Genomic DNA, 288,358 nt, shown 5'->3' with positions numbered 1-288,358 from the left:
AAGAGGAAAACAATGATCAGACATGCTTGTGTTAGTTTTGGTTGTGGTGAGACTAGAAGAAGGCAGGAGAAAACTCTCCCGTGAAAATTTCTAACCACAAGATCATACTAACAAGTCTGCAAGGCCAGAACTTCTATTGTCTGTATGTTCTGGAAGACAATGTTTAAACTTCTAGTAGTCCTGAACTGGTAGTGCCCATAAGGTGATAGTGTTCCCACACCAGTGGAAGAAAACTCACCATTTAAACCAGACCTCCTGCCCACAAATGAGGAAGGAGCACATCGGCGTTAAGCGTGAGACTCAGCAGAAACAAGAAATTGTAGATTCAGATAGACAAAAACAATAGGTGTTGGAATTGCTAAAAATATAAAATAAGCATGTGTACTATATTTAAAGGAAAAAGACAAATTGAAAGAACGACCAACTAATAATAGATAATGAAAATTGACCAGATCAACTTGAAAAAGAACTGAGTGAATATCTAAAGATGAAAAACTGGAAACTGGAAACTCAATAACTGGATACATCATAGATTACGGAAAAACAGAGCTGGTGAAATTACTCAGACCATAGCACAGACAAATGTGGAAATGGAAAATCTGAGCAGTTAAGCTACATGGAGAGTAGAGTAAAATCAGTCAACATTAAAGCACGTCTAATGCTTCCTAAAGGGGAGAACAGAGAAAAAGGAGAAAAGGTAAGCATTTGAAAGATAATGATGATTGAGCACTTTCTTGGACTGCTAGAAAAATCATGTCTTAGATTCTGGAAGCCCAAGCAATCCCAAAGAGAGTAAATTAAAAGAAATTCAACACCAAGACATACAATAAAATTGCAGAACACCAAAGTTTATTTAAAACAAAACAAAACAAAACAAAAAACGTTAAAGGTATCCAGAGGGAAAGGATAAACTGCTTAACAATTGGTTAACTATATAATTTATTGGCCAAATTTATTGACCAAACCAGGATACCAGGATACTTTTTTTTTTTTTTTTTTTTTAACGGAGTCTGTCACCCAGGCTGGAGTGCAGTGGCACAATCTTTTCTCACTGCAACCTCCGCATCCCAGGTCCAAGTGATTCTCTTGCCTCAGCCTCCCTAGTAGCTGGCACTACAGGCATGCACCACCATGCCCAGCTCATTTTTTTGTATTTGTAGTGGAGACAGGGTTTTGCCATGTTGGTCAGGCTGGTCTGGAACTCCTGACCTCACATGATCTGCCTGCATCAGCCTCCCAAAGTGCTAGGATTACAGGCATGAGCCACTGCACCCAGCCAAACCAGGATACTCTTGAGAATGAAAGGGGTGCTAACCAAACAGGGGGAGAGTATCACAGAAATAAATAGGAATTATGGCAGGCAAATTAGGGCATATGTCAAAATCTATAAAAAAATAACAATTCCATTGACAGCAAGGACAATGAAGGTCAGGAAGACAATGCATAACATCTTCAAAGTACTGAAAATATATTCAGCTAGAACTGCATGTAACCAAACTCTCTTTTAGTAACAAGGGACAAAGAAAAACAAATTTAGAGAAGCAAAAACTGAGAGGTCATGATGAACAGACTCCCCCCAAAGTAATTTCTTCAGAAGAGAACAAAAGAATCTCAGAAAGAGTCTACGATCCATGAATGTGAATAAACAAAATTTATATGACTGATAAGGTTATGATAAAAATGTTCATAAGACCACAAAAATTAAGATATATACATAAATTTCTGTACAAGAAAAATAGCATAAGTGTCAGGAGGAGAAGAAAATGGGAGAAAAAAACTGAGGCTCTTTAATTTTGGGGAGGAGGGTAAAGATGTTGATTAACTTTACATTTTGTTAAATAAACATGCATGTTATATTTTCTGGGTCATTACTAAAAACAGAAATAATTTATTGTTAAGAAAATACTAAGGAATGGAACAAAAACTTAATCCAAAGGAGAGCAAGAAAGGAGTAAAAGGGAGATAAACTAAGGAGAAAATTAGAAAATACAAAATAATAACAATCACATTAAGTATAAATGGACTAATATCTGCAGTTCAAAGACTAGATTTTTTTAAAGAAATCTAGTTATATTTTGTTTAGAAGATGTAAACTTAACACTTCAGAACACAGTAAGGTTTAATAGGAAAAGATATATTTATAAAGATGAAAGTAGGATAATTATTTTAATAATAGACAAAATAGACATCAGAAATAAAAACATTAATGACAATGAAGAAGATTACTACATGCTCATGAAAGTTTCAAGTCACCAGAAAGATGTATCAATTCTAAATTTATACAAATTCAATAAAATAGCTTCAAAATATATAAAGGTTAATTTGGGAGAATATAGGAAGAATTTTACATACCAACCATGATAGTGGGGGATTCCAATGTACCTCTTTAGCAATTGATAGATCAAGCAGGCAAGAAAACATAAGCTGGATCTAAAGGTCATTACATATAAAAATTATATTTTGGGCCACAAAGCAAATGTCAATGAATATTTGAAAAACCTATTTCATATAGACAACAATCTCTGGCCATAGCACAATTAAATTAGACACCACTAGCAAAATGGTCATTCTACACACTCAAAAATCAAAGTTTTAAAAATTAAAAATAAGCTGAATTATCTATGGGTCAAAAGAAGTTCTAACTTCTTTTTTCATTTTTTTTTTTTATTGAGACAGAGTCTCACTTATCACCCAGGCTATAGTTCAGTGGCGCGATCTCAGCCCACTGCAACCTCTGCCTCCTCGGTTCAAGCAATTCGGCTGCCTCAGCCTTCCAAGTAGCTGAGATTACAGGCATGCGCCACTATCCCTGGCTAATTTTTGTATTTTTAGTAGAGACAGGGTTTCATTGTGTTGGCCAGGCTGGTCTCGAATTCCTGACCTCCGGTGATCTGCCTGCCTCAGCCTCCCAAAGTGCTAGGATTACAGGCATGAGCCACTGTGCCCAGCCTAGAAGTTCTAACTCTTTAGAAAATATTTGGAATTACAAAGTAAGGAAAATGCTGTACATGAACACTTGTATATTGCAATAAAAGCCATACTTAGCAAAAACAACAACAACAACAAACAAACAAAAAAACCACCCATAGCCTTAAATTTTAAATTTTTGAGCTTAAAATGAACCCAAATAATACAGAAGAAAGAAAACATTAAATAAATACACCTCTCTTATTACTTTATGGCTACTATTTAACATTGTTATTCCTCTGTTTCCCTTCTTGTTTCTGTTGGTCTGCTTGTGTTGCTATATATCTTATCTTGTTGATTGAGGAGTTCTATAATAATATTCCATTCAGTTAATGACCTGGCTTTCTCCTGTTCTCTAAATCAGACCAAATGACTCTATTGTCCTATTATTTCGATGCTATGTCTCCTTTTGAGTTCCACTGTCTCTTCTACTGATTTCTTCTTGATTCCTTCATATTTTGCTCACCACCTAAGGGAATGAAATCTTTAGAATTCTTCATTTTCCCCGTTTCTGTTTTCTCTCATATCCCCCAGCCCTTAATTAAACTTTGAGATGATTTTACTTCCTCTTGCATTCTTAATTCCGATGTATTGCTAAAATAGTTGAATACATCAGATTTTCACTTACTATCTTTTTGTTCTGAGGGTCCACATTTGGGACTTACATAACACATTGTATGTTTATCCATGAACATTTATTTAATGACATATTTATAGGGCCAACACGTTGTTCATCTCCCATTCTTTTCTGCTTACCTTCCCCCATCCGATGCCTCTGATCCAGTTCATTTGGTCCTTGGAAAGCTCCTTTTCTCAAGTATTTACCTCAGGTGGGGTACTCAATGATTTATTCTCTGAATTAAGGCATGTTCTCAAATATCTTTGTTTTTGTCTGTTTTGTGTTGCTATAACAGAATACCTGAGGCTGGGTAATTTATAAAGAGGTTTATTTAGCTCACAATTCTATAGACTTGGAAGTTCAAGAGCATGACCCTGGCTCCTGGTGAGGGCTTTTGTGCTGTGCACAATATGGTGGAGAAGGTAAAAGGGGAAGCAGATACACGAGAAGAGGCAAAACCTGAGGGGCACCCTGTCCTTATAGCCATCTACTCTTCAGGAATTAATCCATTCCTATAACTAATCCAGTCTCATTAGAGCAAGAACTCACTCACTACCTAGATAATGGCACCAAGCCATTCATGAGGGATCTACCTCCATGATTCAAACGCCTCCCACTAGCCCCCACCTCCCAACATTACCGCTTTGAAAATCAAATTTCAACTTGCATTTTGGAGGGCACAAACCATATACAAATCATAGTCCTTTCTCTCACCTTAACAGATGAACAACTGCCTGCCTAGTATAAAATTCTTGGGGGTTTCTCTCAGCTGCATGAATTTACAAATTCACAGTCTTCTAGTTTTCCGAGTTGCAGTTGAGAAGTCCAATGAGAGTTTTATTTTTTTTCTTCCAAAAAAGAAAAACCCCTGGAAATTTATTTGACCAAGATATGCCCACCTGTGTGTTTTTCTTACGAATTCAGCTAAGAGTTCTGAGCCTTTCTACTTTGAAGGCAGGCTTAGGAAAACTTTCTCCTACATTGTGTAAAATTATTTCTTTTACTCCATGCATTCATTCTTCCTCTTTTACAAGGTCTGTTATTCAAATGATAGGTATCCTGCTTCCATTTTCCAAATCTCTCACCTTTTCCATTACGATTTCTACCTCTGTATTTTGCTCTGTGATTTGTGATGCTGATTGTACTTGACCTTCCAGGCCACTCATTCCATTCTCATCAATCACCATCCATTTTCTTAATTCCTCCACTGAAATGGTAAGGTTTTCAAAAGCTCTAGGAAGTCTTTTTCTTTTACCTGTTGTTCTGTTGTTTTGTTCTTAAGGGTTCTTTTTAACTTTTTATTTAGGAACCTATTTGTGCCACCAGGTCTGTGCCACTGCTTGTGTTATCTGATGGTTGCATTGATTTGTCCTCTCTTTGGCTTCTGAACAAAGTTAAATATACTATTATTTTTCTCTGTTGGCCTATTTGAGCTCAGGCTTATTTTTCTTTGTAGTACCCTAAAAATCAGGAAACTTTCAGGCAAAGGGATCTCCTTCCTGTGAGCCTGGGTGTAGAAAATGACACAACTGGGGACACATCCTCTCAATGGCTCAGGTGTCTCAGAGGCATTTAGAGGAAGCATCCTTGCTCCCAGGATTATCTTAGGCTCTCCCAGTGCTAAGGACAGGAAAAACTTGTCCAAATCTTTGTGTCCCTTGGGGAATCCTGGCACACTCAGGTAGGACCGGGTGGACACTCTCCCCCAAGAAGTGTGCACATGGCTTGGCAAGCCTTGCTCTTGCCTCCAGCTCATTCGGCTCAACACCACCTCTTTCTGTGAGGGAGGGCAGCTCCTGAGACACAGAGTCCTGTCTGTATCCACTGTGGGTCCTGACTCTTGAAAAGCAAATGGATTTGGGTGTGAAGGGGAAGAGAATTTCACTCAAAGGACCGTTTTCTGAAAATTACCTGCCCAGATGTTTCTCCCGTAAAAATAGAAAATTTAGACTAGTGTTAGATAATACTCAAGAACTCTTTCAGCTCCAAAAAATCTATACATTAGACAAAATAAATATTCACAGCTACAGTAATTGATGGGATTAGAACATGTCACGAAAGGAACATTTTAGGGCAGGCTTTTTTACGAAAAGAAGAGTTTTTGGGCTGTAATGCTGATAGGAAAAATCGGGAGACAAGAAACTGAGCTTGAGACTGGATGACAAATGCTTCCAGTTTTTATATCTTCAAATTCTGATCAGATACAAAATATAAAATATTTTCTTCCCAAAACCTAGAGAAGAGACGGAGTCTCACTCTGTCGCCTAGGCTGGAGTGCAGTGGCGCGACCTCGGCTCACTGCAACCTCTGTCTCTTGGGTTCAAGCAATTTTCCTGCCTCAGCCTCCCCCAGTAGCTGAGATGGGGTTTCACCATTTTGGCCAGGCTGGTCTCGAACTCTTGACCTCAGATGATCCACCCAGGCTCAGATGGTCTCAGCCTCCCAAAGTGCTGGGATTACAGATGTGAGCCACCACGCCCAGACTGGAAGTTCTCCAATTTTAATGTGCACATGAATTCCCTGGAATCACATCGCTGCAGGTTCTGATTCAGCAGGTCTGGGGTCAGGCTGGAGATACTCTTTCTTACCAGTGAGGATACCCACACTGCTTGCCTGTAATTGCATTTCAGTAGCGAGGCCTGGAGTATTTGTAATTGTGCATAGCCCTCTGGTGGTCATAGCAAGAATGTACAACCATTTTGTTACACACTGGTACATTCTTTTTCTGTGAATGTTAAAAAAAAAAAAAAAATCCCTCCCCAAAGCCAGCAACTGATGTAGCTCTAACCAGCATAATATTGGCAAAGCCAACATAGTTTATTAATTTGGACTCTATTAGTTGGGAATTTGGAGTCATTCCAGGCAGACCACACTGCCAGTGATGATTAACGAAGCGACATGTTTAGTCTACTTAAATGCTAAGGCAAATGCCTTTTTTCCAAAACAACATGAGAAACCAACCTCGTAGTAGCCTTTATATACAAATAATAAGTGAGTTACAAATGATTCATTTTTATTAGTTTTTTAAAAATTCTCTAAGGCTTTTAATTTGATTCTCCTATCCCATCAAGTTCTGCCATAAATCGCATTTTTTATACAGGGTTCTCCAATTCAGGCCTGTCTCTATGAATCAGACTAGCCTACTCTTTAATTAAGAAAAATGATGGCAGTTTTATAGTAATTTTAAATTTCTCAGACTTTTGGCTCCTTTCAGTCTGTGCTTCTCAAACAGAAAATTAAAAAAGGGCTATGCCACTTGACTAACCATTGTCAGTGGTTCAGATTAAATAAAGAACCCATAAATGTTTGAAAGGTATTCAATTTAGGAAACTCTGCTTTTTTCTGTTTTTTTTTTTCTAGCTACAAATATGCTTTTTATTTTGAATGTTAATAGACACATTTCCTGGTTTTGCCATGGTAAACAGATAAATGTTCCAGAAATCATTCAATTTTTTGAGATAACAAAATTATTATCATTCTGGGATGGAAAGTGAACATCCTACCCAAAGCATGTACCTACTCTCAAACTTGAAGGCCACCTCATTGAAATAAACTTGCAAACTAATGTCAATATCAACTTGACACTGACATAAACCTATCACCTCATGTACCACCCGTTATCACTGGACCGTAGCCCTGAGCAGATACTGGAAAATCGTTCATTGGCTCATGGGAATTTTCCTGAGAATAGTCATGACAGTGTCCCTGTTTGTATGTGGACATTAAATGAGATCCCAAAATGAGTCTGTTTCCTTTGCTGGTTTTCTGTAGTATCATTATATCACCTTTATGTTATAAGAGTTACACAGATCTTATACATTCTAGGAAGTTTTGTGTGTTGATTCAAACCTTTTATTTATCAGCCTTATAAAAACAACTGGAGTACTCACTACTAATGATCTGGGCTTGACAATTATTGAGAGAACTGTCTGCATAAATTATTTCAAAGGCTCTTGTTTGGGGGTTTAGGAGTTGGGGTAACTTTTTCTGTAAAGGCTTGGTGGGAACTACAGAAAAATGGTTATTTATAGATGTTTCCATATCATTAGAGCCTCTAAACTCAAACAAAAGTTTATATGCATTTCTGACTCAGGTTCGTGTGGTTCATGTATATAACCAGACGTCACCTGTTAATGGCCTTGATAGTTTATTAAGCTTGATAGTTTCACTACATTTTAAAATGTCTGTCACAGAGGTAAAGTAGGTGAATATTCCCCATACCAAGCAGCTGGTTTTGCTTATCTGCGGTTCATAAATGTTCATCACATCAAGGTATAAGGAAGGAACAGGACCTAGATTGATACCTAAAATTCAAGACATCAGTCACTTTCTACTTTAAAATCTAATTGATCACTTTCTCAAGTCTAATTTTATTTTATTTTTTGTTTGTTTTTGGTTTTGTTGTTGTTGTTGCTGTTGTTGTTTTTTTGAGGTAGGGTCTCACTCTGTCACTCAGGCTGGGGTGCAGTGGTGCAGTCTCAGCTCTCTGCAACCTCTGCCTCCTGGGTTCAAGCGATTCTCCTGCCTCAGCCGGCCGCATAGCTGGGACTACAGGCACTCACCACCGTGCCTGGCTAACTTTTGTATTTTAGCAGAGACAGGGTTTCACATGTTGGCCAGGCTGGTCTTGAACTCCTGACCTCAAGTGATCCACCCATCTCAGCCTCCCAAAGTGCAGGGATTACAGGCGTGAGCCACTGTGCCCTGCTTAAATCTAATTTTATTTCCCTCCATGTCTTTCATTCTGTGGAGTTTTTCTACTGAGTGAAGCTGAGAAAACAAAAGTAGTAATTGCAGGGATGTTTAAGCTAGAATTCAAAGCCAATAGTTCCATATGCCAGCTTTTTGCAACAACTTAAAAGAAATAGTGAAGAAGCAACATTGGTTAGAACAAATGTGTATTTCACTACCCAAACCCTCAAATCACACAAGAAATGGGACACCCATGTTCTTCCATACCTTTGATGCCCACTACGACAACCACAAAAGCCACTGAAAAAAAAAATTAAACATGTATAGGATCTGTGTATCCAAAAGTTGAATAAGGAAAGGGGTGGGGACAAGACACAGCTCCCAGTGGATGTGGGGAGTTTCCATCTCCCAGGAAGGAGTGACTAACATCAGCTTGGGGCTTCTTGCACCCCAAATATTAAATATTTCATTCTGTATTGTTACATTTCCTGACTTCTAAAAACCAAACATATATTTAAGATATAACTTGAAGTGTTAAGTGGGTAACGGGTACCAGTAATTCCCATAGGAGATAGAATCAGTTCCCTCCGATGGCCTCTCTCCTGCCTCTGCAAGGCACTTAAGGAACAGCAACTTTCACAAAGGAGAAGGAAAGGAGGAATGCTTGTCGATTATGGACTCATCTGTGCCTCAGGGGAGCCTGGCCACAGTGCACACTCAGTCTGTGGGTAGGGTGGGCCAGAGGAAGGAGGTATTTCTCTCTGGGAGTCATTGTGCAATGTACAGATAGGTAAATACTGAAAATCAAGTCCCTGAAAGAATGCAAAGTCAGGGCCAAAATAAACATTTCAAACTGGGACAGCAATCCCAGGAGCCAAACAGTGAATGGGAACTAAGGTAAGGCGCCAAATGGGTTAGAAAAACAAGGCAGAAGAGAACTGCTGAGAGAGAGGATTGGGCAAGACCCAAAGAGGGGGCCGTGGCTTTGAAGTCATGCAGACCACATTTAGGAGAACTAAAATGGTTCAGAACTAACACCCACCCCCCACCCCTTCCACACCAGGCTTTCTCCTTTAGAATTTCCCTAGGTTTGCCTGGGAGAAGGTTCTAAAGAATTCTGGAGCTTGCATTTCAAAGAAGGAAGGCGGGCTCATTGTCGCAGTGGATCAGTTACTGGAGCTCCTGTTGGGTCCCTGGCGGGTGCTCTTGGTGTCTCAGGGAGCTATGTAGTGTGGTGTGGATGTTTTCAAAAGAGGGAAGCTAGAAGCAGAAAGCCACAAGGTTGGTGGCCTCAGATACCTTGAAGGGCCCAAGAGGCCCTCTGGTTTCTGGAATGTCAGCTCTGCAACAACCTGAAGGAGACCCAGGTATCTTCCATTGAAATGTGTTCCCTGGGGGACGGACAGCTACCAGATGATGACTTATTCTGACCTTAGCACACCACAGGGTTGACTAGGGATCGTTTGAAGTGGAACCCCCCATCTCCAGGTACCCATCAACGGCCAGGCCTATTGTTATAGAATGGGACATTCTTGGGGAGGTACACAGGACATTGTGACAGCAAAGGCCACTACGTGGAGATGATGCACTAGTTATTTTGGTCCCTGTAGAGCTGCAGAAGCTTCCTTTGAGTTTGCCCTTTTACCAAGCTAATGATTAATTATTTATATAAGTCAAGCACAGTAATAAGCAATTTATGAGCAATTCTCACTGAATCCTTCCCACACTCTATAGCAGACCCTCCCCAGCATCCACGACCCTGTTTTTCTCTCTATAGTACCCAATTCTGTTTGGTTCTCCACCTTCCCCTGACCTTGTTCCCCAGAAGCAGGTTGCCTCCTTCTCCGCTGTACAATGGCTCTGGTTTGTCTGAGGGTCCTCCCATTCCTTTGGCCAATTTCTCTTTCAGGAACAAGCACATGACTAACTTTTGGCTAACAGGACCTTGAGGGGACGTGTACCAGAGATCTAGGATGCGTTCCTAGGAGAGAGCTGTGAGAAGGGGGAGCTTCTCTTTTTTCCCTGTTGCACACTGTGCCTAAATCTAATTTTTATAGCTGCCATCTTGCTACTTGCCTGAGGTTGAAACCTACACTTTGTGTAGAAAGATGGACCAAGAGAGCCACAGAGAAATGCAGCCAGGGATCTGCTATTCCATCCCTGGGGTAGATTACATTTTCTATAAGATGATGCATCTCTTTATTTTTTAACCAATTTAAATGTAGGTTTCTGCTTGCTGCAGTCAAATCATCCTAACTGACACAACAATATGAGGCACACTTTTTTTCCCTCCCTACTCTATAGATGAGGAAATTGCAGCTTAGAGAGGTTAAGCAATGTTTCCAAGGTTATACAGCTTCTTAGGTGGGGTCAAGACTTGAAGCCAAGGTGGCTCGACTACTAAGCCTGTTTTCTTAACATGCAATTCTGAACCCACACGATATCACACCTGGGTGATATGATTCATCTGATTCTGAATCAGAAGGTCATAGGCTATAGACACGGATGCAAAGGGCTTTGAGTATGCTGGGGGCTCCCAACTCAGGGTCGCTGACTCCTTGTCAGTGTGCTGGTCCTGGAGTTGGCCCGGTGGGGATGGTGACGATGGAGGCCCAGGACAGCTGGAACCAGGGGGTCACATGTGAATGAGAGGAATTCATATGGATTGATAGGAATCTCTCTACGTTATATAAAGATTTCCATTCATCCTTCTTGAGTCATCTTAAATGCCATTTCATCAGAGATGGCTTCCCTCTATACCCAAGACTTGGCCAATCCTGGCATCACATGCCTTTGGAGCACCCTAAACTTATTATATGCATCTCAATTGTAATTAGGTGATTGGTTCATATCTGCCTTCCCTATAGACTATAAATTCCTTCCTTTTTTCCTTCTTTTCTAGAATCCCACCTAGGTCCCAGCCACTTATGTGGTTTTCACACCAGGTGAGAAGAGTGTATTTGTCAAAATGGACAATATATCTACAGGCAATGGGCCAGTCCTGAGTGCAGTGCTACATGTAGGCAAGGAAGTGGGGGTTCCAAGGTCAGGCTGCAGGAGAGGGCTGAATCCCTAGGGTCTAAAGAGAGCATACCACCATGACATATATAGCATGTATACATGAGAGCATGGCAGAGCAAAGACAGGAAATCAAAGAAGGTCAAAGATAACCCCCGTCTGTGTCAAAACTTTGATTGTAAATTCCATATGTGGAAAAGGAGCAGCATTACACAACCTCTTTACCACACACACACACACAGACACACACACACACACACACACAGAGAAAGGAACTTGAACTAGTTCTTTTGTAACTACAATCAAAGTAAGAAGATTTTGGGGACTGCTTTAAAAACTTAATTGTCATTTGCAATTCAATTCTTATTGGAAAACACTTTGAGAGTTCCTAAAAATATGTGCTGCCTACAGACTTCATAAAATACAATTATTGCTTTGTGTTGAAGTGAATTTTGTTGATTTCGGCTCCTTCCAAAGACAAGTGTAATGCCTGGAACCAGCAGATGCTCAATAAATAATTATTTTAAAAGGAAAGAAAATTGAGTATTGACTATGTGTTATGTCTATGCAGAAAATAAAAAGAAAGAAATGCATTTACTTTAACAAAGAGTGCATATGTTGCTAAGGATATAGTTGCAAATGGAATTCTCTTCAACCAATATTGGCTGAAGAAGAAGAAATAAAATAGCTAAGAAACCTCAATGTTGGTAGAAGCAAGAGGAAGCTGTAAGAAACTAAGGCCAGTTTAGGGCCTGCTGTTCCTTCTTTCATCACGAATAGATGTCTATTCAGCACAATACTCATAGTACTCCTCTAGGTATTACCTAATTGTGAAGTGCACATAAAGAGGTATAATACATGATATAATACACCGCAGTCACACAGGCCTTTTAAAGTCATAATATGATCATGTTATTCTCCTGCTTAAAGATACCCCATTGCCCATAGGATAAAGAGAAGAATCTTTAGTTTGCATGTTCATCCTAACTCACCAACCCCTTCTCAAGTTGTTCTCCTGCCCACTTTCTGCCTTTCAAACCTACTGGGCTCTGGGTCCTTTGAACGCTTCATTCTCCTTTCCACATACAGTACAGTTTTATGTACATGACATGATCACCCTCTCCTTTCACCTAGGTAATGCCTACTCACCCTTCCGAGGTCAAATGGAACCTCGCTTATGCAGGAAGTCCTCCCTAAATCTCCTAGACTGGTTCCAGCTGCTCTGCCATGACCTGTTATGCAAGTTCTGTGCCTCTTCATCCAAACAGTGATTAAGTACACAGGCAGATTACATGTTTAATGTTTGTCTCCCCTCTAGAATTCAAACTTGAGGAGAGCAAGCATGCTTTTCTTATCTCTGTTGAATTCGCAGGGCCTAAAAATTGCTTTGTACATTTTTGTTGAATGAACGAAAGAACAGATGCTGAATGCAGTTATCTGCTCATGCTCAAGCTTCTGTCGTGGGCTTCTTTTCTCAAAAAAGTCAGAGTTGTTTGGGATTCTGCCCCGAGTCCTTATTTTTCTCTTTAGTTAGCCTTCCAGTGAGATGCCAGGGCATTGTTCACCATCCTGATATTTATTTATTTATTTTTGAGATGGAGTCTCGCTCTGTTGCCCAGGCTGGAGGGCAGTGGCTCACTTGGCTCACTGCAGCCTTCACCTTCCAGGTTCAAGCAATTCTCATGACTCAGAGTAGCTGGGATTACAGGCACCCACCACCACATCCACCTAATTTTTGTACGTTTAGTAGAGATGGGGTTTTGCTGTGTTGGCCAGGCTAGTCTTGAACTCCTGACCTCAAGCAATCTGCCTGCCTTGGCCTCCCAAAGTGCTAGGATTACGGGCATAAGCCACTGCGCCCGGCCTCCTCCTGATGTTTATGACTACAGAATGTATATCTCCTGCCAAGACTTCTCTCCACAATTTCCCACCCTCAGAACAACCGCCTCTCAGACACCCTCATGGTCTCACACACAAGTACCTACACTTCATTTTTGGTACAAGCCCCTTTGTAAAACTCTTATCTAGTTATCCCAGTAATTTCGTTGTTCACTTTCTTCCCAGGCTTTCAGAACAACTGGCAACTCTAGAATGCAACTTCTCCCTGTCACCGATGAGCCTTTGCACAGCTGTGTTGAAACACACGGAGAGGAGTTGCAGGAATGGTGAAATGCAGGATATTTTGTAGAAGAGTAGCATAAGGACAGTCTTTCAGGCAGCTTTATTTCACTTATTCTGGAATCTTAAGCATTACATTTCCATCAATGACTTGAATGATGAAATAGAGAGCCATATTCAGGAAGTTTGCAGAAAATATTTATAAGCTTTTAATTGAAGGACAATTCATGAATTGGAAAAATAACAAAAACATAAATGAAATGAGAGGAAAAGCAGAATACTGCAAAAAGGGGAGAAACTTAAGAAAGGAAAAAGAACATTTGCTCTAAGCAAATGTGGCTATCAAAGATTAAGAAAAGGAAAATGGGGTGTGATATGGTTTGGCTGTGTCCCCACCCAAATCTCATCCAGAACTGTAGTTCCTCTAATTCCCATGTGTCATGGGAGGCACCTGGTAGGAGGTAATTGATCATGGGGGTGGTTACCTTCATGCTGTTTTTGTGATAGCGAGTGAGTTCTCATGAGATCTGATGGTTTTATAAGGGGCTTTTCCCCACCTTTGCTCTGCACTTCTCCTTGCTGCTGCCATGTGAAGAAGGACATGTTTGCCTTGACTTCCACTGTGATTGTAAGTTTCCTGAGGCCTTTCCAGCCCTGCAGAACTGTTAGTCAATTAGACCTTTTTCCTTTATAAATTACCCCATCTTGGGTAAGTCTTTATTAGCAGTGTGAGAACAGACTAATACAGAGTCTTAGTGGAAAATGCCACAGCATCACACTTCCAAAGCTGATTTGCTTCTGGTTGCATAAACACAATGTAGGGAGGAAGGAAAAGGAGCTGATTGGTGCAATGAAAACATCCCTGATCCAGGAGCCTGAAGACGAAGATAAATTCAAGTCCTAGTTCTTCTGTACGTGAAACCTCAACAGAATAGGAGCCTATTCAATTTGGGAGAAAACAGAGATCATCTAATACAAACTTCTCACTAAAGACAAGAAATTTGAGCCCACAGAGAAGGAACTTCCAATGTCACACACCAGGAAGTTGTAGCGAGAGACCCTCTTTCTTCCAAACCTGGCTATGTCACAAACTTATAGGGAAAAACAAATGAGATTCTGTTTGTGAGCAATTCTTTCAGCATGCAATTGCAATGGAAGTATTGTTGAAAGGAGCAGCCACTGGTAATCCTCATTTATAAAGTAACACTGGTCAAATTAAAAATAGCTGTCAACACTAAAATATACAACTGGACCTATTCCACTTCTCAGGAGCCAAGAGAGCACCTAAAAGACAGCCAGAGAACTGAGGAGTAAGTGGTACAATAGAAAGCTAGGAGAAATAGTTAAGGACACTTATGTTTATTAGTGGATGTTTATTAAGCACTTATTAAGACACTGAATTAGGTGTTGGGGATCCAAAAATGACAGGCACAGCCCCATCTCAACAGAACATACAATCTAGAAAAAGCAGGCAAATGTGTAACAAATACATTCACTAATGCAAAAGAATGAAGACAGAATTGTGCTCTGTGTCACAGAATTATGTTCTGGGACCAATGGGGGCACCAAGGAAGAAAGGATAAAGGTTCCCGTGAGTGGTGATCTCATGAGAGTAATTAGTAAACCAGAAATGTGGCTCCTTTAGAGCAATGCCAGACCTAGTTACACTTGAAATTAGGAGAGAGGATGAGCTTTTGTTGTAGCATGAAAAGAGATGGGCAATAATGAGGAAAAATAGCTTTACAATGAAAGTTACTCCAAAGATTATTTGCTATAAATGGTGTAGAATCTTCTTCTCAGAGAAAGGATACACTGTCATCTGACTGGGGTGGCTTAACTATGTTCACTAAGGTTCTCAAGACTCCTAAACTGTTATTTTTACAAAAACACAATAACTTTAAAAATTGACTGTAAGCATGCCTGCTTAAGCACTCTAAAAGCAATTACTTGCTTATATAACAGTGACTCAAATGCTATGGTGTCTCCTAAAACCTGACTATTCTCCAAAGCTTTCTAGTTATAGATGGAAATTCTCATACTTAAAAACTTGTAACTTACAAGCCATCACAGGCGCAAAGCTATTTTCCAGAGCAAAAACCTATCAACACCGTCTGCTAACAAGACACGCAGTAACAATTATGCACCATCCTTTTAGTTCAAATATACTTTTGCCTCAGGCATTAGCCATTATTCTAGTGTGTACTTGCTATGTTTACACTTAGTTTTTAGGTACTTTATCAACATTTACTCCAGTGTCTCCAATAAATGCAAAAACAATAAAGCTGGTAAAAAAAAATACTAGATTGAAGAAGCAGACAATCACAAATGAAACAAAAGCAGAAATACGGCATTAGAAAAAATTTTAAGAAAATGATGTGTGCATAAGACATTTCTCTTTGGCTTATGGGAATAATTCAGTATGGCAAAGCAATGGGTCAAAACTGCTGCTCAAATCATCTTTAGCAAAAGATGAGAAAGAATAACTACCAAAATGAAAAAAAACAAAAAACAAACAAACAAAAAAAACAGAACAAAAAACCACAGTGAGCGTGGCAAAATTTAATGAAGAAGAAGCCTGGAAGATTATCCAAAGCTTCAGCATGATAAAAGTAGCCAGGCACTAGGGTGGCCAGGCACACTTGTAGGTGCCCAGGTCTTTTCAGATCTGCATAATGCAAAAGTCATTGGTGACATGTCCATCACAAGCAAAAGTCAGTGGTGACATGTCCATCACAAGCAAAAGTCAGTGGTGACATGTCCAACACAGATGGGGCAGCTGTTCTTTGTCGGTAGACTCCATCCCATATAGGGGAACAAGACTTGTGAGTAGAACAAGGCTGCAATTCAGCTTCCATCTGTGACCTCAGTTGGGTGGCCAAGTTGCATCTACAAGTTGCTTGCTAGAAAACTCCTCAAAACACAAGTGGCACTCACCCTGAAGTGGGGATGCCTACCCAGAATATTTTCATTATAGTGAAAATTCATCCGGTCTGGAAACGGATGCCAAGTGGAACTTACATTATCAAGGAGGAAAAGGCTCTGATTGTAAAGCTCTTAGAAGAACAATTCACTGTCCTAATGGATGATAATGCACTGAGGAACCACAATCACAAGCCTCTTGTAGCCATAAGAACTTATGTGGGACAAATTGGTTTATTTACAACTTTTTAAGGTGTGGTTGGTGGTAGGCAAACATGTTCACCAACAATTCCTTCTACCACTGGTTGCATGCGCCATTTCCTTCCATTAAGAAATGAAGTTTATTTCCTTTCCCCTTGAACCTGGCCAGATCTTGTAACTTGCTTTACTTACTTTGATTTCTGCCCCTAAAAGAATGTAACAGAAACGATGCTCTGGAACTTCTGAGCCCAGGAGTTAAGATTGGCAGTTTCTGCTTTCTCCTTCTTGGAAGTCAGCTGCCATGTAAAAAGTCCAACTAATCTGAGATCAGTATGCTACAAAGAAGCTCAGACTACCAAAGGAAAGATCACATAGAGGAGAACCAAGGTACCCCAGCTATGCCCCCAGCTCATCAGCCACCTGAATGCAGTTGTTCCAATGATCCCAGGCAAGACCATCAGGAAAACTAACTAGTCAACTTACAAATTTATGAGATATAATACATTGCTTTACTTTTAAGCCACTAAGTTTTTTGGTTCTTTGTTTTGCAGAGCCTAATTAGATCATAAAAGTAGAGGAGCTTCTGTAATAACAGGTGTATGAGCCAAAAAACAGATACCTCCACAAGATTCCATGGAAACCACAATGAGTGGCAGGACGGCAATAATCCACACATGAAGAAACAAAGGCAAAAAGGAAAATTTTCTATAAGAACCTCTGAAAACGGAAGGGCTACATTGTCACTGCAGGAACAAGACCAATGACCACTGACTGATAAAGCCTGCTGGAAGAAGATTCTTACATGAGGTAGGAGGTTTGCATAGATCAGTGATTTTCAAACTATTTAGCAATGGAACTCCAATTGCAAAATTAATAAAATTATATTTTATTAGTAAATTATTTTTAAGTTTAAAGCCTTCCTTTTACTTCTTATAAAAGCCACTGATATGGTTTGGTTGTGTCCCCACTCAAGTCTCAACTTGAGTTGTATCTCCCAGAAATCCCATGTGTGTGGGAGGGACCCGGGGGCAGGTAACTGAATCATGGGGATCAGTCTTTCCTGTGCTGTTCTCGAGATAGTGAGTACGTCTCATGACATCTGATGGGTTTATCAGGGGTTTCTGCTTTTGCTTCTTCCTCATTTTTCTCTTGCCACCACCATGTAAGAAGTGCCTTTCTCCTCCTGCCATGATTCTGAGGCACCCCCCCACCCAGCCACGTAGAACTGTAAGTCCAATTAAGCATCTTTTTCTTCCCAGTCTCAGGTGTGTCTTTGTCAGCAGTGTGAAAATGGACTGATACAGCCACCATCCATGAGATCAGTAAATGCATTTCAATGCAAACAAACCAAGTTTAATGGCAGCTATATTCCTTTTTTTTTTTTTTTTTTTTTGAAACCAGTGCTAGCTCTGTTGCCCAGGCTGGAGTGCAGTGGCACGATCTTGGCAACCCCCGCCTCCTGAGTTCAAGTGATTCTCCTGCTTCAGCCTCCCGAGTAGCTGAGATTACAGGTGCATGCCACCATGCTCTGCTATCTTTTGTATTTTTAGTAGAGACAGGGTTTTGCTATGTCGGCCAGGCTGGTTTTAAACTCCTGACCGCAAGTGATCTGCCCACCTCGGCCTCCCAAAGTGCTGGGATTACAGGCGTGAGCCACCATGCCCGGCCTATGGCAGCTATATTCTTATTCCCACTATCCATTTCATGTCCATATGTTGTTTTGGATGTACTGAATAGAGGAAATTCACATTAACCCAGAAGTAGGCTGAGGGGAACTCCAGTTCAAGGGCATGTCCCTCAGGCAAAGCAAAACACCCAAGACATGATGGGTGCCCAGTGAATACTTCCTCAATGTGCAAAAGAGAAGTAGGTTGCAGGAAGGGAGTTCCTGAACAGGTGCCTGTTTCCAAAAGTGGCCACTTGTGTGGCAGCTGGCGGTGATGAAGAGCCCTTTGGCTGGAACTGGTCCCAATCTGAGCCCCTCCACTTGCTGCTTAGTTCTGGAGCCACTTAAGATAATCTGTGCCGCCTTTATCCACTCAAGGCATAAGGAGCTCTCAGCCTCTTTTCCTTCCTTTTTTGCCAGGGAGGATGCCCTTTTTGGCACAGGCACAAGATCAGCACTGTCTCCTTCTGCAGTTAGCCTGTTTCTTTCTCATTCCTCTGCCTGCTTTCACACAACCAGTACAGCTATTTTGTTATCTTTGCCATTTTATTTCCAAAGTTGCAGCTTATGTTGGGTGAACCTTCCCAAAGGAGATAATTTCACTAATGTCCATTTCATTCATTTTAAATTCATTCATTTAAAATTCAGTTTCATTAATTTCCATTGTGGAAGCTTAGGTGATGAACAAAAATCAATGGACTTACTTTATAGCCTCATGGGTTAGTGGTCTCTGAATAGTGATTTTGTTTGATTCACCTCAGCTGATGATAGGAATTCCAAGCAGCAAACGATCACTGAGTACCTGTTTTGCGGAAGGAAGGCATTGGTGTACACAAATGGAGGCTGTGGATTTCATATGTCATACTTGGTTTCAGACTTTAAGTACCTGCTTTGTGGAAGGAAGGCATTGGTGTACACAAATGGAGGCTGCGGACTTCATATGTTGTACTTGGTTTCAGACTTTAAGTACCTGCTTTGTGGAAGGAAGGCATTGGTGTACACAAATGGAGGCTGTGGACTTCATATGTCGTACCTGGTTTCAGACTTTACTGAAACAAGTATGGACACTAAATTGCTGTGGACTCCCTGTATCTGACTGGATATTAGCTTCTTAGGGTATTTTTACAAGGACCATTCTATCCACATCAGCACATGTAGTGCCCTGTGATGCAAAATGACTCCATTGATGGAAATGCCTTTCTCCTCTTTCCCTGCCTTTTGCCAAGGCTAAGGGAGCTGAAGGAGACATTAGGTAAAGGGACTGAAGAAAATGTAACAGACAGCAACTCTAAACAGAATGACCTCTAGGAGATTTGCTAAGAGGAGGTCCTTCTGGGCTGAGTCAAAGTTTCCATTATTTTGGAGATTTTCTGGAATCTTCTGCTTTGTCTGTCATTCTGCCCTCCCTCAGGGTCCATAGCAGGGTACACATTACCTTTTCAAAAGCCACTTATCACTTTGCATGGCCACTGTGAATGTACATGTCTCTCACACATATTGTGAACTCCTTGAGGGAAGGAACTCTGCCCTGGACTTGTTTGTAACCCCTGTCCCTAGCTTAGTAGATATAAGAGGCCTTGCTTAAATAGTATTTTAATAAAGAGCCCTGTGTCCACTACAGTTAAAAGACAAAGCAGGGAGCAGTTACAGTCTTGTGGGAAAGGTGGGAAAATGTGGGAAGATGGTAAAATCTGTTCCCTGATTCTTCTGGTGCCTGCTGGTACCTTCTCTAGGCTGATAAACAAGTACCATCTCCGGTAAGGAAGGGTTGCTGTCCTGCTGTCAGGCACACAGACGCTGTGGCACACTGCTGCCCTGAGCTTTCCATCTTTTTAACTTAATAATCCTCAACATTTTGGAGAGAAATCTTTTGATTTTCTTCAAGGTGTACATGGAAATTTTACCAAGATAGATCATATTCTGGGCCATCAATTATATTTCAATGAATATGAAAAGATTAAAATCCTACAAAGAATGGTCTCTGATCACAATGGAAATAAATTAGATATAAATAAGAAAAAGATATTTAGAAAATCCCCAGGCATTTGGAAACTAAGTAATACAATTAAAATATCCCAAAAAGATATGGTAAATATTTGAAAAATAAAATTTATGAGATGCAATTAAAACAGTGTTTAGCGGAAATTTTATAGCACCAAACACCTACCTTAGAAAAGAAGAAACATCTTATTCAATATCTTCAGCCTCCATTTGAAGAAAGAAGTAAAAGAAGAGCAAAGTAAACCCAAAGTAAGCAGAAGAAAGGAAATAATAAAGAATAGAAATCAATGAGATAGAAAACAATAAAACAATGAGGAAAAATCAATAAAACCAAAAGCTGTTTTGTTAAGGAGAAAAATTAAAATGAGAATCTGTGGCCAGTCTTATCAGGAAATAAGAGAAAAGACACAAATTACTAATATCAAGAATAAGAGAGGTAACATCACTATGGATTCTATACATCCTAAAGGGATAATAAAAGAATGTTCTGGCTGGGCACGGTGGCTCATGCCTGTAATCCCAGCACTTTGGGAGTCTGAGGTGGGCGGATCACTTGAGCTCAGGAGTTCAAGACCAGCCTGGCCAATATGGTGAAATCCTGTCTCTACTAAAAATACAAAAATTAGCTGGGCATGGTGGTGTGTGTCTGTGGTCCCAGCTACTCAGGAGACTGAGGTAGGAGAATCACTTGAACCCAGGAGAGAGAGGTTGCAGTGAGCCGAGATCATGCCACTGCACTCCAGCCTGGGAGACAGAGCAAGATTCTGTATCAAAAAAAAAAAAAAAGAAAGAAAAGAAAAAAAAAAGAATGTTCTAAAAACTTCATGCTTTCAGGCTAACAAACATTCAACAACTTAAAGGTACACATTTCTTGAAAGACACAAATGAGCAAAGTTCACTCACAAAATACATAATATGAATAGCTCTCTATTAAAGACATTGAAGTTGCAATTAAAATCCTTCCTCAAAAAACAAAAAACAAAAAACTTCAGGCCTACATGGCTTCACTGGTGAATTTTACCAAATGTTTAAGAAGTAGTGACACCAGTTGTACACAAACTCTCCCAGAAAAGGAAAGAGATAGAACTCTTTCTTAACTCATCCAATAAGGCCAGCATTACCCTCCTACCAGACAACAACATGACTAGAAAAGGAAACTACCAACCAATGGCCCTCATAAATATAGATGCAAAAATTCTTATCAAAACTTTATTAAACTGAATCCAATAATATATAAAAAGGATAACAGATCATGACCCAATGAGTTTCCCCTCCCAGGAATGCAAAGTTAGTTTAACATTTTAAAACTGATCAATGTAAGTAAATATATCAACAATTTAAAAAGTAAGAATCATACTATCATCTCAATTGATGCAATAAGAGCATTTGACAAATCCAACACCTATTCCTGATAAAAACTCTCAACAAACTTGGAATAGAAGGGCACTTCATCCACCAGATAAAGAATTTACCTTTATCAGACAAGAAAAACCTAGACTCACCCCTACTTAATGGCGAAAGACTGAATGCTTTGTCCCTGAGAATAGGAACAAGACAAAGCTTTATGTTATTACTTCTCTTCATCATTGTCCTGAAGGTTCTAATCAGTATGATAAGGAAAAATAAATAAATGTAATAAAAGACATTCAGATTTGAAAGGAAAAAATAAACTCTCAATTCACTAATGACATTTTGTTAAAAATGCGGTAAAAATCTACAAAAAAACTATTAGAACTACTATGTGCATTTAGCAAGGTTGCAAGATATAAGGTCACTATACAAAAATCAGCTACAATTCTATGTACTAGCAACAACTGGAGATTGAAATTCTAAAAAGCCACTTACAATAGTGACAAAAATGTCAAATACTTTGGGATTCATCTGTCAGAAGATGTACTGGACGAGTAAACTGAAAATGTCAAAATATTCCTGAGAGAAATTAAAGGTCTAAATAAATGGAGATATATACTTTGTTGGTAGATCAAAAGACTCAATAGTATTATAATGTCAATTCTCTCAAAAAAAAAAATTTTTTTTTGAGACAGAGTCTCTCTCTGTCACTCCAGGCTGGAGCGATCTCAGTTCACTGCAATCTCCATCTCCTAGGTTCAAGAAATTCTCCTGCCTCAGCCTCCTGAGTAGCTGGGATTACAGGTGCCCACCGCCATGCCCAGCTAATTTTTGTATTTTTAGTAGAGACAGTTTCACCGTGTTGGCCAGGCTGGTATCGAACTCCTTACTTTAAGTGATCCACACACCTCAGCCTCCCAAAGTGCTGGGATTACAGGCCTGAGCTACCTTGCCTGGCCAATTCTCTCAAAACTGATCTCAAGAGTCAATGCAGTCCGCAGAAATTTTTGTTAAAATGTACTAGTAAATGTATGTAATAATTTACATACTTTATAAGGAAATATAAGTTATCTTAAAAAGCCAACACCTTTGAAAAATAACATAGTTGGAAGACTTACATTACCTGACTTCAAGGGGAATGTTAAAGCTAGAGTAGTCAAAACAGTGCAGTATTGGCATAAAAATAGACAGATCAATGGAAAAGAACAGAGTCCAGAAATAGGCCCCCACACATACAGTCATTCGTTTTTTCACAAAGCTGCAAAGGCTATTTAGTGGAGAAAGGATAGTCTTTTTAATAAATGGTGTTGGAAAAATTACATATTTTTATTTTTTAAAAAACCTCATTTCATACATCACAATATACACAAATATTAACTCAAAGTGAATAAGGCCTATTTGTAATGTCATGTAAATGTAAAACAAAAACTATAAAATTCCTAGAAGGAAACATGCAAGAAAATTTTTGTGACCTTGGGTTAGGCAAAGATTTCTTAGATATACAACCCACAGGTGAAAAGCTGATAAATTGTGCATCATCAGAAATACCTTCTGGTCTTTGAAGAATGGTGTTAAGATAATGAAAATTATATAAAGAAGCTCAAAAACATAGCATTCAGATTATATAAAGAACCTCAAAAACACATTATTAGAAAACAAATAATGCACTTTAAAAATGGGCCCAAGATTTGAATGGACACTTTACCAAAGATGCTACACAAATGGCAGATGAGCAAGTGAGCTGATTCTCAGCATAATTAGTCATTTGGGAAGTGAAAATTAAGGTGATTTCAGACCACATACTTATTAGAATGTTTAAAATTTAAAAGTCTGAACCTACCAAGGACAGGCTATATCCATAAAGTAAGGATAGGGAGGAACTGGGACTCTCATCCACTGCCAGTGAGAAGGTAAAATGGTACAACCAATTTGGAAAACAGTTTAACAGGTTCTTCAAAAATTGAATATCCTTCTCCCACATGACCCAATCACTCAATTTCTTGTTATTTAGCAACCAAAAAAAAAAAAAAAAAAAAAAATGAAAGCATATGTTCATACAAAGACTTATATACAAATGTTTCTTGCAGTTTTATATATCATAAGTAAACTGGAAACAAGCCAAATGTTTATCACCAAGTAAATGAATAAGCAACTTGTGGTGTATTCATGTAATGGAATACTAGTAAGAAAAAATATGAAACAAACTACTGGTGCATGCAACAACATGAATTAATCCCAAAATAACTAGGCTGAGTGAAAGAAGTTAAGCAAAAAACAAAGAATACTTAGTGTATGATCACATTTACATAAAATGCTAGGAATTGCAAACCAATCTCAAGTGACAGAAAGCAGATCAGTCAGCAATTGCCTGGCTTAGGCAGTGGGGCAGGAGGAAGGGCGTGAGAAAACATTTGGTGGGGGTGGATGTGTTCAGTCTTGACTGTGGTCATAGTTTTATGAGTGTTATCCAGAAGTCAAAACTTATTAAATCTTGCAATTTAAACATGTATAACTTTTGCATATGAATGAAAGGAGTTTTATCTATACCTGCTAATATGGAAAAATTTCCAAAATATGTTTTATATAGAAAAAGAGAGAAGGCTTATAGCAGTATTTATGGCATACCACATTAGTTGTTTGGCATTTTTTTAGAGACATCCATATGTAGTCTGGACATCGAATGAAATTTCTGAGAGGATTCACAAGAAACTGTCAATAGCAGTTCTCTGTAGGTAAAGGGAACTGAGGTTTTATGGGGGTTTAGAAGGAAAATAATCTTGTTTTTCATTTTGCACAGTTCTATACTTTTTGAAGGTTTTACACGATTTACATATTACTTTTATAAAAATGATTCTCCAAAAAAGGGATCTGGAAAGACTTGGGCAAAAAAGAAACATTGTAAGAGTAATTTCTGCCCAAAGCAAATGGTACTGGGGCTAGTGCTCAGTGTCTATGTAGGTATCTGTAAAGCTTGACAGTTGTATGTCTTCTGGAATTTAACTTTGTGTTTTACTAAATCACACATACAAAAGCTTGAACGTCGGTGAAAACTGCTGCACTGCTGCATATATTAGGGTGGAGACACATAGGTGTTTCAGAGAGCTTCCTCCCTTCCCATCTCTCTTCTGCTGTATCTTTTCCTTGTAGAGATCTCATGGTGGTCAGACTTCTTACAGGATAGATGAAGGGTCTTAGCATGAGTATCCTAAGAGAGATGGCAAAGGTTTCATTTCCTACCTTCCTGATGAATCACACAGCTTCACTTCTGCCACGCTCTGAAGGGCTGCCCGGGTTTGAGTGGAAGGTGCATGTTCCCCATTTCTTGATGGAATGTCCAGGGGTTCATGGACACGTTTTCAAACCCTCACAGAGACCTTTTTTTCTAAAGATAGTGCATGCGTGTGCCCTTTCCCACTTCCTCATCTTTTCCTCCAGCCCGCTGCCTGGAATGTGGCTTTTCCCAGGCTGGACCATGAGGCTGCCTCCAGGCCCTGCCCAGGAACAAGACGGAAGGGCTCTGGGTCATGTTGGAACATCGCAGCAGCCCCTCCACACCTACTTAAGCTCTGGCTGCTAGCTTGTTTGAGAAAATGTAATTTTGAGTTTTCCATCACTCAAAGCCAAACCTAATCCATACTGATGAGCAAAGTCAGCAGGAGTCGACAGTGAAGGCCCTAAAAGGATTGGTCAGCAAGAGTAATCCGATGAGAACACAGGAAAAATAGCATTCCACCAGCCTACCACTCTTGAAAATGTGGGGTTATTTTATTGACCTTGCAGGGAGAAATCCAATGTTGACTTGTGATGGGTAAAGTCCTCAAGCATTGGGCTACCTTTGTTGGATTTGAATTGCTGTGAGTCTAATGCATGTCTGGGGGTGATGTGTGTGTCTTGAGGGCAGTGAAGCTGGGAGCCTGGGACGCATATTTATCTGGCTTATCTCATTAGATTCTTTGATCAAAACTCACAAATTCTGAAATCAGAGCACTTCCATCACCTCTTAACCCAAAGCAGCGTTTCAAATCATAAATGAGATTTGGGGGCAGATTCCAAGGGCTGCTTAAGGTAGGCAATTATTCAAGTGGAGGAATTATATGATGAGTAGTTATATATAATTTATATATGAGTAACACAAGTTCAACCCACTCCCACTAGGATTAATATTTTTCTGTGTAAAATATTCATGCAGTTGCTTTTTTGAGAAAAAAACTTAACAAAATGGCTCTGAAATTATTTTGTGAATTGCCTATTATTTGCCCATTGGTCAACTGGAGTTTTCCTCTGTGTGATATCTATTTGTTTCTTTCTTTTTTTTTTTTTTTTTTTTTTTTTTGAGACGGAGTCTCGCTCTGTCACCCAGGCTGCAGTGCAGTGGCCGGATCTCAGCTCACTGCAAGCTCCGCCTCCCGGGTTCACGCCATTCTCCTGCCTCAGCCTCCCGAGTAGCTGGGACTACAGGCGCCCGCCACCTCGCCCGGCTAGTTTTTTGTATTTTTTAGTAGAGACGGGGTTTCACCGTGTTAGCCAGGATGGTCTCGATCTCCTGACGTCGTGATCCACCCGTCTCGGCCTCCCAAAGTGCTGGGATTACAGGCTTGAGCCACCGCGCCCGGCTATTTGTTTCTTTCTAAATCAAGGGTTCTAGCAGAATTAATTTTGCTGCATCAAATGTCAGTCTTAGAAAATCATAAATGTTCCATGTTGGGTATTGCCAAATGTTGGGCATTGTGGTTGTACGTGAATAATCTTTTGGTTGATAATTGCTAGAGACTTATGGTTTACTGACCTGCTGGGTACCTGCAGATTTATTGACTTAGTGCTAATTAAATTGTTGTCTGCTGTTTTTGAGATTCTGCCATAGAATCATGCCTGTCATTAGCACAGACTTTGTGCAGGAGGCTTGAATTGGATTGACACAGACATTTTTGCTAAGTGCTTCCCTGGAGTGGGGCAGAGGTGAGGAGAGAGGAGAGTAGGATGGCTTCACAGAGGTTAAAGATGTACATACAAAAACTTCAACTTGGGCACTTGTTTTAGTTTCTTGGGGTTTTGTTTGTTTGTTTGTTGAGTTTGGTTTTTGGTTTTCTTAGATTTTGAAGCTGTATGTTTAAGCTTGCTGCATTTCCCTCCAGAATTATCTCTTTGAATAGGAGCTTTGTTTGACAGTCATTCTGATTTCTTTCAGCATATAACATTTAGGAAAAATTTAAGTATATATTGTGCTGCATGCTGCTGGGTTGTGAATAGATAAGTCATTTGGGATAACTTTACCAAAAAAAAAAAGTATATGTTTTTCCATTTAGGATATAACTGAAGAAATTATAGGAGTGGAGCTAATCAGCATCCGTGGTCACATCAAGTCTATAAAGTCCCTTTGCATCTGGTTTTTAGGATTAGAGCTGATCAAGAAGCCAAGCTGGGACTTGCAGTCAACTGCTTTGCTCTGCTGGCCACTAAGGGTGTGGCCTTTTCGCGGGTGACTGAGTGTTCCTCAGTTCCTCAGTTTCCTCCTCTGGAACATCGTGATAGTAATCATACTATCCTATAGGATTGTTGTGAAGATTAAAAGACCACATATGCAAAGCCTTTAGAATAACAAGTAAACGTTGGTTGGTATTGGTATTAATCCATTCTTGCATTGCTACAAAGAAATACCTGAGGCTGGGTAATTTATAAAGAAAAGAGATTTAATTTGCTTGTGGTTCTGCAGGCTGTACAGGAAGCATGGCTCAGGAAGCCTCAGGAAACTTACAATCATGGTGGAGGGCAAAGGAGCAGCAGGTTCATCTTACATGGCCAGAGCAGGAGGAAGAGGGCGAGGAGGGAGGTGCTACACACTTTTAAACAACCAGATCTCATGAGAGTTCGCTCACTTCCATGAGAACAGTACCAAGGGGAGTGGTGCTAAACCATTCATGAGCAATCCTCCCCCATGATCCAATCACCTCCCACCAGGTCCCACCTCCAACACTGGGGATTACCATTCAACATGAGATTTGATGGGGACACAGATCCAAACCTTATCAGTACTGTTCATTTTAATTTTTATCATCATCATTAATTGTGTAATAAAACTCACATTTATACTGACTTTTTACAGTTTGCAAAGTTTCACAGCTGACATCTCATTTGACCTCAATTGTCTGTAATGAAATTGTGTACTAATTTTGCCATTCTGTTTTAGAGATGAGGAAACTGACGTTAGAAAGGTTAAAAATCTTTCTCAAATGACTACTAAGTGATCAAAGCTGAAACTCATAATGAGCTCTGCTGAATCCAATCTTAACTCTCTATTTACTGCTTCACCCTGCTTTTCCATAGTATCGTCAAATTTAGAACCAGAGGAAATCTCAGAAAACATTTAATTTGCGCCTTTCATTATATGGATGGAAAAAATGAGGCTCAGAAATAATGAAGACTTGCCTAAAATCACATATCTTGGAGCAGACCCAGAATTCTTGATTACTATCTAAAAGCCCTTTTTCCACTACCATATATCAGATAGTAAAAATTCCAGTAAGGCATTGAGGAAGTGGTGATAACATTCCCACACAAAGAATAAGGTTTCCTTTTAGTAACTTGAGATTCTTAATGTCTTTGCTTTTCTGCAAGCCAACTGTTATAAAATTGCTGTAAAAGCCAAATAACATCCTTTCCATCAATGAGTTATTGTTGTACATAGAGGATCCCTTTAATTTCCCTTTTGTAGCAAAGACTTCAGTTTCATCTAGTAATTTCTCTCTGTCTCATGGAAAACAGAGAATGTTATGGTGTGATCGTTCTCATGTTTAGTGTTTCCAGGAGCTATGAGGTGTGTCTAAAACACAACGAGGTCAGTTTTCACATGTGGCTTCTGGAAGCAGAAAAGGAATAAGGACATGTTGGAACATGTTTCATCTTGCAACCTCAGCAGAGTAAGTGCATATGGTTTTGTGGTAGCAGTTTTCTTATGCATTTCAGGACATAGCCAAATAAAAGTCCATTTGGTACAAAAGATAGGTATCAAATTTTGTATAAAGTCAACTGTTTCAAGCCTGAGCCTGTGTTCTGGGAGACACAGGGAAGAAGTAATGTCTAGAGCAAGTGTGTATGACTGGCGTAAACAGTGCTTTAAAGATAGACAAACAAACCAAACAAAAGCAGGTGTCTACCACCATGCCTAAAGGGGTGATCTAATTGCTCATTAGGATGGAAACATTTCTGGGAAGGGCTTCATCTCCCAACTCGTCACCAGATTACTCTTCCCCTCTGACTAAGGGGAAGGGCATTTCTGAAAGGTGACCTTCCAACTTTCAAATATCTCAAGACCTTTCCCACCTCAGAGCCTTCACTCATCCTGTCTTTCCATCTGCAATGCTCCTTCCATGCCCGGGCGCATCTCACGCTCATCAAAAAGTTTTCCTTGACCACTCCATTTAAAATAGGTCACCCAGCCCTGTTCTTTAAATTTACATCCTAGGATGGGCGCAGTGGCTCATGCCACTGTAATCCCAGTACTTTGGGACGCCGTCGTGGGTGGATCACCTGAAGCCAGGAGTTCGAGACTAGCCTGACCAACATGCTGAAACCCCATCTCTATAGCTAAAAATACAAAAATTAGCTGGTCATGGTGGCAGGTACCTGGGAGGCTGAGGCAGGAGAACTGCTGGAACCCAGGAGATGGAGGTTGCAGTGAGCCAAGACGGTGCCACTGCACTCCAGCCTGGGTGACAAAGCAAGACTCCATCTCAAAAAAAGAAAAAAGTTATATCCTATTTGCTTCTTGTACAGTATTATCACAACCTGAAATTACTTGCTGTCGTTGCAGTGGACAGTCTATTTCTCCAGCTAGATGTTAATATCCATGAATGGAAATAACATTTAGCCTAAATTTAGTGCCTGGAAGGTGCTCAGTAAACATGTGCTGAAAGAAGATAGTTGGTTTGGTCAATCAGACAGAGATGTGAGATCATTGCTGAAGAGTTAAATTTAACTGAAGCATTTAGAAAAAATAAATTGAACTAGATGAAATTATGGTATGGCTATAAATCATCAGCAGCGATATTTTTGTTTTTGTTTTGTTTTGAGACAGAGTTTCATTCTTGTTGCCCAAGCTGGAGTGCAATGGCGCAATCTCGGCTCACTGCCACCTCTGTCTCCTGGGTTCAAGCGATTCTCCTTCCTCAGCCTCCCAAGTAGCTGGGATTACAGGCGCCTGCCACCACACCCCACTAATTTTTTGTATTTTTAGTAAAAATGGGGTTTCACCAGGTTAGCCAGGTTGGTCTCGAACTCCTGACCTCAGGTAATCTGCCCGCCTCAGCCTCCCAAAGTGCTGGGATTACAGGCGTGAGCCACCATGCCTGGCCAGCAGCTGATGTTTTTAAACCACAAAGTTGATTTATTTAAATTTGTGCTAGAAGTGTAATTCCAATGTCATAAGTAGCTTATCTTTTGAAATCAAAGTAAAACCACATGTGTGTAGTCATAGCTCTAAATCCCTCCAATTCTCTCCAGATATAGGAGAGGAAGCTGGTTTATAGTGATCTTTGGCCTTCTCTGGGTCCACCTTTCATTTTTCTTGCATTGATATAGCTTGTAGATATTGATCTATATCTATATTCATATCTATCTATATGTACACTCTCCTATCAAAATTCCACATATATGGAATGAATGTACATATTCATACTGTCCAATCCTTCCAGATCTAGATGTGGAACTTAGTCTGGTTCTATTCCCTGATCCAGATGTGGAACCCAAGTACATACAAACACATAAATTGTGTTGCCCTTCCCCACTTTCAAATTCCCACTCTTTTCTTTTGTAGGAGTTCACTCTCTCTTGCCAAGTTATTCCTTAGGGATTTTACCATAAACTCTAAGCTACTTTTTAAGGTATTTTTCCCAGACAATACCAATTCCATCTCTAAAAGAAATTCTGGTGCTGTTAAAATAATTTATTATTAACAGTTCATTGCATTAAAGTTCATTTGGTTTTAAATAATAGAATCCAAATTAAGCTGAGGTAAGCAGGTTAAGGAATTTACTGTAAGGATACCATCATTTCTTTTTCTTTCTTTCTCTTTTTTACCTCAAGGATACTATGGTTTTAAGGGAACTTAAGGAAGAACTAAATAACTAGACCTTAAGACAGTGTCTCATCGTAAAAATGCAGATGTTAGATGCATAGTCTCTGAGGATCACAGGTAAAACCTACAGAAGGAGAAATTAGTGTGACCTGACCAGATACCCCCAGAAATGTTTATGGTGTGACCTAATGAGCGTACAAGATTTTATTCCATTTCTAGAGATCAAGTTCGAGTGACTCACTGGCAACAGAACACTTCAGACTCCAGAGCACATTCACAGAAAATCATTTTCAATTTTTAGAAAATGTAGTCATTGTTTCACCTTATTTTTTAAAAACTCTTTTACCATGCAAGTGAAATATGCATGAGAGTGAGAAGAAATAATTTGTTTTTTTTTTTTTTTTTTTGGATACGAAGTCTCACCCTGTCGCCCGGACTGGAGTGCAGTGGTGCGATCTCGGCTCACTGCAACCTCTGCCTCCCGGGTTCAAGCGATTCTCCTGCCTCAGCCTCCTCGCGAGTAGCTGGGACTACAGGCACGCACCACCATGCCCAGCTAATTTTTGTATTTTTAGTAGAGATGGGGTCTCACCATATTGGCCAGGCTGGTCTCAAACTCCTGACCTCAGGCAATCCGCCTGCCTCGGCCTCCCAAAGTGCTGGGATTACAGGCATAAGCCACCGCGCCTGACCAATAATTCATTTTTAAACAAAATGGTGCCAGAAATTACCTTGACCTTTGAAGTGATCATTTTAAAACCTTCTTTATTCTAATGAAGTTGTCATTTTTAGCATTTTTTTGTACACGCACTCTGTCCCTACGAGGAATGTAATAAATACTTCACTCCTACAAAACATGAGATATATTATATATTATCTTATTACAGATGAGAGAATTCAGGCTTAGAAAAGTAAAGTGACTCAGCTAAGATTTCGTATCTAGCAAATATTTGTAAGAATATTCATTCATGGTTTAGGCTCCAAAGATATTATTAAAAAGTGTTCTACTTCTAATAAAAAAAAAATAGTTTCTAAAAAACACAATGACCATGTCTAAGCTCATATTTTTTGTCCATACGAGAGAAAAGGCTTTAAAACATCTATCAGCCCAGTTCCCTTCTGAAGCTGTGAATGGCCAGGCGTTTCATCTTGCAGATGTCGCAGCACCCTCTAGTGGTATAATGAAGACATAGACCTCGAGAGCGAATTTTTCATTTGAAAACTGAGCCCTTCATTTTTAAGGGTAACAGATTTTTAAGGGTAACAGGGATTAATGTGGGACTTCTAATTAAACATAAAATGACCAGACATGTTTATCATCTCTGTTTCAAAAACTCCACTAAAATGGAGATAACAAGATTAAAATGTTATTAATCCACAGAGGCAAAGAGAACTGGAGACGATCCTACAGGGCAGTGGTTCCCAACTTTTTGGCACCAGGGACCAGTTTCATGGAAGACAATTTTTCCACGTACCAGAGTGCGGGAGGAGAAGATGGTTTCAGGATGATTCAAGCACCTTACATTCATTGTGAACTTTATTTCTATTATTACATTGTAATCTGTGGGAGCCCTGAACTTGTTTTCTTGCAACTAGATAGACCCATCTGGGGCTGATGGGAGACAGTGACACCTGAAGTGTGTCGTTTATGTCCAGTCTACTCCATAATCTCATTTTGGTTGCTGTCACTGTAGAAAACCCTGCTTCACAAGGATAGGGTGTTGGAAGTGGAAGCAGGCTTTTCAGTGCTTTTGTGGCAATTTTAGGATATTCAGCCTTGACTTTAATCCAGAACATAAGGAGATTTGAAGTTGTCTCAAACATACTTTTTTTTTTTTTTTTTTTTTTTAAATGGAGTCTCGCTCTTTTTGCCCAGGTTGGAGTGCAATGGCGCAATCTCGGCTTACTGCAACCTCCGCCTCCTGGATTCAAGTGATTCTCCTGCCTCAGCCTCCCGAGTAGCTGGGATTACAGGCATGAGCTACCATGCCCAGCAAATTTTTTGTATTTTTAATAGAGAAGGGGTTTCACTATGTTGGCCAGGCTGGTCTCAAACTCCTGACCTTGTGATCCACCCACTTTGGCCTCCCAACGTGTTAAACATACTTTTAAGGGCACCAAATGCAGCTGTGCAACTGAAGTACATCAACTCACTTTCCACTATAAAGCCTGCCACCAGATGCAGCTTGTCACCTGCCACTCACTGATAGGGTTTTGATATGAGTCTGCAAGCAGTTGATTTATTTAGTCTCTGTGCCATAAAAACTCTCTGCTAATGTTAGTCTGTATTTGCAGCCACTCCCCAGCGCTAGCATCACGGCCTCAGCTCCACCTCAGATCACAGGCATTAGATTCTCATAAGAAGTATGCAGCCTAGATCCCTCATGTATAATTTACAATAGGGTTTACGCTCCTATACGAATCTAATGCTGCTGCTGATCTGACGGGAGGCAGTGATGTGAGCAATGAGGAGTGGCTGTAACTACAGATGAAGTTTCACTTGCTCACCCACGCACACCTCCTACTGTACCACCTGGATCCTAACAGGCCACTGACTGGTACCAGTCCATGGCCCAGGGGCTGGGGACCCCAGCCATAGGTGACAAAAGACTTCAATAAAATCCTTAGAAGACAGAAAGAGGACAGATGGGAGTGAATGACCTAACAGAACAGAGGAAGTTAAGGTTAGTGGCCTGTATGAGGGACAGCTGATGAAACTGGTTCTGTCTCGCTCTGAAGATCACCTACGGGGTTCAAAGCTTGAAGTCACTATATTCTGTGAGCAGAGAGATGAGGCAAGGGGCTGCAAACTGAGTGGATTCAAATTCTGTTCACCCAGCTACTCACATTGGAGTCAGGAGGTTCACACTCAGGACAGTTTCAGTCCCACTGCTCTGAGCTCAGGGATAGCAGTCCCAGTACAGACCAGGAGGACACAGGGAGGGAAATGAGGGAAGATCCACACACTGAATGGCGGGTCTTCAACCTCCTTTACGCACTGCTCCCATGCTCCTTTCTGGAGAAGCCAAAGAGTACAGCCATTGGAAGTCCCTCAGGAAGAAGGCTGGCTAACTGGTGAGTCTTCTGTGAAGCTAGCCTTCAACAAACTCAGCCCTGCTTGTTTAGGTTTTTCTCTAAAATATGAATAGATGGTCAAAGTGAAGCGGCATCATTTTCTGGGGTAAATACCTGAGATTCCTTGTCTCACGGCCACGGAAAACTAGGACACAGACACACCAAGAGTGAGCTTAAGGTGGAAATTTAACAGGCGAAAGAAAGCGAAGAGCTCCCTCTAGGGGTCCTGAATGGGTTTCCGCTTCCATGGTGAAATGCAGGGGGTTTTACAGAGCTTGAGAAGGCGGTATCTGTTTTACATAGGGCATGAAAGATTGCTTAGTGTGCCATTTTATTGGGTGTGAAAAGGTGGCTGCCCACCCGAATCTTTTATTATGCACGTGGTTCGCTACCTGGCCAGCGCCATGTTGCCTGTTTCTTTACACGTGGTGATAAAAGAGAAGATAGGGCCTCCATGTTGAACATGCCTGGCCCCCGGGTAGCCTTTTCCTCGTGGCACAGCTGTCGTCATTCACCCGTGCAAGCTTCCAGCTTCCAGCTTGCTTAACTGTGTTTGCAGCTCGATTTTTTCAGGCTGCTCTTTGTTAGAAAAGAACAATTTTGGGGGCTACTTTTTGTCAGAAGTGAAGCATTGTCAAGGACTCTTTTACCGTCAATATCTGCCTAAACAATTTCTACCTTCCGTATCAAGAGGTCATCACACATTTCAGGAAAGTCATCACCATGAAAAATGCAAACCAAAACCAACTTAGTGGAAACAAAAGATGCAGGAGAGGGTAAAAAGCTACATTTAAATCAGAAGAGCATGTTATGTAAAAATAGATAAATTTTAAAAAGTAAAGACTTCTTCAAAGTTTATAAAGATGGTAACTAAAGTAACAATTATAAATTCTGAAGGCTGAAGTTGCAGAATTTTCAAAAACGCTAAACATTTTTTAAAAAACTAGGAGTTGCTCTGAACCTACTCTGGTTCTAGGGGTACCTGATTCTCCAGTTGTTTTTTGCTCACTTAAACTGTCAAATTTAATTTGTTTAAAGTTTTTCTTTTATCAGATGGTATTGTAAGGTTCTTGTATCAGTTTTAATCTCGACAGCATGCCAACAGACAACATGAGCCAGTGTGGAGAGCAACATGCTGGCTTTTGTTTTTTTTGTTTTTCTTTTTGTTTTTTTTGAGACGGAGCCTAGCTCTGTTGCCCAGGCTGGAGTACAGTGGCGGGATCTCAGCTCACTGCAAGCTCCGCCTCCCGGGTTCCCGCCATTCTCCTGCCTCAGCCTCCCGAGTAGCTGGGACTACAGGCGCCGCCACCGCGCCCGGCTAATTTTTTGTATTTTTAGTAGATACGGGGTTTCACCATGTTAGCCAGGGCTCGATCTCCTGATCTTGTGATCCGCCCGCCTCGACCTCCCAAAGTGCTGGGATTATAGCCGTGAGCCACCGCGCCAGGCCTAACATGCGGTTTTAATGAGCCCCTGGATGCAGGCGAGCTGAGGCCTAAAATGGCGTCAGCCCCAAGTGAGGGCGGGCAAAGGTTTCATAGTCTCCTGTAAACAGGAAGTGTCCTGGTCTGACATACCTGCAACGTTGTACCCGGATGGCCTCTTTCTCCATCTTCAGGGGTACTTCTTTCTCCATTTTCAGCGGTGGTTGTTTTCCTGCCGCTCTCTTCCTGCTTCCGCTATCTTGCTGGCGCACCTGCTCACGCACCCTGCTGACGGCAAGCGGCCCTGCGCAAGCCTTGGGGCTGGGCGTGAGACGTGAGGAGTTACTCATCCTCTTAAGCTTTGGGTCCTGGAGAGAAACTTACAATATCAGAAGTGGGATTCACATAGCGCTTCCAGTGACCCTCCAGGAATACCGAGTGACCCGACAAGGTAGGGTGACCACCCTATGGGTTCATTTTGCCCGCTGCCCAGATAGAGACAATTTATCAAGACAGGAAAATTGCAATAGAGAAAGAGCTTAATTCATGCAGAGCTGGCTGAACAGAAGAGTGGAGTTTTTTTTATTACCCAAATCAGCCTTCCCGAAAATTTGGAATGCAGACTCTTTCAGTGATAGTTGGGGAAAGAGAGGGGAGGTGACTAGGCAATAGGTTCTTGCTGCTGGTTGGTTGGGGGTACAATCATGAGGATGTTGGAGATGGTCCTCGTGCACGCTGAGCCTCTTCTTGATGGGGCCGCGGGAGTGGTTGGCAGGTCCGGGTGGAGCCCTCGGTCATCAGACAAGCAAAAACCTGAAAAGACATCTGAAAAGGCCGATAATGGGTTCTACAATAGTGATGTGATTTGCAGGAGTAATTGGGGAAGTTGCATGTCTTGTGACCTCCAGAATAATGGCAGGTAATCATTTATGTCTACACCTTAGCAGAAATCAGGCTCCTCCCATCCTCTTAGCCTGGTGGTCCCTCATCAGCTTTACAAAGGTAGTTGAGCTTTAGAAAAGAGCTATTATCATTTAAACTATAAACTAAATGTCTCCCAAAGTTAGATTGGCCCATGCCCAGGAAACAATGAAGGGCAGTTTAAAAGGTGCAGGCAAGATGTGGGGTGGTTAAATCAGATTTCTTTCACTGCCATAATTTTCTCACTGTTAGAAGTTTTGCAGAGGGAGTTTCAGTACCCGCCAGCCCACTGTGTCCATTGCTGTCTCACAACTGGGGATTACTGCTAGATTCTCTCTCAGATTCTGAAGCCCCGCGGATTTGTGTTTTGAGCTATCTGAGTTTGTTTGAGCAAATTTTTTTATCCAAACTGCATTCAGAAGTTGTGACAGAAACTGGACTGGGTCCAGGATCAGATTGGATCCAAGAATTAAGTAGCCTGGATCCAGTTAGAGACCTCATTTGTCTGACTGGGTCAGACGGCAACTGGCAGTAAATGGCAAAATTGTGGGGGGTGTGAACTTTGGCTTTTGGAAACTCACAGGGATTTTTGTATTCTATCACCTTTGTTTCTTTTTCTTACATGCTTAGTAGGGAAAATCATTGACAAAGTTGATCAAGTGGATCTGAGAGCCAAAGGCAAGATTCAATGTAAAAATGAAACCTTTAATTTCTGAAGAGCTGAATTGAAAGGACACAAAGATAGATGTGTACCCGCCCCCCACCCGCTACACCCTTGTTCTGCTCTCTAATCTTTGCACATACCAGAGATTTCGTAAGTTCTGTGAGTACCTGGTTTTCTGCACGTACCAGAGATTTTGTTTTGCACATACCAGAGATTTTGTAAGTTCTGAGGCAAGGTCACAAGACGTGTTTAAGTAAGATAAACTCTTGCTGCCATAAACCTGCTCTCCCGCCTCAAAGTTTGAACCGAAATATCAGAAATGGCGGGAACCAATCATAGTTAGCCAAATCGCCTTGTTCAAACACTAGCCAATCATATATCTGATTTGTATAATAACTCTATGCCCACTTTTCTTAGACTATATAACATTGTTCGGAGCTGAGTGGGGGAGCTCTCCTGCCCGTCTCGTTTCACGAGCGAGGGAGAGTTCCAGGTTCGAACCTGTAATAAAGATCCTTGCTGCTTAGCTTTGACTCTGGACTCTGGTGGTCTTCTTCGGGGAATAAACGGTCTGGGCATAACAGAATATACTCCACCTTCCAGCTATGCCTACATTTACATGGACAAATATGAGTCCCTGGAAGCAGCAAACGCTTACAAAACTGTCAGAATCTTCCTAAAGATGATTTAAAATCACAGTGGAATATTCCAAATGAACAATACCGCACTTTAAGAAGTGCACTTAGAAATGAGGTCTCCCGAATTGGTCTAATCCAGGGATGTCTGTTGTTGTGCTTCTAAAAAGGTTTCAATACTTTTGTTGCCTCTTTTAAAAGACTCTTTACAAAAGGCATATAAAAAGCTTAAAGGACTAGCTGATTTTTAAAAATTGGCATAAATACTCTCACCCCAAAGGCCGAAAGAAAGCTGGATTAAATGTTTATAAAAGGCAGGCCCTTTTATAAAGGTAGGCAGTTGGCTTGCTTGTTTTTCAGAGCTATGCATGCTGAGTCCAGGCAGAGAGACTGTTTCTTTGCCCTACTCCTTAATTGGCTCTGCCTATTTTATTTTCTGTCCCTTTTAGCTAAGACATAGAAGCCAAGTTAAAAAGACCACCTATTGAACTAAATGGGTCTCAAAGTACACCTTTCTAGCATTTCGCTGGCTATTTTGAAACTCTTTTGTAAAAGAAATTTACATGCATAGAAGAAATCTCCATTTGCAAGGATGTCTGCCTGTGTGCACTGGGAAAAGAAAGAGGACTCAGTCACTAGAAACTCTGTCCATGGGTTGAAATGTACATGGCAAATCTTACTTTTGTTTAAGGTGTCTTTCCTGGCCATCTTAACTGGGCTTTTGCCTGTACCCTTCTTTATTGAGTTGAGCATATGATGGTACAATATTTAGGCCTGAGGTCTTAATTCTGTGATTTTGATCACAGCATGAGTCTGATCATGCTAAATGCTATGTAATCAAACTGAAACTTTAAGGAAGCAGATCGCAAAATAGACCAATTTTTAAATTCCCAGTTTTTTTCCCCGATACAGGAAATTTCAGCAGAATAGGAAAATTCTTTTTGCTATAACCCTGAAGTAACCATTTTTGTTTTGTTTTGTTCTGTTTCTTTCTTCTCGCTTTATAAAACCCACTGTTCTGCTCTTTCCCTGTGGAATCTGAGACCAAATACGTCCCTTGATGATGCTGTCGGGGTGATGTCAATACTTACACAGTTTTGCTCAATCTCTCAAAATTGAGAATTTGACCAAAATTGAGAGGTTTACCAAAAGAGATGAACTGTTAAATTAAGTTTGGTCTAAAGCCGCCTTCTAACATGTTTTAGGTACAGCCTAAAAGTATCTGCGTCCATAGTGAACTTTTGATGAATAGAGTCAAACTCTGTAAGATATTTGAAGAGATTTATTCTGAGCCAAATATGAGTGACCATGGCCTGTGACACAACCCTCAGGAGGTCCTGAGAACATGTGCCCGAGGTGGTCGGGGTGCAGCTTGGTTTTATACATTTTAGGGAGACATGAGACTTTGATCAAATATTAGGTTCGTGCAAAAGTAATTGTTGTTTTTGTCATTCAAAGTAATTTAAATACATTTCAGAAATACATTGGTTTGGTCCAGAAAAGCAGGACAACTCCAAGTTGGGTTTTGGGAGCTTCCAGCTTTCAGGTAGATTTTAAAATTTACTCATTGACAATCAGTTGAGTATATCTAAAGACCTGGGATCAATGAAAAGGAATGACTGGGTTAAGATAAAGGATGGTGCAGACCCAAGTTCTTATTTGCAGAGGAAGCTTTCAGGTAGTAGGCTTCACAGAGAATACGTTGTAAAATGTTTCTTAACAGACTTAAAGTCTGTGTTGATATTAACGCCTGGCAGGTATCCTGAGGCATATGTGACCCCCACTTCCTGGCAAGGCCTGAAACAGTGTCTCAGGTTAAATTTTGAAGCAGTCTTGGCTGAGGAAGAAGTCTATTCAGATGGATGGGGGGCCTTAGAATTTTATTTTTGTTTTACAGAACTGGCACCTAATTGAAAGTGTGAATAGAAAACACCTAGGTGCTCAGAAAAATGGGTAGTGAATTATTCATATTCATATACCAATCACAGAGTTTTGGCCGATCACAGGCAGCCAGCTGTTCAAACCACATTCAAATAAGGTGAATGCTGAGCTGTAACCAATCCGGCTGCTTCTGTACCTCACTCTCTTTTTTGTACATCATTTTCCTTTTTCTGTTCATCAATTTTCTCTGACTACACAGCAGCGCAGAGCTGCTCTGAACCTATTTTGTTTCTGTGTCTAATTTTTGAGCCTGATTTGTGAATCATTCTTTGCTCAAATTCTGTTAAATTAGGCCGAGTGCGGTGGCTCACGCCTATAATCCTAGCACTTTAGGAGGCTGAGGCAGGCAGATCACTTGAGGTTAGGAGTTCAAGACCAGCCTGGGCAACATAGCAAAACCCCACCTCTACTAAAAATACAAAAATTAACCAGGCATGGTGGCGGGCGCCTGTAATCCCAGTTACATGGGAGGCTGAGGCAGGAGAATCGCTTGAACCTGGGAGGCAGAGGTTGTAGTGAACCGGGGTTGTACCACTGCACTCCAGGCCAGGCAACAGAGGGAGACTCCAGCTCTAAAAAAATACAAAGTAAAATTAAATTATGTTAAATTAAAACTGAAGTAGATGGGAAATAGGAGATGAGAAAATTGGAAGCTGAGAACATATCTAAGTGAGGAAAATCTTCGGTCTATTATGATTTTCAGAAAGACAAATGAGAAGAGAAAACAGAGGTGCTGTGTGATTTCAAAATGACCCGCCATGCAGGGCCTTTCCCTCTTATTATGACCGGTACTTGGTAGGCCTTCAGTAAAGAGACTTGGGACATTTCATTCTGGGAATTGTTCTTGGAGAGCTTTCCTTGTAAGCAGAAACAGAGCCCATTCTTTTTAAATGCTTCATAATACTCTATTGTCTAGAACTGAATAGCCTACTTCACTATCCATTCCTCAGTTCAGAACATCTAGGTGTTTCTATTTAATATTTTAAAATATTTTTTGACATTACAAACAACGTTGCAGTAGATACCCTAGAATACTTCTCCTTGAAGATGTTTGAGTATTTCTAAGAAATATACCTCAAAACAAGATTTCTGGGTTATGGCATATAAGCATTTTAAATTTAAAATTCAAAGTTTGACCTTTCCTCATGACACACAAATTTGCACTTCCACTAGCAGAGCTGTAGGGGTCCGTTTCTCCAAACCTTAGCCAATACTAGATGTTAACAGTCTTTTAAATTGTTTTTCAATCTACTAAGTTAAAAAATAACCTCTCATTTTTATCTTAATCTGCATTTGCCTGACTAGTATTGGGGTTGGAGTTATTTTTTCATCATTTGTATTTTTTTGTTCTGTGAATTTGGCCATTCTTGTTCTTTCAACATTTTTATTAGATTATTTGTCTTTTCTCTTATTGGTTAAAGGAGCTATTTTTTTTTTTTCCTGAAATAGAATCTTGCTCTGTTGCCCAGGCCGGAGTGCAGTGGCACTATCTTGGCTCACGGCAACCTCTGCCTCCCTGGTTCAAGCGATTCTCCTGCCTCAGCCTCCCAAGTAGCTGGGATTATAGGCGCATACTACCACATCCAGCTAATTTTTAAATATTTTTTGGTAGAGATGGGGTTTCACTATGTTGCCCAGGCTGGTCTCGAACTCCTGACCTCAGGTGATCCACCTGCCTCGGTCTCCCAAAGTGCTGGGAGTACAGGTATAAGCCATTGCTCCCAGCCCTTATAGGAACTATTTTATAGTATGGATAGGGACTTTTTCATCTTACATGTTACCAGTATTTTATTCTAATCAGTTTTGTCTTTTAACTTTGTTTAAGGTAGCTTTGATCATACAGACTTGTTTATTAAGTAATCAGAATTATCTGGGATTTGTGTCTTGCTTGAATAAGCTTCCTTACCCACAAGACTGAATAACTGAACCTTTTCTCACTGAGGTTAAATTGACTATATATAATAAACGGGGTGTGTGTGTAGTGTGGTTCTTTCCACTGAACTAATTATCTGTTCTAGGCCAATATCACACTTTTTAAAATTCATTATAGTTTTATGGTATATTTTGATGTCAGATTGGGAACATTCTCCCACTGTTTTCTTTCTTTAAAGGTTTTATAAATGGAACTAATTTGTACTTTTATCCCTTTTTCCTTTGAGTGTTGGAAACAATTTCAGTTGGTTTGAACAGTCTCTCCTGCCATTTTCTCTAGGATTGCTGTAGACGGGAGGGTGTGGTTGGGCAGAGGGCACCATCTCAGGGCCCTGCCCGTATATCACTCTAGTATATCCCCTGCAGTGCACGCTACCTGCTTCCTATAAAGCCCAAAGTTTGACTTTTTCTTCCCATATCTTGCTAAACCATTGTTTCCAGTAGGGCTGCTGCCCAGTGGAGGAAAAGCCCCAGCACACACACACAAAATACATAAAATACATTGGTAATATATTGAACTATAATTCAACACATTACCACAAAAGAAGGAAGTTTATATTCCTTATTAGGAGCTCAGATGGGCTTTTCCAAGACTGTGTGGCTCTTTTACATTTAGTGAATCTCAGGCCCTATTTACTTTATATACTTCTTCCAAATACCCACACAGCCCAATCTACCTGTTAACATGGCATTACCGTTTTCCTTGGAAAATTATAATCATGGCCTTTCTGTGCTAATGGTGCTTTGGACTCATTCCTGAACTGGCCCATTAGAAAGGATCTTTACATTATCTGAAAATGCCTCTCAATGAGTTACCAATTTAAGTATTATCATCCTACAAATTCCTCTCTTGGTAAATTCCATTTGCCACTCAAACATATGGTTTTGTCCATTTCACTCAATCATTCCGTATAAATTGGTAAGCAGGCTCTTCTCTTCAGCTACTAAAGATAAAATCTCCATGGCATGACCACCTTGGTTTGCCCTAAAATTAAAGCTATTAACACCAAACATTGTACAAAGAAGACAAATTAATTACTAAGGGTTTTTTTTTTTCTTCTCATCATGTTTCACACCTAACATTCTTTTTATCATTAAGCAATCTGATATTTATTCTCTAATAGTGAAGTTTGAAGCAGAGGTGAATTTATGCATTTCTTTGCATTTGTAAGGTAAATCTAACATTATGTGTACTTATAGTTGCAAGGAAGTTGATGAAATTCCAGATAGCATTTGAATTTCTTGTCATCTAGGAGAGGGGCAGAACCATCACAGGTAAGAGTTTTGTGCCCAAAAGGCCGAGGCATAGCTGTCTTCCTTGGTAGTTACTGTTCTTTACAAAGTAGAACCCTAGGCCTTTGTTCACGCATCTACCTCGGTCTAGCATTCACTCCCTCTCCTCTTCACCTGGTTAAATAGTATTTATCTCTATGGCTCCATCACCACCCAATGTTCATACAGATTAAGTGACTGCCTTTGGAGCTTACTTAATAACTCAGGTGTATGCCATCCTTGGCGCTGGTTTTTTATGACCTGCTTCTCCATTTATCTTTTTCACTACAATGAAAGTTCCCTGCAGGCAGAAACCTGGTGTTACTTATAGTTTTGATGTGTGTCGCTGCCCAAATCTCGTGCTGAAGTGATCCCCCATGTTGGAGGTGGGGCCTAGAGGGAGGTGATTCGATCATGGAGGCAGATTTTGCATGAGTGGTTTACTACCATCCCCATGGTGCTGTCCTCGTGGAAGTGAATGAGTTCTCACGAGATCTGGTCACTTAAAAGTGTGTGGCACCTGCTGCCTCTGTCACTTGCTCCTGCTTTCACCACATAACATGCGTGCTCCCTGTTTGCCTTCCGCCATGATTGTAAGCTTCCTGAGGCCTCCTCAAAAGCAGAATTAAATCTGTTTTCTTTATAAATTACCCAGTCTTGAGCATTTCTTCATAACAATGTGAGAATGGCCCAGTACACTTACATTTGTGGCCAAGCATCTGGTGGGACACAGAGTAGCTGTCTATCGTACGTATGAATAAAGAGAAATAACGGGTTTCATAGCAGACATGCACAGGTAGCTCTGTAGCCAGAGCACTCAGATTGCCGTTTGCAGATCCAAGGGCAGAGACAAGGGGGGTGGGAAAGGAATGGCTTGAATTTAAGACATAACAGACATCGTTAGTAAAACACAGGAATGACAGTGACATAAATTCACAAGTGTTAAGAGACATAAGTGGACAATAACATGGTAACAGGTCACTGAGGGAGAATCCTCTGGTTATCTTCCTTAAACTGGTATCTAGTCAGTAGTACTGATGTAGTGAAAAGAGAGGATTGTAAGATTTGACTAGCTGACAGAGATGCATATGTATTTAGGACCAGAGAACTGTTAGAAAAGTTTGATTTCACCAGGGACAGTGGCTCATGCCTATAATCCCAGGGCTCTAAGAAGCCAAAGCGGGAGAATCACTTGAGCTCAGGAGTCCAAGGCCGGCCTGGGCAGTATAGAATGACCTCATCTTTACAAAAAAAAAAAAAAAAAAAAATCCAGGTGTGATGGCACATGCCTGTAGTCCCAGTCACTCAGGAGGCTGAGAGGGAGGACCACTTGGCCCAGGAGGTTGAGGCAGCAGTGACTATGATCACACCACTGCACTCCAGCCTGGATGACAGAGCGAGACCTTGTCTCAAAAAAATAAGGAATTTTTTAAAGTTTGACAACTGGGGTCAGGTATGGTAGCTCGTGCCCATAATCCCAGCACTTTGGGAGGCTGAGGTGGGCAGATCACTCGAGGCCAGGAGTTTGAGACCAGCCTGGCCAAGTTGGTGAAACCCCGTTTCTACCAAAAGTACAAAAATTAGCTAGGCACTGTGGCACACCCCTGTAGTCCCAGCTGCTTGGGAGGCTGAGGCATGAGAATTGCTTAAACCTGAGAGGCGGAGGTTGCTGTGAGCTACTGCACTCCAGTCTGGGCAACAGAGCAAGATCCTGTCTCAAAAAAACAAAAATAAATTTTAAAAAGTTTGACAGTTATCTCATTTTGACTTTATATAGTTCAATACCAGTGGCAAGGAAGTTTTCACCAAATGTGGGATAAACTAGTAGAAAATTGTAGTGGGGATGAAAAGTTTTCACATATATTCCTTAAATGGTGCTGTTTTAATACCCAAAAGGAAGTCTGAGATTTAGTATTTATTCATACATTAGTGTCCATTGTTACACATTTCGGATCTTTGAAAGCTTGTGAGGGGTATTTTTAAATTCATTAATTGAGGCATTTCTACAAATCAGGAAATGTAGTAGATGGTACTTCCTGCTGCATTATTTTTTCCAATTTTCTGCCAGTTTAGTAAGAAGAAGCCTCCAACAGGCCTTTTCTGTCTGAAGACGCGTCCAAACAGTGAACAGACGTTTACAGTTTACGGGACTGGATAATAGGAATAGTGTGGGGGGGGGGAACAGTGAGGACATTTCATTCTTCGTTTCTTATATGTCTGTATTATTTTTCTTTTAAAAGTGTGTATTAGACTTGTGATCATATTAAAACAAAACAAAACAAAAAAACCAACCATCTAAATCGGTGTGCATAGGGGCCTGGCGAGGAGCGAGGCAAGAGGTCAGCCTAACGCTCGGCAGGCGCTATGGAACCAGACCTTTTTAAGGTTTGGTAAGTATTCTTCACTATGTTTTCAAATATTTCTGGCTTCCAGTGGAAGGCAAGAAGGGAAATCTGAGTCTGAATATTTACAGGCACGTCTTCCTATTTTCTTTACTTTTTTTTTTTTTTTTTTTTGGTCAGGACTGTGCAAGATAATAGAAAAGGCTAGAATGAGACTTCCAAAATCTTGGTATTTCAGCCTGCAGTTGATCCTCTCAACCACCAGGGGACGCTTGTGAGTCTCTGCATGAGAAGATGGATGTGAGCAGCCTTAATCTAAACTTTTGTAAAACATTATGAGAATTTCTTACAATTTTTTTTTTTTTTTTTTTTTTTTTTTTTTAGCTCATCAGCTATTGTTAGTGTTAGTGTATTTTATGTGTGGCCTAAGACAATTCTTCTTCTAATGTGGCCCAGGGAAGCCAAAAGATTGAATAGCCAGATCTAAGTATAAATTTTTAGAAATTTCGGAAATTTGACAAATCACCAGATTAACCCATGGAGAAATGAAGTATAGGTGTTTCTTTAAAAATATATATATTATATCATATTATTATTATTTTTTGTAGAGATGAGGTCTCATTATGTTGCCTAGACTAGTCTTGAACCCCTGGGCTCAAGTAATCCTCCCACCTTGGCCTCCCAAAGAGCTGGGATTACAGGTGTGAACCACTGCACCTGGCCAGGTATTTCTTGATGCATTTTTATGAGCAGATCAGAAAAGTTTTATATTGGTAAGTAATTCCACTTTCTCCTCAATTAGGAAACGGTGATGTTCTGATTTCTGCCTGAACATCTCCAACATCTAAACTCTAAATTCATATTTAAGATTATGGACATTAAGCTGACTTAATCAAAATGTGTAAGGTGTACACATATTCATCTCATTCCAAAGCTTTTGGTTGACCCCATGCAATAAAGACAGACATATCTTAGACTTGCCACCTACCCACAGCATAAATGAAAAAACCTTTGTTTCCTTCCTGACCTTGGGTGACATCACATAGCAATCTTGTATTCATTAGCCAAAAACGGCACAAAACTCAGCCCCCCAACCAATTCCTCCTGTTTTTTCCAACAGTTGACAGCAGTTCCACCACACTAAGACTCAGGGTCTTTTTTGACTTCCCCAATGTGTATATAGTGTTCTCATAAAAACATGTACACAAATGCATTATGCATCATGGCAAAAACATAACAAAAAAGCAAACTGAAACGACCCAAATGTCTATCAACAGTAAAAGATATAAATTATGATAAGTTCATAAAATGGAATACTATACAGCAAAGATAATGTAAAAAGTATGGATCACTCATCAACATTATATTGATTGAAATAAGCCTGACACAAAAAGGATTCCCATCATGGGATTCCATCTATATAAATTCAAAAATAGGCAGAAGTAATCAATGATATTAAAAGTAAATGGAATAGCCACTTTCGAAGAAGAGGTGAAATTTATGTTATATTGGGGGACATCTGGCTGAGAGAGCAAATTCTCCTTAATTGAGCCTTTTTTGTTTTATTCAGGCCTCTGTTGGATTGGATGCGGTCCACTTTCACTGGGGAAGGCAACTGACTTTACACAGTCTGCTAACTCAAATGTTAATCTTATCCACAAACCCCCTCACGGACACTCGGCATCATGTTTAGCCAAATATCTAGACCCCTTGTGGCCCAGTCAAATTGATGTAAAATTAACCATCATAGTTATATACATAGTAAAAGCTCAATAAATAGTAGATTGGTTGACTGATTTCATCTACTAATTAAAGCTATTTTGATATCAAACTAGCCCTGAATTTTTTTGTTCTGGCTAAGAATATTTTGTTATAAACTTTTAAATATGGGAATACTATTGATTAAGTCAAATGCAATGTAGCTTTTTGTGTTTGTCATATATGTAAAAAAAAATCTGTGTGAAATGAATATTGGAGCAGGGCTGCTTTCTGTAGGATAAAGAAATTCCTTGTAGGTTGGGCACGGTAGCTCATGCCTGCAATCCCAGCACTTTGCAAGGCTGAGGCAGGTGGATCACTTGATGCCAGGAGTTCGAGACCAGCCTGGCCAACATGGTGAAACCCAGTCTCCACTAAAAATACAAAAAATAGCCAGGCGTGGTGGTGCGTGACTGCAATCCTAGCTACTCGGGAAGCTGAGGCACGAGAAGTGCCTGAACCCGGGAGATGGAGGTTGCAAGTGAGCTGAGAGCATGCCACTGCACTCCAGCCTGAGCAACAGAGTGAGATTCTGTTTTAAAAACAACAAAAAAGGAAAGAATAAAAAAGAAAATTCCTTGTAATTCCTTGATAACTGGCACCTGCCCGCTACTTCAAAGTCTCATCTAGAGCTACTTCCTTCATCACCCACTTTCTTTTTGGCCACATCATAAGCAATACAAAACTCCATGTGGCTGCCTAGTCCCATGCTGATCCCTTTGCGTGGACCATTCCCTACACTCCCCACTCCTTTTTTCTTACCTGCCCAAATTTATGTGTTTATGTAATGTATTATTTGGTTAGTATTTGTTCAGCCTCATTTCTTTATCTGCTTCACAGTTCCCACCTATTCCTCAGCCAGCGCAGTCTATTACGGCACATTGATCACATTTGTGCCCACATCTGTTTTTCCTACTAAAATGTAAGTTTCTAGAGGGCTGATACCAGTATCCTAAATAGCTGTCCCAGTGCTAGCAAATGGTAAATGCTAGTAGAAATTTTTGGAACCAAAGATTTAGCTCTAAAAATAGTGCTATCTTATTTAAAGGGATCTAAATCTTTCCCATTTGTCATTTCTAACCTTCATAGATTGTCAACAATATGTTGCAAAGGTAGCATAAGAATCTGTAAAATTACAAATAGAAATAAATTAAGGACAGATTGAATTATCCTAGTAAACACATGGATGCCTTTTGAGTTCATGAAATGTCTATTCCCCTGTAGACTCCCTTACTAATAAAAAGATCAACCCCTTGATATTTTAATTTGTAAAAATCTTAAGTTGGTGGTAACATAAAATCATTTATTCATATTTATATCCATATACCCAGTCATTCTATAGGTATTATTTATTAGGTATTTATTAAATAACTACGTATAAGCTGCTTGAACTTTTCAGATATTTTGACTTGGGTTAGGAGTGTGGATTTCCTTATCTATGTGTCTTACGACTATCAGCCAGACTAAATAGATTTATGAATAAATGTCTCTGAACCAAAAACATAGTTATTTTGAGTTTGATCTGCTGGTTTGTCCCTGAGTCTCTACTTCCCCCATTTTTGGCAACTTTATCTCTACCTGCAAATTCTCTACCAACTCCAGTTTCTAGAATCAATTGCAACCTGGAAAAGGTTGTTCTTAACCAATTTCAGCGTCACGTCCACACAGGCATTGCATCATCATCCTTGTCGTCGGCCTGAAATGAATGCTGTAGGAGTTTGCTCCGTAACAAAGAACCACGAAGTGTGAGTGTCTTAAACAACAAAAAGTAATTGTCTCACAGTTCCGGATGCTAGAAGCTCAAAATCAAGGAAGTGGTAATACCATGCCATACTCCCTCTGAAGCTTCTAGGGGAAGACCATACCTATCTGTTCCAGCTTCCAGTAGCCCCGGCCACTCCTTAGCTGGTTGATGCAGCACTGCAATCTCTACTCCTGTCCTCACCCGGCCATCTTCTCTTTATGCGTCTCTCTGGCTTCGCATGCTTCTTATTCCACGTGCGTCCCTCGTCTCTTCTTATATGACACCAGTCATACTGAATTAAAGATTCACCTTACTCCATTGTGGTGTCATCGTAGCTAATTATACCTGCAATGATCTTATTTCCAAATAAGTTCACATTCTGAGATGCTGGGGTTTAGAACTTCAACATATGAATTTTGGAAGTATACAATTCAACTCATAACAGAAACAACCCAAATGTCCATCAGCTGGTGAATGGACAAATAAAATGCTGTATTTGCAGACAATGGAATGTTACTCAGAAATATAAAGGAATGAGTTACTGACACATATAAGCATGGATGAATCTCAAATGTGTTATCATAAGTGAAATCAGACTGAAAAGGCCACATTATCAAAAGGTTCAAAACCTTCATTTACAACATTCTGGAAAAGGCAAAGCTATAAAGATAGAAAACAGATCAGTGGTTTCCAGAGACAGGGGAGAGTCTGACCACAAAGAGGCAGGAGGGACTTTTGGGGATTGATGAATCTGCTCAAAGTCTCGAGTTCGATGCTGGTAACATGACTGTGTGTGTTTGTGAAAACCCATAAAGCCATACTGCAAAAGGATGAATTTAATGTGTGTAAATTATGTCTTAAAAAGCTTGACTCCCCTAAAATGGTATATACACAAAAATTAACTCAAAATTGATGACTGATCTAAAGAAAATTTGAAATTAGCAAAACTTCTAGAAGAAAACATAGGAGAAATCTTTACATCCCAGAGAGAGGTAAAGTTTTCTTAGATATGACACAAAAAGCACAATCTGTAAAAGGGAATAAAAGGAGAAATTGGACTTCATCAAAATGTTAAATGTTTGCTCTTTGAAAGACACTGTTAAGAAATAAAAGGCAAACCACAGGCTAGGAAAAAATATTCTTAGCGCATGTATCTTACAAAGGACTTACATACAAGATATTTAAAGAAATCTAACACCTCAATAGTAAGATAACAAATGACCCAAATAAAAATGGGCAAAAGATCTTAATCGACATTTTAAAAAATGGATAATGAGCACATAAAAAGATGCTTAAGGTCAGTGGATATTAGGCAGTTGCAAATTAAAACCCAATAGATTAACATTATGTTCTCATTAGAATAGTTAAAATTTGAAACACTGACGAAACAAGTGTTGGCAGACGTGAAGTCGCTGGAACTGTCATGCATTGCTGAAGGGAGTGTAAATGGTACAACCACTTTGAAGACATATTTGGAAGGTCTTTATGAATTTAAACGTATACTTAGTGTACAACTCATTTTTAGAAAATTACCCAAGAGAAATGAAAAGTTGTCTGCATAAAGACGTATATACCTCATCTGGGTATTTACGTAGGAATAAATTCCTGGGTCATGCGATAACTATGTCTAGCCTTGTGAGTAACTTCTAGACTGTTTTCCAAAATAGCTGCACCATTTTGCACTCCCAGGCTATGTGGATTGCAATTTTCCCACATTCGCAACAAAACTTGTTATTTTCCATGGGTTTTTTGTTATTGTTGTTTTGTTTTATTTTTATAGCAATCCTAGTGGGTGTAAAGTGGTATTTCATTATGGTTTTGATTTGTATTTCCCTGATGACTAATAATGCCAAACATCTTTTCATGTGCTTATTGGCCGTTAATGCATCTTTTTGGGAAAATAACTACTCAAATCCTTTGCCCAGTTTTTTGTTTTGTTTTATTTTGTTTGTTTTGTTATTGAGACGGAATCTCACTCTGTCACCCAGGCTGGAGTGGAGTGGCGCAATCTTGGCTCACTGCAACCTCCACCTCCCGGGTTCAAGCAATTCTCCTGCCTCAGTCTCCTGAGTAGCTGGGACTACAGGCGTGCGCCACCACAGCTGGCTAATTTTTGTATTTTTCATAGAGACAGGGTTTCACCATTTTGGCCAGGCTAGTCTCAAACTCCTGACCTCAGATGATCCACCCTCCTCAGCCTCCCAAAGTGCTAGGATTACAGGCGTGAGCCACTGTGTCTGGCCCTTTGCCAGATTATTATTTCTTTATTGTTGAGTTATATGAGTTCTTTATTCCAGAACTAAGACACATATAAGATTATATGATTTACAAATATTTTCTAACATTCTGAGAGTTGTCTTTCCCCTTTCTTGACAGTATCTTTTGGTGTACAGTCTTTTGCATATTGATGAATTCCAACTTATTTATTTTTCCTTTGGTTGCTTGTGCATTTGGTTTCATGTCTAAGAAACCATGACTTAATCCAAGGCCATGAACACTTGCATCTGTGTCTTACTCTAAAAGTTGTACAGTTTTAGCTCTTACATTTAGGACTTTGAGACATTGTGAGTTAATTTTTGTGTATAGTGTGAGGTAGAGGTACAAATTCATGTTCTTGTTTGTAGATGTCCAGTTGTTCTAGGACCATTAGTTGAAAAAATGATTCTTTCCTCCATTGTATGGACTTGGACCTTCATTGAAAATCAGTTGATCTTAATAGGAGGGCTTAATTCTGAACTCTTAGTTGTGTTCCGTTGACTTATATATCTATTTTTTTTTTTAAATCAAGAAGTGTGAGTCTTTTAACATTGTTCTTTTTTTATGATTATTTTTGTATGTCCATTAATTTTAGGATCAGTTTGTTTCTGCAGAAAAAATAGAACTTTGATAGGGATGGCATTAAATCAGCAAATTAATAAGGGAATATTGCGTTATTAACAATATTAAGTCTTCCAACTCAAGGCAACCAGGCATCTTTCCATTTATTTAGTCTTAATTTACTTCAGCGTTTTGTAGTCTTTAGTTTAAAAGCCTTACATTTCTTTGGTTGAATTTATTCCTTTTGGCTATTACATTCTTTTTGATACTATTGTACACAGAAGCTTTTATTAAGTTAATTTTTTGATTGCTTATTACTAGCGTATAGCAATACAACTGATTTTAGTATTTTGATCTTGTGTATCTTGAAACCTTGTTGAACCTGTTTATTAGCTCTAACAGTTTTCTTTCTGATTTTTTAAGGGTTTTCTATATATAAGATCATGTCATCATAAACACAGCTAGTTCTACATCTTTCTTTGCAATCAGAATGCCTTTTATTTCTTTTTCTCATTAATTGCCCTAGCTAGAAACTCCAGTACAATGTTGAATAGATATGCCAAGAGTGGACATCCTTTCCTTGTTCCTGAACTTAGGGGAAAGCCTTCAGTCTTTCATCATTTAATAAAATGTTACCTGTGGGATTTATAGATGAACTTTATCAAGTTAAGGAAGTTCTCTTCTATTTCTAGTTTTATAAGTGTTTTTATCCTGAAGGGGTGTTGGATTTTGTCAAATGCTTTTTATATCTTTATTAATAGAATTGTGTAGTTTTTAACCTTTATTATATTAATATGATGTACTACATTGACCAATTTTCATATGTAAATACAAGCTTACTTTACCGGGATAAATCCCAGTTGGCCATAGTGAATAAGCCTTTTTTTACATGATGCTGAACTCAGTTCACTAGTATTTTGTTGAGTATTATTTATAAGGGACATCGTTCTGTAGTTTTTCTTTTTTTGTGATATCTTCATCTCATTTTAATGTCATGGAATAAAATTAATTTTTTTTTTTTTTTGAGACAGAGTTTTGCACTGTCGCCCAGGCTGGAGTACAGTGGCATGATCTTGGCTCACTGCAAGCTCCATCTCCCAGGTTCACGCCATTCTCCTGCCTCAGCCTCCTGAGTAGCTGGGACTACAGGCGCCCTCCTCCACGCCCAGCTAATTTTTTTGTATTTTTAGTAGAGACGGGGTTTCACTGTGTTCGCCAGGATGGTCTCAATCTCCTGACCTCGTGATCCGCCCACTTCGGCCTCCCAAAGTGCTGGGATTACAGGCGTGAGCCACCGCACCTGGCCAAAATTAATTTTTAAGAAACCTATGAAGCAGAGGAAAACCATACTATAATACTCTGACATGAATTTAATATGTAGTATTTGAAAAAATTTAAAGAACATTTTTAATCAAACATTAAAAATTCATGAGAGAAAAGGGCAAACCCAGGAATATGTGAAATCCAAGTTGACCTGAATTAGGATGTAAAGGAAAAGAAAATTATCTTAGAAATAAGGCCTTAATTCCATAATGCTCGAAGAAGAATAGATTTAAATGAAAGCATAATAAAAGACTTTGAGGAAAGGAATGAAAACAGCCTAGAGAATGAAACAAAATGAAAAGGTGTAAAGTGAGAGGTATTTAAGATAGAGAAAGAAATTGAATAGAAGATAACAACTGAGAATAATTGAAAGGGTCCACCATATACCTAGGAAAATTGCACTGTAATGTTCAACCTTGGGTCCTAACAAATTATTCAACTTGAAAGATTTTCTAAAATAGGACCTCTCAATAAACATCTAGATTGTTTAACAGAACGAAAATCAACTTGGCTTTAGACCTTCAGGAGCAACAGGTATGTATATCTCTATGTCTAGACATGTATGTGTATATGGTGCCTGTACTCTTAGTACTTAGGAAGTAGTCTCAACTCATGGTACCAGTTGCATGCCTGTTTTCATTTGCATTGACTACCCGGTTTGGGGGTTCACTATTTGAATACAAGAGGTAATTCATGGGTCTATTCTAACTCTGCTGATGTGGAAATATTCTTGGAACTAAAGAAATATTTTGCTTTCACTCTCTGGCTTGCAGAGGATTTTGTTTTCTTTTATTGTCCTTGCTTAAATGTATTTCAGCATGTTAAGTTGTTCAACAGTGATTTGCTCTGAATGTTGCTACATCATTCATCTCCATACTCAATTTGTTGCTGACAGTAAAATTCACCCCAGGAACCCAAACCAACATACATAGACACTCCCTCCCTTTCTTCCTTTATTCTTCCTTCCCTCTCTCCAACTCTCTCCCTCTCTTCTTCCTTCACATCCCTTGCCTTTGGGAGGGTGTGATGGTTAATATTGTCAACTTGATTGAATTGAAGGATGCAAAGTATTGTTTCTGGGTGTGCCTGTGAGGTGTTGCCAAAGGAGATTAATATTTGAGTCAGTGGAATGGGAGAGGCAGACCCACCCTCAATCTGGGTGGGCACCAACTAACCAGCTGCCAGCACAGCTGGAATAAAGCAGGCAGAAGAACGTGGAAGGACTAGACTGGCTGAATCTTCTGGCCTACATCTTTTTCCCATGCCAGATGCTTCCTGCCCTCAAACATCAGACATCAAGTTCTTCAGCTTTTGGACTCTTACACCTTTGGCCACAGACTGAAGACTGCACTGTCGACTTCCCTACTTTTGAGGTTTTAGGACTCAGACTGGCTTCCTTGCTTCTCAGCCTGCAGATGGCCTATTGTAGGACTTTACCTTGTGATCGTGTGAGTCGATACTCCTTAATAAACTCCCCTTCATACATACATCTATCCTATTAGTTCTGTCCCTCTAGAGAACCCTAACTAATATAGAGGGCCTGACCTATCTTGCTTCCTTGCAATATCCTAATTCCAGTGGCATTCGTTTATCATTAAATGAAGTAGATTAAGGTTTGGGAAGTATTCACTGAGGACTGGGCAATAAAGGCATTTTGAAGAACACAGAAGATACCATTGTCAGGTACGTAAGCACGGGAGATTTTCCTGATTTGAATGTTATATATCATTCTGTTTTTGTTTCTTAAATTTTGACTGCTGCTCGTTAATACTACATGGAGGGATAAGAACACCGTATAAGAAATCTGCGTGAATAACGCAAAACATGTAAGAATAATTACAACATCTGATGAATACTATAATCAGGACAGGAAGCAAGTGCTGGGAGGCAGAGTGGAGACCGATTTTGTGCTGCTTGAGAGGTTAGGTATTTATTTGACAGGGACGTGATTTTTTTAGTTCTTTCTTGGAGGATAAATAGAATTTCACTATTTAGAGAAAAGGGATGTGGCTTCTCAGGCAAGGAACCAGTGCAAAGAGGAACAGTGAGAAGTTCTTTAAGATTATGTTTTAGGGTAGTTGAGACAAAAATGGAGTAAAAGGCTGGGAAGCACTGTAGACTGAGGACACAACCCAAAGTTAGACCTCATCCTTCCTTTAACAGGGACCATCACAGGGTGTTAAGCAGGAGGACAGGATTAGATCAGTGTTTTAGAGAGATTATTCCTGAGGTGGCAAAGAGGGTAGATGATGTGGCTGGAGAAACTGCCAGAATAATTCACGTAAGACAAGATAGTCTAAATACGTTGTCTTCAAACATTTTGCTCGTAAATCCCTTAAACATTTTTTAAAAACTATGTTCCTTCTTGCATATTTTTAAGTTGAAGCATACATTTTTATCATAAGTTTAAATAATGGCAAAACGTTATTTTCAGTTTATCATAACAATTGATATTTTAAGATGAAACAGTATAAAACTATTTTAAATGTATCCAATAGAGTAAATATGATAGCAATTTTATTCTTACCCACAAAAAAAATACAATATCTTATTTAATCTTTATATCCTTTATTCCTTTCTATCCTTTAGCTTCTATTTCTATTCCACTTCTCTTCCAAAAATGTTATGGTCATATATTTTACTTGAAAGTCTTTTATTGTTCATCATATGTTTCTTTTCAACAAAAGTCTATATATACACACAAAATATGAAATTTTATTTCTTAGACAATAAAGGTCTAAGAGTGTTAAATTTTCCTCTGGGTTGAGTTTTCATGCTAACTAGTGATAACACATAAAGTTCTATAAACATACTACAAAGTTTGATAAATATTTATTATTATTAATTATTTGAGACAGAGTCTCACTCCGTCACCCAGGCTGGAGTGCAGTGGCAAAACCTTGGCTCACTGCAACCTCTGCCTCTCGAGTTCAAGCAGTTCTCCTGCCTCAGTCTCCCGAGTAGCTGGGATTACAGGTATCCACCACTGCACCCGACTGATTTTTGTGTTTTTGGGAGAGACGGGGTTTCACCATGTTGGCCAGGCTTGTCTTGAACTCCTGACCTCAAGTGATCTGCCCACCTCGGCCTCCCATTACAAGTGTGAGCCACCGTGCCCAGCCAAATTTTGATAACTGAGACATAAAAAGTAAACAGTTATTAGTAGAGCATTTGCTAATGAAAGTGATAGAGGACTTTTTTCCAATTAGTTCATGTATCCCGGGATAAATATTGTTTATGTATTGACTGGATGATACAAGATTCATTAGCAACTTCGTAATTATATTTCTTATTTATTTATTTATTATTTTTTGAGACGGAGTCTAGCCCTGTTGCCCAGGCTGGAGTACAGTGGCATGATCTCAGCTCACTGCAACCTCCACCTCCCAGTTCAAGCAATTCTCCTGCCTCAGCCTTCGGAGTAGCTGGGATTATAGGTGCCTGCCACCACTCCTGGCTAATTTTTGTATTTTTAGTAGAGATGGGATTTTGCCATGTTGGCCAGGCTGGTCTCAAACTCCTGATCTCAGGTGATCCACCCACCTTGGCCTCCCAAAGTGCTGGGATTACACGTGTGAGCCACCCTGCCTGGCTCATTTTTAAAGATTTAAGCATTAAGAATACTTATGAGTAGTTCAAGCATAAGTATATGGAAATGGAAGAAGTTTTGATATAATAATGACAATAAACTCTTTGTACTCCTTCTGAGTTACATGCCAAAAATCACAGAGTTACATCACTAAGTATAATTTTTAATGACCCATAGATTGACAAGTCAGGCCTCTTTCAATTCTGGGGAAAGCACAGAATTAGAAATCACCTGATTTGCAAATAATTTTTAAAATCCAGTTATTAGAGTAATTCGCTTTCTCAACACCAACATCAATATTTCAAATCGTTCCTTTATGTGATGGCTTGAAAGTTTCATAGGATTGCAAATAGATGGGATATATATAGTTCCTTTGAAAGAAGACCTATTTTAAGAGGGGAAGTGAGCTTGGGTACCTCTCCTCCCATCACAGGTTATTTCTCAAGCAGACCAATTTTAGGAGACATTACATATAGAAATTAAATGTGAAAATGGATTTCCTTAAAACTATACACGTCCACCTATCCCTCAGAAAGCTTGGAATGTTTCCAGGGCACACCTGTCCCATTGGTAGATCATCCATCTACCTTAAGACTAGGAAATAGATAATGGAGAGCAAATGGCAGGGTCAAGAGATTTAGGAAGAAAATTGACCTGATGGTGAGGAAATGAGAGAAAATGGTGAAATGTAACGACAGAGGTTCTAGATGGATGGGGATATCATTGATCCAGGAGAGTGAACATGTTTTGAGCCCATGTGTTTTTAGCTACGTTAAGTTTAAGGGATGTGTGAAACATTCAACTGGATCTATTCAGAGGTAATATACATATGTGGCTCCGGTCTTCAGGAGAAAGATCTGAGTTGGAATTATAGATTTGGAAATCCTCATTGTTTAGGTTATTATGGAAGGCACAGATGTACTTATCTTCTTAATGAGAACATTCAAAGTTGGAAGAGTTTTGCAAACATTTTCCCTACCCCTAGAAAGTAAACACTTTGAGAATCTGGTTCTAACTTATACCTTTAATTTTCCCAGGGACCCCAGTACAGGGTTTGGGCTATGTGAATGAGTAAATATCTCTTGCATAACTAGGAAAGCAGAGTGGGTGACTACAGCTAAGCCTTATGCAAGCATCTGGAATCCAGAGATTCCTTCCTTAGGCTCCATGCAGACCTGGATGAAATTCTTTTTTGGGGGGGACGGAGTTTGGCGCTTTTTGCCCAGGCTGGAGTGCGATGGCACGATCTCGGCTCACTGCAGCCTCCGCCTCCCGGGTTCAGCAATTCTCCTGCCTCAGCCTCCCAAATAGCTGGAATTACAGGCGCCTACCACCATGCCCGGCTAATTCTGTATTTTTAGTAGAGACGGAGTTTCACCATGTTGGCCAGGTTGGTCTGGAACTCCTGACCTCAGGTGATCCGCCCGCCTCAGCCTCCCAAAGTGCTGGGATTACAGGCATGAGCCACCGCGCCTGGCCAGATGAAATTCTTGATAGCTGATAGCAGCGATGGCTTCTGGAACCAAGGGAAAGTATAGTAATACATTCAGCTTTGTATTCTAACTCTGATTGAGGAAGGCGGTAGTTGTTACTTTACATCCAGAGTAGAGATTTCTAAGACAGCAGAAGTTACATAAATGGAAAGTAAGCCTGAATTCAAGCCTCAAATTTCTCCACTTCTCTTAGTTCAACTCATGGACAAAGCTTTAATCATTGCCACATTAATAATTTAAAGAATTGCAGCAAATCCCTGAAAGCAATGACAATTCCTACATTTGTCTTACAAATAAGAATTTTGACTACACTATGTAATAACGATTGCGTTTTCCCTAGCTTTCTTCTTTCAGGACAAATCAAAGATTTACCCAATGAATGCCAAATCAAATGGCTAAAGAGAATAGAGTGTCACTCGGCAATGTCAGGTTGAATTTTCTTTTCTTTTCTTTTTTAATGTAGAGGTTTTTAAAAATTCCAGATTGTATAGCATAGAACTTTCTCTACTTTTAAGCACCTCTGTATCCTTGCCCTTCCTGAGTACACTTGCTTAATGATTCCATAGGAGTCCACTTTAAGAGGTTCATTGTTACAGATTTAGTCATAGTAATAGCCATTTCTCATTTGTGTATCTACTAATCTGTTGCATATTTTATATACATCGTCTCTAATCTTCATTTTTAAGAAGACGAAACTGAGGTTCATATGTATGAAAACTTACCCAAGCCCTAACAGCTAGTTAGGAAGGGAGCCAGGATTTAAACTTTATTCTTTTACTATCCCTACTGATGCTTAAAGTCACTGAAAATATAGTATAGGTACTTGGAGAAAGAACACACTGAAGTCTATGACGGTAGTTTGTAAAACTGCCAGCCTTATGAAGTCAGTTTTTTAATTTTTTACATCATACCAATTATATAAAACAATGTTAACTTTAAGAATATTCTGATTCCTATGGTTTAATATTCTTATTGTTTTAATAGGTTTTCGTATTGACTTTTCTTTGTGGTTCCATTATTAGACAGGGAAAGGACAATAGCAAAAACTGAGGGTATTTTTAAAGGCATATACCGACTTAACCATTCTTTACTGTTTTACTGTTTCCAGTTTTAGAACTTCAAGTTTTCATAAACCTCAAATATAACAGAATTTATCCATGTAACCTTACTGTTCATAAAGGCACAATTATGCAGTCACAATCTCAGATGCTAAGACCCAAGTGTAGTGTGGTTATAGACTGAGCAGATTAGCCCTAGATGGCTAGCTTTCCCTACAGGAAAACAGATGATTTCTACAGAAAAACACAATACTTGTTAATCTTACTGATTTCATTTTTGCATATTATCTTCCAATCTTTAACTGTATACATACAATCACAGTATAACCATGATTTTGAATTATATGTTTTCATACATTAGTCTCTCTTATTTTTAATGACTGCACAATACTCATTTGAGTTTCTTCTATTTGTTACCTATGGTGGGCCTTAGATTTTTCCAAGTTTTTGCTTTCTAGAGACATTGTAAAGAATATCATCATGCATGTGGATCTTTAAAAAAATATTTCCCTAAGGTAATTCCTCCAATAGCGAATTGAGTTAGAGTATGAATAGTTTAATGATCCTTGATTTATATTTGGAACTATTCCTTCTAAAAAGATAATCAATTTATACTGTTACTAAAAATATAGGGCTAACCCTGACTTGAGCAACTTACAATGTTGGTGACGTGCTTAAAAACATGTTCTAATCCCACAGCCGTGAAAGGCACCCCTCATATGTAAAGCCTGCTGTCAGGGAATCATCAATCTTCCAGACCCTTCACTCATTGACTTTCTTAGATGGTTTTAAACTTGATGTCAAAATAAGGTGAAGCCAGACTGCATAGGTTCAAAGTCAGTTCTGCCATCTGTCAGCTGTGTGATCCTTTGACAAATTATTGAATGGCTTTGCATTTCAGTTTCCTCATCGGTATAAGCAGAGTACCTACTTCACAGGGTTTTTCTGAGGGTTAAATGCGATACCTACCACATTTTGAAATTAAGCATATGTTCTTTTGAAATGAAGCCTGTATCTTTTTTCAATATCCTAAATTGTGAACAACAGCAACAACTTTCAGGATAGATTTAATTTTGGTCAACAGCACAAAGCTGTTTGGAGGCAGGTCTACAACAGAGTTCATTTACGAAGCTGGGTCATAAATATCTCATCTATCAAATATGTTTAACCTTTTTAAAATGCTGGCATTTAAGCATTAGCTTGGGAAGAAAATTTACATCTTTGGATTCATATTCTCGAGCCGTCATTTCATTGCTGATCAATGCCAAACTGAGTTACTGCTATTTTATTTGTCCCCAGTCTGTGTAAGTTTGCCTTATTGTTTCCCCTTTAAATGGATGGATGAGCTTGATCCCAAAGTAAGTAAGGACAATATTTTATTAGTCTTGAGCGCTGAGAAAATTAGCTTGTATTATTTACTTGTCTTCTACTCTCCTTAAGAAACTTCTATTAGACAGATGCTAAAACTTTGTATCTATCCTCCATGTCTCAGTTTTTCTCTCATACTTTGAGTTTTTTGCTCTGTCTGCATTGTGTCCTATAAAGGAACCAAACTTAACCCTCCACCTCATTAATTCATTTTGTATCTGCATTCATTCTCCTATTGAGCTCATCTATCACGTTTATTTTCATGATTCATTCATTGACTCAGCAAACTTTATCAAATGCTTCCGTGGTGGCAGGGGTTGTCTGAGGAACATTTTTTTAGATTCCCAGATCTTCTGGGGGATTGTAACATCCTCAAATCTAAGCTTATTTTGTTGTCTTATTTAGGGTGCTGATGTTCCTCAAATTTCTCGGATTCGATTCACTACTTTGTCATTTGAGAATGCCTCTGTCCTCTAGGATCATCCATGTGGGATCGGTTCAGTCAAAGGTAGCCCACGTTGATCCTGTGGAACGCTGGCTCGTGCTGCCACATGAGGGAGGCCAGGAGCCCGTTCTCTGTGCAAAAGGGCCCCTCGTCTCATTGGGGAGCTGTAGCTACTGAAGGTTTTGTGGGTATTCTCTGGCCTGAGAACCACTGCTGCTGCCACCTCCTGCTCAGCCGAAGTGGGAGAGATGGTCACATGATCCAGCTGTTTCAAGCGCAGCCTCCACAAGGGCATTTTCCAAGACCCGCTCCTGGTTTGCGGCTTCCCTGTGGTTACTCCCATTTGACCTACACTCCTCATTTCTGCAAAGCCATGCTTTCCTCAGGTCTTATTTATCAGATCCTGTTTCTATCTTTCAGAAACCCCTCAAAAGCATTGGTCAATTGATGAGATTTTGGTTGCACAATGCCATTATTTCATTTTTTTGTCTTTTTTTTTTTTTTCCTTTTTGTTGAGGGATGTTTGGGGAGGAAGAGAAGACAATGACATTTGCTCAGTCTAACCATCTTTATCCCATCTCCCTTCTTAAATGGCATTTACTTCATTTCTGTTCAGTGGTCAGCCTAGGTCTTGGAGCTTAAATCTGTCTAAACTGCCAGATACCAGTAATAATAGAAGACTGTTCATGTATTTAATTCTACCTTATTTCATGTATTTATCTCCCTTAAGTGTCATAAGTGAAGTACAAGGAAAGTGCTCTCAAGTTCTGAGTTCTCCTAGTTGAGTGAAGGCATCTGAGTTACACCTGGAAAAAAAGGAAGAATTTGACATGTAGGACAGGCATATAAGAAGATAGCAACTAGGCCGGGCACAGTGGCTCACGCCTGTAATCCCAGCACTTTGGGAGGCCGAGGTGGGTGGATCACCTGAGGTCAGGAGTTCGAGACCAGCCTGGCCAACATGGTGAAACCCTGTCTCTACTAAAAATACAAAAATTAGCCAGGCGTGGTGGCAGGTGCCTGTAATCCCAGCTACTTGGGAGGCTGAGGCAGGAGAATTGCTTGAACCCAGGAGGCGGAGGTTGCAGTGAGCCGAGATCATGACACTGCATTCCAGCCTGGGTGACAGAGCGAGACTCCGTCTCAAAAAAAAAAAAAAAAAAAACCCAAAAAAAGATAGCAACTAGTGTGGTTTGATGACAGACTAATTGATGACAGAACTTTTAGATACTTAAAGCAATAAGGAAAAAATATTTGCCAATTTTTTGAAAAAAGCTGTGTGAAAGATGCAATAGAAAAAAATTTCAAAAACTTAAAAAGTTATAAACAATCAGATCATTTCACAAAAGTAATCAAGTGATAAGGCTAATATATTTCCATTAGTGTGTGCATAAACAAACATATACATGTGTATATATACATGTATATACACACACACTAATGGAAATATGTTGGCCTATATACATATATATACATAGTGTGGGTGTGTATATATGTAAATTCTTCATTTATATTACTGTCATTTTTTTAAGCAAGCATCTGTTTTTATTACAAGAAAATTTAATCTAATACCTTAGAAACTATTGATAAGGTGCTTTCAATGGAATGACCCACTCTTTAGATGTTTTCTGCAGAACCATTGAATAGATTCTCAATCTCAATTGGCATAATTGTGACAGGGTTGATCCTCTAGGGAGTCATTTCTGAATATATAATTTTATTTTAAAAATTCAATATTAAAAGATGATTTATGGCTGGGCATGGTGGTGCATGTCCGTAATCCCAGTGCTTTGGGAGGCTGAGGCAGGAGGATTGCTTGAGCCCAGGAGTTCGAGACCAGCCTAAGCAATATAGCAAGACCTCATCTGTACAACAAAAAAATTTAATTAGCCATACACCTGTAGTCCCAGATACTCTGGAGGCTGAGGCAGGAGTGATGGCAGCAGTGGCCTGTCTGAAGCATCATGGAGCCAGTAGGGGTGGGAACAGGTGGGAGCCCCACCCCCTACTGAGTTGGCAGGGCAAGAGCCCTACACTCTTGGGCGCAGTTGCAGCCACCCAGCTATGGCTCCAGACATGGGCATCCCTGCACTCCTGGAAGCCCCTCTGCCACCACAGGCTCAGAAGTGCCTGCTCCTGCTTCTCCCCACTCCTGGCACCTGCTGCAATTCTGGAGCAAAGTTGAGGCTGAACCCAGGTGCTATCTCAACCTGGCTGGGTGTCTGTGTGCAAGGTGGTGCTGACACACTAGTCCCACCACCTTGGCCCCCTTTGAATTCTGGGCACCAACAAGCAGGGGAGGGAGGCCGAGGGGGCACTGAGAGCAGGTTGGCACAAGCCTGCAGGTGCCCCTTGGTAGGAACAGCCTGGTTGCCGTGGATGGCATGTTGATGGTGGCAGGATGGAAAAGGGTGGGTCCTGGTGAAACCTGACCTTCAAGCCAGGGATGGCCTGAAGCCTGGGGCCTGAGCTCCAAGTTCCAGGTGGAGTCCACTGTCTGGAGTGAGAATGTAAGGTGCTTTTTCCCCCCAACCCACCCATGGCTGCCCATGGACCAATCAGCACACACTTCCGCTTCTGAGCCCATAAAAACCCTAGACTCACTCAGACTCAAAACAGACCCTCAGGACTACCAGCTGCAGGAAGAAGTTACCCACTGCGGGCCTCCTTGACTCTTCTGGAAGACCTGCCTGTGGAAAGGAGCTACCTACTTCGGGTCTCTTCCTTGCTGAGAACTGGACACTCTTTGGGATGACCTGCCTATGGAAAAGAGCTACCTAATGAGGGTCTTCTCTCCACTGAAAGCTGGACACTCATCAGGATGACCTGCCTGCAGAAGGGAGCTACCCACTTTGGGTCTCCTGAGAGCTGTTCTATCACTCAATGAAGCTCCCCTCTGCCTTGCTCACCCTCCAGTTGTCTGTGCACCTCATTCTTCCTGGATGCAGGGCAAGAACTCAGGACCTGCTAAATGGTGAAACTGAAAGAACTGTAACACAAACAGGGCTGAAACACGCACCCCCCTCGCCCCACCACTCACCACATTGTGGGTGACAAGAAGAGCTGCAGCTATTTGGGGAGTCCAGACCTAAGGGGTCCCTAAGCCAGGGCTGTGACACCCTCTTTGGAGCTCTGTGGTTGCTGGCATCTCCAAGTTTCCGGGTGCCAGAGTGTTCCCCTTATCCGGATGTGGGTGCCTGCAGTGGAAGCCACATGTGGTACATCTGGTCCAGCTGCAGCCTCACATGAAGCTGCCTGCACCAACACAGCCCCTGGTGTGCCTGGCTGTGTGCAGTGTCTGGACCCTGCATGCACTTGCCCACACACCCCTCGCTGCTCCGTGCCTGGCTCGCTCTTGGCAGGTGTGGGATCTAGACTGGAAGCAAAAGCCAAGCAGAGCCTGCCAGGCTGAGTGGCCAGAACAAGCCCAGTGGGCATGAGCAATACTCAGGCAGAAGGCACCACCGGCCACAGATGTTTCTGGCTGGCAAAGTGACACCCCAAGGATCCTGTGACAGGAAGATCACTTGATCCCAGGAGTTTGAGGCTGCAGCAAGTTATGACTGTGCTACTGCATTCCAGCCTTGGCAATAGAGCAAGATCTTGTCTCAACAAAAAAAAAAAAAAAAAAAAAAAAAAAAGATTGACTGACATTTGCAAAATCCTAGCTGAGGAACTGGGGGCAGAAACGGTCAAGTCTATGTCACCAAGAGAAGTCTCAAATGGTGAGGCATAAAAGTAAGAATTTTAGCCTTACCCTAAAGGGACATGGATTTTTAAAAGGTTGAAAAATAGTGCTTTAGGGATGGTTCTAGGGCCTAAATCCTCAATAAATTGCTTTTTTTCTCAAAAATTAAAAATGACCAAAGTTTTTGGAAACCACAGCATATATCTAATGCCACCAAACCATAAGCAAAACTCATCTGTTCTTTAACATATGCAGTTTGGTTCTTCTACTGACTTTTAATAACACTGACCTACAATTTAAGAAAAAGTATTAGGAATTTAGCTTTTATTCAAAATTAAATAAGCAAAAGCAAAAATTTTAAGAAATTTTTACAAATTACTTACATAAAAGAAAGTTAATAAGGACAGTCACAAATTTGCAACAGATAATTACAAAAGTTTCTAGGGCAGCATGAATATAAACCATGTCGCAGCATGGTCATCTAACTGTGATATGAATAAGGCATAACTAACATTTGCACCGAGACCAGAATTAAAAACAAAAACAAACTTTAAAAGCTTAGTTCTATATTAAACTTCTTCTCTTCTCCCAGATCCTTAATGGGTTTATACTATGCATTTTTTTTTAAAACACATCATGTCAAACTATAAATTACATAAATGGGCAGTTAATGTGAAAAGCCCCCTAAAATGTACAAACTAACTGGTACTGAATTGAGTTCTCCATTTACCTTTATGTACAATTAAATGTAAACCATATTTTCACAGTTTTGAGTGTTTTATGAATAGATGCACAGTACCATGTCAGGTTTACAGTTGTTCCTGAAAACTGGCTCTAGGTTCTGCATCCAATGCCTGTCGGCCACTGTGATGCAAGTATTTACATAAATAAGAAACTGTGTCATAGTCAATGGTCAAGACAGTTCAGCAAGAGCAGTATTTCCAACAAAGAATGATCCTCAACACGATATTTTACATATTTGTGCAAATATAAGCATTAGGACAGATATATCTGAGGCAAATTCAATTTCCAAAAACTTGTATCGCTACTCTTGTAAACTTGGGCAACAAATGACCCTCAGCAAGTTCTGCTCTCTATGGCTTTTTTGTTTGTTTTAAAATTTTAAAGCCAGAGAAAATGCACACACACTACCCAACCCCCACAAGCACGCACGCACACACGCACGCACGCACACACACACACGCACACTCTCACAGAGTTCTTATTTCATTTTAGAGTATGGTACATAGTGCAACTTCACAATGTAGAGGTTTAACACACATTCAGCGCGTGTTTTTCTGTGCAAGTTCTTAGTGGTCTAAATCCTAGTCGAAGGTATTCATTTGCAGAACCACAAGATTCAGGAGGTTGAAGGAAAAAGAAAAGTTTCATTACATTTCTGAAACCAGCACTAGATGTGCAAAGGCAGCGGACAATCTGGCCATTGATGCAGCCAGATTAGGGTAACTTTAAAGGGAGATCCAAGCAGTTACTTAGATTGGTCTCTAGAAAAATAGGTCAGTATATGCTGTATCTTTGTCAACCGTTCTTTCAAAGACTTCATTGACAAAACCGACAGCTGGTATCGTGGATCTACAGGGAGAACTGCAAGAAGCCACCAACACCATGCGGGTCCATTAGGGGTTGCCTAAAAACAATGGACAGTTCATAGCGTTAATAAAACAAGGATTTATGTAACAACAACAGTAGCAAACTACCGAAAAACTACTATTTATTGAACACTTTTACTGTGCACCAGGTGCTATCTCCAATGTCCTTAACAATTATGCACAGTATAAAATGGGGGAAATTGAAGCTCAGCAATGTAATGTAAATTGTCCAAGATCTCTTGACTAACATGTGGCAGAGCCGAGATTCAAATCTAGACCTGACTCGCCATAGTCAACAAGCGCTCTTTCCTCCTATTGCACTGCCTGAAAGCAAGGCTTCTCCACCCCAGGCTACCGACACTTTGAGCCAGATAATTCTTTGTTGTGTGTGGCTGTCCTATGCACTAGAGTACATTCAGCAGCATCTCTGATCTCTATCCACCAGATGCCAGTAGCACCTTCCCACCCAGCTGTGACAGCCCAAAATGTCTCCAGATAATGCCAAATATCTTGTGGGGGCAACATGCCCCTAGATGACAGCCACTTTCTTGAGCTATATATTTAAAGCATTAAGAAATGTTAATTGAGATTTAAAATTTCCTCAAAGTATGAGGGAACCCTTGGAAAGATAGAAGGAAAAGGCCCCAGCTTCCATTTTTGTTCAAAAAAGAAACATATCTCCAGTAAAAAGGTCCCAGTGATGTTATAAGGGCTACTAGCTATTGAAAAAACTAGAAATTTCCATAAAACGATTTGTAAGTCATGTTCAGTGAACCTTGAACTGCTATTTTATCGGACTTAAAATATAAAGCTTCAGAATGACAAAAGGAGCTTTGGCATCAGTGCTGATCTCAGTAGGCCCCTCTAGATTCAGATTCGGTTTCTCTATCTGTGTATTGTCTGCTGTCAGCTAGGCATCGCTACCTCCTCAGCTGCATTCCAGAGACGTCAGAACCTGTCTCCCAGAATCCCCTCTGCCATAGGGTTCCAGGTTAGAGTTGGCCAATGAAAGGCACTCTTGTGGGGCGTGGAAGCTGGAAGAGAAGTCATTATCCTCTGAAGATTGTTGCAAAGTGTGGGCAGGAACTTTCCAGAGAGCTCCTGGAAACCCCTTCCTCCACTGCTGTAGACTGAGATAGTGGTGGGGACTCGCTGGGATTACTAAGAATTATAGCCACTTCCCCGCTAGTTCTTCAGAAGCACCCTGTTGGCTGTTTCTCATGCAGGATCTCTGCTGGCAGATTCCCTGACTTCTGTAGGTGACACCCTGACCTTCACTCCACAGCTCTCCCAACCACTATATCAAGTCTACATCCTGCATTAAACCCTTCATTCCGGAAAGATGAAGAGTGGTTGCTTTTGCTTTCCTGCCCGAATCCTAACTCACACAACATCGCTATCAGAAAGCAGTGATAGAGGACAGGGTAATCAAAGGCAAGGGTGGTGAAGGTGATGGGAAAGTTACGTTGAATTTTTCTATAAGCTGTTTTGTTATTTAAAATTTCTTATTCAATGTTGTTCTTATCAAAGCCTATTTCTATAATGTTTAATCAGATTCAAGTAATCAGTTAAAACAAATAGATGGCAACTGATAATATGCTAAACAGAATGAATACTAAATTTGGAGATGGCCTAATGTTGGTGTTTCAAGTTGAGGTGAAGGATTCACTTGGGATTCAGACAGACATAGACCAACCCTTGAAAACGGGAATGAGGCAATGTGCATTACAATGAGATCTATTATCTCTCCATCTTCACATATTTACTGACAGCCATTCCTTTGTAAAGTCTATCACCTTCTGATCAAAAACGTTTAATTCAATTCAAAATGCTTATGCCTAAAACGAAGTGCTTTAGTGAGTCTATCATCAGATTTTCCAGGAACCAGACCCTTCTTTTATGCCTCCTGCAGTTTTGCTTGCACAGAAAGTGCCAGATACACATTCATTAGACTAAGCTTAAGTGTAAACCCTAAGTACCAGCAAGATTAAAAGAGTAAGTTTCATGAGGAGTGAGGTATTAAACACGAAGAGACAAAAATGAAGTGGCAGGGTCAAATGTTGGGAGATACAAAGAAAGGTGAGAAAAGATGCTTTAAATGTATAGAAAATGGTAAGTCTCGCTGCTGTCAAAGAATAACAACAGGCAATGGGCTTGAAGGCATAGTTAGTTGTCTCACAGTCACAGTTTCTAGATAGTAACATCCGATTTTTAATTTCCTACCCCTGCTAAAAATCCTAAGGCCTTGCTCCCTCTCTGGCACTCCCTGCTACAGCCATCTCAGCTGACACCTATTTCCAGCCTCTACCTGTACAGAATGTAGTGGATACCACTGCTCTAGAACACTCATGATTCTAAACCAGGTGGGGCCAGTGCGGGGGAGGGGGTAGTCAAAGAAAATGTAGTGCAGAAAGGACAGTGAAAAAACAAATGTAGAAGTTTGCAAATTTGGGTTTACAAAAAAGTGACTTTTGTTAGAAGAGAAAAGCCACCATACCTGAAGGTTTTCCTCCCTCTCGGGCATTGATCCAAAGTGCTGAAGAATTTGGCTTCGAAATCTGTCTCTTAAATTCTGAAACCAGCTGCAGGCTTGAGAGTAAACCAAATCATGAAGCTCTCTGAGATTCTTAATCTCATCTTCATCCTCAACCTAGAAATACAATAGTCAGTAAGACTTCTGTGTCTAATCCCCCATCCATATGCCAACCGACACAAATGGAAAAAGGCATCAGAAGAACAGGGCAGTATCTGTTTCAGTGCTGACCTCCCAGAGAGTATTATTCCTATGCTATACTACATATTTCTGTCTCTCATGGGGCTGACCAGACTAAAGACAGACAGCAAGGCCTGACCTATGCCTAACCTTGCTGACTTAGCAGTGCAACATTGCAGAACCCTACCAAGAGCCCCCAAGTGGGAGGAGTAAGATGGAGAGTGCGTTTTGGTTCAAAGGTCTACACTAATTTGGAATTCCTTTTGTCTTTATGGATCAATGGCTTTTGAAAGCAGTGGCACAAAAAAGTGGATGATAGTTGCTACAAAAAAGAAAAGATGAGTGGTTAGGGTGTAGATGACATGACAGAAAGTAGTAACAGGAGGAGTCCACGCACAGTTACATCTTTTGCTAGGGAACTGGGTCAAAACACAAACACAAACAAAAAGCTATAACAAATAAGTTAGCATATAAAGCCAGTATGTCAGAGAGTCAGTTACACAATGATGAACTTCTGCTGGAAAGGCCCAAGGCTATGGCTACCTCTGGAACCCCTCAGTGTATTCTTTAGACTACTGGGTCACCAAACTGCAAATGTAAAATTAATTGCATCAGGCTTCCAGCCTGAGATAGAAGGGTAGTCTCAGAGAACACAGGTGGGAATATCTAAGTTTAACTCATCCATCTTATATTGATTTCTTTAATGCACACTTACATCCCACTTGCTACGTGCCAGGTCCTGCTCTGTCTCATATGCACAAACTCATCTGAAAAAATACCAGGCCTGACTCAGCCTTTCATACTTCAAGGATGACTCATATAAAAACAACAAAGGGACTCCGAAAACATTTTGAAACATAAAAATAAGACTACAGCACACCAGAGACTAAAAGGCATACTTTTTACTTCGGAAAGATTTGAAATGAAAACTAAAACTAAAGTTTAAAGAGCATCTGCTTTTTGCATAACAATGTGACTATACTTAATGCCACTGAAGTGTGCACTTAAAGATGGTTAAAATGGAATATTTTATGTATATTTTACCACAATAAAAATAAACTTTTAAAAAAGGTAGAGGAGCCACACAATTGAAGAATTGTGGCCCTGAAATGACTACACAAGATTTGGGCCGTTGCTAACATACACTGACAGGAGCAAGAAACAAAACTTACGACTTGTTCAATCTTTTTTTTTTTTTTTTTTTTTTAAGCATCTACTCTGCACCCTCACAAAATTCAAGAAAACAAATGACAGGCTCTAGTAAACAAGGAATGATAACAATTATAAGAGTCTGTGATGACAAAGGGAGCTGGCCAAAAAGCAAGCAGAGACTTTAAAAGCGTCTCTGCCTGCTTTTTGGCCAGCTCCCTTTTAAAAGCAAGCTTTTAAAGTCAAAGTACTTTACTGTGATAATTTTAACAGATTTTAAAATTTCATTAGAAGTCACAGAAAACAGAATTATTATAAGAAGAGGAAAATTTGCTATAAAAAACAAATCTGAGAAGGTTTTCCAGAATGGACAAGAAAATCACTATATAGATGAAGACATTATGATGAGGAAAAATTACTGGACATTCCGAGGACCACAAAGAGGACTCAAGTTTATAAATAATTTATAACTATAAAAAAATTTATAAAAAAAATTTATACAAGTTTATAAATATCAAATCTGTGATAGTTTTAGAATGTGATTCCATTGCCTACGTTTATAAGTATTAATACATATAGTCATGTAATTTAGCCATATACTCAAGTGATTTTGTCATCAAATCCAATATGTGAAGATATAACTTTACATGAAACTGAAATAGGGTTATTAACTTTACAAAGGAGAACCTTTAGCAAGTGATTCCATTAATTAAGTATGCTTAAGGTTGGCACAGATTATACCAATCAACTCAAAATTTCAACTTACACAATACTTTTGGCCAACTGCACAGGGCAAAGTACCCCAATGCATTTTTATAATAAGATAGGACAGCCAACGTCAGACTAATCAGGTTTATCAGCAGAGAGCCAAATGGCATAATGCTAAAGCTCAGAGCCTGAGTCAGAGAGTTTGCTTTAATCATTTTTGTTACATTATAGGATCTTAGGCAAATTAATTAACACCTCTGAATTATACTTTCCTCATCTACTATTTCATAGAGTTGTGAAAATTCTATGAGTTAATGTTTGTGAAAATACCTAATGCCAATATCCAATAAATGTTGACTGAAATGGAGGGCCTAAACAGATCAATGAACAAGTGACGGGATAAGATCTGTTTTTATAATGCCTTTCCAAAAGAAATTGCCTTCAATTTGGTATTTATAGCATCACAAGTCATTTTTCTGGTTCCTAAACTAACTGCAGTAGGTAAACTGGGTATTGCAAACATCAAAAGGGCCACATTAACCCTATTCTAGAAAGACATCACAAAACCGCTACCCTGCTAAGATATCACCAACATGTACACTGACAGTGCTTTCTATGTCTGCCCCAGGGTCTTCACACAGCATTCAACTCTATTTTATCATTAAGGTTATCTTAGGCACAAGAACAATCTGAGTATATAAAACAATTCTTACAAGACTTGATGTGTTTACATTTACATGAAGTTTCAATCTACTAATTCCATCACCTTCAACTACTAATACATTCAATAAAACAGGGCAGAAATGTAAACATTTCAAAACTTAGATGGGCTGGAAGTTCAACTTAACCACTATTAAGTACCTATCGTGTATACACACATGCACATGTGTACATATACACATACATTCTAGGGCACTGGGCTGGTTGTTAAGCCTGTAGAAATAAAGAGAATCTATGTTCTAGTCTTCCAAGTTCTCTCAGAATGTGCAACAATTGCAGAGCAAGATACGAAAAAGGTAACTTGGAGCGCATTCTCAACAGTGGTAAGGCTCTCTGATAAGAACTGGTTCATGCGCCTAGAAAATAGCCTGCATGCCTGTACCAATCCCTGGAACAGGATACACTAAAGTATGCTGGCAAAGCACATTTTAAAATACCTTAACATCTTCCAGATATTCAATGTCGGCAGTGCAATATCCATCTTTCATTCCTCTTTTTAAAACCCTAAACCGCTTTCCTCCAACTGTATCAACCACAGACCTTCCATCAGGTAAGAAATGCACATTTCTAATTTGTAACATACAACCATAATCTGCAAAACTAAAAGAAAACCTTGATTAGTAACAAAGTGGAAACATAAACATGCAAGTTCTCATCCATATTGACAGGTCTAACATAAATACAAATATTTTAGTTCACAAAAAGCATACCTATTTTGTGTATCACTGACACACATGCCAAACTGTTTGGTTCCAGTCTGTATACTTCTTCGAATCATCAATCTATATCTTGGCTCAAATACATGGAGAGGGCAAGGCACAGTGGGGTAGGCCATAGTGCAAACAAATATTGGAACATTCTTGGTCAAGCTGAGGGAAAAACAGTTTAATTATTGAGTTCATACAAGAAAAATATTACCAAACACACACAAAAAATGAGTGAGGTTTATAACAGTAATGAACTAATGTAAAACAAAAAAAGAATAAGTTCTAAATAAGGTGGTTTTTATTCTTGGCAAGAACAAGAATCAGCACCCCGTTCATTAAGCTCACATTGATGAAATATTAATACTAAAAATCTGCTGTGATCCTCTTACTTATAAGAGTAAATTGAATTTTAAGACACCAGATTATCTTACAGAGCTAAGTATCTTTATGAATCAATTTATTATAATATTTTATATTAAAATCTGTTTAAATATTTATAACATATGACAATAAATATCTTTTATCCAAACACTTATAGTTACTCTTAGATAACAGTAAGAAAAAGTGAACTCCCACAACAGACAAAAAGCAAATAATTAAAAATTCTTAGGCATTAAAGTATTTTCAAACGCAAGATCAGAAAACATATTCTGATGAGATAACATTTTTTCCAAGTAATTAAAATGATATAACATTTTTCATTGCCAGAGTGGTAGAAAGAAAGAGAAGGATAAAGGCAATGCCCAGTCCTGTCTGAGATATGGGAAAACTGGCAGCATGGGGGCAGTCTGAAACAGCACAGGCACACTAAAGAACATGGCTACAGACAGCAGAAACCTTATGTTGTTGGCAGGAAATGTTCATGTTCTTGGAACCAACCAGCTTATTTTCAGACATGAGTGGACAAGTGCTACATGAATGTTCACTGTAGCAATGTAGGTAGTAACCAAAATGTAGAAGCATAAAGAGGAGACTAGTAAGATCAATTATGGTACATCGGTAAAACAGAATACTATGTTTCCATTAAAAGATGATGTGTATGAACTGAATTAGAAGAAATGCTTATATCAATGAGAGGAACAGGTTTTAGATATAGATCATGAATAACATGATCCCACCTTTGTTTAAAGCCTGTTTATACATACTGCATTCAAGTTTGGAAATACGTATGTCAAAATGCCAATAGTTGATTCCCTTTGGGTTGCAGATTATGGCTTTTTTTAAAATGCTCATTTGTATTTTTGAGTTTTTTTCAAAATGACCATCAATTACTTATATACACATAAGATGAAACATGTTTAAAATATGTATTTTAAAAAACAGCCCCATTAGTAAGCAGCTGGACACCCTGACGCTTCTCTTCTCTCCAACACGCAGCTCTCTGTGTGTGACTCCCTCCTCTGTCCTTTGAGTCTACCACTCCTCTGTGGGCGGGCTGGTTGTGTCACTGTGTTTAAATTTTCAAAAGTAAAACTGCAGCTTTCTTAAATCTAGATGCTTCAGCATTGATCAGAAAGGTTCATGATTGTCACATCAGAGTATTTTGTAAATCACACAATAAAATACCAATTCTGTAAGAAGACAAATCAATATCTATTTCTATAAAGAAAAGAGTGGCAATCTTTCTTCTACGGAGGGCCCCTGGCTCACTGAAGACATCTGATGGACACATGTTGAAAAAGGAGAGTCTACAAGCACAGCTTTTGTTAGAAAGTGACATATAAAATGTTCAATTTATATTTTGAAAAGTAATGGAAACAAAAAGTTGTTAAATAAATAAAACAGCATACAAAAATTATAATTTTGCTTTTTAGTGTGTTCAATTAAAAGAGAGTAAAAGAAATAGAGGAAAGAAATTTAAAACCCATGAATAAAATTTAAAGAGACCCAAGTGACTGGTCAGAGGGAAAGACATTTAGGGAAAAGAAAGGGAGAAAAATGGGAAAGAAAAACAGAAAAGAGACAACGAGCAATGCCTTGCCCTGCCTACCCAGCTCCATCAGCTGCTGTGTTCTCTGCGGAGTGGTCTGAATTACCAAATCCCAAAGTTACCTCTGAGATTTTCACCCTCCCGACACCAACTCAGTTGTGCTCCCAGTCAGTATCTTCATTAAGTGAGGATTTGGCCCTGAACACCTCTCTTCCAATTTCAATCTCAGATCTCAAAGTTTGGAAAGCCCCTTCCGGGCCTCCATGTGACAGAAAATCCCCTGCCAATCTAGGTTACTGACCCTAGACCTTCCTCTCGCCCTACCATGACACATGAGAGCTGCCATCACCACCAATGTCACTGTCACTGGCGCCCCCTCTCTGTTTCCCATTCCACTGCCTGATGGCACTGTAGGAAATTCCTCCTCCGCCTAAAATACTGCTTCAGCCCACAGAGCTGAGTCAACCACTCCCTGTAAAACATCCGGATGTTACCAAGTGAACTTTTATAAAATTCTGTCTGTTGAGGACCACAGTACTTCTTGACTAGACTGAGATGAACTACAGACAGGATCCAGCTTGCGGTGAGGTTTTCCCTTACTATTAAAGGGTAGTAGTTCATAATTTTTTTTTTATGAGAAGAAACTTACTGTGAGAGTTCAGCAGTTTCTTCATCATATATTTTTTTTCTCTCAGACAGTTCATCAGGCAGATACTTCACTATTAATTCTTCCAACAGCTGTGTGACACAGTACCTCCTATCTGCTAGATACTAAAAGACAATATTATTTTACATTCCAGCAGTGGTTTTCCTACAGTATAAAACAGGCAACACAGTTAACTGATATATTAAAGCCTTTATTACATATTTATACCATCAATTCTGGATTAATTAGTGAGGGGAACATTACAATGGATGATGCTAAGCAAAAAAACCTGTCTAAGGCTTTGCTCAAGAGCATTAAAGATAGTTGGCTGCAACCTGAACCAAGTCCTGTACAGAAGAACTGCTTCCTGCTGTGACCACAGCTCCTCTATGAGCTGCAGAGGGCCCTGCCCCGCTGTCTTCCATAACAGAGGCCCTTTTCCATCTGACAGCTCATGGGCACTAAACTGTCATTTTAACTGAGATACAAAAAGGAGATAAGGAATAAATAAAATAACACATTTGCCTTATATAAGAAAAGCAAAACATCTGTTCTGTTCCCAATTTCAGACACAGTCTCTAGATAATTTTTCTTTCAGATTTTTCTTCCATTGTCACCCACTACTGAATAGAGGAGTGGACCTCGACTCTGTCCTTGAGTGACCCAAGGACGGTGCGTTTCTTGGGACACTATCACTCAGACCTTATCAAGATATTGCTTTTCCTATACGATCCATCCACCCCAGCTCTATATAAAATCGTACATTTGAGCTGCCCCCTAAATATTCTGAAAAAGTACTATCCTCGTGCATTTTTGTGTCATTCTCTATTCCAACTTATAAGTCATCTCTTTCACTCCTGCCTATGAAAAACATGTCTATCCTTCAAGGTCTGACTCCAATTTTACCTTTTTCACAAACTCTTCCTTAGTTATTTTTTTCTCTCCCAAGAACCCATATTTTACTGTTTTCACCACATAGTAGGCATTGTAGCATGTAGTAGATGTACACAGATACATTACATCTCTGTAGTTAAAACTAAAAATTGCTTAGGGTAGGGCCAGGGACATGGTCAGGGTGTGTGCACATAACTTTGTACAAAGAAAATGCCCAATACATATTTATTTCATAAAATTAGTGAGGAAAACCTCCTGGGAAACAATCACAACATGAAGCCATCCTTGAATCTGCAGTCAGTAAAAGCAAGGGTTTTGTCATTATCCAATGAAGAACAGATGGGGAAATGCGAGAGGTTGGGAAATTGGTGGTGGTTTTCAAAGTTGAGCATGAATCAGGGCCTGTTAAAATACAGACTACTGAGTCCCACACCAGAGTCTCTGAGCATCTGGGGTAGCATCCGAGAATCTATGTTTCTAACAAGTTCTCAGGTGATAGATGCTGCTGGTCAGGGGATCATGGGGAGAGGTGGCCTTGAGCAGCTAATACATACACAGATAATAAGTGTTTATCTTAAAATTAGACATTACAAAAGCAATTCCATTATCATTTTCTATTAAGTTAATGAAGATGTTTCAAAATCTAGGGAAATACAACCTCTCTTACGTTACTGATAAAAATCTGAATCAATGTTAACATTTCTGGGGATGAGGCAATCCAACAATTGGTTTCAAGGGCTTTATAAATATATGGCTTTTGATCCCATAATGCACCTCCCAAAAATTTAACCTAAGGAAATAGTCAAAGATGCATAAAATCATTGATTTTAAATGATGTTGGCAAAAGCATGGTATATGAGAAAGAGAACAAGAAACCTTATATATCCAACAACAAGGAAATGTTAAATCACTGGACTATTATGCTGCTATAAAAATCATGTATCTAAAGTAGATGGAAATGGAAAAATGAGCAAAATAAAATGACAAGTAGGAAAAATGTAAAACTGAACAGCATACCAATATTTTTTTAAAGTTTATGTATTTTGAATTTACAAATTATATTATGCAGGGTATCTTCAAAGTTGGAAACAGGATACTGCTAAATAGTATGTTAGTTATACTTTCAAAAAATATGCTTAATATATATTTTTCAATCTCCAGGCATTTTTTAAAGAAGGAATATCCCTAATCAAAGCAATGGATCTAATATTATGCCAAAAACCGCAATTACTTTTGCACCAACCTAACAGTTAATCTGGAAAAACAAGCATCATAGTTATCCTGGGGAGTATTTAAATAAAGTCTGGAAAAATAACATGTTTAGAGTACTTCATCTAAAAACATTGACATATTAGCTGAAAATGGAACTAACAAACTCTTTTAAGAATAAATTTCTCTGATGTTTCCTGACTTTGAGAACATTGTAAATATGCTTTTGTTTTACATATCAGCTTGTTACATATATATGTAAGACACATCTCAAATGTAGTAACAGACATGCTATTATGACATCCGTACTGAGTTGTTTTCTATATAGGAAACACTGTATGTATATTCATAATGGTTTTATGAATTTTTCAATTCATATTTGGAAGATACTTTTCTTTAAGCAATCCTGTCAATCATCAGAATCACTTTCCCCAATCAATGCTACAAACTGCAACTGCCTTTCAGAATCACGGGCTGTAGCCTGACCGTAGGTGATCTGCAGTCACTCGAGCATGATTAAGAGGGTGCTCTCTTCTCATCAGTTAGAGAAGACACCCGCTGAGATCTAGCTACTTTCCTATCACAGGTTATTAGCACTAATCACTGACTCTACAAGAAGGGGTATAGGAAGCTGTACCTCCCTCTCTTCTTTCCAGTCTACCACTTTTCTAGAGCTGCACTGTCCAATGTCGTAGCCATGAGTCACATGTGCCTACTTAAATTTAAGTTAATAAAATGTAAATATAGTTCCTCAGTCGCACGAACCACATTTAAAAGCTTAAAAGGCAAACGTGGCTAATGGCTAATATATCAGACAGCAAAGATATGGAACATTTCCATCAATGCAGAAAATTCTATTAAGCGAAGTTGTTCTAGATGTTAAGGAAGCTGAAACGGTCCTCAAATCTGGTTTATTATTGAGGGTTGGAGGCATGGCAATAGGGTTTCCCCAATATAGTCATCACCAAAATTGAACTTATCCCTGACCAGATAACTAACCATACCCACTTTTGTTTAAAAAAAAAAAAATTAAGTACAAGGGGTTTGGTCTTCAGCATCTGTCTTCTTTCCCCCCATCCTCTTCAACCTCATTTTTCTCCAACATTAGCATATGGATAATAAAACATTATCCTTGTTAGTCACTCAGCATACAGAATGTAATTTTGAACATGATCATCACTATTTCTATGGCTGAACAGAAATTAAACCATGCTGCCAAACTTAAGACTAACAAACAGATACATATACAAATATTTACCTCCTTTAAGCTTTCTTTGCAAAGAGGACAATATGGTGCATGATCTAAACAACGCTCAAGACAATTCTTACAGAATGAATGTCCGCAAGGGGTTGTTACTGGCTCAAAAAACAACCTGAAATCAACCAAAATACATGTTAGTTTTCACATTAAACTATCCACTGGAAAAGCTTGTACTACTATAGAACCATAACACTAATCTCTATTTAAAGGAGGAAGAAGGAGGGCCCGGCAGGCAGGAGAGGAGGGAAGGGGCAATGATAAGTGTAACCATACCCTCCAGAATGTTGTAAAAGTTCTCCATCAACAGAGGCTCCTGCCAAGGGCCTAGAGCTGTCCTGACTAACGCAACAGCCCCTGGACACTATGGCTACTAAGCACTTGAAATGTGGCTAGTACAAGCTGATATGTGCAGTGAATGTAAAATACATACCAGATTTCAAAGACTCTCTGCAAAATAAATAATGTAAAATACATCATTAAAAATTATGTTAGCTTTTGTATAGCCTTTAGATTCCCATTTTAATATCAACTTAAAAATGATTCCTTAATAGGTTTATAAGAGCCTTATGATTTAAAACTCATAAAAAGATGATATAATAAATAATGCAGGTGAATCCTAAAGAAATGTTAGGCTTAATACTAAATGTATTATTCAAACATTGCAGAAAAACTAGTTTTACTTATTTTTTGAAACACGATAGTTTTGAATTTGCTAGAAATAGATTTAGAGGTACTTTAGGAACTGTTTAGTATAACCCCCTCACTTCACAAATGAAGAAACCAAGGCTCAGAATTAAGACTTGCTCAGGAATATAACTGCTACCAGCCTAATGTGACCAGCACTAGGCCTCCTGACCCCGTATGAATCTTTTGATCCTACACAATTCATGTAAATGAGAAATGTTATTTCAAAACATTTAGTCTTCTAGAATTATAGCATTCTGAATAATGGAAATCCTTATCCTTATGTTACTTTAAAAAGATTTTATGGTTAATATACATTAATAAGATAGGATCATATAGATAAAATACATAATTAGAATTCATACCCAAATTTAAAACCATGGAGAGAGGTAAGTTTCGATAATAATATCTATAACTAACTTAGTACTTTACGATTTCCCAGATTCCTTTTATACTGAAGCCATGTGATTCTCACAACAATGAGATGTAGGCTATGCAAAGCTTGACCCCACTTTCTAAATTAGGAAACCTGAGGTTCAGAGATTCAGTTATTTGCCCAAGGCATGAAAGGTAAACCCAGGACTAAAATTCATGTCTTTTGATTTTTATTCCAGCATTCTGTTACTTTACATTGTCTATTATTACCTTTATCTACACTGTATTTTATTTATACTAACATGAAATATTCATCTTCTATAAAGTTTTATATGCTTACCTCATGCAGAGAGAACACTCGAAATCTGAGACATCGATTAATTCCTCTGGAATATCACCATAAGCTAAGGAAAACATACAGACTTCATTGGGAGTTTCTATTAAAACAAAGACATGGGGTTTTCTTCTTTAGGAAAAACTTTAAATACTATTCTGACTAAATAAATTTATTTTATATAAGTGTAGAGCAAAATGTTTACCTCCTTGTTTTTTAAGCTTATTTCTTCCATCTTCATTTACAATCACATCCTGTTCTAAAAGAGACAACTTTCTTTTCAGCAGAACACCTTTTTCTTGAACAGACAGAACAGGTTCTGAGGACACTCTTTTTAAACAGTCCTCTCTGGCAGGCGTTTCTGTTGAATTTATAGACTGTGCTGACTGAGCACGGTTTAAGCTTCCTTTGACGGGCTCTGAAGTGACCTCTGGTATTTCTTCACTCTACAAAAATACAATAAACAAAGGTAACCATATTTCTTTACTATCCTTTATTCCTCTCACCAAGAATCAAACTGAAATGAAATTTCAATGCCTTATAATGCTCATTTTAATGTTCATTTAATAGCACTAACTTGATTCCAACACTGTGACAAGTAAATGATTTTTGCCAGCACAGTTGGCCCTCCGTATCCATAGGCTCTGCATCCGTGGGTTCATCCAACTGGGGATAGAAAATATTCTAAAAAAAAGCCTGAACATATATAGACTTTTTTCTTGTCATTATTCCCTAGACAATACAGTATAATAACTATTTACGTAGCATTTACATTGTATTAGGTATCATAAGTAACCTAGAAATGATTTAAATATACAGGAGGATGTGCATAAGTTATGCAAACACTGTGCCATTTTATTAATATATCAGGGACTTCAGCATCCTTGGATTTTCATATCTGTGAGAGGTCCTGGAACCAATCTCCCACAGATACAGGGTATGACTGTACTTACACAGCCCTAGAAATCAAGCTGACTTACATTATAATGAGGTTTAAAAGTAGTTATGCTATAACACAGCTGTTCCTACCCTGAGGAAACATAAAGGCAATGTTCTATACATATTTTTAAATACCTAAAAGTTTCCTGACATTCACGTGACCTAAAATTGTGATTCATTAGCAAATATTTTACATAAAAGATTTTAGTGTAAAATAAAGGCTATAGAAAAAATTCTACTAAGATAACTAATCAGGTTAAAAGTACTTAAGTAGGTGCTAGTACTTGAAACTAGGAAAGTGAAGATCGTAGCTTGTAAAGAAATAGATACGCTAAATTCATGATAACCTCGTCTCACCCCATACCTGCTTTGGGCTAGGTTCACTGGGAGACTGAGACTCTTCCATCACTGAAGGAAAATCAAAAGGTCTGTTTTTAGTACATGGTAATGAACTCCAGGAAGATCCCTTCAGGCCTTCTTTTAAGTTTTCAGGTAATAATAAATCACATAAAATCTGTAAGAGAAATATTAAAGGTAAATATAAAATATTTGGTTAAGGATAATTTCACATAAATTTACCTAATTAAGAATATTTAGAAAGTTTATAGCAGACATTATGTTTAATGAGCAGGAGAGGAACAAGGTAAGCAACACTGTAAGTTCAAAAGTCTTGCAAAACTAGGTGTGCCTCATGGGGTCAAATCACCCACAAAGAAACTCTTCAAAACTTTGAAAGGAAGGCATGGGAGTAGTTAAGACTCAGGATAAAGGCTGATCTTTTAACACAAGGAATATAAAAAGATTTTAAAAGAAATATTAAATATTTATCTCTGAATCTTAGTGAGCCCTATCCTATCAAAATAGTTCATCGTTTACCTCAATGTATATTTATGAGGTTGGCCTTGGGGCACTTATGTAAACTAAACTTGGACTTCTAACTATAAAACTACAAAATTCCTTGTATACACTCAATTTAATCTCTCACTGAACAACTAACCTGTGTGGGCAGTTACTGCTGCCCAATACTTGGTTAGGAGCACCCCATGGCAGCTTCCCTATAATAGCTAGGAAGTAAACTGGGAGACAGCTGGAGAATCAGATTTCTGGGTGCTTATCTCAGGAATACGCCTAAAACTCCAACAGAAACAGGCTAAGATAGGGGAATAACGTGGCTAGAATAAAATGAAAGGGATTGTGATATTTTTGGTTGTCAAACAATCTGTATTTATAAATACAGCACATATTAAAGTCTAAAGTGGAGGTTTGGTTTTTCAGCTGTTATCTTTCAAATATACAAAAATCAGAATAAATCACAAATCATTCATGGAAATATAAACAATGTAGATAAAAGCATGTATCTTTGGTAGGTGCTCAAATACTCCATTTAATAAGCAAACATTTAAAAATCTGTATATACACATTTATATTTCCTCTGTTTTAAAAAATGTATTAAACACACATCCACCCTAGAACCCAGCAATTCCACTCCTAAGTTTTTGCCAAAGAGATGTAAAAACATATGTCCACAAAATGACTTGTACAAGAATACTCATAGCAGCTTAATTTATATCAGGAAAAAATACTGGAAACAATCCAAATGAAAATCACTACTAACTGAAAACCACAAATTCCATTATGTTCATATAATGGAATACTTAGACAACAACAAAAAAATGACTTGATGTATCTAAAAAATATTATGTTCAGCAAAAAAAAAAAAAAAAAAACCCAGACACAAAAGAGTAAATACTGTATGATTCTCCATTCCAATGAAGTTCTAGAATAAGCAACACTACTCTACAGTGACAAATCTGAACAGTAGTTGCCTCTAGGAGCAGGGGATGGAGGATTTACTGGAAAGGAGATGAAGGTACTTTCTAGGGTGATGGAAATATTCTCTGTTTTGACTGGGATGCTGTTACACAGATATATACATTTTTCAAAATTCACTGAAGTATAAAATCCACGCATTTTATTATATGTAAATTATACCACAACTTAGAAAAAGTACATTGGAGAAAAACAAAATATTCTAAAGCATTATTTGTTTTGCATCCACCTGATCCTATTAACCAGCAAACAAATAGTTACAGAAATAGAAGGATGTCTGGCAGCATGCAAAATACAGAAACATATGCTCTTAAAATTAAACTTTGCAATCTTACCAAGAAGATAACACTAATGAACATGGAACAGTCAGAAAACAGACAACAGTAAACATTTTCTTCTTAAATCAGTGGGCTAGAATGTATAAGCAAACAAACCTCATAGAGGCTATACCAATGCCAGCTGGATTCTTAAGGGGGTTGAGATCTGAGAATAATCTCAAAGTTCTCATGCTTCAGGGTACATAAACATCTCTTGGGCTGCTTCTTAAATGGCTGCTCCGATTTCAGAGATTCTGAATCAAAGACTTGTAGTTGGGCCCAGGGCTCTTCAGGTTTAACATGATCCCCACATGATTCCGACAAAAAGCCACACTCTAAGAAACACTGCAACTGTGATAAATAATGTGGCATGTTTTGAGTATATGGAGGAGAGCATCATGACTGGGACCCTGAATTTGTATTAGCATAGATTTTCTTAAAGAATTTTTTGAAGACCCTACTCTTTCCAGATATTCTGTGAATAAGTCTTGCAAGAGCTGAGTGCTATTTTATTTCATGCTGGCATATCAAAAGCTATGAGATGTTCTGGAGAAACCTAATTAACATGGCTTAACCCAATGCTTCCCAAAGTCACTTCATCAGACAGCTCCCTTCCTTCCTCCATCTCCTATTTTAAAAAATTAATAACTACTAACACACCACAAATAGAACAAAGTATGGAAAGTGACATATGGAGTATTGAAAAATATAAGGCAAAACAAGTGGACTGGGCAATACTATTGGCAATCCTGGGGAGTAAGCAAGGACAGACTTGAAGTAAAAGGCAAAAGGCAGGTCGATCAGGCTTCTGAGCAGGAACATCGTGATAGCAATGCTTAATTAAGGACCATCGATCTGGCTCAGATTGAACAAACTATTAGAAAACTGACCAAAAAAATGCACTGAAATATCTGTGAATGAAATGTTTCGATTTCACTACGAACTCAATATAGTAAGTATACGAACCTGAAAACCACTCAAATTGTCACATTTCTTCCTAAGTTAGATTTATTTACTACTTATGTTCTTATTCCAACTTTTATTAGCATTTTTTTTTAAAACCCTGCCTGTCTCTTAGCCCTACCTTGAACTGTAACTGTTTGTAAAGTGATTACCTTTTGTACTTGCAGCTTTGCAGGTGCAAAATCTTCATCAAGGGCTAAGCACTGAAGAAAGAGTTGTAAGGCATCACCTAAAAAACCAGCATCGTAGAGCACTTTTCCTTTCCTGAAGTAGACCTTCAATAAAAGCACATATATAAAACCTTTGTGGTAAGAATTGCTTTTTAAAAAGTCATTATCAAGTAAAGAAAAACAACAGTTTGCTCAGCAATGCTGATTTTGGGCCAAGCAATGCTGATTTTAGCTCACACCTGTAATCCCAGCATTTTGGGAGGCTGACAAAGGTGGATCACTTGAGTTCAGGAGTTTGAGACCAGCCTGGTCAACCTGGTGAAACCCCGCCTCTACTGAAAATACAAACACTAGCCAGGCGTGGTGGCATGCACCTGTAATCCCAGCTACTCGGGAGGCTAAGGCACGAAAATCACGTGAACATGGGAGGCGGAGGTTGCAGTGAGCTGAGATCACACCAGTGCACTCCAGCCTGGGTGACGGAGCAAGACTGTCTCAAACAAACAAAAAATGGAAATGCAGATTTTAAAATTCTGAATAATTGAGGCCAAAGCATTTTAAAGGCATACCTACACACCATCCTGGAGAAACACTAATTGGGGAACTGAGGCCCAGACAATGACTTTTTGACCAGAGTTCCACACCAAGTCAGAGCTTGGCAGGATCAGAAATACTATGTCCTCACACTTTAAGGAAATTACTGATTTAAATATTATTGATTTAATAAGAACTGTTTGAGGGAAAAGGAAATTACATGTAAAATTATACTGACTTTAAGAATGCATCAAAATTAAAGAAATATTAAATGTGAAAAAAACGTTGTCCTAGATTTAGGGCAATATGGTAAATTTCTTCCAAGTTATTAGGAATCTATAATTGCCCATGCTATTTTTTAAGAAAGTACTTATAGACATAACACTTTTCATAAATCCCTTATTTTGTCTTTCACTTTTCTCCTTTGTAATGTGAGTTCAGCAAACTCTATGACAAAAATTAGAATCCCACTAATTATCACTGATACACCCAAAATTCAGTTTGTGGGTTGGTCCACCAACAAAGTATCAACTGGTAAGCTTTAAATATTCCTTGTTTATGTGATTAGAATGAAAGAGATTCTTAGTATTAATATCAGAGGAGCCTAAAGAACGTTCTAGTCAAACAGTTTTTTAGCTACCACTTTAATGGCTGAAGAAAACCTTTCTGATTACATCACTTCTGTGGTAAGTCCAGAAGATTCCTTTTCAATAGTTTTAAAGCCATGCACACCAACCACTGCCCTCTTATTCTGAATATATTTGCCTTGTACTAACCAGTCATGCCGTCGTGAAACTTCGTATCATTTCTCTAATTAATTTATAATTTTTAGAGCAGCCTTACTACACTGTCCTCAAAGGCACAGTTTGAATAGAGGGGAAAAGTCACATAAAAGAGTAACTTGTATCTTAAAGAACACATTTGGACTAATTTGCCTTGACAATTTGATGAAAAGGAGAATCTGTAAACTGATTGTATGTCATACACATTCCTAAGTCTTTTTAAAAGCCACATGAGCAAGGCAACTGCCTTTGTCCCTATCTTCTGAATTAAATCACTGTCTAATCACCTAGTTACCATATAATACCTCACAAAGTTTCCAACTTTAAGAACCTATTCTCTTTCCATTAATAAATCTCATTCAATGAAGTCCAGTTTGCATCCATCTTCACAATATGGCAAGTTGTATTTCTTTGCAGATATTTTGTATAATAAAGTCTTTTTTTTTCCTGTACCACGAATTGTTTGTTCCTAATTTATGAAAGAAAAGTCTCTTATTATTAAAAAAAATTGTGAGATGATACTCATCCTCTCAAAATACTGAACCCAGATCGGTTTTTGAGATGGGGTCTGTCACCAAGGCTGGAATGCAGTGGTAATTCAGGGGCACAACCTCAATCTCCAGGGCTCCAGTGACCTTCCCACTTCAGCCTCTCGAGTAGTTGGGACTACAGGCACAAACAACCATGCCAGGCTCATTTTTGTATTTTTTGTAGAGACAGAGTTTCACCATGTTGCCCAGGCTGGTCTCAAACTCTTAGGCTCAAGCAATCCGTCCAACTCAGCCTCCCAAAGTGCTGGGATTACAGGAATGAGCCATTGCACCTAGCTGAACCTACATTTCTGGAGCACTAGGTATTTTATTTGGAGTCAACCATCTACTTTGTTAAAATTCGTAACTGTGAATGAATGCATGTCCCCTATAGTTGAAATTTTACAATTTATGCAAACATAAAACAGTAATTTACCTCAGGCCAATCTGGAAGTTGAAAAAGAACTGCATTTAAATCTTCAATGGCTGCTTTAAACTCCTGGAGACCAGCATATGATTCCGCTCTGTAAATTTTTACAATCAAGTCACTGGGCTCTGAAATAAATATTTTATAAGGATATGATTATTTTTAAAAGATTATTACATAATCCACAAAATATGATCATACCAGATTAAGAAATGACTTAGTGATTCCAGGGTTAATAATCACCAAACTAAAGTCTATAAGCCAAGGGCAGTACAGGCACAACCCATTTTACATGTTGAATCTTATCTAGAAGTTGTATCAAATCATTGTAAGTAGATCATTTTAGTGGAGGAAACTGTTTTCCAGAATATTGTAAATACTTTTATAATATGAATAATCACTCTTAAGAAAACTTTTTTTTTTAACAAAGGGTAGTCTATAAAGATTTTGAAGACATCTTTCTTAGATGTTTAGATTTGCCTTTTTATAGTAAATCTTGTATTTTTACCCTACTTTCTAAGTCCTCATTGATAAAAATAGCCATATGTGTAACTATTGCATGTGGAATTCCCACAGTGACAAGGGACTGACAAAGGCTCAATCTTATGAGGGTATACAGTAGTCTTGATTCTGGAGGAAATGAGTTAATAAGAGTCAGCTTTTAAGAGAGCGAATTTTAATTCCTGCCACTAGCAAAAACGGTATTGGCCCACTTCAAAATATATTTAATTTAAAATACTCCTGAGAAAAAAGGCTTCGTTATTCGTTTCACTATCATCTACATCTGTACTTAAGAAGCCAAATTATTATCTTATGGCATTCAGAATTTCAGACACTTAGCTGGTTCACTGATACTACTGCAATCAATTACTACAGGTACGCAGATTCTAAAACTGATGTCCAAGCAAGAAATTAATTTTTAATATAGCAACAAATGACATCAACTTGACTCTTATTTTAAAGCTATCTTTGAGATCTTTAAAAGCATAAGGTACTCATTGTAAGATGGGCATAAAGACCTTAATGCCTCTAAATAAAATTTAATAAAATTCATCAATAGCTGCCGGGTTTACTCTAGTTTTTAGATGACTGCTTTTCTATTGATAACTCTCACTTGAGCAATTAATTTAGGAAGGCCTCTTTCAGTTGCTGGTGCCTGAGAACTGGAATTACAATGTTCCCACAATTTTATATCAATGAAAACATTTAAAGAGTAAAATTAATATTTTATAAAACTTTTTACTTCTTAAAAAAGACATGTCTAGAGTATTTTGTCTGGTGCTTCTTAAAGCAATGAAAAATTATCTCTGAACAAAATGCATATGAATTAAAAGTTCAATATGATTAATCAATCAAGAATTAAGAGTTCCTAGCACAAACCTAGACCCTGTAGGTATTCAAAAATGTTTTACATTATTCCTGTCTTTGAGGAGCTTATAATCTAGCTAGAAAATTCTACTGTGAAACAGCATCATGCAATACTGACTTGTCAAGTACAACTGGAGTTGAAAAAACAGAGCGATGTATGGCAAAATAGTCTAACAACGAGTAGTAAAAGCATCAGCATCAAAAACTCCAGGCTATAAAGGACTGGGCTCAGAAAGTGCAGTTTTCCACCCACAGCTGGGGTGCTTCCAAAAGCATCCTTGAGACAGACTCCGCTCTAGTACCTCCAGCGAGAAGGAGTTCACTATCGCACCAAGCAGCCCATTCTTGGATTTTTATTTTTTTTTTATTTCAATTTTTCTCTTATATATCAAGTTCTCACTCCTTTATATTTGATGCCATGCACATTCAGAACTGTTGAATATTTCCCCTTTTATCCATGCCTTCACTGCTCAATCACCTTTATAGTTTCTTTATGGCAGCAGTGAGTGACTCAGAAGACCTGTCTTTGAAAAAACAGTCAAACTATAAAATGTATCCACTCTGACCAAAGCAAAAAAAGACATATTCCTTCCCCTCTCCACACAGAAAACTTCAGGATATTGAGATCTCCCTAAAGGAGGTCCTAAACAGTATATGTTGGGGTAAGAAGAGAAGATGCACACCCTAGAGATAAAAAGAGCCAGATTTTAAAACACTTGCTCCCTAACTCCTTGTATGTAATGTTCTTATTGAGAATTTCCAGTGTTAATGGATTATTTTGAATGATTTTAAAAAAAAAAAAGAAAAAAGACAACAAAACCCTCATCAGGTGAGTTCAAACTTCCAATACTTTTTTAAAAAGATTAGGACCATCACACTTACTGATCTCAAATTCTTTTTAATTCTAAAAAAGAGCCAAGTGCACTAAAAGAGCCCCTTTGAAAAGCATACACAAGGTCTGCCTTCCATGTAAACGTTCAAGAAAGGCAACAAAATGGCAATCAGTCCTGACTGTATCATTAACTTAAGTTTGAAAGAGTCAATAAGTATTTACTGTATGCTGTGTGACCTTGAGGACACTAGAGAGAACTAGTCACCTCGCTGCACACGCCATCAGGGAAGATCCTGGTGCTCACTCCATTACTGCAGGTATCTGTAGTACCCAGCAAGTGCCTGGCATATTATATACTTTCCATTTTTGAAATTGACAAAATTTCATATTTTCAAGATTTTCAAAAAAAGTTGTTAAAATTTGATAAAGTTGTCAAAATTGACAACTTTGACAAAAATCCAGAGACAACATGGTTTGGGCTAATTGTATTGAATATGACTGTGGTACTTAACTTTGTGATCTTATTCTAAATCACTTGGTGTCTCTGGTCTTGTTTCCATATCTACCAGAAGCAGGGACAGATGTACTAGTGGTCATTATTTAATTAACTGCCTGATCTTTATCTTTAGTCCTGATTTTTCACACTAACTTCAGATTCATCAAATTTCCAACTGCCTGCCATACTTTTTCTCAAACTCAGCATGTTCTTCACCAAAAAAGCATTTTTCACTGTATTCTCTATCACTGACACCACTAACTTCCCAAATCAGAATCAACTTTGTAAATGTCACCTCCTATGATATGCCTCAAATCTGACCTTTTCCAATCCTATTGCTAGTAACCCTGGGTTAGGCTCCCCAAATCTCTCTCTAGTACTATTGCAATAGCTTGCTAACTGGTCTCCCGGCCTTCAGTTCTACTCTACCTACATCCTTACCATCCACAAGATAAAACAGGTATTATTTAGTACAAGTTCCTCCATGCCTGGCTCCTGCCCATCTCTCCAGCCTTAATTATCATTATGAACCTCCCACTCACTCAAAGTCCCAACTATACCTCACTACCCACACTGCCCCATGCATACCATTCTATTTCATGCCTCCTTCCTGTGCTGAGCTCCTCCCTTATCATACCATTCTTTATCTTGATAACTTTTTATCATCCAGCAAGACTCAGCTCACCAATCTCCTCCCAAGATGCTTTGCTTTGCGTCTTCCTCCACAATTTATGATAACCACCAAGAGCATGATCTGGCTCCTCCACCTACTCACTGTGACTTGGGGCAAATTTCAAGTAGTATCTGTACTTTAATTTCCTTAGCTTTAAAATTCAGGGGCTTTTAAAACATTAACACCACTATGTGCTGTTCTAAATGATTTACAATCTTCAGCACAATTCTACACGGATCTAGCATTGTCCGCATTTTTATAGAAAACAGCGGAGAGCTTGCCCATGATCATACAGTTAGTAATTGGTGGATTCGAGATTCTAACTCAGGAAGCCAGCTCCAGAGTTCTAGCTGTTTACCTCCACACTATTAATATGTTGGTAACAGTCTCTACCTCAAGGGTTACTCATGAGAGTAAGTTAATGGGTGCAAAGTACTTAGAACAGGGCTTGGCACACTGAAACCATGGCATGTTTGCTATTACGATTCTGTACCTTCATTGTATATATATGGCAATTATTAAAGTAATTTAAAGATTTGTGAACTCCATTATTTACTGCCTTTTATCCTCAGATCCTGGCTTTGATAAATGTTTCCTGAACTACGGAAAATTCATTAAAATTCGATTCCTTAAGCTCAATTCATGTTGCCATTTTCTCTTCTTTTACATCCACCAGTATTATCTGTAAGTCATTCGGCAAGTAAAAAGATTTAAATAAGACTCTGCTCCCAGAGGAATCTAATCTTCAGCTGTCCAAAGCATTTATTTCACGGGATGAAGAGAGAGTTGGTCATGGTTTCCTATCTTTGTTCCAATCCTTAGGGATCTGTGATTAGTAACAGGAGTCTTAAAGTTGTTTCTTTAGTTCACCTTCAAGAAAGTTTTTTTTCAAATCACAAAAGCTTAAAAAATGTTTAGTCATAAAATTTGAAAAATATAGAAATAAGAGTTAAAAACTATCTTTTTCCCATCACAAAGAAACAGCCAGTGTTGGTATTAACAAAAGAAAAAAATTACCACAAATTTAAAGTTCGGATTGGCTTTTATTTGTGATTCTAGAAATGGGCAACACCTCATTCTACAAAATGAGTGTTCTGATGAGCTAAGCAGAGGAGGTTAGCCTTCTAGGCAGAAAAGGGCTGAAGAAAGCAGAAATAAGGGACAAAAAGTAGATTGGTTGTTTCAAAGTTGAAAACTTTCTTTACAGGGTTAAAACACAGAGGACTTTATTTCACTAACTCACGTTGACTGAAATCCCGTTTTTTTTTTTTTTTTAAGAAAACTGGCTCATTTCAATTCAAATTCAAAGTTCAGTTTGATTATGTGGCACTTAGCACAAGGGCCTCCATTCTAATTCTGTCTGGTCTGCTGGTGCCTAATGCAGGAGGTCAGTCTAAAACAACGGCCTCCCATATATTTTTGTTCTTTATGTGTGAAGTACATTTTTAACATGTAGTTTTATAAAATATATCACATATGCTGTTTATAATCTGCTTTTTTCTTCCATGTAATACTAGTCCACATGATTTTTAATAGTTGCAAAATATCCTACTATAGACACAACCTATTTAAAAATTTCCTACTCTGCAATTAAGTTACTTCCAACTTTTGGCAGTATAAAAAGTATAACAAATGTCTATTTATCTATCTTTATGTATCTGCTTACCTTTTTAGTTATTTGCTATACAGTATGTAGAAAGTTATTTATTTACTGTACTTTTTTTTTTTATTTATTTGAGAAAAGATCTCACTCTGTAGCCCAGGCTGGAGTGCAGTGGCATTATCATGGCTCACTGCAGCCTCGACCTCCTGTGCTCAATAGATCCTCCTGCCTCAGTAGCTGGGACTCCAGGTGCATGTCCCCACACCTGTCTAATTTTTTAATATTTTGTACAGATAGGGTACCACTATGTTGCCCAGGCTGGTCTCAAACTCTTGGGCTCAAGTGGTCCTCCCTCCTTGGTCTCCCAAAGTTTTGGCATTATATGCATGAGCCACCATGCTGGGCCTACAAAGTTATATACATATACAACATTTCCAACACATTCTGCCAAACCCTTCTTTTATAAAAACTTTATTTTACACTCCCACAAGCTGTGTTTTTTCTCTTTGCTAGAAATATATAAATTAAAAATAGCATCATAATTTTAACAACCTCCATTTCTTCATTAAGTTTGACCTTTAAAACTTTGTGTTTATTCAGTATTTGGGCTGTGTATAAAGTTCTCTATTCATATCCTTTTTCTCATTTTTGTGAGTGTCTTTTTCTTAGATTTATATATCAAGCTATCAAAATTTTCAAAGGCTAACCAGAATATCAATTTTTTTTTTTTGCTTATATTGCTTCGTTAAGTTCAGTATAGTAGGACTTGGTTACCAGGGCTGAGCTCAAAGCTACCAACTGATAAGTTGTTGATGATTGATTAAGAATGTTCAGGAGTAGGAGTTTGGGATAGTAAGATCATAAACACTGGATACAGAAATTGGGTTCACATCCCCTTTTGGTAGTTTAACTGTTTGAAATCTCCTCACCTATAATATGCTTACCTCTAAAACACCTACATTTTATAACTGCTGTGAGGATTGAATAAGATAATGCATGTTAAACAGTTAACACCACACCTGGGACATACACGCTCCATCTATAAGAGTTGCTGATAACATTCCAAAATATCTCAAAACAAGGTGATGAAGATATTAGATTAGCCCTTGATACAAGGTACAGAAGAGCATTTTCTACCTTGTCTTTTACCCGCATAAATGGTAGCCTAGATAAGAAACATCTTTAGGGATCAGCAGAGCAGACTGGACAACAGACAGCACAAAGGTGGGTCAAGGGGAGGGGAAGCAAAAGAGCTTACCAAAGGGAAAGAAAAAACCAAACAGAAGCTTCCATCTTGCATTATAGAGCTCCCTGAAGTCATTCAACTTCAATAATAAAACAATTCCAATTTTCAGAAATATCTTTGGAAAGAGGCAGAACACTATACAAAATCATTTAAAATTTTACTTGAGATTTTCCAAGCCTCTTAGAAATATTCCAACAAATACACAAATGATTCTGAATAAACAAAAACTTAATATATAAATAACTCGAAATCTAAGATAATTCAGTTTTGGTAAATTCTGCATTTGATGAATGAGAAACAGATTAAAAAACAAATTATTCATTTGAAATGGGACACTTCAATCAGTTTTTTTATCATTTATATCAATAGCCATTATAGTTGATGTTTTTAGTAACCCTGAGGCACTAAAAAAAAAAAAAAATCCTTAAAGTATATTATGAATCAAAGAAAATAATTAGAGATACAGTCTTGGTTAAGAAGAAGTCAATTAGGCAGTAAACCCCATTTTCTAGGGATTTTCAATTTGCTACAATTATAAAAGAAACAAAAAATACAAACTCTACAAGGACAGGGACTTTATTTTACTCCTTTTTATATTTCTAGCACCTAAAACAATGCCTGGTATATAGTAGCTACTCAATAAAAAACTGTTGGATGGTAAGAATAGGTTTATGTTTTACATGCTAATTTTAAAATAAACTTTGCGTTTAGAATCAATATGCACATATTTGGGTTCTGCTTTCAGTTTTAACTTGGTCACTTACTTGCCTTAAGAAGTCACCTAAAATTCTTGGGACTTTTCTTAAATCTGTGAATTAGGTGTACTAATACTTGCCCTCCTATCTCACATGAGTTTGTGTATGGATCAATTACGATAATAGAAATGAAAATACTTGTGAACTATAATCACCATACAGACATCAATGTTTACTGTTTCAAGTCCTCTGCACAATAAGGAAGGACATAAATAAGTTACAGGAGCCTCCCTTTATCCGGGGGGGATACGTTCCAAGACCCCCACGGATACCTGAAACTTTGGATAGTACCAATCCCTATATATACTATGATGCCTATGATAAACTTTAATTTATAAATTAGGTATAGTAAGAAGTTAGTAACAATAACTGATGATAAAATAGAATAATAATAATATGCTGTGATAAACGGTACATGAATGTGGTCTCTCAAAATATTTTATCATACTGTACTATGTGGGTAACTGAAACCACAAATAAAGGGAAACTACTGTATTGTTTAAATTCAAATTTCTTCATTTTAACCTAGTTATGAAATAAAAACCCTCCACATTTTCTTTAAATGTATTCAGTATTTACCTATAATTTGACTGATCTTCTGATAGCTAAAGCTTTTCAGTATCTATAGTTTATTGATGAATGCTAAACTGCTAGTTAACATGTGTAAACTAAAATCGGGATGTAATCTTTACTCTCTACCAAGTGACAGAACAGAACAGGACGTAAAATCTCAAGGTTTAGATTCCAGTTTCAGCAAAATCACCTTCTGGCCAAAACACACTTCTACATTTTAAAAATATTTAATCAATATTTACTGGGCATTACTCTGTGTCAGGCACTATTTAAAGCACTTAGCATGTTTTTACTCATTTGATTCTCACAACACCCTATGAGGTAGAGACTATTCTCATTTTTCAGATAAGGAAACCAAAACACAGAGAGGTTAGGCAACATGCACAAGGTTGGAGAGAGCCGAGGGCTGTGTTGGGAATGGAAGCCAGGTGTCAGCTTCCAGCATGCAGAGCTTTAATCACTAAGCCACATTGCATGTCTATCCATAGGTGCCTCAGTTTCCCTCTGAGGATAATATTATGGTACTCCATAGAATTCTCTGTGAAGATCAAATGATATTAATATGAATAATGTAAAAGTACTGGGTAACAGTCAAGGATAATATTTTTATTTTTATTTATTTTTTATTTTTATTTTTTGAGACTGAGTCTTGCTCTGTTGCCCAGGCTGGTGTGCAGTGGTGTGGTCTCTGCTCACTGCAAGCTCCACCTCCAGGGTTCAAGCAATTCTCCTGCCCCAGCCTCTGCGGTAGCTGGAACTACAGGCACGCACCACCACGCCTGGCTAATTTTTTCTATTTTTGGTAGATACAGGGTTTCACCATGTTGGCCAGGCTAGTCTCGAACTCCTGGCCTCAACAGATGCGTCCACCTCGGTCTCCCAAAGTGCTGGGATTACAGGTGTGAGCCACCATGCCTGGTCAAGGATTACAGAATTAATATTAAAGACAAAATTTTCCTTATCCAAATATTTTAAAACAAAATGTTCTCCCCCTTATAACCTTTATTTTTCTTTTAACCTGTACAAATTGTAAATTATACTGTTCTGTTGTCTTCTTTTAGGGGAGAGGTGAACACACGAAGGAGACAAGTCAGTGTAAAAAAACGTTAAACACAAAAGGCAGACAGCATGGCTTAGTGGGATCATTTCAATAGGCTCAAGTACAGAGATTCAGTGCAGGAAAAACTTTACATAATATCCTTGAATACTAAAAAGACAGAAAGTTATGAAACATCTGAGAGTTAATACCAAAAGATCAATGGTTTAAATGTTATCTAAATATATTTCAATTCAACAGAAACTTATGTAATCTAAATGGGAAACTTCTGATTTTGGCAAAGGTTTTCAAGCTTTCTTTTGCTGCTGGCAGAGATAAGTTTGGATGTGTGTGGGCTAACTGCAGACTAGATTTTTTCTAGTTAATAGTATTTATTTGTTTCATTATAAGAATTACATGAAAAAAATTATAGTGAAGATCTTTTTTTCATTATCAATAATGACAGGGTCATTAATAACTACAACTGTACAGTTATATAAATACATGTCAAATGCCTAACTTGCCAATTCCAAAGAAGTTAAAGCCTAACGATCATACAAATGGATTATGACTGCACTCGTTAACATTTTGATTTACACCCATAAATTGTGAAACACTTATAAATCGGCCCTTTACCAACTCTAATAGCTCTGAGATTTTTTTCCCATTTTACTTCACATTAATAATTCAAAAGATTTAAAAAACTTATCCTCATTCGTGCCATTCGGACATTTTCAAGTATGGAATTAATGATTCTTGAAAGAACTAAAAATGAGGAAAAAATTAGCTAATGAAGTGAAAGTCAGAAGACGTGGGTTCTGTTCCTGCAAGAGTAGAATTAAGTTGCTAAGTGCACAAAATCCCCACGTGCAATCTATGCAGCTTGTAAAAAGCAGAGATTACATCTTTCAGAGCCTTTTCCTGTTAAACATAACATCCTCGATACAAGAACCAAAATCTCTGTTAATTATTATTGGTCACAAAATGTTAAGCTAGACCTCAATTAGCAAATGTGTTCACTGTTCTTCCATGGCCCAGGACCTGGATTCTTGTGAAACACCTAATTTAAGGTCGAATCACTGTATCAGTAGTACTGTCCGTAAGTTTCAGCCTCAGTGACCAAAAAAACTTCTTTGGATATGTATAATAAACATTTTCATCAGATGAGCTATAAGGCAGAATGAACCCTAGACCAACGTTTAGGAGAAGTGGAAGATACAGCGCTGCCTCTCAACCAGTTAACACTGTGACTGTGCGCAAGTCTTCACTGCCTGGCATCTGCTTCTTTGCTTTAAAAATCATACCATGGTCAGTTACTAGATGGTCTGTACAGCTGAGTCCAGTTTCTCTTCTCTTTATTCACCCAGAGAGACAGAGTCATCCGTATCAGAATTCTGTATTCCAAACACTTTTCTTTTGTTCTGAGCCTATCTTTCTATTTTATAACTGCCTACTCCTCATAAAGGCACTGAAAGAATACAAAAATCTCCGGTGTTTGTGCTTCGAACTCTGAAGATATTAAACAATGCAAGATCTTGACGTAAGTTCAATATGACTAAGCACTTGGGACAAAAGATGACCCGAAAGATGATCCTTTCAGTTACACAGTCTATAAATTTACCTGTAATACCTAAAGTCAGCTGCTATTCTAGATGTCTATTTTCTTGGGGATTATTCCCCCAACTATCCCCCAACTATCATGCCATTCCCCCAACTATCATGCCAATGGATAGACACTAAAATCTTGAAATACGCGTAACACAAGGTTTATCAACAGTGGCACTTGGGGCCTGATAATTCTTTGTTGTGGGAATCCTGCTGTGCCTCATAGGATGTCTGAGCAGCACCCCGGGCCTCTCCCACTAGATGTCGGTACCAGCACCACCCCCACAAGAGGTGGCAACCAAAAATGTCTCCAGATATTGCTCTAGATAATGTCCCCTGAGAGAGGGGAGGTAAATCCTGCTGGTAAAGAACTACTGATTTAAAGAACAACTCTTCCTTTTACATAAGAGAAGCTTGACACTGCCCCCTTTCAGCGCCTAAAACCACCTTAAGAAGAAAGTGCTAGCTAACCTAGGTTAGGAGGCCGAGGCTGCTTCTTGGAGACTAAGAAATGCACTCAAGACCTACAAGGCCTTTCCCCACAGCTTGATCCTAAGTGGAACGGCCAAGAGAAGCGTGGCAAAGAACTCTGGATCAGGAAGCCCCTCTCATCTTTACCATAAGCTAGGTGCACTGCAAAGTACATAGGAAATAAGCATGATCTGAAACAGGCCGGCTGAAACTTTCGAGAGAAACCAGTTCAGGCATTTCCAGGTAGCAAGGGACCACCCGGGGCAGCTCCGCCCCGCGCCCCAAGCCCGGCGGCCTGCGGGGCCTCCCGGGGCCGGGTGCCCGCCCGGAGCTCCCGCCACGCCCACCGGACGTCACCCGTTACACAACGACCCCCGCCCCCAGCTTATGCAATTCTGCCCTCCCGCGGCTCCCAATTGTCCCGGTGACTTTTGTGGGTGAGGAAGGGAGACGCCGCCTTCCCGGCCTAGTTGTCCTCGTGGGGGATTCTCTCCCCACCCCGGCAGTCGTTTCCCCGCGGCGGGCCTGGCGCGAGAGAGTCAATTCCCGGAAAGCGCGCGGCAGGAAGCGAGCGGCCGCTCGGGATAGCCCAGCTCCCACCCATCCCGCGCCGGGGCACCCACGGCTCCGGTCACCCACTCCGCGCCCGGAGCGCGCGCCCGACGGCCAGGCCGCGGCCGAGGGAACCCCGCGCCGAGCGCCCCTCCCCGCGCTGCGTCACAGTCGGCTCCCAGGGCGATCCCCATTGTGACCGAAGCACCCCGGGGCGCCGCCCCCTCCCACACCCCCCAGCACCCCGAGACCCAACACGCCAGTGGCCCAGCGGCCCCGGGGAAGCAGAGGAGACTCCCGGGACGCAGACAAGCTCCGGGTCCCCGGCCCTCGGGGCCAGGAGGGTGCGGTCGGCCCGGCCCCGCCGCATCCCCGCGCGGTCACCTGCTCGCAGCGCCTCGCAGGCGGCGGCCAGGGCCTCCCGGTAGCGCCCCTGGTGTAGCAGCTCCCCGAGTCTGCCAGCCGCCCGGGCCCGCTCGCGCTGGCCCGGGAACCACTTCTCGGCCAGGTGGTTGAGGACGACGCTGGTTCTGAAGTCTGAGGCGGCGATGGCGGCTGCCAGAGGCGGCGGCCGCGGGGCGGTCCCTTCAGCATCAGTGGCACTGGCGGTGGCGGGCGGCAGCCGGTCCCGGCAGAGGCGGCAGCGGGCGCGGAGTTCCCTCCGCAGGCAGCGGCGGCAGTAGCTGTGGCCACAGGGCACGGTCACCGGCTCGCTCAGGAAGCCCCGGCAGCCCAGGCATCTGAGGAGCCCGCAGGCGCCGCCGTCCGCGCCCGCAGCCGGGGCCGCGCTCCAGCTCAGCCCGTGGCGGAGCCGGTAGTTGAACACCAGGCAGTCCACCAGGGCGCCCAGGCACTCGGGCCTGGCCGGGGCCCCGCGGCGCAGCGCCGCCGCGAACGCCTCCAGCGCGCCCTTCAGGTGGCCGCCCAGCGCCAGCAGCTCCCCGCGGCGGAGCAGCAGTTCCCAGCGCTCCGACTCCGCGGCCGCGCGCTCCAGCCGAAGGCCGCTGCCGCCGCCCACTTCCCAGAACCGGCCTCGGCCCTGCGGCGCCGGGGCCATCTCCCGACTCCCTCCCGGGGAACTCCTCGCCACTGCCGGAGAGGACATGGCCCGCGGAGGGCTGCGCTGCCGCCGCCCGCCGCCACGGTCCGGGAGCCTCCCGGGCGCGCGGCTCCGCACGCGGCCCGCGAGCAGGGGGGCGTGGCGCGCGGACACGGCGGGGCGGCGCGCGCCCGGGAAGCCCCGAGGGCGGGGCCTGGCGAGGGCGGGGCCGGGCTCGGCGACGGCGCCGGGACTCCCCCACGCAGCCCGCGGCCGCGCTCGCGAGGAGCCCAGCGCTGGGCCCCGCCCCTCCCTAGCCCCCTCCCGGCGGGGGCGCAGGTCGGATGATTCCTCCGTCGGAGATCTAATTGGCTTCTCCGGAAAGGAGGGCTCGGCTCGTGACGGAACAAAGCCCGATGGAGCCCAGAGTCTCCGTCCCCGCTTGCCTGCTCGCCGACGCCCCCACCTGCGGTGGCCCGCGCCCTTGCCGCGCGGGACTCAGGGTCACCACCCCTCCCCCGACGCCCCCGCCCAAGCCGGACCTGCCCCAACTCCTGGCGGGCGGGGGTCTCCCGGCGTGTCCTCACGCTTGTGCGGGTCTGCATTTTCATTCCTCTATGCCCAGGTTCCAGGTGGGCGCTCCCAAGCAGGGGGCCTGGGAGGGCACCTTCGGCAGATGACTGGGACTCTTCGGTTCTAGAGGACTCAACTTTAAACAGGAACACAAGACCCACGTTCCTGGGGCGACTCCCTCCAGAGGGCAAGGAGTTTTTCCTGGTGCCAGGTGACTGCTGCCCTTTGCTTAAAACTCATCGTAGGCCCACCTCGAGGGAGAAAGCCCACACAGTTCCTCAGGTGTCTCCACACCTCAGGCACTGCCTTACAGCTGGTTAAAGTCTATAGTTGGCATATTTAAAAGAAAACACCGAGAAAAATGTTTTTCACGTGGCGGTCACCGTATTACTACAACCCAAGCAGGGTCTGCAGTTTTGCCAACAGAAGAAAATGATGGGGTTGATCTATAATAGGTGCTATTTCCCTTAAACTTCACAGCGGCAAGTTTAAAGCTCTCCGCTGAAAATATTTATAGATTTGATTATAGGGTATTAGATTGTTAATGTTAGGAGTCACTTAGAACTTTTAGTCCTTTTTCAAATGATGGGAAACAGAGGGAAAGTTATTTGTCAAAAATCACACAGCTAATATAGATTTTAAGATCACGTCTATTCCACTATTATGTTACTACGTTAGACTGATCATATATAATATTTAATAAAATAATAGTAATATTTCATAGAAATAGATTGTCAAAGTAAAGGAAGTTGCTAATTGGAAAGTTCACCTGAGCATAGTATGTCTGAAAATGGTATAAGTTTAATATTTCTCTTTATAAGGAACGGCAATTAAGGCTAAAAAATGTTTTGAGTTAATGTGTTTTCACTACACAATGAGCAAGTCGTGTAACGTCAGAAAAGATAGAGATATATTACCCTAAAGGGAATGAATAAAAAAGAGGTGCTTGAGAAAAAGCCAAGCCTCCTGTTCCAACAGGATGCAGACAGAAACAAGTTCATTTATCATTCACATTGCACCTGAAGCAAATTGCAGCTAGATCCAAGGAGCACCTCTTCAGCATTTGGCGTGGGAAGCACTGGGATTAAGTCATGAGATAACCTTAAATCCAATCCTAACCCCCGAAATTACTACCTTCCCTCAACAAGCAGAACAGTGACTTTCATCTGATGTCCACATACTCCCTTGAGACTTGAAATCACAAATAATATAACAAATATCCATGTGTACACGCACATTCATTTTTGTAATGCATTCTTGTTCTTAATGGCAACTTGCAAAATGTACAATAGTAAATAATGTGTTCATGTTTATTACAAGGAGCATAATAAATTAATAAACACTCATAAACTTCTTTTCAAATATAAAGTCGGGTTCTATTACGGGATTTCTGCCAAAAGTACAATATGTGGTTCAGAAAAGTAATGTGAAGTATTATTTGTCCTTTGGCGTTCCTTTCCCTAATAAATATGACAGATAACCACATCTGATTCTGATGTGAAATAAAATGGCACAATTATGATAATGTGCAGGAGAAAAAAATGGGACCGTAGGAGGAATCTTACCGTGTTCTCCTTGGCATTTGTGAATGGTTATAATTCATGTTTGCTGGTTTATACATTTACATAACTTGTTCTCATTTATGTAACTTATTTATGTAAGAGGCTGTACTGCCGCTGTGGCCTTTGTGTGCTGCTTAACTTCCCTCTGAATCAGGAAGTCTAGGCAAAGCAGTCACTGGCACTGTCACAGGTCACCCTTCCATCATTCTCTGCCACCCAAAGTTGCACGATAATGTGACTGCTTGTTTAAATTCAAAAGTGAGAAAAATTAGTGTCCTTCTACTTCCATTTCCTAAAATTTAGACAGGTCTCTGAGTCACCCAGCAGGCTGTGATGGAGAAGAGGGAATCCTGCTAAACTGCCCCTGGCTGGGAGAAGTACGATGGAGTGATGAGCTCTCCTTTTCCTTCGCATTACTTGCTTGTGTCATTCTTTGCTAACAAAGTAGTAAAATCATGAGATTTGTATTCTGTTTCGGTTTTTGAGTGTTGTCTTCTAAAATAGATCAGTTATGTAAGAGAGTAAGAAGAAAAGCGTATCTGTTTCCTAATTTGGAAAATGCTTATCACCATCATTGCCTGCTTATCCCTGCCTCCTACTGCCACACCATAAGACTTTTCCTGATATAGTTTGGTAAACTCCTATTTAAGAGTAACATAACACAGCACTTTTCTTGTATACAACTCAGCTGAAGATGTGTATTTGAACCTCTTTTTTTTTTCTTTTCTTTTTTTTTTTTTTTGCTGTGGGTGAATTTACCATTTGTTTCTTTACATTCTTATTAAAAAAGAAACTGAATTTGTCAGTCCAAGCAAAATACGTCCCATTCCTGATTCATTTCAGTTGATAATGTTCTATTCAAAGAGAGTAAACTATAACATTTCATATAAACAGTACCTACCCAATAGCTTTTTCTTTTTGACACAATCTAGCTTTGTCACCCAGGCTACAGTGCATAGTGAGTATATAGCTCACTGCAGCCTTGACCTCCTGGCTCAAGTGATCTCCCACCTCAGCCTCTCCGAGAAGCTGGGACTATAGACGCATGCCTCTCTGTCCAGCAAATTGCCTTTTTTTTTTTTTTTTTTTTAAACTCGTTGTAGAAGCGGGCCCCGTTATGTTGCCAGGCTGGTCTCAAACTCCTGGCCTCAAGCAATTTCCCTGCCTCAACCTCCCAGTGTGCTGGGATTAGAGGCATAAACCACCATGCCTGGTCCCCAATAGCATTTTTCAACACAATACACAGATGGAGGGGGCTCTAGAGACCACCTTGTCATACCTCTCATTATATATATATGAGAAAATTGAGATCTGAGAAGCTGCTAGTTTCATAGAAGTCATACCAGCGAGGGAATCTGGACACCTGGTGCTGACTGTATTTATGCCTCTATGCCAGGGAAGAAGTCACCTGGGTTCCCTGGGCCTCATTTGCTATCTGTAGAAAGAGGGAACTGGAACTACCCCTAAGGTGCCTTCTGCCTCTGGAGCCAAGCCCCAGGGCTTGGTTTGAACACAATAAGAGGAGACAGAGCGTCTCCCAGACTGAGGAACACAGCAATGTGATACCTGCTGAAAATGTAACAGCAGGTGAGGGCTGAGAATAGAAGAGAAGGGTATCAAGAAACACATTTTGTTGGTGCGTACCCATCCCTGTTTAGAGAGGGGGAACCAGTCTCTGAGACCTGAACACCTGCAGTCACTGTACAGGGATCCCCTATTGCACTCACACCTCCTTGCCCCTACTGTAAAACTGTGGGAAGCTGAAAGAAAGCCGGGGGTGGGGGGGCCGAGGGGGAGCTGATTATATAACTTGGGCATTTGTGGGAAACTTTATATAAGATGCTAAAAATACAATATATTATTGCTATAATAGCGTTCCAAGTGAAAAGCCCTAATGAGGACAACCCGAGTAGGTTAAATACAGCTTATATGAAGTGTAAGTCTAAAGCCAATTGCCTGCAATGACTACCATCTAACCAAGTACCGTTTACTGCGCATTCTTTGTTATCCCTACAGGGTACACAAAGTGCGCAAGGGCCACTACCCTTACAAAGGGTGCTATGCTTCATTCTTCATTTCTAATACTCTGAAGAATCTAGAAATACTAAGTGTGTGACCCGTGGCCTATTTTGCTGGTAGTCAAATTGATTAAATGAATACATTTCCCTATATCAAGCTGTTTAAAAAGTAGACATAGGAATAAACCCCATATATTATTTAACAAATTCTAAGAATTTACTACATATGGATCCCCCTGGTACTTTCCATCCTCCTTCCTTCCAGGCCTATACATGCCCCCCGCCCCCCCCGCCCGCACCACGCTCCTGCCTTCAGTACTTATCATCTGGCATATTACATACACATTACTCGTCTCCACCCTCCAGAATGTAAGCTCCCTGAGATTTGGGATTTCTGTACATCTTGTTCACTGACATGTCTCTAGCACCTAGGCACCAAGAAGACACTAGAAAATCATTGTTAAATGAGCCCACCCACAAAGATATCATGTACTATTCTTCATTCTTGTTAGTGATAAAAACCTGGTGGGGTGCGATGGCTCATGTCTATAATCCCAGCACTTTAAGAGGCCAAGGCGGGTGGATCACCTGAGGCCAGGAGTTGGAGACCAGCCTGGCCAACATGGTGAAACCCCGTCTCTACTAAAACTACAAAAAAATGAGTTGGGTGTGATGGCACATTCCTGTAGTCCTAGCTACTCTGGAGACTGAGGCATGAGAATCACTTGAACCTGGGAGGCAGAGGTTGCAGTGAGCCAAAAATATGCCACTACACTCCAGCCTGGGTGACAGAGACTCTGTCTCAAAACAACAACAAAAATCCACTTACCATTAATACATTGGGGCAATTTATTTTCTCTATTTCTCCTCTGTTATGGATTGAAGGTTTTTGTCCCCACAAAAATTCATACGTTGAAATCTGATCCCCCGAGTGATGGTATTAGGAGGTGGAGCCTGGTTGGAAGTAATTAGGTCATTAGGGTGGAGCCCTCGTGAATGTGATTGGTGCCTTATAAGAAGAGGCCAGAGAGCTAGCTCAGTCTCTTTCCATCAAGTGAGGATACAACAAGAAGTAAGCAGTCTGCAACCCAGAAGGGAGCCCTCGCCAGAATCTTACCATGCTGACACCCTGATCTCAGATTTCTACCCTTCAGAACTTTGAGAAATAAATTCCTGTTGTTTATAAGCCACCCAGTCTATGGTGTTAGGTTGGTGCAAAAGTAATTGCGGTTTTTGCCATTTCTTTTAATCGCAATTGCATCACCTAATACTTTGTTACAGCAGCCCAAGCTGACTAAGACATCTTGTCTTTCTCTGATACCTCCCATTCAGTGTGTCAGACAGTCTGCTTGACCACTCTTACCCCTTCTCCCCTAACACCACCCTGGCCCAAGACAGTAGCATCTCTTGTTTTATTTATTTATTTATTTAATTTTTATTATTATTTTTTTTGAGACAGAGTCTTGCTCTGTCACCCAGGCTGGAGTACAGTGGCACGATCTCGGCTCACTGCAACCTCTGCTTCCCGGGTCCATGCGACTCTCTTGCCTCAGCCTCCCGAGTAGCTGGAATTATAGGTGCCTGCCACCGCACCCGGCTAATTTTTGTATTTTTAGTAGAGACGGGATTTTGCCACGTTGGCCAGGCTGGTCTCGAACTCTTGACCTCAAGTGATCTGCCTGCCTTGGCCTCCCATGTGCTGGGATTACAGGTGTGAGCAACCGTGCCCAGCCTACATCTCTCGTTTTAAAATTAAGACAAGTTTGGGTATTTTTTTTTTTTTTTTTTTTTTTTTTTTGAGACGGAGTCTCGGTCTGTCGCCCAGGCTGGAGTGCAGTGGCCGGATCTCAGCTCACTGCAAGCTCCGCCTCCTGGGTTCACGCCATTCTCCTGCCTCAGCCTCCCGAGTAGCTGGGACTACAGGCGCCCGCCGCCTCGCCCGGCTAGTTTTTTGTATTTTTTAGTAGAGACGGGGTTTCACTGGGTTAGCCAGGATGGTCTCGATCTCCTGACCTCGTGATCCGCCGGTCTCGGCCTCCCAAAGTGCTGGGATTACAGGCTTGAGCCACCGCGCCCGGCCAAGTTTGGGTATTCTTTATGTAAGGGAAATAATTTTGCACGTGGAAACAGATATAAAGAAAGTTATATTCGGTAAACTATATATACCATATATGTGTCAATCAAGAAAGCAAAGAAATAAAGCATTAATAATTTGAATATAGACTCCAGCATCATTGGCATTAGTGTTTTAATGTGCTTCCTAAACTCCTGGGAATATCAGCAAGGTCTGAAGATTTTAGATTTGGTGGGATGCCTATACAGGTCAAAAGATCTCAGAGTTTTTCTCGACTCTTCTCTTTCTCTTACTTGGCATCTGATCTGCCAGAAAATCCTTTTGGGTCTGCCTTCAGAGAATATCCAAAATCTGACCCCTTCTCATCTCTCCCCGGCCACCACCCTCCCCAAAGACACCAGCATCTTTCTCCTAGATCCATGCATCAGCCTTCCAAGCAGCCTCTGCTTTGATCATTTCACTCCTTCTTTCCTCTACAACACAGCAACCAGAGGCATCATCTCAAAACTGCAAGTAGGTGCTCTTCGAAACACAGTGTCTGCTTCCCATTGCACTCAGAAGAAAATCCAAAGTCCCAACTGTGACCTGGAAGTCGGCACTTAATGTGCCCTCACCCTGCAACCTCATCTCCGGCTGGAATCCCCAATCTTCACTACTGTCCAGGCACGCTGGCCTCTCCTGGGCCTTTGTTTTTTCTGTTCTCCTTGCCTGAAACGCTCTTCTGATACATAGTCCCAAGCCTCCTTCCTTCCTTCCTTTAGACTTTTATGCAATGCCACCTGCTCTGTGGTGACTTGCCTGGTCTCCCTATCTCCTTTTCCTGTATTTTTATCTCTAGCATCTATCCCTAATATACTGTCTATTTAATTTATACTATATATTTGGTTTTGTACATTTTGTATATTTGATTTACACTGTATGTTTGATATTATTTATTGTCTTCTCCAAATAATATCAATTCCACAAGGGATTTTAACTTCTTTGTTCACTGCTGAATATTTGATGCTTGGGACACATAATTGATCCTCAATTTATAAAACGGTTGTATGAACAAATGAGAAGAGGGCTGTGGTGCTACACACAGAAACGTGTTTGCTTCGATGCTCAGCACCTGACTGTAATGGTTGTGGTCACTTGTGCCACAACTAGAAGGGGGAGTGAAGCCCGTGGAATTAAGGATGTGGACTGGAAGCTCTAACATGGTTTCCTAGGACAGGATCTAACAAAATATTAATTATTTGTAAGAGAGAGAAGTAAAAATCAAGTTGTAATATCCAGCTTCTTGGAAAAAAAAATCACTAGCTCTAGTGACCAACACTAAGTGATTTTTCTCCTTTGGAAGGTTCCTGAAGATAGTGGCAAACAGGTAAATTCCCCACGCCCATCAAATATAGAGGAGCCCCTGCCACTGTTCTCCTCCCATGTGGTTTTGTTTTAGTCCCAGGATTATACAGCGTGGTTGGGCTCTCACCTAGTTTAGAGGACGAAGGCATGCAGTGCAACTTTACTTGGCACATTTTCAGCTCCTGTGTTATTTTTTAAAATCTGAGTTATGCCAGGCATGGTGGCTCACACCTGTAATCCCAGCACTTTGGGAGGCTGTGGCGGGTGGATCACAGGGTCAGGAGTCCGAGATCAGCCTGACCAACACGGTGAAACCCCCATCTACTAAAAATACAAAACATAGCCGGGCATGGTGGCATGTGCCTGTAATCCCAGCTACTCAGGAGGCTGAGGCAGAAGAACTGCTTGAACCCAGGAGGCAGAGGTTGCAGGGAGGTGAAATTGCACCACTGCACTTCAGCCTGGGCGACAGAGTGAGACTCTGTCTAAAAAAAAAAAAATAATAATAATCTGAGTTATTAGGTAAATTATAAAGGATTCAGGGTGGCAGTTCATAAAATAATGAGTGACATGGATAAGATAAATACATCTATAGTTTTGTTTAAAAGACTGGAGTAAGTTAGTTGGGTGGGGAGGATGTTTGGCAAAGGAAGTCAAGCATGTTAAGTAGAAAAACACCTGTAACTAGGTTAGACCAGATGATCTGTATTCCAATATGGCCTAACAAGGAGACATGATGACTTCAGATGATGGAAGAGTTCATGATCAGGGGATGAAATTGTATAGATCAGAGTCAAGACCAGGAAGAAATGGCAGAACCACCAACCAGGTCAGCAGCTTAGAAAGTCAAGAGAAACAAGAGGAGAAGCAAGATGTAAAATACATCAAGTCAATGTGCATTACAGAGGAGTTTTAGTCAGTGTCTAGTACATGTTTTAGGACAGGCACAGGTCTTGGACTAAAGAGAAGGACCTTGGATGAAAGAGGAGGACACACATCTCTTTTTCCAATTCTGAAGTAGCTAGAGGAGAGGACATTATTTTCAAACTTAAGTGAAATTAATTAAGTAGAAAATATCAAGGACTCTTTTCTGTAGCATGGAACACTAATGTCTCTATGTGGATAGCTATGACAAAAATACCCTAGACTGGGTAATACATAAGCAACCAAAATTTATGACTCATAGTTCTGGAGGCTGGGAAGTCCAAGATCAAGGCAACAGTAGATTCTTTGTTCGGTGAGGGCCTATTTCCTGTTCATAGATGGTGCCTAGTTGCTGTGTCCCCACATGGGAGGCTCCTTCACATCTCTATAAAAGAGGCACTAATCCCATTCAACAGGGCTCCACCCTCATGACCTAATCACCCCCCACATCACTATCTCTTAATACTATCACATACGTAGGTGCCAACATATGGGGGGACGCCAACATTCAGACCACAGCAAATAAATATCACAAAAGTTAACAAGATATAAAAAGTTTCCAAGGAATAATGGATACATTAAAATACTACTAAGGGGATGGGTGCGATGGCCACACCTCTAATCACAGAACTTTGGGAATGGGAGGTGGGAGGATCACTTGAGTCCAGGAATTTGAGGCCAGCCTGGGCAGCACAGTGAGACCCCGTCTCAACACAAAACTAAACAGTTAGCTGAGTATGGTGGCTCATGCCCATAATCCCAGCTGCTTGCAAGGCTGAGCCAGGAGGATTAATTGAGCCTGGGGAGTTGAGGCTACAGTGAGCTATGATCACACCACTTCACTCCATCCTGGGCAACAGAGCAAGACCTTGTCTCAAAAAAACAAAAAACTACTACTAAGGGAAGTCAGGCTCTATAAAACTTCAGGTTAGTCAAGAAAAGCAATGATGTTTTTTCATGATCTATTCGTTGATATTTCTGTCATTAAAAAAATGCCAGGCTGGATGGTCTGGAGGGCTAACATAGTAGGATGGTTCCCACATTCTTATTTTTAAATAAGTATTTAAAACTTTCATTAGCTTTGGGGGTACAAGTAAATTTGGGTTACATGGATAAACTATAGTGGTAAAGTTTGAGATTTTAGTGCACCTGTCGCTGGAGTAACGTACATTGCAGCCAATATTTAGTTTTTAATCTCTCAACCCCCAATATTCTTCTGTCTCTACCTAGTTAATGCCATCAATTTGGTTATGAAACCAAATCACGAACATGTAACAACTTGGAATAAAATGCCTTGCAATTGGAAATATCTTGACCAGACAAGTCTAAGTAAAATGTGGAGCATAGAAAGATGTTCCAGCACATGTAAGTTTATGGTGACCTTTTCCACACCCAGCTCCTGTTCATATGAGCCTTCAGAATTCTGATCACCAGGTTAATCCGATGCTCACCCTGGTCTTTGTGAAAATTCCAGACAACTCTTCTAATCCAGTGTGGGGGGAACCAAAGTTCCCCGTGGACATGTTATTCCCAGAGTAACCTTGCTACAAGTGCTTTCGGCTTTAGAGGATTTACGAATCCAGTTGCCACTATATCATTGTCCCCAATGACATCAACTCAGGCCTAAAAAATTAAGGTATCTCCCATATAAAGTGGCTTTCCTAGATTTAGATCAAACGTTTCTGAGCAGCACGGGGGCATTCTGAAACACCTACTTTTTTGTTTTCCCTAAATTTGATGATTCTAAATATGAGTAGACAGCTCCAATACAGCCAGCAGTTACTGAGTGTACTCAACTTTCATTAGTATCTACTTACATAAACAGCTTGCTTAAAAGAATGCTTTGGAATTGCTTATATGATAAATCAAGCTTGTTTTGTGTCTATATGGAAACAAAATAGATCCCTGTATGTGCACAGGAAAATTGGCAACTGCCAAGATGGTATTGTCACCTGGAATCCCGCCTTGGGATGGATCCTTTAGCCAAGGAGATCAACAAAGTCCGAACTCTGGGCCAGCAGTCTCGGTTCTCGTGATAGTGAGCAAAGAATTGCGAACTAACCCCGAAATGCAAGCTCAAAACAAGGCTTTCTGAAGCACAGTAATGCACTCTCAGAGGGAGGCTGGGCTGACCTCTGCAAAGTGAAATCAGCCCCTCTTTATAGAGCTCAGGGTGCTTTTGTGCAGTTTGTGGGGAGGAGTTGAGGCTTGGGCTGTGTTTGAGTGACAGGATTGTGTCATTTGATTCGCAGTTTATGCTTGTATCACTGAACTTAGACTGCACGTCTTTACTTATACTTTGTTAAGGAAAGTCCACTCAGGGGGGCAAAACCACATGTACATTTTATTATAATGACTGTATAAATGAGGATGAGGTTACCCGGGTTGATGGCCTAGATGGACTGGGCATGCGCCACGTTAGGGGATTTTTATCTGTGCCCGGTTCTTCTTTCTCCAGGATGTGCTGGCCACAGACTTTACCACAAGCTCTATCTATCAGGGTGGAGTTAGGGTGGTCTTGGGGGCTGAACTTAGGTGGGCCAGGGCCTGTCTTAGTGACAGCCCTTCTGCCCTCCTCTCTCGCCCCCTCCCAGTTGCTAATGTCTATCTAACCACCTAACATTATGAGTGGGACGCTATGTTCCTGCGGTAATGCCAAAAACTGTATTACCAAAGGGTAAGTCTCCTTGATTCTGTCCAGCCAAGGGAGAAATTTCTCCAACTCCATGTAGGAGGAGAGTGTTGTAATAGATCGTTTCTAAGGTCCCTTCCAGTTCAGGGAGACTACAATCTCCGAACAAACACATTCCTGTCATCCAGTGGAAATGAAGCCTTCAGGGCCCACAGGTGATACCTTTTATTTTGCAACTTAAAACAAAACCATCCCTGAGTCGGCCCTCGGCAGAGTGGGCCAGCCCTGTGGAGGTAGCGTCTACACAGGCCTTGCAGCTTCCACCGGGCACTGGGCAGGGTTTCTGGTGCGTTGCAGGGCAGGACCACCACGTTGTGGGTGTGGGGAGGGAGATGTGAGGACAAAGGGCAGAGTGACGGTGATAGGTGATAGGTCACAATGGGTAGAAGGATGGTTTAGGTGGAGATGTCGGAGGAAGGCGAGCAGTGGCGGACTGGGCTCGGGCTGCTGTGAATGAGTGTCTGCCTGGGAGGCCCTGTCCAGTGCACCCCCACATCTGTGTGCCCCCACATCTGTGCACCACCACATCTGTGTGCCCCCACATCTGTGCACCCCACATCTGTGCACCCCACATCTGTGCACCCCCACATCTGTGCACCACCACATCTGCCCGCCCTCGATGGGATGGGCACAGTCTCGATCCTGGCACAAACATCGACCTCAGCTGGCACCAAAGGCCTGAGTAGAGGGTAATCGTTGTCCGCATTCCAGGCCAAGCCCCCCCTTCCCGGGTGTTCTGGAGCAAAATGGGGGCCTGCGCAGGAGCCCCGGGTTCCAGGGAGACCTGGCACAGCAGGGCAGCCTTTGAGATGTGGTGAGAAAGGTGTGAAGCAGCCACCAAGAGCTGTCTTAATGAAACATTGCCATGAGCTGCGAATCTATGTAACCATATTACCCTGTGGAAAACTGCCAGCAGAGGGCAAGTTTAACAGCTCCACGGGGAAGCTCCAGGGACAGCTGTGCAAGAGAGTGTACTGTTTTCAAGTACACATCGTTCTGTTGAAAGAAAAAACTTTGGACAAATTAAATTGAACAGAGTTTAATTGTGCAAAGAATGATTCATGAATCAGGCAACACCCAGAACAAGTGGAAGTTCAGAGAGCTCCCTGGGCAGGGATTATTTATAGACAGAAAACTGGAAGTACCCTACAGAAATAGCTTGATTGGTTACAACTCCGGCAGTTGCCTTTTTTGGACATGGTCTGATCAGTGGGTAGCCTGTGATTAGCGGAAGTTCGGTTGCTATGACTGGCTGTGACACAGCTATTTGTTACAAAAATATGCTCCTAAATTAGGGTTTCAGTTTGTTTACCTACTAAGTTAGGTTGTGGCTCCTGACACAGAAACTCAAGGTATGGAGGCAGCCTCAGGCCAAAATTAAGTTAATTTAACAGATTTTTGAAAGAGACTTTTTCCACATAGCAAAAGAAGAGCGATGATCCATCTACACACCACGGGAATGGTGGCTGTGGACCTTGTATCCACCAGCCCCAGCCGGGAAATATCTGACGCCATGCTGCTGGCATGACCAGAAGTGGCTGAGAGACTGGGCATCGTGGCTCACACCTGTAATCTAGGCACTTTGCGAGGCTGAGGCAGGTGGATCACCTGAAGTCAGGAGTCCGAGACCAGCCTGGCCAACATGGTGAAACCCTGTCTCTACTAAAAATACACACACACACACACACAAATTAGCCGGGCATGGCGGCGGACACCTGTAATCCCAGCTACTCAGGAGGCTGAGGCAGGCGAATCACTTTAATCCAGGAGGTTGCAGTGAGCCGAGATTACACCACTGCACTCCAACCTGGGTGACAGAATGATACTGTCTCAAAAAAAAAAAAAAAAGTGACTGAGACATCCAAGGTAGAGGCTGTAAGCCTCTAAAGACCTTTGAGGCAACAGGGCTGCCTCCTTGAGGTTTTTAAAGATGGCCGTCCACAGTCATGACAACAGTTCCACCTGAAGCTCGCCACTGGCCACTCATTTCACCTGCAGCTGTGCCCCTGCAGATGCAAAAGATCTGGAAAAACCTTGTTTATTCCCTAAGATCACCAACGGAGGCTTACATCTGTACCCAGGCCATCCCAGCTGAGGACATAATGGGCATACCTGTGTGGGAGGCAGAGCCCAGTGGCCATGGTGTCCCATGGAGAAGGGAATCTGCATCAGGCCAGCATTAGGAACTTCCCACGGTCCCTGAGGTGCTTGGGGTCACCTCCTCTGATTATGCTTAGGGGGAAGAAATTCAACACGTCTCTGGCACGTGTGTTCATGGAAGTGCACTCTTCATTCATTCATTCGTTCATTCAATGCAATCAGTGCTCAATGAAGGGGCAAAACAGCAGTGGTAGCAACAGGCACGAAAGCAGGTGCTATGGCCACACAGGCCACCAAGTCTGCAGACTCAGAGCACATTAACACAGCACCAGCAAGAGCTGCCTTTGTGGATCCAGTAGGACGTGGAACCAGCACATCATGGCAGGTGTGCTCAGAGGATCTTTAGGTAGTTGGAGCAATTGCTTACAAGCATGTCCCTGTGCTCAGAGGGTACGTCCAGCATGCCAGGAGGAACTTCTGGTTCCCCAGAGAGCAGCCCGAGTGTGGTGGCTGAAGGAGCAGAAATGACTGGCAAGCCTGCTGCAGAAATTGTTAAAGGCCTAATGGCAAGACCCCTCGTCTGGGCCTTGCAGATGAAGGCTACACGAGTGAATGAATGAGACAGAAGCCAGAAAAGTCTCTCATCCCAAGACTGAAGCCCAGAGAGAGAGAGAAAGATAAAGGACAGAACTCCCACAAGACGCCACTGCCATCACCAAAGGACTGGGGCATACAAGTCAACCCTATGAGCATTCATCTTCTGGTCCTTAGCTGAAGATGGTCCCTGCAAGGGACCAATAGGGATGAAAAAAGGAAAAAGCTAGAGCAGTCCAGGAGGCTGAGGACACAGCTTCTCCTCTCTATGAAAACACCAGTCCCATTCCCACCACAAAGGAGTCTAGGTTATCTCAAAAACTGCGGGGGAGCACACACCTAAACTCGCAGTTACTCAGGAGACTGAGGCAGGAGGATCCCTTGAGCCCAGGAATCCAAGACAAGCCTGGGCAACATAACAAGACTTGTCTCAAAAAAAAAAAAAAAAAAAAAAAAAAAAAAAAATTAATTAAAAAAAAAGAAGGGAAGTCAAACTACAACAAGTTTAGGGTCTTCAAGCGAAAATGACTCTTCGTGAAGTTCAGAGCCTGCTTCACTCACCTGGAAGAGGGTAGAGAGGTGGGATCAAGTCTGAGACAGCAGAAAAGAGCAGCATGGAACACCGCAGTCAGCAGAGTGTGGCAGGGGCTGGGGATCACTGGGACCATAGCTGAGATGAGGGGGACAGTAACTTTAAAGCCCATCAAAAAAGGAATCAGAGCATGGAGACCAAGGGGTTTCTAGTTTAGGTGGCCTTGATTTAAGTAAATAAATATAAACAAATAAAATACCTTCTCAGAATGAAAAAAACTGTTAAGTATCATCCAAAGGCACGTGTCATTTCATTTCATCACGAAATTCACATATATGCATTGAGAAGAAGCTTTGTTTGAGGTAGGGAAGGAAGAGTCACACACCTGAGTGAAAGGGTGACCATGGCCTGTGCTGGTCTGCAGGAGTTTCTTACCTTCCTTCTTTTTCTCCAAAAGGCATACATTTCACTATTGAGCTTTGTGATTCTTAAATTGTAGTGGGTCTGAGAATCATCTGGGGTGCTTTTCTGAAATGCAGATTCATGGCCCTAGACAAACTGAACCAGGATCTCATAGAGTGGGACTATCTTAGGTGATCCTCATGAGATGATCCAAGGTGTGGACTCAAGGCTAACATTGGTACATGGTCCAATGTAAGAAGTGGTCTTGAGAGTTAAGTAGGTTTTCATGTAAATGTGCCCATCCTTTTGGACTATGCATTGGTTCATTTCAATCACAGCTACTGTCAACATTTATTCATTAATTAGCCAATATTAGAATAAGAGTTTACTATGTTCCAGACACTGTTTTGGCTGCTTTACTAGTTGAACTTTACATTTCTTGAAGATCTGGTTTTTAGAATGCTACATGTAGATTTGCCTGGTGCTCTTTAGATGCTGGCTGGCATGCAATTGTATGAGTGAATATTGTACAACCGACCGTTCCTCCTAAGGGAGAGGGCATGGGAAAGAGGAAAGGGACAATGGCCCTCTTTATCCTTTTCCTTCTGACAATAACCTTTGCAAAGTATAGAACATTCACTGACTTTCCAAGGCTTTATAATGTGTTATTTATTTAGAAATATAAATACACTGTGAAATATGTGATGGGGGAGGTTGTGAAGCAACCGTCACATAATACATAAGAAATTATAAGTCTTTCTATTTTGAGACAATGTCTACATTGAGAAACAGATAGATATATCTATCCCTCCTTTTAATCAGTAATCTTATCTCCAATAACACTGGATTGCACTTGCAGTAACTTGCAAGACTGGAAAATAGGTTAATGAGTAGAACAGCATACATATTTCAGGAAAAGAAATAGAATGCTTTATTGCCTCAAGATACCAAATAATTGCTTCTTTCTCAGTATTATCTCGTCTCAGCCTTGTAGAAGTAAAAAAAAAAAAAAAAAAAAAAAGAGTCCTTCATCAAACGATAGTCACCTTTAGAATATTTTTTTGCTCTGGTTTTATACATCAAGAGAATGAGAGGTCTACCATCTTGACATGTGTGGTCTAAGGTCTAAAATTAAGGCCCAGTGTTATGCGCTGCCTTGACATCTGTTGAAATTGGGAGGCCTTGAATGTTCTCACTGCAATTTCCCCTCCTTGCTCTGCTCTTGTGGATAAGGTCCCTTGGCTGAACAACCTTCCTTTCAAGAGTACGAGAGGCAGTTCGTGCTTATCCTGGCGTATCCTGGGGTTTCAACTTCCTGCTAGTTTTCCAAATTGTTCAAACAAGCCAATCACTTCTTCCTATGAACCAACAGACACCTCACCCTCTTGATATTACAAAGCCTGCCTCCCGCAGCCCCTGGTTGTCCACTCTGCTCCTGAATACAACCCTACTTGGTCTACGGTGTGCCCCTAACTCCCCGGGCAGTGAGTATATCTGACTAACAAATTGCTGTTGATCTTATCTTTCCAGTGTTGGTAGTAGCATCTTCAGCCATCCTTATAACCCTAGGGCAGGAGTCCCTCCCTCACCAACTGAATGAACAGGAGGTGATTAAAACATGTTTTATCCACTGAAATAGGATCTTGATTAAAATAAAATATATATGTGTAATTTTAGAAAGCATTAAAAATTAAGTATTTTTTTTCACCAGTACTAAGATAACCAGCAAAAGGGCTACTTGGATATTTTCTTTTTACTGTAATAAAAAGTAATATTTGTCTTTGTAGTAGTCTGGAAGCAAAAATATGAATGGTAGGCCAATTGCACAGTGTCTTAAAGGACCATAGGATATCACAGTCACTAGTGAGCCCAGAAATTAGTCAATACTGGATGAAGGAGGAACTTCTCAGGAAGCTAACTAGGCAAATACAAGAAACAAGGCCTCCCACAAGTTTATTTATATATGGATTAGGAGTATGATAACACCTATGGGTTGACTCAATAAAAATAAGAGCTTGGGTCACAAGGCTCATATAGGACAGCAGGCATCATGGGTGTAGAAGAAAGGTTTGGTGGGAAAGAAGGGAAGAGAGTCCCAAGAGGTATTTATTACCATCCAATCACTTCTCTGACTCTACTGTACATGCCAAGCAGGGGCACAGCAGACCTTCTTGATTTCTACCCAGGCATGATTGTCATGCCCTAGCGCCAGGCAGCGAGGCCATCAAGGCTCACGTAGGCTCAGTAACGATTACATTTTGTAAAGGATAACCTAGGAGGTGAAGCCAGCAACAGGGAAGAGGGCTTTGACCCACTGAAGGCAGCACTTGGTATGGCGGTTGCCTTCGCTTGTGTTTGTGACTGCCTTCAGAGTGCAACGCTGAAGTGAATCATACAACTTATCTGCACAACATCAAATGCAGCTGGCTTTTCTAGTAGCAAAGTCGCTACCATTTATTAGCAACTACATAGTTGCTAATCACACACTGGTTCATTATCTTCTTTAATCTACTTCATTTTTTGAGATAGGTACTCTTATCTACCTACACCTTGCAAATGAGGAAACGGCATTAAGCAACTTATTCAAAGTTGCATAGCTAATAAGGAGTAGAGCTTGGACTCAAAGCCAGAGCCAGGGTTCAATCTTTTTTTTTAAATCAATTTTATTTTATATATTTGAGGTTTACAACATGATGTCATAGGATACATACAGATAGTAAAATGGTTACTCTAGTGAAACACATGAACAAATCATCTCACAGTTACTGCTTTGTGACAAGAGCAGTAAAAATCTACTTATTTAACAAAAATTATTAATAGAGTACAATTTTATTAGCTATAGTTCTCATGCTGTACATTAGATCTTCAGACTTGTTCATCCTATGTATCTGCCACTTTGACCTACATCTCCCCATCCCACCCCCCTGCCTCTTGACCTTTATGTTGTTGTTGTTTAGATTCCACATAAAAGTGAGATCATGCAATATTTTTCTTTATATGTCTCGCTTATTTCACTTAATATAATGAAAATGGTGTGTGTATACACATATATATGTATGTATATATTATACGTAATATATATAATGAAATATTATTCAGCCTCAAATTAGAAGGAGATTCTGCCATTTGTCACAGCATGAATGAACCTGCAGGATTCATTCTTAATAGCACCCAGGGTGTGTCTGAGCATTTCTGGGGAGAAGGGACTAGAGAAAGAAGGTTACCTAGGACAATCAACTCCAAGTACAATACTACTAAGAAAATAGGCCATGTCTTTAATACAAGTATAGGCAAGTTTGTTTTTGACAGAGGGAAAAAAAAAACTCAACCAGGTGTCCCACAAGCATATACCATTAGGACCTATTCATTGTAGACTAGATTTCAATAGACTAGTCATAATAGAGCTGAATCCTTTAATAGAAAGTGATGTTATGACTAAATAACATGAAATAAACGCATATTTACACTGTGTGTTTTCCTGTCACTTCCAAATAGCTTGCAACTTATTGTACAAATTTATCGAGGCAGTATTTTGTGTTGTACAGAAAGCACAATCCAAAACATGGGTGCTCTGAAGGGCATCGATCCGCAGCCAGCACTGTTTTGCATTGGTTATGCGTTTCTCTCTCTTTTCCTTACGTAAGCGTGTTTATGTTATATAACATCAATACCCAGAGCAGTAGCCAAATGATCTTATGCTAACTGATGGGAACAGAAAAGTACTGCAGAGCTCAGCACCTCACAACAGCCCTTCCTTCTGATGGTATCTGGTAATTAGAAGCTACTCACCTTGAGAACACACCCCCTGTAGATCTGTAATTAGTTCATTTAGTTTTACTGCTTCTTTGACATTGATCATAATCTCCTTTGAAGTACCAAAAAAAAAAAAAAAAAAAAAAAAGAAGAAGAAGAAGAACAGAAAAAACTGACCTGGCTCATACCTGGTGACTTTTATCAATGGGTCTTGTATGAATCTATTGTTATGAGGTATTTTGGACATAATGATTTATAATGGCATTTATGGAGCTTAATGTTAGGTCTGAAAGATTCACTTGTAAATTACATAACTTCAGTACATTCATGCTAATTGTGTTGGTTCAGAAAAAATGTTTAAATTGACATGAAATCACTATGTTTTGGAGACACTGTCTTTCATTAAACCTGCTCATGGTAAAACCAGACTACTTTAGTATCCTTCAGTACTTATTATAATTAGTATTTATGTACACTATTTAAATATATAATTATCTGCACACATATGCTCTATAACCTCTAATTTGCTTTGACTCCTTTTTTTTTTGTTGTTGTTGTTGTCGTTGAGACAGGGTCTCTCTCTGTTGCCCGGGCCTGGAGTGCACTGAAGCACAGTGGTGCAATTGCAATTAACTGTAGCCGTGACCTCCTGGGCTCAAGCGATAATTCCTTTTTAGCCTCCCAAGTAGCTAGGACTATAGGCACATACCACCACACCCTGACTCTTCTTTAATACATTGCAAGTTTTATGTTATGATGGATATATATCTTCTGCCTCCACAGCCTTCAAAACTCTAAGCAGAATTCTCTGAATATTGTAAACACACGCACACATACACACACAACAGGATGTTGTTGGACAATAAGAGTTTCAAATCAATTTCAAGTCAATTAACAATATTGAAGCTTTGGAAGTATCTCACAGGAATCAAACCTACATGACTTTTCCCAAATACAAGCCCTCTCTTGGGCAGTTTTTTTCTTAGAGTAAAACACTTTCAAATTACTTGTTTGTAGTTTATATAATCAAATGGCCTTATGCTTTGCTCCTCTGAGAGCAAACGTTAAAAGGAAATTCAACATCTAAGTATTCATTTGCAAAACATCTTACTGTATCTAAAGGTTAAAGATAGTTTAAATGTATATCCTATTTCTAGGTTATGCTGATTTTTCTACTCACCTTTTTCCCAGCTTTTTTATTCAGATCCCATCAGTCATATTTTATTTTCCCAGCCCATGTATGCAAGTATTTCTAGATCCATCAGTTATCTTATAGGAGTTCCTTATTTAATAAAATCATATATATATATATATATGTTCAAACTTCCCCAGGGGTTAAATTGGGAGAGATATTATTTTACATTACAAATAATTTTTCACTTTATAAAAAGGACCTGTCATCCCTTTTTTCTATAAATATCATTGATTATATTTGTAAATGGAGAGTTCTGTGGTTGGATGGTGGTGATGATAGCACAACAATGTGAAAGTATTTAATGCCCCGAATGGTACACATAAAAATGGTAAAGATGGCAAATTTTATATTATGTGCATTTTATCACAATTATATATATGTAATTATCACAATAATATATATAATTATCACAATTATATATATGTATATGTGTATATATACGTGTGTGTGTATATATGTGTGTGTGTGTGTGTATAAATGACTGAGGCATCTCTGTGGGCCTGCACCGTGCTGCGTGCTGGGGCCAGGGCACTGAGTGACACAGAGGTCATCACTACCCACATGGAGCCTGCTGTCTAGTGGGACAAACATCTAGTCCACTGACCACGTAATCCAGCAAATGTGGCCTAGTGCTATCAAGGCAGGAGATCAGCAGGACTTGTTTTTGGAACACTGGTCATGACCCCAATGACGACCCCGCTGATTGGAGCAGGATCTAGTCAAAACAGGGTGCAGTGAAGAAGCTGGCCAAAACCAGTAGATGGTGATGAAAGCAACCTCTAGTTGCCCTCATTGTTCATTAGCATAAAGACACTCCCACTAGTCCCACTAGTGCCATGACAATGTACAAATGCCATGGCAATGAACCACAGCAATGGCCCATAAGTTACCTCATATAGTTTCAGAACATCCCTGCCTCATTTCCAGAAAGTTCTGAATAATCTTGCCTCTTAATTAGCATATCATTGAAAGTAGGTATAAACACAGCTGCCAACAGCCCATACATTGCTACTCTGGGCACACTGCCTATGGGTTAGCCCTGCTCTGCAAGGAGCAGTCCTCTGCTGCTGCTGTACAATGCTGCTTCAACAAAAGTTGCTGTCTAACACCGCCAGCTCACCCTCGAATTCTTTCCTGGAAGCCAAGAACCCACCCCTCTCAGGGTGGTGATGTGAGAGATAGCCTAAGCATTGTCATCTTACCTAAAAATTTCCAGCCCTTTCTCCAATGTCTCTACATGCCTGCCCAGATTCAGCAACTCTTAGAAAATCACTGAGAAGTAAAGTGTAGATGAAGGAAAGTGTATACTGGTAAAAGCATATTAACTTCTGAAACAAATGAACCCTATCACTGCAGTTAACTCAGTACACGTTTTTCCTGCCTCACAGTCATCCAAATGAGAATGTGGTGCCGCCTGCTCCTTGGACTCATTCAAGAATCCAGGTTGCCAGAGGCTCTGCCTTCTTAAGTAGTTGGCTTCCAAAATTGTCCTAACCATCAACATCCAGCAAGCAGTTGTTGGAAAGGAATGGATTACATGTGGGAACTTTTGCTTGCTCAGACCTGGACAAAGTGTCCATCATTTTCACTCACATTCCTCTACATAGAATTCCACCTGCAAGGGAACTTAGAGATGTACCCTGGCTGTGCGTCCAGGAAGAAGAGGAAATGAGTTTGATGATCACTTAGCCATCTCGGTCTCATCAAAGATGCTGTGGTTCTCATACACAAAGAGTTATAAAAGTAGGAATGGAGGACAGATGGTTGGAAATTGTATTTTATTTACTCATTTGCTTATAGCTACAGGGATCAGAAATTAGGAGTCGAAAAACAATAATTTATTGTTTTATAATAGAAGAATATGTATTAGAAATTTGGAATAGTTATCAACTTCCCTCAACTAAAGATCTGGACAAGGAACTTGGTTACAGCCTACATTCAGGAAGGGGCTCAATAGTGATTCATATATAATATATGTTGGCAAACATTAAATTAGTCTCTACTTACTACAAGTAAAGATAAGAAATAAATGGATCCTATAAAAATTTGCTCAGATGAAATGAAATGAAATAGCATATGAAGACAAATTTAAAAAGCACTCCTGAATGTGACTTATTACAGAAATCAGAAGAAAAGCACCCTCAGTAGACTGTAAGACTGCAAAGCTTCCAGAAAATAAAAGGTGTAAGTACAAGGAATGAAAAATCAAGAATGAAAGAATGGTCGTGTAGAGAAAAGGAAAGGAGAGGGTTATGTATGACATTGGGCAGGATCAAAAGGACTCTAAAAATACAATGGAATAATTCACTGTTGAAGATGTGTAAGGCACAATTGGAGTAGATGAAAATGAGTTAGGGATATGGAAACAAAGTTGAGTTCTCACAGAATGAAAATAGAGTGGATGGATGTAAAAAGATGAAAGAAGGGAAGGTAGCTATGATCAGAGAACTCAGAGCATCACACGAGGATGAAAGAAAGGAAGGTAGCTATGATCAGAGAACTCAGAGCATCGTATGGCTAAGTTAGGTTCTAGACAAAAGGTCAGAGAAATACTTTGCAAAAGTGATCATATATACATACACATATATATGTGCATATATAGAGAGAGAGAGGGAGAGAGAGAGAAGAGTTTAAGAATCATTTAATTCCCGGCAAAAATCAAGTACAAAGAGATACAAAGAGCTACATCCTGGTGGCACTCATTTTCAATTACAAGGATAAAAAATTTAAATTGTATCCAGGCTAAAAGACAAGGTACTTAGAAAAAAAAAGGACAAATGGACAAGATTTACCTGGCTCTGAAAGTTTTGAGACCAGCTGGGACAGTTCTATCTAATATTAAGACAAAATTATTTCAGATCCAGCTCTTTATAGGCAGCCAAATTGTCCTTCAGGTGAAATAAAGATGTGTACATAAATGCCATAGCTTAGAGATAAGTATCATCCATGTAAATTTTTGAAAAACTATTACTTGATGATATAATCACGTTTATTACAAATGAAGCAAAATTATTAGCTCAGGAACAGGAAAATAATGGCGCAAGAGTACTTAGAGTGCGCACCAAAAGCATTTGTATGTAGATTTAAATCTAATCCATGTGCAAAACTAAATGATCTAAACTATTTCTTGAAAGAGAAAATATATAATGTAAGATAATTTAAAAACAGTAATATTAACCTATATTCTCAAGTTATACTAATAAAAACTGAAAAATCAAAGGGACTGTGATTGTATTTATTTCCTTAGCTTAGCTAGAAGATGACCCAAAGGATTTATTTTGGTTCAGATAATTAGGGAAATAAATCAAAGAAGGCTTTTGAATCTTAAAGCAAACCATGAATAGTTTAATATAGAGCTGTATCTCCCAAATCAGTAGAAAAGATAAAAATAAAACCATGTCTTCATTTTTAGCAGTGAGAAACAAAATGGAGTCATTGTTTAAAAAAGAAAAAAAAGCACAAAACAAGATGACATAAGTGAGACCACATGATAAGGCATAAGGAAAGATGTCAGAAAAGATGTCAGAAGTTAGACTAACCTTATTAGTTATAACAATAGATGGAAATGTACAAAAATAAAAGTAACAAAAGCAACATCAAATGGATCAAAATTCCCAAATTAACCTCAATAGATGGTTCCCAACTTATGATAGCTGGACTACGATGTTTTTGACTTTATCATGGTGCAAAAGCAATACGCATTTAGTAGAAGCTGTACTTTGAATTTTAATTTTTTCCCAACTGTAAGTTAATGTCAGTGTTCTGAGCACCTTTAAGGTAGGATGGGATAAGATATGATGTCTGGTAGGTTAGGTGTATTAAATGCGTTTTCGACTTAAGAGATTTTCAACTTATGATGGGTTTATGTAGATGATACATTTATCATTTATGCAAATAAAGAAGTTTAAAAGAAACAGAAAACAAAACTATGAAAAACAAAAGTATGGAACTCATAAAGGTAAAAGCAGAAATTCGATAACACTAATACATTACATCTTAAACATTCTCATAAACCTTATAGATGTAACGCAAGAGGTTCTTAGATACAAGTTATCTCAGGGAAACAATATTTACCTAAAGCCATATAAACCAGTGTTATGTTCACTTGTAATGTGTCAATATTTGCTAACAATGACGGATTATGACCTTTTCTTGTCAAAATGACTTACCATCACCTATGTCGGTCTAGAGTGGCTTTTAAAATTCAGATATTCACTATTGCAGATGTGTGAAAAGACTCACCTATGAGGATACTTCTCATGATTTTTTTTTCACTGTGAAAAATTGGAAAACACCTACATTTCATAAAAGGTGGATTTTAATTTAATTATTCTATCAATATGGGCTAACACTGTGCAATCAATAAAATGGTACTACAGAAAAATATCAGACAACATTGAAATGCTCCCAATATGTTAAGATTCCAAAAAGCAACTTGCAAAATGTACTGCAATCTCATTTGTTTAAATACATACACACACAGAGCAGAGAGAGAAAGGGAACACTAGATACTGTAGATAAAAATTACAGTGGGGAGGGGAGGGAACTTAGAAGACGGGTCAATAGGTGCAGCAAACCACTGTGGCACACGTATACGTATGTAACAAACCTGCATTTTCTACACATGTATCCCAGAACTTAAAGTAAAACAAAATTTTAAAAAAATCTTAAAAAAATTACAGTGGGATTACTAGTGATCTTTTTTTCTTTGTATTTCTCTCAATCTTTCCATTTCTAACATGAATTTATTTTATATTCAGAAAAACAAATCATAAATATTATATTTTTTGAAATATTAATGACTCCTGTAATATTTTATAAGATGAGAAAGTCAGGTAAAGTAATACCACAATTAGTCTTTCTTTTACTTAGCATATATTTATAGGGTGTGTACTAACTGGTAGGCACTGTTTATACACTGGAGATACAACAGTGAACAAAACCAAGTCCCTGCCCTCCTTTCACTATATAGGGAGGGAGAGAGAGAAGATAAATACAAGTAATAACATTTGGTAATAATGTCATGAAGGAAATTATAGCAGCACGAAGAATAAGGAGTGATAAAGAAAGATGTGTTATTTTATAGTATAGTATTGGCTTTTTTCCTTTTTTTGTTTGTTTGTTTTTGAGATGGAGTCCTGCTCCGTTGCCCAGGCTGGAGTGCAGTGGCACCATCTCATGTCACTGCAACCTCCACCTCCCAGGTTCAAACAATTCTCCCCCTGCCTCAGCCTCTTGAGTAGCTGGGATTACAGGTGCCCGCCACCATGCCTGGCTAATTTTTGTATTTTTAGTAGAGACAGGGTTTCATCATGTTGGCCAGGCTGGTCTCGAACTTCTGACCTCAGGTGATCCACCTGCCTTGACCTCTCAAAGTGCTGGGATTACAGGAGTGAGCCACTGTGCCTGGCCTATTTTTTCCTTTGATTATCAGTTGACACACAATTGTACATATTTATGGGATACACAGTGATATTTTGATACATGTATACATGTGTAATGATGAAACGTATAAAGATAAAAATAACAAACACCTCCAACGTTTATCATTTGTTTGTGTTATGGACATTCAAAATCCTCTCTTCTAACTTTTTGAAAATATGCACTAAATTATTGTTAACCATATTTGCCCAACAGTGCTACAGAATACTAGAACTTACTTCACCTATCTCGCAGTACAATGTAACTTTGTACTCATTAACCGCTTTCCCTATCCTCTATCTCCTCCTATCATTCCCAGCTTCTAATGACTACAATTCTTCTTTCTACTTTTTTATAAGCTCAGTATTTCTTAGCTCGCATGCATGAGTGAGAACATGTGGTATTTATTTTTCTGTGCCTGACTTATTTCACTTAACATGATATCCTCCAGGCTCATCCATGTTACTGCAAATAACAAAATTTCATTGTTTTTTTATGGCTGAATGGTATTTCATTGTGTATATATAGCACATCTTCTTTATCCATTCATCTATTGATGGACATTTAGGTTGATTCCGTATCTTGGCTATTGTGAATAGTGCTGCAAAAAATCATGGGAATAAAGGTTTCCCTTTGATATAGAGGTTTCCTTTCCTTTAGATAAATTTCCAGCAGTGAGAATGCCGGATTCTATGGTCGTCCTATTTTCAGTTTTTTGAAAAACCTCCATACTGTTTTCCATAATGGCTGTACTAATTTACATTCCTACCAACAATGTATGAATTCCCTTTTCTCGGCATACTTGCCAGCATTTGTTATTTTTTGTCTTCTTGATTATAGCCATTCTAACTGGGGTAAGTTGATATATCATTATGATTTTGATTTGCATTTCCCTGATGATTAATGGTGTTGAGCATTTTTTTTTTTCACATAATTGTTGGCTGTTTCTATGTCTTCTTTTGAAAAATATCTCATGACTGTAGTCCCAGCTACTCCAGAGGCTGAGGCAGGAGAATCGCTTGCACCCAGAAGGTGGAGGTTGTGGTGAGTGGAGATTGTGCCATTGCACTCCAACCTGGGTGACAGAGCAAGACTCCATCTCAAAAAATATATATATATATACACACATACACACACACACACACACACGCACATATATATATGATTGCTTTCTGTGGGTTTTTTTTTTTTTTTTGCCTTTTTAAAAAAAGTTTCTTGTATGTTCTGGATATTAGTCCCTTGTTGGATGAACATTTTCTCCCATTCTGTAGGTTGTCTCTTCGCTCTGCTGATTGTTTCCTCTGCTGTGCAGAAGCTTTTGGGTTTCATATAGTCTCATTTGTCTTTTTTTGTTTGTATTTGATGCCTGTGTTTTAAGTCTTACTCGTAAAATCTTGTAATGTCCTGAAGCATTTCCCCTATGTTTTCCTCTAGTAGTCTTACAGGTTTGGGTCTGCTGCATTAGCCTTTAATCCATTTTGAGTTGATTTTGGTATATGGGGAGATATAGGGATCTAGTTTTATTCTTCTGCATATAGATACTCATTTTTTCCAGCACCATGTATTGAACAGGGTGTCCTTTATCCAATGTATGTTCTTGCCACCTTTGATGAAAATGTGTTGGCTGTAACTGCATAGATTTATTCTTATGTTCTCTATTCTATTCCATTGGTCTATGTGTCTGTTTTTTTATACCAATGCCATGCTGTTTTGGTTACTATAGCTTTGTATGTATTTTGAAGTCAAACAGTGTGATACCTTCAGCTTTGTACTTTTTGCAAAGGATTGTTTTGGCTATTTAGGGTTTTTATGTGTGCGTGTGTGTGTGTGTGTGATTCCATACAAAGTTTAGGATTTCTTTCTATTTTGGTAAAAAATGTCATTTGTGTTTTGATTGGGATTCCATTGAATCTGTAGATTGCTTTGGATAGTATGGTCATTTTAACAGTACTAACTCTTCCAATCCATGATTATGGGATGTCTTTCCATTTTTGTGTGTGTCTCCTCTTCAATTTCTTTATCAGTGTTTTATAGTTTTCATTGTAGATATATTTCACATTTATTCCTAGGTATTTTACTTTTCTTATCACAAGTGAGATTGCTTTCTTAATTTACTTTTCAACCAGTTCTTTATTAGTGTGTAGAATTGTTGCTAATCTTTGCATGCTGACTTTGCGGCCTGCATCTTTACTAGATTTTTCTATCAGTTCTAAGAGTTTTTTGGTGGCATCTTAGGTTTTCCTGTATATAAGATCATGTTGTCTGCAAAGAAGGACAATTTTACTTCCTCTTTTTCAATGTGGATGCCCTTTATTTACTTTTTTTTTTTTTTTTGCCTAATTGCTGTGGGTAGGACTTAGAGTACCAAGTTGAATAAGAGTAGCGAAAGAGGCAATTTTGTCTTGCCCCAGTTCTTAGAGGAAAGGCTTTCAGCCTTTCTGTATTCAGTATAGTAGCTGTGAGTTTGTCATATACGGCCTTTATTTTATTGAGGTATGTTCCTTCTATACAAATGTTTGTAGAGTTTTTTTATCATGAAGGATGTTGAATTTTATCAAATTATTTTCCTGCGTCTATTGAGATTATCATTTTTTTTTGTCCTTTATTCTGTTGATGTGTACAATTACAAGTACTGATTTGCATTTGTTGAACCATCTTTGCATCACTGGGATAAATCCTACTGGATCATGACGTATAATCTCATTGTCTTGTTAGGTTCAGATTGTCAGTATTTTGTTGAGGATTTTTGCATGTACGTTTTCTTTATTTGTTGTGTCCTGGTCTGGTTTTGTTATCAGGGTAATGGTGGCCTCATAAAATGAGTTAGGAAGAATTCCCTGTTTTTCAATTTTTTGAAATAGTTTGAAAAGAATTGTCGCTAATTCTTCTTTAAATGTTTGGTAGAATTTAGCAGTAAAGCCATTTGGTCCTGAGCTTTTCTTTGTTAGGAGGCATTTTACTACTGATTCAGTCTTGTTACTCTGGTCTGTTATTGGTGTGTTCAGGTTTTCTGTTTCTTCCTAGTTCAATCTTGGTAGGTTATGTGTGTCCAAGAATTTATCAATTTTTTTTCTGAAATTTCTGAAATTTGATATGATTTCTATTTTTTATATTTGTTGAGATTTGTTTTGTGGCATAAAATATGATCTATCCTAGAGCATGTTTCATGTGCTGATGAAAAGAATGCATATTCTGTAACTGTTGGATAAAATGTTCTGTAGATGTCTGTTTGGTCATTTAGCCTATAGTGCAGTTTAATTCTATATTTCTTTATTGATTTTCTGTTTACGTGACCTGTCCAATGATGAAAGTGGGATGTTAAAGTCCCCAACTATTATTGTATTGGGAACTATTTCTCTTTATCTCTAATAATGTTTGCTTTTAATATGTAGGTGTTGGGTGCATATACATTTACAATTGTTATATTCTCTTGCTGAATTGATTCCTTTATCATAATGTAATGATCTTCTTTGTCTGTATTTGTTTTTTTGACTTACAGTGTATTTATTCTGATATAAGTATAGCTGCTCCCACACACTTTCGCTTTCCGTTTGCGTGGAATACCTTTTTATAACCCTTTACTTTCAGTCTGTGTGTGTCTTTACAGATGAAGTGCATTTCTTGTATATAGGTGGGTCTTCAGTTTTTAAATCCATTCAGCAAGGCTATATCTCTTAAATAAGGGATTTAAATGGTTTACATTCATGATTGTTATTGATAGGTGAGGAGGACTTACTCCTGTCATTTTGTTAGTTGATTTCTGATTGTCTCATATATCCTTTGTGACCTTTTTCCTTTCTTGTTTATCTTTGCAATTTGGTGGTTTTTCTGCAGTGATAACCTTTTATTCTTTCTCCTTCTCACTTGTGTATCTGTTCTACCAGTAAGTTTTGCATTTTCATGTGTTTTTTTGACGGTAGATATCATCTTTTAGCTTCTGGTTATAGGACTTCCTTAAGCATTTGTTATAGGGCTAGTCTAGTGGTGATAAATTCCCTCACATTTTGCTTCTCTGGGAAAGACTTCATTTTTAGCTTTATTCCTGATTTATAGCTTTCCTCAGTTTAGTGTTCTTGACTAGCAGTTTTCTTTTTTCAGCAGTTTGAGTCTATCATTCCATTTTCTCTGGCCTGTAAGGTTTCTGCTGAGAAATCTGATATTAGTCTGATGGGGATTCCCTTATGTGTTACTTGATGCTTTTCTCTTGCTATTTTTAGAATTCTCTCTTTAATTTTTGATGTTTGACAATTTGACAATAATGTGCCTTGGAGATGACATTTTTGGGTTAAATCTATTTGGGAATGTTTAAACCTCCTCTCTCTGCATTTCTGTAACTCTTCCAACATTTGGGAAGTTTTCTGCTATTTTTTAATTAAATAGGCTTTTTGTGCCTTTTCTCATCTTTTCTCCTTCTGAAGCATTCATAATTTGAATATTTGTTCCCTTGATGTTGTCCTATATGTCACATAGGCTTTCTTTATTCCTTTTTATTCTTTTTGTTTATTTGTTTGACTGGGTTATTTTAAAAGACTTGTCTTCAAGTACAGAAATTCTTTCTTCTGCTTGATCTACTTTAATGTTGAAGCATTCAATTGTATTTTTATTTTATCATCTAATTCTTCAGTAGTAGGATTTCTGTTTGGTTCTTTTAAATAATATCTATCTTATATGGTTTGGATCTGTGTCCTTACCCACATCTCATGTCAAATTGTAATTCCCTATGCTGGAGGTAGGCCTGGTGGGAGGTGATTGGATCATGGGGACAGTTTCTCATGGTTTAACATGATCCCCTTTGGTATTGTCATGATGAGAGTGAGTTATCACAAGATCTGGTTGTTTAAAAGTGTGTAGTATCTCCCCCTCTCTTTCTTCCTCCTGCTCCAGACATGCGAAGTGCTTGCTCCCCCTTTGCCTTTTGCCATATTTGTAAGTTTCCTGAGGCCTCCCCAAAAGCCAAGCAGATGCCACCATTGTTTCCTACACAAGCTGTGAAACTGTGAGCCAATTAAATTTCTTTTATTTATTAATTACCCAGTCTCAGGTATTTCTTTATAGCAGTGCAAGAATGGACTAATACACTATCTCTTTGAATTTTTCCATTCCCATCATGAATTGTTTTTTAAAACTTCTTTGTATTGTTTGTATTCTCTTATAACTCACTGTTTCCTTAATAACTAATATTTTAATCATTAATATTATTATTAATTCATTAATAATTATATTTTCATTAATACCAATACTATTTTATTATTAATACAATTAATATCAACTTATATTAATAATATTTCAAAATCCTTTTTAAGAATTTTATGATTTTTTTTTTCTTTAGGATCTGTCACTGGATAATTATTTTGTTCCTTTGGTGGTGTCATGTTCCTGACTTGTTCATGTTTTTTGTGTACATACATTGATGTCTACACATCTGGTGTCATAGTCACTTCTTCCAACTTTATGGAGTAGTTTTCATAGTGAAAGACTTTTTCCTGCAGATATATCTATACTGTCAGTTGGGTTGAGTACATTAAGTTTGGTTGTGGTGGGTGTCACAGTGTAGTTCCTATATGATTTCTTTGACTGTATCAATGTCAGTGGTGTCTGTGAATTTCTTAGTAGCTTAGGTTACAGTTGTTTATGAAGGCTGTGGTGAGGCTTTTCTGGAGCCTGGGGTGCTAGATGGGCTGGTTCTCAGGCCCCTGGATTGTGCATATGAGCACAGACTATGGCAGCAGTGAGCCCTGGTAAGGATCAGTTCCAGGGTCCACTGGCAGCATGTGCAAGTGCCAGTGGTGGACTGGCTTTTGAGTCTCTTAGGGGCACACTTGGGTCTGTGGCAGCCCTGCTGCTGGAGGGGCAAGGTAATTGGTGGTGGTGGCAGCTCCTGGTGGGTGATTCTCAGGCTTTGGGGAGTACAAGCTTCAGCTCCATAAATCCTAGGGGCAGCCTTCCTAATATACAGGACCACCTGTTTCCCAGAGTGTAGGGCATTGTGTGGGCTTGGGTCTCTGGCATGCAGCCACACTGCTGGGTCCAGCTGGTGTCATGATGCTGCAGCCCTCTAAGTGGATATGAGGGGAATGTTGGCTGGGCCTCAGGGACGTGGAAATGCAGGGATTCTTGGGCCCCCCGGCAGGATGTAGCCTCGTGTTTATTACATTATTAAAACAGTGTCATGCAGCAGCAGCCTGGGCTCTGGAGGGTGAGTGGAAGCCAATGTGAATTCCCTCTTCAGGACAATGTAATCACAGGGACTCAGAGCAGTTCCCTTTACTAAGCACAGTGCTTTTGAGGCCTGAGTGGCTTTCCTGTCACTACGATTGCAGGTGTGTGCTATGGGAATGTGGAATGTTGGAGATCTCTTGCAATGGGGATCCTCACAATGGGGAACCCCTCCTGGCTCTGGCCGGCTGCTTTGCTGCCCTCTCTAGGCTATCATCTTGAGTTTCCCTCCTCAGAGGGTCCCTGTCACTTCCCTGCTAAATTCTAGTGTTCTCCCTTACATACTATTCAACATACTCTACTCACCATTTTGGTTCTTCTTTGAAGAGGAGATTAGTGCTGGACACCTCCAGTCAACTGTCTTAATCACATAGCGTGGTATTGTTCTGCCTTTTATATTCTTGCAGAAAGTGGTATATGATGCTGGGCTGAGTGGCTCACACTTGTAATCCTAGCAATTTGCAGGGCCAAGGTGGGAGAATTGCTTGAGCACAGGAGTTCAAGTCCTGCCTGGGAAACATAGGGAAACCCTGTCTCTACAAAAAATACAAAAATTAGCCAGGTAGAGGTGGCATGCCCCTGCAGCCCAGCTACTTGGGAGGGTAAGGTGGGAGGACAGCTTGAGCCCAGGAGGTAGAGGTTGCAGTGAGCTGAAATTGTGACACGGCACTCCAGCCTGGGCAACACAGCAAGACTGTCTCAAAAAAAAGTGGTATAGGAAACAGAACATTTGCAGCTCTATTAGGCATTCATAGTCTTTTGATTCTTAATAGGAATTGACCATATGACAGAACCTACAAACTCAATATAGTTATTGATGGTTATATGACACCTGTATTTTAATTTTAATACAATAACTAAAATGAAAGTGAGCAGGAGGGATCCTCAGGTGTAGAAGATAAATCTTGAGTATTTAGAAAAAAATTCTTTGGGGCTTCTTTTGTAGTGATTTTAAACCATTTTTATTTACGTTGGTGCCAAGTCTTACTACCTAGTAAAAAGCAAAGTGCCCCACCCAGGCCTACTGAATCAGAACGCTTGTTTCAACAAGCCCTCCAGGTGATTCCGATAAATACTAACATTTGAAAACCACTGCCATAAAGACTAGCACAATGAGTATCCTCAGAGCACTGGGATTATGTTTGGATTGTCACAACAGTGGTTGATTCTGACATGTAAGTATCTTCTGATCAAATAGTTTTAATATTAAGTGTGCCAATATTTAAAAAAATCATACCTCTGTAAAACAATTTTCTAAATTCAATCAGTTCAAACATTGAAAAAACTTCACAGAACAGACTAAATCATTACACTGTTCTTTAAAGAAAACATGCAAAATGCCAACACAAGAAATGTATGAAAGTGAAGAGTTCCGGTTGAGTGATGGTGGGAGACCGTAAGTCTTACATCTTGGCAAACCCTACTCCGGGACCTAAATTCGGACGCTTCTTTGTCTGTGACAGCCTCTGGGATGCCTCTCTGGAGGTTCCGCAAGATACACTTTGAAAATCATTAACTCTTGGACTAGTCATCTGACCCTGGATTATATACTGCCTTGGCCTTATATCTTCTTGTAGTTTCATCTGTGTTGTTTTATTATTGCCTTTGATTGCTTACTTTTTGCATGCTTGTGGTCTGAGCCCCTTCATGTAGGAGACAGGAGAAACAGCCATAAAGCATTGAATGTCTTATGAATTGTAAAGAGGCACAGACAGCAGGCATATAATCAACCAATATAGCCAGCAAGCTGGACAGGAACTACAGGCAGGGGTTCTGTGAGCAGTATATTTCCTGTATTTTCCATAGTTTCTCAACTGCATGGAAGAAGGAATACAACTGGCATTAAGAAGACATAGCCCAGCAAGATGACAGAGTTAACAGCTATTTATCTGGTTCTTAACTTTAATAAAAATTCAGTTAGGACCACTATTTTTCTCCTGTGGACCCCATATTTAGGAAGATCTTCTCCATGAGACTAACTATAGTATACTAAGTAATACATTAGTTTTCCCCATTTTACTCAATAGATCATACATTCTCAATGGAAGCAAAAATTGGTTCTTGGGGTACGAATGAACACATCTTACTCTTTTTTTTTTTTTTTCCCGAGACTGAGTTTTGCTCTTATTGCCCAGGCTAGAGTACAAAGGCACGATCTCGGCTCACTGCAACCTCCGCCTCCCAGGTTCAAGCCATTCTCCCACCTCGGCCTCCCTAGTAGCTGGAATTACAGGTGCCCACCACCATGCCCAGCTGAGTTTTTGGATTTTTAGTAGAGATGGGGTTTCATTATGTTGGCCAGGCTGGTCTCGAACTCCGAACTCCTGACCTCAGGCGATCCACCCGCCTCGGCCTTCCAAAGTGCTGGGATTACACACGTGAGCCACTGTGCCAGGCCCATCTTACTCTTTTATATATAAAGCACAGTGCATCTATTGTACTAAAATTTCAAGGGAGTCATTAAAAAAAGTCTAAAAGAGTTCTTAGGGGAAAAAGGTAATGATACAATCATATGAATGACTTCCAATTAGAACTTTTGATTTATATGAGCTTACCAGTATTCTCACACTGAGTTGGAATTTCAGTCAAAACAAAATAAACATCATATTTCAGCTTGCAGGTAAATGTAATTGTTCATTCATCAGTGAACACTTTGCTTGCCAGTAATGCCATAAGCATGGAAGAAAAAAGAACAATTGAAAAACTACTGCAATAGTCCAAGTAAGAAATGGTGGAGACTGGACGAGGATGTTCAGATTTGGGATATATTTTAAAATATGCCTTCTGAAAAAAAAAATTCAAAACAGTGCAATGCCCTCATAATAAAAGATTCTACCTTGGGAAATACAGTATGATGCCAAAGTTCTAGGCCTTATTTCAGGGGGATCTTTGCCTGTTTGTATACATGTTCCAAAAAAATTCTTCCCAGCATCATCATTCTTTAGGCCAGCAGAAAAAAACAAATCAGCAAATCTTACATTTTCCTTTATGGGAAAAGTTTGTTTGTAGCTGGACCTAATTTCTATTCGGGTAAGGAGTGACTCTTATTCAAAGACAAGCTTTGTATATTTTGTTACACAAATATCCTTTATTTTTGAAGCTGTCAACGACATTTTCATAATTGCAAATGAGGGTCTAGGTTGATGTAACCTGCTCTATTTTGCAGATTTTACAGTGTGTTTGTATTTGCACAGCTCAAACATTACATAATGAGCATCAATAAGTCTTCCTATGCAATTTTTAGCTCACTCCTGGCATTGATCGACTGTTATGCTTAGTGTGGTGTAACTTTCTTCCCGATAAAACCCAATTTTGGCCCTGGGCTCTATTTTTCCAATGGCTATTAATCAACTTTGCAAGCTGCTTTAGATTCTTTTTAGAGATAGGATGTCATAAATAAGTAAAAGTAATCATTGTTTCATCCAGGAAGTAAAGAAGTGCACACTAGAATACATGCAAGACAGCATGGTTGGGTTATATGTGTGCAGATGGGAAAAGACCAATTCTTCTCTGCCGTTACATGGGTCATATTGCCTGTATATCACCCTCTTCTGCAGTCTACCAAGCGTTATAAACAGCATGTGATCCATGGGTCTGCTATCAAAACAAACACATTTAAAGAGATGTGAAGCATCATTTAACTTGAGCAATGACTTGAGATTATTACTTAGGGTTTATATGGAATGTTTTCGTTTTTTTGAGATGGAGTCTCGCTCTGTTGCCCCAGCTGGAGTGCAGTGGTGCGATCTCAGCTCACTGCAAGCTCCGCCTCCCGGGTTCAAGTGATTATCCTGCCTCAGCCTCCCGAGTAGCTGGGACTACAGGCGCCCGCCACCATGCCCGGCTAATTTTTTGTATTTTTAGTAGAGACGGGGTTTCCCCATGTTAGCCAGGATGGTCTCGATCTCCTGACCTCGTGATCTGCCTACCTTGGCCTCCCAAAATGTTGGGATTACAGGCATGAGCCACCGCGCCTGGCTGAAATGTTTTCTTAATGGGCCAGCGTCTTTTGCAAAAAAACAGGACTCACAGAGAAACACATAATACGACTTTTTATTTATTTATTTATTTGAGACAGGATGTCTGTTGCCTAGGCTGGAATGCAGTGGCATGATCACAGCTGACTGCAGCCTCAACCTCCTGAGCTCAAGTGATCCTCCTACCTCAGCCCCCTGAGCAATCCCAGCCTCCTGAGCTGCATTGCCCTATGTTCTCCCCTTGTTGCCCAGGCTGGTCTCAAACTCCTGAACTCAAGTGATCCTCCCTGCTCTGCCACTCAAAGTGCTAGGATTATAGGCATGAACCACCACACCGGCCCAACAAGTCTTTTTAAACAGAGACTTTAACTGGTTTCCTCATTCCTGAAGTCCAAATAAATTATATCGCTAAGTCATATGTATGTAATATATGTTGAAGAAATATTTGTACTCTATATTAAAGATACTGTTTGCTATGTCTTTGTGTGAATTCAAATATATTTTAAAATATTGATAAAGGAAAAATAATTTGGCTCATCTTCCACCTCAGACAGAAAAATTAGCTGGCAGTCCTGAGACTGGGCATGATCATACAATGTTTAATGACCTATAAACCAGAAGAAAAAAAAATCTAAGAGCAAACTTACATTAAAAGTACTGCAGCCAGCACATCATCAGAAGACAGCCGTGTCTCTCCCCTCTCCCCATGAGTGTAGGGGACTGGAGATTTAGGGGACTAATTATGCATGGAAGGGTAAACTCACTTGAGCTCATGCTGCTCAAGAGAAAGGCTCCTGAAAAGAAGCCAGCAGGGCAGTTTCTTCTTGCGTGTCAAGAATTGTGGTGGATGCGATTATGTTTATGATATTTGGGTAAGGACATGGAGCAAAGAGAGGTGCAAGGGAAGATGGGATAGGTCAATATTTTGGTATGCTCTTTGTATTAGTCTGTTTTCATGCTGCTGATGAAGACATACCCCAAACTGGGAAATTTACAAAAGGAAGGATTTTAGTGGGCTTACAGTTCCACATGACTGGGGAGGCCTCACAATCATGGAAGAAGACAAGGAGAAGCAAGTCACTTCTTAGGTGGATAGCAGCAGGCAAAGAGAGAGAGCACGTGCAGTGAAACTCCTGTTTTTAAAACCATCAGATCTCGAGACCCATTCACAATCATGAGAATAGCACGGGAAATACCCAACCCCACAATTCAATCATCTCCCACTGGGTCCCTTCCACAACACGTGGAAATTATGGGAGCTACAAGATGAGATTTGGGTTGGGACACAGAGCCAAACCATATTACTCCTATTATGGCAACTCAAAACAGAAGGCAAAATGCTTTCTAGCAACAAAAAGAACAAATCCCTAAATCGTAAGTTCTAACTGCGTGTCTAGTACTTAAAATCATGTGACAGGTTTTACATGGAATAGCCGTAGAATCTGTGGCATGTAACTGTTGTATTTACAAATGAAGTATTTGAATTAGGAAGCAATCACCATAATATTTCACAATAATGTAACATATGCATGAGTTGTAATTTAAGAATTTCGAAAGAATATGTTAATAAGTAATCAAACCACCTCATAGTTCAAATTTTAAAATATAGGTTTAAAAACTAAATAAAATAACCTTTTCTGAAACAGCATTTGTCGGTATAAAACAAAATAAAATTGTCATTAAGGTCAAAGGATAAAAACAAGCCCAATATTCAGATTTTTTTTAGACCTCAGAGAGCTAAAGACTTTTTTGAAGACTCGCAACATCCAGACTTCCAGTGTTTGCAAGTCAGCTACTCTGTGCACAGTCCAAGATGTGGCACCATTTATGATAGCTGAAAACTTAATGTAAGTATTATTAAACTTTCAGCTCTAAAAATAAAAAAGTACACTAAAAGCTGTTTTAAAGTCAGCAAGGCCCTGCATTTGCTTAGACGTCTTCTTTTTTAACTCTTGCTCTTAAGTAAATCTTGATAACTATTTGTGGTTCTCCATATCCTTACATGGAAAAAGAATGCATTTTGCTGGAGAAAAACAAAAATAATGGTCTAGATTTATGACTGATTTCTCTCAACTATCTTCCTCAATAAGACCTTAATTTATGAATATTTGGTGAAATAATGTCCCAGTTCTAGAGAAAGTTGCTAGAAATACAAACATGTCATAGGAAACAGATATTTCAGTTTTAGCATGTATATCGTAACATTTCAGGCTGCCTTCTGTCCATCAAGATCTGAGCACTAAGTTTTTTTCTGAGTGAAGAATCCAATGAAGCAGATAGGAGGTGATAATATTATATTATTGATTATCAGATTTGGTGACTGTTTTATGGTTATATAAAAGAATACTGTGGTTTTGGGAAAGGCTGAAGTATTTAGAGTTAATAAAGTATCATAACTACAATTTACTCAAATGGTTCAAGGAAAAAAAGCAACAAAGAAAGAGAGAGAATGGGCCGGGCGCGGTGGCTCAAGCCTGTAATCCCAGCACTTTGGGAGGCCGAGACGGGTGGATCACGAGGTCAGGAGATCGAGACCATCCTGGCTAACACGGTGAAACCCCGTCTCTACTAAAAAATACAAAAAACTAGCCGGGCGAGTGGCGGGCGCCTGTAGTCCCAGCTACTCGGGAGGCTGAGGCAGGAGAATGGCGGGAACCCGGGAGGCGGAGCTTGCAGTGAGCTGAGATCCGGCCACTGCACCCCAGCCTGGGCAACAGAGCAAGACTCCGTCTCAAAAAAAAAAAAAAAAAAAAAAAGAAAGAGAAAGAATGATAAATCAATGTCATAAAATGTTAACCACTGGGTGAGGAAATGAGGAGTCTTGTATTATTTTCACAACATTGCTGTGAGTTTGAAATTTTTTCAAAATAAAAATAGAACAAATTAAAAAGGACACAGTGAGTTTGAAGGGCCTCCAACTGGCCAAATTTGCGACTATTCAAAACAATAATGACTGTAATTGATTGTAATCCAATGAATAAGTAAGAATTCATGAGTCCACATGATACTACAAAAACAAGAAAGAAAAAGAATAGTAGCCAGAGGCCACTATTATGCCAACAACTTACTCTGAAATGTTTTAGTGAAAAAAGTAAGCACTTATCCTGTCTTTTTGAGAATAATGATACTCATTTCCAGTTGTATATTAGTCTGTTCTCACACTGCTATAAAGAAATACCTGAGACTAGGTAATTTATAAAGAAAGGAGGTTTAATTGGCTCATGGTTCTGCAGGCTGTATAGAAAGCACAGTGGCATCAGCTTCTGGGGTGACCTCAGGAAACTTACAGTCATGGTGAAGGTGGAAGAAGAAGTAGGCACTTCACATGGCCAGAGCAGGAGGAAGAGAGAGATAGGGAAAGGGCTACACACTTTTAAGCAACCAGATCTCACATTAACTCACTATCATGAGAAGAGCACCGAGGGAATGGTGCTAATCCATTCAGGAAGGATCCAACCCCATGATCCAGTCGCCTCCCACAAGGCCCCCCCTCCAACATTGTGGATTACATTTCAGCATGAGATTTGGGTGGGAATACAGATTCAAACCATATTATTCTGCCTCTGGCCCCTCCCAAATCTCATGTCCTTCTCACATTTCAAAATACAATTATGCCCTTCAAACAGTTCTCTAAAGTCTTAACTCATGCCAGCATTCACTCAAAAATCCACTTCAAAGTCTCATCTGAGACAAGGCACATCCCTTCTCCCTATGAGCCTACAAAATAAAAAAAAACAAGTTACTTCCAAGACACAATGGGGGTATTGGCATTGGGTGAACATTCTCATTCCAAAAGGGAGAAATGGGCCAAAATAAAGTGGTTATAAGCCCCATGCAAGTTGGAAACCCAGCAGAGTATTCATTAAATCTTAAAGTTCCAAAATAATCTCCTTTGACTCCATGTCCCACATCTGCAGCACACTGGTGCAAGGGGTGGGCTCCCAAAACCTTGGGCAGCTTCACCGCTGTGGCTTTCCTGAAATCATCCCCAGCAGCTGCTCTCACAGACTGGTGTTGAGTCCCTGCACATTTTTCAGGCTGAGGGTGCAAGCTGCTGGGGGTCCACCATTCTGGGGTCTGGAGGACAGTGGCCCTCTTCTCACAGCTCCACTAGGCAGTGCCCCAATGTGGACTCTGTGTAGGGGCTCCAGCCCCACATTTTCCATCTGCACTGCCCTAGTAGAGGTTCTCTAGGCTGAAGGCTCCACCCCTGTAGCAGGCTTCTGCCTGGACATCCAAGCTTTTCCATACATCTTCCAAAATCTAGGCAGAGGCTCCTATGCCTCAACTCCTGCATTCTGTGAACCTGCAGGCATAACACCACATGGAAGCTGCCAAGGCTTCCAGCTTGCAGCCTCTGAAGCAGCTGTCCAAGCTGTACCTGGGCCCCTTGTAGCCACGGCTGGAGCTGGAGTAGGTGGAATGCAGGTAGCAGTGTTCCAAGACTCCACAGCATGAGGCTCTGGGCCTGGCACATGAAACCATTTATTCCTTCCTGGGTCTCCAGGAATGTAATGGAAGGGGCTACCAGGAAGGTCACCGAAACACCTTTGAGGCCTTTCCCTGTTGTCTTGGCTATAGGCATACATTTTATTTATGCAAATTTCTTTTTTGTTTTTTTGAGACAGAGTCTCGCAAGTTATGCAAATTTCTGCAGCCTGCTTGAATTCCTCCCCAGAAAATAGGCTTTTCTTTTCTACCACATGACCAGGCTGCAAATTTTCCAAACTTTTACACTCTGCTTCCCTTTTAAATATAAGTTCCAGTTTCCAGTTTTATTTCTTCTGCCACATACCCTAAATCATAACTCTCAAGTTCAATGTTCCACAGATCCCTAGAGCAGGAGCACAATGCCTCCAAGTCCTTTGTTTAGACATAACAAAAGTGACCTTTGCTCCAGTTCCCAATAAGTTCCTCATCTCCATCTGAGACCTCATCAGTCTGTCCATCTCTGTCCATATCACCATCAGCATTTGGGTCACAACAATTTAACAAGTCTCTAGGAAGTTTCGAACTTTCCCTCATCTTTTGTCTTCTTCTGAGCCCTCCACATTCTTCCAACCTCTGCCCATTACCCAGTTCCAAAGCTGCTTCCACATTTTCAGGTATCTTTATACCAATGCCCCACTTCTAAGTACCAATTTTCTGTATTAGTTTGTTCTCACACTGCTATAAAGAAATACCTGAGACTGGGTAATTTGTAAAGAAAAGAGGCTTAATTGACTCATGGTTCTGCAGGCTGTACAGGAATCATGGTGACATCAGTTTCTGGGGAGACCTCAGAAAACTTACAATCATGGCAGAAGGTGAAAAAGAAGCTGGCTCATCTTATGCTGCTGGAGCAGAAGGAAGAGAGAGAGGTGGGACGGGCTATTAAACAACTAGATATCAGGTTTGTTTGTTTGTTTGTTTGTTTGGAGTCAGAGTCCTGCTATGTCGCCCAGGCTGGAATGCAGTGGTATAATCTCAGCTCACTGTAACCTCCACCTCCCAGGTTCAAGTGATTCTCATGCCTCAGACTCCTGAGTAGCTGGGACTACAGGTGGCCACCACTACACCTGGCTAATTTTTGTATTTTTAGTAGAGGCAGTGTTTCACCATGTTGATCAGGCTGGTCTTGAACTCCTGACCTCATGTGATCTGCTGCCTTGGTCTCCCAAAGTGCTGGGATTATAGGTATGGGCCATGGCACCTGGCCGGATATAAATTTTAGTGCTTTTTCTTTTCTTTTCTTTTCTTTTTAAGATGGAGTCTCGCTTTGTCACTCAGGCTGGAAGGCAGTGGCGGAATCTCAGCTCACTGAAACCTCTGTTTCCCGGGTTCAAGCAATTCTCCTGTCTCAGCCTCCTGAGTAGCTGGGACTACAGACATACACTACCACACCCGGCTAATTTTTGTATTTTTAGTAGAGTTGGGCCAGGCTGGTCTTGAACTCCTGACTTCAGATGATCTGCCCACCTTGGCCTCCCAAAGTGCTGGGATTACAGGTGTGAGCCACTGCATCCTCATGATATTAATAACTCTCTCACTCACTATCACAAGAACAGCACTGAAGGAATACTGCTAAGCCCCTTATCTAATCATCTTCCACCAGGCCCCACCTCCAACATTGGGGATTACATTTCAGTATGAGATTTGGGTGGGGACATAGAGCCAAACCATATCACTGAGCAAAATAAATATTTTCTTTTCAGAAGAATGACAGTTAATATGTATTGAAAAATGACAGAATTTTTTAAATCAGGGTTTAGCTACCATCAGTGAAATAATCAGTTTTGCAAGGAGCATCAATGTATACTGAAAAAAGTGTGTGTGTGTGCATGTGTGTGTATGTGTGTGTGTGTAGCATTATACATAGAAAGATAAAGCAAAGATGGCATTTAATCTGTAACATGGATATACAGGTATTCTCTGTATCATTCCTTCAACTTCTTTGTATGTTTTCAATACCAGTGCCATTCCATGTTTGACTGGAGAATAGAAACCCAGCCCTAACCAGGAGATAATCCATCCCTTCAGTTACTAAGAGGACTTAGCATGTTTATTATTTTCCTACCCTTCTCAACCACAAAATTTACATAATGGAGGGAATATGTTGCTAGCTGATGAATTTAACAAAGGGCTTAGTTCCCAAGAGCTGCAAGATGATTTGCTTTGCATGTGTGCAGAAAAGTTTTAAAGAACTAATGAAAAGTGGCATTGGTGTTTCCACACTCACGTTCCCCAGGTGACAGGCACTACTTGGCACAAAGTAAGGAACCAGGTTGACTGATATTCTAAAATCAAAAATTAAATATCCAGCTACAGTTACAACTTAAAGTCTTAGAATTGCCATCATTCATATATTAAAGGATCATTGAATCCCTCTCTATTCTCTATTTTTATTAATACACACATGTCTCAAGAAAAATCAGAGTAAATGGCTAACATTAGATTGTGTCTTGTATTCATAGATAGCTGCTCTGATATTCTCTTCAGCTATGAACTGTATCCACGGTGGCAAGGGGAAAAGAAGGGGCTCATTATTTCTAGCATAACTTTAGTGCAGTCCTCAAATTGACATCCTCTCTTATCTCATTTTTTTTAAATCCACTGTTTCTAAAGCCATAAAATAAAATGCTCGTACAGTTAGTAACTTTTGCATAAGCATGACAGTGATTTTCAATGTTTCTATTCTTATTGCAAACTATATTTAAACTAATCTTAATCATATCTAAGTATCTTAATCACATGATTTCTAAATATGAAATGAGCTAACTGGTCTTTGTCTATGAAACCAGATCTGACCTATAACTGTACCTCCTTTTTTTTGTTTTGTTTTGGAGATGAGTCTCGCCCTGTCACCAAGCTGGAGTGCAGTGGCACAATCTTGGCTCACTGCAACCTCCGCCTCCCGGGTTCAAGTGATTCTCCTGCCTCAGCCTCCCAAATAGCTGGGACTATAGGCATGCGCCACTACGCCCAGCTAATTTTTGTATTTTTAGTAGAGACGGGGTTTCACCATGTTGACCAGGATGGTCTCGATCTCTTGACCTCGTGATCTGCCCTCCCCCTCCGCCTCTCAAAGAGCTAGGATTACAGGCGTGAGCCACCGCGCCCAGCCTAACTGTACCACCTTTGTGGATGCACATCCTAATCTCCCTGGGGACCACAGGTCTGCCTCAGTGATGCTGCTTAACAAACTGAAATGTATTGCTATTTTATGCTAGAAGAGGTCCATCCATCATGAGCCTGCCACAAACTCCAGGATGGGATAAGCTATTAGGTGGGTGCAAATGTAATGGCAAAAACTGCAATTAGTTTTGCACACACGTAATAGCTCTGTAATCGGTGCTACAAAACTATCTGACAGCATCGGAAGAGAACAATAGCTGATAATAATAATAAATAAATTAAAAAAAAAAAGAAAAGAAAAAAAAAAGAAAAAAAAGAACAATAGCTGAACAAATATTGTATTAAATTCTAATTTCCAGAAAGAGTTTGTTGAGGAGGAAGAATAAACAATTCTGTAAAAAACATTCAAGGATGCTGACTTTATCCATGCTAATTCTTAAAATAATGGGTTTGGAGGAACTTTAGTTTTAACGTTCTCTAACTTTAATTTTGCCTTAGGGTGGTTGTGTCCAAAGTGGAGTATATGCTCCTCTGGGTGTACATGAGAAGATTCACTGGAGAACATTGATTTATGTTTATTTTTCATCTAAAAACAAGATGGGAAGAAAGCTTTACATATACTTAACGGACAGGTTGACACTGGTGTCATCTGTTTTAGTCAGAGTTCTCCAGAGAGACATAAACAATAAGATATATAGAGATCTATAAGAGGAGATGTATTATGAGAATCGGTTCACATAATTACAGAGGCTGAGAAGTCTCATGATCTGCTGTCTGCAAGCTGGAGAACAGGAAATCTGGTGGTGTAATTCAGTCTGAAGACAAAGCCCTGAGAACCAGGGCAGCTGACAGTGTGACTCCCAGGCTCCGTCAGGGGGTGAGAAAAGACAGCAGAAGTGCTGTCACTAAGATGGGTCCTTGACTCACCCACGTTCAGCCCCTGAGATCACCGTAACTCCACCCTGATGAACGGAGCTTGTGGTAAAGTCTGTGGCCAGCACACCCTGGAGAAAGAACTGGGCACAGATAAAAATCCCCTAACGAGGAGCATGCCCAGTCCATCTAGGCCATAAACCTGGGTAACCCCAGCCTCATTATGCAGTCATTATAATAAAATTTACATGTGATTTTGCCCCCCGGAGTGGGCTTTCCTTAATGAATTACGAATTATGGGTAAAAACATGCATAGTTTAATTTCAATGATATAACTATAAATGCCAATCGAATAACATCATCTTGTCACTCAAACACAGCCCAGGCTCAACTCCTCCCCACAAACCCCAGAAAAGCCCTGAGCTCTGTAAAGAGGAGCCGATTTCACTTCACAGAGATCAGCCCGCCCTCCCTTTGAGAGTGTGTAACTGTGTTTCAGTAAGCTTTGTTTCCAGCTTGCATTTTGGTGTTAGTTTGCATTTCTTTGCTCACTATCACAAGAACCGAGACTGCTGACCTAGAGCTCTGGCTCTGTTGATCTCCTTGGTTGAAGGGCCCATCCCAACTCAGAATCCCCGGTAACAATAATACCTACTTCTTGATATAAGGATTCAATAATTTTTTAAAGTGCTGAGAACATGCTTGTTACATAGTAAGCACTTAACACACGCTGATTATTTAAATCTAAATCCTCACAACCGCCCTAAGAGGTACATATTAGTATTCTCATCTTACAATAGAGAAAATAAGCTCAGAGTAATTAATTTTCTTAGGTCTTACAGCAAGTAAGTGATGGTACTGGTATTTGTACTTATATTGAATGGTTTGACTCTAAAATTCTTCTTTTCTCTATATCAAATAGCCCCATGAGGAATATCTATATATCTCTACATCTGTGTGTGTGTGTGCGCGCGCGCGTGTGTGTGTGTATTTTAAATGAGAACCAAGCAGAAGCTTATGGTAGAGACCAGGCTATCTGAGTCATGTATGATCATCATTACTATTTTGGTCAAAATATCTGGAAATCAGATTTGACAAAAATCACTTTCAGAATATAATGATTAAGATGATGAATTGTGATCTAAATGTTGAGAAGCTATTTTCTAAGATGTGGGAAAATCTGTAATACCTACGTGCAGAATGTGGCCTTGGAATTTCAAGTTTTATCACAATGACAACTCTTGTTACTGCCTATATATGAACAAATTTAAATCTCTACCTAATTTCGAAATTACTTACTACCTATACCATAGCTTTGTTCTTTTAGTTTACTTCTACCTGTGTGTAGCAAACACTAGAATACTTAAGCATTTTTTTAAAAAAGAAACAGAGATGCTTTACTTCTCTAAGCAAGGAAGCTGTTGAAATGGAAAGAACTGAGCAAGTATCAACAATGTAGCATACTTTGCTTTTTTCCTCATGCTGTAGATAACTGGAATAGTTCGGGCACCACATCTAAGCTCTTACATAAGTCTTATGCAAGACTTGTGAGCCAGTTCTTTCCTGAATCAGTGTCAGAGCTAATTCAGATATTTAAGGACCTTTGCTTCCTAATATTCTTGGTAAGCATGGCATGTACTTACTTAGTTCACTTCGGTTATTTTTAAATTACTTGGGTAAACACACACACATTTACATTTATAAACATCCTTGCCAACACAGTGAAAGCTCACATTGTGTTCCTCCAAGTATGCTTAGCCTGGGTTGTGTAGGGGAAAGGGAGGGAGAGTTTCTCTATCATGAACACTATTTTCTGAATCTTTCCTGAAAACATATACATGCACTTTTTTTGAGACGGAGTCTCGCTCTGTTGCCCAGGCTGGAGTGCAGTGGCACGATCTCGGCTCACTGCAAGCTCCGACTCCTGAGTTCACGCCATTCTCCTGCCTTAGCCTCCCGAGTAGCTGGGAGTACAGGCGCCCGCCACCGCGCCCAGCTAAATTTTTTGTGAGACAGGATTTCACCGTGTTAGCCAGGATGGTCTGGATCTCCTGACCTCGTGATCCACCCGCTTCGGCCTCCCAAAGTGCTGGGATTACAGGCGTGAGCCACTGCGCCCGGCCCTGGATACGCTTTTAAAGTAAGCTATTATTCACCAGGCCTTCTGTAGACCATAACTCCAGCATAGCTAACACATCTACTAACTGGCTCAGTGATTTGATTTTTCTTTTTTTTAATGAGGGAATTGAGGCAGCGAAAAGTTAAGCCACTATGCTTCAGGACAAAGAGAAAATTCGAAACAGAGGTTAGGTCTCAAAGATCCTGTTTGGACCACAAAAGTGAAGAGTAGCAAAGAGGAAACATAAAAAAAAAATCAAAAGATACAATTGAAGGAAACTCCTAACCCCTTCATTCAGAGCACAGCCTTCTCCGACAGCCCTCTTATTCTTTGTCTTAGCAGTGTATCCCCACCTTAATGCAGAACTATAAGTGATCATTTTGCTCCCCAGATGGAGATATTGGCTCCTTTTTGCCTGTCTATAATATAAACTAGCTTAACACTGACTTGGGCAGCTATTGTTCTAAAGGCAGGGGATAGAGTATTAAGCTGTCTGGGTTCATGCCTTGATGGAACTTACCAGAATGATATGGTTTAGCACAGTGATTCTCAACTCTGGCCGCAATTAGAATCAACTGGAAGCTTTTATAAATCTCATGTCTGGGTCCCACTCTCCCAGGGATCCTTATTCACTTGGCCTGGGGAGGAGGCAGGGTGCAGCTGTGGTCAAGAACTACTGGTCCGAGAAATATTACTGTGGGGCAGACAGCTGCTATGCAAGGTGTTATGTGATCATATTCTTTATTTCTTTATTCCAGCTGTTTTCCCAGTGTATATTCACATGGGAGATGAGTTCATGTAGTTCAAAGATGAACATTTTTTATCCAAATAGTTAAATATTTTTTATGTGCACTTAAATATATGTAACTGGCAGCCGGGCGTGGTGGGTCACGCCTGTAATACCAGCACTTTGGGAGGCTGAGGCAGGCAGATCACAAGGTCAAGAGATCGAGACCATCCTGGCTAACACGGTGAAACCCTGTCTCTACTAAAAATACAAAAAATTAGCTGGGTGTGGTGGCAGGTGCCCCCCAGCTACTGGGGAGGCCAAGGCAGGAGAATGGCATGAACCTAGGAGGCGGAGCTTGCAGCGAGCCGAGATCGTGCCACTGCATTCCAGCCTGGGCGACAGAGCGAGACTCCGTCTCAAATAAATAAATAAATAAATAAATAAATAAATAAATAAATAAATAAAAATTATATATTATATATACACATTATATATAACTGGCATGTCAAACTTATGAATGCACAAATATTTTGCTCAATACTGAAGGAGAGGCGAAATTGTATCTCTGCCTTCAGGGTTTTTGGCTAGGCTTGAGGATTTAATTGACCAAAGACAGATTAACAGGAGAAATGCATACACATTTATTTAATATAAGTTTTCCATGACACAGAAGCCCTCATAAGACCCAAACAGGCAGTTGGGGTAGAACACATATATTGAATTGGACAAAGAGGAGTAAATTATTAAAGTGTGACAAATGGAAGGGGCTTGGGCGGGTCAGTTATGGTGGAAAAGTAACTAGGAAGATAAGGATTAGTTTAACAAAGTTTCTGCAGATTGGTCTGAATTTTGACTCCCCATTTCTAGTGATAAGAGTGTCACTTTCTTTGTGGTATACGAAGGACATCTTCCATATGGGGATTTATGCCTTCCTTTAGGAAGAAAAAGCAAAGATCAGATGGTCCTTCTCATACCTACTATTTTTTCAAGTGTCTACAGCTCAAAATAATCCTCATGTCACACTGGCACATTTTGGAGTGGCATAGTCTGGCAGTTTTCAGTATGAAAGTTCCCTTTAAAATAATGAATGAAAACTTACAGGTGTGTCAGATTCAAGAAAAATATTAAATACGTAATAGTATAGGTACTATGAGGATACTGCAAAAATCATGAAGTTGGCATGAGATTGACACTTAGGAAACAGGACATGGGGAAATCAATGTGCTGGCGTGAACAAGTCATGGTTGATCTATATTATTCTTGGTGATGGCCCATACATCACTTTCAAGACGAGAAACAAGTGAAACTGACTCTATTCGATTCGCTAAGTCATCATTTTACCAATGGCCATCTCACTGGATCACCCATTTGCTAAAAGCCAGTTCACTGAATAACTGACTAACCAATTGACCCAAAGAATACTGACAGATATCTTAAAACAGATCTTTTAGTGTTTTGCTTTGAGAAGTGGAAGAAAATGCACAGGAAAGAACTGGGATAGGACATAAATTCTCAAAAATAAAGAAGAGAGTAAGTTGCAGTGAAGTTGGGCTCATCTTGTCCCACCGTTACAGGATCCTTGAGGTGTCGCTTTGCCAGCTGGAAACCTCTGTGGCCAGTGGTGCCTGTGTCTGAGTTTTGCTTGGGGCCCTCTGGGCTCATTCCACCACTTGGCCTGACAGGCTGCATTCAGCTCGTGGTACCAGCCTGGATCCCCCAGGCCTAGCAAGGGCGAGTCAGGCATGCAGCGGCAAGGGGTGTGTGAGCAAGCAAGGGGTCTGGCCACTGCGCCCAGCCAGGCACACCAGCTGCAGTGGGGCAGGCAGCTCCAGGTGCTAGCATGGGCACTGGCTCCCTGCAAGGCTATAGCTGGACCAGGTGTACCACAAGCAGCTTCCACAGCTGACACTGGGGAACATGGTGGCACCCAGAAGCTTGGAGACAGCAGGAACTCCAGAGCCCCAAAAGAGGTGTCACAGTCCTGGTGTGGGGAGCTCTTAGGTCCGGACTCCCTGAAGGGCCACAGCTCTTCTCTCCTTCTCTCTTCTCTGTCGCCCGCAATGAGCAAGGGGCGTGTTTTAGCCGTGTTTGTGTTACCGCTCTTTTAGCCTTGCCATTTGGAGGGTTCCAAGTTCTTGTCTTGCATCCAGGAAAAATGAGGTACGTGAACAAGTGGAGGGTGAGAAAGGTGGAGAAGAGCTTTATTGAGTGACAGAACAACTCAAGGAGACCAACATTGGGTAGCTCCTTTCTGCAGCTGGTTGTCCTATCATCTTCCCAAGTCTGGCTGAGTCTGGGGTTTTTATGGTCTTTAGAGGGCAGGAAGTGCATGTTGATTGGTCTATGGGCAGCCATGGGAGGGTCCGGAAAAAGCACCACAAGTTCCCACTCCGGTCCATGGGACCGGCAGCCTGGCCCCCAGGCTTCAGGTCCTCCCCAGCTTGAAGGTGGGGCTTCACTGGCGACCCACCTCCTTCTGCCCAGAAGCCTCTCTGCCTCCTGCTACCATTCATGATGCCCAGGCTGCTCATGTCAAGGGGCATCTGCAGGCCAGCCCCAAACTGCCCTCAGCCTCCCTTGGCCTCCCTCCTGTGCTTGTTGGTGCCCAAAGTCCAGAGGGGGCCAAGGTAGCAGGGGGCTGGCATGTCAGCGCTGCCCTAAGTATGCACACACCTGGCCAGGCTGCAACAGCACCCAAGATTGGCCCCAACCTTGCTTCAAAATTGGAGTGGGTGCCAGGAGCAGGGAAAGGCCAGGCTGCGGGAGCAGACACCCCTGACCACAGGGCTTGGTGGGCCTTCCCAGGCCCCCAAGAGTGCAGAGATGCCCAGGTTTACAGCCAGAGCTTGGGCAGCCGCAGCTGTGCCCAGGAGGCTCCCGCTGGCTCCCTGGAGTGTGCAGCCCTGCCCTGGCAGTGCCTCCCCACTACAGTCGGTGTCATGGCAGTGGCCACTCTAGATGGGCTGCTGCTCCCATCACCATTGTACCTTAAGAGACGTTTTCTAGGGTCTGAAATTTAAAACCAACTGAACCACTTGAAATTCACATCCAACTGAGCTGAGCTTAGAAATTCATGATGAGATGACTCTGTGATGCTGAGAAACTAAAATAAAAGGAAAAACCCTCAGTAATGTAACAGTGGATCACAGTGAATTGATTTTTGCTGAAATGGCTTTTTGTGAATTCGCTGCTTAACAAAATAGATTTGCTTTAGAATAGCAGCTACTGTCCTTATAGAAAATTGGAATAATTTTATTGTAGGCAAGTCTTTCTATGTAAGTCCCCTTCTCTAGACTGCTAACTTCTGGAAGTGTATCACATCTCTGTATTCTCTCCAACAGCTTATTCGTTGTATTTGCTGGTGAAACAGCAATGAGCCCCACTAAGATACATTTGGGACAGTGCCCATTTCCATTGCAATTTAGGGCACACAATCTCAAATCCAAGTATCACTTCAGTCTAGCCAATCCAAATATCTGTCTATAAATAGAAATGATGAATAGGAGATCTATTTATCTTTGAATATGATGTAACTGTTAACTAGGATTTAAAGAAACAAATAAGGCCGGGCGCGGTGGCTCACGCCTGTAATCCCAACACTTTGGGACGCTGAGGCGGGCAGATCATGAGGTCAGGAGATCGAGACCATCCTGGCTAACACGGTAAAACCCCGTCTCTACTAAAAATACAAAAAATTAGCCAGGCGCGGTGGCAGGCGCCTGTAGTCCCAGCTACACGGGAGGCTGAGGCAGGAGAATGGCGTGAACCTGGGAGATGGAGGTTGCAGTGAGCCCAGACCAGGCCACTGCACTCCAGCCTGAGTGACAGAGTGAGACTCCGTCTCAAAAAAATAAATAAATAAACAAATAATTAATTGAAAAAAGACTAATTCACACTATAGATCATGAGCTATGTACCTTTAATCATAAAATTCAATTAAATAATTTAATTGAGCAATCTTTAATATGCAGTAAGAATTCTAATATTGTTAGGTGGTTAGATATTGTTAGGTGCAGCTGGGAAGGGGTGAGAGAGGACAGCAGAAGGGCTGTCACTAAGACAGGCCCTGATCCACCTATGTTCAGCTCCCAAGACCACCCTAACCCTACCCGAATGGATGGAGTCTGTGGTAAAGTCTGTGGCCAGCACATCCTGGAGGAAGAAGAACTGGGCACAGATAAAGATCCCTTAAAGTCATGAATGCCCAGTCCATCTAGGCTGTAACCCAGGTAACTTCATCCTGACTATACAGTCATTACAATAAAATTTACATGTGTGTTTGCCCCCGAGTGAGAGTTCCTAAATGAATTATGGGTAAAAAAAAAAAAAAATGCACAGGTTAACTTCAGTGATATAACCACAAACTGCCAATTAAATGACACCATCCTGTCAGTCAAACACAGCCCAAGCCTCGACTCCTCCCCATAAACCTGAAAAAGCAGCTGAGCTCTGTAAAAGGGGCTGATTCGCGGTGGCTCAGGCCTGTAATCCCAGCACTTTGGGAGGCTGATGCGGGCGGATCACGAAGTCAGGAGATGGAGACCATCCTGGCTAACACAGTGAAACCCCGTCTCTACTAAAAGAATAAAAAAATTAGCCGGGCGTGGTGGGGGGCGCCTGTAGTCCCAGCTACTCGGGAGGCTGAGGCAGGAGAATGGCGTGAACCCGGGAGGCGGAGCTTGCAGCGAGCCAAGATCGCGCCACTGCACTCCAGCCTGGGCAACAGAGCGAGACTCTGTCTCACACACACACACACAAAATAATAAAAAATAAAAAATAAGTAAAAATAAAAATAAATTAAAAAAATAAAAAAAATATGGGGCTGATTTCACTTTGCAGGGATCAGCCCACTCTCCCTCTGAGAGTGCATTATTGTGCTTCAATGAACTTTGCTTTGAGCTTGCATTTTGGTGTTATTTTGCAATTCTTTGCTCACTGTCACAAGAACCAAGATTGCTGATCTAGAGCTCTGGCTCTCTTGATCTCCTTGGTTGAAGGGTCCATCCCAATGCAGTATCACTGGCATCATCACCAATTTATAATCCTTCCTTTCTAATAAATGTTGACTTGTTAACTTTCTCCCTTCGGTGTGACAAATAGAATTGTTTCTGTTCTAGTCTGATCAGAACTCTCATATCCAAGTTCTATTGATCTTTTTTATGTGTCTTCTGTGCAATTCTGGTCTCAGGCTGTTTTATACCAAGATTGTCACTCTTATGTATTAAGTACAGAAAACCGTCTGTTGTGTTATAAATGTTTAAGGTGCTGGTTTTAGATACAGTCTTTGCCAGGGGTATTTATAGGGGTTGATTTCCTCAAAGGATCCCTCTGAAATGCATGCCACACAATGGGAAAGTCTCTTCTATTAGGTGACCTTGGATTTCTCTCTCTGACTCAAACTTCTGCCCTATTATGGCAATAGAAGCATTTAAACTTAGCAACTTCAGTCAGAAAGAGTAATTTCCTGATGGGATCTGAGCAGATTATGACCCTTTAACTTCTGTAAGTCAATTAACACTTGATGTTTGACCGACACTCAAGTCAAACATCATTAAATGCTTTACCAAGCAGCAGAACCTCAAGGTTTCATTGTTTAATCATTCACTACTAGTATGAGGACTGAACTAGTATTGTACAAGCTGAATAAATAAACAAAAACTCCCCAAACAATATACTACTTTAATATAACTGCCATGTTTTTCTATCTCCAAAAATATGATCCTTCTAAGAAATATTTTGTTTTAACCTAGCCAATCAGTCAGCCAGAACAGAACTAGCCACAGACATTAAGGGAACTGGATAGCCACCCAAATACTAGGCAGATCCCTGTCTTAGTTTGTTAAGGCTGCTATAACAAAACACTTGGCCAGGCATGGTAGCTCACGCCTGCAATCCCAGCACTTTGGGAGGCCGAGGTGGGTGGATCACCTGAGGTCAAGGGTTCAAGACCAGCCTGACCAACACAGTGAAACCCTGTCTCTACTAAAAATACAAAATTAGCCGGGCATGGTAGGAGATGCCGGTAATCTCAGTTACTCTGGAGGCTGAGGCAGGAGAATCGCTTAAACCCAGGAGGCGGAGGTTGCAGTGAGCTGAGATCATGCCATTGCACTCCAGCCTGGGTGACAGAGTGAGACTCCATCTCAAAAACAAAACAAAACAAAACAAAACAAAAAAAACCCCACAAAACACCTTAGACTGGGTCATTTATAAACAACAGAATTTTATTGCTCACAGGTCTGGAGACTGGGAAGTCCACGGTCAAGGCACCAGTAGATTCACTGTTCAGTGAGGGCCCATTCCACATGGACGGTGCCTTCTGTGTGTCCTCACATGGCAGAGGGGGCAGAAAAGCTCCCTCGGGCCTCTTTTATAAGGACACTAATCCCGTTCATGAGGGCAGAGCCCTCATGACTGAATCACCCCCAAAGGCTCTACTTCTTAATACTATCTCCTTGGAGTTCAGGTTTCAACATACGAATTTTAGAAGGACACAAACATTCAGTACATAGCAATCCTCACCCCCAGTTTTCCCCCTGAAATTCCATAAGGAGAGGCATCCCAGTCATTACTTTGAATCTGAAACTCGGTTATTCCCATAAAGAGTTTTATATTATGCCCCCAAAAGCTATCTCAAATGGGCTTAATGAACAGATACCTTGAAACAAGACAGGTTACTGCCAGATGGCTTAGGAATGGAAAATTTACCTTGGTGTTTTGTAAAATGAGGTAAAGGGGCAGGGACTGGGAAGACAATTGACTTGGTGGGGAAAGGGACCCAGAAATAGACACTGTCTCATTCCCAGCACCCGGAAGGGCTGCCTGATCCTAGACATTTTATGACCTTTGTGACATTACCAGTAAAGCCTATAAAGAATCTCCAGGTCTAGAACTGCACTGCCCAGCAGAATGGTCTGCAATGATGGAAATGACTTCCATCCACTCTACCCAACATGGTAATCACTGGCCACATGTGGCTATTGAGCGTATAAACTGTGGCTAGTACAAGTGAGGAGCTGAGTTTTTTAATGTAAATGTGTAAATATAAATAACCCCAGGTGGCTAGTGGCCACCAGAGAGTACAGGTCGGGACCATGTTCCCTATGATAGTTTTGTCTACATATTGCCAAAACCAAACAAAACTCTATTTTTTTTTTTTTTTTTTAAGAGACAAGAGTCTCCCTGTGTTGTCCAGGCTGGTCTTGAACTCCTGGGCTCAGGGCTCAAGTAATCCACTGCTTTGGCCTCCTAAAGTGCTGGGATTACAGGTATGAGTCACTGCGCCTGGTCTCATTATTACTTTTAATTCTAACAACAGACCTTCAAGATAAATATGAATTTTTTTTACACAATGAAGTTGAAGTTCAGAGAGGTCATGAAGATAGTACAGGATAGAGCTGGAATTTAAACCTAGACCAGTCTGACTTTGAAGTCTATATTTTTTCCACTACATCACACCAAAACTACCAAACAGATAAAAATGCTTAAAAATTTTATCTATGTCTGCTTTTCTAGATTAAGCCATACATTTATTACATTTTATTAGCATAAAGAATACAATTTTTTCTCCGTCATTCTCTGTACCTATTTCTCTTTATTTGATACAACAGAAGAGAGTGACTATTGTCTACAGCAGAAGTAGTTCTTTTAGGAAACACAAATAGAATAATAAAAGGTAAGGACTAACTTATGACTAATAGAGACATCAATTGCTACTAGCATTCTGAGATATAATTATTTTTAAAGTATATTAGGAAGAACAGTTGCATCTTCTCACTGCATGTTATTTGAGGTAACTATTCATAGCTGAACACTGATATGGATTAATCCCGGTATGACTCAGTTCAAATCCTATGTTCTTATGATAGGCCATTAGCAAATTAAAGAATAAGAATCCTACGGAGAGCTCAGTTGTAAGCTAATAACTAACTTATTAGTTCAAGGATGGTCTCAAGCTTTATCTGCCGGTGTCATTATTAAAAAAATACCAACTGCTTGAAAATGTAAGACTTACTAAAATCAAACATAAACAAATGTTTATGTATTTGAATAAATTCATGAGAAGCAAGGTTAATTTTAGAGAAAGCAGAAGAGTATGATACACGTGACAACACAGTTGTAGACAGATCCCCAATTAATCAGTTTTAAGTGCTCGTTTCAGTTATTGGATTTAGTCTTCTCGAACCAGACTTTAGAGGCTGTAAAATGAGCCAAAGTGAAACAAGAAAAGACTAAGTATCCAATTAGACCCACAGCACTATAGAAGGCTATGCTTCTGAACAAGCAAGTAGGGTCAAGGGCCAGCTATTTTAGGAACAATTGGTACCCAGAGATATCAGTTTAAAGGGAGTGCTTAGAAATGAAGAGTTAGCCCTCAGAAGAAAACCAGGCAATATACAAAGTAAAATTTCACAGTATTTGGCAAACTAAAAGTGGGCCAGACATTCATAAAGAGCCCTTATAGGTGGGCAGTTGGGCACTAACAGGATAGGGGTCACTGCAAGGAAAGAGGTCATCAACAGAACCATCCAGCCACGAAGGAGACTGCAGCGCAGAACAAGAAAGTCTCTGGGAGGACAATATAGGAGCCAGGCCACTGAAGAGCTAGGGCGTCAAGAAGAAAGTCAAGGATGGGCTCAGTATGCAGCGGCACGTGAGCTCAGTGCATGACCGACTCATTGCTGAGCAAGAGAGCAGCTCCCTCAGAGTCCTTAGAGTTCCCTTAAGGAACAATGAGGTGCCAGCTGGTAGGCGTGAGGACTCGGAGCAAGAAAAAGCTCAGTTCAGTCTTTAAAGAGGGTGAGGCCACTTGGTGTGCAATCTTAGTAGAAAGAGTGGCCCTGCGGGAATCAACATGAATCATATCTCTCCCTGGGGGCTGCTGAAAAAGATCAGGGTGCCAGAGCCCTTACTTGCCATGGATAGACATGGACTAGGGCCGTGGTACCTTGGAAGGTAGCAAGGATAGTAACCTTATTCTCTCAAGCTTCTCTTTCTCTACCTAAAGGCATAATCAGAGTTAACCAGAGATTTTCATCACCCCAATTGGCACAGACACACTCTGAACCACAGGTGTTCTCTGATAGCAGTGGAAGATGATTCTCTTTTCCATTTAATATTTTTTATTATTCTCATTTTATTCATTTTTATTTATGTATTTTTTAGAGACAGAGTCTCGCTCTGTCACCCAGGCTAAAGTACACTGATGCAATCATAGCTCACTGTAATCTCCAACTCCTGGGCTCAAGCAATCCTCCCATAATTAGGACTACAGGCATATACCACCATGTCCGGCTTTTTCTTTATTTTTTTGAGATGGTGTCTCAGTATGTCACCCAGGCTGGAGTGCGGTGGTGATGTCTCAGCTCACTGCAACCTCCACTTCTCAGGTTCAAGCAATTCTCCTGACTCAGCCTCCTGAGTAGCTGGGACTACAGGTGTGTGCCACCACACCTGGCTAATTTTTTTATTTTTAGTAGAGACGGGGTTTCAACATGTTGCTCAGGCTGGTCTCAAACTCCTGACCTCAAGTGATATGCCCACCTTGGCCTCTCAAAGTGCTGGGATTACAGGCTTGAGCCACTGTGTGCACTCCCAGCTAGTTTTTTTGAGAACTTTTTTTGTAGAGATGGGTATCAGGCCTCTGAGCCCAAGCCAAGCCATCGCATCCCCTGTGACTTGCACGTGTACACCCAGATGGCCTGCCTTAACTGATGACATTCTACCACAAAAGTAGTGAAAATGGCTGGTCCTTGCCTTAAGCGATGACATTATCTTGTGAAATTCCTTTTCCTGGCTCATCCTGGCTCAGAAAGCTCCCCCACTGAGCACCTTGTGACCCCCACTCCTGCCCACCAGAGAACAACCCCCCTCTGACTGTAATTTTCCTTTACCTACCCAAATCCTATAAAATGGCCCCACCCTTATCTCCCTTCGCTGACTCTCTTTTCGGACTCCCCGCCTGCACCCAGGTGATTAAAAAGCTTTATTGGTCACACAAAGCCTGTTTGGTGGTCTCTTCACACGGACACGCATGACATTTTGGTGCCGTGACTCGGATCGGGGGACCTGCCTTGGGAGATCAATCCCCTGTCCTCCTGCTCTTTGCTCCGTAAGAAAGATCCACCTATGACCTCTAGTCCTCAGACCCACCAGCGCAAGGAACATCTCACCAATGTTAAATCGGGTAAGCGGCCCCTTTTTTACTCTCTTCTCCAACCTCTCTCACTATCCCTCAACCTCTTTCTCCTTTCAATCTTGGCACCACCCTTCAATCTCCCTTCTCTTAATTTCAATTCCTTTCATTTTCTGGTAGAGACAAAGGAGACACGTTTTATCTGTGGACCCAAAACGCCGGCGCCGGTCACGGACTGGGGAAGGCAGCCTTCCTGTGGTGTTTAATCATGGCAGGGACGCCTCTGATTACTCACCCACGTTTCAGGGGTGTCTGACCACGCTGCGGGGACGTCTGCCTTGGTCCTTCACCCTAAGCGGTAAGTCCCGCATTTCTGGGGGAGGGGCAAGCACCCCGACCCCTTCTCTCCCTGTCTCTGCCCCTTCTCTGCTTTTCTGGGGGAAGGGCAAGAACCCTGACCTCTTATTTTTGTGCCCCAAGCTCTTATTTTTGCTCCCCAATTCCTTACTTCCATGCCCTGATCCCTTTCCCGCTTCTCTGGAGGGCAAGAACCCCCGAAATCCTTCTCTCTGTGGGTCTACTCTCTCTTTCATCTGGGCTTGCCTCCTTCACTATGGGCAACATTCCACCCTCCATTCCTCCTCCTTCTCCCTTAGCCTGTGTTCTCAAGAACTTAAAACCTCTTCAACTTACACCTGACCTAAAATCTAAATGCCTTATTTTCTTCTACAATGCCGCTTAACCCCAATACAAACTTGACAGTAGTTCCAAATAGCCAGAAAACGGCACTTTCGATTTTTCCATCCTACAAGATCTAAATAATTCTTGTCGTAAAATGGGCAACTGGTCTGAGGTGCCTGACGTCCAGGCATTCTTTTACACATTGGTCCCTCCCTAGTCTCTGTTCCCAACACAACTCATCCCAAATCTTCCTTCTTTCCCTCCCACCTGTTCCCTCAGTCCCAACCCCAAGCGTCGCTGAGTCTTTACAGTCTTCCTTTTCTACAGACCCATCTGACCTCTCTTCCCTCCTTGCCAGGCTGAGCTAGGTCCCAATTTTTTCTCAGTCTCTGCTCCCCCACCCTATAATCCTTTTATCACCTCCCCTCATCACACCCAGTCTGGCTTATAGTTTCGTTCGCCGACTAGCCCTCCCCCACCTGTCCAGAAATTTCCTCTTAAAAAAGTGGCTAGAGCTAAAGGCATAGTCAAGATTAATGTTCCTTTTTCTTTATCTGACCTCTCCCAAATCAGTTAGCGTTTAAGCTCTTTTTCATCAAATATAAAAAACTTAGCTCAGTTCATGGCCTGTTTGGCAGCAACCCTGAGATGCTTTTCAGCCCTAGACCCTAAAAGGTCATAAGGCCATCTTATTCTCAATATACATTTTATTACCCAGTCTGCTCCTGACATTAAATAAAGCTCCAAAAATTAAATTCCAGCCCTCAAACCCCACAACAGGACTTAATGAACCTCGCCTTCAAGGTGTGCAATAATAGAGTAGAGGCAGCCAAGTAGTAACTTATTTCTGAGTTGCAAATTCCTTGCCTCCACCATGAGACAAACCCCAGCCACATCTCCAGCACACAAGAACTCCAAACGCCTGAACCGCAGCTGCCAGATGTTCCTCCAGAACCTCCTCCCCCAGGAGCTTGCTACAAGTGCCGGAAATCTGGCCACTGGGCCAAAGAATGCCCGCAGCCCGGCTCCTAAGCCGTGTCCCATCTGTGTGGGACCCCACTAGAAATCGGACTGTCCAACTCGCCCGGCAGCCACTCCCAGAGCCCCTGGCTGGAGCTCTGGCCCGAGGCTCTCTGACTGACTCCTTTCCAGACCTCCTCAGCTTAGCAGCTGAAGATTGATGCTGCCACACCTCCTCGGAAGCCTCCTGGACCATCACAGATGCTTTGGGTAACTCTTACAGGCAGGGTAAGTCCGTCCCTTCTTAATCAATACGGAGGCTACCCACTCCACATTACCTGCTTTTCAAGGGCCCATTTCCCTTGCCTCCATAACTGTTGTGGGTATTGACAGCCAGGCTTCTAAACCTCTTAAAACTCCCCAACTCTGGTGCCAACTTGGGAAACATTCTTTTATGCACTCCTTTTTGGTTATCCCCACCTGTCCAGTTCCCTTATTAGGCCAAGACATTTTAACTAAATTATCTGCTTCCCTGACTATTCCTAGGCTACAACCACACCTCATTGCCGCCTTTTCCCCCCGTTCAAAGCCTCCTTCACATCCTCCCCTCGTATCCCCCCACCTTAACCCACAAGTATGGGATACCTCTACTCCCTCCTTGGTGACTGATCATGCACCCCTTACCATCTCATTAAAACCTAATCACCCTTACCCCACTCAACGCCAATATCCATCCTGCAGCACGCTTTAAAATGATTAAAGCCTGTTACTACTCGCCTGCTACGGCATGGGCTTTTAAAACCTATAAACTCCCCTTACAATTCCTCCATTTCACCTGTCCCAAAACCGGACAAGTCTTACAGGTTAGTTCAGGATCTGCACCTTATCAACCAAATTGTCTTGCCTATCCACCCCGTGGTGCCACACCCATATACTCTCCTATCCTCAATACCTCCCTCCACAACCCATTATTCTGTTCTGGATCTCAAACATGCTTTCTTTACTATTCCTTTGCACCCTTCATCCCAGCCTCTCCTCGCTTTCACTTAGACTGACCCTGACACCCATCACGCTCAGCAAATTATCTGGGCTGTACAGCCACAAGGCTTCACAGACAGCCCCCATTACTTCAGTCAAGCCCAAATTTCTTCCTCATCTGTTACCTATATCTCGGCATAATTCTCGTATCAAAACACACGTGCTCTCCCTGCTGATCGTGTCCAGCTAATCTCCCAAACCCCAATCCCTTGTACAAAACAACAACTCCTTTCCTTCCTAGGCATGGTTAGTACGGTCAGAATTCTTATACAAGGGCAGGACCGCGTCCTGTAGCCTTTCTGTCTGAACAACTTAACCTTACTGTTTCAGCCTAGCCCTCACATCTGCACGCAGTGGCTGCCACTGCTTTAATACTGTTAGGGGCCCTAAAAATCACAAACTATGCTCAACTCTCTACAGTTCTCATAACTTCCAAAATCTATTTTCTCCCCCCAACCATCGCTCAGGACAATGCTTACGCTGTTAACTTATCTAAAAAAGCAGCCATCAAAAGGCATCAGATCCCGTCTCTCAGGACAATGCTTATGCTGATAAGTTAGCTAAAAAAGCAGCTAGCATTCCAATTTCCATCCCTCACGGCAGTTTTCCTCCTTCACTTCGGCCACTCCCACCTACTCCCCAGCTGAAACTTCCACCTATCAATCTCTTCCCACACAAGGTAAACAGTTCTAGACCAAGGAAAATATCTTCTTCCAGTCTCACAGGCCCATTCTATTCTGTCGTCATTTCATAACCTCTTTCATGTAGGTTACAAGCCGCTAGCCCACCTCTTAGAACCTCTCATTTCCTGTCCATCATGGAAATCTGTCCTCAAGGAGATCACTTCTCAGTGTTCCATCTGCTATTCTACTACCCCTCAGGGATTGTTCAGGCCCCCTCCCTTCCCTACACATCAAGCTCGGGGATTTGCCCCTGCCCAGGACTAGCAAATTGACTTTACTCACATGTCAGAAAACTAAAATACCTCTTGGTCTAGGTAGACACTTTCACTAGATAAGTAGAGGCCTTTCCCACAGGGTCTGAGAAGGCCACCGCAGTCATTTCTTCCCTTCTGTCAGACATAATTCCTCGGTTTGGCCTTCCCACCTCTATACAGTCTGATAACGAACCAGCCTTTAATAGTCAAATGACCCGAGCAGTTTCTCAGGCTCTTGGTATTCAGTGAAACCTTTATATCCTTTACCGTCCTCAATCTTCAGGAAAGGTAGAACGGACTAATGGTCTTTTAAAAACACACCTCACCAAGCTCAGTCACCAACTTAAAAAGGACTAGACAATACTTTTACCACTTTCCCTTCTCAGAATTCAGGCCTGTCCTCGGAATGCTACAGGTTCCAGTCCATTTGAGATCCTGTGCGGACACTCCTTTTTATCAGGTCCCAGTCTCATTCCAGACACCAGATCAACTTAGACTGCACCCCAAAAAACTTTCATCCCTACTGTCTTCTGTCTAGTCATACTCCTATTCAGCTTTCTCAACTACTCGTAAATGCCCTGCTCGTGTTTACACTGCTAGTTTACACTGTTTCTCCAAGCCATCACAGCTGGTATCTCCTAGTGCTATCCCAAACCGCCACTCTAAATTCCCTCTTAAAGTAAATAAATAATCTTTGCTAGCAAGGCTGTGCTGAGCCTCCTTAAGCACTCCCTAATTAGATGTCCTAGGTCCTCCCAATTCTTAGTCCTTTAATACCTGTTTTCTCTCCTTTTCTTATTCAGACCTTGTGTCTTCCATTTAGTTTTTCAATTCATACAAAACCATATCCAGGCCATCACCAATCGTTCTATACAACAAATGTTCCTTCTAATGACCCCACGATATCACCCCTTACCACAAAATCTTCCTTCAGCTTAATCTCTTCCACTTTTAGGTTCCCACACCGCCCCTAATCCCGCTTGAAGCAGCCCTGAGAAACATCGCCCATTCTCTCTCCATACCACCCCCCAAAAAAATTCTCGCTGCCCCAACACTTCAACACTATTTTGTTTTATTTTTCTTATTAATGTAAGAAGGCAGGAATGTCAGGCCTCTGAGCCCAAGCCAAGCCATCGCACACCCTGTGACTTGCACATATAAGCCCAGATGGCCTGAAGTAACTGAAGAATCACAAAAGAAGTGCAAATGCCCTGCCCCGCCTTAACTGATGACATTCCACCACAAAAGAAGTGAAAATGGCCGGTCCTTGCCTTAAGCAGATGACATTATCTTGTGAAATTCCTTTTCCTGGCTCATCCTGGCTCAAAAAGCTCCCCCACTGAGCACCTCGTGACCCCCACCCCTGCCCGCCAGAGAACAACCCCCCTTTGTAATTTTCCTTTACCTACCCAAATCCTATAAAATGGCCCCACCCTTATCTCCCTTTGCTGACTCTCTTTTCGGACTCAGCCCACCTGCACCCAGGTGATTAAAAACTTTATTGGTCACACAAAGCCTGTTTGGTGGTCTCTTCACACGGACGTGCATGACAATGGGGTCTCACTATGTTGCCCAGGCTGGTGTCAAACTCCTGGCCTCAAGTGGTCCTCCTGTCTCAGCCTTCCAAAGTGCTGTGAGAACAAGTGTGAGCCACCACGCCAGGCCCTCTTTTCCACTTCAGCGTTTTCTTTCACCCCTGTAAGAACCAGATCCTACTACGTCAGTGGTGCCATCATTTGCACCCAGGAAAACTGCAAGAGTCCCTCTGTATTTGCTCCTCTGATGAGGGAGGGGGTTGTGAGTACAAAAGGCCATTTTCTTCCGGCAGCACAGGGTACAATGTCACTGATTATCTCCACCATGCAAACCAGTAAAGGCATGATTTGGAAAAACTCACATATCTCGATGCTCTTCCACTAGAATCCATTTGCTCCCTTTCTGTGTCTACTGTGTTTCCGCACACAGGGTACAGAAGTTGTGGCAGTTGCACTTAAGTGTTTACCTTGTTTTTTCTTATTTGCTAGGAGATTTGGCTTCTGAGAGGAGTTAAAAAATGGAGAAAAAAAGTGTGGGCCGGGCGCGGTGGCTCAAGCCTGTAATCCCAGCACTTTGGGAGGCCGAGACGGGCGGATCACGAGGTCGGGAGATCGAGACCATCCTGGGTAACACGGTGAAACCCCGTCTCTACTAAAAAATACAAAAAACTAGCCGGGCGAGGTGGCGGGCGCCTGTAGTCCCAGCTACTCGGGAGGCTGAGGCAGGAGAATGGCGTGAACCCGGGAGGCGGAGCTTGCAGTGAGCTGAGATCCGGCCACTGCACTCCAGCCTGGGTGACAGAGCGAGACTCCGTCTCAAAAAAAAAAAAAAAAAAAAAAAAAAAAAAGTGTGGATGGGTGTATCTTGAAGTCCACTGTCAAAAACTTAGCAGTATGCCAGCTGTGGTGGCTCATGCCTGTAATCCCAGGACTTTGGTAGGCCAAGGCAGGAGGTTTGCTTGAGCTCAGGAGTTTGAGACCATCCCAGGTAACATGGCAAAAACCCACCTCTACTAAAACCATAAAAAATGAGCCGGGAATGATGGTGCACTCCTGTGGACCCAGCTACTCAGGAGGCTGAGGTGGGAGGACTGCTTAAGCCCAGGAGGTTGAGGCTGCAGGGAGCCGTGACTATGCCATTGCGCTCCAGCCTTGGTGACAGGAGTGAGACCCTGTCTCAAAACAAAACAAAAACCAAAAACTAAACTCAGCAGTGAAATCTGCAAATCTGCCTTTGCCTTCTCCAAACTTTATTGTCCGCAGTCTTGCATATGTGTGACTCTCTCTCAAAGTTATCTTATCAAAATGCTTCGGTTTTAGTTTCTTCTTGGGATAATTAATTTGGGCTAGAGTCAACAGAACACCAGAGCTACTTGGAAAACAACAAATTAATCTCTTAATTACCATAGAAAACATTAAAACCAGAAAAAAAATATTAAGAATATGCCTGTAGAAGTTTAGAAAAATTTTCTGTAATAAAAAGAATGACGTTTATATCCTACAGCATAGTATACCCAGAAGGAGGCCAAAATGCTGTTGAACCGTGAGAAAGAACATTGCATGTTCTCTTTTTCAGTGGGAAAGAAAAGCTTTATCAGAGGCAGGCTGTTTTAAGGATTAATGTTCCTAGATGGAGATAAATCTTAACTATTGAAATAGTGTTTTCTCAGATCTAATTTAAAAAGTGTTCACTTCTGGAAATCTCATACTTGTTCCTTTGTTTATAATTATTTTGAACATTTGCTTTCTGTTATCTGTGAAGAGATTTGAAAAGAGCAGGTCTGTTGGACGGTGGCTTCAGGGGTGACCTCCCTTGGCTTAAAAGGCATTTGTTGGGTAACACCTCTGCATGATTTTTAAAAGTTAGCAGAAGTGAGAAGGGTAACTGAAGTTTCCAGAATCAAGAAAAACTACAAAAGAAGCTCATTTTTATAAATGCTATTGTCTTATATAACCCCCTGGAAGACACCCAGTTCTCACTTCTAAGAGCTCTCATGAGTCAGTTTGTCATTTGATATTTTGTAGAGTTTGCAGTAAATTGGAAGACGTGAATTCCTCTACTTAACTTCAATGACAAACTATTTTGTACTTTAGTTTCTTAAGAAACTAAATTGAGGGAACCTATTTTATCTCTTTCCTATCTATGTCCAACCTACTCCCAACTTCTAGAACAGTTTCTTGTATGTAGTGAGTGCCCCATAATTGTAGAATTAAATCGAATTTGGGAATTTTTTTCCTTCTTTTGAAAATGAAGCTAAAAAAATATGAAGCCAGGAAGTTTTACCAGTCTTCCCCACAAACACCCACAGACATCAGCCTCTCAAGCATCTGCCTTTACTGGGCTGGGGAGTGAGTATCCTGTCTTCCGTCCCCTTCCTTCTTCTTCCTTTGCTCTTCCTGCTCCTACCTCCTCTTTCTCCCCTATCCGCTCCTGTTCCTTCCCTTTCTCCTCTTCCCTAACCTAGAAGTTTCTAACCAAGAAATCTATACACACAAAGAACAACTGCCAATGGGAAAACAAGATATCACTTTATTAAGAGCTAGGCAAGGACTCAATCATCCCAATGTAACATTCTCTAGCAAGAGGAATTTGGAGAATAAAGTTGAAGTAAGGAAGCCTAAGTCCCTGTGCCTGACTCTAAGATTATCAGGGAGTCCACCTATGCTCCAAAACACATCAAAAAGGATATAAGAAGGCCGGGCATGGTGGCTCATGCCTGTAATCCCAGTACTTTGGGAGGTTGAGGTGCACAGATCACTTGAGGTCAGGAGTTTGAGACCAGCCTGGCCAACACGGTGAAATCCCGTCTCTACTAAAAATACAAAAAGTAGCCGGATGTGGTGGTGCACGCCTGTAATCTCAGCTACTCAGGAGACTAAGGCATGAGAATTGCTTGACCCCAGAAGGCGGAGGTTGCAGTGAGCCGAGATCGTGCCACTGCACACTGGCCTGGACAAGACAGTGAAACTCAGCCTCAAAAAAAAAAAAAAAAAAAAAAAAGATCTTACAGCAAGTCAGCAGGGTCCACCAAGGTCTTTGGCCAGAAGCAGAGAGTTTACCATGTGGACACAGGAAACAGCAGTAGAGTGACTAGTGTGGGTTTGTCCTTAACCACTCAGGAATTTCAGGAATTCCGACCATGGGTAAAACCCAGTGCGGTGACACTCTCATGTTCTCACCAACCAGGAAACCACTTGCTCTGCTTTGGGGAGGAGTTAGTGGAGGACTGGGCGTGGGCAGAAAAATGGACACATTTTGCTTCCCTGATGGACAGAGGGAGGAAGTGGGAAGGGGAGACTAAATGTTCCTGGACAGGAAAGCATAGATCCAGAATTGGAATGTGAGTTTATGATCTTATTCTATTTCTATTTTACAGAGGAAACCAGTCCACAGAGTTGTGATTTGCCCTGGGCCTTCCCACAATTCTAGAAACCCATGACTTGTCATCATTGCACGGTCACCTGACTCCCAGCCGGCTTCAGCCTCTCCGTTTGATCTCCCTCTACTCTCACTCTGCTGCTACCAAATCAGACTTCTTTTCAGGTCCTTAAACAATCTCTGTACTTTTCCATCTCTGTGTCTTTGATGACTTTATTCCCTTTCCTCACTCCATCATTAACATATGTACCCCTCAAGACCCAGCTCAGATGCCATTTCTATGAGACACTCTGTTTCTGTGCCAGAAACAGTTAAGCTTTCATTTGTGTGTCCAAAATGTGCCCCAGAGCAAGGATCTGGCAATCTGCATTTGAAACCTGGCTCCTTGGCTTCTTAGCTCTGACCTTGAGCAAATTACTTATTTTTTTGTTGTTGTCACTCAGTTTCCTAAAATATCATACAGGGAGTTGTCATGTTGTATTAATGGACATAATATAAATTAAATAGGATAATGGCAAATATCCATTGGTCACCAAAAAGTGAGCCTACTATTACTGCCTTTAGCTATATTTTAGCACTGATGACAAAATATGGTAAATTATATCTATTTGTAGACCTAAGTTATCCATTCCCATTGATTATTCACTTGCTGATGCTGCAACAATAGCTGCCCATTTTTTATCTCTTCCATCCCCACCCAGCTGTCTTGCACAATATATACAGTCAATACATGTCTGATCAACGGAGTGGACTTAATGTGCCAAAACAGACTTAACTCTCTATCAATGATACAGGAGCTAAAAAGAAATTATTTAGGCAGAGAGTGAGAGTTAGGGAGTCCTTGGCAAGGCTTCCCTTCTAACAAAAAGCAGCCCCAAATGATTTCTTTTCTAACAAAGAGCAGCCTGTAAAATCTAGCTGTAAACACAGATAAGCAAGCTGGAAGCTTGCATGGGTGAATGACAGCGGCTGTGCATTGCAATAGGAGAAGCCTACCTGGCGGCCAGGCATGTTCAACATGGAGGCTCCATCTTCTCTTTTCTTTGTCACCATGTGTGCAGTAAAGGAACAGGCAACATGGAACTGGCCAGGTAGAGAGTCATCTGCATAATAAAAGATTAGGGTGGGGTGGCCAGCTATGCAAATGGCTCACCTGGTCTCACCAATCTCTCATGCCCTATGTAAATCAGATACCACCTCCTCTATCTCATCTATAAAATCTTTTTTTTTTTTTTTTTTTTTTTTTTTGAGACGGAGTCTCGCTCTGTCACCCAGGCTGGAGTGCAGTGGCCAGATCTCAGCTCATTGCAAGCTCCGCCTCCCGGGTTCACGCCATTCTCCTGCCTCAGCCTCCCGAGTAGCTGGGACTACAGGCGCCTGCCACCTCGCCTGGCTAAGTTTTTGTATTTTTAGTAGAGACGGGGTTTCACTGTGTTACCCAGGATGGTCTCGATCTCCTGACCTCGTGATCCGCCCGTCTCGGCCTCCCAAAGTGCTGGGATTACAGGCTTGAGCCACCGCGCCCGGCCAAAATCTTATACACTTGGCTGTGGACCAGAAAACCTGCTGGGGAGGCCCTCTCACTTTGCAGGAGAGAGAACTCTTCCTTTTCTTTTGCCAATTAAACCTCCACTCTTAACCTCACTGTTTGTGTGTCTGCGTCCTTAATTGCCTTGGTGTGAGGCAACAAACCTCGGGTATTACAGACCAACGATGCTGCTTCAGCTCATAGATGGCAAAAACCGCAATAACTTTTGCACCAACCCTAATGCTAAATTATTAATTCCTACTTATCTAAAAAACGAGAACCATATAATTAGTATTGTAGGACACTACATGTATTTAGTCAAAATACCAGATAACCTAACTTTATGTATATGTCACATGTATTTTTAAAATTAATGCTTCACTTTAGTAAAGTATTATAAACTATTAATCATTCATCTTAACTTGTGCTTAGCCTTTACTGGAAGTTCAGTTCTCTCCACATTTTTTTCCTCCACCTGGTTAAGAATGGTTTTCTTTGGATTTAATCTGGGTTTTTCTATTGTAGATCACATCTAATCAACGTAGTTGAATAGACTCAACAAACCAGTAAGAGGTTGTCGAAGTATCATTCATAACAAAAGGTAACAACAGTTCTTTATAGGCCATATCTCATGCCTTCTGTTTTACTGGGGCAAGTTTATGCCCCAGGAGGGTTAGGAATGGCATCTAACACCCCCGTGGAGCAGACAGACCCCTTTTGTAAGTGTGTATTTGTTTCAACCACATGCCTCTTAAGCTCCCTTTAAAAAAATAAAATTTAAAAAAAAATTCCTGTGAGTATAGGAAGTTTGCATCACATTCACTCTACAACGTCTTTAAAGGCAGCGATTACTCCAGAACAGAGGAGACAAACAAGGCCCCTTTGTTCCAGTAGTGCACTCCTTAAAGAGCAGTTCCAAGCCCATCAGTCTGAAGGGCCAGGCAGTTGGCCCCGGGGGAGCCTGCCAAATACCCAGAGATGCTTCCCGGGAATCTTCTGCTGCCGCTGAAGTGTTGACAGGCTCTTGAGCTGAGAGCTCAGGCTGTTGATAGGAATATATAGCTCAGATAGTCAGAAATCAACCTACTCAAATTTCTCAGACCATTCTCTCCTTCGTTTCTCTCTTTTTAACTATCCAAGTACAGATTTTCTTTTAAAAACCTTCCTCCCAGAAAATGTCTGCGTTCCTGCTTCCCCTTGGGGGTGACAAAATAAAAGGCTTAAGGTGCTTTAAGGCAAATGGAGTCACTTCCCCTCCCTTCAGCCCTCAAGTTCTGCTGATTCCAAGGGGTGGGCAGGGAGGGCCAGCAGTTGGCAGCCACCCCCTCCCTATCTCCTCTCACTTGGTATCTCCCTGGCCTCACGCTCAATCAGGTCTTCCAGGACCATACAGGGAAATGAAGAATACTGTTCGCTTACGAAGAATTTGGGAATCCCTGCAGTCCATGAATTTTTATTTCTATTTTACTTTCTTCTCAAAAGCCTTTTATTTTCTAAAAGCACATACAACATAAGCCCATTCCGATGACTTTAGGAACATCTATTCCTCAATGCAAAGATATTAATGCTAGATAATAAAGCCCTGAGTTCGTACATTTAAAAGTCCAAAGAGTGAGGAGTGAGGGGAGAGAGACAGCAGAAAAACGCTAGCTGCCTGAATACTGATTTTCCTCTTCTACAAGCCCTTGATATTTAACTAACGTACCCTACCCTTCTCAAGTTCCCCAGCAGCTAAGGAAGGCCATGTGACTAATTCTGGCGAATGGGATGTAAGAAATTCAAAGTGCATTTCACAGGCCTGGCGCGGTGGCTCAAGCCTGTAATCCCAGCACTTTGGGAGGCCGAGGCGGGCGGATCACAAGGTCAGGAGATCGAGACCACAGTGAAACCCCGTCTCTACTAAAAATACAAAAAATTAGCCGGGCGCGGTGGCGGGCGCCTGTAGTCCCAGCTACTCAGGAGGCTGAGGCAGGAGAATGGCGGGAACCCGGGAGGCGGAGCTTGCAGTGAGCCGAGATCGCGCCACTGCACTCCAGCCTGGGCAACAGCGTGAGACTCCGTCTCAAAAAAAAAAAAAAAACAAAGTGCATTTCACAGAGCAAGTTAGGAACACACCCATTCTTCCAGCCTTTCCTCAACCCTGCTGTCTGGACCAGGGACTTGGTGTCAAAGGCAATGTCTCAGAAGAAACCTCATGCAACACAGTGACAATATCAGCCCTGGAGACCCTATCTCTGGACTCTGGGGTAAAAGAGCAATACATTTCTATCTTGTTTATACCACTGTTAATTTGAGTTTCAATTTTATTTCATGAACCCAGTCATACTTTAAGCCAAGGTGGATTTTCCACAAAGCTAATGGAGCAGAACTTTAGAAACCCTCAGTTGTGTCAGGTGTGGTGGCTCATGCCTCTAATCCTAGCACTCTGGGCGGCTGAGGCGGATGGATCACCTGAGGTCAGGAGTTCGAGATCAGCCTGGCCAACAGGGTGAAACCCCATCTCTACAAAAATACAAAAATTGGGTGGGCGTGGGTGTGTTGGTGTGTGCCTGTAATCCCAGGTACTGGGGAGGCTGAGGCAGGAGAACTGCTTGAACATGGGAGGCAGAGGTTGTAGTGAGACAAGACCGCACCATTGCACTCCAGCCTGGGCAACAAGAGCAAAACTCCATCTTAAAAAAACAACAAAAACCAAAAAAAGAAACCCTCGCTTTCCAGGATGACTCCAAAGCCTGAGGAGGAACCCTGACATTGGGGTCACATGGTCATCTTATACTCTTCTCTTTAAAGGGTTCTTCAATTGCATAAACCTCACACCTCATCCACGATAAGCCAGTAAGTCTTTTCACGTGTGCCTCTTGCGTGGGGCATGGAGCACAGTCAATAGTTCACAGTTTCTCCTGCTTCAGATCATCTACTTGGTGACATTTAGGAATAGCACAGCCCACTGTTTCTCAAAGTACATTCCTAGATATTAATAATTGTTATAAGAAGAAAGAGTAACAGAAAAATATAATATTAGCTAATATATTTTTGTCTATGTTTTTAACTACAGTATTTCTCAGAGAAAGCAATGTGAGAATGTGCCTAGTGAATATCCCATCACAAGAGAAAGCTGTATTTCCTAAAAGTATTGGACCACCAAACCCCCTTTTTAAGTAGTTTGTGGGTTATACTTTTGTGAAGCATGATTTGAAAGCACTTTCATGATATCAGCAGTAAATATTTATTGACTATCTCTTGCGGGAAACTACGTTTTTTGTTTTTGTAGCATTAGTGGAAGAAGGTGATTTTTCTTCCTGATTTTATTGTTTAAAATTGCTCCCTGTCTGGAGTTTGCTGTTCAGTAAGCATTGATTCCAGCAATATTGTCATTTCTGCATTGACACTGGTGCATCTCTCAGGTCTCCAACAAAAGCTAAGAGTGACATGTACAACATGTTAGATCACCCGTGGGGGGAAGGGTGTGAGTTCAAGGGAGTTGGAGTCACACTGAGGTTTCATCTCCCATGAGGAAGATCTTTGATGGTGGGCTACAGAAAGCTACCACCACAATGCAGACATAGTTCTGCAGAAAGGACCCATTTCTGTGCTGATATCAGTGCTTGGAGAAACCTCCAGGCTCATTTATGTGAGCCACATTTTCATTACAGGAAAATAATTGACACCAGGCTTCTTGTCTTTAACTGAAATTTAAGCATTTACACCTGTATTCATCTTCCAGGGTTTCTGTAAGAAAGTATCATAAACTGCATGGCTGCATGTACCCTACCTTTCTCAAGTTCCCCAGCAGCTAAGGAAGGCCGTGTGACTAATTCTGGCAGAAATCTATTTTTTCACAGCGCTGGCGACTGGAAGTTCAAAGCCAAGGTGTCAGCAGTCCTTGCCTCCTCCTACCTTCCGGAGGTGGCCATTGATTCTTGGCATTTCTTGGCTTGCAACTGCACCACTTCAGTCTCTGCCTCTTTCCTCACATGGCATTTTCCTCTTTACAGGTGTTAGGAATGCAACATACTTTTTGGAGGGGGCACAATTCAATCCATAGTAATACGAAAGACTCCTTAATTTTCTGTAGGGCAGCATAATGTCATGATGGACAGAGCTCTGAATTACGAGTCCGAAGGCCTGAGTGGGCCCTTAGCAAATCTCTAGGCTACATATCTATATACATAAACAAGGATAACAATACACTCCTTGACTTTGCTGTAAGGGTTGTAACAAAGATATAGAAAAGTGCTCTGTAGCCTTTCAATGATGATAGAAGTGTCATTGTCTTCAAAGAGAAACATGGCTAATGTGGGTAATTGAAATTTGGCATATGATCTCACACCTTACTTTAGACAATCATTTCGACCTTACCTCATTCATCTCTGTACTAGACAAGGACATAATTTTGTTTATATTGCTGCCCTTGCACTCTCTACTAAGGGATGTTAGATGATGAGGAAAGTCCTTGTTGGTGCAGCCAATTCTCAAATTGAATCTGAAGCATCCAGTAATGGGAAAATGTCCACATTACTTTAATAATAATTCTTTAATGGAGTTTCAACTTGGGGTAAGAGACTGAAAAATGCCAGCAGAAGACTTTTTCTAAACAAAAAAAGCAACTACCTATTAATTAATCTAAAATTACTCAGCTTCAGTTGTATGTGCCTTTAACATGATAATAAGGGAACAGTAGGGCCATGGTTCATAAACTAGTGTCTTCGTCTCTAGAAGCACTGGTGATAGTAATGGGAATTTGCAGGCTAGTTGAGTTTTGCAGAAGTTACCCAGATCATATTTTCATTTACTTAGTGCAGGGTAACTCAAATGTTCATCCTTTTTCTTTGGATAGAATTTATTACATCATTTATCAGTAGTAATACTGGTTATCTCATGTTGGGTAAATGTTCTCTTTGGCAATCATATATCAATCCGAATAAATAAAAAAAAAGTTACTTATAATGAGCAATTTTTTGATGTGCAAAATTTTATAAAGCATGGGGATAAAGGGAGTTGAGATGTTAAACAGGGATTCTTGATGGTTAAAATATTGAGGAAAGAGTGAAGTTGAGGGTGAATACTGATCACATGATTCCGCTTTAATGAACATTGGAAAAACAAGGCAGGCTTCCAAACACTCTGTTCTATTTGTACTTCAACTCATTACTTGCCTTAAATGCCTTTTAACTCTGACCTTCTAGAATTTCCTGTACAATCTTCCACTGTTTAAAATGAAGTTGCCTGATTGATTTCTTTACCATTTCAGAATGTCCTGTATCATTTTAATGACTGTGGTGTGTGACTTTGTTCTCAGCACAATGAGTAACGAAGCCAAAACACTGGAGAATACGTTTATGCATTCGAGAAAACCCCAGACAGGGCAGAATGCTTTCATAATGCAGTACATTAAAATCAGACGAAGCCTCGAAGGACAGAATCAGCGACCCTGAAAAATCTCCAGCTGGAAATCAGAGTGTACTACAGAAGACAACAGCGTTTGAGGACATTTGCTGAAGCGGCCTCCTCTCCCTTGTAGTCTCGTAATCCCACATGGTTTTACCAAGCTCTCCGGCCTTCCCGGAACGTCAATAAAAACTGCATCCCCCGACTTTTGTTGGTGGTTTCTTCCCTAAACTTTAGGGAAGTGGTGGTTTATGTGGTGTTATCTTCCCTAAGCTTTAATTTAATATGATCTTACTTAGGCATTTCTCTTAGAGAGTAGGTCATTGTAACGAAGCGTTTTTCACCCTCTGGGAAAGAGGTTTCCACATAAGGGCCAGGCCGTGTTTTCCCTTCCATCCAGTGATTCCACCATAAGCAGCCTCTCATCTTCACTTTTCCCAACAATTTTCTTAAAATCAGTGTATTTTTTTGCAGGACCGGATATCACATTACATTCTCTAGTCAGGGGTGGGGGGTGGGATATGAAGTGAGAACAAAGAATGGTAACTCCCGAAGCGATTTTTTTAATGTAAACTTCGTTAGGAAGCATAACATACACACGTGCCAACATAAAGGGTGCAACTCCATGTAATTTTATGCAGACACTCACTCATGGAACCACAACTAGAACAGGAAATAGGATTTTGCCAGCACCCCAGAAGCTCCTATAAGCCACCTTGCAGTCACTCCCCTCCCCTACCCCACCCCAGAACATAACAAGTTCATTTTCTGACTTCTATCACTGTAGATTAATTTGCCGCTATTCTGAACTTCCGTAAATGGAATCGGACAGTACACACTCTTTGGTACCTGGCTCAATAGCCTGTTCCTTGAGTCTGCTGAAGCAGTCATTTCTTCAATTTTATTGCTGACTCATATTCTGTGCTATGAAAATGTAACAATTTATTTTTCCATTCTACTACTGATGGGCCTTCAGATTCTAATATTTGCCCATAATGAAAAATGCTGCAATAAGAATTGTTGTGCACGTCTTCTGAGAGCACATGTACCTATTTCTGTGGATATATACCTAGACGTGTAATATCTGGGTCACAAATAGTCGTGTGCCTATGCAGGCTTGTACTGGCTCATGACAGCCCAGTTTTTGCAATCCAATTGTTAAATATAGCCACAACTGAAAATTAAGTCATGTAAACTTACCATTAAGTAAAATAATTTTTAAACAATAATACTCAAAACTAGTTGTTTCCTATTTTACTACATTTGACTAACATCTGTTTGATTAATGAACATTTTATTATTGCTGCTTAATTTATGATTCTACCTAAGATATTTTATTTTTATTTACTTTTATTTTTTTGAGACAGTCTCATTCTGGTTGCCCAGGCTGAAGTGCAGTGGCTCCGTCTTGGCTTACTGCAGCCTTGACCCCCCGGGCTCAGGTGACTCTCCCACCTCAGCCTCCCAAACAACTGGGACTACAGGCATGTGCTACCATACCCAGCTAATTTTTTGTATTTTTAGTAGAGATGGGGCTTCGCCATGTTGCCCAGGCTGGTCTTGAACTCCTGGACTCAAGCAATCTGCCCACCTCGATACCCTAGCATGTTGGGATTACAGGCATGAGCCACCACACGCAGCCTGATACTTCAGGATTCTGACAAATAGAAGATATTAATACAGAACAAAAACAACAAAAGCATTTAATCTAATTTATGGTAGAGACGTCCAATCTCAACAGTCAATGCCTTCCTTATTTTAACCAGTCACCACAGAAAACCTGAAAAACAGAGCCTGTAAGAGGCATCTGAGAGGTCTTCAAGAGACTGAAATTACTAACCAGGCTTCAGGAGGATTGAGGAGATCTGCTGTGCTGACACTCCAGTTTTGAGCAATATGTACAAGTGGAGTCATGCTTTGATCTCATACCAACAATTCTGCTCGGGATGTAATGTCTTAGTCTGTTTGGGCTGCTATAGCAAAACACCTGAGGTTGGGTAATTTATAAACAGTAGAGATTTATTCTATTACAGTTCTGGAATCTGGGAAGTCCAAAATCAAGGTGCCAGTAGATTCCATGTCTGATGAGGGTGTGGTCTCTGCTTCAAAGATGGCAGCTTGATGCTGCATCCTCCCAAGGGAGGAATGCTGGGTCTTCACATGGCAGGAGGAACAGGAGGGCAAAAGGGGGTCAAGTTTTTCCCTCCATCAAGCTTTTTTTTTTTTTTTTTTTTTTTAATGGCATTAATCTGTTCATGAGGATGGAGCTCTTATGATCTAAACACCTCCCAAAAGCCCCCACCTCCCAGAACTGTTGCATTGGGGATTAAATTTCCAACACATGAATTTTAGGGGACATGTTCGACCATAGCACTTGGTAAGAGCGAGGAAAAGAAAAAACAGTGGGCAGAGGCACAGACGAGATGAGATGATCAGGACCTGTCTGAAAGTTGCATGCTTCCTCACTCCCATTTACTGTGAATCTTTCCTCACTTCCTTCTTTGTCTGGACCATAGAATGATACATGTGCTGCCAAAGTGAGCAGTGGATCACAGAATGATAAGGGAGAATTTGGTAAAAGGGAAGGGTGGTTGTTGTGTCTCTAATGACCTGATCAGTATAATGACGTGGCTTGAAAAAATAATCTCTTAGGTTATAATCTGTTCAAATTATTGAGTCGGCATTTAATCACTGCGGCACATATTAGAATAGTGTTCATGACACTTTGAGGTGCATTGATCTTTAATAAGGTAAGAAGGCATTGGCTTAATTTTACATATCAAGAACATGAACCTTAGAGGGAAAAAGTGACCTTCTTTTTTCTTTTTTTTTTTTTTGGGACGGAGTCTTGCTCTGTCGCCCGGGCTGGAGTGCAGTGGCCGGATCTCAGCTCACTGCAAGCTCCGCCTCCCAGGTTTACGCCATTCTCCTGCCTCAGCCTCCCGTGTAGCTGGGACTACAGGTGCCCGCCACCTCGCCCAGCTAGTTTTTTGTATTTTTTAGTAGAGATGGGGTTTCACCGTGTTAGCCAGGATGGTCTCGATCTCCTGACCTCGTGATCCGCCCATCTCGGCCTCCCAAAGTGCTGGGATTACAGGCTTGAGCCACCGCGCCCGGCAAAAGTGACCTTCTTAAGAGCCCAAGTGAGTTAGTAGAAGAGTTACCTGGATCCAGAAACAAATTCTTAACTCCCAGGCAAGTCCTCTTTACTCTGTCACTCCTGGTGGCTATTTTATTAGTAGTAGTGATACTAGTGATACTAGATACCAGAAGACACCACAGTGAAGTTGGGAGTTTCCCTTATTCTGTTTATTCTGTTGACTGCAATGCAACCAACGGGCCTTAACACTTGGACCCATAATTAATTTTAGATTGTAAGAGGCAGAGAATTCAACTCACACTGGATTGAGTAGCGGGAGACAAGGAGTGAAATTTATTGGATGGAGTTGAAACGGGAAAAGTTCCCTTGTCCCCTTCGCAGGGCATGAGACAGGGGGAGTGGCTAGCTTCTTCAGTGCCCCGCGGCTCACACCTCTCGGGAAGCATGCAGACAGGCAAGCTGTGGGGCTCCGACGCCTCCACACACTCTCTAGGGGTGAATGTTTACAGCTTCTGAAGCCCCAGTGGGCGTGTGTTACAGGTGCTCTGAGTTTGCGTGTATAGGCGGCTTTTGTTAACCAGCTCAATTAGACCGTCTACCTGGTTGCAAGGACAGAGGGCTTTTTGTATTCCCGGTTCTTGCCTTGGTGTACTGGAAGAATTATTAGTGGGCTTGGAGAACTAGTGGGCTTGGAGAATGAGTGCAAAGTTTTGAGTGAAAATAGCTCTCTGCCAATGGGAGAGCCATAAGGGAGATGGTTTTCCCTTGGAGTTGGGCCACTGGGTGCCCCAGCTCTCCTCTGACCGCCCTGGCCAAACTCTGCCTTGTCCCACCAGTCGATGGCCTGCGGCATGCCGCCGTCTGTTGGTGTGCTCTTCTGCCTGCCTGCTGCTTGCCTGTCTTCTGATGTGCTTCTCTCCGTGTCTGGCCGCCTGTGTCTCCGCCTTGCTAGGGTCTGGGGTTTTTACAGGCCCAGGATAGGGGCATGGTGGGCCAGGGTGGTCTTGGGAAATGCAACATTTGGGTGGGAAGGCAGAGGTGCCTGTCCTCACCTAGGTCCATGGGGGTGGAGCGCTAGCCAGGGACCATGCCCTCCTCTGCCCAGCACTTCCCTTCCCCCTTTCCATATTATTCAAAGGGACCACACCCTTCCCTTCTCAGCACTTCCGTATCAGAGTGGAGATGGCGTTGGTAATGATTATGACAGGGGACTCAAATGTCATCCACTTTCCTCTTCATTTACTGCCTCTGCTTTGCTGGGCATGGTAGCTTGTCTCTTACTTCACCTCTCCTTTCTCCAAGCTGCAGCAGACACCATGGGTGACAGCTCATCAACTCTGAGAGGAAAGGGATTCTCTTTCATGCTCTTCTCTAAAAACAATCTCTAAGGGAAATTTTGATTGTCATGACCTTGGATATAAGACCACTTCCCTGCAAAATCAAAACGGCTGGGAAGATACGATATTATGATGGGCCATGCTGAGAAAGGTGTCTGCAGGTAAACAAATCATTGAGGCCAGACAGGTAAGGCAGCTGTTTTATAAACCACATCAGCAATGGAATGGGGGTGGTAAGGAATAATTCCCTTAAAAAGAGGTGAGTACCATGGTTGAGGTGGATACCACCGGGGTTGTGAGAAGCCAGGAAGCCACATCATCTTTTACCAAGAGGATGGCCTCAATATCACAGTATTTATTATTTGAGTTACAAGGTTGTAGAGGGAAGCAAATGTCAACTGAACAAAAGCACTCACGAATGAACTGTCTATCCACTTAGGTGGATTGTCGCTGATTTTCTTTTTTGATTTTGGAAATAAAATTGTTATCACAATGCTGCATAATGGAAAACCATTGACAAGTGAAATCAGCAGTCATGCAAAAGTTGCCTTGAAAAAAGAGATTTTTGGGAAACTGCTCGAATCATACACAAATCTGTTGATAATGAGGACCTGACAAAGTAACAGCAGTTTACAACTGAGGAAGAGACAGCCAATGATTGCATGGTGTGATTTCAGTATCAGAGAATTAAGACTGGCCCCTGGGAAACGGGTCAAATCCTAGAATTTTTAAGTAAAATAATCCTCTGTACAATTACACTGCATCAGTGAGGCACATAAAGGAAAGGTGTGTAAAAGGGCCAGCCTACATTTTTAGAAAGACAATGTCCCCCAAAACTCTGTACATAAACATTTCATTTATTCTTTGTTCATTTTAAAGTATTAACATATAGATGCAACAAAAACCAACATTTTATTAAATATAAGATAAAATAGGCTGGGCACGGTGGCTCACGCCTGTAATCCCAGCACTTTGGGAGGCCGAGGCAGGCAGATCACGAGGTCAGGAGATCAAGACCATCCCGGCTAACACCATGAAACCCTGTCTCTACTAAAAATACAAAAAATTGGCCGGGCGCGGTGGCTCAAGCCTGTAATCCCAGCACTTTGGGAGGCCGAGGAGGGCGGATCACAAGGTCAGGAGATGGAGACCACAGTGAAACCCCGTCTCTACTAAAAATACAAAAAATTAGCCGGGCGCGGTGGCGGGCGCCTGTAGTCTCAGCTACTCAGGAGGCTGAGGCAGGAGAATGGCGGGAACCCGGGAGGCGGAGCTTGCAGTGAGCCGAGATCGCGCCACTGCACTCCAGCCTGGGCAACAACGTGAGACTCCGTCTCAAAAAAAAAAAAAAAAAAAAAAAAAAAAACAAAAAATTAGCTGGGCATGGTGGCGGCTGCCTGTAGTCCCAGCTACTTGGGAGGCTGAGGCAGGAGAATGGCGTGAACCCAAGAGGCGGAGCTTGCAGTGAGCGGAGATCAAGCCACTGCACTCCAGCCTGGGCGACAGAGCGAGACTCCATCTCAAAAAGAAAAAAGAAAAAAGAAAAAAGATAAAATAAGCTTATATTTACAATTCCCCTGGTTACTTTTCAAGATTAAATCTTTTTTAACTACTATGAAACTTCAGTATTCCTGTGAGGTGATTCTCCATAATTGATGTTTTCCGGTTAGCAATATTCCAAAGTAATATATCTATAGTTGCTGTTTCAAAGAGCTCCTCTTACTAAGCTAAATGATTTTGAAATGTGATTTAGGGCACCTAAAATTGTTTGTTTATTTCTCTCCGTTTTCTAAGTAGTTGTGCCATTTCAGCTTATCCTACAATGGCTTCTTGGAGAGGTCCAGCTAACACACAATCTTTGTACATTTCTAGTTGAATTAATTCAATGTTATTAGTTTCAGTTCAATTTGATTATGATACATTGAATTGCTTCAAAGTGGATAGATACCTTGTGTTTGAGCATTGTAGTTTTGGTGATATATTTTTAAATGGTTATATGACCTCTGGGAAAGTCATGCAATGAATCTGAAGCTCAATGGCAAGACTAACAACTATTCAGGACAGTTGCTTAATATTAAATGATGCAATATACATGATTCCTGGCATATGGAGCCAATCAGTGCCAGTTGATATTGACTTTGTTTCCTGATTACTGATAAGGATGATGCTTATATTGCAGCTAAAACTGCTCAAGGAGCTTTGGCAGACCCAGGTCTCATAGCCATAAGTAGTATTAAATGTAAGACAAAAAATTGTGGTGTCTCTCTGAATAATTGACAACACACTACAACACAATGCAAAACAATTGCCAACTGAAATCACAAATCGTGAAAAATGCCCTGACAAAAGGCATTTGGGAGAACTGCTCAAACAATACATAAGTCCGTTAATAACATTTTCAACACTTGTTAGGTCAGAATAAAATATGCTATAATTATTGTTTTAGTGGAAGGATCATGGGAGTCAGATCACAAGAATGTAGGCCAATGTGCTCTGAAAACCCTTGTCATTACGCTGCACCAGCACATTCCAACCTACCATGAGCTTTATTTCCATGAATCCATTTTCCCAGGACCTCATAGTGTCGGTTAATCGTACTTAAAATTTTGAGCTAACAGAACAAACAGAACAGAAAGAGCTAAAAGCAACCCTAAGTCTTTCTAAACCAGCCAATTTATTAATAATACTATTCATGCCCTCTCTTTTAAGTCATTTTTTTGATATAAAATTCACATAACATATTTTAAGCATTTTAAGGCACACAGTTCAATGGTTTTAGTATTATATATTCACAATGTTATGCAAGTATCATCACAGTCTGATTCCAGAGTATCTCCCCTGCCCTCCAAAAGAAACTATCCTTTTGAACATACTTCTGGAGGGGCAACACAAAGTCCAGCACTAATATTTATACATTTTTAATTTTTTTAATTCCCAAGGGTAATATAAACTTGAATGCATTAGGGAAAAGAGGTTACTTGAAACAGGGATTCAGAGTTTTAAAGCAAATATTAATAGTTCATTACCTGGAGGTGTAGTTGTGGTAGCCTGCCTTTAAGATGGCTTGCAATGATCTCTGCCTCCTGTCTGTCACACTCCGTGTAATCCCCTCCCAGACGATATCAGGATTGGTCTGAATGATCAGTGGAACACTGCAGAAGTGATGCCATGTGACTCCTTAGGCTAGATTGTAAAAGATATTGTGGTTCAGCCTTGCTTTCTCCCTCAGTTCACTCCCTCTATGGGAAGCCAGCTATCATATCATGAAGACACTCAAGCAGCCCATAGAGTGCCTAATGGAGCAAGGAACTGAGGCTTTCTGCCACCTGTCAGCAAGGAGCTAAAGCTTTCTTCCAATAGCCATGTGAGTGTGCCATCTTGAAAGCAGAACCTACATCCCCAGTCAAGTCTTCAGATGAGACTGCAGCCATGGACTATACCTTGATGACAGCCTCATGAGAGTCTTTGAGCCAGAGCCACTCAATTAAGCTACTCATGGATTCCTGACCCTTTGAAACTATGTGTAATAAAGGTCTGTGGTTTTATACTGCTAAATTTTGAGGTTTTTTTTTTTTTTTTTTTTTTTTTTTTACAGAGTAATAGACAACATACAGTGGTATTAGGGTAATAATTCAGCAAAGATAGGAATATGAGAAGAGAAAGTATCTCTGCCATTTTGGGTAAAGCACTGAGGCTCATAGATACACAGTTAATGTAAAATCCATTTAACTCTTACTAACTTTGAGCAGATCAGATCAGATTGCAGCTTCCACATATAGTCTTTTCCCTGCCACCAGAATGCAACTTTTTTTTTCAATTAATCCAGTCCTTGTTCAAATTAAGTCTATATCATACAGAAATCAGTAGAGAGGCTTACACAGTATAATTTTTGATGGGTCCTCTTCTTGGCTAGAGATGGAAGACTTTAATCCCCTGAACCTTCACAGGGATGGGCTGAGAGAGGGTTGAAATAAGTACTTTTCAGAAGGACCTTCCAATTTTTCTCTATGTTTATTTGTACTGAATTTTACTGAAAGAGGTAGAACAAACAAACATAAATTTAAATCAAATACAAATAAAATGGCAAACGAATTTAAAAGAGTTTGAAAATGTTAAACCAGGTATTACTACTTTCCCCAACCCTACCCCTCAGGAGAGGTACTAGGTTCTCCTTTCCCGCTTAAATATATACTCAAACCGTCTATTCTTTGAGGTGCTCAAACCACTTGACAGTGTTTTCTTTTGGCACCAAAATATGTTTATACAATTCAAACCTCCAGTCTGTTCAGATCTTGTTAAAACTTGTTGTGCTTTGCTAACTCCTAATACAAAGTCAGTGCAGTTTTGTAGTTTAGGCCATAGACTTAAACTGCATTTCACTAGATGTTTGCCTGATACCATCAATTTCTGTCACTTAGTCAAGTGATGGGAGGTGGGGCAAATTTTCTTTTTGAAGGAATGTGGACTGAAAATTTGCTTCACAATTCTGGGCACCAGGTTCTTGGATTTGCAGTAGCTCTTAGATGGCAATGGTGAGACTAAGCCAGATGCCATCCAGTTACAAACATCAACAGTTGGGAGCCAAGGGAACTCATCTCCTGTTTCATCAAATGAAAACATAACACAGATGCATTTTGTTAAGTGGGCATGAAGAACAGACATTGAATCCATGAGTTCATTTGTTTTAAAAATAGGCCCCCAGATAATCAGGATGTTTCTCTGGGACTCTGAGAACCAGGTGTAAATACAGAGCGATGATGTCTTCAGGACTGGCTTCTCCCTGCTTTCTCCTCTTCTGCTTCCATAAGTGGGTTTTTGTTGTGGGTTGTGGTGGATTTTTTCTTTCTTTTTTTTTTTTGAGACAAAGTGGCCCTCTGTTGCCCAGGCTGGAGTGCAGTGGCGCCATCTTGGTTCACTGCAACCTCTGACTCTTGGGTTCAAGCAATTCTCATGCCTCAGCCTCCAGAGTGGCTGAGATTACAGGCATGCGCCACCATGTCTGGCTATTCTTTTGTATTTTTCGCAGGGTTTTGCCATGTTGGCCAGGTTGGTTAACACTTTCGCAACTTAAAAAAAAAACAACAACAGAAATTTATTTCTCATAGTTCTGGAGCCTGGAAAGTCCAGGGTCACACCACCAGCAGATTTGATTTCTGGTGACAGTCCACTTTCTGGTTCACAGAAAGTGCCTTCTAGTTGGGTCATCACATTATGCTATCAAGATTTCTCTATTTTTGATGCATAAGGGTTATTCTTTTGTCTTAGTAACATTCCATTATACTATAATATCATAGTTTTCCATTTTCTAAACAATACTGGAGCGAACACACTTGTACTTATCCTGGGACAATTCAAACCTCCAGTTTCACTTCTTCCGTATGTGGAAGTGAAATTGGTCTCAAAAATGGCTTTATCAATTTGTATTCCCACTTCCAGTGTGTGAAAATTCTCATTACCTTAACATTTGGGGACCATTAGATACTTAAATTTTTGTCATTTTGATGAGTATAAAATTGTATTTTGGCCAGGCACAGTGGCTCACGCCTGTGATCCCAGCACTTTGGGAGGCCAAGGCGGGCGGAACATGAGGTCAGGAGATCGAGACCATCTTGGCTAACACAGTGAAACCCCATCTCTACTAAAAATACAAAATATTAGCCGAGTGTGGTGGTGGGCGCCTGTAGTCCCAGCTACTTGGGAGGCTGAGGCAGGAGAATGGTGTGAACCCGGGAGGGGGAGCTTGCAGTGAGCCGAGATTGCGCCACTGCCTCCAGCCTGGGCGACAGAGCAAGACTCCGTCTCAAAAAAAAAAAAAAAAAGAAATTATATCTCATTGTTTAAATTTGTATTCTCCTTAATTCTAGTAAAGCTAAGCACCATTTCATAGATTTTGGCTCATTCTGCCTCCTTCTTTGATGAATTGCCCGTTCATCTCTTTTGCTCACTTCCCTACAGGGTAGCTATTATTTTCCTCATTAACTTGTAGGACATGTTTATATATTCTGATTATCAATCTTTCACCAGTTATATGCACCACAAATATCTTAATCCAGTCAGCTCCCTTTAAAACATATGTATTTATGGTGAAGCTTGGTTTTCTCAGTTGCGAAATGTGGATTATACCATCTCACTCACAGATAAATCAGATAATATGCATGAAAGTTCCTGCTGCAGTGCCAGGCAGAAATTAGGTGTTCAGTAAATGTGAGTTTCCTCCCTTTTCCTTTAAAGAACTTCAGGATCTAGCAATATAGCAGTGGCTGAGATAATAGGCTCTAGAGTTAGACTGGGGACTTATTGAATCCCAGCACATGGTGGCTCTGTGGCCTTGGACACTGCTTTAAGCTCTCTAAGCCTCAGTTTGTGCATCTGTAAAACAGATATTGTAATACTTGCTTGATAGAGTTACTGTGAGGAATAAAGCACCAGTTAGGTAGTGCTGGCCCAATAGTGAGCCCTCAAAACAATGGTAGATGCTATTATTGTTGTTATTATTATTAGAGAAAATAAGAGTTGCATTCAGATAACAAATGTGAACTAGAATATGATCATCTGTCTATAAGAGAAGTACTAGCTAACTGCTATAAGAATGCAAAAGGAAAGAAGAGATTATGTGTAGCCAGGAGCTGACAGAGATCCAGGGAAGACTTCACAGAGGAAATGCCATTTAAATGCTGTTTGGAGGAAGGGTGGATGAGACATAAATAGTCAGAATTAGAGGAGAAGCAGATTTTTGCAAATGAAACAAATTATGTGGAAGCATTAAGCAAACACACAAACAAGAAAAAACAAAAAGCAAAAAACAAAAACACACCCTAGTATTCCAGCTGTGTAACAGTGTGGGATAATGGGAGAGGGAGTTGTAGAAAAGCTGGAAAGAGATGGTAAGACCAGATCATAAGCGCTCTTAAATGTCTTCAAACTTTGACATCAGTGATAAAAGAGCATTTAATCTTTGAAGATATCAAAGTACATTTTGCATTAAATGGCATCCCATGCCCTAAAAAGAACCCTCACTAACTATGGAGTGCTTTTGGCTATGGAGTAACATTTGTGTCACAGTGCCTGAGTTGCCCAAAGGTGGGAGTACGGAGGCCTGGGGACTCTGCATATGACTACTGTAATGGAGCCAGGAGGTGTGTTAGGGTAAACACTAGGGGCTACGTCACTATGGAATCCAGCTCGAAGCTGCTTAATTGCCTTCCTGATCAAGGGATTATCCTGTACCAGCTAGGTATGGGTTTTTTCCCCCCTTCAGAATGAATGATCTATGATCCTAAATATGGTACAGAAAAGGCAAGGGAGTCCACAGGGTTCTCTCGTAGGCATTTTTAAATGGATCCATAAAGTTAGGTAATACCTTCAACCACACTTGAAAAACTTTTCAATGAAATATATTCTCTTCAAAAAGTTTTGTTTTGGACAGAATGTTCCTCATTTATTTTCCACCTAAAGCATAGCAACTCTTCTTTGTAGCAGATAATTTGGCTATGCCAAAATATATTCCATTATCTTTATTTCTTGTGTTTTATCTGGGTTTTTTTCTTTGCAGTGTGCTGTCACATGATCATTAACTTTAAAAGACACTGTGATCCTGTATTACCATTTCTTTTTGTCAACAAAACATTCCAAACCCTATTTATTTACTCCTAAGAGAACTGAATTTCAAAACATAACTAGATACGACTAAGAATCTATGCTTAAAATTATGAGTCTGAGGTTAGAACTATTCCTCTTTTCCAAGCACGCTCTAGACTTCAGAATGATAAAATGCTTTTTCTGAAACAGAAAATGATGAGCAATTCTGTTAGCAAAACCAGAAATGAATCATGTTACAAGAAAGTTTTATCTCCTAACCTCTATTTTGCCCCACTTATTAAAAAAAAAAAAGAGACATTTCTGAAGGGAAAAATGGAAAGCTTTCACTATAAAGTTACCATATTTCTGTCCTTGGTCCAAAAGGATTCTGCTGGTATTTACTTGCCAGTGGACCCAGATGAAGCTGAAATGACCTTTGTGAGACCAGCACTTTTCCCTCATTTTCCATCAGGTGTTTTGTAGCACCCGGCAAGAAGTAAGTAAATAGCAGGTGTGTTCACTGTTGTTTATTATTTCTGAGAAACATGTCTTACGCCTTTCAGTCTTTCTGCTTATCCTAATCTAATTGGTAGAGAGCATGAGAAGCTTTCTGAAACAAGGTTGTCATAATATAATTTTCTTTATCTGGGACTTTAAAACCAAAGTAAGTAATCATCAGAATATTCCTTCCTTGTTTAAGCCAGAAAATAAAGAAAAATATGTACGAGATTTGTGAGTTGATAGCTGGTTTTTTTTTTTTTTAAAGACAACTTTTTTGGGGCAGTTTTAGGCTTACAGTAAAACAGAGGGAAATGTACAGAGATAAACTGTAGACTCCCAGCCCTAGGACCCACATAACCTCTCCTAGCATCTGCATCCCCCACAAGAGTAGTACAATTCTTGTAAGTGATGAATCCACATTGACCCAACATTATCACTCAAAGTCCGTAGTTCACATTATGGTTCACCCTTGGTATTGTTCATTCTGTGGACTGTGACATGTATCTGTCATTATAGTATCCTACAGAATAGTTTCACTGTCCTAAAAATGTGCTCAGCCTGTTCATTCCTCCCTTCCTGCCTTACCCTGGCAACCACACTGCCGATCTTTTTCCTGTCTCTAGTTTTGCCTTGTCCAGAATGTCATATAGTTGGAATTATACAGTATATAGCCTTTACAGATTGATTGCTTTCATTTAGTAATAGGCATGCAAGTTTCCTCCATCTCTTTTCATGGCTTGATCGCTCATTTCTTTTTAGCACTGAATAATATTCGATTGTCTGGATGTAACCCAGTTTATGTATCCATTCACCCACTGAAGGACATCTTGCTTGCTGCCTCATTTTGGTAATTAGGAATAAAGCTGCTATAAATATCTGCGTGCAGGTTTTGTGTGAACACAACTCTTCAACTCCTTAGGGTAAATACCAAGGCACATGATTGCTGGATCATATGATGAGTATGGTTAGTTTTGTAAGAAATCTCCAAACTGTCTTCCAGAGGGTCTGTACCATGTTGCATTCCCACCAGCAAAGAGAGTTCTTGGTGCTCCACTTCGTCACCAGCACTTGGTGTTGTCAATGTTCTTGATGTGGGCCATTCGAATACGTTGTGTGTGTTTTAAATGGGTCTTGGAGAAGTTACTTGACTTTTTTTTTTTTTTTTTTTTGTAGACAAAGTCTTGCTCTTGTCTCCCAGGCTGGAGTGCAATGGAGCAATCTTGGCTCACCACAACCTCCGCCTCCTGGGTTCAAGCAATTCTCCTGACTCAGCCTCCCAAGTAGCTGGGATTACAGGTATGCGCCACCATATCCAGTTAATTTTTGCACTTTTAGTAGAGATGAGGTTTCACCATGTTGGCCAGGCTGGTCTCGAACTCCTGACCTCAGATGATCCACCTGTCTCAGCCTCCCCAAGTGTTGGGATTACAGACGTGAGCCAACACTTCCGGTCCTTGTGTTTTAATAGTACATATGTGGTGGTGATTCTAAAGAGAGACACAAGTCTTGTGACACTTTAAAACCTATATTCGTCATCTGTCAAATCATGATTCACAAATTACACTTAAAATGCTATTTTTCATCAAGAGAGCTTTTATTTTTGTTAGTTGAGGCAGTTTTTTAAAATATTTCTATCAATTTGTTGTAATTTTCCCCAAGTAACTACTCCAGATGGCACGTTGGAGACCAGAACACAGGGTATTAAATGTTTTAGGATCTACTGCCATCTCTAATAATACTTTCTTCAAGATAACGTGGCCAACCTTTTTCTTCTTAATGCCATCTAATTAACCAAGATGAGAGCTGCCAGTCGGAAAATTCCCATTGTCTCTTCCGAATTAGGAATCTTTTTATATAGACTTTGGCACCTGCAAAGCTTGGGCAGACACACAGCTCACACTAGTGAGTCATTTGGCCTTGTTGGTAAATAAAATATAGATACACTTCTAATCAGTTTCATTTAAAATTAAACACAAATTATGTTCCAAGCACATTGGAAACGCTATTTTGGCAGGGCACCTTCCCAGGCTGAATCACTGATGTTTTATCATACAGTTCCAGGTGGTGCACTTTCCTCTCCTGTTTTGCCTTATGATTTGTTTTCTTCCTTTAATCCAAACTTGAGCTCAAGGCTCTTTTAAAAAAGTAAGTGTAGACTGGGTGCAGTGCCTCATCATGCCTGTAATCCCCATACTTTGGGAGCCCGAGGCAGGTGGATTGCTTGAGCCCAGGAGTTTGAGACCAGCCTGGCCATGTGGTGAAACCCATCTTTATAAAAAATTTTAAAATAAGCTGGGTGTGGTAGCATGTGCTGGCAGTCCCAGATACTCAGGAGGCTAAGGTGGGAGGATGGTTTGAGCCCGGGAGGCAGAGGTTGCAATGAGCCAGACCTACCACTTCACTCCAGCCTGGGCAACAGGGTAATACCGCTCCCCCCACCACAAAAAAAAATAAATAAAATAAAAATAAATGCATAAATAAAAAAAATCAAAAGCTAAGTGTCTACTCAGATATGGTATATAATAGGCTTTTCCCTGTTGTCATCTCCTGGGACACATGGGAATGAGAAATGGCTGGTATTGCTGTCCTACCATGACCACAGTAGCAGAAAGTTTTAGATTAGCACATGCAAAACTTCCCTAATACTTTCTCTTGTTTTAATGAAATTCAAGGCTGTTAATATCACGTCCTTAAAAATGGAAAACAGGTGTATTCACTGGGTATGATCAACAAAGAAGGAAATGGAACTCACTGGCCCTCCCCGGACTCCTATCCTTGGCCACTAGTAGCATACTCATGGTTGGCTGAAAGATGCAGGGACAGATGGGATGTTAATAACCATTCTTGGAATATGACTTGGCTGTGTTCAGGCCCTGTTTTCAGTTTCTTGGCTGTTTATTTTGGTGGAAGTCACTGGGACTGAGTTGTACCTAAAAGCGTCATGGGAACAAGTCAGGTATGAACAACTTTAGTCTTCATAGACTGGAAGACCTTTCACAGATGTACCTTTCCTCTACTTTCTGGGGGATGAAGCAAAAGTTAAATCTTTATCATGGTTTAAACAACCCAACCTAAGAAAATTAAACAATACTTTTTGGACTAAAAAAATCTAATTTAGATAAAAATTGTAAGAGAAGGAAGAAATAAGCTGAGAGCAAAGGGATCTCTCCAAATACCCCCTCTCTTCCTCTCTCCTCTCTAAGATGGTGCAGTTGGCAGAGAAGGCACTGAGGAGAGACCACATAGCCTCTTGGATTTGGGGTAAAGGAGGACCCTAATCTCGTGCTGGATTTGGGGTGTGATCTGGCAACATCTGCTGGCCACCAGGGTGATGTCCCTTGATCAACTGCTTCCAACCCTGCTGTTTTGGGCTCATGAACACATGGGCCATTTTTCTGGGCAATGCTTCTGGGCTGCACCAGTCTCCTCCACAAGCTGAACAGGGGTCTCCTCCTGTCTCACTGCCTGCTGACTCCTGAACCTGCCTTCTCTTCCATGTGGTCACCTGGCCAGATGATGTATCCTCAGCCTCTGCTGTGGATCACTTTGCCTTATCCGAGCAGCCCTGCAGCAGCCCCACTGGCCCTGGACTCAGTGTCCTTACCTAGTAGAAAGGAAGAGGAGCTGAGGAGCTCAACTCCCAGGCATTTCTCTGCCTGACTGTGGTGGACGATGTTCTGTTTGGTATGAGGCTGCTTGGGAGGTATCCTCCCTCCTGGGACTCAATAAGCCACAAGACAAGAGTCCATGAACTCAGCATGCACAACACACTTTGCAGGGAAGAATTGGGCGTGGTTCTCCTTCCATCTAATTCTCCCTTCTTACTCCCTATTCCTTTCCGTTTCTGTTTCAGGGCTGGAAAAGGGCAAGTTGCTTTCCTCTTCTTTCTGCTGTTTGTGCCTTACATAAAACTCTACAGTTTAACACACAATGCTAACGAAAAAAAAAAAAAAAGAATTCAGCTAATCTTTTTTGAGGGCAAAATCCTCACCCAATAGGCCTTTGTTTTGCTCCATTTAAAAGTACACTTCTTCTGTTTTTAAACTTCTAAATGTTTTGTCTTTTTCAACTAAGGTGTTTTTTTTTTTAATTTTTCAATTGCTATTTAAGATTCATGGGGTACATGTGCAGGTTTGTTACCTGAGTATATTGTATGATGCTGAGGTTTGTGGTGTGAGGTACTGAGTATAGTACCCAACTGGTAGTTTTTTTAACCCTGCCTCCTTTAATCATCCCCAATGTCTATTGTTGCCATCTTTATGTCCATGAGGACCCAATGTTTAGCTTGCACTTACTTTATTTATTTAGTTTTTGAGGCCGAGTATTACTCTGTTGCCTCTTGTCCAGGAGGAAGTACAGTGTCGTGATCTCTGCTCACTGCAACCTCCACCTCCTGGGTTCAAGTGATTCTCATGTCTCAGCCTCCTGAGTAGCTGGGACTACAGGCAAGTGCCACCACACTTGGCTAATTTGTTTTTTGTACTTTTAGAAGAGACGGGGTTTCACCATGTTGGCCAGGCTTGTCTCGAACTCCTGACCTCAGGTGATCTGCGTGCCTCAGCCCCCCAAAGTGCTGGGATTACAGGTGTGAGCTCCCACTTATAAGTGAGAACATGCAGTATTTGGTTTTCTGTTTCTGGGTTGATTCATTCCCTTAGGATAATGGCTTCCACCTGCATCCATGCTGCTGCAGAGGACGTGATTTCATTCTTTTTAAAGGCTGCATAGTATTCCATGGTGTATATGTACCACATTTTCTTTGTCCAGTCCACCGTTGATGGGCACCTGGGTTGATTCCATGTCTTTGCTATTGTGAATAGTGCTGTGATGAACATGGTAGTGCCTGTATCTTTTTGATAGAACATAAATCATAGTTTTAATGACAGAAATTCAATATTAACTGTTGCACTGTTTTTTGTTAATTTTGTTTTGTGTTCCTTTTATAGAAATCATCCCCCTTTCTCAGGCTGATGTGTGCCTTGAATGTACTAGAATCAAGGCCATGTACTTGGAAAGCGGGAAGTAAAAAAAAAAAAAAAAAAAGCACATACAAAATGGTGAAATTATGTTCCCCATTATATTGATGTTGTCCCAAATCCTCACAGAAATTTAGCAAAATGCGTATAACTTTTGACACTATTCTACAGATAAGTTAATGAAGCTGCACTTCAACAGATTTCAAACTATATCTGACTGCCTCCAAAACCCACGTTCTTCCCTGCATACAATCCTGCCTCTGGTGAAAAGCTGGAAGTTGAGATGGGGATCAAGAGCTGAGAGTGGAAGCCAGAAAGGCACCATGTCAATGGCATCCTCCACACCATTTAAATTGCCTACAGATTCTTGAAAGTCAGAGAAAACAGCAGAGACAAATGCAGTGTGCCATCATCGCTGTGCCAGGGTGATCCGAATCGTTCAAGTAAATACTGGGCAAAGAACTGCTCAATACATGAGCCACTCAGTGATAAGAGAAGATCTGGCACATCTGAAGACTTGTGTAAGAATAAAAACAGAATCAGCAAATGACTTTGCTAACATGGAGGAGGCTTTGAGGTACATTCTGAATTCTTGATATCATCTGGGACGCTGATAAATCATTCCACAATCTTGGGAAGGGAGGAAGAGCAGCTTCTGTCTTTTTGGCGTCAGAATCCCATGCTGTCTACCAAACCTCCGCTACTTGAACAAATGTCATAGGATTAGAGCTCAGAGAATTGAAAGCTTCATGGGTTATCATATTGATAACTCAGTAAGTCAAGACTGCTGCATTGAAGTAAATACCTTGATGTGTTTTCAGTTGCAGAATTCCCTCCATGTACATTTCAGTTTCCCTGTTATTTTAACCTGATTTTATAACGGTGACAAATAAACAAGCCTGCTGGAAGATGAATGAACTCTCACCCTTGGGCAGTGGGAGGAGGAAGTGCATTCATGGATCATGTCCCGACTGGTGTTAGAACTTCAGGAGTGTGGGAAGAATGTCTCCAGAGACAGGTGGCCTGATGTGGGAGTGTTGGAACCCAGGCTGGGTGAGAAGGCATCTGTGCAGGAGGTTAGCCACCTGGGGAGTCAGAGCCCTAAGAAAATCCAGGGGAGTCTATGGAGGGAGGCAGAGATGGCAGCCAAATCCTGGAGCATGGGAGCCCGAGTATGGCGAGGAACGACACATTCTTACGGGGGAGTGGGTGGTGGCAGCAGTCAGAGCGTTGACATACTAGGGAATTGATCAAATAAGTAAATAGACTGAGGGTAACAGGAGACAGATTTCTTACTGTTAGGGAGGGGGAGAAAACTAAATGAACCCAGTGCTCTTGGATTGGAATGGGCAGTATAAGTGTGAACACATGGAAATTTTTTTTTTAATTTTTAATTTTTTTAAAAAATTTTTTAGATGGAATTTCGCTCTTTCACCCAGGCTGGAGAGCAGTGGTGTGATCTTGGCTTATGCAGCCTCCATCTTCCAGTTTCAAGTGATTCTCCTGCCTCAGCCTTCCGAGTAGCTGGGATTACAGGAGTCCGCCACCACGCCTGGTTAATTTTTGTATTTTTAGTAGAGATGGGGTTTCACCATGTTGGTCAGGCTGGTCTCAAACTCCTGACCTTGTGATCTGCCCACCTCAGTCTCCCAAAGTGCTGGGATTACAGGCGTGTGCCACACATGAATTTTTAATATACATAGAGGTAGATAAAGACATATAAATAGATCTACATATATTCCTGGCTCTGTCCACTGACAGGGTCTGGGTGAAGTGATGCTCCAAAGACAGTGGACAAGACTGCTAGTGAAGCGGCCTCATTGTCTGGGGTGACACCCGAGTTCTTGCTCTTACAGCCAAGGAAACCAAGGACAGGGACAGGCCAAGGGTGAGGCTTAGAGCAGAAATTTAACAGGAGAAATAAAGAGAGCAGCCTTCTGCTACAGAGAGTGGTCCCGGAAGCAGGGTTGCTGGCCTGAAGTGAAATGCAGGGGTGTTTATAGATGAGTTAGTGGGGAGGTGGTATCTGATCTAAACAGGGCACAGAAACCTGTTAGGACCAGGTGTGCCATCTGCCTAGGGCATGAATCTCTGACAGCCCCCACCCCAACCTTTTATTATGCAGGTGGGTACCCAGGTTGAGCTACTCCATGTTGCTTGTTTCTTTCTTACTGTGCATGTGCTAAAAAAGAGGAGGAGGAGCCCCCATGGTGGACGTGCCTGGCCCCAGGTAGCCCTTTCTATCTGTACAGCTGCTGGCGTCCTCCCAGTGCAAGCTTCCAGCTTCCTTATTTATGTTTGCAGCCTGATCTTCTAGGCTGCTCTTTGTTAGAAAATAAGTGATTTCTTGGGCTGCTTTTTGTTAAATGGAAGTTCTGCCAAAGACTCTTTTCCCTCACTATCTGCCTAAATAGCTTCCTTCCGCCTCCTATATCACTAGCACCCAGATCTGGTCATCTCAATACCATTGTCCACCAAAAAAGAACCAGTTTCCTGATAAAACTGGTTTATTTCAGGGCTTGGGTGGAGAAAGTATAAGATGAGAGAGAAACTTCTTGTGTGTGTCAGAAACTAAGAAAGTGCTCAGGGATGCCAGGCATGGTGGCTTATGCCTATAATCCCAGCTATTTGGGAGGCTGAGGTGGGTGGGTCACCGGAGGTCAGGAGTTCGAGACCAGCCTGGCCAACATGGCGAAACCATCTCTACTAAAAATACAAAAATTAGCCAAGCGTGGTGGGGGAGGTCCCTGTAATCCCAGCTACTCAGGAGGCTGAGGCAGGAGAATCACTCCAATTCGGGAGGCAGAGGTTGCAATGAGCTGAGATTGCACCACTGTACTCCAGCCTGGGCAACAGTGAGACTCTGTCTCAGAAAACAAAACAAGACAAAACAAAAAAAGGAAAGTACTCGGAATGATGAAGACGTGTCAAAGGAACTCAGGACCAGCTTGAGGGGGGCTCCTACTGGCCAGATCTGGAAAGATTTGCATTTCAAAATAAATAATAATATTAGTGAATTATAACCTACTGAATAACTATGAATCCATACTGTTATTAATAAATTGTAAGTGTGATAAGGAAGGGGATATTTCTTTTCAAAGTACCCCTCCACAAAAAACTTATTATAAAAGAATAACTTTATCTTGGAGAAGTCTGGCAGACACTAGATTTAGTCAAATGACCAGGGCAAATATTCCCAGTAAAAGGACATGTTAAAATAGTGTCCTACCAATAGTGGGTGATAAGAAGACCACAGTTTCACATCTGTAACGCTCCTGCCAAAGACACCAGCCTAAATCCAATCATGAGGAAACCACAGACAATCTCAAATTGAGGCACACACTCTACCAAATAACCCTCTTGTAATCTTCGCAAGTGCCAACGTCATAAAAATCAAGAAAGTCAAAGAGACAGTTCTAGAGTGAAGTAGAATGAGCAGACCTACAATTAAATCCATCTTATGGTTCCAAAGTGGATCCATTTGCTGTAAAGGGCATTACTGGGACAACTCATGAGACAGGATCTGAGGATTAGATGGCAATTATTTAACCACGTTAATTCTCTGGTTTTTGGTGGTTGAATTGTGGTTTTGTAGGAAATGCACACTAAAGTATTCTGAGGTTCTGAGGTAGGACGCGTGACTCAACTTCAAAGGTGGGGCTCAGAAGCCAGACCAGATTGAGGACTCGCTAAAACAGGATGCGGGCGGGGAGAAGCTTTCCAATCAGACACACCCACCAGTGTGCCATGTCAATTTACCATTGCCATGGCAATACCCCAGCGTTACCACTCCTTTCCACGGCAATGGCCCAATGACCCAAAAGTTATTACTCTTTCCCTAAAAATTTCTGCATAAACCATAATCTCTGCATAATCCCTTAATTGGCGTGCAATTACAAGTGAGTATAAATATGACTGCAAAACTGCCCTGAGCTGCTGTTCTCTCCTAGGGGGTTGCCCTGCTCTGCAGGAGCAGTCACGGAGCTGTAACACCACCAGAGCTGGGACACTGCCACTTCAACTAAGCTGTTTCCTTCTACTTCCGGTTTGCCCGTGAATTCTTTCCTGGGCAAAGCCAAGAACCCTTGTGGGCTGAGCCTCACTGTGGGGCTCACCTGCCTTGCATTAGTTCTGGGATATCAAGGTTGGAAACTTACATTCCACGATTCCAAAAAAGAAGTTCTTCATACTGTACTGATAACTTTTCTGTGCAAACAATATTTAATAATATATTACATACATAAATATGTAAATCAATTAAAATGAAAGATATTTAACGTAAACTCTGTACACAGACACTGGCATGCTTATGTCTACAGGCATCATAGATGATGAGACAAGGGTGTCCAACCATAGGAGACTAATCTGAAGCAGAAAAATGTAGCTAGTGTGAAGCTCTTGGTCAAGTGGCTCTGAATTATTACTGCTATTATTATCATTATTACTTTTAAATTTAAAGTACCTATAAATGCCTCCAAGCTAAGAGTTTTACAGATGCTTTCAAAAGATGCAATTGGTAATTACTGTGAGACTCACACTATGTATATGATGGTTTATAAGTCATATAAATATATATGCTATATATATTTATTCTATATAAATATATGGAAAAACAATAAATACATGGAAAAGTCATACGAATAGTCCAAAGAACTTCCATATACCTCGAAACTTCACCTAGATTCAACATTCATTAACATTTTATGTTTGATTTTTCACCCTATCCCTTTCTGTATATATTTTTTCTGACACTATTTGATAATAAATTGCAGACATCATGCCCCTTTCCATTTAAATACTTCTATCTCTGTCTCCAAAGAATAAGAATATTCTTTTCTACAACCACAGTACAAGTATCAAATCTGGGAAATGTAACATTGATATAATACTTTATCTGATATACAGTCCATATTTAAATTTTCACAATTATCACAGTAATTTTTATGGCAATTTTTTCCCACTTCAGGATCCAATCCAGGACCATACCTCACATTTCCTTGTCATATCTCCTTAATCTGGTACAGAAACTGTTCCTCAGACTTTCTTTGTCTTTCCTGATATTGACAGTTGTTTTACAAAATGTCCTTCCACTCGAGGATCATGTTTTCCCTAATTATTTTCTTTCATCTCTTCCCCTTTTATTTGCCAATTTTCCTTTATATTATAGAAACCTCTTCTTTTTCTACCTTCTTGAGTTCAACCAAATTCCAGAAAGAGACACCTGTTTTGATGGATGGATTGTTTATAAGTTTCTTCTAAATATTTTTGTTTTTATTAACTTTGATGGATGTCCTATGGATCAATAGCTGAAGAATTTCAATAATTTGGAATTATATAAAGATAAATCGACTTATTGAGAAGAACTAATTCACAGTTTGAAATTAACTATCACTGACAAATCTATACATCAAAACACAAATCACAGACATATAAACTCATATACATAGTATGAGTCTCACAATAATTACCAATTGCATCTTCCTAAAGCATCTATAAAACTCTTAGCTTGGAGGCGTGGGGGTGTTGTTTCTGTTCTAAGTGGGTCTTCTTTCATTGTGTTGGTTCAAAGTTGAGCTTTCTCACTGATTCCTTCCCTAATAATAGAGCACTGTGGTGTTATAATGAGACTTGTGAGTACATGAAGTGAGAAGGTAGAGAACTAATTGTGAGAGAAAGATGTAACAACCTGAAAGCAAGGGATTATTAAGAGCACTTAGTGTCAGGGAAGGTGGGGTGAGATGGCAGAGAAATATGGGCTATGCTAAATATAGAAATAAATCTAAATGAAACACATAGGAACATAAAGTGCTAATTATGTAACAAAACATTCACCTCATGGAACAATAATCTAACCTGAAGATTTTCAGTTACATTATTTTTGTCCCTGCCCATATGGGTAACTGCTAGCTTATAAACTGAACATGGTAATGTACAATTTTTCTTTCTTTTCTTTTCTTCTCTTTCTTTCTTTCTTTCTTTCTTTCTTTCTTTCTTTCTTTCTTTCTTTCTTTCTTTCTTTCTTTCTTTCTTTCTTTCTTTCTCTTTCTTTCTCTTTCTTTCTTTTTCTTTCTTTCTTTTTCTTTCTTCTTTCTTTCTCTTTCTCTTCTTTCTTTCTTTCTTTCTCTCTCTCTCTCGTTCTCTTTCTTCTTTCTTTCTCTTTCTTCTTTTTTCCCTTCCTTCCTTCCTCCTTCCTTTTTTTTTTTTTTTTTTTTTTTTTTTGAGACGGAGTCTTGATTTGTCACCCAGACTGGAGTTCAGTGGCATGATCTTGGCTCACTGCAGCCTCTGCCTCCCAAATTCAAGTATTCTCTTGCTTCAGCCTCCCAAGTAGCTGGGACTACAGGCATACACCACCACGCCCAGCTAACTTTTGTATTTTTAGTAGAGATGGGGTTTCTTTATGTTGGCCAGGCTGGTCTCGAACTCGTGACCTCAGGTGATACACCGGACTTGGCCTCCCAAAATGTTGGGATTACAGGCGTGAGCCATCGCACCCAGCTGGTACAATTTAATAATGTTAGAAATATGTGTCCAGTTGGAAGACTGTTGCCCAACTCATATGCGTATTTTTGCACTATTTTAATAAATTATGTTATGTAAAAGCTAAGCAATATTAATACATTTAACCTTCTACCAAAACAAACCAAGAAAAGGGAAAGTTTGTGCTTAAAAAAGCATTTAGTGAGTTAACATTACTTCTCAATTTTTAAAAGTACTGGCCTAAGAAAATGATGTTTTGTTTTAATATGTTTCAGATGCAAAATATTAATTGATACTAGCTAGGCCTGCTTCACTTTTGTTGCTGGGCACGTGCTGCCCCCTGGTGTTCTCTGAGTGCCTCCCTCTTTCAGGCAAATGAGTTTGGTATTTCCTGCTGCCTGTTGGACATTGCATTGGAAAGCATCTCCGAACTGCAACTCCTTTAAGTCTGAGTGTAGACTCCCCATCTTCTCATCCCCGACTTTTCTATTCCTGCTACTATTGCAAGCACTTGGCACAACACCTGACATATACAGTCCCTGACATATCAATAACTATCAGTTGGTTGAATGAACAAGGCTTGCTACCCAAACAAGAAGCCTTGAAGTCATTTTTAATATTCTCTTTACACCTCACCAAATAGCCACAGTTCTCTACCTCCTCATTATGAATCTTTATCTCTTCCTGTCTAGTTTTCATTTAAGTGTATTTCCTTCCAACTGAAATCTTTTCTCTCCACCCTTTCAGCATCTTCCCTTTCTTGAATGCCTATAGCCCTTGCTTTCTGTACCAGAGATAATTAGGGTGGTCAAGTGGATAAGACTTTAGAGTCAGTATATATAGGTCTGGATTCCAGCTTTGTCATTTACCAACTAGATGAATTTGGTACACTAATTTTTTTAAGAGGAGAGAGGAGATGGGGAGAGTGTAACACCCACCTCCCATGTTTAACCCTTCATGCACATACACAGAAAACTCCCCAAATACTGTAGGACATGTTGGCCTTTGCACGTCATGAGGAATAGAGGCTCATGATATTTTATGTCAATATTAAAGGAAACAGACCTACAGCAAGCTGAAGGACTTGGACACCCCTGGGTTACATTAGAAAAGTGCTTCAAGCCAGGTGTAGTGGCTCATGCTTGTAATCCCAGCACTTTGGGAGGCCGAGGCAGGTGGATCACCTGAGGTCAGGAGTTCGAGACCAGCCTGGCCAACATGGTGAAACCCTGTCTCTACTAAAAATACAAAAGTTAGTCGGGTGTGGTGATGTGTACCTGTAATCCCAGCTACTCGGGAGGCTGAGGCAGGAGAATTGCTTGAATCCAGGAGGTGGAGGTTGCAGTGGGCTGAGACTACGCCATTGCACTCCAGCCTGGGCAACAGAGTGAGACTCTATCTCAAGAAGGAAAAAAAAAAAAAAAAAAAAAGAAGAAGAAAAACACTTCATATGATGCCTAGGACAAAGTAAGCATTGAAGAGTGATCAAAATAAGAAGTAGGTCACTATCGAGCTATTATCACTGCCAGTTAGTCAAGAATGGATCATGTATGTAGCTGTTCTATGATGTCTCTTAAAGTGTTGAAATCGATTTCTGATTCTCTCTAGTGCATGCTACTGGTATTTTACCTTCACATGTCTTTCTCTCTAACAGAGTAAACTCTGTGAGATCAGGTGCCACAGCTAGTTCTTCTGTATATGTCTCAAAGCTCCTAGTATGATATCTTATACGTCGTAAACTCTTAAAACAGTTTTTGATTGAGCTGTGCTGCTATGTGGTGCTGACTCTTCATTTATTCTTTTTGTCGATGAACAGGGGTAACTGGATGATTTAGCCTTTAGACATTCTCCAGTTCTCAACCCCCTCCTCCCACCAAACTTTTAAAGGGGTGTTTCCCTCTTTAAAGAGAAAGAGATGATTTTAGATTAAATTCCTTGTCATTCTTTAAAATGCAGACTTGTGCCTGGGATTTTAAATGATCTCTCTCATGACTGCCTCTCTGAAGACACACTAGGCCCAAAGTGAAAACTTTAGTCCAACAGGGCTCTAGGTTGGAGCCCATCCAAGGAAGACCATGAGCAAAAGGACCTCATCCTACAGTAAGTGGCTCAAGGCAGGACAGCCATCCTGTAACCTGGGCTCCAGGCTGTCCTGCTAGTGTTAGGCCTTTTGTACTTATTTCTGTGGATGTGGCTGACATGGCCTCTATTTAACTACTTCTTTTTTGAAATTTGTGTTCAGTGAGAAGATGATTCTTTTAAAAACTAATAAGAATTTTTTAAAGAAATGTTTTTTGAGATGGAGTTTTCACTGTGTTGCCCAGACTGATTTCCAGTTCCTGGACTCAAGACAGTCTCCTGCCTCAGCCTCCCTAGTAGTTAGGATTGAAAAATGGTTCTTTGATTTACAGATGGAATCATCGTGTGTGACACTGCTTATTTATCTGTCAGCTCACTCAAAGCTTTTGCTGCCAAAGAATGATCACTCAGGGGCCAGAAGCTAGGGAAGGGATGGAGTGAGAAGGTCAGGGCATCTTATCTCTCACCTCTGGAATACCCAAAAGTCACTATTCAACAAAATCTTTCAAGCTACATTCATTTTCTTATAATTGAAAAAAAATTATCATTATAAAGAGTAATGCTATAAATAAGACTGTGGGAGAAAAATTTAAAGTACAGAGAAATATATGAAAAAATATAAGAAAAAACAAGGTTTGGTTTTTGTTACATACATATATGATAAGAGTAAAAAAGAAAAATACATGGAAATGATATGCTTCAACATCAGTAGTGTGGTTATTTCTGGGAGGGATGGAATGGAAAAACATGGATTGTTCTCTGACTCTATTTGTCATGTTTTATTTCTCAAAAACAAAATGAATCTGGATAAAACATGAGGCCTTATTGCCATAACGTTAGTGAAACCAAGAGGGCCTGTTGAGAAGGACAGGTGTCTATGGCCGATTGTATTCGATCATGGGCCAAGTTGTTGTGAGAATTGCCTATGGCATTGATTGGCTTATAAATTTATAAAAATTATGTTTGTACATATCCATTAGCAATTTGTCTTTTCTCCATCCTATCTTATTTTGAGGTGTATTATGTTGATACTTAATTTGTAATTTGTTCAACTGAATCTTGCATGATACTCCATCTTAAGAATTATGTCTGTTTCTGTTTTATTATTATTATGACAAATAGTGCTGTGATGAACATTTTTGATCGTGCTTCTGGGGGAAGATTTCTCACCCTCAGCACTATTGACATTTTGGACTTTTCTTTTTTTTTTTTCCTTTCAGAAAGGATCTCACTCCATTGCCCAGGCTGGAATGCAGTGGCGTGATCACAACTCACTGCAGCCTCAATCTCCTGGGCTCGGGTCATCCTCCCACCTTGGCCTCCCAGGTAGCTGGGACTACAGGTATGTGCCATGATGCCTGGCTAATTTTTTGTAGAGTTGGGGTTTCACCATGTTTTCCAGGCTGGTCTTGAGCTCCTGGCCTCAAGTGATCCTTCTGCCTCGGCCTCCCAAAGCACTCGGATTACAGGTATGAGCCATTGAGCCTGGCCTGGACTAGGTAATTCTCTCTTGTGGGTCTGTCTTGTGCATAGTAGGGTGTTTGGCAACATCCTTGGCCTCTGCCCACTAGATGCGAGTAACATCCCCCACTCCTGCAGAGTGATAGTTAAAAACGTCACCAAACATTGCCAAATGTTTTCTAGGGGGTAAAATTTACCCATCTGAGAATCACTGCTCTAGAGTATACACTCAGGAGTGAAATTACTGGAACGCCCAGTGTGTAATCTTCAGTTTATCAGATATTGCCAAGCTATCTCCTAAAGTGGTATCGGTTCAAACTTCTATCGAGTACTAAGGGTTCCTATTCCTTAACATCATTGGCATAACATGTGAACTTATGCGTTACTTTTGGTGAATCTAATTTTCTTACTTACTAGTTTAATTTCTAATTTCTAGTGAAGCTGAATATTTCATGTTTACTGACTATTTGGGTTTCCTTCTCTGAATTTCTACTCATGTATTTTGTGTGTGTTTATGTTGTTGCTTGACTTTTTCTTACTTATTAGTAGGACTTTAAAAAATTTGCTGAATACAAATACAAATACATCTTTTTATTTAAAAACATATGTGTTAAGAATGTATATGGTCCTGAAACCATCATAGGGGGCCAGGAATACAGCAGTAAACCAAACAGACAAATATCTCTACCCTCATGGAGTTTATGTTCTGGTAGGGAGAAAGAAACAATAAATAAACAAGTAAACTGTATAGCACAGAAAAAAATAGTGCAAGAAGCTGGGTGCAGTGGCTCACGCCTGTAATCCCAACACTTTGGGAGGTCGAGCTGGGCAGATCACAAGGTTGAGATCATCGAGACCATCCAGGCCAACATGGTGAAACCCCCTCTCTACTAAAAATACAAAAATTAGCTGGGCGTGGTGACACATGTCTGTAGTCCCAGCTACTCAGGAGGCTGAGGCAGGAGATTCGTTTGAACTCTGGGAGTCCCAGGTTGCAGTGAGCTGAGATCACACCACTGCACTTCAGCCTGGTGACAGAACAAGATTTCGTCTCAAAAAAAAAAAAAAAAAAAAAAAAAAGAAAAGAAAAAACCGAATAATAATAATAATGCAAGGAAGGGAACTAGGAAATAGCAAAGTGAGAAGGTTACAATTTTAAACAGGGTGGTCAGTTAAGACTGCGTTGAGAAGATGACATTTTGACAAAGCTACGTAAGGTGATTTGCAACCTCTATAATCTATTGTTAGTCATTAGATTGCACATAGCTTCTCCAAGTTCATGCTTTGACTTTTCACTTTTGAACACCTTTTGTCATCAGAAGTTTAAATTTAAATCTTTTCTTTTATGCTTGGGCTTTTGAGGTCCTTTTTCTTTTCTTTTTTTTTTTAAGCAGGTTTAATTCACCTTACATTTTTGGTGTGGAAACTCTTATGTTGTAGCCACAGCTGGAGCCTGGGTCCTCTGCACAGAAACTCTGGTGATTTTGAGGTATTAAGGAATCTTTCTACACTCTGATGTCATGAAGATGTTCTATGTTTTTTTTTCTGAAAGTTTCACAGTTTTGTTTTTCATGATTTTTCACTCTGTCTTTGTTTTGGTGATTGGGTTATAGTAAGTATCTAATTTAGCTTTCTCCATTTGGCTAGCATCATTTATTCAACGTTGCATCCTTTCCCAATTGATTCATATAGTATATCCTATGTCATTACAGACACTTGCAAAGGAGCATTAGAGTTCTGTTTCTCCGCTGTCTTTCAATGGTCTACATGTTTATTCCCATGACAATATCACATGGCTGTAATAAATAAAAACCTTATTTGTTAATCCAGATGTCTGGCAGTGTGAATTTTCTATTCTTATTTTTCTTTAATGTCTTGCTTCTTTATTTTTTATGTGAATTTTTGGATCAGCTCATCAAATTCTACAAAATAAACAAGTAAAAGCAATACTGGTTGGATTATGATGGAAATTTCACTGAATTTATTGAGTGTCACTGGGGTTCATGTAAGGACAACTGTGATCTATATAATAAATCTTCAATTTCATTTATTTTTAGTGTGTTTATGGCATTTAAAAATCTTTACAATTTTCTTTTTTAAAAAACATATATTGCTAGATTTATTCTATACTTTACTTTTTGTTCCTATTATAAATTGTAACTCTGTTTTGAGTTATATTTTATAACTGCAAGCTGTTGGTATTTTTAAAATGCTATTAATTATTTGTGCATTTATCTTGTTTCTGTCATCATTGGTGAACTCATAAATTCCAACTCATTTCAACATAGTCACTTGGAATTTCTAAGTAGCCAAACATACGCATTTGAAAATAATTTTGTTTTTTTCTTTGTCTTTATCCTTTTATTTTTTTCCTTGTCTTATCATGCTAACAAACTAAAATAAAATGTTAACTAAAAGCAGAGATGGAGCATCTTGTTTCCATTAAAGCAAATATTTAAAAAATTTCAGCATTAATTTGGATGTTTGTTGTAGGTTTTTTTTTTTTTTTTTAATAGATATGCTTTAACAAGTTAAGGCATATTCCTCTATTCTTGGTGTGCTAAAGATTGTATCAAAATGGGTGTTGAAGTTCGGCAGAATAATTATTTCGAATCTATTTTTTTCTCCATATTCATTAATATGATGAATTTTATTTCCCTAAAGTGTTTTCTTATGTCTTTTAAAAATAAAGATATATTATGTTGCTTTCCTTAGAAGACATCTACTTAGTTCTGATGGGTTTTAAAAAATATATATAATGGTTTTATTCTTAGATTTGTGACATATTTTATTTGTATCTATGTATAAGAGGGAGATGGCTTAATAACTTTTCTTTCTTAATGTGCTTGTCTAGTTTGGCACTAAGGTTATTTTGCCTCATAAAAGGAGTAGAAAATGAGATCTGATTTTCTATGCGATGTGTAACAGTTTGTAAAATACTGGAATTATAATATTCCTTAAACATTTCATTAAAGAATTATAATATTCCTTAAGACATTTAAATAAAACATACCTGCAAAGCTGGACTGAGGCTATTTTTTTTCTAGAGTTATTTTTGTAAGTCATATCTTTCTGGGAAATAATCCATTTTGTCTACTTTTTAAAATTTATTTTCCCTAAAGTTGTTCATAGTGTTTTCTTATGTCTTTTAAAGATAAAAACTTGCTACAGTATTTATAGTTATGCTTCCTTTTTCATTTGGAATATTCTTTTTCTGTGTCTCATTTTCTTTTTTGTGTGTGTTTAATGTTCTTTCTGAAGTGTTTCCTTTAGTGATTTCAACTGGGAAGATGTGGCTGGTAATTATCTCTGTGTTTATTTATTTTTTAAAAATTGTGACGGGCAGATCACAAGGTCAGGAGATCAAGACCATCCTGGCCAACATGGTGAAACCCCATTTCTACTAAAAATACAAAAAATTAGCCGGGCATGGTGGCGGGCACCTGTAATCCCAGCTACCGAGATGGCTGAGAGAGGAGAATCTTGCTTGAACCCGGGAGGCGGAGCTTGCAGTGAACCGAGATCACACCACCGCACTCCAGCCTGGATGACAGAGTGAGACTCCGTCTCAAACAAACAAACAAACAAACAAAAAATTGTGACCTCAATCTTGAGTGAGAATTAGGATGAACATATAGCAACCATGGAAGCCTTGTCTTCTGGCTTCCATGGTTGTTACTGAGAGGTCTGTCATTCTGATTTTCACTCCTTTGTAGATGATATTCACTTCCTGCATAGGAATACTATGCACCCATAGAAAATAACAAGACCATGTCCCTTACAGGAATATGGATGGAGCTAGAAACCTTTATCCTTAGCAAACTAGTGCAGAAACAGAAAACCAAATACCACATGTTCTCACTTAGAAGTGGGAGCTAAATAATGAGAACACATGGACACATAGAGGGGAAAAACTGGGGTCTACTTGAGGATGGAGGGTGGGAGGAGAAAGAGGATCAGGAAAAATAACTAGTGGATACTAGGCTTAGTACGTGGGTGACAAAATAATGTATTCAACAAACTCCCATGACGCAAGTGTACCTGTTTACAGTTTATATAATAAATCTGGACATGTACCCATGAACTTAAAAGTAAAAACAAAAAGGAAATAATACTCTTTGTCTATGATGAGAACCCTTAGTCTTTGTTTCAACACTGTTGTCTAAGCAGAAATTCATTTATTTCTTTGATCTGAAGAGTCACATGTTTCTTAAATTCTGGAAAGAACCCAATCATTATCTTCTTGCATATTATCTCCTAATTCTCTCTCATTATCTCCTAATTCTATTATTTCTTCTTAAAACTTATTTGTGTCTCTAATTTTCATTCTCTTAACTGCCATATCTCTTAACCTCTCATATTTCCATGTATTTTTCTCTTTCTGCTGCATTATAGATAATTTCCTCACACTAATCTTCCAGTTCTCTAGTTCTTTCATTGCTTATGCCTAATCTCATTTTCCGCGGTTTTTGTTTTTTGTTTTTTTTTTTAATTAACCTTAAATGTCTGTCTTTATTTCTGGGACTTCTGATTGGTTGATTTTACAAATCTGCCTGTCTTGTATCTCAGGGTCTTTTCTTTCTAAGGGTTTTGTTTGCTTCTCATGTCTTTAATTTTTTAAAGGAGCAGTTCTCAGATTGATATTCCATTAAACTTAGTTACGGGAGTTGTACATTTACTCTTTGTTTCTGTTTACTCACCCTCATTTTGTCATGTCATGTAAGTTACATTATATAGATATAATGAGCTCATCTTTGTCAGGATTGGTTTTTTGTGAGAATTTTCTGTGGTGTGGGTTGTAGGAACATAATTTTAGAGCAGTGTTACATTTGCTACTACTAAAGGTTCTGAATGTTTTTCCAGAAGACTTGGCTGTAGCAATTTCAATTCACAAATTCAGGTGAGGTTCTGGTCTGTGGCTTTGAATCCACAGAGCTAAAGTTTTTCGTGTACACTGAGACAGATAAACTTCCTTGTTGTCTTTCTGGGCAAGTGTGTGAATTTTTTTCTGGGCTAATTTAAGTGGCATGACTCTACAGAGGAGTCTCAGTTACAATTCTCTCCTTGCACGGGCTCAGGGTTTTCTCTTCTACCCTGACCCAAGCATTAAAATCAACTCCCCATACTATTGAGCCCGACATCCCAGCAAAGCAATGGTATTAGCTTAATATTCTGTCCGAATGTCTAGACCCGATTCTAGCTCAGCTGTGCACTTTTTTTAAGAGACGGAGTCTCACTCTATTGCCCAGGCTGGATTGCAGTGGTGAAAGCACAGCTCTCTGCAACCTTGAACTCCTGCACTCAAGTGATCCTGCCACCTCAGCCACCCGAGTAGCTGGGACCACAGGTGTACACCACGATACCCAGCTAATTTTTAAACATTTTCTTGTAGAGACCGGGTCTTTCTATGTTGCCCAGCCTATGAATTTTTTTAAAGTATTTAGTTTGATATACACCCACTTGAACCAATACATCATGAGGCCAAGGATGTTATTTGTTCACTGCCATATCCCAAAGCCCAGATAAGTGCCTGGGACAGGGTAAATATTTGCCAGATGAAACAAAAATGTGTGAAAGAATCCACCCCCTGACATATGCGTGTGTGTAAATGTGTATTGGAGGAAAGGCATTTCTACATATTTACAGTGCTACTCTTTTCAGATTGTCTAGTCAGCATTACAGGCATACTATCTGAAAAATGGTGGTGCATTCTATCCCTTTGTTAAATGAAGTTTAACCTAAAGCTGCCTCCTTATATAATTTAAGTTTGGCCTAAAGATTTCTCCATACATAGTGAACTGCAGCCTAACTGGATGTGTAAACAGACTGCAACCTACTCTTGTGCCAATCACAGAGTTTTGTCCAATCAAAGGCTGCCAACTGTTCATGCTCAAATAAGGCAAAGGCAGGGACATAACCCATCCGGCTGCTTCTGTACCTCATTTCCGGTTTCTGTTCATCACTTTTCCCTTTCTGTCCGTAAGTCCTCTCTGACCACACAGCAGCAGCAAACTGTCCCTGAGCCTATTCTGGTTCAGGGGACTGCCAGATTCATGCATTGTTCTTTGTTCAATTAAAGTCTGTTAAATTTAATTTGTCTGAAGTTTTTAACACCCTCATCCCCTGGATGGCATACAGTAACGTTCTAATCCTATTAGCCTCCAATCCACTGATCCAAATCCAGCCTCCATTTTTCCCCCCAGTCTGAGTGTCCCGTTTCTAGCCCATTCTTCCTAGCCATAGTGCCCTCCCCCAGCTCCTGCTGGACCCGTAACTGGACTCTCATACCCTTAATTCTCCAAATCTACTGTCCAGCCACAGGCCCTGCCCCCTACTTTCGAATAGAATATTCTACCGAGACTCCACTTGAATCCAAATATCAGCAGGCCAGGAACTTTGTTTTCTCACTGCTCTTTCCCAAAGCCTAGAGGAGTGTCTGGGACAGAATTTATTTCAGTAAATATGTCTTGAATAAAATAAAGGATGAATGAATGTAGCCACTATCTACACTGAAATACCGTATGGTATAAATACACAAGAAGCAATTAAAAGCTTCGGCTTTAAAGTAAAACAAAATTAGCAGAAATATGCAGTCTGAAGCCTGTCTATATAATTTTAAAGTCGCTTTTTAAAAAAAGTTTTCCAATATGTGCTACTGCTTCAAGGTTCCTTGCGCAGTTTCCAATATAAAACAAAGTAACAGTCAAAAGCTAAGAAAACTAAAATCCTCTGTTACAAAGAAAGAATAAAATCAGAAGCAAAAGATTCTGCTGTAAAATTTAGACATGACTTAAAAAAAAAATATCATGTTTAAAGCCTCAGTCTCAGTTTCCAGTTAGAAACAAACTAACCAACTAAAGTCCAAAAGCAACACATTTTTCTTTACAAAAACCTTCCACCAAGTTTCTGAGCTTGAAGCAGGGAGTAAAACAAAGGAGGGCCTTTTTAGAAATGTCGTTTGTTTAAAGTCCTCTAGTCTCCGTTTTTAAACAATGTTTTCAAATAAAATAAGTCACAAAAATAGCAGGCCAGCCTGGGCTTGGTGGTTCATGCCTGAAATTCCAGCACTTTAGGAGGCCAAGGTGGGAAAATCACTTAAGGTCAGGAGTTCGAGACCAGCCTGAACAACATAGCAAGATACCATCTCTTAAAAACAAAAAAGCAAAACAAAATCCTATGAAGCTCATGCCTGTAATCCTAGCAGTTTGGGAGGCCGAGGCGGGCAGATCACCTGAGGTTAGGCGTTTGAGATAGCTTGGCCAACATGATGAAACCCTATCTTTACACAAATACAAAAATTAGCCAGGTGTGATGGCAGGTGCCTGTAATCCCAGCTACTTGGGAGGCTGAGGCAGGAGAGTCACTTGAACCTGGGAGGTGGAGGCTGCAGTGAGCCGAGATCACACCATTGCACTCCAGTCTGCGTGAGAGTGAGACTCTGTCTCAAAAAAAAAAAAAAAGTTTTCTAACTTGGCTGGGGTGTACAAGTAAGTCCATTTTAGTGTTCTATAGGCTTCTCCAGCAAGAAATCCTCCCAGGAAAAAGAATCTGGGAAACCCACTCCTGGCTCACACAGTTACTAGAGGAGAAAGAGATATTTCGACCAACTCTGTGAGTTTAAGGTTGTGAGAAAAGTAAACTTACGGAAGACCAGGCCTAGGCCTGTTTGGTGAGGCTTTCTCCATTTCCTGAAAGCATTCCCTGCAATTTTCTGATGACATTTCAGAGAAGCCGGGTGATGGAACGGCTAATGGACACCCATGGAGATCTTTCTGAATTTTTTTTTGCCAAAAATATGTGGTTATGTCTGAAAACACACCTGAAGTCTGGCTGAAGGGCCAATTAAAAAAAAACAGAAACAAAAAAAAAAATTAAAAACTCTTCAGAGCCCATGTGCGTTTCAGCAAAGTGAAGTGTCCTCCGTTTTCACTTTAGTTTTTTTAAAGCACCTATATGGAACCTTGAAAACATTATGCTTAGTGAAAGATCAGATAAAAGTTTACATATTGTATGACTCCACTTCCATGAAAAATTCAGAATAGGTAAATCCATCGAGACAAAAAGCAGATTCGTGGTTGCCATGGCCGTGAAGGGGAATGGTGAGTGACTGGTTCACGGGTTATGAGGTCTCTTGTGTCTTAGCCTCCCGAGTAGCTGATTTTGAGGGTGATTAGAATGTTTTGGAACTAGATGGAGCTGGTGCTTGCACAGTGTCAATGTACTAGATGTCAATGAATAGTACACTTTAAAATAGTTCATTTTGTTATGTGAATTTCACCTTAATATGAATTTAAAGTTTGTATATGAATGTGCACATACATGTACATGCAAACTTTTCCAAAACGTATTTAAAGAAATGGGCCTTAACATGTTGCGTTTTTCTGTCTGGAATAGGTTGAAGTGCCTGAAGACCAATGCCATACAGTGAATGGTTTCAGTGCTTCATGAAAGCCTAAATTCATCACATCACTTCAGGATTATTTGGGGATGGCTACAGGGAGCTGTTCTAGTTTTGATTTCTTAGTGGACCAAAAATCACCAGTGCAATGGCTGATTAAATGGCGGCCCATCCTACTCCTGCTTAGCATTGGTGATGGTCATCATGAGAATTTAAAAAATCCATCGAATCTTCCCAAGATTACTCTGCGTACTGAAAGTAGTTACATACGAAGAACATAAAATAGGATTGCGCCCCAAATTCAGCTTTGGCCATGATATGCATCAGAAACCTGCCTTTTTGGCTTTGACTCGGATCTGGCTTTTGGAAAACCAAATAGCAGAATGTCTGCTTCAACATCACATCTGATATCCCTGAACTTCAGTACTGATCACTGACCCATGGTCTGCCAATCATGTAGGTCACCACCATATCCAAATAGTGTAACATTGGTAATTCAGGCAAGTCATTCTTCTCTTCAAACACAGGCAGATATTCTAGATCTAACTCGGAGTTTGATATGCATCAGACAGTTGATGTATAAAGGTGTATTTATCATGACAAGAGTAAGATGTGGTGAAAGTTAATGAGGGATGTGAAAACCATTATTTTTATTCACTAAATTTATTTACGAAAGAATATTTAAAATGTTAAATTGTTAAATAAGGCTATAGATGGATAGCTAGTATAAATAGGCAGGGACAGTGCATTAGCTAGGTACATTTACAAAGAACATTATGTCCTTTTTGAACCAAAAATTATTTATAAAAATGTAAATGTTAATACAAAACATAATAATAAGGTTTAGATTACGTGATAATTTTAACCTTTGTAGAACTGGTTGGTAATATTAAATATAGTCACCTCTAAGGACTGTATTCAATTTTATGACTATTTAGACCATAACAAATTTTTTCAAGAAATAATCCTATTTAGGAATTATTTTCACTTTATTTTAAAATTCAGGTTTATTGAGGTATAATTTACATACAATAAACAAACCATTTTATGTACAATTATATAACCACCACCACAATCAACAAATAGAATATCTTGATAATTTTTTTAAATCAAAAGCCTCAATTTTTCTACCATTGTGCAATCTCCAAAAGTCCTATAGATGAAATTGTTCCACATTTTTTAGGGGTTTAGAATTTGTATATTGAAATTAGGTGACATGTAAGAATATCTAAATGAGAGAAGAGAGTTGCAAAAGAGAATGAGCAAATAGTAACAAGGAAATATTTATCAATACAGATGTGGTGACAGGTTTCAGAACCAGTTAAGCAGCTGAAAGATTGTGATAGAAATGCAAAATGTATGGCATGATTAACTCAACCCTCCACACCCAAAGTGCAAATAAATAAATAGAACAGTTAGCCTTTGTTTACAATTAGAGCTTACATTTTTCTGAAATGTTTGTTTGTTTGTTTGTTTGAGATGGAGTCTTGCTCTGTTGCCCAGGCTGGAATGCAGTGGTAGGATCTCGGCTCACTGTAACCTCTGCCTCCTGGATTCAAGTGATTCTCCTGCCTCAGCCTCTCAAGTAGCTGTGACTACAGGCATGTGCCACCACACCCAGCTAATTTTTGTATTTTTAGTAAAGACAGGGTTTTACCATGTTGGCCAGGCTGGTCTTGAACTCCTGACCTCATGCGATCCACACCCCCTTGGCCTGTCAGAGTGCTGGGATTACAGGCGTGAGCCCCCATGCCCGGCTGAAATGGTAAGTTTAGATAATACCATATTTCACTTTTTATTAATGGATTAGCTGGGGAAACAGTGACTGGAAAATCCCTTTTATTTACCCTGAGGGAGCCCAAATATCATCTGACTTAGCAGGACTCAAGGGCTAGTCTCCTGAGGACAGAATGTGGAATATTGATCTCTGTCTTTTAGACTGGGGCTTAACAGTATGGGTGGCAAAACCCTGGGTTTGATAGGTTAGAGTCTTATCCACAAGTGACCCATCCTCTGGTCATGATGTCACATTTTTAAGCTGTTTCAACTTACTCAGGGACAAATTTGGGGGCTCGTTAGCTTTCCACAGTGTCGGTTCCCACGGAACAAGACTTCTTGGCTGACAGGATCCCACATGGATTATTCCTAGGGTCCCAGTGAAGTAGCTCAGGCTCAATCCTCCTCATGAAGAAGAGGTTTCTTCCTCCTTATGCTGTCCTTTCCATGTATATGTGAGATCCCTGAAGCAAAATCACATAATTCGTTATCATCTCAACATCTTTGAAGTCCAAATGGGGTAAGGCAACTGTCATGCTTGCATCTGATTGCTGAGTCATGGCTGTGATGTTCTATTCAGCAAATTAGGGATGTTCTTCATAGGACTTGCAAGAGCCTCTCTGTTTACTTCATTAACAACTGACCAAAAGTCGAATGACTGGAGAAACTGTTTTTTTTTTTTTTCAAAAAGACTCCAGACGTTCCTTTTTTTTTTTTTTAAAAAGCAGACTTTCACTCTGTCACCCAGGCTGGAGTACAGTGGCTTCATCTCAGCTCACTGCAACCTCCGCCTCCCAGGTTCAAGCAATTTTCTGCCTCAGCCTCCCAAGTAGCTGGGATTACAGGCGCCCACCACCATGCCCAGCTAATTGTTTGTATTTTTAGTAGAGATGGGGTTTCACCATCTTGGCCAGGCTGATCTGGAACTCCTGACCTCATGATCCACCCGCCTCAGCCTCCCAAAGTGCTGGGATTATAGGCGTGAGCCACCACGCCTGGTCAACACTCTCTTGAATATCTTAAGCATGACCTTTTTGGCACCGTGACTCCCATCTCCCTGTGCCTTCTCTTCAATGTGGAGATCCATCATTATGGAGACAGCAGGGTGTCATCTTCAGTGTGTTGAGAGTGATCTTAGCTATTGCTAAACAAAATCATCAGAAGCACCACACAGGGCAGTTTGCCTTTGTTGGAGATGATTGCAAAGCATTTAGTTTGTTCTGCATAAGTTCACACACGCCTGGAGTGTTACAGGTGTTTGGCCAATGGAGTCAGCCACAATGTTAGCTTTATTAGAACCTTCCAAAGTTTTCTAAGAACAGAAAAGACCTCTCTGGTATGAAATGAGCAGTTTTTAGGCGGGTTTGTCAGGTATGGCGGAACTCACATCTACTCATAGGTATTAGGAATGATGTCCCCACCTGTACACCATCTTAGATGGTTTAACTTCCTCTCTGAGCAGTAGTAAAACAAGTGTGTTTATACTCTTAAAACTGAGCTTTGGCCTCTTTCCTGCACCATCTTGTCATCTGTGGTTTTACCGGTGTGTGATTTGGGACAAGTAAATACAGTCTTTGGAAAGGGCCCCCCAGGTGGCGGTTTGTTTGTGAATTCTCTTTGGTATTTCCAAAAGAAGAAACAAGGTTCCTCTCTTTGTTGCTGCAAACTAGAGTCAATATCAGGTTGATGATCTCCTTACAGTATCTTTAAAGTTTCAAGGGGTCACTGCAGTGACAAAGCTGGTATGAAGGTGCTATGTGTCTTTCTTAGCATTTGAGAGTGTACCTTTAGCATACGACTTCTATATCGCTGTCCACGAAGTCACAGTACAAACTTCTCAGGAAGGTGAAAGACACAAACAGCTCTGCCTATTCCTAATCAGTGTAGTGCTGGTAACATTGCAAAGTTATGCAAATTTACTGTGTAGTGAACTCAAAACAGACTTGACCATCTGCTTCCTGGCAGGATACAGGCAATTGCACAGGAGTATATTCTGTTGATGGAACTCAATACATTGGGCTTCCTGATTTGGTGTCTTACCCCAAGCTGGGAGTCTTAGGCTTCTGTCTGTGTTGTAGTTACAGTGTGATGCAAAACTTTATAAACTGTTATTTATCATGTCTTGGCAATCCTTTGCTTCCCATCTGGGGTCCCTGTTAAGGCTGGATTCATATTGTTGCATCTACCATAGGGAGAGTTCTACTGATGCTTTCTGAATAGGACCCACCAGAGAAAAGACCTCAACTTACTGTCAAACCTGAATGACAGGATGGAAAAAAACATCCCCCTTGTTTTATACAGCTTTCTTTATTCCATCCAGAAACAGGTTTAAATATAACCACATCCATTATAAACAATCTTCCAATAGCCAATGAGACAGAGCTATTCTTGTTAACAGGTACAAGCTTGTCTAGTCATAGAGGTGCTATTTTTTCCCAGGCTGAGACACCTTCTGCAGATATAGCATTTGAACAACTGCCAAAAAGGACATCTCTGGGGGTCACAAGAGTTGGCAGGTCCTTTATTCCCAAAAAGGCTAGAGCTGAGAGTAGCATGAGCTGCCTTTTCCATTCCTTTTCCCAGATAACTTGTACCTCTGGAGATGGTGTCATTGGATCTTGGTTTTATTGCAAAGCTGCTCACAAGTCCCTGACTCAGGTTTTGGCTCCTTTTCATAGTAGCTCATGGGGCAACTGAGGAAAAACCAAAATAAACTCAAAGGTGACCTTCATACTGTCAATCATAGCAAGCTTAGTCCCCAAATAGGGGCCCATAGCCTCTCCTCAATTGGCAGGGTATTGTTCAGACAACCCTTCTTGGCCAGCTATATTGCTCAACCATTGGAAGAGAGGAATGGCATGAGGCCACTGGCAATGATGAAAAATGAACTGGCAGACTATTTGATAAAGAGTTGAACCTAGCCCAGATGTAGTGGCTCATGCCTGTAATCCCAGCATTTTGGGAGGCTGAGGTAGGAGGATCATTTGAGCCCAGGGGTTCAAGACCAGCCTGGGCAACATAGTGAGACCTCATCGCTACAAAAACTAAAAAAAAAAAAAAAATAGCCAGGCATGGTGGCACGCACTTGTAGACCCAGCTACTCAGGAAGCTAAGGTGGGAGTATTGCTTGAACCCCGGAGTTCAAGTTTGCAGTGATCTATGACCACACTATTATATTCCAGCCTGGGCAAAAGAGAAAAGCCTCGTCAAAAAAAAAAAAAAAAAAAAAAAAGAAGAAGAAGAAAGAAGATTCAAACCTAAGTATAGTCAGTAGATGGAAACCAGTGTACTGTGTACTGTGCAGGTATGGTTCAATGTTTGACTCACGAACATGATATGGTCACCCTCTTCTTCTTTAAAAACAACCTTTGAGATCACTGTCAAAACCTCTGAGCGGTACAAGTACAACCGCACTTCCAGACATGCTTGACCTGCTTAGAGTAAGGCTGCGACTCTCCCTGGAGATCAGAGTCATTCCGTGTCTCCTCCTTGTACCTTTTGGCTAAGTTACTCCTCTTGACATGCATCAGGTGATCAGAGCCCTTGTATTCAGATACAGCATGGGCCTCACAGAATTCTTATCCTGTACGGTTTGCTTAAATATAAGAAGTGTGCTGTTGTTGACTGAATTCTGTCCTTTCCACAAAAAATTCATGTAAGTCCTTAGAACGTGACCGTATGTGGAGAGAGGAGCTTTGAAGAGGTAATTAAGGTTAAATGAGGTCCTATGGATGGGTCCTAATCCAATCCAATCTGACTGATGTCTTTCTAAAAAGAGGAGATGGGGATATTCAGAGAGACACTGGGGCACATGTGCATATTGGGACCACCAGGTGAAGAGGCAGCAAGAGAACAGTCATTTGCAAGCAAAGGAGAGAGGCCTCAGAAGAACTCAACCCTGCCAGTACCCTGATCTTGGACTTCTAGCCTCCAGAACCAGGGGAAAATCAGTTTCTGTTGTTGAAGCCACCCAGTCTGAGGCATTTTGCTATGGCAGCCTTGGTAAACTAATACATGAAGCTTACTCTCAGAAAATCCTGTTGCATTCTACTACTGATCACTTTCATTTAAAGGAAATTTAAAGAGTGCATACAGTAGTATTTAAAATTTGCGTACCTATATAAATAATCAATGTGACAAGAAATGGTAGTCTCACAATGAAATAGCTGTCACAATGTTTTAAATTATAGGCAATGCACAAGAAGTTCACAATGCAGTGGCTGTGAGAATCCAGATCACTGAAACACATTCTGCATTATCTAATTCTACCTCAAGACCATTTTGATTAATGATACAGCATCAATGAAATTTGTGGTATAGAACCTTTTCTTGCATACATTTAAAGTCCTAAACTATTTATTTCTCTATGGGTCACAATCTATGGGGTCCAGAAATGCCCACCATCTTTGGGGATTCATTCTCAACATGCACAGCACAAACCACCACATTTGGGTCTTTGAGAGGAGAAATATTTAACAGTATAATTCTGTTTCCTTTCATGATTTCTAACTTGCCCTTCACTTCCTAGGCCTTGTCATGAGCAATAGTTTCTTTGACTCACAAATAGATTTACAACAGGGGCATTTGCAAACTGGTAATTTTCAGTTAAAGAAAAAATATACACAGCCACATTCTATTGTACCCTTAAATAGCATGATAGTTTTCATACATGTAATTTATACTGCTAAACTCCTTGCATTTCTGAACATGAAAACAATTTGGGAGTCACATTCACCCACTAGTAGTAAAACTTCCTGTTCCCTTCATGATCTGATTTTTTTTTTTTTTTGAGATGGAGTCTTGCTCTGTTGCCCAGGCTGGAGTGCAGTGGCCGGATCTCAGCTCATTGCAAGCTCCGCCTCCCAGGTTTACGCCATTCTCCTGCCTCAGTCTCCCAAGTAGCTGGGACTATAGGCACCCGCCACCTCGCCCGGCTAGTTTTTTGTATTTTTTAGTACAGACTGGGTTTCACCGTGTTAGCCAGGATGGTCTCGATCTCCTGACCTTGTGATCCACCTGTCTCGGCCTCCCAAAGTGCTGGGATTACAGGTTTGAACCACCGTGCCCAGCCTATGATCTGACTTTATAGTCATCCCCATCAGTTCTCTAAAAACACAACATCTCTTAGTTAAATCTATGCATAAAATCTTAAGAACTCATATTGAAGCTGAGCTTGAGGATATAATAATGTTGTATCAAAACATAGATTTATTTCCTCAAAGTGAAGTTCAGGCGGCATCACCTAGGAATAAGGTAGACTGTAAACACATATAACTCACTCTCCAATTTTTTTCTCATTGTTTCTCTTAACTTTAGTAGACTAAAAGAGTCACTGTAACTCTTCTGAGAGGAGAGGTAGGGACTAATCTTCATTATGTTCACCAATAACAAACTGCTATTTTTAACAGTTTGAAAACTTCTGATGCATATATTCCTACCCCTAACCATCGTTGTACAAGATCAGGACCTATTTTACTTGAATTTCACCCATGAAATGTTGAATGGCTACACTCTGGTTCCCAGGATGTGGAGAAAGGAATTCATTCTGTCGATTTGTAAGCTGGAATTCAGTATCACCGACAGAGTCTGTAGCCCTGTCAATGGCCTAAGTCCTTCCCAGCTCTTTAGCATACTGAGAAGTTCCCAATTCATGGACAGAAACACCTATAACAGCTTGTCTATATTTTTAGCATATTCCCATTTTCAAAGGTCCTAGCTGGTGAGTTTTGGGAAATACTGGGGTTTCAAAAGCCCAGTGGGTCTTGATGATTTCCATCTTGTTGGACAGATGAACCATTGGTTACCATGGAGGATCTGAGAGAAATCACCACTGGCTCAGAAGAATGGAGCTGATATTCCTTGAATTAGCTGTTCATTCACATATTCAGAACCATTTAGCTGTTTTGAATCAAGCTACAAGATGTTTGCTAGATTTATTTTAAACCATTCTCTTCTGGATATAATTTGCCAGGCCTTAACAGCTGCAATTTCTTCTATTTGGTGAACATTTGATTTAGCTTTCTCTTTTAAGGATGAAAATGCTAAATTTAAGCAGCACTTACTTTTAGCATAAACAAAAAAAGTAGTAGTTGTATTAGTCTGTTTTCACACTGCTGATAAAGACATACGCAAGACTGGGCAATTTATAAAGAAAAAGAGGTTTAATGGACTCACAGTTCCACGTGGCTGGGGAGGCCCCACAATCATGGTGGAAGGTGAAAGGCACATCTTACACGGCAGGCAAGAGAGAGAAATGAGAGCCGAGAGAAAAGGGACATCTCTTATAAAACCATCAGATCTTGTGAGACTTACTCACTACCATGAAAACAGTACAGGGAAACCACCCCCGTGATTTAATTAGCTCCCATCAGGTTCCTCCCACAACACATGGGAAATATGGAAGCTACAATTCGAGATGAGATTTGGGTGGGGACGCAGCCAAACTGTATCAGTAGTGTATTTGATAATTGATTATTGAATGTTTCTCCCATCAGTTGCTGTCTCTATTAGTCGCCATATTCTCTCATAAGACCAATCTCAATTTCTGAATTAACCAACAGGGCATAGATAATGTTCACTAAATCTTCAGTAACTATGATTTCTTGAATTTGCTAGTGGTTTTGACCACTCTCAGAAGTGTCTATGAAACTCAAGTTGTTTGATGTCACATCTATGTGGAAATAGACTTCATTCACACTTTAATATCGTTAAAGAGAATACTTGTCCCAATTTGGGTTAGTACCAGCTAGGTGAGTTGTAATGTGCAAATAATCTTTACTCTTGGTTTAAATCCATCTTGGGTGTCCCATGATGGGCTATTGTAAGTGTGCAGAGGGCTACTTTTATAGCTTGATAAAGATTTCTCCTCATCTGTGATGTATTGCATTTTGGTTGTCTTGAATTTGTCTGATACAAGGTATGAAATTAAAATGTTAGTTGAAAGTGCCATTTTACACATGCAGAAATCCTCCATTCCTATTCATCTCTCAGCATAGGTCAGGATTCTCACCTCTTTTGTGAGGGAAAGATTTTACCTCATGTTTTATAAGGTTATAAATGTTCTGAACATAAATTCTCACACAACCCCTGTGGTTTCCAAGGCAAATCACAAACTTACAGAACAATATTGCTCTGCTTGATCTTGAACAGTAAAATGTTTTATAGGAAACATAGAGTTAACTAGGGAAAGTAGCCATTTCTGCTGTAAAGACATGGCTTTATGGTCACAAAGGGATGAATTTTGGAGAGGGCGGTGGCCCCTTCTCTCCCAAAGTTGGCATCTGCTTCTCAAAGAGAGGGGGATGAGGTTATAACAGAGCAGACAGGAGTACTCACGTTGAGCAACTGTCTAGAGCTTTCAGAGTCAGTCATACAAACAGTCATACTCTGATGCAGAAACAGCAAAAAACCCACAATGTAAAAGAATGAGTAATACTTTTTAATACTGTGGGTGTCTCTGATTTAGGGCCAATCTTAGTTTACAAACTGAAGCAAGAAGACATACAGGCTAGGAAACCATAGCACAGAAGATTAAGCAGTTTAACTCTGGAAAGGAAACTAGTAAGAGCTGAAGCAATTATTGTATCCAGTCTCCTTACTTCTTCACACCGCACACTTGAACAACTGAGCTGCCACAAGCACCCTGACCTTCAGAAGTAGATGGGTCTGCCTCTTCAAGACTGCATGCATTCAGAGCCAAAGAAAATACAAAACTGTCCAACACTTCAAGAAGGGAGAAGTAACATTAGGAGAAATACCTAATGTAGATGACATGTTGATAGGTGCAGCAAACCACCATGGCACGTGTATATCTATGTAACAAACCTGCATGTTCTGCATATGTATCCCAGAACTTACAAAGTATTAAAAAAAATTAGTTTCTACCTTTTTGACTGTACCGTCCCATCATTTTCATCAGCTTAATAAATGCCAAAACAAATTTGATTGTTTTCAAATTTTTAGACAAACTGGAGGAAAATTTGACTAGTCTCCTCCTCAGAATAGAATTATTAACTCTAACTATTTTCTCTTTTATCATCTCTACCAACAATGTAAGCTTATCTAGACCCATGTGCATGATTCAAAGAAGGTACATTTTCATTGTGTTAAAATATACACTAACATGAAATTTACCATTTAAATCATTTTGAAGTGTACAATTCATTGGCATTAAGTACATTCACGTTGTTATGCAATCATTATTACCACCCATCTCTAGAACTTTTTCATCATCCCAAACAGAAACTGTACTCATTAAATAATAACTCCTGATTGATCCCTCCCCCCAGACCCTGGTAACTCCTATTTTCCATCCCTGTGAATGTATCTATTCTAGGTACCTCATATAGGTGGAATCATACATTGTTTATCCTTTTGTGTCCTGCTTATTTCACATAATATAGCACAATATCTTCAATACTCATCTCTCTTGTAGCATGTGTAGCAGTGCACAAAGTTTCCAAGGTCTCCACATTCTCACCAACAGTTATTTTCCATTTTCAATACTAGCCTTCCTATTGAATGTGAGAGAAGGTATTTTATTTATTTATTTTGAGACAGAGTTTCACTGTTGCCATCCAGGCTGGAGTACAATGGCGCGATCTTGGCTCACTGCAACCTCCACCTCCCAGGTTCAAGCAATTCTCCTGTCTCAGCCTCCTGAGTAGCTGGAATTACAGGCACGTGCCACCATGCCTGGCTAATTTTTTTTGTATTTAGGAGAGACAGCGTTTCACCATGTTAGTCAGGCTAGTCTCAAACTCCTGACCTCAGGTGATCCACCCCCCTCAGCTTCCCAAAGTGCTGGGATTGCAGGCATGTACCACCATGCCTGGCCAGAAGAACCCATCTTTTAACCCATTTTGAGGTGGCTCCAGTGCTGAAAATATATTAATAGCTTCATACATTTTTTTGGAGAGCCAAACAAACATGCCTTGATGAGAATTTTGCCATCTCTATCTCTTCGTTAAACCAGAGGAGCAACCCATAAAATATATTTTGACAGAGGTTCTGGAATAAAGCCATAAAGGGTGAGAAGAAGAATCTGCTGGAAAGTCTCACATGAAGTTCAGTCTCAGAGCTATGTGCAGGGAGCGCTCCTTTAGAAAAGCCCTGCAAGGTTAGGTCCTGGCTCTTCTGGAAAATGTACACCACACTCAACATGCTCAAAATTTCATTTCAAAGGTAGGCTGATACTTACCGTTTTAAAGTTTAAAGTTTTAATATTAAAAATAAAGATTGTATTAGTAGTCAAAATCGTCTAGAGAAGTAGAACATATATATATGCACCTGTGTGTGTTTGTGTGAAACAGAAGTCAAGAAAGAGATTGATTGATTGATTTTAAGGAATTATCTCAGATGATTATAGAGGCTGGCAAGTCCAAAATCTGTACAGCAAACCATCAGGCTAGAAATTCAGCAAGAGTTGAAGTTGAAGACCTGAATCCAAAATCTGCAGGCTGGACACTCAGGCAGTGTTTCTATATTGAAATCTTGAGGCAGAGTTTCTTCCTCTTTGGGATGCTTCAATCTTTTCTCCTAAGACCTGATTGAATGAGGCCTACCCACATTATGAAAGGTACTCTCCTTTACTGAAAGTCTACTGATTTAAATGTTAATTTTCTTCTAAAAATACCTTCACAGCTACATCCACTTTAGTGTTTGATCAAACATCTGGGTACCATAACCTAGTCAATTTGACATATTACATTGACCTTGATAGAAGCATCTACAATAGGAGCTTTTACCCTAAGTTTATGCTAAAAATGTAAAGAAGCTGAGCACAGTGGCTCACATCTGTTATCCCAGCACTTTGAGAGGCCAAAGTGGAGAATTACTTGAGTCCAGGTGATCAAGGCCAGCCTGGGCAACATAATCAGACCCCATCTCTAAAAAAAGAAAAAAAAAAAAGAAAGAAAAAAGAAAAACCAGTTAAGACTTTACATCAAGGACTCAACACTAAAGACTAAGAACTTTATACTAGTGTAAGACTTTATACTAAAGAAAAAAAAAGTTTGTTTGTTTGCAATGGGGTTTTGAGATGTTACTTTTGTTCTCAATTACTGAAACTTTCAGGTATAAGTTTGGGTTTTATAAACATTAGAAATTACTATCGGGGGGTCTTAACAAAATCATTTATAAATGAATCATTTAAAAATCATTTAAAAACTTTTCTGTGAGAATTCTTGACGCTTTTATTCTTCTTCTTCAAATCAAAAAAACACCTACTGTCATGGACTTCAAACCATGCAGTATTTGCACTGTGGTCACGGTGAGCGTTTTCTAGTTTGATCAGAGGGTAGGGGGATTGGATAGCTCTGGGGAAACTGAGGTTGAAAATGTGGGGCAGGTTGGGAGTTGAGTAGGAGCGCAGGAGTTTGGATTGGTTTGAAATGGGAGGTTTAACTGATAGAATTGTGGATTGTTTGGCCTACAGGACTGGAGGGATAAACTTATTTGACAGCTATCAGGAGTCCATACTGCTTGTGGAGGAGAGAATCTGAAAATCTTTTCACTAAAAGCACCTAGAAATACTGGCTAAGATATAATGTATTTTTATTATCTAATGTAGACCCAGCTCAAAAATGAACTTGGAACTAAAAACACAGTGAGAAGCTTTGAGCAGCGATGCTGTTAGTCTCAGCAATCTAGGAATCTGCTGATCGTCAGTTACGTGGGGCATCTCTGTTAATACCAAGAGGGGAGATGAATGAAGCCTTGAGTCTTTCTCAGACGGGAAGTTGGAACCAAGGGGCCTACATAAAGTCAGGACTTTCAAAGCACTGCTCTCTATTAAGAGTAAAGACAAGAAACAAATCCACTCCAACAGAAAGAGACAACAAGGAGACATTGTGCCTTCTGCCATTAGGCCAGAACCAGGGTTCCCAAAGCAATGTGTTCTCTATTATTTGACAATTAATTTCCTTCTCTTGCTTCCTATGCAGAAAACCAAAATCGAGATACAATATTTATCTGATATCAATGCTCCACATTCCTCCAATACGTGTCTCTCATTATGACCAGGATGACTTCCTCATAGCCAGTTAAGCAGACTGCTCTTCCTAGATATAAACTCTCTGAGGTTACAGGACAAGAGTTTGCTCAGTGTCCTAGCCCCAGTTTCAGCATCTTCGTGTCTGATTATTTTGTCCTCTGGCAGCTTTGTGTGTCAGCTCACCACTTATTAGAAATACACATTCTACTGAGGTGATTTATATACATTATCCTTTCTAATTTCTCAATAACCTTGCAAGGTAGGTATTATCAGCTCATTTTAAAGACATTAACATTTAGATTCAAACAACACATGGTCAAAGGTAGAAACCAGTGAAGCCGAATTTAAATTTGGATCTATCGAACGTTTAAGCACGTAGCTTTTCTACTATGAGCTATTACCTTTTACATGTTATCTGCAGAATATAAAATCCAGCTCAAACCTTCTCATCTCCTTCAACCAGCGGTGTGCTGGAGTCAGCTTGTGGCAGCAAATTATGAACATCTTTCCCAACTCCACATTCAGTGACTTAACGTTGGTAACTTGTAATGAGCCATTGTAGAAGTATTTACACCAGAAAAGTTGGCAAATGCTACAAATCAGTGCTTTTCAGAGAGCTGGTTGTTAAACATTTACCAGCATACCACTCGCTGCCTTTAAACCATACTGATCTCTCACCTCTCTTAGTTCTTGGTTTGTGCATATTAGAATTAATTATATGATGTTCTAAAGTTTATATCAGTAGATCTTATCCACTCAGATAATATAGCATAGGAGTTAGCAAATACTTTAATCTCTTAGGTCCAAGACACCATAAAACAGAATTGGGTTTTAAAAGGCTCTGAGAATTGGAGGCAATAAAGGTGCTAAATCTACCAGCAGGGGGAGCCCAATTTCCAAACATAGGCATTTTGCTTTCTTTTTTTGGAATACAGCAGAGATCAAAATGAAAAATATAGGATAACATTTGTCAGAAACCCACACATTAGAAATAAATAGAAATGAATACAATACTTCAATAAAGTTATATTGGCAGAGCAACTCTTACATGATTCTGCATTGACCATGGTACTGGAAATAAGGAAACACCCTGTTTTAAAAAAAATTCTAGTAAACCAAAATCTCAGAAATCACCACTAAAGAACTTATTCATGTAACCAAACATCCCCTGTTCCCCAAAAACCTATTCGAGTGAAATAAAAATAAAAATTAACAAAAAAACCTAAATACATAAATCAGGATGTGTTCCACTGGGGCCAGAAGAAAAAAAAAAAATCTAGTAGAAACATAAAACGAAGAACTCAGAACTTTGAAAGATCAGACCACTGTTTCTAAAAAGCAAATCAGAAGTACTATGCATTTTTTATTCTCACACTGAAGCCTTTTCAAATATATAAGCTACGCAATTTTCAGAAAGCTGATTCAACATTCAAGATTCTTAAAATTCCCCCAAATAATATATAAATGAAATGCAACTGTAATCTAAAACTCAATGGGAATTTTTAAAAGCTTGATGAGATTGCTCTAAATTTTATCTGAAAGAGTAAAGGAGCAGGAAGGTATTTAAAACACTGAAAAATGAGAATAATTTCTACAAGAGGAAACTTGAACTTTCAGATTTTGCATCACATTACATACCATAATAAACACAATATGACATGTGCTAAAATATAAGATCAAATAAATTGAATAGATTGTACAGATCTGTGAGTATTTAGAATTTGATTAACATGACATATGAAATTGGTGAAATAATTGTAAATTAGTTAGTAAATGGCACTGGGAAAACTACCTGGGGAGAAAAAGCTTTATACTTCTCACCATGCTCTAAAATAAAGTCCAGATGGGCTGAAGATTTAAATGCAATATTGATATTTACATATGTGAAATATATTAAGTGCAATATATTTATATGTGCATGTGTATGTGTCATCTTCAGCGTTTTGTTCTATAAATATACATTTATTTACAAACGAACACACATTTTATGCAGAGGGATTATATGTGGTCAGCTTCATTTGTATAATTAACCCACTCCTATGTATCCACCATCCTGTTTCAACATGGACAATCTTGTTTCATCGACCCACACTCTCTTGAATTATTTTTGTTATTTTGATTCAAATATGAGATTTCAAATCATTTCATTCATAAATATTCCAGTATGTACATATAAAGGATAAGGACAATATCATCAGTGTACCTAAAACATTCATTGCAATTGCCTAATATCATTAAACATCCAGTCAGCATTTCAGTTTCCCCAATTATATTATAAATGTTTTGTTATTATTTATTTGAAGCAGACTCAATTAAGTTCAAGGATATAGTCTCTTTGCCTTGCTCTTAGTTATGTGCTCGTGCTTGTACAAATCACAGCAACCCATGGGCACCAGATCCTGTGACTGGCTACACTTGGGTCATATGCCTACTCCCATTATCATCAGATGGAGCAAATTTTTGTTACAGGAGAAATGGAGTGCTGGATTGGCAACATGACCGACACATCCAACCCTACGTTGTTACGTAGTGTTGCATTTTGTAATGGACTTCTCAGCCTGCCACTGTAACACAGAGTTAAGCATCTTAAGTTGTCTCAAATTGACTGATTGCTAGAAATCAGCCACCCTCAAAGATTCTCCCAGCTCTTTCTGAGAGTTTTCAGAAGCTCTTCTCCTGTGTGTTCCAGAATGAGTTTCTCTGATTCTCACTCCCCAGCCTCCTAATCTTGACCCCGGTGCTATTGCCTCTTGTGCGGTACCCTCACCTTATACCTATGAGGGTACCACACTATATGTAGCTCCGACAGCAGTCCTCACAGGTGACCACCTTTACCCTCCCGCAGCCCTTGGAAAGAGACATTGCTCTTTGATACCGACCAGGCCCTCCCACTGCTAGGAGAAGTAGTTACTCTTCTAGTCTCAGGTCTACTGCTTGCTAGCTGGTGTGTCTGTGTCAGACCGTGTCATGGTCAACCCACCAGATGTCTTTAGTTAATCCCTACTGGTCCCTCCAGTGCTGCCATCATGAATCAAGCTTTCTCCGAATGGGTCTTTGCCCACTATAGTCTCTGTTTCAATCTGTGTGAGCTGTTAAAATATATCCCTGGCTGACAGATGAAATGAACTCCCTGTGGCTAAAACGAGGCACACCAGAGATGAAATCAAGTGCCGTAGCAGAGAGGGATTGGCCACAAACCCCTGTATTCCTGTCATAAGGTCTTGTGTCCTAGAATTGAGCAGACACTAGCCCTTGCCCACAAAACACCTCTATGCTCTATAGTTCACCTTTTGATGGGTAAAGAGCCCAATTCTACCTCATTTTAATGTTAAAATTCCACCCTAAAATGAACAGACGATGTCTGTTACATACATGCATGCCCACTGCACCTGCATTTGGGGTTTCCCTCATAAATATTTATAGATTTTCTCCAAATCTCCTAAGTATGCACCTAAGGCAGAACCCGAAGAACACAAATACCAGCCTTCCCTTTCTGCTTTTTGGAACCTGTGTTTATCAGTTTCCCTGGAGGCTATGTTCTTTGATGAGATCGGGCACGTTCAGGGTGGTATGGCCGTAGACAGAGGCTACGTTCTTTGATCTGCAGATCTGGTCTCTCAAAGTTTTCTTCTTTCCTTTCTCCATAGATCTCCTGGTCCTTTGTTAACAAAGTGGTCTTCTTAGTCTACCTCATTTTACCACGTGTTTCTCTTTCTTCTTGTTTGCTTTCAACAGTCTCTATTGTAACACAGCCTCAACTCCAGATTGACTATTTATGGAATGCTTCCTTTAATATTAATAGATGTAACAATTCACTCATTAAAGATTCAGTGTTTCCTGAAAATATGGAAAAACTAGCAGGTGTAAAATATTGAGTTATTTCATATGGAGTGAAAAAGAAGCTCAACAGCAAATTTCAGCATTCATTTTAAGAATAAATTGTAATTCAGAATCTGATCAGAACCTAATGCAAACCTGAAAGTCTGCTTTGATTTCGGTCTGGCTACCTCTGTTAGCTGCTTAATAAAAGTCTGTAAATTTCTCTTAAAGTTATGTTTCTAACACATTTCTCTCTAGATGAATCTAGTGAGATTTATAATACTCTGAATATTTGTTTCAATTCAAAAGTATTTGGAAGAGCTCATCATGAGCTCTGATTCTCCACAAAGCGATTCTGCCTCCTGCATCTTAGTTATTTGGTACAATTGTTCAGCTTAGCTTTGTAGGGAAGAGAAAAATGTGTCTCTTGGGTCTCATAGCCGATGGCAGGCCACATGAGAAGGCAGATTCATTATTTCATTGGTGAAAAATCTGCCAAGAAAATTCCTTTTATCTTATGAAAGGCTCAGCCTTCAGAACTCAGAGCACGCATTTGGAAGGTGTTATAAATACTTTATGTTATTTTGTTTTTGCTGTCAGTACATTTTGAAGGCTGCACTGGGCTCTGGAGTCAAACACTGGCCTAAAGTCCCAGCACCACTTAAAACTGCATGTCCATTAGAGCTCCTTAACATATTAACCTCTTATATAAAATAGGGATCCTGATATAAGGGCTGATTGTTCTATTAATTGGGTTTGGTCATGCCAATTACACAGCACATAGAATCTGGAAGGTGCTCAACAGTACTAATTCTCTTCCTATGATCTCCAAGGAGTAGTTAAATAAGCACTCCCCAAAGTGTGCTCGCTACCTGTTTTGGTGAATTTTAATAGTTATGGCAAAGAAATGTCTCTGTGATTAAATATATTTGGGTAAAACTGGCTTATACAAAGATAAATAGAACATAGACTTCCCTTGCATTTTTGTTACCTACACAATGGGTGGGCTCAGTCACTTAGTGGATACCAACCCAATGGCCACAACCAAAGAGGCTTTTGCAAAGGGACTGTATTACTTGTAACAAGCATGGAGAACACCTTGGGGTAGTTTCCAAAGGAGAGTCTTCCAGAGCTGGGGGCTGGGTTGGGTTTTATAAGCTTAGGGTAATGAGGCAAGATCTGATTGGATTATGCAACAAGGTGATTTCGGGAGGCATGATCTGACTGAATCCTGCCATGGAGTGATGCCAGACCTCAATCTGATTGGATCCTGCATCTTGCCATACCGTGTTCATCCACTTCTAATTCAGTCCCCTTAATTCAGAGCACTTAGGTTCCCCCGGTTGGTGCAAACTTGGCTCTTCTGGGCACGCTCAGCTTACGTGGCCTGAGAGTCCTTGACAACTGAAAACCAACTTTCAACTTTGTTACATAAAACTTGAACAAGATTGGCTTGGAGCAGTTACATTTTCCTTTTCCTTTTTTAACTGCAGGGCATCTAGGAAACTTTTATGTGGATTTCTAAAGCACCATTACCCAGTATTATTTGAATATGGAGTCCTTTCTTCAAGTAAAAGTAGCAATCTTCAGGGCACATTTAAATACTGGGTTACACTCCATCAGAGCAATAAATCCTTCAACTGTGGCTTTTCTTGTATCTATACCCCACAGTTTTGTGATGGGACTGGTGCTCATATGTTTTAAAGAATTTTAAATGATTTTTAAAAGAAACGTTAACATATTTGAAGGAAAAAGACAATGGTTTGTTATAAACAATAGATATGTTTCTTCCGTTATTAAAACAGAGTCTAGATTTGGTACATAAGTATGTGATGTACTGACACATTTTCAGAGTTTCTAAAAAGGTTAAAAATGGAATAATACTAAAAGGACATTTCGCCTAACCCTTAGCAGGGCAGAGCTACTTTCATTAAAATGTTTTCTGGCTCTTTTAGGCTAATAATCTGTGTAATTAGTACTCAGCAAAGTGGTTTACTTTCACCACCAAATCTGCAGGGCTTTCCTTTTTCCCCGACCTTGAAGACTTGAGAACTCAGGGAAGAATCTACTACACAGGTAAGGCGTTCACCACTTTCACACTCTTTCAAATGAGCAGGAAAGAAGAAAACTTTGGCCTGGATGAAGAAAAGAGAGGGAAGGGAAATGGGAGAGTAGGGGGTCCGCCTTCACGGGCTGGGACTTGGGCAATTGCTCCAAAGGACCTTGGGCTTGATTTATGGTTTTGCCGTCACTTACTGAAATTCTGGTTTTTTGTTTTGTTTTGTTTTGTTGTTTTTGATAGTCTTGCTCTTTTGCCGAGGCTGGCGTGCAGTGGTGCCATCTTAGCTAACTGCAACCTCCTCCCAGGTTCAAGTGATTCTCCTGCCTCAGCCTCCCGAGTAGCTGGGACTACAGGCGCGTGCCACCACACCCAACTAATTTTTTTTTTTTTTTAGTAGAGATGGGATTTCACCATGTTGGCCAGGCTGGTCTCAAAGACTCCTGACCTCAGGTGATCCAACTGCCTTAGCCTCCCAAAGTGCCGGGATTATAGGTATGAGCCACTGTGCCCAGCCTTGAAATTCTAAATAAGTTTTCAACAAATGGTTCCATATTTTTATTTTGCACTGGGCTCCTCAAATTATGTAGCCAGTCCTAGAAGAGGGGGAAAACTTTGAAGAAAGGGCATGGCCTTGTCAGTGTTTGGCAGGTGTGAGTTGGCAGCACTTAGCACTGACTGAGGAAGTAAGTGTCTGATCAGAGATCTCAACCCTAATGCCGCAGACGGGAAAAAAAAAATTGGTAGTGCTAAACTGGCATGGCAGGCGAAGAACAAATTGAAGTGATAAATACGTATTTTGTGGGTGAGCCTTTCTGAACTGATAAAATATTTGATTTAATATCCCTCCTCTGAAACCCTAAGTAACTTACAGCATCCAAAAGAACAGCCTGGCGGTGGCTATGCTCCTAACAGAAACCCTCTATTTACAAAGGCATCAATTTTCCCTAGGGAGGGTTGCCATGGTGAGGTCTGTCACACCCGACAATCACTTCTACACACTATTCATTTAGAAAGTAAGCAATTAAATTCTCCCCTAAAAGGACATACAAAAGAATGATCATTATAGCCATTTTGGATGACTCATTCATTGGGATTAAAAGGTTGAAAGCCTCTTAAGGTCAAAATCATAGCTCCATCACTTTTTCCTCATTAAGAATATTTTTAGGTACTGCATAGTTTAAAACCTTATGGCCACTGCTGCCACAAAGGAAAATTGCAGAACCTAAAAACATTCATGAATTTGACTTTTTAAAACTAGACTTTACAGGATGGACCCAAGAGAAGGGTATTTGTTTTCCAGACAGTTTCATAAGAGTGGTGAATAAAAGGGGAAGTACTTTCATATTGTGTCAAGATAGAAGGCTGGATGAAGGGGATTCGAAAGCTGCTTCTGGGGAAGTGGGAAGAAAATCAAGAGGAGGTGTGGTCGTAGTGGTCAAAATGGAGTGCTTCCCAGATGGAGAGGTCAGCGGTGACAAATGCATCACCTCCCAGAAATGTGGGGCATTGCACATACAGAACATTCCAGGTGGGCGAAGTGCAAAACTCCTAAAGTGAAATAGGGAGGCCACAAGTGTTAGAGGAAGTTCAAGTCAAGCATTGGAACACTGCAGGGATGGTATTTCCTGGAGTTGTTCTCCAGCAGCCCTGAAATCAGGGAAATGAGAACTATCACAGGAGAATGCACAATGCAAGAAGAACATAGAGCTACTGACCCCAGGGAACAGATACCTTTAAGACAGTAAGAAAGATCTTTGAAGAAAGTTGAAGGGTTGCTGGAGAGGTAGGAAAGGCAACCAGGAAAGGGTCTTGCTTAAAGGCCTGTGACAGTATTTAAAGAAGTGCTCAACTGTAATACATGCTGCAGAGCAGTCAAGTCAAAAAAGAGCTGAAAGATACCTACCAGATGTAGCAATTTAAAAACCAACACTGATGACGTTGGAAAACAAAATTTCAATGGAAGGGCTGGATTATAATAGGTTAAGAAGTGACTGGAAGGTAAAGAAAAAGGGGAAAGTGAATGTGGCCCAGCATTTCAAAAATCTGAGTTCTGAATGGGAGAAAAGAAAAAAGACTTCATTTCCTAACCCACATGGGCTCACTGAGCATCCTTAATAGCAGGGAGTAGTCCTAAAGATCACAGAAGATGGGAACCCTGACTGCCTTATTCACTGTTACTTCCCCACTGGCGGGTCAGTACCTAGCACAGAAGCACTCACTGGATATTGTGTGAATGGATGATGCTGAGAATGTTTAGATTTTGATACTTTCAGAATGGAATCTGTGTAGAGTTGGTCTTATTAGGAGTGGGGAGAAGGGATAGGGAGGGGGAGAAGAGATGAGGGTGGGGAGACAAAGAGCCCCAGTGTAAACTGAAGTATTCAGCACAATTTGGCCAATAACGTATGTGTTCCAAGCTGCTGGATACTCCAGGGAATCCCGGCTGTTGAGGGAGGGTCAAGAAGTGTCTCAAACAGCAGCGACACTAATGGTCATGTGGGCATTAGCAGCACAGCTCTGAAAAGGCATTGGTAGGAACCGAGACAGAATAAAACTCCCGAAGGAATGGGTGATGCAAGATCTTAGCAGGTGACAGGCCACTAACACACTGCTTGAGATGTGAAACAGGACTCTTCTTCCCCTGGAGGGTCATTTGGAGACATATGGAAGTTTAAAGTGGGATCCCACATTTAATGGAGCCCTGAGGATATCATGGCAGGACTAAGCCTGTTGGATCAAAGTCTTTGTGCCTAGAGCTGGGGAGCCTGGAGTAGAAACAATAGATGGTTAGTCCTAGTTAGCTCAATTTAACAAACGTTAACTGAACAGTTCCTGTGTTACCAGGAGCCAAGGAATGTAGTGGACATATTAATGTATGTAAAATACCATGTCTGTTCTCAAGACATTCAATGTCTAGTATAAGAGACAAACTTAGATGCAAATAAACACAACAGAAAGGAGTGATACATACAAAATAGAACTATGTTTAAGATACCTAGAATAGAAGGATATGAATGAATTCCGACTGGGGGGACTGGAGAAGGCATCAGAGAGAGGGGCTCTTGAGCAGAATTTTGAATAAAGAGAAGTTAAGTTTTCAAGGCAGACAAAGAAGGAGGAGATGTTCAAAGCAGAGATGTCCTTATCTTGTGCAAAGGTATGGGAGCTTTGATTGTAATATATTCTATTGGACAAAAGTTAGATAATTAACATACTTTCCCAAGGCATATGACACGAAAACAGATCACTTTTAGCCTTTCAAGCTACCAATTATAAAGGCTTCTTTAGCACTACCTGTTCTGTAGTAGAAAGAACACGTGGCTGGGGTAGGTGGGATGTCCTTGAACAGCACAGCTAGCTTGTAGCTCTAACAAATCCCTGGATCTCCTTTCTTTACCTATAAACAATACATAGGCCAGCTTATTCCTATTTAGTCCTAAATGTTCATATTTCTTCTTCCCCCTTTAAAACATTGTTGAGGACTTTTTAGAAAGGTCATCTCTCTGCTGAGTTCTCACAACTAGACATCCCAATCACTGCATCCCTGTTACCAAGCAGCATGGCCTCTTCCAGGTGATGTTAGCCAGGGGAGGCTCGGCTGATCACCCAGGTCCAGGGCAGCACCTTTGTTCCCTATTCTTTTTTTTTTTCATTAGTCCCTGTTTCACTGATGTCTTCCAGACTTCCTATTCTGTCCCATTTGCTCAGTTCATTTTGTTGTTTCAAATAAATCTCCGTGGAAGGAAAAATACAGTGATCCTTTAAATCCACAGACTCTTCTGATCTGAAAGCCCTCCAGGTGGCTCATTCTTGCCTCTCTGCTTAATTTCCCCATCCATCTGAGAACAAGTCTCTTAATCATTCCTACTGCATCTTGATGTCTCTTTTAATCAATGGCTTTAAAAAAAATAAATTACTTTTCAATAATTGTTACTAGCCACTTTGCAAGTTCCTTCACATTTACAAACTACTTTTCAATAATTGTTAATAGCCACTTAGGAAATTCCTTCACATCTTTAGCTTGGGAGAGAAATTTTCTTAATGGAGCATTTGGATTAGAACAGCCAAACAAATATAATTTTAACTGGTTTTATGACATGACCCTAGAATAATAAAGGTTACTAAGCTATTAGTGAATTTTCGTTTACTTTTTAGATATTGTATTTTTTCCTGAGAGCCAAAAATTTGCTTTGTATCTGCTGTTGATTATATTTTGCTTCCTGAACATGTTATGCATAAGGTCACTTTATTTCTAAGTATGTATCCTTATTCTCTACTTACTTATTTAATTTTAACTTAACTTCCTATTTCTGTTCTTAAATACATTCCATTGGTAGACATTATTGTTTGAAAACTCTTATTGGCAATCTCTTTCAGATGGGAGTCTTTGATGTGGTCAGTGCACTGACTTTTCAGGGAAGGCTCTGTGAAATAAAAATAAACCTGCACATCTTTGCAACTTCTGAGATTTTCCCTTCCACTCAATAGTTGATGTTCGGAAGCCCTTTCCTGCTTTGGGTGGACTGAAAGGTTCCCATGTGTGGCTTTCAGCCAATTCCTAATGCTATTTGATGTTGGCGAACAGTCCGGGTTATAAAGTATTTTGCAAGCTCTCCTTGCATGGGCACCCTCCTCCCATTTAATCACCCAGTGGGAAGAAGTGAGGAAAGTAGCCCTGGAGAGCAGTCTCTGGATGCCAAGGGCTAATAACTCACTCTCTGCAACACCACGTTTTCTTCTTCACTCAGAATTATTCTTCAATATGTGATTCCAAGCAAGATTTGATTCCTATTTTGCTTTTGTTCTGTAATGCAACCGTAGCTGCTTGTCTTTTAGATTTTTCAGTTACCTGCCTTTCCTGAATTATCTTCTTCACATGATACAACCTATGCAATTCAATTTTACTGAAACTATGTAAAATGATTGTGCCTTGAAGAAAAAACTGAATTTCTATTAGAGCATAGCCATCAGGTGTTCAGATTCTGAGACTCACTTAAATGCCTCTCAAGCATACAGGAGTGAGATGCACCAAGAGACAATTTGCTCCATCCCTCATAGGTATGTTTGGTTAGAAAGGGTGAGCAAATTCCGTGGTTGCTTTACTAATCCTGGAAAGACAGTTCTGTAATAGAGGAACATGTCTCAGAAGAGTTGTGTGTATCCATTACCTTTCAGAACCATTGGTGAAATTAACTCAATTTGGAGATAGCGTCTTTTGTGTCCATTTAAAACAATTTTGAAATTCAATTCTTTTTAAATTTATGGACCACAATTGAGTTTTTTACTATGTCTGTTAAAATATGGAAATTTTAGCCATTTCGATAGCATATGTTAATATACATGAATGGAATTTAAAAATGTGTTTCTTTCTGGCGGGATGCATGAGAACTTAAAAGGCAATGCCATTCAAATTGTACCCCATTTTTCTCTCAAGCATGGGAGTACTGGGCTGTGAAGTTACCTCCCCATTTATGGATAGTAAGACTGTTTTTCGACAGCCTACAGGATGGGAGAAAATTTTTGCAATCTAGCCATCTGACAAAGGGCTAATATCCAGAATCTACAAAGAATTTAAACAAATTTACAAGAAAAACCAAACAACCTCATTAAAAAATGGGCAAAGGATATGCACAGATGCTTCTCAAGACATTCATGCAGCCAACACACATAGAAGAAAAGCTCAATATCACTGTTCATTAGAGAAATGCAAATCAAAATCACAATGAGATACCATCTCACACCAATTAGATTGGCTATTACTACAAAGTAAACAAAACAAAACAAAACAAAAACCAACAGATGATGGTGAGGTTGTGGAGAAAAAGGAATGCTTTTACACTGTTGGTGAGAGTATAAATTAGTTCAACCATTGTGGAAGACAGTGTGGTGATTTCTCAAAGATCTAGAGGCAGAAATGCCATTTGGCCCAGCAATCCCATGGCTGGGTATACACCCAAAGGAATAGAATTCATTATATTATAAAGATACGGGCACACATATGTTCAGTGCAGTACTGTTTACAATAGCAAAATCATGGAATCAACCTAAACGCCCATCAATGATAGACTGGATAAAGAAAATGTGGTACATATACACCACGGGTTACTATGCAGGCATAAAAAGGAACAAGATTGGCTGGGAGCAGTGGCTCACACCTGTAATCCCAGCACTTTGGGAGGTCAAGGCGGGCGGATCACTTGAGGTCAGGAGTTTGAGACCATCCTGGCTAACATGGTGAAACCCCGTCTCTACCAAAAATATACAAATTAGCCAGGCATGGTGTTGGGCGCCTGTAATCCCAGCTACTTGGGAGGCTGAGGCAGAAGAATCGCTTGAACCTGGGAGGCGGGGGTTGCAGCGAGCCAAGATCGTGCCACTGCATTCCAGCCTGGGTGACAAGAGTGAGACTGTCTCAAAAAATAATAATAATAAATAAATAACAAGGAACAAGGTCATGTTCTTTGCAGGAACATGGATGGAGTTGGAAGCCATTATCCTTAGCAAGCTAACACAGGAATAGAAAACCAAACACTGTATGTTCTCACGTATAAGTGGGAGCTGATTGATAAGAACACATGGACACATGGAGGTGAACAACACACACTGGACATCTGTGCAGAGCGCTGGGGGAGGGAGAGCATCAGGAAGAATCACTAATGGATGCTGGGCTTAATATCTAGGTGATGGGATGATCTGTGCAGTAAACCACCATGGCACACATTTATCTTTGTAACAAACCTGCATATCCTCCTGCACACGTACCCCTGAACTTAAAAGTTGAAAAACCGAAAAAAAAAAAAAAAAAAAAAAAGAATGACTGTCTTTCTTTGAGAAGCAGTGAGATGTTGTATAGAGATCCCAGGCTTTGGGAGTCAGCCAGCTCTGGGCTGGCTGCGTAATCCTGAGCACGTTGCTTAGGCTCTCTGAATCTGTTTCTTCATAGCCACATTCCTCACGGGAAGTGTGAGAACTGGTAAAGTTAGTATCTATAAAATGCTGAGCACAGAGTCTGGAGCAGAGGGAACCCTTGGTCCTAACCATGCCACACATCAGATACAGGGGAGCTTTTAAAACAATACCTCTTCATGTCCCAGGATTGGAGAGTCTCTGAGAAGTAAAAATCACTCTTTCAGATTAATCCACCAAATTAGTGAAAATAGAAATAATCAATTCATCTTAATTTATCATTTTCAATTACAGAAACTAATTAAGAAGTATTATCCACCTTTTATTGTGTCTCCATGAGACAATTTGTTTGTAGACCTTTTTAGCTTTGCAAGCTTTCATTTCCGTGCATTACCTCCATCAGGGGCCGTAACACTAGAACACAGTATTCCTTCTCCAAGGTCTTGAACCAGATGACTTCTGAGCATGGTGAATGAACCTCTCCAATCTTTATCCTAGCCTTCCAGGGACACTCAGTCGTAAGTCTCATGAGATCAAAAAAGGGCCTGGGGCTCAAGGTAAAACTCTGGAAACACTGGAGGCAGATGAAGCCAGAAAGATGGTGAAGCTTTCCAGAGAGAACATAAAAAGAAAGAAAGAGACCTTGGACATAAACCTGAAAAATGTCAGGGTTTAAGAGGAAAAAAGGATAACAGGAATCCATAAAGAAGACTGAGATGAAATAGAAAGGTAAGAGGAAGTCGGAATCCCAGAAGTCAAGATAAAAGGAAGCCTCTTTTTTAAAAAAAATTGAAATTGAATGTATATTTCTGCTGAGATGATTATGGCATTTCTGTAAATATATTATGAAGAGAGGGTAATTTTTAAAGTTTTTATTCAGGGTAATAATTAAGATCCAGCAATACTGATTGATGTTTGCAAAATATCCAAAACTTGTGCATTTGTGTATATAATGTCTGCTATGCAGAGTAAAAAAGCAATAGACATTTTCACATTTCCTCCAGTTAGTATCTGTGAAAATCTGTGAAGGTTTTCTTAAAATATCAGCAGCCCATGAGTCTCACAATCAGCATAACAGAGAGCATTTATTCCAAGATTCTTGTTTCCTTCCAGCACTTTGGCAAAATCAGGAACAATGTATTCCCTGTAAAACTGAATATCTATTACTTCTTATTCCATCCAATTTGAGACCAGCCTGGCCAACATGATGAAACCCTGTCTCTACTAAAGACACAAAAAATTAGCCAGGTGTGGTGGTGGGCACCTGTAGTCCCAGTTACTCGGGAGGCTGAGGCAAGAGAATCGCTTGAACCTGGGAGGCGGAGGTTGCAGTAAGCCGAGATTGTGCCACTGTACTCCAGCCTGGGGGACAACAGCGAAACTCCGTCTCAAAAAACAAAAAACAAAACAAACAAAACAAACAAAAACAAAAACCAAAAACAACTATAGTTGTGCATGTCAGGAAGGCTCTACTGTCTATCAATTGAAGTTTTTTTGCATTTATTGAAGTTAAAATAAACAAGGAGTTTTTAACATAACACTCAGTGGTATGAGAAGGAAAACAGCAAAAAGTCAGTTCTCTTTTCTTCCTGCCCTACCTGCTATCAGTTGCTCAGTAACTGTTTAAGGATGCTGGGCTGGGAGCAGTGGTTCATGCCCGTAACCCCAGCACCTTGGGAGGTCAAGGTGGGAGGATCACTTGAGGCCAGGAATTAAAGACCAGCCTGGACAACATAGTGAGATCCCATCTCTACAAAAAATGTTTTAAAATATATTAGCTGGGCATGGTGGCATATGTGTATAATCCCAGCTACTGGGGAGGCTGAGGTGGGAGGATCACTTGAGCACAGGATTTCCAGGGGGCAGTGAGCTATGATTGCACCACTGCACTCCAGCCCAAGCAACAGAGAAAGACTTTGCCCTCAAAAATAAAAAAGAAAATAAAAAGAATGTCCCTTGGTGTCAGTCACTGAGCTGGAGATATAAATGAATAAGGTGAGGTATGAATTTCAAGAAGAAGAGACAAAGACAGAAAACCTCCATTTACTGAGGGTCTCGTGTGTGCCAGGTACCCTGCTAGGCCCTTTACATGCCATAGTAGATCCAGGATTTGGGGAATCAAAAAGATACACAATTTGGGGATCTTCCTTAAGAGAAAGAATATAAAACTACAAAAAGAAAATTAGGTGCAGGGTCTTAGACAAGCCCTGAATCAGACCACTCTTTGGTTTATAAACCCTGAAAAATATTCCTTTCACACTTTAAAATCCAAACCCTCTCCCTTGGCTTTGAAAATTCTACATGATTTGGCCTCTTGTAAAAGTCTCTTTGGAGCCTCCATATTAAATAAAAGACTGTATGTTCCCCCATTGGAAGTGTCATACAAATTGATGTTTCACTGACAGAGATAGGGAGGAAATCACTAGATCAATGGTTCCCCCAAATGCCATTTACAAAAGACTCTTTGGAGTACTCCTTCATCAAAAGAGATCCCAGACCCAGCACCGGTCTCCAGTCATGCTGAATCCAAGCGGCTGTGGGTGTGGCCTCATGAATCTGCATTTTAACAAGGAGCACCCCATGAAAATCTGATGCAGAGAGATAAAGTTTATGATCACTACTCTAAGTCCAGATACAAGATTCCGTGATTTCAAAATCACTAACGGTAGAACTTGGTTTATATTAATTATAAATGGAAAGATGAAATAGTAGACGTGGGCCGTAAGGCCCTTACCAACTTCAGTCCCAGATTCAGATGTAACTAATCTGGGTGGCCTCTGGGTGTCATTTTTTAAAGTGTCCCAGGTGACGCCCAATATATTTCAAGAAGTTTGTGTAGGAAGGAATCCTAACAGAAAAACAAGTCGTCACTGTTAACCAGAGTATTATACTACAGCATCAGTCTCTCAGCAATGAGGTTTATAGGTTTTTTTTGTTTGTTTTGGGGGGAATTTTTTTTTTTTTTTTGAGACGGAGTCTCGCTCTATCGCCAGGCTGGAGCGCAGTGGCATGATCTTGGCTCACTGCAACCTCTGCCTCCCAGGTTCAAGTGATTCTCTTGCCTCAGCCTCCCGAGTAGCTGGGATTACAGGTGCGTGCCACCACGCCCAGCTAATTTTTGTATTTTTGGTGGAGACAGAGTTTCATCATGTTGGTCAGGATGGCCTCAATCTCCTGACCTCGTGATCCACCTGCCTCGGCCTCCCAAAGTGCTGGGATTACAGGCGTGAGACACCACACCCTGCCTGGGGGGATTTTTTTGAGACAGAGTCTCACTCTGTTGCCCAGGCTGGAGTGCAGTGGCATGATCATGGCTCACTGCATCCTCAATCTCCCAGGCTCAAGTAATGCTCCCACCTCAGCCTCCTGAGTAACTGGGGCCACAGGCGCCCGCAACCACACCTGGCTATTGTTTGTATTTTTTGTAGAGACAAGGTCTTGCTATGTCACTTGGGCTGGTCTCAAACTCTTGGACTCAAGCGATCCTCCCAAAGTGCTGGGATTACAGGAGTGAGCCATTGCGAGAAGTCAGGTTTTTGTTTTTCTTATTTCTGCTTGTATTTTAGATTCAGAGGGCACATGTGCAGGTTTTTTACCTGAGTATATTGCATAATACTGAGGTTTGGGCTTCTACTGATCCCATCACCTGGATAGTAAACATAGTACCCAACAGGAAGATTTTCGGCCCTTGCCTCCTTCCCTCCTTTTGGAGTCCCCTGTGTTCATTGTTCTCATCTTTATGTGTATGTGTACTTGAGATTTAGCTCCCACTTATAAGTGAAAACATGTTGTATTTGGTTTTCTGTTTCTGTGTTAATTCACTTAGGATAATGGCCTGCAGTTGCATCTGTGTTGCTGCAAGGAACATCATTTCATTCTTCTTTATGGCTGCATAGTATTCCATGGTGTATATGTACCACATTTTCTTTATCCATTACACCACTGATGGGCACCTGGGTTGACTCCATGTCTTTGCTATTGTGAATAGCACTGTCATGAACATACAAGCACATGTGTCATTTTGATAGGACTATTTATTTTCCTTTGGGTACCCAGTAATGGGATTTCTGGGTCGAGTAGTAGTTCTATTTTCAGTTCTTTTGAGAAATCTCCAAACTGCTTTTCACAATGGCTGAACTAATTTACATTCCCACCAACACTGTATAAGCGTTCCTTTTTCTTAGCACCCTCGCCAACGTTTGTTAGTTTTTGACTTTTTAATAACAGGCTTGGAAGTTTTTAAAGGGATACATAGTGGACACTGGAAAAGGGTGAGGCAGGGAAACATCTCACTAGAAAGAAGTGGTGAAAAAGAAGTGAAGACAGTATTTTTATTTAGGAGGGGGAATCTTGTTTCATGCCAACAATTAGACTTTACTCATTTATTCTCTCTGCCCTTCCTACATTCACTCAAATGCATCTCAACAAACCCTTCTCTTCAGTAAGTAGAATATTTTTTTCTTATTGAGAATGGCAAGTTCCACTTAAACCAAAACAGACGTCATAAAGAACACCTACACCAAGGCAGATGGTTATAAAAAACAATGAAAATATTGGAACAAATATTATCAATTTTTTAAGTACAGATAAGAGTTGGATGAATCCCACATATATTGATCAGTACCAACAACCATTGACCAAAGGACAAGTCTTTTCAGGCCTCGCAACACTTACCCCTGTAACATAGAAGCAAATATAAATGTGAGAAAAAACAACTAAAATCATCAAACATTTTGGAAAAATCAGTGTCATGAAAGAATGGCACAAAACTCAGAAGAGCTGACAACTGTGGAAACAAAGCTCATACAGGAAACAGAATAATTAACAAACTCAGCCTTTCAAGAAACTATTATTACCACAAGACAACAACGTCAGCCCCAACAAGGAAAACAATTCAAACCAACACAGAAAATGTTTATAAGTAGGGAAATGTTTGAGCTTTAAATTCATGAATTAGATGGTTTTCTACTTCACCTATAAGTGAGTAAAGATGTCTTATCTCATGTGTTCTATAGCAGTTTTAGAGACCTAATGAATCAAAACAAATGTCAGGAGTTGTACACTAAAATATTAATAAGTATAAACTCAGTTAAGTATGAGTCTCACCTTTTCCACCCACACTGGGCACCTGAATCTTGACTATTTATCTGTTGAAACATCACAATATCTGCTGGTGAGCTGGGCACAGTGGCTCACACCTGTAATCTCAGCAACTTGGGAGGCTAAGGAGGGAGGATTGCTTGAGGCCAGAAATTTGAGGCCAGCCCGGGCAACCCTGTTTCTACAGAAATTTTTTTAAAAATTAGCTAAGTGTTGTGGTACATGCTTGTGTTCCTAGCTACTTGGGAGGCTGAGGTAGGAGGATCACTTGAGCCCAGGAGTTCGAGGTTACAGTGAGCTATGATTGTGCCACCACACTCCAGCCTAGGTGACAGCACAAGACTCTGTCTCTGAAAAGAAAAAAGAAAAGAAAAGAAAAGAAAAGAAAAGAAAAGAAAAAAGATATTTGCTGGTAACAATGTCTACAGAACTGGGATTTTAATTTGGGGGTCTTAAAGGACAACATCAGAAGTTAGGGCAATAGACTTATAGCTTGTAAAGACGTTTTGAAAAAAGTAATTATAACAAAATTATACAGTTTCTACTTGAGCCTGTATGTCTCACACGGAGAAATAATCAGGGATTTCAGGCACCAGTATTTATAATAGCTTACTACCCCAGATCTAGGCAGTATTAGACCATAAGAAGATTTGCGCTGTTTCAATTCACACTGGAGAAAGGATTGTAATTTCCTTGCAAATGTCTCTTTCTTCCCCCTGTACCATACCCCTATATCTCTTAAGACAACACACACACACACACACACACACACACATATTCTCTCCCTCTCTCACTCCCTACTTTTTTCCTTCCTACTGACTGAGAGATTCAAACCTTCAAAAAGTCCCAAATTCCTTCCCATTTAATAAAAACGTCTTCCAAATTTAAAATTACTGAGAAATAATCTTGAAATATTTTTCGCTCCAGTGACAAAGAAATAAGTATAACCTTTTGGGAAAGAATTAAACAAAAATAAGCTGGCAGGATTGACAAGTCTAGCACATTATGCTAGAAAGAATTAGGAGGTTTTTGTCAAATGCATAAGGCACAATTTCTTTGGCTCAGATTGTTCTGTCTATATTTCTTCATTTTTCCTACGTAAACACATATAAATTAGTTTTCAGAATTGCACTGGTGAGGATGTTGTTTAAGTATTAGTTGTAAAGTTTCAAGAAAAGCAGAAAAACAAACAAACAAACAAAAAAACAAAAAAACCTAGTGGAAACCTACACCTCCTTGGAATCCAGCCCAGCACACACACACACTCTTTGTGAGCTGAGGGAGAGCAGCTCACCGGCACTCCATTTCATATCCATCCTAATTATTGCACAAAATCTCCTAAGGAGATCTAATTGTTAAAAATAAAGCATTAGAATGCTTCTTGCTGTTTGAACTTCGGTTCTGCTCCAAATAGAACAGAATGAAATGTACTGAAGAACAGGAGAGAACATTCCAACACAGAATGGATCACTGCAAATTCAACCTTTATTAGGATTCTAAAGCTAAAGCACGGATGATTAAATTTTCTGTACCTTTGCCACCTAAGTCAGGCTTGTAGAGCTTTCCCACAGCTATAAGGTATCTTTCTGGTCTAAGGTCTTCTTGTAAGCATACACCTCAGCAGTCTCTTAGATACTTTATTATTCAGCAGTGGTCTGTTGACATTGAGCCCAGGGCAGACATGGATTTTGCAAGGCAGAGACTAAAGGAATCTGATATGGTTTGGCTGTGTCCCCACCCAAGTCTCATCTTCAATTGTAGCTCCCATTATCCCCACCTGTCATGGGTGGGACCTGGTGGGAGGTAACTGAATATTGAGGGTGGATTTTTCTTGTGCTGTTCTCAAGACAGTCAATAAGTCTCATGAGATCTGATGGTTTTATAAAGGGGAGTTCCCCTGCACACGCTCTCTTGCCTGCTGCCATGTCAGACATGCCTTTGCTCCTCCTTTGTCTTCCACTATGATTGTGAGGCCTCCCCAGCCATGTGGAACTGTGAGTCCATTAAACCTCTTTTTCTTTATAAATTACCCAGTCTCAGGTATTTCTTCATGGCGGTATGAAAATGGACTAACACAGAGTCTTCCAGATTACTGCCTTCCACCTCCATATTCTCACAGTTGTGAGAGTATTCCTGTAGAGTTACTCTCTGCTGACTGGCTGGGTTGTGCTAGTGATAAGATAGCTAAGAAAACATTTTTTGGAAAACAGAACAACAGTGATGAGAACAGGAAAAGAACATAGAGGAGGAGCAGACATGGAGGAGAAGCACTGAGGCTGCTCCTCTTTCGGAAGTGGCTGTACGGCTAGGGAAAGCTTCTGGAGTCACTCTCCACCCTAAGTGGAACTGACCTTCTCAATCTGCAGCTCACTGCTTTCTGTAGCCCCTTCTAGCAAAGCACCTGTAATCCTTTGCTGCATTTATTGTTCACATGTGAACAAAAATTTTCATAAATAAGGCATTAGAAAATGCATGAACAAGAAGAAAAATGTACTTAATATTCTTGCCCTGAGGGTTTTTCCATAATAATCATGGGAAATTGGAAAATGACCACACTCAGAAAATACATATTCTTGGTATTGTGAATTCTCTTCACCTGGACATTGAAGGAAGATCCTCAGCTAAGATTTTTTTTAAGTCTTTTTTTTATGTCTTTTATTATCATTATTATTATTATACTTTAAGTTCTAGGGTACATGTGCATAATGTGCAGGTTTGTTACATATGTATACTTGTGCCATGTTGGTGTGCTGCATCAATGTCAACTATTTCACTGACGTTTCTCTGACTCTAGTGAGGCCTATTAACCCTTTGTGTGTTTCTATTTGTAGTTAGAACTTCATTGGAGAGACAAGTCTTTTGTATGTAATTAAAGAGTAAATTCCCATTTATACAGAGAAGCCATGTAGAAAGACTAATTTGAATTTTGGGGTGTTACTCAATAAGCACATGCTACTACGTAAGACCCCAATGTTTATAAACTTTTGAGAGACTTAAAAATTAGAAAAGTTAGGTTCAGTAATTATGTTTTTTGTTTGTTTGTTTGTTTTTGAGATGGAGTCTCACTCTGTTGCCCAGGCTGGAGTGCAATGGTATGATCTTGGTTCACTGCAACTTCTGCCTCCCAGGTTTATGCGATTCTCCCACCTCAGTCTCCCAAGTAGCTGGGATTACAGACACGTGCCACCATGCCCAGCTAATGTTTATATTTTTAGTAGAGACAGGGTTTTGCCATGTTGAGTTTTGCCATGTTGACCAGGCTGGTCTCGACCTCCTGACCTCAAGTGATCCGCCTGCCTCAGCGTCCCAAAGTGCTGGGATTACAGGTGTAAGCCACTGCACTTGGTGTAGTAATTATGTTTTAATATGTCTATCAATTGAAATCTCATATATATGTGTACAGATATGTAATTGTATGACAATCTGATTAATAAGAATGTGAAAACACAAGCATATTCCTTTCTTTGGAATAATGATTCTCCATTTTTTTTTATTTTAAAAAATGGGCATGTAATTAATCATTAAAAACAAATTGAACAATAGCTCAGTCATTATAAGCCATCTGTTGTGCTTGTGGTCTGTCCAATTAGAGCAAGTTTTGAATGCTCTGAAATATTTCAGTTGTGTGTGTTCTTCCTTTGGGACTAAAGTCTTCCTCTGTGTGTGTGTGTGTGTGTGTGTGTGTGTGTGTGTGTGTCCATGTATATGTGAGAGTGTGTGTGTTGCGTGGTGATTAAAAAGTGGGTCAAGGGGAGAGATCAGTGGTCCCAACTGGGCATCAAGGCAGAGGGAGGAGCAGGGATTTGCTCCAAAGCTTTTAAGTGAATTGATTCCTCATCTTACACTCCTTTGTTGAGAATTTTTTAATATTACTGAATCTTTGAAACACAGTAAAGTATAAACATTTATTCAATATATACGTAATAATATATACATTATATTTATTTAATTACGATTTCTGAGTAACTATTCTTCTAAAGTTAAAACTCCTTGTCAATGGAGTTTAAAATTCAATACTCCCATGTAGGTATTTTGGTGTTTTGTGGGGAGGAAAGCTATTTATTTACAGATATTCTATAACAATGTAGTACAGCAATGGCTCTCAAAGTGGGAATTTTTATTTATTCACTTAGTTTTTTGAGACATATTCTTACTCTATCACCCAGGCTGGAGTGCAGTGGTGCAATCTTGGCTCATTGTAATCTCTGTCTCCCAGGTTCTACTGCCTCAGCCTCCTGAGTAGCTGGGACTACAGGTGTGTGCCACCATGCCCGGTTAATGCTACTAAAAATAGTAGAGATGGGGTTTCATCATGTTGACCAGGTTGGTCTCAAACTCCTGACCTCAACTGATCGCCTTCCTCAGCCTCCCAGTGTGCCAGGATTATAGTCAAAATGGGAATTTAAATATGTATTTGTGGAAGGTTGAGGGTTATATGAGAAATGTTAAAACTTTCATTTCCATTTCATGATGGTTTTTTGTTTGGGGAAGCAAAAGATTATTTAACAGGACATGGAATGTACTAACTATATAAGAAACGATTGATAAATCTAAACTTCATGAAGTTTAAGAACCTATTTTCAACAACAAAAAGACACAATTCAAAGAGTAAAAAGAGACACTGAAGACTAAGAGAAGATATTCACAGCATATATATCTGTCAAAAAAACTCACGTTTTGATAGAAATCCTACAGTTTAATAAGAAAAGGACATTCCAGGCTGGGCATGGTGGGTCATGCCTGTAATCCCAGCATTTTGGGAGGCTGAGGCGGGTGGATCACTTGAGGTCAGGAGTTTTGAGGCCAGACTGACCAACGTGATGAAACCCCATCTCTACTAAATATACAAAAAAATTAACCAGGCATGGTAGCATGTGCCTATAATTCCAGCGACTTGGGAGGGTGAGGCACAAGAATTGCTTGAACCCAGGAGGGGGAGGTTGCAGTGAGCCGAGATCATGCCACTATACTCCAGGCTGGGTGACAGAGTGAGACTGTCAAAAAGAAGAAAGAAAGAAAAGCAAAGAAAAGGAAGGAAGGAAGGAAGGAAGGAAGGAAGGAAGGAAGGAAGGAAGGAAGGAAGGAAGGAAGGAAGGAAAGAAAAAAGAAAAGAGAGGGTGGGAGGGAGGGAGGGGACAATGCAACTTTCAAAAATGAGCAAAAGATTTAAACAAGCCCTAGGCACTTCACTAGAAGATATGCAAATGACCAAGAAGCATATGAAAGCATCTCAACATAACTAATCATCAGGGAAATGCAAATTTAACCACAATATATTATACACTCTCCAGAATGGCTAAAATGTTTGAAAGGCTGACAATACCCATTCTCTCATACCTTGCTGGCATGAATTTAAATGGTTACAGTTCAGAAAGCTATTTAGCAAAATATCTATTAAGGTTCCATATAGGCCTATCCTATGCCCCAGCAGTTCCACTCCTATTTATTCTAGAGAAATAAGTGCATATGTCTACCCAATTAATATATAAGACTTTTTCATAATAGTCTAACACTGGAAATCTGTCCATCCCTAGAAATAAATAAGCTTTGGTGTATTCATAAATAGCATCTAATAACACATCTATGAAAAAGAACAAGCCATATGTAACATGGTTCCATCTCAGACATGATATTGAGGGAAGACAGCCAGGCGCAAAAGAGTATAACTTATATCATTCCACTTACATAAAGTTCAAAAATAGGCAAAACGAACTGACAGCAATAGAAATCAGAACAGCAGTAAATGCTGCAGGGTTGAGTATGAATTGGGAGAGGGTATGGGGGGAACTTCTAAGGTTTTACAAGTGTATTATATTTTTATCTGAACGGTAGTTACATCAATATATACATTTGTAAAAATCAATCAAGTAGTGCATTAAATATTTGTGCAGGTGTGTACATGAAAACTAAATAAAATTGCTTTTTAAAGAAAAGATAGAAAAGAAAAGAAGAGCATCAATTAAATTTGAGAAACTGTTCTATAACAAATACTCTGTCCACTTAGTGGCACAAGCAGGAAACCTTGGAGTCTTCATTGTTCTGCACCTCCATCTCATTGCCAAAATAGATAATTTATATTTTATATAAATTGATAATTTATATTCTTTATAATTTTAAAATTGAATACTCAATTTTTAGAAAAACACAACAATAATGGCCATATACCAGGGAAAAAAGGGGACATATGGGGACCACCTCTTTTGGCTTTGGAGCTCCCCTCACTCTATCCCTGTATGGGAGAGCTTTTTCCTTCTGTCTTCTCCCTTCCTTCTTGCCTATTATACCCTCTGTTCCTTAAAACATAAAGAAAAAGGGGGGACATAACTTTTTAAAATCTTGGCTTTTGATAGGATTAATAATCTCCACTTTTTTGAGTGTGTGTGCTCTTAGGGTAGAAAATCCTAGGGTGTAAAAGAAGAAAGCCAGCAAATACCTTGTTTCAATTTTTTCTCACTTCCTACACTGGAAGAGGCAGAGTGCTTCTCTTCTCCTAAGTTCACACATCAGGTTAGTGGGGGCCAGTGCTAGAAGGCAGATCTCTGGTTCCCAATCACACCTCTTTTTCAAGCTTCATATTATATTTCAAATTTGTTATTTATGTAAGATCATTTGCGGTGGGATGAATGAGGTCATAAGAGATTTTACACCCTTTCAATACTTGTTTTTCCTTAATAATATGTTTTCCAAAATTCAGCAACTGACCTCACTTGACATTCTCTACTCATTCCAATATTCTAAGGTTGGAAATTGGTTTTGCTGTGTCATAACACTTCTGAATTTGCCATGCAGTGCTATCTGCCCTTACTTCATCGAGCTGGGCAAAAACGCTTCCTGTAGCCTACCGGAAAACTGTAAGCAACGTCTATGCTTGAGATCTCTGACATTCTATTCTTTCCTATAAACAAATGTGTTTTGAAGTTTGTAACTAAAAACCTTCTGAGTGCTGAGAAATTACCAGGAAAAAAATGTTGCAGAACATGTCATTGCTTCCTATGCAAAAGACTTTCTTGCAAAGAACTGACAGAAGGAGAAGCGAATATACCCGTCTACTCAAAAGACTAAGTCAACTAATATGACAATTAATTTAATTGAATCAAATTTATCCAATAATAGGCTGGGTACGGTGACTCACGTCTGTAATCCCAGCACTTTGCTAGGCCGAGGCAGGCAGATCACTTGAGGTCAGGAGTTCAAGACCAGCCTGGCCAGCATGGTGAAACCTCGTCTGTACTAAAAATACAAAACTTAGCCATGTGTGCACACCCGTAGTCCCAGCTACTTGGGAGGCCGAGGCAGGAGAATTGTTTGAACCAAGGAGTTGGAGGCTGCAGTGAGCCAAGATCACACAACTGTATTCCAGCCAGGGTGACAGAATGAGACTGTCTCAGAAAAACAAAACAAAACAAAACAAAACTAATCCAGTAACAATGCATTGAGCAACCAGTATGTACTACATACTGTGGAGAAAAAGGAATAAAAGATGAAATGGTAGAAAAAGGAATGAACGCAAATCCTGCCATTCACTTGCTGGTTATAGACCTTGCGAAAGGCCCTGTCTTTGGTCCTTAGCTTCCTCAGAGTCATTGAATTATAATTTAAAAACTCAGGCCAAGCACGGTGGTTCATGCTTATAGTGCCAGCACTTTGGGAGGCTGAGGCAGGCAGATCACGTGAGCCCAGGAGTTTGAGGCTGTAGTAAGCCATGATCGTGCCACTTCACCCCAGCCTGAGCAACAGAGAGAGACCGTATCTCAATAAAACAAAACAAAAAACCAAAAATCAATTCTGTCCTAAATAAGATTAAAAATAATCATCAGTAAATGTTAACAAAGAAAAACTCATTTGCTCCTTTATCCGAAATGAGCATCACAAAGACTTTGGCAGTGTCACGAGCTCAGGGAAGCCCCTCCTATGTACAGGAAAAGAAGAAGGAATGAAGCCTGGCTTTGCCTGGTGGCTCTTGTAGGGCATGGGTTCCGGTGAACCCTGGAGCTCTCTGTGCGGATCGCAAAAGCTACTCTGAACAGTGATCAGTCTGTTGTGCCACAGCAAAGGGGCTTGATGAGCAGCTCAGCTTCAGGTACGCAGTAGGTTCTGGATTTAAGAAACAAGACATCCAATACCAACCACTGGGCAAGAGGAAGTTTTTTGGTGCTTTCCTCCTCTCAAGCTGACCTGACAGTGGGATTCATCATGACCTGTGAGTCAGAGAACCAGGCTCATTATTTCTGCTCTATAAAATGTCCTCCAGAATTCTGATGATTTTCATTGTGCTTTTATACAGTTGACCACAAAATGCCTAAAGGGCACTGAACCCACGCTAATTCTCAGTACTAAGTGGATGTACTTGATGTCTAAAAAGGAGCATTTTTCTGTGCTCCAGGGTATAATGAGCAGCTCAACATCAAGGTGAAGGATCAGTGATTAAAGAATCCCTGAAATATGTACATTTAATTAGCATTAACAGAAAGCTCACCATATCCTACGTAGCACTGATACTAGACCACAAACCGCAAACAAGAGAATAAATAAATCACAAGCAAAGCAACCTACCAACCAACCAACCAATCAACAAAACAGAAAACAAGAAAGGATCAAAACAAAACTTCAGCAGATTATATTTAGAGCAAATGTACTGTGGCTTAATAGCATGGTTACCAAATGAAGCTATTTGAAAAATAAAATCTCTGCCTGTAAAAATGGTTTTAATATTACAGTTAGGGCTGCCATGGCTACAAATTTAATCTTAGAGAAAGTAACATTAGAGTTGCCAAATGCAAGTCAATATGCTTTTGTTACTCTCCTGGAAATTACTTTCTGAGGCTTCTTAGGGTTACCAGTGCTGAAGTCTTGCTTAGTTGATAATTTCCTGGACAGGCCTCAAAGTAACTGATAGATGAATCTCATTCTGCACAGTTGATTTGCTCATTTCTTATAGTTTTAAAGAGGGCTCACTAGGCATGAAGCCCTCGGAACCAGAGTCTCATGCCTTAATTCTGGATCAACTTCTACTAGTTTTGATTCTGAGGTAGTCACGTCACCTTTCTGAATGTAAATTCCTTCATTTTTTAAGTTATAGAATGATGTCAGAGCATCTTTAGGTAACATATATTCTCAGATTACTTGATTCCATGCCACACGGAGGTAATTCAATGATTCTTTATAATAGATTGGGGACTACAGAAACTCCATTAACTCTTCCCGGCCACAAGACAACCTTGTTGTAAACTGCAACTACCAAATACAGTTAATTGTGCATGTGAGATTCTAATATCAACACTCAATGATAGAAATTATTTTGTTGAAATATAGAAACATAACTTATTTGTGAAAAGTAATAATAATAACCCTAGCTATAAAGCTTGTGGTCCTCTTCATTAACATTAAAAATGTAAATCAGGGCCCAGCACAGTAGCTCATGCCTGTAATCCCAGCACTTTGGGAGCCAAGGCGGGCAGATCACTTGAGGTCAGGAGTTCAAGACTAGCTTGGGCAACATGGCAAAACCCCATCTCTACCAAAAATGCAAAAATTAGCCAAGCATGGTGGCACTTGCCTGTAGTCCCAGCTACCTGGGAGGCTGAGGCATGAGAATTGCTTGAATCTGGTAGGTGGAGGTTGCAGTGAGCCGAGATCATGCCACTACACTCCAGCCTGGGCCACAGAGCGAGACCTTGTCTCAAAACAAACAAACAAACAAACAAACAAACAAACAAAAAACAGTAGCATTATAGAAATATCAGCAAGTTTTCTGTCTAATAAAGTAACAATGGCCTACATGATAGCTGTCAGTTCATTCCAAATTAATTTTTTATGACTCCTAGGTTAAGATTAATTTTGCTGTTCATTGTATGCTCAATGTCTACTCATTATAAAGTAATAATCCATCAAATTAGTTTACAAATAGATAATAAAGTAAACTAATATTCTGCCAGCTGGTTACTTGTCAGGCTCATCAATAACATAGGTTTGAGAAATTACTTGTGATAGTATGAAAGTAATTCTCTCTTTACGCTAATTTGTTTAATGTAATAATAAATATTACTTTTATAAATAATATAATATAATTATATTTTACTTGACAGTGGCTAACTTCTATTGAGAGAAATTTAGCAAAGGTATGATAGGTCAGGCATGGTGGCTCTCACCTGTAATCCAAGCACTTTGGGAGGTCGAGGTGGGCAGACTGCTTGAGCCCAGGAGTTCAAGACCAGCCTGGGCAACTTGGCAAAACTCTGTCTCTACAAAAAATAAACAAAAATTAGCCAGGTGTGGTGGCACACGCCTACATGGGAGGATTGCTTGAGCCCAGAAGGTCGAGGCTGTAGTAAGCCAAGATCGTGCCACTGCACTCCAGCCTGGGTGACAGAGTGACCCTGTCTCAAAAAAATCAAAACAAAGGTATTCTAATACCCTATCTAGGAATAATCCCAGAGGAAATATGCCCATTGGTAGGTTCATGTTCTGTCCAGAAATGACAGGCATTTTAGCAAGTTGGATGTCACGTCACCCTCCAGACAAAAATCTCAACTTATTTTTAGACAAAAGGATAATATCTGAGGTTTAGGCATATTTAATATATATTTATATTTCTTTATCTTCATGTATGTAATAACTTCTGTTGCAGGATATAATAGAAGGGTATCACAGATTCCATTCTGTGACAGACTTTGTAACTGTTAGTTAATCACATCCTTCCAATTATTTACACACATGATGCCTAAGAGCAAAGGACAAGGAGCTAATCTATACCACCCGTGTTTATGATAAATTAGAAGGAAAAATGTTTATCTGATATTATGTACCAGACACCTCCTAATAATTGAACTCCTTGCTAATTGAACTCTTGCTATCTGAATATGTGTTATATGCAAAAAAAGCCTATCAAAATGAAGCAGGTACACACACACATGCACAAACATGTATCTGTGCGACTATATATACATACATCCATCTCCTGGCTTGGTCTGCTGAGAAAGCCTAGAATCAATGAGATCTCAGTAGCAATGAGCTTACACCTAGCACCCAGAGGTGATTTCTTATTTTTATTTTTATTTTTTTTGAGATGGAGTTTTGCTCTTGTTGCCCAGGCTGGAGTGTAATGGCGCAATCTCAGCTCACCGCAACCTCCGCCTCCCGAGTTCAAGCAGTTCTTCTGCCTCAGCCTCCCAAGTAGCTGGGATTACACGCATGTGCCACCATGTCCAGCTAATTTTGTGTTTTTAGTAGAGATGGGATTTCTCCATGTCAGTCAGGCTGGTCTCGAACTCCCGACCTCAGGTGATCCGCCCGCCTCGGCCTCCCAAAGTGCTGGGATTACAGGCATGAGCTACCACACCTGGCTCAGAAGGTGATTTCTTAAAAGCACTGTCTGCCCTTTTTTTCTCAAACATCAGGATAAAGACCTGAAATGTATGATTCTATTTCCCCTTTGCTCTGCACGTAGGCAATCAACAGAGGCTAAGAAATGCAACAGGGATAATGAGCTCATAAACAGCGGATGTTTGAATGCAGCTCTATCTGACTCCAAAGCTCAGCCTCTTCCACACTAGGCCACGATGACCTCTCATGAGAGCAGCTTCTGTCTTGCTTCAAATCAGCATGGATGAATTAATGTTGCTACACTGTGTTCATTACTTGCTTCACAATCAGTGATTCCTCCCAATATTCATGGGTAATCTCATTATCCTAATGATTAAAAAGAATGAGAGGAAGCTAGTATAGCAAAAGCTTATATTTAGAAGTAATTTATATGAGATCTGGCATTTTATTCAGCTTCTAAGATTCCTGAAGCTATTGGATTAAATATGAATCACAAGAAAGAAATCATGAACTTGGGATAAAGCAGGTGCTTTTCAGAAATCCAACACAGCGAGTAGGATTCAAAAATCTTCCTTACTTCTTTTTGAAGCAAGCCATAACTCTCACTTATCCTTTCGTGGATTTCATGTGAATAAGAAATAGATTTCTGTTAGGTAACCAGGATTTGGGGCTTATGTGTTACAGCAGTTATTCCTCCATAATTAATACAGAAATTCATGCCTTTAAGTGGAGTGTTGCTTTAACAAAAACTTAAAAGCTTGTCTTAGAGTTTAGGCAGTGGGAGGTGTGGACACGGCCATACGAGGACGGAGGCTGGCAAATGGGAGATCCGTGCTGTGCAGGGCAGAACATTTCATCATTGTCTGTGATAACCCAGAAGGGAACCTGCTAGCCCACTGAAGCAAAGAGGTTGGAAAATAAGAATGCTAGTGGTGAGCGTTGGTTATTACAGGCTGTGATTAGCATAACAGTAGAGGAAAGAGGTAAATTGGCCAATTTTCAAGCAGAAATAAGAGGGAATACAATCGTGGGTTCCACATCAGAGGATTCAATGAACCACAGATCAGAAATATTCTTTAAAACTCCCCAAAATAAAAAATAACAATGTAACAATAAAAAGTGATACAAATTAAAAAGTGATACAGTATAACAACTACTTACATGGCAATGACATTGTATTAGGTATTACAGGTAATACAGGGATGATACAGAGATTATTTAAAGTATATAGGAGAATATGCACAGGTTATATGAAAATACTATACCATTTTATATCAGGGACTTGAGCAACTGAGGATTTTAGTATCCTCGGGGGTCCTGGAACTAATCCCCTCAAAGATGGATGACTATAGTCTAGAAAGGCAGGGACTTGCAGAGTTAGAAAAGTTGACTATTTCTAGACCTCAAATAGTAACAAGTAAAACTCGAAAGAAAGATTTTGAACAACAAAGGCTCAGTAATTCCAAGACTCAACCAGACTTTATATTAGTATTAACATAAAAAATAGAGAGAGGGGAATTTCCAAGTAAAAAGGTTGTTATTTGGACATAATATATAAGAAAAAGGATGGAAATCTAGGACATAAATAGGGATGACAGTGGCTTCAAGTGTGTCCAGAGAACAAAGGAGAAGGTTAAGGTTTTATTGGGGAAATAGGAGGTATGTAAATTGTTTGGAAAGAAAGCTTATTGGCATTGGTGGAGTCATACAAGAGCTGGCAAGTTTTGATTGGCAAATATCGATAGTTGCTGGTAGGACCTGTTATCTTATTTAGTTATGGCCAGATAGCCAAATAAATTAGGAATAAGCCCTTGAAGTTTTGGATTGGGTTTGTGAGACAGTGTGCCAGGCAAGTGTTCTTGTATATGTGGCTAGCTGTGCTCGTGTGACTCATGTAGTAAGCTGTGGTTTAGAAAAATTTCCCGTGGTCAGGCCCGGTGGCTCACACCTGTAATCCCAGCATTTTGGGAGGCCAAGGCGGGTGGATCACCTTAGGTCAGGAGTTTGAGACTAGCTTGGTCAACATGGTGAAAACGTGCCTCTACTAAAAATACAAAAATCAGCAGGGTGTGATGGTGCACGCCTGTAATCCCAGCTACTCAGGAGGCTGAGGCACAAGAATCGCTTGAACCAGGAGGCAGAGGTTGCAGTAAGCTGAGATTGTGCCACTGCATTCCAGCCTGGATAACAGAGCAAGACTCTGTCTTTAGAAAAAGAGGAGAAGAAAGAAGAAAGAAGAAAGAAGAAAAGAAGAAAGGAAGAAGAGGAAGAAGAGGAAGAAGAGGAGGAGGAGGAGGAGGAGGAAGAAGAAGAAGAAGAAGAAGAAGAAGAAGAAGAAGAAGAAGAAGAAGAAGAAGAAGAAGAAGAAGAAGAAGAAGAAGAAGAAGAAGAAGAAGAACTTCCTGTGATATTTTCTGTTATCAGGCAAATCATGCATGAGAGTCCTCTCTTGATGGCCTTCTGTAGCTCCATTTTGAATCTTACAACTTCCACATTAGAAAAAATAAACTTTTCTTTTGCTAGGCTACGAAGATTCTCAAGTTTTCTTCTACCAGTAGTTAATGGGCCCTTAACTGGTACACATTTATCATCATATTTAATCTATGGAGCACCCATGCTTCTCTACCAGGAGTTGTGTGTCTAGAGGTATGTTTGAGCGATTCATAGGTAAGCTCTATAAGAATTGTATCTTAGCTGAATACAATCATTTGACTTTTAGTAGTGTTCTTGCTGTTGTGAGTCTTTGTATTAGTAACACTCAGTAGTTAGTACTGGAATTGTTTTGATCCCTGGTTTTAATATCCAAAATCTTCTATTCTCTCAATTGCTAAACCTGCTTACTTTCTCATCAATGACTAAAAAAGTTTGGCTGCTTATCAATTTAGCATATTCTGTTTTAGTTTAGAAAAAGAAAGAAAAGACATTTCGGTTGACAAAAATCAGAATCTGCTTATAACCATGTTTTTTAAGCACAAATTATTTTTTAATGGAGTATAGCATACTTGTATTTGAAAGTAGAATTTTAATGATTAAAAACAGATGATAGGACAAGTTCTTTCATCTATTCACAGCTATTCCCAGTTCATTCCATCCAGTCCCTGACACGGAATAGGTGCTTTATTTTTAGTTTTTGAGACGGAGTCTCGCTTTGTCGCCCAGGCTGGAGTGCAGTGGCGCGATCTTAGCTCACTGCAAGCTCTGCCTCCTGGGTTCATGCCATTCTCCTGCCTCAGCCACCTGAGTAGCTGGGACTATAGGTGCCCGCCACCACGCTGGGCTAATTTTTTGTATTTTTAGTAGAGGCGGGGTTTCACTGTGTTAATCAGGATGGTCTTGATCTCCTGACCTCGTGATCTGCCCACTTCGGCCTCCCAAAGTGCTAGGATTACAGGCATAGAGTAGGTGCTTTAAAAACAGCAGTTGATGGATAAAGAATTATTGAGAATGTGATAATAAATGTAAGCAAATCTGAAAGCTAGATTTTCTAAAATGTGCCCTCCTCTGTTTTTTCTTTTCTAAGCTAGAACTTATTTAATCACAAAAATCATGTGAAACACCTTGTTCCCTTAGGCATCCCAAGTTTTTTTTTTAATTTTTATTACTATTATACTTTAAGTTCTGGGGTACATGTGCAGAATGTGCCATGTGGTTTGCTGCACCTATCAATCCATCATCCAGGTTTTAAGCCCCGCATGCATTAGGTCTTTGTCCTAATGCTCTCCCTCCCCTTGCCCCCAATCCCCTGACAGGCCCCAGTGTGTGAGGTTCCCCTCCCTGTATCCATGTGTTCTCATTGTTCAACTCTCACTTATGAGTGAGAACATGCAGTGTTTGGTTTTCTGATTCCCATGTTAGTTTGCTGAGAATGACGGCTTCCAGCTTCATCCATGTTCCTGCAAAGGACATGAATTCATTCTTTTTTATGTCTGCATAGTATTCCATGGTGTATATGTGCCACATTTTCTTTTTCCAGTCTATCATTGATGAGCATTTGGGTTGGTTCCAAGTCTTTGCTATTGTAAATAGTGCTGCAATAAACATACGTGTGCATGTGTCTTTATAGTAGAATGATTTATAATCCTTTGAGTATATACCCAGTAATGGGATTACTGGGTCAAATGTTATTTCTGGTTCTAGATCTTCGAGGAATTGCCACACTGTCTTCCACAATGGTTGAACTAATTTACACTCCCACCAACAGTGTAAAAGTGTCCCTATTTCTCCACAGCCTCACCAGCATCTATTGTTTCCTGACTTTTTAATAATTGCCATTCTAACTGGCATAAGACAGTAGCTCATTGTGGTTTTGATTTGCATTTCTGTAATGACCAGTGATGATAAGCTTTTTTTTTTTCATATATTTGCTGACTGCATAAATGCCTTCTTTTGAGAAGTGTCTGTTCATATCCTTCACCCACTTTTTGATGGGGTTGTTTTTTTCTTGTAAATTTGTTTAAGTTCCTTGTACATTCTGGATATTAGACCTTTGTCAGATGGGCAGCTTGCAAAAATTTTCTCCCATTCTTTAGGTTGCCTGTTCACTCTGATGATAGTTTCTTTTGCTGTGTAGAAGCTCTTTAGTTTGATTAGATCCCATTTGTCAATTTTGGCTTTTCTTGCAATTGCTTTTGGTATTTTAGTCATGAAGTATTTGCCCATGCCTATGTACTGAATGGTATTGCCTAGGTTTTCTTCTAGGGTTTTTATGGTTTTGGGTTTTACATTTAAATATTTAATCTATCTTGAGTTAATTTTTGTATAAGGTGTAAGGAAGGGGTCCAGTTTCTGTTTTCTTCTAGGGTTTTTATGGTTTTGGGTTTTACATTTAAGTATTTAATCTATCTTGAGTTAATTTTGATATAAGGTGTAAGGAAGGGGTCCAGTTTCTGTTTTCTGGATATGGCTAGCCAGTTTTCCCAGCACCATTTATTTAGGAAATCCTTTCCCCATTGCTTGTTTTCATCAGGTTTGTCAAACATCAGATGGTTGTAAATATGTGGTGTTATTACTGAGGTCTCTGTTCTGTTCCATTGGTCTATATATCTGTTTTGGTACGAGTACCATGCTGTTTTGTTTACTGTAGCCTTGTAGTATAGTTTGAGGTCAGGTAGCATGATACCTCCAGCTTTGTTTTTTGTGCTTAGGATTGTCTTGGCTATATGGGCTGTTTTTTAGTTCCATATGAAATTTACATTTTTCTAATTCTGTAAAGGAAGTCATTGCTAGCTTAATAGGAATAGCGTTTAATCTATAAATTACTTCGGGCAATTTGGCCCTTTTACGATATTGATTCTTCTTATCCATAAGCATGGAATGTTCTTCCATTTGTTTGTGTCCTCTCTTATTTCCTTGAGCAGTGGTTTGAAGTTCACTTTGAAGAGGTCCTTCATGTTCCTTGTAAGTTGTATTCCTAGGTATTTTATTCTCTTTGTAGTAATTGTGAATGGGAATTCACTCATGATTTGGCTCTCTGCTTGTCTGTTGTTGGTGTATAGGAATGCTTGTGAATTCTGCATGTTGATTTTGTATCCTGAGACTTTGCTGAAGTTGCTTATCAGTTTAAGGTGTTTTTGCACTGAGATCATGGGGTTTTCTAAATATACAATCATGTCATCTGCAAACAGAGACAATTTGACTTCCTCTCTTCTTATCTGAATACGCTTTATTTCTTTCTCTTGCCTGAATGCCCTGGCCAGAACTTCCAATACTATGTTGAATAGGGGTGGTGAGAGAGGGCATCCTTGTCTTGTGCCAGTTTTCAAAGGGAATGCTTCCAGCTTTTGCTCATTCAGTATGATATTGGCTATGAGTTTGTCATAAATAGCTCTTATTATTTTGAGATATGTTCCATCAATACCAGTTTATTGAGAGTTTTTAGCATGAAGGGATGTTGAATTTTATCAAAGGCCTTTTCTGCATCTATTGGGACAATCATGAGGTTTTGTCATTGATTATAACCATTTTTTAATACTTGTAAACTATTAGGTTGGTGCAAAAGTAATTGTGGTTTTTGCCATTAGTTTAAATTACCTTTAATGGCAAAAACCACAATCACTTTTGCACCAACCTAATAGATTGGGTAGGCCAGAGGCAAATATGTTAGAAAATAAAGTGATAAAAGAACTACAGAGATGAAAAACCATAATTTTTCATTGTAAATTTAATGATTTTGTGGCTCTGGAGTTGTTGACAAGTTAATATTTTAAAGTAAAACATTCCTATCACAGTCCTTTTGTTCTTCAAATAAATAATAAAAAAGGATCTTCGCCTCTCTAACCATGGTGGTTTCTAAATAGTATGAGATGGCCAAAGTAAGAGGATTGCTTGAGGCAAGGAGTTTGAGACCAGTCTGGGTGGCACAGCAACACCCTGTCTCTAAAAAAAAAATTACTTTTTTTGAGACATGGTCTCACTCTGTCAGCCAGGCTGGAGTGCAGTGGTGTGATCATGGCTCACTATCACCTTGACCTCCTGGGCTCAGGCAATCCTCCCATCTCAACCTCCCCAGTAGCTGGGACTACAGTTATATGCCACCACACCTGGCTAATTTTTGTAATTTTTATAGAGATAAAGTCTTGCCATGTTGCCCAGTCTGGTCTCTAACTCCTGGGCTCAAGTGATTCACTCCCCCTTGGCCTCTCAAAGTGCTCAGTGTGCTAGCATGTGTTTGTAGTACTAGCTATTGGAGTGGCTGAGGCAGGAGGATCACTGGATTCTTCTGCAGTGAGCTATGATCACACTACTTCACCCCAGCCTGAGTGACAGAGCAAGATCCTATCTCTAAATAAATACATAAGCAAATAAATAGTATGAAATGAAGAAAAAAGTTGACAAATATGTGGTGAACATGATCAATATGAATAGTCAAACTATCCAAAAAATCAATTATGAAGCCTAGGTTGTTCTAAATAGCTTTGTTTAGATACAGACTATGTCTTCACATTAATAGATACATAACTAATTCAGATGCATGAGTACAAAAAAATAATTTCTGAAATAAAAAGTGGTCTTCCTTAGGATGACTGCATTATCAGAATAGTATCAATTTTTCAGAAGAGCAGGCGGAGGCCAAGGCAGGAGGATCACTTGAGGTCAGGAGTTTGAGACCAGCCTGGACAACATGGCGAAACCCCATCTCTACTAAAAATACAAAAATTAGCTGAGTGTGTTGGCACATGCCTGTAATCTCAGCTACTCAGGAGACTGAGGCAGGAGAATCACTTTAACCCAGGAGGTGGAGGTTGCAGTGAGCTAAGATCAAACCACTGCACTCCAGCCTGGGCAACAAAGTGAGATTCTGTCTCAATAAAAAATAAAAAATAAAAAATAAAAAAATTCAGAAAAGCAAATTCTTACTAAAAACAAGTTGTAAGTAATTTTTTTTTCTTTTGGTTACACTTACCTTTTAAGATGAGTTTCTTTAACAGTTATGCAGAAGTGACTTAGTCTGTCTGGTCTCAATTTTTTAGTGTTGGAAGCAGGAGGGCAACCAAGGGCCTTAGTGATCTTTACAGAATCTGGGCACTCCTGCACCAGCCCGCGGTTTTGTCTTGTTCTAAGCCACCTCATCTCTCCCCTGCAGAATCTCAGCCACTCCTCAGTTGGTCACCTGGATTCTGTCCTTGCCTTCTACATACTGCAGTCTCCAAAGTGATCCTTTCTGAAATGAAAGTCAAAAACTTAAAAACAGAACTACTGGTCAAGTCCAATGGCTCATGCTTAGAATCCCAGAACTTTAGGAGGCCAAGGCAGGAGGATCGCTTGAGGCCAGGAGTTCAAGACCAGGCTGGACAACATAGCAAGACCCCATCTCTAAAAGAAGAATTAACCAGGCATGGCAGCATGTGCCTGTAATCCCAGGAGAGTGAGGCAGGAGGATTACTTAGGCCCAGGAGTTTGAGGCTGCAGTGAGCTGTGATTTTGTCACCACACTCCATCCTGAGCAACATAACAAGATCCTGTCTCAAAAAAAAAAAAAAAAAGAAAGAAAGAAAGAAATAGACTAACATATGACCTAGTAATCCTGCTTCTGGGTATATATATATCCAAAGGAAATAAAATCAACGCCTCAAAGAGATCTGTGCTCCCATGTTTACTACAGCATTATTCACAGTGGTCAAGATAATGGGAACAACCTAAGGGTCTGTTGATGGATGAATGAAGAAAGAAAATGTAAAAGACCTATGTATGTACCATACATGTGTATATACCATACATGTGTATATACCATACATGTGTGTATACCATACATGTGTATATACTATATTATACAGTATATATATTCTGTACAATGGAATATTATTCAGCCTTGAAAAGGAGAGCTTGCCATTTGCAACAACATGAATGAACCTGGAAGACATTATGCTAAGACAAGCCAGACACAGAAAGAAAAATACTGCATGAGCTCACTTATATGTGGAATTTTAAAAAGATGAATACATGGAAGAGGAGAGTAGAACGGTGGTTTCCAGGGTCTGGGAAATGGGGGAAATGGGGAGGTGTTGGTCAGAGGGTACAAATTGCAGTTACATAAGTTGAATACATCTAGACAGTTGATGAACAGTGTGATGGCCACAGTTAATAATATTGTACTGTATCCTGGAAATTTGCAAAGAGAATGGATTTCAAACGCTCTCACTACATACACACAAATGATAGCTATGTGAGGAGATGGTTATGTTAATTTGCTTGACTACAGTAATCATTTCAATATGTATATGTGTATCAAAACCTGTTGTGCATCTTAAGTATACATAATGTTTTTTAAGTCAGATCACATCATTCCTCTGCTCAAACCCCTTGAAGGGCTCCCCATTTCCCTTGGAGAAAGCCAAAGTTCTTAGAATGGCCCGAAGACACTCCGGGATATGGACTGCACTTCTCTGCCACTCAGATCTTTTCTCTTCTGCCTTCAATACTTGCTATTCCTTTCACTGGGATTCCTCCCCCAGGTACCCGCGAGGCTGGCATTTGCCTTCAAATCTTAGCTCCAGTGTCACCTTGGCTGCTTCTGCTGGCTACTGCATTTAAATGCAGCCTAAGCCAGGTGTGGTGGTGCATGCCTGGAGTCCCAGCTATTTGAGAGGCTGAGAAGGGAGGATAGCTTGAGCCCAGGAGTTCAAGTCCAGCTTGCGCAACATAGCAAGACCCCATCTCTAATAAATAAATAAATAAATAAATAAATAAATAAATAAAAAAAATGCAATTTGCCCTCACTTCCCACCTCTTCCACCTTCCAATCTCTTCCAATCTGCTCTTTCTCTTCTTCCAAAGCATCTATCACTTTCAGACATCCTATATAACTTATTTATTATTGTTTATTGAGTCTGCCACCCACAACCCTCTAGAACATACAGGCCATGAGAGCCGTGATTGTTTTGTTCACTAATGTTCTCCAAGTTTCTAAAATTGCCTGGCACGATCGGGTACAGTGACTCACGCCTGTAATTCCAGCACTTTGGGAGGCCAAGGGCAGCAGATGGCTTGAGCCCAGGAGTTTGAGATCAGCCTGGACAACATGGTGAAACCCTGTCTCTAAAAAAATACATAAAAATTAGCTGGACCTGGTGGCACATGCCTGTAGTCCCAGGTACTCAAGAGGCTGAAGTGGAACAATCAATTGAACCCAGGGGATTGAGGGGATGGCAGCGCCACCTCCTGTAGGAGCAGATTGCTGTCCCTGTCCTTGCCCGGGTCAGGGTCTGGGCTGGGAGCCTGACTTGGTTAGAGAGGGCCAGGGCTTGGGCAGGACAGGACAGGATGGCTTGTCACCTGTGTGAAGATGAAGGAGCCCTTATCTGCCTGCGCTCTCATCCGGTTTTTTAGGATTATTGAAAGAGTTTGGGACCCTTGTGGGGAAGTGGGTAGCAGGTAGGGGTGGGCTACTGGCAGTGAATCTCTGCCTCTTCAAGGCTGTTCCCCTCCTCCAGGGTCTCCTGGGGGATCTTTGTAATTTCAGTCCATTAAAAATATGAACTAAAAAGAAAATTCAGGAAGTGATTTCAGAATTAGGAAGCTTCTGTTTCCCTGGGCTTTGAATTTTGAGGGGTTTCGTGCAAAGCTGAGACAGGCTGCTAGTAATGGTTGCTGTCTGGATATGAAATGCAATTTGTACATGAAAATGCAATTTTATTCAGCTGTGGAAGAAATGCAGTACTGAGCTGTAATCACACCACTGCACTTCAACCTGGGTGATAGAGCGAGATCCTGTCTCAAAAAAAAAAAAAAAATATTGCCTAGCCCATTGGAGATTTCCAAAATTGTTTGATGAAGGGATCAATAATTACTAAGCAATTTCACTTTTAAAATTAAAATAATGATTTATACAATAAATGCTTTTCTATGGAAAAAGCACCTTTTCCATAGAAGACACTGCTTTTTTTTTCTTTTTCTTTCCTTTTTTGTAATAGGAATATGTTTATTATTGCAAATAGTTTTCTCGATGGCTTCAGTTTTTAAAGATACATTATTGGTCATTTCCAAACTCAAGGTCAGCAGATACTGATTTTCCATATACTTGGGTTAATGCAAATATGTGAATTTTATGTAAGTCACATTGATAATTTCACCTTTGATTTGATTTCACTCTATCTTCAATTTCTTTTCTTTTCTTTTTTTTTTTTTTGAGACAGAGTCTCCCTCTGTCACCCAGGCTGGAGTGCAGTGGCGCAATCCCGGCTCACTGCAAGCTCCGCCTCCCGGGTTCACACCATTCTCCTGCCTCAGTCTCCTGAGTAGCTGGGACTACAGGCGCCTGCCACCACGCCCGGCTAATTTTTTTTTTTTTGTATTTTTAGTAGAGACAGGGTTTCCCCATGTTAGCCAGATGGCCTCGATCTCCTGACGTTGTGATCCGCCTGCCTTAGCCTCCCAAAGTGCTGGTATTACAGGCGTGAGCCACCACACCCAGCCATCTATCTTCAATTTCTTCACTCTATGATGGCTACTAAGTGTTTATAATAAAATGTTCCTTAAGACTTGCAAAGTTGTTTCTGCCATCTTGGTAAAATAGCCATTTTGAAAATAAATACTATCAGAATGTTACAGAACTATGCTATAAATAATGTTCTTGTTAATATTTTTGTTTTGTTTTATTAACCTTTGTTTCCCAGGTTTCCCTCTAGTAATTGGATCTCGTGAAATTTGATGGATTTTAGGACTAAAGTTTACTAAAGTATGAATAATATTCTAGCATTGGTTTCACAAAAATATTTGGTGTTCATTTGCATTTATTCTCCAGAAGCTAAGTTTTATGTCACGTTCACGCATAGTGTTACTTAGCCAAGAAACAAAAACCATGTAATTTAATTTCTTCTTCAAAACAGCATTATTTGGAAACGCAAGGAAGTTGTATTCAGTACAGCATGACAACATATTCCACTTTTGCAGGAAGTTTTTGTGTTTTGCAATCAGTGCTAAGAAAAAGAGTAAGGTCCAAAGCAGATTGGTTATCGTTTTTAACTACCTGTAAAGATTTCTCAAACTGAGGTCTCACAATAGTGAGAAATGTGTAGATAATTAGAAAATATTTATCTTCAATTTATTTTATCCAATGGGTTTTCCTTCCTGGTTGTGATTGTTACTGACTCTTTTCCAAAAAAAAAAAAAAAAAAAAAAAAAAGACATATTTACTGGGCTTACACTGATCCAAGGGGAAATGATTCCAGAATTAGGAAACTTCCATTTATCTGCGCTTTGAATTTCAAGGGGTTCATGCCAAGTTGAGACAGAAAGACTGCTAGTAATGGTTGCTGTCTGGATATGAAATGCAATCTGTACCAGCTTACCAGTCAGAGTGCTTATTGTGTGTTTGGGACAATTCCAGCTGTTTTCTTTACTCATCTTTATGTTCTAGATTGCATTGACCATAGATTAGCTTTGATGTTCATTTTAATCTAACTCATATAAAATGGCTAGATTTGGAAGAGGAGGTTTTCTATTTTCTCTAAGCATAGATGTGTCCTGGGTAGGTAAAAGAGCCTTGTATTAAGAACCAAAAGAATCTAGCAGGTCCTGTTCATAGCAGCACTATTCACAATGGCCAAAATGCAGAAACAGCTGAAATGTTCATCGGTAGACAAGAGATAAAACAAATTGTGGTATATACAGAAAGTGCTATATTATTCAGCTATGGAAAAAATGTAGTACTGATATATGCCACAATGTGAATGAACATCCAAAACATTATACTAAGTGAAAGAAGCGAGACACAAAATACCACATATTGTGTGATTCCATTTATATGTAAGGTCCAGAATAGATAAATCCATACAGAGAGAACACAGATGGGTGGTTGCCAGGGGAAAGGGGGAGGAACCGTTTAATAGGCAAGAGTTTGACTTTGGAGTGACACTATACATAGGTGGCGCTTCACAACATTGTGAATGTACTGTCAATGAATTGTTCACTAAAAATGATTAATTTTGTCATGTGAATTTTACCTTAAATTATTTTTAAATCACACATGTGAAAGAGAAATGGACATTTAAAAATTCTTCAATGTGTTTGATCAATATCAACGCAGAGAACAACAATCAGATGTAAATTCTACTTAAAATTTGTTCAGATGTTCCAAAATGCCTTTTTCCATCAGCCAGAAGAATTGTGCCAAGAGGAAATGAATTATTTCATTTCAACTGAGCTCTCTTAACACCAGACACTTAAAAAAAAAAAAAAAAAAAGAGGTCAACGTATTGGGTTAAGTGGCCAAAGGAGAAAAAGAAGGAAGGTTGGAAAATAAGAGACTTATGCATTCTCGACATATTTTCCTGCTCCCTTCCTGAAACATGTTAGGCCCTTGTTCTCAGCGACTGTTCTTCATGGGGGTAGATGTGCTGAAAATGATTGGGACATCAGGGATCCTTCTTGGATTATAGCATGACTATAACAAGACTCCATTTTAAGTCACTTGCTCAACAGAGAAATGCATAGCAGTTGGATCATTTGAACTCACATGAAGCAAACAAACTATATTCTGCTATTGTGGATAATTTTATGTGTCTATTTGGTTAGAATATGGTACCTAGTTGTTTGGTCAAACATTAGCCTAGATGTCACTGTCAAAGTATTTTTTAGACGTGATTAACAATTATCATCAGTTAACTGTAAGTAAAGCAGATTACCCTATATAATGTGAGTAGGTCTCATCCAATTAGCTGAAAGCCTTAAGAACAAAGACAGGTTTCTAAGAAAGATATAGGGAATTCTGCCTCAAGTCTGCAACACAGAAATTCTGCTCGAATTTCCAGCCTTTGGATTCAAGACTACAATATTGACTCTTGCCTGAAATTCTAGGCTGCTAGGCTGACCTACAGAGTTTAGACTTACCCCTCAATCGTATGAGCAGTTTGCTTAAAACAAAACTCACAATAGATGATGATTGATAGATAGATAGATAGATAGATAGATAGATAGATAGATAGATAGATAGATAGAGTAGGTAGATAGATATCCTATTGGATTCTGTTTCTCTGGAGAGCCCTGCCTGATACAACTGATGCAAGGCAAGGGAGCACCCAAATTAGAGCTTAGCCTTAGGAAGGTTGTTGACTTCTCCCAAGGAAGAATTCAAGGGCAAGCTGGTGGCGAGAGAAAGCATCTGTTATTGAACCAATGCTGCTCTTCATAGAGCAGAGTTAACCCATAGGCAGTGCGCCCAGAGTCAGTACCTGTGGGCTGTAGCTTGCTGTATTTACACCTACTTTTAATTACATGCAAATTAAGGGAGGATATTCAGAAATCTCTAGAAAAGGGGTGATAACTTCTGAGTCATTGCCATGGCATTTGTATACTGTCATGTTGCTGGTGGGAGTGCAGCTCATTATGCTAATGAGCAGGGAGGATAACTGGAGGTCACTTTCACAGCCATCTGCCTTTTTCATTGCACCGTTTCAACCAGAGCCTGTTCTGGTCAGCAGGGTCACAGCTGGAAAACAAGTCCGGCCGGTCTCCTGTCTCACAACCACTTGAGCATCCTCCACCTGCATCCCACCACCTTACACTGATCTCGGGCACTATTCCTGGCTCTTAAAAGAGGGCTGCTGCCACCTCATTAATATCCCCCCTAAGGCCACTATATCAGAAACTGAGGGATTAGCCCTCACGGGTTTATTTGCCCTTAGACTCACTCAGATAAACCAGGGCTTAATTTTATTGTTCCGATTCATACTGTGTAGTGAGACAAGGTTTAACAATTCTGAGAATCACGGACCACTGGTGTCATCAGGTCTCAAAGACAGCACAAAATTATAGCATGCTGTAAACCAAACTATAATCAATACTCAAACAGATTCAATGTAATGTTAATTCCTCAAAGAAAATAAATTACAACAGTCAGAAGGAAGAAACTGACAGCTCTTCTTTTCTCATTATCTCCCAAGATGAGTAAATAACAAACAGAATTTTTGAAATATCCTGTACACAGCCTAGATCAAATGAATTTGGAAATAGCCAGTTTTATTTCATCTTATTCCAGGAAGACAGAAGCTGGATAACACAGGCATGTCAGGCAAAAAGCAAGCATCTGCACTTATGTATTACTGTGTAGTAACACATGCAGCTTCCTCAATGCAAATAAGCCTTATTTTTCTCTTGGCCTCTTACAAATAATAAATAAAGAGAAAAAATGTGGTTCTTGGCCAGACACAGTGGCTCACACTTGTAATCCCAACACTTTGGGAGGCCGAGGCAGGTGGATCACCAGAGGCCAGGAGTTCAATACCAGCCTGGCCGACATGTGAAACCCCATCTCTACTAAAAATACAAAAATTAGGTGGGTGTGATGGCACACACCTGTAGTCCCAGCTACTCGGGGGGCTGAGGCAGGAGAATCACTTGAACCTAGGAGGTGGAGGTTGCAGTGAGCTGAGATCATACTACTGCACTCCAGCCTGGGCAACAGAGTGAGACTCCTTCTCAAAAAAATAAAAAAGAAAAGAAAAATATGGCTCTCATAGGTCTTATAAGCTATAATTAAGGAGAGGGTTTTGTTTGTTTTTTGTTTTGTTTGTTTTGTTGTATTTATTTTGTTGCCTGAGATGCTCCATGTTATTAGTTGGAAAAATGTAAATTAGAAAAATTATAAATGATCGTGCATCAGATTTGTAAACATTAAAACATTATAACATCCAGTGATGACCAGGATATGGTAAAACTAATAAAACTGACACTTTCAGAGCCAGGCATGGTGGCTCCTGCCTGTAATCACAGCACTTTGGGAGGCCACGGTGGGTGGATCACTTGAAGCCAGGAGTTCAATACCAGCCTGAACAATATACTGAGACCTTGTCTCTAAAAAAATTTTACTTAATTAGCTGGACGTGGTGGCATGTGCCTGTAGTCCCAGCTACTGCAGAGGCTGAAGCAGGAGGATCCTTTGAGCCCATAAGTTGGAGGCTGCAGTGAGCCACGATTGTACCACTGCACTACAGTTTGGGTGACAGAGCTAGATCCCCTCCCAAAAAATATAAAAAATTTAAAAATTGGCACTTCCACGAATTGCTGATCTCAGGTTCAATTGCTAAAACATTCTGAAGAAGAAATCTGTCACTATCTCTTCTATCAATTAACATTTACGATGCACCCACTGATGCAACAATTCCACTGGAAAATGGAGGCATGAAAACATGAGTATTTATAAACACACGTATTTATGGAAGCTTATGTGCAGTTATTTTGTAAAAGAAACAAACCTGAAAATAACCTTTATGTCTGCAAAGAGACAGTGGTTGGATAAATTAGGATATCCACCCTATAAACCAGAAGCATTGATTAAAAGTAAAGATATATCTACTTGTAGTTATGTTGAGGGTTGTTCGCGAAACAAACTCAAGTGAAAAGAGATGTATAGGGTGAGAATTCATGTTTATTTTAAAAACCTACATTTGGGTATAACATGTTTGTGCACCTGTGTTTGCACGGAGCAGATGTGGAAGAATACACATTCAAGTGCCAACCTAACTTCAGATGAGATGGAATTGCACACGGGGGTTGGAGAGGGTGTGGATAAGATGGTTCATGTTTCATTTTTAGGCTTCTGTATTGTTTGATTTTGTGTTGTTTCTATACTTTTGTATTTTCAGTATAGTAGGATGTGTTGACATCTTAAAAACCTTTCTGGCTGGGAAGAGACTGCCCGTCCCAGAGCTAGTCAGTTCTTAGAGACAGCAAAGGTCAGCCAGGAAAAGCATGCCCTTATTATTCAAACTAACCAATCCACAGCCACCCTCCTCCATCCAATCCCTCCAACCCAGGAGGCGGCACTCTTCTGCCTTAACTGTCCCAGGAGAAGTACCAGGCAATTAGGACCACCCCATAACCTATAGCCTAGAGCTGCTGAAATTTTTCCAATTAGCCAGTCGTAAATTGTTTCCCTCTCCCTGCCTTGACTTTCCCCCAGAAGTCCAACAAGGCTGTAGCCTCCACATTACCCCTGCTGCTGAGTTCTACCTCCTGAGCACCCTGAGGCTTCCCCACGTGATCCTGCATGACCTGCCATACCTCCTATCTCTTGAGCCTGTATAAGAAGTCGTGTTTTGCCAGACACAGTGGCTCACTCCTGTAATCTCAGCCCTTTGGGAGGCTGAGGTAAGAGGATCACTTGAAATCAGGAGTTTGAGACCAGCCTAGGCAACATAGCGAGACCTTGTCTCTGCAAAAAATAAAAAAACCCATAAAATGAGCAGGGCTTGATGGTGTGCACCTGTAGTCACTCAGGAAGTTGAGGTCGGAGGAGCTCTCGAGCCCAGGAGTTTGAGGCTGCAGTGATCACGCCACTCCACTTCTGGGTAACAGAGCAAGACTCTGTCTCAAAACAAAATATAAAATAATACAAGAAAATAGGCCGGACACGGTGGCTCACGCCTGTAATCCCAGCACTTTGGGAGGCCGAGGCGGGCAGATCACGAGGTCAGGAGATCGAGACCATCCTGGCTAACGTGGTGAAACCCTGTCTCTACTAAAAATACAAAAAATTAGCCGGGTGTGGTGGCGGGCGCCCGTAGCCCCAGCTACTCGGGAGACTGAGGCAGGAGAATGGTGTGAACTTGGGAGATGGAGCTTGCAGTGAGCCAAGATCGTGCCACTGCACTCCAGCCTGGATGACACAGTGAGACTCCATCTCAAAATAATAATAATAAAAGAAAATAAAAATACACTTTGTCTCCCTGAACCTCTCCTCTATCCTCCCTTGCAGCTGCAACTGACCACCTCATAAAAGAACACTTCTCAAATGTGAAAAGTGTGCTGAATGAGGTGGTCTCTGTCTTCGAAGCTCTAATACTCCAGGTCTGTCCCTCACTCACCCTGCCTGGGGATTTCTGTGTCTCTAATCCTGGAATTCCTATCCAAGTCCCCTCTGTTCCCCTCTGGTTTACCTGACAAATATTCAGCAGCAAAGTTCAGCACTTCCACCCTTAATTCTAGGGTAGTTTTACCAGTGATCATGGGACTACAATGAAAGCACCATCATGGTTGAATTTCACAGTTTCCAGGAAACTTACTTCTCATTCTTTCTAAGCTGACACGCCCTGACAGACTATGTTCCTAAAGCAGGCTTCTGTGATGTCTCTTCGACCTTTAGGCTGGAGATTTCTTTTTTTTTTTTTTCTTTGAGATGGAGTCTCGCTCTGTCACCTAGGCTGGACTGCAGTGGCATGATCTTGGTTCACTAAAACCTCCGTCTCCCAGGTTCAAGAGACTTTCCTGCCTCAGCCTCCTGAGTAGCTGGGATTACAGGCACATGCCACCATGCCCAACTAATTTTTGTATTTTTTAGTAGAGACGGGGTTTCATTATTTTGGCCAGGCTGGTCTTGAACTCCTGCCCTCAAGTGATACACCCGCCTTGGCCTCCCAAAGTGCTGGGATTGCAGGTATGAGCCACCGCACCCGACCCTGGCTAACGATTTCTGATCCAGTGAAACCACATGTTCTTCCCAGCTCAGACTACTGCTTTACCACCTCTCTAGGTTCTCTCCAAAGACTCATGGGATTACCAGTATTTCCTCTGATTTGGATATTCCTCCTTCAATGCCCAGTCCACGAAATAGGCCCTGAATGACACTAATCCTTGTATTGCCCCTCAGTAAACCATCTAATAATCTTTTTATTTATTTTTTCCCTGAGGTGCGTGTGTTCACACAGAATTTCCCATCTCAGAAATAAGAGAAAAGTTGCCGAATGCCTATACATATAAGAAGCCCTCTCACCTCCACTCCCTAAGCAGAGGAGGAACAGTTAAGCTTGGTCGTGTCTAAGTACATGTTATTGTGCCAGTGGAGAAACTTTCACTGGAGGCTGAAAGGGCCACTTTAATGTGGAGGCAGAATTTCAGACTCGCCCTGCCCCAGGGCTGCCGTGATGGGCACGACTCTCTCCATCTGTCCACCGTGCCCTCACCCCAGCACCTGGCACAGAAGCTGCTGTCCCGTTTGAGAAAAACTTGAGGCAAACACCTGTCTTAGCTTGAGCTGCTATAACAAAATGCCATATACCGGGAGGCTTTAACAACAGACATTTGTTTCTCACAGTTCTGGAGGCTGAAAGGCTGAGATCAGGGTCCCAGCATGGTCAGGCACTGGAAAGGATTCTCTTTATTGTAGCTTGTGGACTTCTTGTGCCATGACATGGCAGAAAGAAAACGAGCCAGCTCTCCGGCCTCTCCTTAGAAGGGCACAAATCCCACGCAGGAAGGCTCCAGCCTAACGACCTAATTATCTCCCCAAAGCTCCACCTCCTAATTCCATTGCCTTGGGGGTTAGGGTTTCTGCGTTTGAATTTGGGGGATACACAAACTTTCATCCCCTTGCAACACCTACCTGCCTTTGCTGTTATGTTCCCTCTTGTTGGTGAATGAAATTCTTTCGCATTGGAATAGCGAGACATGAACAGCTTGGGGTGATAGGAGGTAGGGAAAGGAAGGCTTTGATTCTTTTGGTTCTAAGCAAAAGGACAACACTGAAGTCTATCATTCTTCCCTGGAGTGATTCATACGAGTGGAAATTAAATGTGGCTTTTCGTTGCTTTGTTAACATATTGTCCTCATAATGCTGCAGAGGAATGGTGGATGCTTAAAAATCAGACTCATTTGTTTGGTCAATTATCTCTTCATTAATGAACATACTGTTTTATCATTATTTATACTGGATTTCTAACATTCATTTAATATAAGAATAGAGTCTCTTGCTGATTTCTTAGTAATAATTAAAAGTAATAAAAATACAATGTTTTAATATAGATAAGTTTTAAATGCCTTGCAAAGTGCAATTAGAGAATATATGTCCATTTAAAAAAACGCTTTTTTAATGACCACTATATTTTTTCCTAAAGAAAGATCTGGCTGGGCAAGGTGGTGCACACCTGTAGTCCCAGCACTTTGAGAGGCTAACACAGGAGGATCTCTTGAGCTCAGCAGTTCAAGACCAGCCTGGCTAACATGACGAAACCCCACCTCTCCTCACTCACCCTCAAAAAGAGAGAGAAAGCTCTATCAATAAAAGTCAAATAAATTTTGGTAGCATTTCTGGATGAAAAATTTTAAAGTTCCCTTCTTTATATGTTATACTGAATGTAGAGAACGAAAAAAATAATGAATAGAAAAAAATGAATACTAGAGCTAAAATCAAAGCTTTATTAATCAATGTGTATGCTTCTGCACAGACTGAGAAAGGCCACAAAGGGAGACAAACGTTCTTGACAAAGCACAGGCAAACCTTTTTATGTTTGGGGTATTTCTGAGATTCCATGATGAAAATCAAACCTATAGGTGTGCCAAAGGAAAGCACGACTCAACACTGAGAGACAGCTCTGTGGCCCTTCTCTGGGACAGGCAGCACATCACCAAATCCCAGGGTAGGACTGTGAAAGGCAAGAATTTGACTTTATCATCCTCATCCTTCATTCTTCCTCCTTCCTGTTCTTTCCATCCTCCCCCTGCCCTCCCTCCCTCGTTTCCAGCATTCCTGTTTAGTCTTCTGTTTCAGGTACCAGTCCAGATGGGTGGAAATCTCCTGTGATGTGTAACTCATAGGCAGTGATACATGCATTCTCATAATAGCTTTCAAAAATCATAAGCCTGGCTCAGTGACTCACTCTGCAATCCCAGCACTTTGGGAGGCTGAGGCAGGTGGATCACTTGAGATCAGAAGTTCGAGACCAGCCTGGCCAACATGGTGAAACCCTGTCTCTACAAAAATACAAAAATGTGTCGGGCGTGGTGGCCAGTACCTGTAATCCCAGCTACTTGGGAGGCTGAGGCATGAGAATCACTTCAACCCAGGAGGTGGAGGTTGCAGTGAGCCAAGACCATGCCACTGCACTCTAGCCTGGTTGACAAAGCAAGACTCCATCGAAGAAAAGAAGGAAGAAATAAAGAGAGAAAGAGAGAAAGGGAGAAAGGAAGAAAGAGAGAAAATAAAAAACCTTTAACTTTTATTACCAAAGTAATAAACGCCGACATTTCAGGTACCAGATCAAGGAAGGCCGGGGAGAGAAGGGACCAAGGACAAGGTGCATTTCCCATCTCTTCAATCGCATTGTAGAAAAAACTGTCTCTGGTGTAAGGCTTTCAAAGCACGAGAGCCAGACAAGGGTTCAGGTTTGAAACTACTGTAAGCTGTTCACAAAAGATGGTGAAATGATCAGATTGTGTATGTGAAGAGAGAAACAGAATAAAGCGATTCATGAAGGCTTCTCTCAAAGGTGCCCCCACCGCCTAACTGTGCCCCTCTCCATTAAGTACTTGATATATAAGACTATTTCATCAGAAGAAGCATGAGATGCTGGAGGAGATATTTAATTTTAGCCTCTCATTCTTTCCTTTAAGTATGATTCAGCCAATTTGTTTCAAGCTTTTGGCTTCATTTGAGGAAGCAGATGTTTAACCTCCTGTTCCTTGAGCTAGTAATCTCTATAATTAAGAGTTTTGAAAGAATACTGGAAGGGGTACAACCTAGTTCTTGGATAAATTTATATCTGTGCGTGGGAAATCTATTTCCTTCCAATTGCTTTAATTGTAATCTGGAGCGTCTATAGCATTTGTTTAGCATTTAAATTTTAACAACAAAGCTTCACTTGAAAAAAAAATTGCAGAGATTCTTGAATGACTTCTTTCCAAGTAATCTTCTATTTTTACTTTTTTTATTTGCAACCAGTGAATTCTTGTGGACAATTTTGAAGTATAAGTATACATTTACTTAAATGTATAAGTCAGGCTAAACTCAAACTGGCTTGGCTCTGCTATAAGAATGACAAAACCCTGAAATTTCAGTGGCTTTACTTCTTTAAGAGACAGGGTCTCACCCTGTCACCCAGGCTGGAGTGCAGTGGTGCAACCATAGCTCACCGCAGCCTAGAACTCCTGGACTCTAGTGATCCTCCTGTCTCAGCCTCCCAAGTAGCTGAGACTACAGACACGCGCCACCATGCCAGGCTAATTTTTAATTTTTTTTTTTTTTTTTTTTTTGTAGAGAAGGGATCTCCCTGTGTTGCCAGGCTGATCTCAAACTACTGGCCTCAAGTGAATCCTCCCATCTTAGCCTCCCAAAGCACTAGGATGATAGGTGTGAGCCACCACCCCTGGCCAAATTTTAGTGGCGTTAAATCAGTAACAGCTTCGCACAAAGTCACTTAGATCAGTTGGCTCTCATTTATTTTATTTTATTTTTATTTTGTTTATTTATTTATTTATTTTTGAGTCAGTCTCACTCTGTCACCCAGGCTGGAGTGCAGTGGCGTGATCTTGGCTCACTGCAACCTCCACCTCCTGGGCTCAAGCGATTCTTCTGCCTCAGCCTCCCAAGTAGCTGGGATTACAGGCATGTGCCACCACACCCAGCTAATTTTTGTAGTTTTGGTAGAGATGGGGTTTCACTATGTTGGCCAGGCTGGTCTCGAACTCCTGACCTCAGGAATACGCCCACCCTGGCCTCCCAAAGTACTGGGATTACAGGCGTGAGCCACCATGCTCTCTAGAACACAGGGCCTCCAAGGCCACTGTGGCAGGGGAAGAGAGAATACAAGGACTGTATGGGATCTCTTATGGACCAAGACTTAAAGTAACTTTGGTTACTTCTCCCTAGATTCTAATGGGCAGACTTACAGCCAGCTTAACTGCAAAGGAAGCCAGGCATGTAGAAAAGTCAATGGAGGTGTGGTCAGCATCATCAGCTCCTATGTTAGATAGAAGCATTTAAAATAAGTCCTCAAAATAGAAAAAACAAGGGAGGAAGAGAATCATTTTAATAGTGCACCGTTTCTGTTTGCTTGACATGGCTTTGACACTGAATATCAAAAGGGCACTGATTCTTACATAGAACATGTGAAACACTCTTAGATGGCTACATGTGGAACAGGCAGTGGGGGTGGGCTGAGTCTGAAATAAAGTCACAGTTATGCATGGCCCCTGTGAAGTCAGAGACAAAAAGAAAACAGGCAGCAAAGGTAGGGTGTGAAAGAGAAAACAATGCTCAAAGGGGATGTCTTTCTGGAAGAGACAAGAGTAGTTAGATTTTCAGTTTCCAAAACTCTTTTTCAGGCCAGGTGTGGTGGCTCATGCCTGTAATCCCAGCAGTTTGGGAGGCCTAGGCAGGTGGCTCACCTGAGGTCAGGAGTTCAAGACCGGCCTGGCTGACATGGAGAAACCCCATCTTACTAAAAATGCAAAAATGAGCTGGGTGCAGTGACAGGTGCCTGTAATCCCAGCTACTCAGGAGGCTGAGGCAAGAGGATCACTTGAACTCAGAAGGTGGAGGTTGCAGTGAGCCGAGATGGTGCCATGGCACCCCAGCCTGGGCAACAGAGCAAGACTCTGTCTCAAAAAAAAAAAAAAAGAAAAAAAGAAAAAAAAGAAACTCTTTTTCACACATTGATCTTTCCCTCATTCTTATTCCCTAAGATTGCCTCAATATTCCTCACTCTCCATTTCTCTACCCACTTCTCCTAGTTGGTCACCACCGGAAAAGAAAAAAAAAAGAAAAAGAAAAAGAAAAACCTTGAAAATTTAATTCAAGGGGAAAAAAGAGGTAGATGATCACAGACAAGTTAATGTTACCTCAATTTTTATAAAGGAAAAAGGAATATATCCAGGGACAGATAATTAAGCCTCATGTCCGTGTCCATCATGAAGGATGCTGAGATGGGTGCAACAGAGCCTCTTCCCCGAAGGAGCTCACAGTTGGGTAGGAGGTGAACTGTAACTCTTACACAACACGACATGAACATAAGGGCCCTACATGCAAAGCACAAGGGAAGCTTTAAAAGCACGGCAAACATTATCTGCCTGGGAGTGTGGGGGATGTGTCACAAAAGTGATATTTGAATGTGTCTCAAAAAATGAGATGGGTAGAGTCAGAGAAGTTTGAACTGATAACAACTTAGTCTAGAAGGGTGAGCCCAGTTGGATGTGGGAAAATGAGAGGGGCCAAAGCTAGAAATGTAGGCTGGGACTAGACCAGAGTGTGCATGTCCCCAAAAGCCAAATTAAGATATTTGAATATTACTGGGCAAATGATAGAAAGCCATCACAGGTATTCAATTAGGGGAAGGAGAATGATTCTACAGGAAGTTTCCCAAAATGGTGTTCGTAGGACAGCGTGCCTTCCCAATGCTGTGGTCAGTATGGTTGAGGAAACACGTCGTACTGGATTTCCTTCTTGGAAACTCATAAGAACATCAATGAGCATCGATATACACTGGAGAATTTTTGAAATAAAGAAATGTGTTAAGCTTAACTCAGTATGTACAAAATGTAGTTATTAGTCTTTTACTTGTGCGTAACAAATGACCATGTGTTTAGTGGCTTAAAATAAAGCCTGTGGCTGGGCACGGTGGCTCATGCCTGTAATCCCAGCACTTTGGGAGGTTGAGGCTGGAGGATCACTTGACCCCTGGATATTAAGACTAGCCTGGGCAACATGGTGAAACCCTATCTCTACAAAAAATACAAAAAAAATTTAGCCAGGTGTGGTGGTGCATGCCTGTAGTCCCAGCTACTCAGGAGGCTGAGGCTGGAGGATCAATAGAGTCCAGGAGGTCGAGGCTGCAGTGAGCTGTGATTATACCATGCACTCCAGCCTGGGTGACAGAACCAGACTCTGTTTAAAAAAAAAAAAAAAAAAAAAAAGATCCCTTAGTAGCTCACAATTCTGCAGGTCAGAAGTCTGCCACAGCATCATGGGTTTCTCTGCTCAGATTCTCACAAAGATAAAATCAAGGTGTGGGCCAAGGGGAGTTCCTGTTTGGAGGCTCTGGGAGAAAATCCACCACCAAGCTCATTCTCTTGTTTTAATTGTATAAATTTAAGGGGTACAAGTGCAGCTTTGTTACATGGATATGTTGCATAGTGGTGAAGTCTGGGATTTTAGTGTAGCCATCACCTAAATAATGTACATTGTATCCACTAGGTAATTTCTCATCCCTCACCCCATCCCAACCTTCCAAGACTCCAGTGTCTATTCCACACCTGATATCCTTGTGTATACATTGTTTAGCTTCTAAGTGAGAACATTTAGTATTTGACCTTCTGTTTTTGAGTTGTTTCACTTAATGTTTATATATATACACACACACACACACACACACAGAATATATAGGTATATGTGTGTATACATATACCACACTCTATATATATATGTTTTCTTTCTTTTATTTTAGATGACACCACCTTATTATTTTATTTTCTTATTTTTAAAACTTCAACTTTTATTTTAGATACAGCGGGTGCAGGTACAGGCTTGTTACACGGGTACATTGCACTCAGGTAGTGAGCATAGTATACCCAATAGGTAGTTTTTCAACCCACTACTCCCTCTCTCCTCCCTCTAGTAGTCCACAATGTCTATTATTCCAATGTTTATGTCCATGTGTGCTCAATGTTTAGTTCCCACTTATAAGTAAAGACACATATATATCACATTTCCTTCCTTCCTTCCTTCCTTCCTTCCTTCCTTCCTTCCTTCCTTCCTTCCTTCCTTCCTTCCTCCCTCCCTCCCTCCCTCCCTCCCTCCCTTTTCTCCCTCTCTCTCTCTCTCTCTCTATCGCAGTTTCACTCTTGTTGCCCAGGCTGGAGTGCAATGGTGCAATCTCAGCTCACCGCAACCTCTGCCTCCTGGATTCAAGCGATTCTCCTGTCTCAGCCTCCCAAATAGCTGGCATTACAGGCATGCACCACCACTCCTGGCTAATTTTGTATTTTTAGTAGAGATGGAGTTTCTCCATGTTGGTCAGGCTGGTCTCCAACCGCCAGCCTCAGGTGATCTGCCTGCCTCAGCCTCCCAAAGTGCTGGGATTACAGGCGTGAGCCACAGAGCCTGGCTGTATCGCATTTTCTTTATCCATTCACACCTTGATGGACGCTTAGGCTGATCCCAAATCTTCACAATTGTGAATAGTGCCAGAAATCAGTTCTTCAATGTTGTAGAACTGAAATCCCAATCTACTTGCTGGCTGTCACCTGGGGGTTGATCTCAGCTCTAAGAGGCCCCTTTCATAGTATGGAGGTTTACTTTCTGGGCTGACCAGAGCACATGTCTCTGTCCTTCCTTCTTTGACCGATGGGGAAAACTCTGCAGGTAAAGCATTCATGTGATTTGGTCAGGTCTACCAGGATAATCATTCGATCTTAAAGCCAGTGGATTTGAGACTTTAATCACATCTGCAAAATCCCTTTACAGCAGTAAGTAGATTAGTATTTGATTGAGAAACCAGGGGTCAGGAATCTTGGAGATCCATCTTAAAATTCTGCCTATCTTTTTTTTTTTTGAATGGAAAATCTTTTAGCATATTTCAAAATTTTTAGAGGTTTTAGAGGTGCCCAGTTTAGCAAAAACTGAGTTGATGTTTTAGAAAGAACATTCTGGAGGGGGCAATGGAGGCTGGAGGCATAGGAACATGGAAATCAATTTAAAGGCTACTGTGGTTATCAAAATGAGATAAAATGAGCATCTAAATTATAATTTCTTGGAGATAGAATTGATACAACTTGATGAGCAAATAGGTAAAGCAGGCAATTGAAACAGGTTTTCAGCCTAAAAAATTGGGTCAGCTTCGATGGTATCATAGCAGAAATGAGATCTAGAAGTGGGATTGGCAAAGAGAAGATAATTAGTTTTTGATGCGTTGAGCCTGATGTCTTGTGTTAGGCCATTCTTACATTGCTATAAAGAAATACCTGAGGCTAGGTAATTTATAAGAAAAGAAGTTTAATTTGCTCATGGTTCTGCAGGTTGTACAGGAAGCATAATGCTGGCATCTGCTTCTGGGGAAGCCTCAGGAAGTTTTTATTCATGGTGGAAGGTGAAGTATGAACAGGCACTTCCCACAGAGAAAGCAGAAAAGACTATATCTGGCCAGGTGCAGTGGCTTGCCTCTGTAATCCCAGCACTTTGGGAGGCCAAGGCAGACAGATCACTTGAGGCCAAGAGTTTGAGACCAGCCTGGGCAACATGGTAAAACCCCATCTCTACAAAAAATATAAAAATTAGCCAGGCCTGGTAGTGCACATCTGTAGTCCCAGCTATTGTAGAGGCTGAAGTGGGAGTATCACTTGAGCCTGGGAGTTTGAGGCCACAGTGAGCCATGCACTCCACTGAATTCCAGCCTGGGTGACAGAGCAAGACCCTGTCTCAAAACAAAAACAAAAACAAAAAACAGAAAAAGAGCTCATGAACTCACTCTCACAAGGGCAGCACCAAGAGGATGGTGCTAAGCCGTTCAGGAGAAGTCTACTCCCATGATCCAATCACCTCCCACCAGGCCCCACTACCAACACTGGGGATTACAATTCAATGTGAGATCCAGAGTAGACACACATCCAAACTCTGCCAAGTCTGTAGTACAGATAGGAAGAGAAAAGTTTGAACCTCTGAGGAAACATAGGGGCTGATGATATGTTTCTGGGAATTATCACAATGGATAAGATTTCCTCAATTTAATGAATAACAGAATGGAACAGGACTGAAGATGGAGTGTAAAATATATTAATATCCAAGCAATGTCAAGTTAAGTCCACATAATCATTGACTTATTAGGGCAGGAGAAGGGTACAGTCAAATTTATCTTAATATTAACAAAAGTATTTCACAGAATATTCCATGATATCCTTACATATAGATAAAAGTGACATAGGGGCTATATTAGTCCATTTTCACACTGCTGATAAAGACATACCCAAGACTGGACATTTTACAAAAAATAGAGGTTTGTTGGACTTAAAGTTTCACAAGGCTGGGGAGGCCTCACAATCATGGTGGAAGGCAAGGAGAAGCAAGTCACATCTTACATGGATGGCAGCAGGCAAAGAGAGAGACAGCTCATGCAGGGGAACTCCTCTTTATAAAATGATCAGATCTCATGAGACTTATTCACTATTACAAAAACAGGATGGGAAAGACTTTCCCCCATGATTCAATTATCTTCCACGGGGTCCCTCCCACAACTCATGGGAATTATGGGAGCTACAAGATGAGATTTGGGTGGGGATAGAGAGCCAAACCATATCAGGGGCTTTGAGAACCATATAAACAACTCTATTCAACGGTGATGATTAATTATGCATTATCAAAGGAATCAGTGGAAAACAGTCCTGGCCTTGGTGTTGGGGAGTATCTAGGCTTTTCCACCAAAAGTCAGTTCATGTAAGAGATTAAACAAAATACACACACATGAATTTCTTAACAAATGGATAACTAGTTGTATGATATTGAACCAGTCAACCCACTTTCTAGGTCTTTGGGTCTCAGCAATATGTATGTTGCATTCAGTGTTCTGAAAAATCCTTTCATTCCAAAAAATTCTACAGGTTATAAACGACAGGGGGGTGGTGTGCCCTCTTGCAAAGCATCACACAATTCTCATCTTTGTTCTGCCCTGTTTAACATATTTATCTATGATTTAGATAAGTACATTTGTAGCAATTTCATAGTTGAAACAAATCTGAGAGACACAGTTAAGTGACAGATGGCAAAAATCAATATTAAATTGCTGACAGGAATCTGGCAACAAAAACACAAACAGCCAATATTTTGACTAAGTAAAGACGGTTGCTAGAACTTAGAATATATTTTTCAGTACATATAACATGAAAGATTATAACATGGGCTGGGTGTGCTGGCTCATGCCTGTAATCCCAGTGCTTTGGGAGATCACGGAAGCTGAATTTCATAAGGCCAGGAGTTCGAGAGCAGCCTGGGCAACACAACCAAACCTCCTATCTACAAAAAATAAAAGCAAAATTAAATTTAAAAGATTGTAATATGGTTTTCAGACCAAGCCCCAAAGTCCCATTTGGTCAATTTCAGAGTTGTGGGTTACCCTAGCTGGTGTCTGGTGGGGCTCCCATTAGGTTGCAGGCAGGAACCTCAACTCCTTTCCTGAGTTGTCAGTTTCTACCTGCTGCTGCTGTCTGACTTACTGTTTTCATGCTCCCAAATCACTTCCTATCTCATTTCTCCATGTATCTTGCTCTCAGAGCAAAATTTTCTTCTACTATGATCTTGACTAGATGTTTTTCTCAAATACTTCATTACTTTTCAAATTTTCAAAATGATCATGCTCATACAATAGAGTTATGCCTTTCATGTTGTGGGTGGAGGGTGGGTTCTAAAGTCAATGTGTAAAGGTGAAATATCCTATAGTCAAAACTACCATTGAGAACTCTGTAGGAAGCCACCACATTGAAGAGCGACCTATGGTAATTGTGTAATTCCAGCATAACTGTTCCTCCATGTTGGAACAGGTCATTTTTTCTTCAGCTAAGCACCAGATGAAGTGGTTGGCTTGCATTCAGAGGTCACATTGTACCCCCCAAAAATACGCATTTTAAAACCCTAGACTCACACTGAGCACAGCCAGAAGCTCATTCTGTGGGCCACTTGGTTTTCAATTCCCACTTTGTCCTCACCCTTGAGTAGACAATCATTGAGTAGAGATTGTGACTGGAATGGTTTGAAATCAATATGCATTTACCCATCTATCTGTCTATCTCAAATGCATCCCTGACGGGATGGCATTGTACCACCAGGAGACTAGAGAAAGATGGCTGACTGAGCAAACTATCCCTCTAATAGAGTTTGGATGTTTCGTCCCCTCCAAATCCCATGTTGAAATGTGACCACCAATGCTGGAGGTAGACCTACTGGGAAGTGTTTGGGTCATGGGAGCAGATTGCTCAGGAATGGCTTGGTGTGCTCCCCACGGTGGTAATGAATGAGTTCTTGCTCTATCAGTTACTGCAAGATCTGATTGTTTAAAAGGGCTTGGTAACTCCTCCTCCCTCTCTCTCTCTCTCTCTTTCCCTTTCTCACCATGTGATACACCTGCTCTGCATTCACCTTCAACCATGAATAACAGCTTCCTGAGGCCTCACAAGAAGCTGAGCAGATGCTGGTGCCATGCTTGTGCAGCCTACAGAACTGTGAGCATCTTTTCTTTATCAATTACCCAGTCTCAAGTACCTCTTTATAGCAACGTAAAATGGACTCATACACCCTCTGCATCTAATTCCCTAGAAATAACATGAAGTATATATTTTCAATATGCCAGTAAATAAGACAGTATGGTCTCAATTGAACAAAAGTTGTGGGAAATCCCTAAAAGAAAAGCAATGAAATGTTTGACTGGCGGATCATAGCCCAAAACATAAGTAACAGAGGATGGGAGTGGGAGTTGGGTTGCAATTCACCTTGACCTTAGAGGTGGTGATTGGAGAGCAGGAGAGAGAGGGGGGCAAATATAAACATAACAGTTGGGGTACAGCAAAAGAGCATCTAGGCCAGTTGGCCACTTCCTGTCTCCCCAATTGCACCAACCAATAGACCACAGAATCATCAGTCCTCATGTCCAGGAGTCCAACTACTGGCTTTTGAGACCCAGCAGCACATCCCATACTTTCTTAGCAAACTCTGCAAGGGTTAAAGCTAGGGTTAAAAAAAATACTAAACTCACTAACTGGGCTAAAAAAATAATCAATCATCATCAAATATTTAGGGAAAATTTATACAATGAAATATATACAGAACATTTTTTTGATCTGAAAAGTGGCAATTTAAAAATTAAAAATATCTTACATTGATGATGTGGAATAAGAACTTTCTTACAATATTGGTAGCAGTAATGTTATTATAGACATTTTTTGCAGGTCATTGAGCAGGATTTTGAAAATGTTTAAAGGTACATACACCTTTAACATGTCAATTTCACTTCTTGACAAGAGTGAACTTTTAAAATTATTTTAAACTAGTTCTTTTGTTTTCATTAAAGTGGCACCTGCATGTAACAGAAGGAAAAGGAAATCAAGCCATTTAGAAGCTTCTAAAAAGGAAAGTTTAGAATCTCCTCATCTTGTTCCATTCCCCCAAAGGCACCACTTTCTCCAGTTTCTATTTGACAGTGTTTGTGGTAGTAAATTGTACAACTTAATATATCCATTAATTGATTTTTTTGAGTGAAAAAATACTAAATTTAGTATCTACATGAAAGGTGAGAAATATACAGTTAGACTACCTTCCACTACCTCTCCCTGCCTCATCACATTGAGAAATTAGGGATTAGAGTAAGTTCCATGGATATAGCAGTGATTACAGACTCCCAGAGCTATCTGCATTTCAAATGTTTCCGTGCAAACTAATTTCCAACCGATAGAAAGAGAAAGAGGAGAAAAGTCAAGTCGAATTTTTAAACAGGTGGATGTGCAATGGAGAGGCTCTCCCACTCCAGGCCTCCCACTCCAGGCCACCTCCTACCCCCATCAGAGGGCAGCCCTTCCCTACTTCCTCCAAACCCCATCGTCCACCTCAAACACAAGGCCATCCTTTCTGAGATGTTCCCGCTAGCCTGGATGGTATGGTTATGCAATATTTTTAATTTTTCAGCTGGGAACTCTCTTTATGTTAGCCTATCCATTTACAGAACGTATGAGGAGAGGGCACGAAAGATTTTCCCTCCTCCGTGATCTCTTTAGTAGTTACCACCGATGAACACCTGAAGGTGCTAACCTGCTTCCACTGCATCTATTTTACTGAAATCAAACCCCGAAAACACCACTGATATTTCTGCCTTCCTCAGGGGTGGGCCCTGCCTAGCTCTAAAACCTCCCTATTACTCCCTATTAGAGAAGCGTGACTCAAGCCCAGCACTCGTCACTGTAATTAGATTTACAAATGAGTGACTGCATTAGAGAGAGTACAAATCTTTTAAATTACCTTGATTTAATCTCTTCTATTAACTTAATAGAAATCTTGGTCAGAGGAATCCACCAGGAATACTATGTCATTTGCTCATTAAAAAATTGCATCACAATAACAAGAAGGCTATGACCCGATGAATGCATACAACTCCCAAGCACGGCATAGTAATACAGTTTTATTTGTTTCTTTTTACAGATTTAAAAAGGAAGGAAGGAAGGGAGGGAGGGAGGGAGGGAAGGGAAGGAAGGGAAGGAAAGGAAAGAAGGGAAGGAAGGGGAAAAGAAACCCAGCTCAATTAAGAGGACTTCTTAGCTATCATTACTATCGATCCATATAATTAAAGTTACGCCTGGCCTAATCCGACTTTTTAATGACAGTGGATTGCAATGTAATATCCCAGATGTTTATGTCTCTTCAGTATTCTGATTCTATGGCTCCTACATGGCTATATCCTGGGGTACCTGTTTATGAATGCGGAGTTTGGTGTACGGGTTGTAGAACATGTTGACTGGGTTGAGAATTTCCTTACTGAGAAAATACAATCAGACCATGGCCCTTGGTCCAAACCTCTGGACCCTGGACTCAGAGGAGCATGTTACACTTGGTACAGGGATGTTTAGGAGGTGGGACAGATAGCCCTAAACACAGGGCCATACTTATCATTTAGTGAGGCCACTTTGCTTTCCTATGAGAAGACAGAAAATTTTGGGGGAGGAGTAATTGGGGTATTCTTACACAAACAACTTCAATCTGCTTCCTGGGATGTTAAAACCTAAATGCAAGAATTGTATTCCAAAGTTACAAACAACTTCAGTGGACTCCAAATTTTGGATCTCATTTTTAATTTCTCCTTTATGCTTAAATATTTGTTGAATTCTCTCTGCCACAGGTAAGGCACATGCATTATGGTGGCTAGGAAATTGAATAAGGCAGAAGGTCTATCTCGAAAGGGAGTGCAGAAGGCCTGGCACGGTGGCTCATGCCTGTAATCCCAGTACTTTGGGAGGCTGAGGCGGGTGCATCACCTGAGGTCAGAAGTTCAAGACCAGCCTAGCCAACATAGTGAAACCCTATCTCTACTAAAAATACAAAAATTAGCTGGGTATGGTGGCATGTGCCTGTAATCCCAGCTACTCGGGAGGCTGAGGTGGGGGAATTGCTTAACCTGGGAGGCAGAGGTTGCAGTGAGCTGAGATCACGCCACTGCACTCCAGCCTGGGTGACGGAGCAAGACTGTCAAAAAAAAAAAAAAAAAGCAAGCAAGCGAGTGTGGAGACAGATCTGAACTACAAGGAAGGGAGCAATATTTGGGGTAATTTGGTGGCTGGCAGAGATATGCAGAGTGATGGCTGAATATGATTTACCAACGCAAAATTTCCAGATTGGAAATGTAATAGGTAGGTGTGGCTTTAAAATGAAAACTTAGCATTCGATTCTTAAGGGAGTGTTTTCCCAGATCTGGGTGCTGAATAGCAGATCCAGTAGTGAGGTTAATTTAAAAATCCATTCCAGTGTCTGAGTTACATGTACCTAGTCCTGCTAAGTACTGCCAATCATTTGAATCAATAGTTAACTTCTATCTCTGTCATCAAGTAAGTGTTTCAAATGTCATAAACTAAGAGCTGGATGATGAGGCCTTCAAAAAAGGCTCTGACCGTCTGGCTGCACCCCTCCAATAAACAGCTTCCATTTCAAGATCCTCACAGACAGATGAGATAAAGGCAATTTAATATGTCCTTGCTGGAAATCATTTGACACAAGCATCTCTCTGAAATTCCTGGAACCACAGACTAATAGACTTAAATATTTTACTGCTGTCAGGTTGGAAGGCTCTTGGAACATTGAGTTTAAGCAAGAAAATTAAGTTTAAGCTTTTTAATCTCTTAGCTATTCTGTGGGAACTGACTGATAAGGACAGTGAGATAGATATGAAAATATAACAAAGGAGACTTTTAGATCTTTTTGATTGTGCTTTGATACATCAGCACAGTCCCCTATGTTTGGCTCCCAAGGCAACCAATTGAAATAAATCACAACCCACTTGTGAGTCCTTGTCAACCAGCAGGTACTGAACCCTAATACATGCCTGTCCATGTGCTGAGAGGGCAGGGAACACCAGCAAGTGTCAAACTTTGCTTTCTTGGGAATGATTTCCAATTGTGAATTAGCTGTTCTCCATGATCTTAAAACATAAAAAAGATAAAATCATAAATCGTAATAAATGAGAACTGAAAGTCAGGAAGAGCAAGAACTGATTTCTGGCTGGGTGCAGTGGATCACACCTGTAATCCGAGCACTTTGGGAGGCCGAGGAGGATCGAGGATCACTTGAGGCCAGGAGTTCGAGCACAGCCCGGATAACATAGTGAGATCCCATCTCTACAGAAAAATAAAAAATAAAAAAATTAGCCAGGTGTAGTGGCACTTGCCCGTAGTCCCAGCTACTGGGGAGGTTAAGGTGGGAGTTCAAAGTTGCAGTGAGCTAGGATCACACCACTGCACTCCAGCTTCAGTGACAGGGTAAGACCCTGTCTATATATTTTTTTAAAGGCCTGATTTTTATTAATCACATGCTAGGTATTAGGCAGTAAGCCAGGCAGATCACATTTGATATCTCACTGAATCCTCCAAATATCCATAAAGGTAAATAGTCTTACTAGCTTGTTGAATGATAAAAGAAAAATGTCTTTGTCTTTTAAAACCCCTCAAATGTTACCTAGAGAGCATACCTTCTGGTCACCTGCGGGTCTGAGGTTTGCAGATCTTGAGATGGGGCAGAAGCATATTATATATTAGAGATGCTAAAGCTGAACTGCCCTGCTTAAGAAAGGCTGAGGGAAATAGAAAGGATTGGAAGACTAGAGGAAAATCTTCAGGGGAAGAAGAGGCTGTGTGAAGAATCATCCAGGGAGGAAGGAAGGAGGACAACAGGGTGGCAAAGGAGAAGAGACATTAGCAGGGGAAGTAAATATTTATGGAGTTTAAAAAATAATACCGGGCATGGTGGTCCATGCCTGTAATCCCAGGACTTTGGGAGGCCAAGGTGGGCAGATCACTTGAGGTCAGGTGTTCGAGCCCAGCCTGGCCAACATGGCGAAACCCCGTCTCTACTGAAAAATGCAAAAATTAGCCGGGCCTGGTGGCGTGCACCTGTAGTCCCAGCTACTCAGAAAGCTGAGGTGGGAGAATTGCCCTTACTAAATCTCATGTGAGTGCTTCCGATTGGTGGAACCTACATCTGTCCCATCCAGAAGCCCAGCTACACAGGAATCCAGGGTATGTGGTTTTCGCTTTCTGGTCTGCAGCACTGCGGAGCACTAGAGAAAGAGACTGGAATGGATCCGGAGCGCCAGACCTCAGGCCTCATTCATTGCACTCCCCTACTTAACCACACAACAGCCAGTCACCCTGTTACACACAGTCCTCGCTGGTCACCGCCCTGCTCACGGCCCTCCTCAAACAGCTTGCCATCTTGCTAAGAAAAAGATCCCAAGTACTTAGCAGACTTGACAGCAGGATTCGCTTCTACTCTCTTTGCTCTTTTTTCAGTGGCCACCCTGGCCTTCTTTCATTTCCTGAAACCTGCTAGAACACGCCTGCTTCTAGATCACTTGCTGTTCACTCCGCCCAGAAAGGTTTCTGCCCCAGTGCTCATCATGCTGCTTGCTGTCCTACGTCGCAGGTAGGTCTGGCCAAAAGGCCTCCGCAGCCTTCACTGAACACCCTAAGTAGCACTGCCTGCCCTCCGCCCACACCTCTCCTTACTCACCCCACCACCTCCCTCACCTCTGACATTTTCTAGGTCCGCATTCTGCTTTATTTTTCCTTGTAGCTCTTGTACTACCTGGGATCATAGTTACAACCCCTGCCACCTCATTAAAATGTAAGGGTTGCAATTTTGTTTAGTTATACCCAGGACCAAGAACAGGGCTCAGTCCATGGCAGGGGCTCGATATGTATTTTGCAGGAAAAAAAAAAAAAATCAAAGAAAGTAAAATAGTAAAATAAAAATTCAAGCTTTTCAGTGAAACTTAAAATTTTGGATAACTTGAATTTACCTTAGCGAGCTTGTCCACTTTCCACTGCTTGAAGACCTTTTCTGAATAAATGGACTATTCAGTCTGAGAGGTGACAACACGCTAGCACCCCTCACTCTGGGTGCCTCCTCGGCCTCGGCGTCCACTCTGGCGGCGCCTGAGGAGCCCTTCAGCCCGCCACGGCACTGTGGGAGCCTCCGTCTGGGCTACCCGAGGCCGGAGCCTGCTCCCTCTGCTTGCAGGGAGATGTGGAAAGAGAGGCGCGGGCGAGAACCAGGGCTGCGCGTGGCGCTCGCGGGCCAGCGCGAGTTCCGGGTGGGCGTGGGCTCGGCAGGCCCCGCCCTCGGAGCGCCCGGCAGGCGCCGCCGGCCCTGGGCAGTGAGGGCCTTAGCACCCAGGTCGGCAGCTGCAGAGGATGCCCCGGGTCCCCCAAGCAGTGCCGGCTGGCCGGTGCTGCGCTCGAATTCTCGCGGGGCCTCAGCTGCCTCCCCAAGGGACAGGGGCTAGGGACCTGCAGCCTGCCATGCCCGAACCTCCCGCCCCCAACGTGGGCTTCTGCGCGGCCCAAGCCTCCCTGAGGAGCGCCGTCCCCTGCTCCGCGGTCCCCGATTCCATCGACCACCCAAGGACTGAGGAGTGCGGGCGCACGGTGCGGGACTGGCAGGCAGCTCCGCCTGCAGCCCCCGTGTGGTATCCACTAGGTGAAGCCAGGTAGGCTCCTGGGTCTAGTGGGGACTTGGAGAACTTTTATGTCTAGCTGGAGGATTGTATATGCACCAATCAGCACTCTGTGTCTAGCTCAGGGTTTGTAAATGCACCAATTGGTGCTCTTTGTATCCAGCTAATCTAGTGGGGACTTGGAGAACTTTTCTGTCTAGCAGCACTCTGTGTCTAGCTCAGGGATTGTAAATGCACCAATCAGCACCCTGTCAAAACAGACCAATCAGCAGGATGTGGGTGGGGCCAGATAAATGAATAAAAGCAGGCTGCCCAAGCCTGCTAGAGGCAACCCATTCCTGTCCCAATGGACGCTCTGGAAGCTTTGTTCTTTTGCACTTTGGCTCCACCCCACCTTTGTGAGCTATAACATGGTGAAGGTCTGCAGCTTCCTTCCTGAAGCCAGCGAGACCACAAACCCACCCGGAAGAGTGAACAACTCCAGATGTGCTACCTTTAAGAGCTATAACACTAACCGTGAAGGTCTGCAGCTTCACTCCTGTCAGCGAGACCACGAACCCACCAGAAGGAAGAAACTCCAGACACATCTGAACATCTGAAGGAGCAAACTCCGGATACACCATCTTTAAGAGCTGAAACACTCACTGCGACGGTCCACGGCTTCATTCTTGAAGTCAGCGAGACCAAGAACCCACCAATTCCTGACGGAAGTCCATCATGATGAGCCCCCGGGTATGAACTGTGAAATGGAGAAATCAGTAATGAAATAAATGTAATTCAGGCCCACTCTTCCTTATCCTCAATTCTGATCTCCAAAAAGCTCTATAAAGTTTAAACAAAAATTTTTTTCTGATAATTTACTCTCTTTTTTTTCATGGAATCCTGTTTTTACTTGAAAGAACAAATAACAGATAACTCTGGGGTATTGTGCTGATATTTTCCTTAAAAGGGAATGAAGCGGCTGGGTGCGATGGCTCACGCATGTAATCCCAGCACTTTGAGAGGCTGAGGCAGGTGGATCATGAGGTCAGGAGATCGAAATCCTCGCTAACACGGTGAAACCCCATCTCTACTAAAAATGTAAAAAAAAAAAAAAAAAAAAAAAAAAAAAAAAAAAAATTAGCTGGGAGTGGTGGCAGGAGCCTGTAGTCCCAGTTTCTCGGGAGGCTGAGGCAGGAGAATGGTGTGAACCTGGGAGGTGGAGCTTGCAGTGAGCAGAGATCAGGCCACTGCACTCCAGCCTGGGCGACAGAGTGAGACTCCTCTCAAAAAAATAAATAAATAAGTAAATAATAACAAAGGGAATGAGGTGAGCCTGTTGCTTCAAAGAAAACAACTGACTGTGTTTATTGCTAAGGAGAAAATTCAAGCTTTTAGCAGGTGGGGTAGCTCACATCTGTAATCCCAGCTACTCTGGAAGCTGAGGCAGGAGCATCACTTGAGGCGAGGAGTTCAAGACCACCCTGAGTAATGTAGTAAGATCCCATCTCTAATAATAAAAAATAATAACAAAGAAACAAAAATTTAAGCTTTTAGATGAAACTTAAAATTTTGGGTAATTTGGATTTATCGTCATGAGCATGTCAGCTTTTCAATGATTGAAGTCTTTTCTAATCAGATCAGTGGTGATATTAATGAGTGTGCTATCTTGATTTCGTATAAGACGTGTTAATATTTGGAAGATCACCATAACTCAGTGAACCAGTGTTTGCCAGATGATCAGTGAATCATGTTGCAAAATACATGAATAAAAGTTCTAATTAAAAGTACAAGACAGATCAATGGCTTTTAAAGAATCTGAGTAAAAAATTTCATTGACAAATTTTCAGATTCAACATTTTAGCTAACCTCTATGAAAATACTACTTATCAAGTTGCAGTGCAGTAGCAAAGGAAAATATCCACACTTATCTGAAATGGCTATTAAAACACTCTTTCCTTTTCCAATTCCATATCTGTGTAAGGCAGATTTTTTTCATATACTTCATTCAAAACAACATATCACAGCAGATTGATTGCTGTACCAATATGGGAATCCACGTCCCTTCTATCAAGCTGAACATTGAAGACATTTGCAAAAATGTAAAATAATGCCATTCTTCTCACTAATACTTTTGTTTTGGGAAATATAGTTATTTTCCTAATAAACATACAATACATTTTATCATTACATTTAATTAGTTAATAAATATTTCTAAATTTTATCAGTTTTAATTTCTAACATGACAAATATTAACTAATATATCCCACATAAACAAGAGCTCTGTAACATCTTTATTAATTTTCAAGAATATAAAGGGGTCTTGACACCAAAAGGTTTGGAAACCACTGTTTTAAAGCATGTTACCAAATTAAACTCTACATTAATGTAAATGAAATCATAATGTTGATGGTACATTTTATGCAACTCAGCCAAATAATTCTGAAGTTTATTTGGGAAGGAATATGTTCATGACCAGCTGAAGACATTCTGAAAAAGTAAATCAATGGAAAGAAACATCCCTACTCATAGTAAGCCATCATATAAAACTATAGCAACTAAAACTGTGTGGAATTGGCTGCTCACGCTTGTAATCCCAGCACTTTGGGAGGCCGAGGCGGGAGGATCACCTGAGGTTGGGAGTTTGAGACCAACCTGACAACATAGAGAAACCCCATCTCTACTAAAAATACAAAAAAAAAAAAAAAAAAAAAAAATTTTCTGGGCGTGGTGGTGCACGCCTGTAATCCCAGCTACTCAGGAGACTGAGGGAGGAGAATCGCTCGGACCCGGGAGGTGGAGGTTGCAGTGAGCAGAGATCGTGCCATTGCCATCCAGTCTCAGCAACAAGAGCGCAACTCCGTCTCAAAAAGAAAAAAAAAAAAAACTGTGTGGAATCAGTACAAAAGTAGGTAAACAGATCAATACAACAGATAAAAATGAAGAAATTGATCCTTCAAATATAATTATTAAGACTTATGAAAAGAGGCATTTCAGGTAGGAAAAAGGTTGTGCAATAAATGGCGTTTAAATAGATTTGGGGCAAAAACAGAATGTCATATTTGTTTTGGTCAAGGTTCTTAGTTTCAAACAATAAAATTCTTTCAAACTAGCTTAAGGTAAAAGGAACATATTAGAGGGTACGTGGAGTACACAAACCTTGCAGCAAATTCATGAAGAAAAAGATTCCAGTCTTTATTTTAAGGAATAACCAGCAAAACCAAACCACAGAACTAAACAGCCCGAGAACTGATGCATGTACTACAAAAGGGGAAGCTGCAGAAATCCGAAGTTTCTACCACAGCAGTGACTTCAGAACCACACCACTTCTCAGGAAGCTGCCAAAACAGGAATCCATCTGCCTGACGAGAAGCGGCCACCATAGTTGCTGATTTCAGGCCTTGCTACTTCTGCCACGACCCAAGCCTGCAAAGTGAATGCCGCGTGCCCTTTCTTTCTCTCAAAATAATTCAGTTCAAATCAAAGTCTCTTGTGAGAACCTCTGATTGGTAGAATGAGATTCGCATCCCCAAACCCTGGTTCTATGGAAGTCTGGAAGGTCAGAATGGTCATTGAGACATACTGCTTTGATGACATGATCCTTATCTCTCACCATAGCAAAAATAAATAAAGAACAAAGCCATTACACAAAAATATAGGCAAGTGTTTTTATAATCATAGGAAGAAGATTTCCAAAACAAAATATGAACCCCAGAAGCCACTGTATAAAAAAGATTAATAGGCTTGACTCCCTAAAAACTGAAAACTTTTATATGACAAAAGATACGTAAACAAAATTTAAAAGTCTCATAGCTGGAAGAAAATTTTAGCAACATTTATAGCAAAAAAAGGAGGGCTTAGAATTAATAAAAAGACTCTTACAAATCAGTAAGAAAAAGATATCCAACTCTACGAAATCAGGGGAAGTGAAATGAGCAGGCAATGATATTAGGCTGTTCTTGCATTGCTAGAAATACCTGAGACTGGGTAATTAACAAAGAAAAGTCTTTAATTGGCTCACAGTTCTGCAGGCTTTACAGGAATCATGGTGCTGACATCTGCTTGGCTTCTGGGGAGGCCTCAGGAAGCTTTTACTCATGGTGGAAGGAGAAGCAGGAGCACGCATGTCATATGGCCAGAGCAGAAGTGAGAGAGAGAGAGTGGGAGATGCTGAACACTTTAAACCAGATCTTGCATGAACTCAGTCATCACTAAGGTGATAAGCCATTCATGAGGAGCCCATCCCCATGATGCAGACATCTCCCACTAGTCCCTACCTCCAACACTGGGGATTACATGTCAACATGAGATTTGGCGGGGAACAAATATCCAACATATTTCAGCAATATTTATATAAAAGCTACTTTTTATCCTATTTGTATAAGAATATACTTGTTTTGTAATTGCACAGAAGTCTAGAGGAATAAAACACCCTTAACAGAGGCTACTTCTGGGAAGGAAAGGGCAAGTGAGGGGAGAAGGAGGTTGTCAAAAGGGCCCTTTCTTTTGTACATC

At 40.6% G+C, this 288,358-nt stretch overlaps 1 protein-coding gene and 2 long non-coding RNA genes across 4 annotated transcripts; 1 reads left to right on the top strand and 2 right to left on the bottom strand.

Moving 5' to 3' along the window:
• Window positions 1-65,478: 65,478 nt before the first annotated feature.
• Window positions 65,479-98,008, bottom strand: LOC105491136 (LON peptidase N-terminal domain and ring finger 1). Of its 2 annotated transcripts, none has more exons than XM_011757295.3 (12): window positions 97,137-98,008; window positions 85,552-85,670; window positions 83,252-83,374; window positions 80,354-80,503; window positions 79,256-79,496; window positions 79,057-79,153; window positions 77,655-77,769; window positions 74,297-74,418; window positions 71,721-71,879; window positions 71,448-71,610; window positions 68,218-68,370; window positions 65,479-65,758 (listed from the first exon to the last, which is right to left on the bottom strand). In XM_011757295.3, the coding sequence occupies exons 1-12, from the start codon at window positions 97,855-97,857 to the stop codon at window positions 65,600-65,602; spliced, it is 2,322 nt and encodes a 773-aa protein (XP_011755597.2). In that variant the 5' UTR covers window positions 97,858-98,008; the 3' UTR covers window positions 65,479-65,599. The 2 variants fall into 2 exon arrangements, with proteins under 2 accessions (XP_011755597.2, XP_011755598.2); XM_011757296.3 differs by having other exon boundaries at window positions 79,057-79,120.
• A 44,107-nt stretch (window positions 98,009-142,115) lies between these two features.
• LOC105491134 (uncharacterized) lies at window positions 142,116-170,287 on the top strand. Its single transcript, XR_011607234.1, has 2 exons — window positions 142,116-142,293; window positions 169,949-170,287. It is a non-coding gene; the product is annotated as an uncharacterized lncRNA (long non-coding RNA).
• LOC105491135 (uncharacterized) lies at window positions 164,143-283,448 on the bottom strand. The gene is made up of 6 exons (XR_011607233.1): window positions 283,208-283,448; window positions 255,376-255,633; window positions 213,946-216,284; window positions 178,400-178,552; window positions 177,549-177,705; window positions 164,143-164,272 (listed from the first exon to the last, which is right to left on the bottom strand). It is a non-coding gene; the product is annotated as an uncharacterized lncRNA (long non-coding RNA).
• Window positions 283,449-288,358: the final 4,910 nt, after the last annotated feature.

Source organism: Macaca nemestrina, chromosome 8 (genome assembly GCF_043159975.1).
Source record: "Macaca nemestrina isolate mMacNem1 chromosome 8, mMacNem.hap1, whole genome shotgun sequence".
Taxonomy (NCBI): Eukaryota; Metazoa; Chordata; class Mammalia; order Primates; family Cercopithecidae; genus Macaca; species Macaca nemestrina.
The sequence above is the reverse complement of the archived record's forward strand: the minus strand, read 5'-3'. Positions and strand labels throughout refer to the sequence as shown.

What these genes read in the sequence shown, in the direction of transcription:
- LOC105491136 (XM_011757295.3), bottom strand. Translation starts at nt 97,857, where the DNA reads ATGTCCTCTCCGGCAGTGGCGAGGAGTTCCCCGGGAGGGAGTCGGGAG. An exon ending in GCAAAGAAAGCTTAAAGGAG is followed by an intron (nt 74,419 to 77,654) that starts GTAAATATTTGT and finishes ATTGTCTTTTAG; the next exon opens with TATCTAGCAGATAGGAGGTA. An exon ending in AGAGGGAGGAAAACCTTCAG is followed by an intron (nt 65,759 to 68,217) that starts GTATGGTGGCTT and finishes CATTGTTTTTAG; the next exon opens with GCAACCCCTAATGGACCCGC.